Source organism: Bubalus kerabau, chromosome 13, assembly GCF_029407905.1.
Source record: "Bubalus kerabau isolate K-KA32 ecotype Philippines breed swamp buffalo chromosome 13, PCC_UOA_SB_1v2, whole genome shotgun sequence".
NCBI classification, from domain to species: domain Eukaryota; kingdom Metazoa; phylum Chordata; class Mammalia; order Artiodactyla; family Bovidae; genus Bubalus; species Bubalus kerabau.
In genome coordinates, this window is record NC_073636.1 from 68,143,348 (window position 1) to 68,430,736 (window position 287,389).

The following is a 287,389-nucleotide window of genomic DNA, read 5'->3' on the forward strand; positions in this document are numbered from 1 at the left end:
AGAATGAAGGGATGGAGCCAAAGCAAAAATAATACCCAGTTGTGGATGTGACTGGTGATAGAAGCAAGGTCCGATGCTGTAAAGAGCAATATTGCATAGGAACGTGGAATGTCAGGTCCATGAATCAAGGCAAATTGGAAGTGGTCAAACAGGAGACGGCAAGAGTGAATGTCAACATTCTAGGAATCAGAGAACTAAAATGGACTGGAATGGGTTAATTTAACTCAGATGACCATTATATCTACTACTGTGGACAGGAATCCCTTAGAAGAAATGGAGTAGCCATCATGGTCAACAAAAGAGTCTGAAATGCAGTACTTGAATGCAATCTCAAAAACGACAGAATGATCTCTGTTCATTTCCAAGGCAAACCATTCAATATCACAGTAATCCAAGTCTATGCCCCAACCAGTAACACTGAAGAAACTGAAGTTGAACAGTTCTATGAAGACCTACAAGACATTTTAGAACTAACACCCAAAAAAGATGTCCTCTTCATTATAGGGGACTGGAATGCAAAAGTAGGAAGTTAAGAAACACCTGGAGTAACAGGCAAATTTGGTCTTGGAATACGGAATGAAGCAGGGCAAAGACTAATAGAGTTTTGCCAAGAAAATGCACTGGTCATAGCAAACACCCTCTTCCAACAATACAGGAGATGACTCTATACATGGACATCACCGAAATCAGATTGATTATATTCTGAACCAGATGGTCAACACTGAAATCAGATTGATTATATTCTTTGCAGCCAAAGATGGAAAAGCTCTATACAGTCAACAAAAACAAGACCAGGAGCCGACTGTGGCTCAGATCATGAACTCCTTATTGCCAAAAAACATGTATAGCTGTAAGCTATTTGCAAAAGATGCTTTGAAAACATGATACAAAAATGTTAAAAGGACAGAAGGAAGCAAACAAACACTAAACCACTTATCTGCTAGGCAAAAAGTATTATTAGGGACAAAACTTAGTAATAAACAATTCAGAAAAAGTTACAATAAGCCTGAATCTAACCTGTATGCCCCTCATAAAATAGCCTCAAATGTATAAAGCGCAGATTGACAGAATCATAATGTGGCAGATAAATAGTGCCTGGTCCTTGAGAGTCAGTATTTGGGAGCTGTGATGATGAGATCCAGGAATAGGGTGGGTCTGCTACTTCTAGGTCCTGGGCTAAGTCCAGTCCCTTGGCAGAGCAAAGGAGAACTTTAGGCTGGGCAGTTACACCTGGACTCCCTAGAACTCCTCCCAAGGACTGGGCTCCCTAAAATGCTGGGAAGGAGACTGATGGTCCCCAGAATGGCTGTGCTCAGGAGGAAGGGAGAATCCTGAGCTGGAAGCCACATCCTTTCTTCATTTTCTTTCTCTAGCTTCTCTGTTGGCCTCTCTGGTCCTCAAAACCCTTGTGGGTCCATCCTGTAGTGGAAGCAGGCATATGCAGAGGCTACTGAATAAAACCAAGTAGGAAAACTGCATTCTGGTAACTTGGGGATTTCAGGGACTTCAGCCATCCCCTCCCCACTTCATTCTTTCCATTGCTTCCCCTCAGTCAGCCTCCTCCAGCCGGAGTAGCCCCAGGATTTCCTCTTGCCCAGAAAACCTCTGTCCTCTTGTTACTCTTTTGCTTGGTGTCTTCACCTTGGGAAACAGCCAAGGGCAGGATGGGCATCACATGTGGACTAAGGCAGCTGAGCCCTGGGAAGTGGCACAGAGAGACTCTGTGTTTTCCTTTCTTACATGAAGTCCTCTCCTCTCTTCTCCACCTTCTGTTTCAGAGCACCCACTGAGGCCCAGGCATGCTTCTTTCTGCCCCTTAGTCATCTGCTCCGGCTCAGGGAGCCCCGTGGGATCCACGTGTCCTGGTGCCTCCCTGACCAGAGCTGACAGTCTTAGAAAGGCACCCCTTCTGAGGGTGAGAGAGGCACCTTGGGAGCCAGAGGTGGTGTGAAGGGAAGCACAGAAGGGGCTACAATTTGATATTTACTAAAGCAAGGCTGGATCAGAGGAAGCCTGACCACCAAGAGGTTTTGTTCAGTCGCTGTGCTCAGTCACTCCAGTCGTGTCCGACTGTGCGACCTCATCGACTGCAGCCCCCCAGGCTCCTCTGTCCACGAGATTCTCCAGGCAAGAATACCGGAGGGGGTTGTCATGCCCTCCTTCAGGGGATCTTCCCGACCCAAGGATCGAACCCGTGTCTCTTAAGTCTCCTGCACTGGCAGGTGGGTTCTTTACCACTGAGCACCTCTGGGAAGCCCATTCAGTCGCCAAGAGGAGCTCAGTAGTAAAGAGTCTGTCTCTCCCTATAGCACCAGGAGGGGGAGCCCTTGGGAAATGGTGGTAATCCACCAAAGCCCTCTCCTTGCCCCACCCTTATCCATATCCTCCTGCTAATATGGTTTAGGTGAACTTAAAATCCTCAAATATGAATATTAATAAAACTACAGCATCCTTATGGGGATATGGTTAAAACAAAAAGACCAAAACCAAAAGATTCAAACTTTTGATCAGATAAAGTATATACTTGCCCCCCTCCCCCCAACCAAAGTCACTACAGGCAAAAGAAAACTGGAATGCAACATTCCAACATGAATTAAAAATAGACAAGCCAGGGACTTCCCTGGTGATCCAGTGGCTAAGACGGCACTCCCAGTGTAGGGGGCCCAGGTTCAATCCCTGGTCAGGGAACTAGATCCCGCATGCTACAACAAAGACCAGGTGCAGTCAAAAAAATAAATATGTTTAAAAAACAAAAACAAAACTTATATAGGTGTGAGAATACCACAAAACAACTGAAAAAAATTTGAGTAGGGGTAGATGTGAACTGGGAACTGACAGGACTCAGTGAAGAAATTGAATAAAAAGGAAAAATTACCTCAGAAACCTAAATTCAAGATGCACACGGCTGAAGATATCCAACTGAGAAGAAATAAAGGAAAAAACAAATGAGAGAAAATAGGAGAAATTATAGATAAGAGGCAACAGAAATTGAATCAAATTGAATATAGTTGAAGAAAATTAAACTTGAATTTTATATTGAAGAGGAATTGAAGGAAAACAAAGGAACAAAATTGATACTTAAAATGATAATTCAGTAAAACTTTCCTCCATCTGAAAGGAAAAGGCCCCGAATATAAATACTATAAAGACACACTGTATGCATAGTTGGGAAAACTGACTCAACTCTAAGAAAAAGGCCCAGTAAAACTATTATGTCAAACTCTAGGCACTAGTTAAAAAAAAAAAAAAAATCATCTGACCTCTAGGAAAAATAGATAAGATTACTTACATAATAAAGAAAAATGAGATGGAATCAAACTAACAGCAATGTATAGAACAAACAAGTTGATAAAAGAAACTGAATGATTAGAAAGCAGGGAACTCCCTGGTGGTCCAGTGGCTGGGACACTGCACTTTCACTGCCTAAGAGTCCTGGGTTCAATCCCTGAGATACCACAAGCTGCCTGGTGTGGCCAGGCCAAAAAAAAAAAAAAAGAAAAAGGGGAAAAAAACCCACTGTTATTAAAAACAAACACAGCTGAAGAACTAGAAAACCTATGAGGGAAAGACCAACAAAGTTTTAAAACTACCAGAAAGAATAGAGAAAACACAAATACACAAAATAATAAATAACCAAAATAAGAAAAAAGTATAACTACTTTGCACAACTGTCAGCAAATACATTTGAAAATCTTGGTGAAATAGTCATTTTTTTTTTTTTTTTTTTAGAAAACTGTAATTGGTCCTCATAGAGATATGTAGAGCCCATCCAACCTATTTCCATAGATGAACTAAAGAAAGTTACCCCCAGAGCTGCCCCTTCAAAGAAAACTCCAGGTCCAGGTACGTTCATAGAATTCTATTAACCTTTAAAGACTAGATAGTTCCAATGATCCTTAAACTTTTTCAGAATGCAGGAATGGAAGAAATCATCTAAATTATGTTTATGTACTGCTGCTGCTGCTGCTAAGTCGCTTCAGTCGTGTCCGACTCTGTGCGACCCCATAGATGGCAGCCCACCAGGCTCCCCCATCCCTGGGATTCTCCAGGCAAGAACACTGGAGTGGGTTACCATTTCCTTCTCCAGTGCATGAAAGTGAAAAGTGAAAGCGAAGTCGCTCAGTCGTGTCCGACCCTCAGCGACCCCATGGACTGCAGCCTACCAGGCTCCTCCATCCATGGGATTTTCCCGGCAAGAGTACTGGAGTGGGTTGCCATTGTTTATGTACTAAGTATAATATAAAAATCTGATAGATTACCCCCTCCACATGTCCACACGCACACAAAGAAAACCATAACCCAATCTCACTTAAAGATATCAGTGAAGAAAACATAAGTAAATTAGTTACAAACAGAATCTATCAGCACATTGAAAAAGTAATTCATAGTGACCAAAGGGATTTTATTCCAGGAATGCAAAGGTATCCATCAAATATCAAAAGTCTCAGAGGCTTAACACCAGGTTTCTTGCTTATGTGTGTGTCCAGTGGATGTCAGCATGCATGTGCAGGTTGGAGGGAAACGCTGTTGCACATAATCACAGCACTTCATCTTAGGATCGTGCCAACTCAACACGAAGAAGAAAAGAGAACGTTAAGAGTCAAGTCCTGGCTTCCAAATGCTTCCACCCAGAAGTAACACACGTCACACCTACTCAACTTCCATGGGTTAAGGCACATCATTTAGCAATGTGTAACTTTTCAGTATTCCATTTCATGTCTAACTGTGCCTCTCTCTATATATATATTTTTTCTGGTAGTTGCTCTAAGAACTACTGGCTTCCCTAGTGGCTCAGTCTGTAAAGAATCCACCTGCAATGCAGGAGACCCAGGTTCATTCCCTGGGTCAGGAAGATCGCCTAGAGTAGGAAATGGCAACCCACTCCAGTATTCTTGCCTAGAAAATTCCATGGACAGAGGAGCCTGGTGGACTACAGTCCATGGGATTGCAGAGTCTGATAGGACTGAGCACACACAGCACACTCAGGATTACATTGTATATCCTCAATTTGTTACAGCTGGTCATGAATTAATCTGTAACACTTCACATGCAATGTAGGAATGTCCCCGTGTATCAACAATGTAGGAATGTCACTGTGTATAACTCCTGTTGCCACTTTGGGATTTGCCATTGGTATCGTGTGTTTTACTAATACTTATGCTCTATACCGCACATGATATTGTCAACACTGTTTTATTTAGTCAGCAGTCTTGGAGAAATCTAAAAAGATGGTCTTTTATATTTACCTCCAAGTCGACTTTCTGGGACAGGGAAGTAGGGACAGGAGGAGAACATTCCCTTGGCCACTGAGCTCAGTCTGCACATTCTCCTCAGGAATGCAGAAAGGGATGGAGGTGGAGGGGTCCCCTCTGGCTGGTACCTAGCTGTCCCAGAAGTAATGCAGTTGGATTCTCCTCACAGCCAGTCCTCAACCTGGACAAGAATTGAGAGGTGAATTCAGCTGCTGGGCACTCTCCAGCCTGCTTAAGGTTTTGATCAACATCTGACTGAGGGTGGGCTCTATCTTGTCCTGCAAGACCTTTCCATCTGGACAACCATCTGGGGATTTCCTGGGAATTGGGTTGATGGGTATTTCCTGGCCTGGATGAACTTCTGAAAACTCTAGTTTTAGTGGTGGAAAGGGGTGAAGTTCCCCTTTGCCTGCCGGATCATACTTCAACTTGGGACAGTTCTGCAGTAATTTGGATTGGATTTCATCATAGTTGTTTTAAATCTGTAAGGCTTTATAATCCAGCTATATCCATGCCTTGGTCACTATTCAGAGTAAAGAGCATTCCACGAGTGTGAACTAAGCCCTTTGTTGATAATGATCCAGTCTGCCTTTGTTCTAGACATTCCTTTAGCCATTGTGAGAAGGTACACCCAGATGCTAAAGTATACAAATAAGAATCAGAATAAAATTGGCAGGGATATTTACAGAGCCCCCCCACCCCCCACCCCCGCCACCGCCAGGGCAAAGGATGATCTTCCGCTTTTCTTGGCAGCTTTTCCCCACATTCTGGATCTAACAATAGAAACCTCTCACAAGATTATTAAGATACACTGAGCTATTTGGGGACCTAGCAGTTACACCCAGGTTATCCTAGCATCACCTCTGTGTGAGTCAAGCCATTGGTTATGGGAAAAGATTCTTTGGCGCCACCTAGCGTCTTTCTGGGGAGCATCAAAGATCTGTGCTGTGCTATGCTGTTCTGTCGGAGAAGGCAAGGGCGACCCACTCCAGTACTCTTGCCTGGCAAATCCCATGGACGGAGGAGCCTGGTAGGCTGCAGTCCATGGGGTCGCTAAGAGTCGGACACGACTGAGAGACTTCACTTTCACTTTTCTCTTTCATGCATTGGAGAAGGAAATGGCAACCCACTCCAATATTCTTGCCTGGAGAATCCCAGGGATGGCGGAGCCTGGTGGGCTGCCGTCTATGGGGTTGCACAGAGTCGGACACGACTGAAGTGACTTAGCAGCAGCAGCAGCATGCTGTTCTGTGCTGTGCTATGCAGTACTGTGCTGTGCTAAGTCGCTTCAGTCCAGCCCCACTCTTTGTAACCCTATGGACTGTAGCCCTCCATGCTCCTCTGTCCATGGGATTCTCCAGGCAAGAATACTGTAGTGGGTTGCCATTTCCTTCTCCAGGGAATCTTCCGGACCCAGGGATTGAACCTACCTCCCCTTTGTCTCCTTCATTGGCAGGCGGATTTTTTTTTTTTTTTTTCCAACCACTAGTGCCACCTGGGAAGCCCTCAAAGATGACACAGATGCAACATTTCCCAAAAGTTATTTTCTGAATTTGGAGCTGACTTTGGAGAAGGACCAAATTTAAAAGAGCTTCCAGAGAAATCTGGTTGGATGAAGAAGGTAAGAGCAGAGGTGTATCCTGAGAACATGAAATAACTTGATTTTGGCTCTTTGTGAATTTTGGAGGCAAACACTTAAAACTTCTCATGGCCTTTTTCTTTCACATATTCTGAGTTGGAGTTTGCTCTTTCTGCTTCCTGCTATTTAATGGCATTCCGGAGCTTGGCCTTGAGATTGGAGATCCTCCTCATTGACAATTCCTAGTGATGAGTATCTCAGGTGAGAAAGATGGTCCCTCTTCTTCTGCCTGTTTGGAAAAACAGACAGTCCCCTGAGGGCAGTAGAAAACTGGTCCAAAGTTCCCATTCTGATAAAATGTGAACTCTCATCCTGTTCCGATTTTTGTTGTAAATGTTAAATGTAACAAGGGAGGGATTTCCCTGGCAGTCCAGTGGTTAATATTCTCCGCTTCCAACGCAGGGGGCAGAAGTTCCATCCCTGGTCAAGGAGTTAGATTCCACATGCGGAGGGAAATTTTTTTTTTTTAATTTTTCAAATGTAACAATGGTTAACAATGGATTATTTTAAGTCACTTGGGTTTTTTTTGTTTGTTTGTTTTGTTTTTTTTTAGAGAAATGTAATCATGTGCTGTTTTTTAAAAAATCTTTTACAAACTATGTCCATAAAATTCTTAAAACCTTAAAAAAAATTTGGCATCATTGCTTGGTTATATGTTGCTCTAGTAATAACATTTTATTTAACAGCTCTGTTTTTAAAAATGAAAGTACAACTGTTTTTAAGTTGTCCATACTGGCCAGAGGAGCCTTGCAATTTCCTTCTTCTTTCACCTACATTTTAAATTAACAGTACATGCTTTGTATGTGTGGCTCTGGAATTGTGTATATGTTATGAAACAAACCAATTTCAATAGAAATAAAAGCACAATCTTTAAAAATCAAAAGCAAGTGAAATAAATGAAGCTAATTATATCAAGCTGGTAGCTGACTCACAGAAAGAGGTCCTATTTTAAATCTTTAATTAGGTGACTTAAAGTGACTTTTTTTTCACAGTGGTGAGAAAAAATCCAATAGTTGAATATACATCTTTAGTGGGATATATTCTAAGGACAAAAATGAACAGCAAAGGAATCTTACTGTTTCCAGTAATTATGTTGTTGGTAATAGCATTGGTATAGTTATTATGAAGATATAAATGTTTATGTATCAATATATATGTAAATGATTATGTTAATGTCATTAGGAACTAAGATTTTCAGCATACAAGACAAAATATAAAATTAAAATGAAAGTCCTGTAATCTTAAATTTGAATCATAAATATCAGTAAGAGAACATGATGAATTTTCTCTCTAAAAGTATTAATTTCTTAGCTGAAGTACAGTCTAGAAATAACAAACAACAGAGTACCAAGGAACATCCCTTGTGTGGCTTCTCAAATACCAGTGAAGTTGTTCAGTCATGCCTGACTCTTTGCAATCCTGTGGACTGTAGCCTACCAGCCTCCTCCATCCATGGAATTTTCCAGGCAAGAGCACTGGTGTGGGTTGCCATTTCCTTCTCCAGGGGATCTTCCCGACCCAGGGATCAAACCCAGGTCTCCCACATTGCAGGCAGATGCTTTACCATCTGAGCCACTAGGGAAGCCCCAGTCTCAAATACCATTTCTCATTAAAAGGAACCAGGGTTCTTTAGAGGAATGGATGATTCCAGTTCAGGGGCAGAAAATAGATGAGCCTGGAATATCTTATTGTATCAGAAACCGAAGAAATGATCAAAAACTCCTGGGATCACATCAAAAGAACTCAGTGACTCCCACCCACTGGCCAAAAAAATGGGGAAAGAACAAAGATGAAGAGTTAAAACATTAAATATTGAAATCTATGAATTCATCATTGATTATGTTCGAAAGATCCAGTTCATCATCTGAAAATCAATAAAAACAAAGAAGGGAAATAAGCAGGCATGGTCCTGCCTTTCTTGTATAATTAGACCCCATGGTTACCAAGTAGATGGTAAGGGGATTTTCCTTTGTAGAGGATTTCCAGCTAGTGCATGAAGAAAGGATGATAGAATAGCATCATTTTCTTACTCCTGATAATGGCAAGAGACAGTGATGCAATGACAGCTGAAAACCATTTGGTGAAAAATTGATGGAGATCTTTGTAATTGGTGGACATTACCATGCCTTCTGAGGTGATACAATGTAATGTGTTTAACAACATCCATGAAGTATTCTTAGAAAAATGTTTAGCTTGAATCTGATCAAGCTTCAGATTTAACTGCCGGTTTGTTGGAAATACTGGGGGTGGAGGGGGGCGGGTACAGAGAAACCGGGTCCCAACAGGACGTGGATGAGGCACTCAGGTTAGAAAAATGAGAAGAGGGTTTTTTTTTTTTTTTTAAATAAAGGTGACGGTAGAATGTGAAGGATCCTAGGATGAGGATCCAAGAAGCCTTTGCCCAGTAAGAGGGAGAAATTACCAGAAACTGGAAGGGGGGCAGTTGTGTAGAGTAGCTGTCTTGCGAGGAACAGTCACCTTTAGTGAAGAAGCATAGCCAACTCAACATGGCCTTCTTGCAGAGGGAGTTGGGGAAATAAACACCCTGAACTCATTGTTCTCGCCCCCTCCCCATCCCACCAGGGCTCGCTATTAGCCAAGCCCAACTGAAGCCAGAGGGCAAGAGAGCCTGGCTGATACAGCCTCCTGGGGCAAAGAGCAGGGTGGAGAAGAGTGGAAGGAAGACCCGAGTGGGGCAAGTGGCTGAAATCCAACACAAACAGGATAACACCATCAGGTTGCCATCAGCAGAATCCGGAACCCCGACAACTCTCCAGGACAAACAACGCCCCCCGCCCCGCCCCCCCTTTTTTTGTTCTTCCATCAAATAACTTGCACAAAGGGACTGGTGGGAGAATCTATAAGTTAAATAACCTTTTCCCCCTTACATAAATTGCAAAGGGTATAAAAAGAAGGTGACCTGTAAATTAAAAGACATTTGAACCGTAACACAGATACGAAATGTAGACACGTGGACCCTGATGTGAATAAATCAACTGGTAAAGAAGATCAACTCCTGAAAAAATCTGGGAAGGTTGAACAGTGTCTGGATGTTTGACTATATTATTATTAATAGGTTTTAATTTTTGGATATGATTGTGGTATGGAGAGAGAGAGAGGCAAAGAGAAAGGGCTTATAGAGAGGTGCATCCCAAGGTATCAGCAAAGGAAATGGTATGTCTGGGATTTGCTCCAAAATAATCACGTGGTGTGGAGGGGAGTGGGAGGGAGGTAGAGAAGAAACAGAAGTTGCCATGTGTTTTTATCATGAATCTGGGAGAGAGGTACATCTGCTAAGTCGCTTTAGTCGTGTCCGACTTTGTGCGATCCCATAGACGGCATCCCACCAGGGTCCCCCGTCCCTGGGATGCTCCAGGCAAGAACACTGGAGTGGGTTGCCATTTCCTTCTCCAATGCATGAAAGTGAAAAGTGAAAGTGAAGTCGCTCAGTCGTGTCCGACTCTTAGTGACCCCATGAACTGCAGCCCACCAGGCTCCTTTGTCCATGGGATTTTCCAGGCAAGAGTACTGGAGTGGGTTGCCATCGCCTTCTCCTGAGAGGTACATAAGCGTGCACTATACTTCTCTCTCTACTTTTTGTACCTGTTTGAAGTTTTCCATTAAAAGAAAGAGAAGTAGCGCTACTCTTGTCTAGTCTTGTTTTGTTGTTCATGTAGTGGTATGTCTTAGACATCATTCAATATTACTACATGTGGAGTTGCTTCTTTTTCATCTTTTAAAAGTGTATTGCAAAAAAAAAAAAAGAGGTATATGTGTGCATATCTGCCACAAACATGGTAAAGAATACCAAGTGAATGCAATCAGGATATCCACATCATACACACACACTTTTTATACAAATAGTAGCGTATACTATGCACAATATAACAATATACCTTGGACATCAGCCCCCATCAATATAAAAACATCTGCCATACTCTTTATTTCCTTTCTTTAGTTTTATATTATGTTTAATGAATTATGCATTCATAAGATGCTGAAAAACCACCCTTCAATCCTTTGCTCTTTTATACTAAGAAATGTGATATAATTGCAAACATTTTCTAGTAACGGGTGTTTGTCATTTGACTGGGTGGAGGTGTTTTTCCATGCAGAATTTGTTATGGACTCAAATCAAGCAATCTTAAAATTGCTTTTGGGTTTCATGTCATCTTTAGAAAAGCCTTACTCATGCTGAGAAAATTAAAAACAACAACAACAACAAAACCAAGCCTGACATTTTCTTCCCGTGTATTTAACTATTGCAAAGCTTTTTATGTAAAAACAAAAACCCTACATAATAGCATAGAATATAAATGAACAACCTAACAACGTGTAAAATGAACACTTGTGCAGTCGTAATGATTGACAAACGAAACATTGCTACCCTTCTTCCCAATCAGAAGCCTCCAGTATGATCTTTCTTGGTCAAAACCTCCTTTCCCCTTGTAGGAAACCACTATACCAATTTCTATAGTATTTCTTCCCATGCTCCTGTATATTTTGACCACCTGATTATGCATCTCTAAACATTGCCTGTAATATGGATCCATGTTGCCTGTAGCCACAGTTCTTTTATTCTCATTGCTGTGTAATATTTTGTTGTGTGCATGTACCATGATTTATTTATCTATCCTTTTGGAATTCATCTTCGCGAAGGCTTGTGGTAGGGCTCCAGTGGAATTTCTTTTCAGATGGCTAGCCTGGTGTACTAATAATATTGAGCAATTCCCATTAAAAAGAATACATTTGAATCAGTTCTAATGAGGTGGATGAAACTGGAGCCTATTATACAGAGTGAAGTAAGCCAGAAAGAAAAACACCAATACAGTATACTAACGCATATACATGGAATTTAGAAAGATGGTAACAATAACCCTGTGTACGAGACAGCAAAAGAGACACTGATGTATCGAACAGTCTTATGGACTCTGTGAGAGAGGGAGAGGGTGGGAAGATTTGGGAGAATGGCATTGAAACATGTAAAATATCATGTATGAAACGAGTTGCCAGTCCAGGTTCGATGCATGATACTGGATGCTTGGGGCTGGTGCACTGGGACGACCCAGAGGGATGGAATAGGGAGGGAGGAGGGAGGAGGGTTCAGGATGGGGAACACATGTATACCTGTGGAAGATTCATTTTAATATTTGGCAAAACTAATACAATTATGTAAAGTTTAAAAATAAAATAAAATTAAAAAAAAATATTGAGCAATCCATCTTTTCTCCGCTGATTTAAATGCCACCTTTATTATTTGTTAAGTAGCCTTATGTTTTGTGTCTACTTCCAGACTCACTCATCTGCTCCATTCATCTTTCTGTCTATTCTTGAATTCATAACGAGCCACTACTGTCCCTTTATAATCTACTTTGAGATGTAACAGAGTTTATCTCTTCCAATTTCTCTCTCTGTCTTCAGGGCTCTTGATTTTCCTGCATAATCTTTGAGTCAGTTTGTTAAGTTCCAAAACAATCCTGTTGGAATATGTATTTGCATCCCATTAAAATTACAGATTGAAAGATGAAAGATGCTGTCTTTTCTTTATTGATTCTTCTAACCAAAAATGGGAATGTGCCTTTTCCCTTTATTCAGGTCTTTATGTCACCTAATAGACTTTGAAAGTTGTATTCATATATTTCCATGCTTTGTGAAGCAACTGATTCCTTTAAATATTTAAACATTTGCGCATTATGTTTCATACCATAATTTATTTAATGATTCCATTTTGAATGGCATTTGAGTAAGTATGTTTCCAAGGTTATTCTATTACAAAGAGTGCTGCAATAAACACCCTTGCGTATGTATATTCGGGAGGGATACACTACTGCAAGTGAGATTGCTGCACCAAAGGAGGTTTTACATGTTGACAGGTGTTGTCAAATCAGTCTGAAAACAAAGTCAGTTTATACTCTCCCTAAAGGTATCCACCCATTGTTTTCACACTTTGACCATCCTGCATATTTACAACTTTAAAATTTTTTTCTAATAATCAGTAAATTATATCACATTGTGGTTTTAGTGAATATTTCTTTGATTTCTGGTCATTTGTATTTCTTTTGAACATTCGCCATTCACATCTTTTGTCTAATTTGATCATGGGATGTATCTCTTCTGCACCTGGATTTTGTATATGTTCTTTATTTTGGGTGTGTGTTTTTCCTTTCATTAAATCATGGAACGTTTGTACCTTCTTTAGTATCTCATATTGCGGTTTTCTCATTTTCCCCGTAAAGATATCACGCAGGCTTATTCCTAGACACCTTGAAGCTTTTATTGCCATTGTAAGTGGCATCTTTTGAAGAAGGACATTTTCTAATTGGCTGTTGCTGGTGTATAGGAACATAGTTGATTTTTATCGTTGGTGCTTGTTTATTGGTATTGTATTGAATGAACAGCCTTGAAGATTCTCTGATTGGTTCTAAATGACCTGAACAGAGGATCTGTTGGACTTTTTAATGATAAAATCACAGACCTGCGTGGTGTCATATAGTCGATAAGTGATTAAGCAAGTCTTGTGATGCTGAATCCAGGAGATGGGGAGAGCGAGAGATCTGCAGAGGCTGGAAGTAAGTGGAAGACCGAGGAAGAAAAAGAGAAAGTGAGAGGGTCAGAGGAGACAGAGACAAGAGCTGGGCAGAGGACACAGGCTCTGGGCATGTGAAGTAAGTGGACTGGAAAGAAAAGAGTGTTTATAAGTAGTGTTTCTGGGAATGTTGTATTTCCCTTCATGGTATTTGAAAAAAACAGTCAAGTTGTAACAGTTGGGGGTGGGGTGGGCGGGACCATGTTTCCATGACAACAGCAGTGTTTTAAGGGTGGGCCTCAAGGATCCTGGCTTACACCTGCTACTGATATACACAGGCCAGCTGTAAGATTAGGTCTAGCACGAAAGAACTAGAGGAAAAAACCATACGAAATACTCTACGGATATAATAGAGCAGAAAACTGGACCGCAGAGAGGCAACATCGTGGCCATTCTAACATAAGAGGAAAACCAGGAAATTAAAGAATAGTTTGTGATAATGAAAAACGTAAAAAAGAATATGATGATAAAACTATAAAATGCATAAGAATAAAGTTAAAATCTATAATATCTTATATAGTAAGGATTAGGGCAAGAAAATAAAATAATTATTTGATGATAATTAATACATAACAGTATTTAATAATATTGTTATTATTTTTAAAATATTTTTTTTATGTAGACCATTTTTTAAAGTCTTGATTGAATTTGTTCCAATATTTCTGCTGTTTTATATTTTGGTTTTTTGGCCTCGTGGCATGTGGGATCTTCGCTCCCCAACCAGGGATTGAACCAGTACCCCTTACATTGGAAGGCAGAATCTTAACTATTGGACCAACCACCAGGGAAATCTCTATTGTTATTATTATTATTATAGCTTTCCAGAGAGACAGATCTGGGCTGGAATTCTGGATCCTCCACTCACAAGCTGTGTGAATTTGAGCAAAGTAAGGCAATCTGTGAGACTGAGAGGCCAGTGAAGAAGCCAAATCAAATATGAGATTAAAAATACAGGCTTGTAAAAGCAAGACAGGACATTCCTGGTGGTCCAGTGGTTAAGAATCCACTTGCCAATGCAGGGGATACAGGTTCGATCCCTGGTCCGGGAAGATCCCACATGCCTCAGGGCAACTAAGCCTGTGTGCCACGACTACTGAGCCCATGCTCTAGAGCCCATGCTCAGCAGCAAGAGAAGCCACCTCAATGAGAAGCCTGCACACTGCAAATAGTAGCTCCCACTCTGCAATTAGAGAAAGCCCACGTGCACAGCAATGAAGACCCAAGACAACCAAAAATAAAAAGTAAAATAAAAACAAGACAAAACAAAACATCCCCTCTGACTTAAGACCAAGGGACATATCCATCTCAGTTAGAATTCCTAGACCAGGAGGAGAGGTGGCCAGGCCACTGGCTGGGCTTGGTCTGCTGCTGCTGCTAAGTCGCTTCAGTCATGTCCGATTCTATGTGACCCCATAGACGGCAGCCCACCAGGCTCCCCCGTCCCTGGGATTCTCCAGGCAAGAACACTGGAGTGGGTTGCCATTTCCTTCTCCAATGCATGAAAGTGAAAAGTGAAAGTGAAGTCGCTCAGTCGTGTCCGACTCTTAGCGACCCCATGGACTGCAGTCCTCCAGGCTCCTCCGTCCATGGGATTTTCCAGGCAAGAGTACTGGAGTGGGGTGCCACTGCCTTCTCCAGGGCTTGGTCTGCTGCTTATCCTCAAATCTATCTGGATTTTGTCCACAAGGTGGCAGTGTTCCAAGAGAGCCAGGCTCAAGCGCCTGTTTGCATCACGTTTACCGAGGTCCTGCTGACCACAGCGAGTCACACAGACAACCCCGAGTCAATGTGGGAGGGCTGCACAAAGGCATGGATATCAGGAGGTGTGTGCTTCATCGGGGACCTTCAAGGTCATGGTGTTACCATGTAATGTACAATGTAACATGCCTTCAGTCTGCTCTTAAGCTCAGGTGAGAGCTTCCCTGGAGCAGCCCAGGCATATGAGCAGCCCATGCAGGTGAGACCAGCAGATGGGACCAGAGCTGGTGTGGTGTGAACTGTTGCAGGGGAATGATGCTTTTATAAGAGGAATGAACCAGGAATGGGAGCAGCACAGAGGAGGTGTCAAATGCCCAATAAGAGATGACAGACACAGACTCTGGAGCAGGCAAGACCTGGGTTCAGGTCTTGACTCTGCCACTTGCTCGTTCTGTGGCTCTGGGCTAATGAACTTCTCCATTCTGACTGTTAATTTCTTCATTTGTAAAACCAACCTCACGGATAGTTGTAAGAATTAAATAAAATCAGTAGGGACTTCCTGGCGAGTCAGTGGTTAAGACTTTGCCTTCACAGGGCATGCAGGGTGTGAGGGTTTGATCCCTAGCTGAGGAGCTAAGATCACACATGCCTCATGGCCAAAAAAACAAACAAACCATAAAACAGAAGAAATATTGTAACAAATTCAATAAAGACTTTAAAAATGTCCACATAAAAAACATTTCCTTCCCCCCCCCCCAAAAAAAAAAAAAATCAGTGGAGCTTAGGCTGGCACAGAGGAGCAGTCCATAAATGGCATTGGTTGTGGCTAATGTGGTAAGGCTAGTGGTAAAGATAATGGTGGTCAACTGCAGACAGGGTCAAGGATGCTCTGGACGGATGAATAAGAGCAGCCCATTAGAGAAGGGCAGGTGAGGGCGTCTGAGGCAGAGAACACGGCATATTGGAAGGCATAGGAGTAGGATGAGTAGGCTGTGCTAAATAAACTCGGGTGCCATTGAAGCATGTGGGGCAACCGGAGGAGGGGGTGCCAGGGAGGGCGGAAGAACACCTCCCACCCCATGTGCTCTTTCGACAATGTGGCTGTTAAGGGTTGAATCGTGTCTCCCAAATCCACATGTTCAAGTCCCAACCCCAGTACCTCAGCACATGACTGTATTGGAGACTGGGTCATTAAAGAGGTGATTAAGTTAAAATGAAGCCATTAAGGATTAGAGCCCCTAACCCACCTGATTGCTGTGTTTATAAGAAGAGGAAGAAAATTAAAAAAAAAATTTATTTGGCGGCGGGTCTTAGTTATGGCATGTGGGATCGTTGACCTTTGTTGCGACATGTGGAATCCAGTTTACTGATTGGGGATCGAACCTGGGCCCCCTGCATGGAGTCTCAGCCACTGGAACACCAGGGAAGGCCCAAGACGAGGAAATTTGGACACACAGAGATACAGGGTGTGTGGGCACACGGGACCACGTGAGGACCCAGCAAGAGGGCAGCACATCAAGGAGAGAAGCCTCAGGGGAAAACAAACCTGCAGCCACCTTTTCCTGGACTTCTAGCTTCCTGAACTGTGAGAAATCAATTTGTATCATTTAAGCAACTCAGTCTGCTGGTGTTTTGTTACAGCAGCCTTAGCAAACTAACACAGCGACCCTGACTTTCCTCCCATCCGCTGGAGGGCTCTGTCCTCTCCCCTTGAAGCTGGGTGCAGACATTCATGCTGGAACCCAGCTGCCATACTGTGAGGAAGCCCAAGCTGGCCCACACGGAGGGGCCACATCAAGAGATCCTGTGTGGTAACTCCTGCTGACCATCTAGCTGAGTGAGGTCCTAGCTGACAGCCAGCAACAATCAGCAGACACATTAGTGAAGACTCCTCCAGATGATTCTAGTTCCCAGCTGTTGAGTCTTTTCAGCTGATGCCCCAGACACATGGAAGGTGGGCTGTCCCTGCCATGCCCTATCCTAATTTGGAGTATGGCACAGAATTCATGAGCATGATAAAATTGTTGTTACTCCACTAAATTTGGAGTTAGTTTGTTACACAGCAACAGCAGTTCCCAAAGACTCTTCCAGAACAGCGACCACCAGACCCGCTTTCTCATATAAAAGCAAAGAGCACCACCATTCTCCATACCGTGCACCCCCGGCCCCCAACTTTGATAGACGCTATTGCTGCCACCTGGTGGACAATAGAAAAAACGCACTGTTTTCCCTTTTAAAGAGAGACGTTTTCATTCATTCATTCATACATCCCACAAACATTTCACAGTCCCTGATGGTCAAGTCCCTGATAGGTCAAGTGTAGTTTAAAAAAAAAAAAAAGTGTAATCTAACCTCACTGTTTTTTTTGTATGCTTTCACCTTTGATCGTGAGATTTCAAACTCCACAATCTCTTACATTTCTCTTCCAAAATCCAGAATTCTCTGAAAACTGAAAGGTTTCTCATCAGATTAATAAAGCTCACTGGGGAGCTTAACCTAATCTGAACTGACATAAGTCAGTTATGTCTTTCATTAACATTTCATAGCAGAAATATTAATTTATGGGGTGCTGCCCTAAGGATGCTATATAATAGACTGCATTAGTTCTCCAAGTGTAGTCCCCAGGCCAGCAGCAGCAGCATCACTTGGGAGCCTGTAAAACATGGGAATTCTCAGGCCCCACCCTGGACCTATTGAAGCAAAACCTCTGGGATGGGCCCCAGACTTCTGTGCTTTACCCAAATCCTCCTGTTGATTCTGACTCATGTTCAAGTATGTGAATCACTGATACAAAGTTTATGCATCGCATTACACTTTGTTGTTGCTTAGTTGTTAAGTTGTGTCCTCTTTTTCGATCACACGGACTATAGCCTACCAGGCTCCTCTGTCCCTGGGTTTTCCCAGGCAAGAATACTGGAGTGAGTTGCCATTTCCTTCTCCAGGGGATCTTCCCGACCGAGGGATTGAACCCACATCTCCTGCATTGGCAGGCGAGTTCTTTACAACTGAGCCACCAGGGAAGCCCACATGACATTTATAAAACCCCAAAGATCTGAATTCTAAAACACATTTGGCTCCCTTGGTTTCAGATGACAGATTTCTTGTAGTCCTGTATTTTGAAATTTCAAGTCATATTAAAGGAAGTCATGAGATTTCTATGTTTAAAAAAGGCGGGGGGAAAAACAAGAGGGAAGAGCTTCCTTGAAGGATTGGAGAGAGGGTGTGGTTAATAATAATCCAAGCTAGCTTTTGCTGAGTGTTTACAACCTACCAGGCATTGTGCCAGGAGCCTACCCTCGACCACGTCCACAAAATGACGCTAGGAAGTAGGTATTTTTATCATGTCTGCTTTAAAGAATTTTTTTTTTTGATGTGGACCATTTTTAACATCTTTATTGAATTTGTTAAAATATTGTTTCTGTTTTAGGTTTTGATTTTTTTGGCCACAAGGCCTATAGGATCTTAGCTCCCTGACTAGGGATCAAACCCACACCTGCATTGAAAGGGGAAGTCTTAACCACTGGACTATCAAGGAAGTCCCATCATGCCCGTTTTGTGAATGGGAAAACTGAGGCAAGGGGAGTGAGCAATTATCAAAACTTAGAGTGGGCCACCACCACGAGCCATGGCCCTCAGTGGAGGGACACAGACAACTCAGATGGCCTCATTTCTTCTGCCCACTGATCTGCTGGTGCCTCCCTTTGGCCAAAACCTAGAAGGAGCCAGAAGACACGGGAATCCCTACAGTTTAATCCCCGGTGAGGCAGAGCAGAGTGAAGGATGGAGAATGAATCTGTAGCGGCCATTCTACCGCCTGTGTATATTTCATATTGGTTGCTATTTCCTTTTGAATATATAAAAGTATCACACTGAAAGTATCCATTTGCAACTTGCTTTCTGCACCCCTCCCTCAATTGCATTTTGTTTTCCAGATTTCTCTATGTTGATACAGGTGGCTTTATTTTAGTTCATTTTTTCTGTTGTTTAGAATTTCATCATCTTAAAATACCCCTTAATTCATTATGTCCACTCCCCTATGAGCCGGCATTTAGAGTGCTGCCAATCTTTTTTGATTTCAAAGCCGCAAAGAAATGCCTGTTCCCACACAGGTGTGAGGCTTTCTCCAGGCCAAATACTCCTAAATGTGGAGTTGCTGGGCCATCTTTCCCAAACAATGCTAGATTCCTCTCCAAAGCGGTGGGCCTAGTGTTTGGTCCCCTAACCCTCAGTTCAGTTCAGTCGCTCAGTCGTGTCCGACTCTTTAACCCTAAGAAGTTCCTATTTCACAGTCCTTGTTGTTGTTGTTCAGTTGCTAAGTCATGTCTGATTCTTTTCAACTCCATGGGCTGCAAAATGCCAGGCTTCCCCGTCTTTCACTACCTTCCAAGGTTTGCTCAAGTTGATGTCCATTGAGTCGGTAGTTACTATCTAACCATTTCAGCCTCTGCCACTCCTTTAGCTTTCAATCTTTCCCAGTATCAGGGTCTTTTCCAATGAGTCGGCGCTTCGCATCAGGTGGCTAAAGTATTGTAGCTTCAGCTTCAGCAGCAGTCCTGCCAATGAATATTCAGAGTTGATTTTCCTTAGGATTCATGCTTCATCATCCTAGGCTGCCTCAGGATGGAAGGACCTTTTTTGTGGCTATTTCTGACGGCTATCGGCTTTTCTTTCATGGATGTTTTCTCTGTACTTCCCTAATCATTCTGAAGGTGAGCATCTCTTCAACCAATCTGTCATTTGGGGAGAAACATCTTACCTTCTTCCTCAGGCTTTGTCTCTTTATCTTCCAAGCCTAGATTTCTAGAATTCCAAAAGAGCTTTCCTCTCTTGTCTGAGGCAGCAATATGTGAAAAGTGCCTTGGCTCTCCAGTGACTCCCTGGGCTGTGACTGTTACAGACTCTATTTGCAGTTCAGGACGAAGGAGCCACTTTGTTCCCTCTGGGTGGTGTCTGTCCTTTCCCAGAGGCAAAGAGTTACAAAACAACAATTGAAGGAAGACAGTCTAAACTTCTTGCTGCATTGGCAAGCGCCGTTTACTGAAGCCTTAGTGTAGGCCAGGACCTGTATTGTGTTTTCCCTCAAAAGTCTCGTAAAAAGTGACATCATTCATGCAACAAGTCCCTTCTGTGTCCCTGCCTGTGTGCCCAGCTTTGTTAGGTCCTGGAAATTCGGCAGTAAACGAAACAGACACGGTTCCTGACCAGAGGTGTTTGTCGCTCAGTTCTGTCCACCTCTTTGCGACCCCATGGACTATAACCCGCCATGCTCCTCTGCCCATGGAATTCTCCAGGCAAGAATGTTAGAGTGGGTTGCCATTTCCTCCCCTAGGAGAATTCCACGGACAGAGGAGCCTGGTAGGCTACAGTCCACAGGGTCATAAAGAGCCGGACACGACTGAGCGACTCATACTTTCATCTGACCAGAGGTGCTCACCATCTGTATGTTAGCTTGTTAGGGCCACCCTAACAGAAGACCACACACTGGGGGCTTGCACAACTGAAACTTGTCTTCTCATAATTCTGCAGGTTAGAAGTCTGAGATCAAGGTATCAGCAGAGTTGGTTTCTTCTAAGGCCATTTTTCTTGGCTTGAAGATGACTGCCTTCTTCCACTGTCTCACGTGGTCTGTTTTCTGTGTCTAATCTCTCTCTCTCTTTTTTTTTTTTTCGGCTGTGCCACCTGGCTTGCGGGATCTCAGTTCCCTGACCAGGATCTGACCCTGGGCCCTGGCAATGAAAGCCTGGAACCCTAACCATTAGGCCACCAGGGAACTCCTGAATCACTCTTCCTCTTTTTTCTTTTTTTTTTTTTTTTACTTTATTTATTTACTTGGCTACAGTGGGTCTTAGTTGCAGCGTGAGTGACCTACTTCCCTGGCCAGGGGTCCAATCTGGGCCCCCCGAATTAGGAGGACATAGTCTTAGCTACTGGACCACCAGGCAAGTCCCTCCTCTTCTCATAAGGACAGCAAGCATACTGGATGAGAGCCCAGTTCGAGGACCTCCTTTCCCCATCATCACCTCTTTAAAGGCCCCATGTCCAGATATGGTCACATTCTGAAGCACCGCATCATGTGGAGTTAGGGGTGAGGTGGGGACACAGTTCAACCCATGACACTGTCAGATGGGAGACGCGGACATGAATCCAAGTCACGACCACATAACAACTATACTGTGGTTCCTGAGGCCATGAGAGCCAAAACCGGGGGGTTTGACTGAGGGGTGTCTAGGAAGCCTCCTCTGAGAAAATGGTATCTGGGCTGAGACCTAAAAAAACCGATGAAGGTTAAACGGAGAAAGAGACAGCAGGCCAGGCAGAGGGAGCGGGGTGTGCTGAGAGATGGTAGCTCCCGGAAAGGCTTTGGAGGAACCCAAGGGCAGTTAGAGGCAGAGGTTACTGCGGTGACCTCTGGGGATGGTGAAGCCTTGGGCCGGATAAAATCACTCCCCGCCCCTCCAAACCGCAACTCCACCCTGGGGCCCTCTTTAGAAATTACAGATCCCATGCACTTCCCTGGCGGTCCAGCAGTTAAGATTCCGTCCTTTCAATGCAGGGGGTGCTGGTGGTGGAACAAAGGTCCCATATACCCCACGGCCAAAAAAATTAAAACAAATTTTTTTAATTAAAAAAAAAGCAGATCCCAGGCTTCAATGATCTACTAAATCAGAATCTCCAGGGGGTAGGTTCTCAGGTCTCTGCATTCCTTCCCATTCTCTGAATTTTTTTTATTTTGAAAGATACCCAATTTGCAAAGAAATTGAAAGAGAAGTGCCCTTTGAATACCCTTCACCTAGATTCAACGATTGTTAACATCTTGACCCATTTAGGCTTTTCTTTCTCCGTCCTTCGTCCTCTCCTCAGCAAGCACCCCCTAAAAGTAAGAAAAGGACCCCTTTCTCTGTCACCACAATACCATTATGGCATCTCAGAATAATAACATTAATTCAATAATGCCATCAAACCTGCAAACAATCGTTCAGTTCTCAATGGTCTGCAGAATAATTCCTTTTATAGCTATTTAGTTGTTCAATCCAGGATCCAATCAAGGTCCACACGCTGTATATCTATTTTTGGTTATGTCCGTCTCATCTCTTTTAATCTAGAATTCCCCACCTTAAAAAATATTAGCTTTTTAAAAGAGAGTCCAGGCTTGTGGAATGCCCCACATTCTAGATTTGTCTAAAATTTCCTCATGATTAAAATCAGGTTAAGTATTTTTGGCAAGAATATGACATAGAAGATGTGAGTACATCTTATAGCATCACAAGGGGTCAAGGAATGTCAGGTCATCTCCTCTCTCTGAGATTCTGGGTCTGATCCGTGGTTAAGGGGGAGACTGCTAGGTCTCTCTATTGTGAAGGTGCGTTTCCCCCTTTTTAATCAATAAATGGTCTGACTTTTGGAATCATGTGAATATTCTGTTATCCAACTTTCCATCCAGTGGCTCTAGCACCTGGGATGACTTGCCTCCTCAATCAATGATTATACAGTAGTTGCAAAATGGTATCTGTATTTTTAATAAGTGCTCCATGTGACTCTTCCACTCAGGGAATTGGGGAAACCCTGGTTAAGTCTAGGTAAGGGATACACAAAATGGAGTGCTGCTATCAAGGCAGCTGGAGGCATTGACTCAAATCATTCATGACTATCAGTTCAATGCCTATTCCTAGGCCCCATCCTACACCCAAGAGTGAGAGAGGGGTGCAAAGGACAAGCCTAGGAAGCAGCATTTTAACCTTCTCTTTCTCTCTTTTCCAGAGTGATTCTGTGCTCCTTGCAATTTGAGAAACACAGGCTTAAGGGGTGATCCTTAGGCTGGCTTCACATTGCATTTTCAACAACCCTGGGGAGTTTCTGCCATCTGTGTGTCTGTCTATCTTTAAAAGTAAGAGCCCCACCTCCAGAATCTGATTCAAAAGTCCTGGGGGAGTGCCTGGCATCTCCATTTTTAAAAAGCTTCCATTGATACTATGTATAAAATAGATAACTACTGAGAACAGGGAACTCTACTGAAGGCTCTGTGGTGACCTAAATGGGAAGGAAATTCACAAAAGAGGAGAAATGTGTATACCTATAGCTAATTCACTTTGCTGTACAGTAGAAACTTCACAACATTATAAAACAACTATACCCCAATAAAAATTAATGTAAAAAATAAAATAAAAAGCTTCATTATATGTGTATAACTAAATTACTTTGCTGTACACCTGAAACTACCACAACTTTGTAAATCAACTATGCCTGCTAAGTTGCTTCAGTCGTGTCCAACTCTGTGTGACCCTATGGACTGCAGCCTGCCAGGCTCATCTGTCCATAGGATTCTTCAGGCAAGAATACTGGAGTGGGTTGCCATGCCCTCCTCCAGGGGATCTTCCCCACCCAGGAATCAAACCTGCATCTCTTCGACTCCCTGCATTGGCAGGCGGCTTCTTTACCAGTAACACCACTTGGGAAGCTTCAAAAACTCCAATATAAAATAAAAATTAAACCAAAAAAAAGAATAAACATAATTCTTGGCCATTAGAGAGAAAAATAATTTCTCACTATGGTATAAAAAGAAATTGATTCCATGTGGATTGCTAACTTAACTTTCAGTTCAATTCAGTTCAGTTTAGTCACTCAGTCGTGTCCGACTCTTTGCGACCCCATGGACTGCAGCACGCCAGGCCTCCCTGTCCATCACCAACTCCCGGAGTCCACCCAAACCCATGTCCATTGAGTCGGTGATGCCATCCAGCCATCTCATCCTCTGTCATCCCCTTCTCCTCCTACCCTCAATCTTTCCCAGCATCAGGGTGTTTTCAAATGAGTCAGCTCTTCACATCAGGTGGCCAAAGTATTGGAGTTTCAGCTTCAACATCAGTCCTTCCATTGAACACCCAGGACTGATCTCCTTTAGGATGGACTAGTTGAATCTCCTTGCAGTCCAAGGGACTCTCAAAAGTCTTCTCCAACACCACAGTTCAAAAGCATCAGTTCTTCAGCGCTCAGCTTTCTTTATAGTCCAACTCTCACATCCAAATTAAAAAAAAAAAACTTCCTTAGTGATGTCAACGTACTGCCAAGGTTGAGAGACGCTGGGCTAAGAGAGTTCTCTCTAAATGGAATGTAAAAATGAAAACCCGCTTCCCCCGCTCTTCCTTCCCCCTAAACATGCAGTGACATGGGACTGCACTCACCTGCAGGCCAAAAACATCTGGTGTTCTCTTCACACCACTTATGTGCGCTTTGGGGAGCTTGCAAAACAGGTCGGAGGAAGGTCACTTCCCTCAAAAGCACAGGGACGTGGGAAAAAAGACACACACAAAGCCAAGCAAGTATTGTACAATCAGAGTTTCGCAGACCAGGAAACCGATGCTCTGGAAGAGGAAATGACTGCCCAGAGAGTTCAGCAGAGCTAGGACTCCTAAGGGGAGAGGGCTTTCCCCTACTCGGTGGTCTTCTCTTGAGCCTACTGTCATCTTCACTTGCCCCTCTCTAGGGTGGGCCTGGCCTGGAGCCAGCATCTTCAACCAGCAGAATCAACCACTTATCCAGGATTATTCTGGGCCAGGCACTGGAGTAAATAAGTATCTGTTATTTTTATTTATTTATTTATTTTTGGCTGCACTGAGTCATTGCTGCTTCGTGGGCTTTCTTGAGTTGTAGCAGCAGAGGTCACTCTAATTGTGGTGCATGGGCTTCTCATTGTGGCAGCTTCTCTTCTTGCAGAACACAGGCTCAAAAGCTTCAGTAGTTGTGGCTCCCGGGCTCCAGAGCACAGGCTCAGTGGTTGTGGCACATGGGCTTAGTTGGCTCTTGGCATGTGTGATCTTCCCTGGCCAGGGATCAAACCCGTGTCTCCTGTATTGACAGGTGGATTCTTTACCACTGGGCTACCAGGGAAGCCCTAAGTATTTGTTTTTCTTGAAGTATAGTTGATTTATAGTATTGTGTTCAGTTCAGTTCAGTCGCTCAGTCGTGTCCGACTCTTTGTGACCCCATGAACTTCAGCACGACAGGCTTTCCTGTCCTTCACCATCTCCAGGAGTTCACCCAAACTCATGTCCATTGAGTCGGTGATGCCATCCAACCATCTTATCCTCTGTCATCCCCTTCTCCTCCTGCCCTCAATCTTTCCCAGCATCAGGGTCTTTTCAAATGAGTCAGTTCTTCGCGTCAGGTGGCCAAAGTATTGGAGTTTCAGCTTTAACATCAGTCCTTCCAATGAACACCCAGGACTGATCTCCTTTAGGATGGACTGGTTGGATCTCCTTGCAGTCCAAGGGACTCTCAAGAGTCCTCTCCAACACCACAGTTCAAAAGCATCAATTATTCAGCACTCAGCTTGCTTTATAGTCCAACTCTGTTAGTTTCAGGTATACAGCAAAGTGATTCAGTTATATTTACAAATACAAGCATACATATATGTATATACATTCATTTTAAGATTCTTTTCTATTATAGGTTATTATGAGACACTGAATATAGTTCCCTGTGCTATACAGTAGGTCCTTTTATCTTTTTTATATAGAGTGGTGTGTATCTTTTAATCCCAACCCCCTAATTGATTCCTCCTGCCCCTTTCCACTTTGGTGACCATATATTTATTTTCTATGTCTGTCAGTCAACTTTTGTTTTGTGAATAAGTTCATTGTACCATTTTTTAGATTCCAGATAAAAGTGGTATCATAGGATATTTGTCTTTGTCTGACTTACTTCACTTAGTATGATAATCTCTAGGCTCATCCATGTTACTGCAAATGGTGTGATTTCATGCATTTTTATGACTGAATAATATTCCATTTCATTCCATAATATTACTACATCTTCTTTATCCATCCATCTGTTGATGGGCATGTGGGTTTCTTCCATGTCTCAGCCATTATAAATGGTGCTGCTATGATCATTAGGGTGCATGTATCTTTTAGAATTAGAGTTTTTATCTTTTCCAGACATATGCCCAGAGATGGGATTGTTGGATCATATGGTAACTCTATTTTTAGTTTTTTAAGGAAACTCTATACTCTTTCCCCTGGACTAAGTGTCTGTTGAGTGAATGAGTACAGCTAGCCCAGCACCTGCTCACTGGCTGGTGTTAAGAACCAGTGGATCAAATAACTTCTGAAGTGAATCTCTTTGAGGCTGGATTAGCTCATTTTTTAGTAGACTCAGAAGTCTCTAGGCCTTCCTTCTTCTGAGGTGTTGCCCTACATCACAGCAATCGTATAATTCACCCCAGTTCTGCTTTCTGTATAATTTATACGTATGAGTTGGCTTGAGTTGCAGTTGACTGGTTCACCTGAAGTTGTGTAGATATTTAATTCTATATTTTTAAACACCAATATTTCAGATTTTATATGTTGGAGCCAACCCATTTATTTCCAGGCCCTCAAACATTTTCCATAGTCTATTAGAATGTTCACTGGCATTAGACTATACTCTAATGTCTCATAGATGGACCATAGATGGCCTCAAAATAAAAGGAGGACTTTTCCGGGAGTACCGTGGTCCAGTGGTTACTGGACTCTGCAGTTTCATTGCTGAGGGTGTGGGTTCGATCCCTGTTGGGGAACTAAGACCCCACAAGCTGTGTGGCATAGCCAAAAAAATTAAAAAGGAGGGACTTTCTTGCCTGGGGCAGAAGAGAGAGGTTTAGACATGGTCAGTGCTGCTTTTAAGGACCAGAGTACAGTTTGACTTTGGCAGGAGGAGGGGGGTGATACTTTATTGAGATGTAATTCACATACCATATAACTCTTCCATTTAAAGCTGTGGTCCCCAGCCTTTTTGGCACCAGGTATCGGTTTCATGAAAGACAATTTTTCCATGGACTGAGGTTGTAGAGGATGGTTTTGGGATGATTCAAGCACATTACACTTATTGTGCACTTTATTTCTATTATGATTATATCAGCTCCACTCAGGTCATCAGGTATTAGATGCCACAGGTTGGGGACCCCCTGATCTAAAGTGCACAATTTAATGGCTTTAGTATAGTCACAGTCATGTAACTATTGCCCCAATCAATTTTAGTTCATTTTTCAACACACCAAAAAGAAACTGGTTATTACATCAATCATATTTCATTTAAAAAAAAAGGAAGAAAACTAGTGCCCATTATTGGTTACTCTCCATCTGCCCCAGATACCCTTCCCAACTCTACACAACTAGGAATTAACTTTCTGTCTTTATAGATTTGCCTATTCTAGACATTTGATAGGAATGGAATCATATAATACATGGTCTTATAACTGGCTTCCTTCACCTGCATAACATTTTCAAGGTCCATGTTGTGGCATGTATTCATACTGCATACCTTTCGACTGTTAAATCACACTGCACTGCATGGATACACTATGTTTTCCAGATCCATTCATCTTTTGATAGAGATTTGGGTTGTCTCCCCTTCTTGGCTATCATGAATAATGCTGCCATGAACATTTATGTACAAGTCTGTGTGGACATTTGTTTTTACTTCTCTTGGGTATACACCTAGGAGTGGGATTGCTGGTTCATCTGGCAACTCTTATGTTAAACATTTTAGGGAACTGCCAGACTGGTTTTCAAAGGGGCTATACCATTTTACACTCCCACCAGCAATGCATAAAATTTCCAATTTCTCCACATCTTTGTCAACATTCGTTATTACCTGTCTTTTTGATCACAGGCATCCTAGTAAGTTTGAAAGTGTATCTCATTGTGGTGTTTTCGTTTGTTTTTGGCCTCGTAGCTCGTGGTGTCTTAGTTCCCTGAACAGCGATTAAACCTGGCCCCAGCAGTAGGATCACCACGTCCAGGGAATTCCCTCACTGTGGGGTGTTTTTTTTTTTTTTGGCTGTGCCTGTGTCTTTGGTTGCAACTTGTGGAAGCTTGAGTGGGATCTTGAATTGTGGCATGCAGGATCTAGTTTCCTGATCAGGAATCAAACCCATGGCCCCTGCATTGGGAGTGCATAGTCTTATCCACCGGACTACCAGGGAAGTCCCCTCATTGGGGTTTTGCATTGCACTTCCTTGAAGGCTAATGATATTGAGCATTTTCTCATGTGCTTATTGGCCACTTGTACATTTTCTTTGGAGAAATGTCTATTCTCACTCCTTGTTCATCTTTTGTTATTTGCCTTTCTATTACTGAGTTGTAAGAGTTCCTTATATATTCTAGATACAAGCCCCTTATCAGATATATGCTTTGCAAATATTTCCCCTCATTCTGTGGGTTCTGTGGGTTATTGCATTTGTTCGCTAAGACTGCCGTATCAAAATGTCACAATTGGGTGGCTTAAACAACAGAAATTTCTTTCTCACAGTTCTGGAGGCTAGAAGTCCAAGATCAAGGTGTCTGCAGATATGGTTTCTCCCGAAGCCTCTCTCTTGGACTTGTAGATGACTGTCTTCTCCCTGGGCCCTCACATGGCCTTTCCTCTGTGCAAGTATCCTTGGTGTCTCTTCCTCTTCTTCTGAGGACACTAGCTATATTGGATCAGGGCCCCACCCTAAGGGCCTTAGCTTGACAATCATCTCTTTAAAGACCTTATCTCCAAACACAGTTACAGTCTGAGATACTAGAGATCAGGACTTCAGCATGTGAATTTGGGGGGAATACAATTCAGCCCATTACTGTTATCTTTTCACTTTCTTGATGGTGTCCTCTAAAGCATTTTTAGTGAAGTCCAACTTGTCTGTTTTTTCCTTTGTTGCTTCTGCTTTAGGTGCCATAGCTAAGAAACACTACTTAATCCAAGGTCATGACTTATGTCTATGTTTTCCTCTGAGTTTCATAGTTTTAGCTCTTATGATTCAGCCTTATCTGTTTTGAGTTAATTTCTGTATATGGTGTGAGGTAGGGGTCCAACCTCATTTTTTTTTTTTTGCATATGGAAATCCAGTCATCCAGCATCATTAGTTGAAAAGATGATTCTTTAAATTGTCTTGTCACTCGTTGAAAAGCAATTGGTCCTAAAAGTAAGAGGTTTTAGCTGGAATCTGTTTTATTCCATCGATCCCCATCTATCCTTATACTGTACTGCAGTCTTGATTATTGTAGCCTTGTGGTTAAGTTTTGAAATCAGGAAGTATGAGTCTTCCACCTGATTCTGAGTATACTTATCTTCAATATCAAAATGTTGTGAATGGTGTAAATGAACAACACAGCACGGGGATCTGGGCCCATACTCAAGGCATCATTTTAGGAAGGCAGGCTCCAAGTTCTATGCAAGCCTGGGAGAGATGGACTCCGGCTCTCTCAGCCTACAGCTCTTCAGGATAAATCAATGGAAACATTCTGCAGAGAACAATGATCCCCTAGTGTTACTTTAAACATCTCTTTAAGTCTTCCCCACCTGTTCTGCTCTCTAATTGCTCTACTTTGAAACAGTGTCATTCAAAACTGGATTATTAATGAACTGAGAGGAAGCCAAGGGACAAATTGGGGAGCTGGCTTTCAGAGAAACTGAGGAGGTTGGGGGCATAGAATAAACCCAATCCAGGGTTTTTTGCCTCCCCAGCAAAGGTTATGGGGTTTTTCTTAGCAAACAGGAAATCACTAAACTCAGGTTATAGTGTCAGCCTCTGAAGAAGGTTGCTATATAGTACTGAGTAAAGGAGTTCTTTGAACAAGACTGCTAGGAACTGAACTATCATCCCCGAACTCCTCAAACCTAAGCCTTCTCTGCGCCCCTCTGGCTGGCCCTGGGGTGCCTCGGGCTCTAATCTGGAGACTGGGAAAGCTCAGGAAACAAGGCCCTTTGTGCAGAAGAGAACTCTATTGTTCTAAAGCCAGTGTTCAGCGAGTGTGGATTCCAGAGAATGTTTGGGGATGGATTTGTTTCCCCTTTGTTTGTTAACTTTCTCTCCTCTTCCTGGGGGTGGGGTGGAGAGAAGGGTCTTCTCAATCCATTGTCCTGTAGAGAAAAGATGGTGCTGAGTGCAGGGGCCTTCAGCCCAGGAAAAAGGATTGGGTTCGATGACAGGGGCCACGGGTTGTGTTTTGCTTTCTATTTTAAGCGTTAGATCTCAGGAAGGCAGCCCCTTTCTAGATCCTGCACCTCCCAAACAGGGGCAGACGTCAATGGAGGTACAACCACTTCCTTCCTCCTCCTCTACACCTCGGTCCCTCCCAGAAAGAGGAAATGATGCGATTCTACGTCGCAGGCCACGGTCCCCCCATGCTCCCACTAGTCTGGCTCTGGTCTCCCACCCCTCAGCTAGGGGACCGGCTCCCACAGACCTGTCCCCAGGGCAAACCCCGGCTGGGCTCCTTGACGTCCTAGGAAGCCTTCTGATTCAGGCTTCAAGGTAGGAGGAGACATGAACCGCTGGCACTGGTTTTAATGCTGTGTGACCTTGGGTGGTTTACTGCAGCTCTCTGGGCTTCGTGATGCCCTTCCATCAAATGGGAGCAAGAATACCGTCCTGGGCTTCCCCCTTTCCAAAGCGGTGATGTTGAAGGGTGGGAGGAAGACCGTAAGGAAAACTCTTTTCCGAACCCTGGTCGCGTCTCACCTGCCTTCAATTTCTAGCTGCTCAAAGGTGGTGGTGGAGGGGGATAGGGGACCGTCGCCGGGAGCTCCCGCGCCTTCCAGGTCTAGTTGAGAGCATGCCCACCCCCTTCCTGCGAGCTCAGGCCCCGCCTCGGGGGAGGAGCCGAGGGGCGGCGCGGAGGCCCGCGGCCGTGCAGAGCTGGCTTCTGTCGCCGCACCGGTAGCTGCGGCTCGGGGACGGAAGGACCGAGCCAGGGCCGGGAGCCGCCCGGGGCAGGGCTCGGGAGAGCGGGTGAGTTCCCCGGCGGCATTGCCGGCTGCCCTGCGCTCTGCGGCTTGACCAGGCAGGGGATGAGGATCGCGGCGGGGAGGTGGACCCAGCCTCTGAGGGTCTGGCTTGGGGTGTGTGTGGATCTTTGGCGAAGGGCCGGCGGCAGGAGATAACTGGGGGGGCTGGAGGGAGACTGGAAAGGCGGGTACCAGGCGAGCAGGGCTGGGGAGTTGGGCTGGGATGGGGGCGTTCTCCCGGGTCTTGCGCGCCAGAGACGAGGCCAGGGTACGGGGCGCACTGGCAGGTTACTGGCAGGTTGCTGGCTGGTGTCCCCGTAGCCGGATCTTGGGGCGGGCAGGGGGCATCTTGGCGGATTCTGGGCTCTTGGGCCGCCTTCTGCCTAAGGGGCGCAATGCTGGGCAGAAGGAGCCTCAACCGGCAGCAGACAGTCCGGGCTCCCAGCCTCGGGGCTGGCACGGGGGCGCCGCCCCCTCGCGTGGCGGCACTCGGTCCCCGCAGGCGGTGGCAGGGCGCCGGGAGCGCTCCCTGCCTGGGCGGGAAAGGTCCCCAGGGCAGGCGCCCCCGCGTGCAGACCCGCCCCCCGCGGGATCCGGCTGACAGCGCCCCGCGGCCCCGGGGGAGACCCCAGCGTGGTTGTTCCCTATCTCCCCGAAGGGCCGCCGTGCGCCCGCGGCTGGGTCCCCCGCGCCTGGAGCGCGCCTCTCCTTCTGAGTCCCGCGCATCGACTCCGGCCGGAGGAGCGCCCCCGAACGCCTAGGATGGACTGAGTCTGTGCAGCTTTCCTCCGAGAGGTCGCGCAGAGGGGTCTCCCCAAGGTCATCCGAGCTGCCCAGACCGTCCCGCGTGGACAGCCAGAGATGCGGGGTATTCGCCTTCCCTGAGGCCGGTCGACTCCACCCCCCCCGCCCCGCCCCAGCCACCCCCGCTCCCCACCCCCGCCACCTCCTCCAGTTCGGACCGGCTTAGCGGGAGATGCTGATGATGCAGTTCCCAGCCTCGCGCGGATAATTGGAGCTTTGAATCTGGCCCTCCCAGGAGGGCCGCGCGGAAAGCCCGAGACTCGGAGCTCCCGGGCATCTCAGAAACCCAGAGAGAGAGAGAGAGAGACGCGGCTCCTTAAGAGCTTCTCAGAACCGAAAGCCGAGCTGCTTGCGCGCGCATGTGATTGAATTCCACATAATGGGCCGCTGTTCTCGCTGTCAGAAGCGCCCACCCGCTCTCGGCGGCCCTGGGCACCAGGTGCCACCTCTGAATCGCCCTCTGTGGAGGACCCGGGGCCCCGGGGTACCAGGCGCCCTTGCCCACCGGGCTCTCCCGGGAAGGCGCCTGCCGTTAGCCTCCTGGGCCGGCGCGGGTACTTCCCTGAGGGCCCTGCCATTTCCTGTGGCTGGCGAAGCACCGGAGAAAAACCCTCTGTGTGGGAGGCCTCCTCCGACGCTGGTCATAAGCATCTTAGCTTAGCCAGTGACTCGCTTTCTTCCCGAGGGCAAGGCACTTGGCCTCCGGGAGCCTCAGTTGCCTCTAGGAGATGGGGCTAATCAGGCCGTGGGAGGATGGGGGCAGGACCGTGTGAGGTCCTGGCAGCCGGATGCTCCGAGGTTAATACCCAGGCCTTTCAGAAAGCTTTGGAATGGGGCGTGTCTCCTTTTAGGCAAGAGCAGAAGTGGAGCCCTGGTGGGTGGTTCTGCAGGCCCTGGGGGAGTTTCCACATCTTCCTCCCTCAGCTTTGTCATCAAGAGGCAGCTTGCAGGCAGCTGGTGGGCGCTGGTGAGTCCTTTGAGCTCCCAGCCTGCTCCCGGGCCTTCCCACACAACTCCCCTCCCCAGCCCCCCATCTCCCACCTGTCACCAGGATGTCGGAGGCAAGATGTCAACCAGGCCACTTTGGACCTTCAACTTCGTGCTTTCCTGTGAACTGGAGTCTGTCCAGCGGTGTCCCTCTCCCCGGAACCTTCCTGACCCCTCTCCTGGTCCCAGCTCATCCCAGCCTCTGAAATGTCTTCTTCAGGAAGACCACTTGATCCTTCCTCCCCCATCTTTTGGTCTCCTCCCACTGTGCCACTCATCTGCCAGGCTCTGGGTTGGGGCTCCCTGAATCCCTGTGCTCTCTGAATCTTCCCTGGCTTGGAGAGACATGGCAGGCAAGGTCCAGTGCACACGCAGACTTTGTTCTCTTTGGTAACTGACACAGGAGCGGAGGTTAAATTCTAATCCACCTGTTAAGTTCGGGAGCTGGAGCCATAGGGCTAAGAGGATGCTGACGCAGGAAAGTGGGTTTTCCCCCAGGGCAGTAACCTTCAGCAGAGCATCTTTGTTCTCTTTGGAAACTGGGGCCCCAGGTTCTTCTCAAACCCCGCTCCATACCCAAAGTCAGCGTTCTCTAATCAATGGAGTCTGAGGCCAGCCTGGATTTTTTGTGGGTCACAGAAGGCAGTACCTGGATTCCTGGGCGGTGTCTGGACTTTCAGGAACCTCAGCCAACTTTGACCCTTCTGCCAATCTAATCACTCCTAACCCCATGCCACCTGCACCTGGGACATGAAGCACTCAGTATAGAGTGTGTCCCAAGTGGTATTCTTCCAGCAGAGGCTGGGATGGTCTTTTTTTTCATCCTGAGTTCACCCTAGACATTGAGATTTTATTTTCTGGCTGTTCGTTGCTGCGTGCAGGCTTTCTCTAGTTGTGGCGAGTGGGAGCTACTCTTCATTATGGTGCATGGGCTTCTCATCATGGTGGCTTCTCTTGTTGCAGAGCATAGGCTCTGGGCGTGGGGGCTTCAGTAGTTGTGGCACACAGGCTTCATTGCCCCGCAGGATGTGGAATTGTCCCAGATGCCGGGATCGAACCCGTGTCCCCTGCATTGACAGGCAGATTCTTAACCACTAGACCACCAGGAAGGAGAAGGCAATGGCACCCCACTCCAGTACTCTTGCCTGGAAAACCCCATGGACGGACTGAGTGACTTCACTTTGACTTTTCACTTTCATGCATTGGAGAAGGAAATGGCAACCCACTCCAGTATTCTTGCCTGGAGAATCCCAGGGATGGGGGAGCCTGGTGGGCTGCCATCTGTGGGGTCGCACAGAGTCGGACACAACTGAAACGACTTAGCAGAAGCAGCAGACCACCAGGAAAGTCCCGAGACACTGGAATTTCAGGAGGGCTAGGACAAGCCTGTCTCCTACAGAAGGCCACAAAGTTGGAAGAGCAAGGGAGTCAGATAGGTCTAGTTCAAATTACAGCTCTCTACCTAGAAGCTCTGTGACCTGGGTAAATTATTTACTCTCTCTGACTCCTGGTTTTCTCATCTGTAAAGTGGGAGTGGTAGTAATGCCTCCTCTGTGGGTTTGTGAGGATTCTCTGAGCCCTTGATGCATAGAAAGTGCTTAGTGCAGCACCAGGTAGGGGCAGGAATGCAGGAAATGATTATCATCACCACCACCACCATTTCCTCCTTTGCACTGTCGTCTCATAGGTCCCCTCGCCAACTGCTCTCAGTCCAGGGGAAGTCAGAACTCTGCCTCTAGCTAACAGGACAGGGAAAGCCCCTCAAGCCTGGGGGTGGGAGGGGGTTGATTTCTGGGAATCCAAGCCCAGCATCAGCCTGTCTCTAGGAAGTCGGTCATTTCGCCTTTCTCCTCTGGCTGCCATTTTGCAGGGTCTGTTGATTCATTCAACAGATGTGTACTCCCTTTTAGCCATTGTGCTTAGCGAGGGATTTCAAGATGAATAAAGCAGCTCTCAGGCTTCTCGATCTACGGGCAAAAAAAGTGATAGTGAGAACACAGCTTCACTGGCAAGAAGAGAAGTGAAGAGTAGAGGGAGGGATGAACAGGTGGCCTCAGCTAACGAACCCAGGTTTCATTCCTGAATCTGCCACCTCACAGCCAGCTGGTGATGGACAGATGTGTTACCTCTGAGTGGTGATGTGAGGAGAAGAGGGAACCACGTGGGTAAAAAAACCTCAGTTCAGAGCCTTCTAGATATTAATCACTGCTTGCACATGTTGGCTGCTTTTTTTTTTTTTTTTACTTATTTGGCTGTGCTGGGTCCTCGTTGCTTTGTGGACTTTTTTCCTCTGGGGGCTACTCTAGTTGCAGTGCACGAACCTCTCATTTCAGTGGCCCCTCTTGTTGTAGAGCACGGGTTCTAGGTCACAGGGGCTTCAGTAGTTGCAGCACTTGGGCTCAGCATTTGCGGATCCCGGTCTTTAGAGCGCAGACTCAGTAGTTGTGGTACATGGGCTTTGTTGCCCTGTGGCATGTGGGATCTTTCTGGACTGGGGATTTAACCCGTGTCCCCTGCATTGGCAGGCAGACCCTTTACCACTGAGCCACCAGGGAAACCCTGGCTGCTGTTATTATTATTCTGCAGTGATCAATAGCAGGTGGGCAAATTTTGCTGTCGGGGCACATTTGAGCCCTTCAGACACAGTTTTCCAGGTGGCAGCTAATAAGGTGGGGTGGAGGGGAGTGAGCAGCCTGAGCTGAGAAAACAGCTTATGCAAAGACATAGAGGCTTAAAAAGTGTCTGGTGTCTTAGAGAGCAGTGCGCAGAGTTAGCAGCTGGAGAGCCATCACCGTAGGGCATGATGGAGGCGAGGTCAGGGAACAAGAGGCCGTTCTGCTAAGGGGTCCCGAATGATTAAATTCTTGTTCACCCAAAGCAGGCCTCCTGCAGCTTATGGAGCCATCTGAATCCAGTCTAGAATTTACTTCTGCAAGGGAGGAATGGCTGGCCTGTGCACGTTTGCGGATACAGTAACTGTCCTTTCCTCTTCCTTCTACCTGGAAAGCACAGACGTTCCCTCCTTCTTCCTGAGATGTTTTTGCTACTTGTGCACCTGTGTCTCCCACCCTGGGACATTTCTCATTTGGAGGAAGGGGGTGTGGGTGGAGGAAGTGCCACCATCTCGCTCCCTTATTGACCATAAGAGGGTATTGAGTGCTTTTCCGGATGTTGGTCACTGTCCAAGGTCTTTGCTTGTATTGCCATCGAATCCTCATACAGACTTACTGAAGTAGATGCATTTATCCCCACTGTACAGAAGGGAAAATTGAGGCATAGAGAGTGAGGTGATTTGCTAAAGGGCTTATAAATGGTGAGAACTCATGTCTAGAGGTCTCTGAAGTTGGTCTGTGCTTATGTGTACCACCTCATGCATGCTCTTGGTAATGCTGCCTGCAGAATGTCTGGCTTCTTTCACCATGCACCCCTGGATGCTAGACTGCAGGCACCTTAGTGATGGGTCACAGTGGGGTGTGCTCCAGGTATCTGGCGACTACCCTAGTCTCTCCTGGCCTTGACTTTTGGGAAGTTCCTGAGTGCATGCGCTTGGTGATGGGGAGCTATTCTTGGATGTCTCAGAATTCAAGGCGACCTTCCTGGGCCCGCTAGTGTCCCACAAATGTGCCTTGACGCAGGCAGTTTGCAGCTTGATTGATGCAGCAGGTGGTGACTGAGCTCCACGGTGACCCCAGGAAGGAATGAGTCTTTTAGGATGGCGGGTTAGAGCATCACGTGACCCTACACCCTACCTGTTTACAGAAGACATCAAAACAAAGGCTCGAATTTCCTTTTCCACAGGAGGCAAAGTTCAAGGCCAAGGTTCAAATCCTGCTTTTGCCTTTCACTGGTTTTTGGGCCTCGGCCAATTTTTTCACTTCTTTGCACTTCAGTTTCTTCATCCAGAAATACAGATCATACATGCATGTATGTGTGTGTGTATAATTCAGGGTTGTGATAAAGATTTGTAACCCAACATAAAATTGACTTCCACATCATAGATATATTGATGTAACGTCCATAAAATTCTCCTCCATGGTGCTTAACATAACTGTGATTGTATGGCTATTTGTGGTCATTATTCTTTTACTCTATCTCTCCCACGAGGTCAGTGGTTCTCGGCCTGGGGGCAGCTTGGCTCTCCAGGGGACATTTGGCAATGTCTGGAGGCATTTTTGGTTGTCACAAGTGGGAAAGTGCAGAAGGGGCAGGGATCTACTGGCATCTAGCAGGTTGAGGCCAGGGATGTAGCGAGATACCCTGCAGTGCCCAGGGCAGTCCCCCTCAACAAGGAGTTGTCCAACTCCAAATGTCAATAGTGCCAGATTTGAGAAGGCTTATACTGGCCATGAGGCCCCTAAGGTCAGTGACTGTGTCTGATTCAGTCAGCCCTGTGTCCCCGATTGCCCAGCATGACGGCGGGCACACACGAGACAGTAAGCATTAAAGGGATGAATGAGGACTTGGAAGGCCTCATGTCTCTTGGAGGCCAGGAGGTTTGGCTTGTGGGACATTTTGAATAAACAGGAGAGAGATGCAGATGAACTTGAGCGATGAACGTTGGTCATTCAGGCCAAAGAAATTCAGACCAAAGCTATTTTCCTTCCCGCCCGCCTGCCAAGGAGGCACTTGGGGGCCCGAATTATCTGAATTGTTCTATGATCATGGCTGCACTTTGCTCACATAGACACAGGTCCGCCCTTTATCTGGACAAGCAGGCTGGGGCAGGGGAAGGTAGGTACTCACAAGGAACACCCTCTCAGCGGGGCCCCTGGGATTTGCCAAGCTGGGGTGCAGCTGCTGTCGGCTTCCTGTTTTTTTCCCTTTCTGGTGGAATGAAGGAAACCACTGAATGGCTGTTTTTCCACTGACATTTACAGCAATGTGATAGGCCTTGGATTAATGAGGTCAAGCTCCAGTGTGAAATCTGCCTGATAACTTGAAGCTTGGCCAACAGGAAGACACGGCTTGTTTTCTTTGGGCATTTGATGTCTTTGGATGGCTTTGGCTAGGGAAGTAGGGGTCACAATCTGTACAAAAGACGGGAATGTTTTATGCCCCAGAATTACAGAGGCCAGAATTGTCTTTTTTTTTTTTTTCAATTTATTGGGAAGGTTTATTTTCACATGGACTTTGAAATAAATAATTCATCAAAAGGAAGGTTCACCATGAGCCCTAGGCTGGCTGCTACATCGGGGCCATTAAAAGGACCATGCTGTTTTTCTGGGCCTCCCTGGGAGTCTGAAGGAAGAGACTGGCCCCAAAGGGTTTTTGGACAGGTTAGAGCTGCACATGGAATAGAACTTATTCTGATGGGGGAAGGGGTCTCAAGCATATGCCTCAAATTTGCTCAAAAGCTTGCGGGTTTCTGTAAGAGGCAGAATCTGATTCCTTAGGTCTGGGGCCTGGACATCTGCATTTAGAATAACGTCTCAGAGGGAGTCATGTGCTGCTGGTCTGTGAACTGCACTTTGGGGAGCAAGGGTCTACAGCTGAGGGGTCCCCGGTGTCACCCACTCCAGCAAATTCGGCCTGTCATGCCTGCTCGCACAGCCATCTGCTCTGTGGGCTGGCTTGCAGGAGAACAGACTTACTGTGCCCCTTCTCTGTGTGCTCAGACCTGGGACCAAGCATGAAGGAAAGGCTGCTTGCTCCCAAGGAGCCATGGAAACACCCAGAACAGGTGCGAGGGGCTTCTGGTGCTTCCAGAAACATGTGTCGGGGGGACACAGTGTCTTGGGTCCCCTGGTCACCTGGGGCTTGTTAAACACACAGATCCCTGGGCCCTAGACCAGCCTACCTGCGTCAGAACCCGCCATGGTGGGGCCCTGGGAGTCTGTATTTTTCAAAATTGTGCCAGCCAGATTCACAGCCAGGTTGGCAGAGGGGAAGAAAGCCAAGAGGAAGAGCTGGCAGCATGTGGAAATTCATTGCTCAGGAAGCCGAGTGTAGGGTTGTAGAGTTGTGGACTGCCTGATGGCACCCGGCTGATAGAGGGGCCAAAAGCTAGCCTGCTCCACTTGCCAAGCTTTGTAACCCTGAGGGGTTGCATCTGCCTGGGAGGAAGGACACTTTTTTTCTTTTTTCCCTTATTTATTTCTCTTTTGGTCGCACTGAGTCTTCGTTGCTGCTCTTGGGCTTTCTCTAATTGTGGCGAGTGGAGGCTACTCTTCATTGCAGTGCACGGGCTTCTCATTGTGGTGGCTTTTCTTGCGGATCGTGGGCTCTAGAGCGTGGGCTTCAGTAGTCCTGGTGCACAGGCTTAGCTGCCGCACAGTATGTGGAATCTTCCTGGACCAGGGAATGAACCTGTGTCCCCTGAATTGTCAGGTGAATTCTTATCCACTATACCACCTGGAAAGTCCCTTTTTCTTAATATTAATAATAATGGTTAACATCTAGTTCTTATCTTATGAGCCAAGCACTGTTTAACTTTTAGTCCTCCTAGCAACTCTTAAGAGGTGGCCTTACTATGACCCTGATTTTACTGCTGAGGAAAGTGAGGCACAGAGAGGTTCCATGATTTGCCCTAGGTCACACAGCCAGTCAGTGGTGGAGTTAGGATTTGAATCCAGGCTGTCTTGCTTCTAAGTCCTTGCACTGAATCATGATGCTCTCTGACTCTGGGCAAAAATGTGGTTGCACTTCATAAGCTGTCCCTGCCCTGAGGGAGTGCCTTTCTTCAGTTCTTCCTCAGATGGAGGAAAGGCTGGCAGTGACTTTGGCTAGCTCTGGAGTCAGACCTGGGTTGGATCCTTCCCTCTCCCACTTAATGTATCCTTGAGAAGTTATTTGCTAACTTTGCTGAGCCTCCGTTTCCCTATGTGTAAAATAGGAATAATAATAGTATGAGATGATATGATTATTTAACCTGTGTTTGGCACAGGGGGTGTACTGGATACATACTAACAATAATTATTACCTTTAGTATCCATGCAGTCAGCCTCTGGGAGTCTATTCAGAAAGGATAGGTGAGCAGAGCCCTGTGTCACTTATGTCCCTGGTGCTCGGTCTGTCGTTTTGTTCACTCTGGTTACTTATGTCTATTACTTACCGAGGCATTCCTAGCCTTTGCTTCTTGGCGCTGGTTGCAGGCCCCCGTGTCCATGCCAACCTGGTAAGTTCTCAGAATTTCTTAGCTCCTAGAACATTTTAGAGTCTCAATCGGAGCAGGTTTTATTTCCTGTCATCCAAGAGCAAGTAAAAGGCACATATTCTCACACTTACTCTCTTCAGGGCGCTTGGCTCTTCTTTGGTGACTTCCTCTGTCCCCAGCTTCCTTTCTGGAACTCTGTAGCCATCACCTTCTCCCCCATGAACTGGGCAGAGAGCAAACTCTTTAGAGTCATTGCTTGCTATCTTATAAAGAAACAGAGAAGGGGACTTCCTTGGTGGTCCAGTGGTAAGACTCCGTGCTCCCAATGCAGGGTGGTGGTTTAGTTGCTCAGCCATGTCCGACTCTTGCAACCCCATAGACTATAGCCCGCCAGGCTCTTCTGTCCATGGCATTTCCCAGGCAAGAATGCTGGGTTGCCATTTCCTTCTCCACCCGATGCAGGGAGCCTGGGTTCAATCCCTGGTCAGGGAACTAGATCCCAAATGCTGAAAATAAAGATCTTGCATGCATAGCTAAGACCTGATGCAGCCAAATTAAAATAAAAAAACAGGGAAGAGTTTCTCCAGAATTTCATTTATTTTCTTCTTTTTTTTTAACATAGGAAATCAAGCTTTTGTTTTCTCGTTGCTTACTTTATGCTTTTTAATTATAAAAATAAAGAGAAACTCATTATTAAAATTCAAGCAGTACAGAAATGTGGAAAATGGAAAGGGAAATTTTACCGATGATCATCCACACATTTCTTTTTTCCCAGAAGAAATCGCTGAATGTTTTATGTCTTTCCATAAATTTCTTTGGCATGTACAAATCCACATGCATTTATGTATATCCTATCCTCTTTTCTTGTTAACACACCTATACAACCCTTTCCCGAAACTTCCCTTTTCAGCTAATTTATCTTAGCACATGTCGACATGTATAGGTATGCCTCAGTCCTAAAAGCTACACGATATTCCCATGATAAAAATTTACCATAATTTGTTTTCTAGTCCCTTGCTGGTGGTGAAGATTATTTCCGTTTTTTTTTCCCCCTTAAACACATTATGATGCTATGACATCCTTGCTTAAACAGTGTGTATCTTCGTACACTTGGGTGATTTTATCTGTAAGGAAAATTCCCTGCAGTTTGAACTATGACATTGTCAAATTGTCCTCCCAAGAGGCCAAACCAGTTTTGTCTTTTTTCTTTTGGACGAGCCACAGGGCATGCGGGACCTTTGTTCCCTGATCAGGGATTGAATCCCCCCGCCTGCCCCCACTCCCCACTCTGAAAGCTCAGAGTCTTAACCACTGGACCACAGGGAAGTCCTGCAAACCAGTTTCTATTCCCTAGACCGTGTGTGTGAATGCTTCTTTCCCCCAGGCGTTTCTCTAACATTATTGAGTACATTGAATTTTTTTCCAGTCAGATAGGAATAAAATAGAGTGTTTCTGAGTTAAGTTCCATAGTACTTTAGATTTTATGATCATTTAGACTGTGGCTACATATTGTTAAATATTCAAGAACTGCATTTTACCTGGCCTGATGCTTGAAATTAGAGATAAAAAATGAACTTAAACCAGTTCCTCCCCATCTCCTGAAGGAAGCAGACACATGGACAAATGAGAACAGAGGTGTGGTTCCAGCTGTGCTAGAGAAATGCATAAGTGAAGTTCTCTTTGACAGACTTCATGAATATTACAAATGAATGTGTAAAATACAGCATACACTGTGCCCCAGTGGGAGGGGCGATCCTTGACATCCTCAAAAGAAAATGACTTGGTAGAAGCAGAAAAACCATGTATCTTAGCCCTCCTGGTGGCAGCAGCAGAGGTAGGCAGCTAGGAAGGGATAAAGTAATTTTGAAATTGACTTTTTGGTGGTTTCCATGTTTACTAATGTTTGAGGGAGGCTGTGCAGAAACCCAGCTGAGTTTGCAGCTGGTGCTGATTATTGCTCACTGTTACCTGGGCAAGTGTGTATGTTAGTCCAGAAAGAGTGAGAACAAAGGTACAGAAGGCTGACTTTAAAAATCCACAGCCTTGGAGCCCAGTGGGGTTGGATGTGGGTGGCATGAGTTGGCGGTTACCCCAGGGGTTACAAGGAGGTGTACTTTGAATGCACCCGTTGTAGACTGCATGCACAGAATGAGTGTTGAATGAATGAGTGAGCATCAAAGATGTCTCTGTCCTATAAAAGGGCCTCCTACTCAAAAAGAATAGATCCATTTAGAAAGGGTTATGACCACCTGATCTTCCCACCTGTGGGGAGCCACACCTTAGCTATACATTTTCTTTGGGCCACCTGTCACGGATAGCTCTTTATCCACTAGGAGATCTTAAGAACAGCATAGGCCATGGCAAGGAGCAGTTGAGAATATCTGAAACAGTGCTGTGGAATGGAGCTCACCATCATTTTACAGCAAAACTTCTAAGCCAGGATCTATAAAGCGAACTGTACAGTGTGCAGAGTTGAAAAGAGACTGTGGAGCAGAGGCAGTCTGAGGTCACCCTTTTATGGATGGCAAGGCAGGGGCCAGGTAAGGCACATCTTGGGTCTGGCCCCTATCTTTCCCCAATGGCCAGGTCTATTTAGTCTGGTTTGATGCTAGACCTGTGGTTCCAAGCCAGAGGACCACTCGCGATGATACGACTGATGGAATAATGTCAGTGAATTTTAGTCTCTTCATCTCCCACCCTCCTGTCTACATGCTCCTATTTATTGAATGTCTATTGCATGCTGGGTGACTCTAGGGTGCAGTCCCTGACCTTTTTGGCACCAGAGGCGAGTTTTGTGGAAGACAGTTTTTCCATGGGCTGGAGGGTGGGGGGTGGGGGGATGGTTTTGGCACATTACATTATTGTGCACTTTATTTCTATTATTGTGATTATATAATGTGATATACAATGAAATAATTTTACAGCTCACCATAATGCAGAATCAGTGGGAGCCCTGAGCTTGTTTTCCTGAGATCCAGACTATAATGCAAACGATGGGGAGTGGCCATAAATACAGATGAAGAAGCTGCCCTCTTTCACCCACCGCTTACCTCCTGCTATGTGGCCTGGTTCCTAACAGGCCACAGACTGTTATTGGTCCATGGGCCTGGGGGTTGGGGACCCCTGCCCTAGGGTGGGATGGAAAGGTGAATAACATATTTCTTGTCTTTTGAGAGCATCTAGTCCAGTGGAAGAGGCAGATATGAAATTAACAATTACAGCCAGCGGTCCATGGGGTTGCAAAGAGTTGGACATGACTGAAGCGATTTAGCACGCACACAGTTGAGAGCCACAGTAGAGATGCGGTCAGACTCTTTGGAACTAGAGGAGAGAGAAACCCATTTGCCACAAGGCAGATAAAGAGCAATTCAGAGGGAATAAAAGGAGCATGGAGACAATATTGTGTAAATGAGACAAGGCAAGTCAAGTGCTGAGCACGGCGCCTGAAAAGCATTTAAGAGATGATAAATACTATCATTACAGCACTTGGGCTAGCTCTTAAAGAACAGGACGAGCTTGCCAGGTGGAGAGAAAGAAGGGTATCACCACCGCACAGAACAGTATGAATGAAGGACAGGTGGTGAATGTGGAGGAGTGAAAACTCCATAGCTTCATAGAAGAGAAATCTAAATCTGTGTTCAAATCTTAGTTCTGCTACTCACTAGGTATGACTTTGGGCGTGTCAAGATGAACCTCCCTTTTCCTCATCTATCTACTGGGGATAATGAGACCTGTTTTTATCTTTATTTTTTGACATAAAAAAAAATTTATTTGGCTGTGCCAGGTCTTAGTTGCAGCACGTGGGGTCTTCGAACTTCATTTCAGCACACAGGATCTTTAGTTGTGGCACTCAAACTCCTAGTTGCAGCATGTGGGACCTAGTTCTCTGACCAGGGATTGGACCCGGGGCCTCCGCATTGGGAGCGCAGAGAATCTTAGCCACTAGACCACCAGGGAGGTCTCCAGACCTGTTTTTAAAGGCTCCTTGTGGGAGTTAATTTATGAGGAGTATCTGACACATAGTGGAGTTTCAGCTAATGGTGGGTACCATTGCAGGGATGTGAATCCATCAGACCTATTAAGTATAGTCAGAAAATTGAGTGTTTAGTGGACTGAGGGTGGGGAGGGAGGTTAGGATGGCCAGAGATAAAACTAAGCATGTCAAGGGCAGATGCTGGATGGTCTGGACTGTGAGGCTAAGAAGTTTAGACTTGACTCTTTAGGCAGTGCGGAAGTGTTAAATGCTTCCCTACAGGAATTTCCTGGCAGTCCAGTGGTTAAGACTCCCTGCTTCCACTGCAAGGGGTGTGGGTTTGATCCCTGGTTAGGGAAGAACCTGCATGCCATGTGGTGTGGCCAAAAAAAAAAAAAAACCAAACCTTCCCTACAAGGGAAACACAGGATGAGGCTTCAGTGCCGAATGAAAACTCGACCAGTGGTGTAGCTTGTGGGTTGGAAGGTAAGAGATGGAGGCAAGGAGATCATTTGGGGAAATGCTGCCTCCAGCATTCCTGTCTTGGCAACCCACAGCTCACATTAGCCAAGTGAAAGCTCCATTAAGTCCTGCGGACAAGTGCTGCCTGGAGAGGCAAATCAGGGCAGTGATTCAGTGCATGGGCTTCAGTGTTAAGGCCAACGTGAATTTAAATCCTAATCCTGCCTTGTACAGGCTTCCCAGATGACTAGTGGTAAAGAACCCGCCTGTCAGTGCAGCAGACATAAGAGATTCGAGTTCAATCCCTGGGTCAGGATGATCCTCTGGAGGAAGAAATGGCAACCCACTCCATTATTCTTGTCTGGAGAATCCCATGGACAGAGATGCCTGGCGGGCTACAGTCTATGTGGTCACAAAGAGTTGGGCACAACTGAAGTGACTAGGCATGCACACAGGCACACAGCTGTCTCGTACTGGCTGTGTCCAGTTCAGTTCAGTCACTCAGTCATGTCCGACTCTTTGCAACCCCACGAACCGCAGCATGCCAGGCCTCCCCGTCCATCACCAACTCCCAGAGTCTACCCAAACTCATGTCCATTGAGTCGGTGATACCATCCAACCATCTCATCCTCTGTCATCCCCTTCTCCTCCTGCCCTCAATCTTTCCCAGCATTGGGGTCTTTTCAGATGAGTCAGCTCTTCACATCAGGTGGCCAAAGTATTGGAGTTTCAGCTTCAACATCAGTCCTTCCATTGAACACCCAGGACTGATCTCCTTTAGGATGGACTGGTTGGATCCCCTTGCAGTCCAAGGGACTCTCAAGAGTCCTCTCCAACACCACAGTTCAAAAGCATCAATTCTACTGGCTGTGTGACCTTGGGCAATTACTTAACCACACTGAACTTTAGTTTAACTCTTCTTTAAAATGAGGATTAATAGTACCTTTCTCACAGACTTGTTGTGGTCTTAAATGAGATAATGTAGAGAAAGCATTTAGCCTAGTTCTAGGAATGTAGTAAGTGTTCAATGAAAGTTAATCATTAAAATTTTAAAAATTGTTTATTTCACCACAGAACTCTTTTTCCATGTAATATCTATTAACCTCCTCTGGAGCTACTAGTCTTCTACAGAAACCACCCTGCTTTAAACTTTGTGGAGAACCAGCAGCACTTTCTGCTCCAAGAAATAAACAGTGAAGAGGGTTGCCAAGTTCTAACAAGTTCTTGGATGCACATTAGACACACCTGGGGAGCTTTTTAAACATTTCAAGGCCTGATGTGTGTGTATGGCTGAGTCTTTTAGCTGTTCACCTGAAGCTACCACAGCATTGTTCATCTGCTCTATCCCAATGCAAAATAAGAAGTTTAAAGTTTGGAGAAAAATTTTTTTCAAAGCCGGGCTGCAAGTAAATTAGCATCTCTTGAGATGGGACCCTGTATTTTTTAAATTGTAATATTTTGTTAAGGTAAAGCAAATACAGGAAAGTGCACATATCCTAGGGCTTTCCTTGTGGCTCAGCTGGTAAAGAATCTGCCTGCAATGTGGGAGACCTGGGTTCAATCCCTGGGTTGGGAAGAACTCCTGGAGAAGGGCACAGCTACCCACTCAGTATTCTGGGCTGGAGAATTCCACGGACTGTATAGTCCATGGGGTTGCAAAGAGTTGGACATGACTGAGTGACTTTCATTTCACTCACACACATATTCTAAGTGAATGAATTTTCACAGATTGAACACGCCCAGGTAACCCATTCAACGTAGGACTTCCCTATATTAGTACTTCCCTGCCGGTTCAGTGGTTAAAACCCTGAGGTTCCATTGCAGGGGGCACAGGTTCGATCCCTGGTTGGGGAACTAAGATCCCACATGCTGCATGGTGTGGCCAAAACAAACCAACCAGAATATTACTATTGCTCTAAAAGCCTTTCTTATGTGCCTTCCCAGTCACTCCCACCCCAAAACCGTGACTTTGATTGATAATAACATAGATTCTTTTTGCCTGTCATTGAACTTTACATAAATGGAATCATATAGTATGCATTTTTGTGTTTGGCTTATTTTGATTAACAGTGTGAGAGATCCAGATTGTGGTGTGTAATTGTGTATTACTCATCCGGGCTTCTGGACTATGTTCCACTGTGAGTACACCATAAGTTTTTTTTCCAGATTCAAGTTGGTGGACATTTTGAATAGTTTGTACTTTGAGATTATTATACAAATAGTGCTGTTAACATTCTTGTAAATGTGTTTTGGTGAATGTATACAGAAATTTCTGTTGAGTATATTCCTACAAATGAAATTGCTGGAGTATAGGCCATCATATGTTCAGCTGTAGAAGATACTGCTTGAGCAGTTTTTTAAGTGGCTGTACCAATTTATATTTCCGATCAGTTTATAAGAATTCTTGCCAACAACTGGTATTTTCTGTCTTTTTTTTAAAAAAAAGGCCATTCTGGTGGATATATAGTAGTCTTGCTCTGGATCTTAATATAATTTCCCAACATTTCCAGGTGATTCCAACATGTAGCCAAGTTTGAGACCCTCTTTCCTAACAGGTTTTGAAAAAGCAAAACACGAATTAGTGGAGCTGTATAAAGAGATGTTATAATGGCAAGTACCTCCCCATGGCCCCTCTTTGACGTCCACACCCAGAGTTTTTTATAGACCTGATCTGTCTAATCAGCAGGGGAGGATGCTTTTGTGATGGAAGGAGAATGTAGAGGTGTATTAAACCTGACAGCCTGTGCTTCATTCCTGTGTGCTTTATATGGGCAAATGGTTTCTGATGGAGTGATCTGGAGGCTGGAAAGAGCCCCTGGCAGGACTTCAATCTCTTCTTCCAATTTAAGGCCTGAAAGAGAAGGGAGGCCATGAGAAGTGACGAGTAGTCTATACAGATGTTGTCAGATGAAAATATCTGCTCTTCAGGATCAGGGTTTAAGGGTTGTTTTTTTTTTTTTTTTTTTTAAGGGTTTAAGATGTTATGTTATATTTTTGCTCTCCAAAGCTTGCCCAAGACCTGGCGCTTGGAAGGTGCTCCAGAAAAAAAAAAGTCGTTGAAGTTGATATTAGAACTATGTAACTGGCCCTGATGAAAAGCATGACTCACATGGATGCAGAGGAAGGTGTTGGTGTGGATTTAGCTGATCTGATTAATAGCTTTGCATCTCTTCTTTGTGCTTTTTGTTTTGCAGTTCCTATTTCATATTTGCTCATTTATTACTAGCATATTTTCCTTTATACCCTTAAAGGAAATAGAGGATCATCTTGAAGTAGATCTCTATTGATTGCCTTTCCTCTTGAGTTTGAGTCATATTTTCCTGTTTTCTTTTTTTTTAATCTGACTGCACAAAGGCATGTGGGATCTTAGTTCCTTGACCAGGGATCAAACCTGCACTCCCTACAGTGGAAGCACAAAGCCTTAACCCTGGACCACCAGGGAAGTCCATTTCCTGTTTGCTGAAAAAAATTTTTTTCTAGTAGTTTTAGGTTACATCTTGAATATTATGAGTCAGACTTAAGAGACTCAAGGTTCTATTATATTTCTCAGAACAGTAATGACTATTCATTTATTGTATTCTTTTGGCTGAACTGGGTCTTAGTTGCAGTTCTCAGGATCTTTGTTGTGACATGCATGCAGGGTCTAGTTCCCCAACCAGGAATGGAACCTGAGCCCCCTGCTATGGGAGCAAAGAGTCTTACCCATGGGACCACCAAGGAAGTCCTAGTGATGACTTTTTAAAAAATCAATCAGCTGACTTGACCAAACAAATCTTAAATTCAATTTCCCCTGGGTAGGCAGCAGCTGAAATCTTTCTTCAGTTCTTATAGCCCTAGTTGGGCGGCTTGGAACCTGCCCTGCCCATGCATCATTCAGAGAGATTTGGACAGAATTTATACTCAGCATTTGGGGCTACCATCTGTGAACTCTTTTCTGGGATGCTTTCTCCTCACTTTCCAACTGTAGTCACCTGAACTCTGTCCTTTAATTCCTCAAACCATAAGAGCAAAGGTTTTCATCCAAGTTGTAGCTGCCCTGTACAACGCTGAGTGGGGACTGCCCTTGGGTAAAAAGCTACAAAAAACACAGAATTTGCCTAGTGCAAATTTCTATCAAGTGTTGACTGCCTTTCAGTTTCTATCTGCTTGTGGCTGAATAAATCTTGCTATTGTTCAGTCACTAAGTCGTGTCTGACTCTTTGCAACCCCGTGGACTGACTAGTGCCTTCCAATAGGTAGTGTGTGTGTGGTGCATAGAGTTCACAATAGTTAAATGTGAGGGGATGTATCCTATAAGAGTTACTCTGATTTTACTAGAGCAGAACTTTTCTGATCAATAATTTTGATTACTAAGGGAACATTAGGACCCCTTGCTTTTCTGACTAGCACATAGTTGATGGCAATAAATGTTTGTTGACTGGCTAAATGAAAGCAGCTTTAAATTAAAAGTGGAATTGAATTAGAGGAGAAAATTACTAGAAGAAAATCTTGAGATTGGTTACTTGTTGATGACAGTTAAGCACAAAATATATAGAGAGAGTTTGGTAATTTGCTGGAGAACATGATGAGAGGGTTGAAATAATATTAGGGCTCTGAGTGTAGAGTAGACCCCAGTCGCTAACAAAGTGAACCTGAGATTTCAACACAAGGAGATACATTCAATTGTGGGAGTAATATCACTTTCATGGGATTGAATCTATGGCTTATGGAGAATTTTAAACAGAAATAAAGCTGGTCAGAGGGGGAAGCAGAGATATGCTTGGAGTTCTGCACACCCAAGAGGAGCCAAGAGGAGGGAATCAAAGTGAAGGGACTTTGGCTGGAGATCAAAGAGGGGAGGAATGAAAGTAATGTAAAGGCAGTCAACTCCAGCTTGCTTCTCTCTGCATGGTGACCTGGAAGGTCACAAATCCCATACGGAGAGACTTCAAAGCCTGTATGCTGGACAGAAACTTCATTTACCAAAATGCAGAGTGTCTGGAACCTTCCTGATTTATTCTACTGACAGTTTCATCTCACAGAGAGCAGAGGAGAGAGGACAGTTGCTGTTATGAATCTGGTTTGGGAGCTGTTGGGTGAAGTGAAAATGAGAAAGTACTCGACAAGAAAGGGAACACTAGTCATAGGGGGCTGAGCTCACAGGGTTTGGAAGGCAGATTTTATGAAATTCAGGATGAGATACGTGTATTTCCTGCCTAAGCCTCCAAAGGCGATGAGAGTTCCAGCAGTAAGGGAAGTGATGCCCGTAATCAATTGTCTCTGCTCTGCGTAGACTTCATTTATTTTCCTGCAAGGACTCCTTTTCTTGCTCTTAGTTGTGCTTTTGTGGGCCATCTTTCCTGTCTGACATTTTCTCTTTTATTTTCAAGCCGGAGAGATGATAAAAAAAAATACTTAACCATCATAGCATATGATTGATCAATCAGAAGAGATACCAGCCATAAACAACTGAAATAGCACTCCTTACAGGTTCCTTAACCTGAGTCTCAGTTTTTTCCCCTTTGAAATGGGAACAAGACCTACATTACAGAGTTGGTGCAGTGACTTCAAGAGATGTTACATAAAACGAATTGGACCCATGGAAAAATATGTTGTGCACAGAAGCTGCCATTATAACCCTGCATTCTTTATCTCTGGGTTCATTTCATCTACATATTTTATACATTCTGTGATGCTTATGTTTAGTTACATTAAGCACATTTTATAAATTCTATACTGATTTCAGCAAGTATTTGTTTTACTACCAATTGATCTATCTGGTTTATTAGTTGAAATGTCCTCTTATCTCCTTAATCATCAACACCCTGGATTTCCTGAAATCTTCTTACATTTCATGAGGAAGTTGTTTAAAAGCAGTTGTGATTCTTTTTGGCCACGCTGGGTCTTTGTTGTGGTACACAGACTTTCTCCAGTTGCGGCTCAAGGGCCCTAGAGCACATGGGCTCACTGGCTGTGGCCTGTAGGCTTAGCTGCCCTGTGGCATGTGGGATCTTAGTTCCCTGACCAGGGATCAAACTCATGTGCCCTGCACTGGAAGGCAGATTCTTAACCACTGGGCCACAGAGGAAGTCCTTCCTTGTTCTTTTATGAAGGTAGACAGTAGAATCAGACAGGCCTGGGTTTGGATCCCAGTTCCCCCACTTACTGTGCAGTTAATTGGTGTCCATTGTCTGCATGGCTCTCTTTTCCTTCTCATTGTTTCTTCCTCCAGGGTAGGACTTTCTCCTTGAGTCCAACTCTCTGTTTTTCATTGTCCTTGTTTCCTTGGAATTATTCTCCAAACCTCCATGAGCAAACAATATGAAAAACTTTTAAAATTCCTATCCCAGCTGTTTTCTAATTGACTAAAGGGAAGGCGACAGCTTGCGAGGGATATCTTTGAGGTTTCTGAAGAGGAGAAAGGGACCTTGTTAGGAAGCAGACCACAGCCTTCTTCCTCCTTTATGGTGGTAATGGTGTGAAACCCAAGCTTAGGATGGAGGAGTGATCCCTGGCTGATGGTGCTCCCTGCCCCTCCCTCTTCAAGAGTGGACCCCATCCAGTTACAGGATGGGATGTTCATCTTTGGGATAGGATTGGGAGAGGTAGCAGTTCCAAAGGGGCTGCCATCCTTAGCTTGAGTTGGCTCAGCATACTGCTTCCTAGAAGTAGGATCCATTCAACTTAAGGGATGGAGTCATCGAGGACAGGTCTTCATTTTACCCCCTAGCACAAGGTATTGGAGAAATTCTTATTAGAACCTAAGCTCTTCTTGACTCTTGTCTACCTTTGAGGCCATCGTGATTTTTTTGTTCTTGGTTGAATGATATACTGATATTGAGGAGCCCTTCTACTTAATCTGATAACTCTCTAGATGTTTGTATTTAAGACTAGAGGATTTTGAACAATGGGGTGAAGGCAAGTGTTGAAATCCAAGTAGGCAAGTGTAATGTAAAACAGAGCTGCCTGCTCAGTACCCACGCAGCCACTCCTTTATCTGTGGCAGACATTACTAATCTATGACCACATTCATTCCTCCTGTCATCACACGTGGCCTCATACCCTCTGCCCTCAAAGTGCTCCAAGAAGCCACCACCAACTTAAGAGCTGGCACAACAGAGGAAAGCTTGGCCAAGGATGTCATGCTGAGAGAGGGAGGCAGAGGTGGCAGAGGCTCCTCAAGGCTTAACCAGTGTGAATAGCCCTTCCCTGTTCAATAAACGTGTAACCCAGGAGGGCATTCTGTGGCCACAGGTGGCCTCCTTTGGAAAATGATCCTTCTAGCTGCAAAGGGAGTTTTTATCTCTCTGCAAGGGAGGGGGTGGACCACACTCCCCCAAGCCTGGAGGAGCAGTATGTGTAATTTGACTCCCATTTCCCCGTGCTTAGCTATTACATAAGCTTCTTTAGAAGACTGGCTGGTTTAGCACCGTGACTGTGACTGACTAATGTGTTCGTAGACATCATGTCAGCTTTGCATGTGCCCCATCTTTGGCACCTTTGTTCTGTCCCCTGCAGCCTCCCCCACACTGGCATTCTTACCCATACGTATGTGGGCCTCTCTGTGGGTTCAGATTCATGGGGAGAAGCTCTGCATGGAAGATGGGTGTGTTCACAGGTTTTCCTTTGCCCATTTGAGCTGTGGCTTCCTTTGAAGTTTTCTTGGAGCTGAGTCTGAGACAGCTGTCTCACCTTCACAGGTAGAAAGAATCTAAAATATCACCGATCAATATCTATTTGGAATGGTTCTTCCAGGCTAGGCTCGTGGGCAGCAAATATACATGATAGAGTCTTCCTCCTAATAGAGATGATCTCTCTGCCAGGCTGGGGGTGGGGCTCACTGGATCCCACAGTCCCCCCTCCAGCCCAATATGGACTTTCTCTCAGCAGCCTCATGAGTGGCCACTGGAGTTCTCGGTGGCAGGGACCCCAGCATCACACCATGGCTGGACTTTGTTGAATTGCTGGTGTTGAGACAGTTTTTCCTCATTCCAGGCTGATCCTACTTCTTCCTTCTTTTTTATTTTTTTGCTGTGTCACTCCCCATATGGGATCTCTAGTTCCCCAACCAGGGATTGAACCTGTACCTCCTGCAGTAGAAGCATGGAGTCTTAACCACTAGACTTTTAGGGAAGTTCCAGGGTGATCCTTCTTCACTTTGCCTATGATCACAACTCTGCCCTCTAGAGAACAACGCTAATCCTTTCATTCATGGCTTTTATTAAGGCCTGCTCCTATATTCCCAGCGTGGTCCAGCCAGTTCAGATAGAGGTCATCTGGGCTATTATCTCAATGCTGGACACGATTCTCTTCCTGAAAGCTCAAGGTGCTTTAGTTGATCCAGCACTCTGTTCTTGTTGAACTTGTGGTTTTCGAGTTCTGCCATCTTGCCCTCTCCTCCATCCTTCTCCTCCGGTTCAGTTCAGTCGCTCAGTCATGTCCGACTCTTTGCAACTCCATGGACTGCAGCACTCCAGGCCTCCCTGTCCATCACCAACTCCTAGAGTTTACTCAAACTCATGTCCATTGAGTTGGTAATGCCATCCAACCACTCTTCCTCCAAGGTCTTGCCAAATCGGGTTGTAGTAAATGGGCTTCAGAGTACAGTGACAAATGAAGGCCAAGCCCAGGATCACCACTCAGCTCTGAATGAAGGAGCACGGCTGGGAGAGGCAGAGTTAAGGAACAGACCCTTGAAGACCCAAGTCCTACAACAGGTTTTTAAATCGGAATGTCTGTCTAGGAGACTGTGCCCGCAATCTAGAAGGTTCATGACAGCAGGAGTGTAACAGTCTACAGAATCCCATGAGAATGGGGTTGGTGGGGAGGACAAGGCTAATAATTTCTAATTCAGATATTTGGAGCACCAAGGGCCCCAGAAGTCTCTTTGCTCACGCGTACAGCATCTTTATATTGGGGGTGGGGTGGGGTGGGGTGGGGGTGGGTAGGAAAGAGGAAATGACGCTATTATTCAAAGCAGTGTGTTGTGGGAGGGCGGGGGTGTGTATCCTTTAGGAGCGAAAGTGGGTCCCAAGTGAGCTCGGAGGAGGGAAAGCCGGTGCAGTGTTTTGTTTCCCCTTTTCCCTCGTGCTCGGTGCTCCAGGAAGCACGAGGCGCAAGCACTCACGGCCTTCCTCCAGGGTGCTGCCAATATTGTGCGGAGAAGAATAGCTGAAGAACAAGAAAGAAAAAAAAAAAAACCTTAACGTTTTCTTCTAACAGTGTGAACTTTGAGACACCGTCTGACTCATGTTTTAAAGTCTCTTCAATTTGAATTCACCTTCCTTCGTGTTGTTTTTCTCAAGGCTCTAGGCTCGAGTCCAAATTTGTGTCAGGCAGCCGCTACCCTCGGCTGGAGGCGTCGCAAGGCCTGGGTCCCACCTCAGGGGGTGGACTGCTGTGGGAACCTGGTGTTGACCTTCCCCAGCCCTTCTTCAAGGCCAGTCCTCAGCGTGGGTCAGAAGACCATAAACGGCCCTTTTAGGGGAAGTGGAGGTGTCTGGTGCTACAGCCCAGCAAGAGACCACTGTCCTGCTTCAGGCAACAAGACCTCCTAGGGCTCCCATTCGTGTATCCCTAAAAGTGGCATTAATATCTGTTAGGGTGCTTTTGGCCACAAATATCAAAATTCAATTCAATTGGCTTAAATAATAACAGGGATAAAGTCCAGAGGTCCCTAAATTAAAGGACTCGGTTTCTCTCCTCTGACTCCCAAGTATTGGCTTTATCCGAAGGCCAGCTTCCTGCATGGCTGGGAGCAAGATGACTTAACAGCGGCAATGGGGGTTCACACTTCCAGTTCTTGGGCGGTGAGAAGAGAGAGCTTCTGATTGGTCCAGCTTAGGTCATGTCCCTACCCCTGGCCAATCACTCTGGCTGAGCTTAAACCATCGCTCATGGGCTGTGGCCAATCAGGGCCCAGCATGGAGTGATACTGGGGGAACTACAGAAACCACTACCAAACCGAGCCTTTCGATGGGCCCATGTCTTTTTTCCTCTTCTTGTTTTTTCAGAGACGTATCATCCCCCAAACAGCATTCCTGTAATAGCCTTCTTTTCACTTTGGAGGAGGGAAGGGGTTCTGTCGTGCACCCCCACCTGGTCCCCAATCCCCCCACAGGCTTCCTCGCATTTGCCCTTAAGGCTCAGCTCTCCGGAGCACAGCACAGCCCTTGCTTCTCAACATTGCTGTTTACCAACAGGTATCAAGTTCAGTTTTGTCAGAGAGCAACCGGAGGCTGAATCGAGGCTCATTCTAGTTGTCTGTCTGGGCTCACTGAGAGTGAAGGGCCTTGCCCTGAAGACCTGGGTCTGCCCACACCAGGGCTGTTTTGGCTCATCCACCCAGACCTCACACAGCTATTGGTTGGAATAATTAAGTTCCCTACCTTATTTCCCCCTTGCTTCTGATTTCTCTTCTTAAAGTGCACACACTTCCTGGATGACCTAACCCAGCCTGGCCTCTGCGGACCCCTTCGCCTACCCGCCTCTTCAGCACAGACATTTGGTTGCCTTGCGTCCCCATGTGCCCAGTTCTCTGCAAGATGGTCCATCTGGGTGCTCCTGCAACACTCTGGGCTCAATATGTCTCCATGGAGCTGGTTTTCCTTCAAATGAGCTCCTTCTTGAGGATCCCCTTTAAGAGTTGAGGATTGCTGGAATTCCCTGGCGGTCCAGTGGTTAGAGCTCCATGCTTCCACTGTTGGGGACCCAGGTTCTATCCCTGGTGGGGGAACTAAAATCCTGCATGCTGGAAATTGCAGTCAAAAGTTGAATAAAAACTCCCCTACTCTTAGAGAAAGAGTTGAGGCCATTACTTCTCCCACGTCCTGGCAGTTTGGGCTGTGTCCCCATCACCAACCAGCGCTATCTCTGGAAATACGGGCAGATACACTGGATCTCACAAGAGGGCCATTCCACAGCTCATAGGAGCCAGTACTTCTGCGGGCTGCCCCAGCACCCAGGCCAGTGCCCTGCCTTGGGGGCTGCCTGGCTGCTGTGTTAGCAGCACTGATGGCAATTCTTTAATTAGACCAAGCAGGGTTTTCTTGGACGGGGGTGGGAGGAGGTGTGGGTCTATTGGGGGAAAGTAGGTCACCTGAAAACCAGCAGTCAAGAGGGAGCTGTCCTGGAGCCCCAGCTCCAGGGAACCCAGAGGGGCGAGCCAGTTGGGGGCCGACAGAGCAAAGTCAGATAAATGTGCCCTGGCCCCCTTTCTTGGCCCTTGGGAGGCACTGTCCTCAGCTTTCTCCAGGGGGCTGGGCAACTGCCCTTAATTCCTTTACTCAAGCAGACTGTCCAAGCCAGGGAAGGCCTAGCAGTGAGTGTCTCCTGTCTGCATGGGGCGCTCCACCCTGGGGCTCAAGGAGGGAGCACTATACTGGGAGTTGGGCTCAGGATTCAAGTTACTGCTCAGTCTTTGTTTCCTGTGAATGTGTCCTCCACTCCCTTGTACCTCTGTTTTGTCATCCATCCAATGGGCAGGGACCGTCCCTGTCTTTACCTTACTGTATCCCTAGCTGTCTGGCATGTGACAGATGTTCAGTGAATATTTGTCAGCTGAAATAATGAGCTCTTGGGCTTCTTTTGTCAGATTGTTGTTATTGAGGATCAGTGACCAGGTGAGGGATTCCCAAACGTCAATCACAATTTTTGCCAGCATTAAATGCCATCATTCTTTAATTTTTCTTTGCTACTCCCTTGCAGGATTTCCAAGGGAAATAAAGAAGATTTATTTAAAAAGGAAATTTTATATCACCACCATAAATAAACAGTAACTGTGAAACCAGATCCACAGGGGGAAAAAAATCACTGTCATTACATTCTGTCGTAAATACTCTCGCTTGCCCAAGGCTATGAGTCTGAGGCTGACTTTCTCTTTGTTTATAAGGGAAACTGACATGTTATAAAAATGTTAACAGATCTATTAGCACCCAACTGATAACTTTCTTCTAAAGAGAAAATTGGTAGATTATTAAAAAAACAAGTGAAAAGGAGGTAACTTGCTGTCTTTGAGTCCATGTTTTATTAAATCTTGTCCTGAACTTTTTGTAAATTCCCTTGGAATGGGTTCTCTTTCTACACTTAGGGAAACACTTGGCTGGGACAATGGCTGGGGAGGTTCTTAGAAAAGGATTAAAGGCTTTGATAGAGTGATTGATGTGACTATTCCTATCTTCAGTCTTAGCAAGTTTTTCAGTTCAGTTCAGTTGCTCAGTCGTGTCCGACTCTCCGCAACCCCATGAACCGCAGCACACCAGGCCTCCCTGTCCATCACCAACTCCCAGAGTCCACCCAAACCCATGTCCATTGAGTCGGTGATGCCATCCAACCATCTCATCCTCTGTTGTCCCCTTCTCCTCCTACCCTCAATCTTTCCCAGCATCAGGGTCTTTTCAAATGAGTCAGCTCTTTGCATCAGGTGGCCAAAGTATTGGAGTTTCAACTTCAACATCAGTCCTTCCAGTGCTCACCCAGGACTGATCTCCTTTAGGATGGACTGGTTGGATTTCCTTGCAGTCCAAGGGACTCTCAAAAGTCTTCTCCAACACCACAGTTCAAAAACATCAATTCTTTGGCGCTCAGCTTTCTTTTTTCTTTTTTTCAGCTTTCTTTATAGTCCAACTCTCACATCCATACATGACCACTGGAAAAGCCATAGCCTTGACTAGACGGACCTTTGTTGACAAAGTAATGTCTCTGCTTTTTAATATGCTGTTTATGTTGGTCATAACTTTCCTTCCAAGGAGTTAAGTGTCTTTTAATTTCATGGCTGCAATCACCATCTGCAGTGATTTTGGAGCCCAGAAAAATAAAGTCAGCCACTATTTCCACTGTTTCCCCATCTATTTGCCATGAAGTGATGGGACTGGATGCCATGCTCTTAGTTTTCTGAATGTTGAGCTTTAAGCCAACTTTTTCACTCTCCACTTTCACTTTCATCAGGAGGCTCTTTAGTTCCTCTTCACTTTCTGCCATAAGGGTGGTGTCATCTGCATATCTGAGGTTATTGATATTTCTCCCAGCAATCTTGATTCCAGCTTGTGCTTCCTCCAGCCCAGCGTTTCTCATGATGTACTCTGCATATATGTTAAATAAGCAAGGTGACAATATACAGCCTTGACGTACTCCTTTTCCTATTTAGAACCAGTCTGTTGTTCCGTGTCCAGTTCTAATTGTTGCTTCCTGACCTGCATACAGGTTTCTCAAGAGGCAGGTCAGGTGGTCTGGTATTCCCATCTCTTTCAGAATTTTCCACAGTTTATTGCATGTTTTGGCACTTTCCAATTAGTAGGTGATCAGTGAATATTCAATAATGCAGAAATGGGTAACCATCTGTGTACAGACTCTTACAGCTGAAAGAAGATGTACAGGATGCTTAGGCTGATCTGACATCAGTGGAAATTTTATTCTCCAGTGAGTGATGGGGAATTTGCCACCTCCAGAGACAGCCACTGGACCACAAGCCCTTGTTCAGTTGCTTGTTGGACAGGTCTGGAAGCCAGGTGCCTGTTTTGGGGTGCACACCACCACTCCCCTGTACGTTAATCCTGGTCTTTATTGAGGAGACTCACAGACTGCCTTCTCTTTCTTGTGCATATTGGACCTGTGGATATTTCGCCTAAGGCAGGACCTGTGAAATGATCACAGGAGCTAATGGTGGAGGTGGTGGTGGTGGTTTAGTCACTAAGTCGTGTCCAACTCTTGTGACTCCATCGACTGTAGTCTGCTGTCCATGGGGTTTCCCAGTCAAGAATATTGGAATGGGTTGCAATTTCCTATTCCAGGAGATCTTCCTGACCTAAGAATCGAACCTGTGTCTCCTGCATAAGTGGGCGGATTCTTTACCATCAGGCCACCAGGTAAATCCTATAGGAGCTAGCGAGTGATGCCAGTTAGTGACGGAGGTCAGATGGGAGTAATGGGAGGCAGTGGGCACTATGGAAAATGAGATGTGCCCCATCTAAATTGGGCAGTCCTACTCAGTACCAGCTGATCGTTGCCATGTGAGCTCAGCTTGGCCAGCTACTGAGATGTTTTAAGAAAGGCTGAAAATCTGATTTTGGGTATAAAATCTTCAAGTTTTAAATATTAGAAGTGAATGACAATACCATAAAATACAGTGTGGACCCCAAACCAACCAAGCAAACAAAACATGATGTGGACCATGGGGGACTTTCTGGCTGTCTTGTGTTGAACCATAAGTTACTCACTGCTTCCCCCAAGACTTCTATTCCCTTGGGCTGGGCAGCCCCATCCACTTCTGGCCATGTTTTTATTTTATTTTTTAATATTTATTTGTTTGGCTGCATCGGTTCCTAGTTGTGGCGCACAGGATCTTTATCGCATCATGCGGGATCTTTTGCTGCTGTGCATGCCTTCTCTAGTTGTGGCACGTGGGATCCGGAGTGCTCAGGATTCAGTAGTTGCAGTGAACAGGTTTAGTCGCTCCACAGAATGTAAGGTCTTAGTTCCTAGACCAGGGATTGAACCCACGTCCCCTGCATTGCAAGGTGGATTCTTAACCACCGGGCCACCAGGGAAGTCCCTCAAGCCAGGTTTGTGTGTGTTGGCTCCCAGAATTCCCTTCATGGTGTTCAGCTCGTCTACGTGCCTTTGAACATTGGGAAGCTCCTTCTCAGCTCATGTCTGCCCTCCTCAGCGAGTGAACTCCTGCTCATCCTTGGAGATTCAAATCAATTGCCTCCTACTTTGCAGAGCCTTTCCTGATAACCCCAGCCAGAATAGCTCATCCATTTTCTAGCTGTGTGGGATTCGGTAGGTTAATTAGTCTCTCTGTGCAACCCCAGCCAGAATAGCTCATCCATTTTCTAGCTGTGTGGGATTCGGTAGGTTAATTAGTCTCTCTGTGCCTCAATTTCCTTATCTGAAATAGGGATCAGAATAGTACCTGGTCTCATTAGGTCATCAGAAGGATCAGGTTAATTTATAGGTAGATGACACCATGACAGACCAGTAGACGTGGTGTTTCCTAGAAGGCAGAGCTGATTCTTGATCCATCTCTGAACCAGGACTCATTACAGGGCAGGTTTCACTGTTTGATTCCTTGAGGAAGTAGGGAAAAGTAAATAGGTGGTCCCTTAGCTCCTAGTGAGTTCCTGTCGTCATGATGATACAGCATGGTTGTGAATTCAACTCCTCTGAGCTCCTTACTTTTAAAAAGGAGTATCTATCTAAGTGGCTAAAACACTGAGCATGCCAAGTTCTGGCAGAGAAACTGGATCACTCATAGATGGCTGGAGGGGATGAAAAATGGTACAGCCACTCTGGAAAACAGTTTGACAGTTTCTTATAAAACTAAACATGTAATTACTGTACAACCCAGCAGTTGTACTCTTGGGCATTTACTCCAGAGAAATGAAAACTCATGTTCACACAAAAACCTGTGCGTGAATGTATTAGCCCCAGGCTGGAGACAACTTAGACGTTCTTCAGTGAGTGAATGAATAAGCAAACTGGGGCACATCCATAAAGTGGGGGTTGTTGTTGTTGTTCAGTCATGTCCAACTCTTTGTGTCCCCATGGACTGTAGCCCGTCAAGCTTCTCTGTCCACGGGATTCTCCAGGCAAGAATACTGGAGTGGGTTGCCAGGCCCTCCTCCAGGGGATCTTCCCGACCCAGGGATAGAACCTGCATCTCTTAGGTCTCCTGCTTTGGCAGGCAGGTTCCTTACCAATAGCACAGCTGGGGAGCATCATGTCTTAGTCACAGTGTAGGTGATCTTCTTCGCCACACTGGAGCTTCTCTTCAGTTGCCTCATGGGGGCTTAGTTGCCCTGTGGCATGCGGGATCTTAGTCCCCCAACCAGGGATCAAACCTGCGTCCCCTGCATTGGAAGGTGGATTCTTAACCACTGGACTCTTCAGAATGAGGTTCCCAAAGAGCTTGTGTTTCTGTAGGTTATATCTGTCCATATTTACCAAGTTATAAATTAATACAGAGACATTTAAAATACAGTACTCGCTCCTTTAAAAATAACAATAAACCCCTTCCATGTTATAACAATAAACTCCCGTATGTGAGTAACAATAGAACGACCTTATATGAAATTATAATATGACCACCAAAAGTAAGGATTATTGTATGACTGTGTTGGAGGTGTTAACTAACAGTTGTAATCATATTGCAATATATAAGTATGTCAAATCAACACGGTTGTACAGTTGAAACTTACAAAATGTTATAGGTCAGTCATATCTCAGTTAAAAAGAAATAAGGAAGGAAGACAATAAAATGGGGGGGGAGCATTTGGAAGGTGGGACTGGGTGACGTCATCAGATCGGAGTTTTGAGTGTGACGCCTGTCCATCTGTGTCTCTCCCGCTCCCTGCCACAGGCCCCAGCATGCCGCCCCAGCCCCGTAGGAGCCCGCATGCTGCCCCGGCCCCTGGCGCGCCGCGCTAGCCCCCAGCCAGGGCGCAGGGAGGCGCGGAGGCCATGGCCAGCCACGTGGACCTGCTGACCGAACTGCAGCTGCTGGAGAAGGTGCCCACGTTGGAGCGGCTGCGTGCAGCCCAGAAGCGCCGGGCTCAGCAGCTGAAGAAGTGGGCGCAGTATGAGCAGGACCTGCAGCATCGCAAGCGCAAGCATGAGCGGAAGCGCAGCACGGGCGGCAGGCGAAAGAAGGTGTCCTTCGAGGCCAGCGTGGCCCTCCTGGAGGCCTCGCTTAGGAACGACGCTGAAGAAGGTAGGCCACTCATGGGCCTGGTTGGTGGGTGGCCTCCTGGGCCTCTTGGATTCTGGGTTCTGTGCCGTGGAGGGGAGAGCAGGGTGGGTCTGGCCCTCCTCGCCCACCTTTGGGCAGCCCCAGGCATCTTAGGAGGTGGATGTTCCTAGGAAAGGTGCTGGAATATGAGACTTTTTTTTTAGACAATAATGCCAGCCTTTGGCTAATACATACTTATTTTCCTTCCCTCACACTAATATTGACTGCCAGCCTATGTCTTGTGTATTACAATTCCAGATACAGTGGTAAACCAATTGGATCTGGTTTCTCTCCTCCAGGAGCTCAGTACTCAGAGGACCCTGCATTTCCTAAGCCCCTTCTCTGTGCCCCAGAACTGGTCCCTTTTATTGGGTCTTCACTGCAGAGGTAGATGGGTTAGACAGGTGGAAAACAGCATAAGTATGCTCTGAGGTTAGATGACCTGGGTCTCAAACTGGTTTTGTCAGTTATTCCCTCAGTGACCCTGGCAAGTAGGCAAGTCTCTTCAGCTCCCTGTACCTTAGTGTCTGCTTCTGTAAAATGGGGCTAATAATAGCATCCACCTCCAGGGCTTGCTCTGAGCATTAAAATAGAGAATACCTGTAAGTTCTTGACATTGTCCCTCATACTGTGTGAGTGATTAGTATGTTTTATTTTATTATATTATTACTATGTTTTATTATATACATTTATATAAAATTATGATTATATAAAAGTATATTTATATAAAGAGTGTCCAGAAAGTCTAGAAATAGACAGATGTACACAACGTTGTCTGGGACATTTCCAGTCTGTAAAGCAGAAGAATAAATAAATATGAACACATACATACATTCGTATAATCTGTTTCCAGATTTTTTGGATACCCTGTACTTGTTATGTTTTATTTAATTATGTTATCATGATTATATGTCCTATTATCCAGATATCATAATACCCAAGAGGCAGGTATAATAATACCCATTTTACAGATGGGGAAACTGAGACCAGTGAGGTTCAGAAACTTGAGCAAGGGAGGAGAGCTGGGATCAGAACTCCCAGAATCCAGGCTCTTGTCCCTGTGGCTTCACAGCCTTGTGGCAGCTATAAGTTGTAAGAGTGAAAGGAGGATCTGTGGTTTGGCCGAAGCCCTCTTCCTTGAGCATGCTCTGAGGGCTCATGCCTGCTCTCTGTGCAGCTGAGATGTGTTGCCTTTGGTAGGTGCTGGTGCCTCCCTGAATATGAATCCCTTCTGCCTGTCCTTGGAGGGACCCAGCCGTGTTTCTTGGGTCCCTCTGGTCTCCTGCCTTCCCACATCCTCCAGACAGTTGGTGCTAAAGCAGCCAATGAAAGAACGGAGGGGTGGAGGCACTTACCACACTGGTGGGTATTAGGGCTTATGTTTGTTGCCCCTTAGATTCTAGAACTCTCTGAGAAGCACAGGTCCCTTTCTGGCCTGGTAACAGAGCGCCCTGGGATTGAGCAGAGAGGCGTCCCCAGAACCCCTCAGCTGCAAACAACGCAGCCAGAACCCGGGGTGAGCAGCCCCTGTGAGAGAGGCCTGAAGTCTCAGGCTTGGGGGACGCTGCCCTGTGGGGCTCCTTCCTACATGTCATTTACCGGGTGACTCGGCAGGTCCCTCCCACTCAGTGGGCGGTACATCATGATGTGTGATTTTGTCGTGGGCGACGGTGCATCAGCCCTCCTTTTCCACTCGTCTTCCATTCCCTTCTCCCCTGAGCCCCGTTTCCCTTTGCGGAAGAGGCTTTTCAGAGGTTCTGTGAGCTGACAATGGGCTGCTGCAGAGCATCCACGCACCGTCCACCACCCCGCCCTGGTGCACTCCCACCCCTCCAGGTCAGAAAGAGTGCTGGGCTTGGGTCCAAGGTTCAGAGGCCCCTCGGTCCTTCGGTCCTGTATGTGACCTTGAAGAGCTTGTTTCACCTCCCTGGGTTCAGTTTCTTCATCTATAAAAGGGGTTTTGAATACTTGCCCTCAAGGCGGTGTGGCAAGAATCAGACAAGATCCCAGATGTCACAGCTCTTTGAAAAGGGACCCTGAACCCTGCACCAGTAGGGTGATCATTTTAACACATTTTCCCACTGTGTGTGTGTGTGTGTGTGTTAAACAGACTTTAGTGTTTTTAAGAATGCAAATACATGCTTCTTATACAAATCAAACAACATAGAGTTATAAAAGTCCTTTCCTTCCTCCCTCCCTCCTTTCCTTACTTCCATGATTGATGTATTTCCTTCCACAATTGATATATTTCCTTCCAGGCATTTTTCTCATTTACCTGTGTGTTTGTAGACTTGACGAACTATAGAGCTAGTTTCCGACTTTTGTTTGCTTTGTTTTTTATGTAACTGGTACATACTAGATACATTATTCTGTAGGGTTTTTTTTTTCACTCAATAATATATCTTGGAGGTGTTTTCATGCCAGTACAATGGAATAATATATCTGCATTCTTTTTAACTGCTTCATAGTATTCCGCAGGGAGAAGGCAATGGCATCCCACTCCAGTACTGTTGCCCGGAAAATCCCATGGATGGAGGAGCCTGGAAGGCTGCAGTCCATGGGGTCGCTAAGAGTCAGACACGACTGAGTGACCTCACTTTCACTTTCCACTTTCATGCATTGGAGAAGGAAATGGCAACCCACTCCAGTGTTCTTGCCTGGAGAATCCCATGGACGGAGAAGCCTGGTAGGCTGCAGTCCATGGGATCGCACAGAGTCGGACAAGACTGGAGCGACTTGGCAGCAGGCAGCAGCAGTATTCCGCAGTATGGATTCACCAGTATTTTTAGCTAGTTTCTTTTTGTTGGCACATAAGTTTTTTTCAGTAGTTTTACTTTTGCCACAGTGAATGTTTTGTGCATACATGCAAATGTTTATCTGGATATTAAATTTGAATGAGAAGAGTGCTAGATCCTTCCCCCTCCGCCCCTGACTGGTTCCCTGGCTCTGGGCAGAGCCAAGTGAGAGTGGAGGGCCAGAGCACTGTGCCCTGTGGCCTCGCTTTTGGGGTGTGTTGAGAGGTGTCCCTGGGGACCACAGGTGTCTGGGTTTTAAGCGGGGTGTGGAAGCTGCTAGCAGGCGTTCTCACCAGACTATGCTCAGCTTTCTGGCAGCACAACTGAGCCTGATGCTCCCAGCTGACTGGGATAGCTTCTGTGTGCTGGTGGGGCTGCCGGTGGGGTGGCTGCTGGGGCATTAGCTCCCAGTGGGATGGGAGTGTGGGGTGGCAGCTCCCCCGCTCCCCTGAGCTCGCAGCAGGGGCTGAGTCAACCTCCTCTGCCTGCCAGGGTGATGTGAGTCATTCCTGGAGTAAGGCAACGCTGAGGAACTCACTTTCTTTCTCTAGCCCTGCATCGCCTGCAGGTTAATGTCCAGACACTAGGGACACTCAGTGGCCTCCTGAGCCCCATTCTCAGCTTCCCACTGCTGGGTATCAGTTCATGCTCCAGCCACCTCCAGCTCTTCTGGCTTCTGCCCCACGCCCTGCATTCTCTTACCTTTCCACCTTGGCATATGTGGTTCCTTCTGTCTAGAACATTCTTCCACTAACTAACTCCTACACCCTTCAGGTTTGGGTTCCCGTGTGACCTTCATGGGGAGCCGTCTCTGATCCCTTTTCTGGACCTTTTCCCCCACCACTTGGTAGAGCAGTAACTCCATACCCAGCTGACATTTACTGAGAGGTGAGAAGCATAGTCTTTGAAGTTAGCTATCCAGGATTCCTCCTCTCAGTTCTGCTGCCTACTAGCTAAGCAACCTGGGAAAGTTCATTAACTTCCTGGTGCCTCAGTTCCCCATCTGTAAAAATGAGGATGCTATAATATGCCTGCTAACCCTGTAAGATTACATTGGGTTGATATATGTGGGAGTGATAAGAAGTGTTTATCATGGATATATAATTTATATCACTTATATGTGGAATCTAAAATATGACACGAATGAACTAATTTACAAAACAGAAACAGATTCACAGACATAGAAAACAAACATGTGATTACCAAGGGGGAAACGGGAGGGGGAGAGATAAATTAGGAGTTTGGAATTAGTGGATTACAAGCTACTGTATATGAAACAGATAAACAACAAGGTCCTACTATATAGCATAGTAAACTGTAATGGAAAAGAAAATGAAAAAATGTATATGTATAACTGAATCACTTTGCTGTATAAAAGAAACTAACACAACAGTATGAATCAACTATTCTTCAGTTTTTGAAATTTAAATGAGAAGTACATATGATGTAAATTGCTACCTTGCATTATCCACTCTTCTACACTTACCCATTCTTCTATTTATGTATTTATTTGGGCTTCCCTGGTAGCTCAACTGGTAAAGGATCCACCTGCAATGCAGGAGACCTGGGTCTGATCCCTGGTTTGGGAAGATCCCCTGGAGGAGGGAACGGCTACTCCCTCCAGTATTCTTGTCTGGAGAATTCATGGACAGAGGAGCCTGGCAGGCTGCAGTCCATGGAGTCGCAGAGAGTTGGACACAGCTGAGAGACTTTCACTGTCACTTATTTATTTGTTTATTTTTGGCTTCACTGCTGCACTCGGGCTCTATCTAGTTGTGGTGAGTGGGGGCTACTCTTTGTTGTGGTGCTGCACCAGCTCTAGGTGCTTGGGCTCAGAAGTCATGGCACACGGGCTTAGTTGCTCCATGGCACGTGGGATCTTCCTGGACCAGGGATCGAACCCATGTTCCCTGCATTGGCAGGTGGGTTCTTAACCTCTGGACCACCAGGGAGATCCATTCTGCAGTATTGATATGCCACTGGTAATCCATTCACCAGATGCTGAACATTTAGATGGTTTCCATTTGGGGTTTTGATGAATAATGCTGCTAAAAACATTTGTATGCAAGTCCTTTTGGGGACATTTGTTTTTATTTCTCTTGGGTAGTTACCTAAGAATGGAATTGCTGGGTCAGATGGTAAATCTATCCCAAAGTTAAGTTTCTTAACTTTTAAGAAACTGCCAAACTGTTTGGCAAAACGGCTTCACCGTTTGACATTCTCAGACCTCATTTTACAGGTGAAATTATACATTGTGTGTTTCCACTGAAGCTCTGAGAGGCTGTGTCACTTGCCAGGATCTCATAGGTTTGAAGTGTCAAACCTGAGACGTGAACCCAGATCTGTGGTCCCTGAAGCCCATGGTTTTAACCACTGGGTGGTCCTGGAACCTCTTGCTTTTGTTTTTTCTAGAACATATGAGAACGATTCACTTGTGGTTCTGATCTGTGTCTCTGTGGGCCTTAAGGCCCCTCGTGTTTTTACTGTCCTCTTGGGCCCTTACTATTGGCGGGGGGGGGGGGTGGTGGCGGTCCCTGGATAACCTTTTCATCCCCACCTGTAACTTCTTTCCATGGCCACATGAGCCAGCCTCTCTTGAAACGACCAAATATTCATGAAGTTGTCAGGGCTTCTGTTCTTCCCTCAGAATGTGTAGGGCTTTCTTTAGGGAAACCCTGAAAAAAACATTGAAGAAAAAGTTGAGTGATTCTTATGCAGCCTGATTTTAACTCTTCAGCTATTATTCTCATGGTAAAGGTTTTCAAGCTTCTTTTTTTAAAGAGTGGAAACTTTTCTTTAAATGAACTGTTGTGCAGAACCCCAATATGTAAAACACATGAAAAACTATTCTGGCTGAGGAGGCGGGGGATGCTGGCTCCTCTTCCCCTTGCCTCCCTCTCTCTGCTCCCCCAAACCTCTCCCCAACCCCCAGGTGCGTTGGCGGACATCTGGGCCCCACACACCGAGCTTCAACCATTGACTCATCTGAAGAAAACGCAGTTTGAACCTTCACTTTTGAATGATTTTGCAAAGGGAAGTTTCTTTTCACTTAATTATAAAAATAATGCATCCTTGTTTGTAGAAAAGTTTAAAGGTACAGAAAAAAATTAAGAAGAAAATAAAATCACTCATCCTTCCACTGAAGAGCAACAGTCATTGCAATATCAAAAAAAATTTTTTTGTTATTGTTCTATCCATCAGAGTCCTGATTGGAAACACAAGATGCTCTCACATAGAGTATTTTGAGTAAAGTTTAATAAAGAAGCAATTTGCAAAGAGTTTAGGGCAATAGTCTTCAAACATTTTGGTCTCAAGGCATGTTTATGTTATTAATAACTGAGAACTCTTAAGAAATCTTATTTACATGAGTTTTATATCAATATTTACCATATAGGAAATTAAAACTGAGGAGTCAAAATAAATGTGTATTCACTGACTAAAACATAAACTTATTAACTGTTGTACTAGTTATTTATTGTTGCATTGCAGATAAGCTCAAAATTTAGAAACTTAAAACAATAAATATTGCGATTTCCCTGGTGGTCCAGTGGCTGACTTTGCTCTCCCAATGTAGGCAGCCTGGGTGTGATGCCTGGTTAGGGAACTAGATCCCTCATGCCACAACCAAGACCTGGCACAGCCAAATAAATTAATTAATTTTAAAAACTATAATAATTAAAAAAAGATACATATTTACTGTCTTACACAGTTTCTGTGAGTCAAGAATCCAGGAGCAGCTTAGCTTACGTGATTCCAGCTCAGGATCTCTCATAAGTTTGCGATCAACTCAGGGTTTAACTGGGAGAAGGCAATGGCAACCCACTCCAGTACTCTTGCCTGGAGAATCCCATGGTCGGAGGAGCCTGGTAGGCTGCAGTCCATGGGGTCGCTAAGGGTCAGACATGACTGAGTGACTTCACTTTCACTTTCATGCATTGAAGAAGGAAATGGCAACCCACTCCAGTGTTCTTGCCTGGAGAATCCCAGGGACGGGGGAGCATGGTGGGCTGCCGTCTATGGGGTCGCACAGAGTCGGACACGAGTGAAGCGACTTAGCAGCAGCAGCAGCAGGGTTTAACTGGGGCTGAAGAATCCACTTCCATGATGGCTTACCCACAAGGCTCTTGGCAGGAGGCCTCAGTTTCTTGCCATGTGAGCCTCTCCCTCGGACTGCTTGAGTTTCCTCTCAACATGGCAGCTGGCTTCCTGCAGAGCTTGGGATCCAAGAGCTAGAGCAAGGAGGGAATCACAGTGCCTCTTACGACCTGCCTTGTAAGCCACATACCATCCTTCTGTCACATTCTGTTCATTAGAAATGATTCACTAAGTCCAGCCTACACTCAAGGCGAAGGGGATTAGACTCCACCTCTTGAAGGGAGGAGCATCTGTGGACATGTTTTAAAACCACCACACACGTTAACATAAATCTTTTTATGAAAAATGATATTTTCAAAACAAAAAAAGTAGTGAGGAGAGTAGCCTAGTTTTATGCTTTTGCAAATCTTTTAAAGGTCTGGCTTAATAGAAGACAGCTAGATCCTTTCATCTGCTTCTGAATTCAATCTGTTGTGGTATGTTATTTTGGTGGAAGTAAATGAAGAAAGTCTTACCTCATACAGATATGGAGTTGGAAAAGGGTGGAAATATTTTAATTGCCTTTTCAGATAGATGTGGGTATTCTTTGAAACTTCAATCAAATACAACAGGTAGTAGTTTCTCGATGGCTAATTGCAATGTGGAATCTGAAACATATCAGTTTTTAGCTTTTCTTATGCTCTTATTGATACATTAAAATCTGTTGGTTTCTCTTATATTTTGAGTGACTATTTTATCCATGCATACTTTTTTTAAATAAACATAATACATTAATCTGTTAGAAAGTATTGGCTCACTTTTTTAGATATGACATCAAAAGCACAAGCAACAGAAGCAAAAGTAAACAAGTAGGACCATATCAAACTAAAAAGCTTCTGTATGGCAAGAGAAGACCACTAAAATGAAGAGACAACCTACAGAATGGGAGATATATTTGCAAACCATATATCAGATAAGGAGTTAATATCTAAAATATATAAAGAACTTTTACAACTCAATAGCCAAAAAGCCAAATAATCCAATTTGAAAAATGGGCAGAGGACCTGAATAGACATTTTTCCAAAGAAGATATAGAAGTAGCCAACAGGTACATGAAAATACACTCAACGTACAAATCATCAGGGAGATGCAAATCAGAGCCATGGTGGGATATCACCTCATAGCTTTTAGGTTGTCTATTCATCAGATAGATGAGAGATTTATCTGTTGGTAAGGATGAGTAGACAAGGGAACTCTGTGCACTGTTGGTGGGAATATAAATTGGCGAAGCCACTATGGAAAACAATATGGAGGTTCCTTTAAGAATTAAAAATAGAGCTTCCATATGATCCAGCAACCTCACTTTTGAGTGATCTGACAGAGATCACTACCTGGGAGAGATATCTGCACAGCAGTATTCGTTGCAGCATTATTCGCTATAGCCTAAATCTTCTTCATGAATGAATGGATTAAAAAATGAGATGTATATCATTTGATCATAAAGAAGAAGGAAATACTGCTATTTGCAATAACATGGATGAACTTTTAGGGCATTATGCTAAGTGAAATGTCAAAGAAAGATAGGTACTATTTGATACTGCCTATATGTGGAATCTAAAAAAACCAAACTCAGAAATGGAGTAGAATGGTTTTTGCTAGGGGCTGGTGAGGGTGGGAGTCAAAGGGTATAAACTTCCAGTTATAAGATGCATAAGCTCTGGGGATCTCACATACAGCAGGGTGACTATAGTTAACAATGCTATATATTTGGAATTTGCTAGGAGAGCAGGTCTTAAATGTTCTCACCACATACGTGTAAAAAGGACAATTTTGGGAGGTGATGGAGAAGTTGGCTAACCTTACTGTGGTAATCATTTTGTAATAAATATGTGAATCAAATCAACACATTGTGCACTTAAGCTTTCACAACATTATATGTCAATTATATCACAGTAAAGCTGGAGTTAAACAGAAAGTATTGGTTCACTGAGTTATGCATATCTTCTAAGTGTTGACACATTTCACTATACAGTATAAAAAATTTTTATTTTCTAACCTATAACAAAATACTGCAAACACCCCCCAAATCACCATACTGTACATTGGAAACTAATACAAAACTGTAAATCAGCTATCGCATATTGGTGCTAAGTGCTCATCACTCATTCATGTCCAACTCTTTGTGGCCCCATGGACCGTAGCCTGCCAGGCTACTCTGTCCATGGGATTTTCCAGGCAAGAATGCTAGAGCGGATTGTCGTTTCCTACTCCAGGGGACCTTCCCGACCTAAGGATTGAATCTGTGTCTCCTGCATTGGCAGATGGATTCTTTACCACCAGTGCCACCTGGGAAGCCCAAACTACTTCAGTAAAAAATTTTATATATTTAACATCTGTCTCACCAGAAGATTCTTCAATTACTGGGAAACTATGAGGTCGTGGCAGTGATACAAGTTTTACAAAATTCTAATTTTTACCTGAAAGCTAAAATTCTGTCATTGGCAATAAACAATATCAGTGAGAAAAATCTCTTTGTCCGTTTTAGAGGAAAAGACTGATAACCATTGTTTGCAAGTCATTCTTTAAGTAAAAATGGTGATCCAGGAAAGAAAGGACTAGCTTAGTACACAACTTAATCCTCAACTAATGTAGATGGAGACAGTGATCCTACTTCATGCATACTTCTCATTTTGACATGCAGAATATTTATAAAAAAACATGTACTCAAGGGTTGCGACATAGTAAGATTAGTACATTTATGGCATCAGCAGGGACATTTAAAAGTGAAACGTATTGATTTTTTTTTTATTGTGGTGTGTGTTTTGTTTTTGTGTTTTTATTAAGACTTTTTTCATAGCAATTTTAGGTTCATGGCAAAATTGAGGGTAAGTTACGGCAATTTCTCATGGACTCCCTGCTCTGCCCCTAACTACCCACAGCCTCCCCCATTATAAACCATCCCCCACTGGAATAGGACATTTACTACAATTGATGAGCATACACTGACACATAATCACCTAAAGTCGGTGGTTTCTAGTTCACTCCTGGTGGTGTACATTTACGGGTTTGGACAAATGTATCCATCATTATGGGCTTCCTTGGTGACTCAGTGGTAAAGAATCTGCCTGCCAATGCAGGAGACATAAGAGACTTGGGTTCAATCCTTGGGTCGGGAAGATCCTCTGGAGAAGGAAATGGCAACCCACTCCAGTATTCTTGCCTGAAAAATCCCATGGACAGAGGAACCTGGTGGGCTACAGTTCATGGGGTTGCAAAAGAGTTGGACATGGTTTAGTGGCTAAACAACAGCAACACGAAGCAATGAGGACCATTGTGATGACTAGAACAGTCTGACGCTACTGGACTCGCTCTGTTAAAGGCGCTTTACCCACTGTTGCTTCTGCACCATCGGTGCAGATGGCAGCACAGTGAAAAAGACGAATAACATCTTATTCGTTATGAAACGAATCGTTTTAACCTGAATTATGAAAATCCTTTTAACCTGAATACCCTGAAAGAGTCTTGGGGACCACTTTGAGGTGCATTCCTTATGCACCAAGGATTGCTGCATAACTCTGGGGCTAGTAAAAGTGGGGGCAATGAGCCCCCCAGGCTTGAAGAGGCCAAGAGACGAGACCCTCCTTACATCTAAGGAGGTATTTTGTGGGGAGGGCTGCCCAACAAGAGCAGTGGCTTCCTCCACCCACCGCAGCTGCACTCCAGTCTTCTGCCCATGCTTCCCATTACCAAACCTAACCAGGAAGCAGAATGCAAGGAAGTCTGTGATGTGGTCCAAGTGGGTTGGCTTCCCCAAGCATGAGAAAGAATGGACCTGGTGGGTGGGGGCGTCACATGGGGCATACTCAACCCAGTTGTCTTCCCTCTATGTATCCACATACAAACACAGAGTGAGGAAGCGTGTGTTTACAAAATAACTTTCACCCTAGCATTCTTCTGCTCAACAAAATTAGGTACCTCCTCTGCACACCTAAGAACCTAAGCAAGTAGTGAGATAAATAAGGGCTGGGATGGGAGGCCATGTATAAGCTAACTTTTGAGTGTGGAGAAAGAGGGGAATCACATGAGAATCTAGACGAAAGGGATAAAAGCGTGGGGTGGGAATGAGCTTGCGGATGGAAAGCAGAGGGGACGCAAAGAGGTAGCCTGGAGGACATTGACCCCAGCAGACTGTGGTAGGACATGTGCATTTAACTGGGTGGAGATGAAAAGCCACTGGTGGGTTTCGACAGGGGGAAGCACGTGATGAGATAAAGATTGTGAAGAGCTTTTGTTGGCTGCTGAGTGGAGAGTAGGCTGTAGGAGTCTACTCCTATGGGAGCATGAGCGGGAACAGGGAGGCCTCATCACAAGCTGTCTCAGGGGCCTAGGTGAGAGCCTGCATGCTGGCCATGGAGATGGAGAAACGATAGAGGTAGAGCTGGTAGGATTTGTGTGTCACGTGATAAAGGGAAGGACACACAGATGACCCTTGGTTTTTGTCTTGGGCTTCTAAGTAGATGATGGTGCCATGTTTTGAGACTGGAAACACTGGGGTAGGAGGGAGATGAGACTTTGGAAAGAATCTAGAGTTCTGCAGTCACCCCAGTTGGCACCATTTTAACATCCAAGTGGTGATCTTGGGATTTAAAAAATTTGGGCATCACCAGCTTAGAAGTGCAACCTTTTTAAAGTGAAGGGATTGTCTGAGGTCATTTAGGAAGCAAAACAGAGCAAAGAAGGGGCCCTAAGAGAAAGCCCCGGGTCACCTGACTAGCTACTTATTCATCTAAGAAGAGAACAAAGGGGACCAAGAACCATCTGGCAGTGAGGAAGAAAAAAAACTAAGATGATGTGACATCTCAGAAGACTAAGGAAGGAAGTATCTTTAGAAGAAAAGTCTATCAGCTGAGTCAAATGTTGCTTAGAGGTCAACTATTTTATTCTGTCTTTATATAGTCTTTGGAAAAGATATTTTAAATGACAACCTCATACATCCTTGTCTGAATGTACCATAATTTATGTAACCACTCTCCTATTATTGGATTTTGAGGTTGTTTCTAATTTTTGCGGACTGTAAATTATGCCATGGTGGTTATTATTGTATAAGAGTATTTGGACACAGCTTTTGATGACTTACATAGGGTAGATTCCCAGAGGGTCAATAGAATTCAAAGAGATAAACACTGCAAAACTTCAGTTTAAACTGCTTTTTTGGTCACCAGAATAATTATTATCAGTTTATACCTTATCTTCATGGCATCCCATCACTTCATGGCAAATAGATGGGGAAACAGTGGCTGACTTTTATTTTTATGGGCTCCAAAATCACTGCAGATGGTGATTGCAGCCATGAAATTAAAAGATGCTTACTCCTTGGAAGGGAAGTTATGACCAACCTAAACAGCATATTAAAAAGCAGAGACATTACTTTGTCAACAAAGGTCCATCTAGTCAAGGCTATGGTTTTTCCAGTTGTCATGTATAGATGTGAGAGTTGGACTGTGAAGAAAGCTAAGCGCCGAAGAACTGATGCTTTTGAACTGTGGTGTTGGAGAAGACTCTTGAGAGTCCCTTGGACTGCAAGGAGATCCAACCAGTCCATCCTAAAGGAGATCAGTCCTGGGTGTTCATTGGAAGGACTGATGTTGAAGCTGAAACCCCAATACTTTGGCCACCTGATGCAAAGAACTGTCTCATTGGAAAAGACCCTGATGCTGAGAAAGATTGAGGGCAGGAGGAGAAGGGGACGACAGAGGGTGAGATGGTTGGATGGCATCACCAACTCAATGAACATGGGTTTGGGTGGACTCCGGGAGTTGGTGATGGACAGGGAGGCCTGGCGTGCTGCGGTTCATGGGATCGCAAAGAGTCGGACATGACTGAGCGACTGAACCGAACCCTTATCAGCAGTGGGTACCAGGCCTGCCTCTGCATTCTCCATCAACACCAGTCTATAGCACTGAAAAGACACTTTGATGATGTATTTGATATATGAAAATTAGTTCTGTGGTCCTCATATGCATGTAATTGAGGTTTTTAAGGTTAAATACCTATATATAAGGGACTTCCCAGGTGGCAGTAGTGGTAAAGAACCTGCCTGCCCATCCGGTAGAAGTAAGAGATGTGTGTTTGATCCCTGGGTCGGGAAGATCTCCTGGAGGAGGGCACAGCTACCCATTGCAGTATTCTTGCCTGGAGAATCCCGTGGACAGAGGAGCCTGGTGGGCTACAGTCCATAGAGTCACAAAGAGTTGGACACAACTGCAGCAACTTAGCACACACAGCATACCTGTCTATAAGCTTACTGGTCATTTCTTCCTTTCTCTGTGCATATTTTTGTCCATTTTCCTACTCTTGTGTTTCTTTTTCTTCTTGATTTTGATGATGGTGTGTATGTTTGTGTGTGGGAAGGACAAGGAAAGGGAAAGAATGAAAACAGAGGAGATGTCGACTCTGGCATGTGTGGAGCAAATATTTCCTGCATTGTGTGTGTGTTTGCTTTAATATTTTGTTTATGGTATATATGCTTTATGCCCTGGAGTCCTTAATTTTAATGTAGTTAAACTATATGATATTTGCTTGTTTCCCAATTATTTTGTTCTCTGCTTTTACCCCTCTAAAACAGGGGTCGGAAAACTATGGCTGGAAAGCCAAATCTTCCCACCATCTGTTTTTGTAAATAAAGTTTTATTGGCACACAGCCATAGCCATTTGTTGACATACTGTCTCTGGATGCTCTCACAGCACAGTGGCAGAGCTGAGGAGTTACAACAGAGACCATAAAGCTTGCAAAGATGGAAGTACTTACCCTCTGGCCCTTTACAGAAAACGTTTGCTGACTCTGGCTCTAATGTGTTTCCTCATCCAGAGATGTATATTACCCTCTCTGTTTTTCTAGATGTTGTGGCCTCATTGAAATCAGTTAAATATGTAATCCTCCTGGAACTCATTTGAGCAGAAAGTAATAACTGAAAAGTCTGCCTATCTCTATTTTGTTTCCAAAGAATTATCAAATGTTCAGAATCTTTCCCTTCCCCATGAGTTTGCCATGCCTCCCTCATACTCGAAACCGTTGTCTGTGAAGAAGGGTGACTTTCCAAACTGTTTATTCTGTTCTAACCTGCTGCTTTTGTGCCAGTTACACACTGTTTTGATCCTTGTAGGTCTATACTATGGCTTAATGTGTGACAGAAAAGTCCTTCTTCATATGACTCTTCCTTTTCAAAATGTTCTTGGATATTTTTGCATGTTTGTGTAATACTGAAGGCCTTTTGGGTTAGTTTTCTGCCCAAAGCTTAAAAATAGATTCCTGCAAAAATTGATTAGTCTTATAAATGGACACAGGGTTTCAGTTTTTCAAAATAAGAGGCGTTCTGGAGATGGATGTTGGTGGACATATTCAATACCACTGAACTGTACACTTAAAAATGGTTGAGATGGTAAATTTTATGTTATACGTGTTTTACCACGATAACAAAAATTGAAAAAAAAAATTATCCAGGAACTAATGGGAGGAGAGAAAGAGACATTATTGTCTGTTGGGTACAGAGGTTCAGTTTGGGAAGATGAAAAAACTTCTGGAGATGGATGATGTGCTGATGGTTGCATAACGTGAATGTGTATAATATCACTGAACTGAACACTAAAAATTGTTGAAGTGGTAAATTTTATGTTATGTATATTTTGCCACAATTAAAAAAATTGTTTTGGGCTAAACTGGTATCTTTGTCATAATGAGTTTTTCCAAGCAGATGAATAGTGCATGTCTCTGTTGGGAAAGTATTCTTTTCTTTCCTTTAGAAAAGCTCTAGGGGTATTTTTTTTCCATGTTAAGTTCTGTTTATTTCTTGAAAGGAGGGCTTTAAGCTTTGTATCAAGCCGCTTTATTGAACGTCTTAGTCTCAGTTTTTCAGTAGGTTCTTTTGGGGTTTTCTATGTAGAAAACTTCATATGCAGATAGTAGGGTTGTCTGTTTATCCAGACACTGTTCATTCCAGGGTTTCAATGAACCTGCCCTGCCTGTATCCCCTCCTCCCATCTCTTCTCCCCCTGACCATTATGAGATATCACTTTGAGATTTGCAGACACATTCTACTTTGTGTCTTTCCTGAAGTCTGATTTGACTCACCCTAAGGTGAATGGCGCTATCAGGTTCCTCATTCAGGTTGAGTCTGTCTGTTAGTATGACCTAAGTTTCCACTGGCTTGTTGGGCAGATATTGAGTTTATGAGAAACTGAAACTCTCAAGTCGGTGTCTCGTTAGTGAACTTACATCTTCCCCATCTGGTCCTTATGTAATTGATTAAAAAAAAAAACCTATTTGTTGAAGTGTATTATTCATACAGCAAAGGGAAAAACTGGTTACATTTTCACATGTTGAGCATCCCTATGTAACCAGCACTCACTTAGATCAAGAGACGAAACAGCAGCAGCACCCCAGCAGCCTTCCTGGACCTACAGGTGATTTTCAACTTTGAAATCAAGGCTCTACATTTATCTTGTTATTTTATTTTATTTTATCAACTGTGCCACGGGACTTGTGGAATCTTAGTTCCCCGACCAGGGGTTGAACCTGGGCTCTCAGCAGTGTAAGCACAGAGTCCTAACTACTGGACTGCCAAGGAAGTCCCAAGCTTGCTGAGTTTTGAGCCCATAATCCACCCGCTCAAATAATTTGGATGTCTTCAATGATAAATTAAGATAAGAGACAAGAAAGCCAACTCAAACTAACACATGTGTACATAAAACTGTCAAAAAGTGTCTCTGAGATGACTGACAACAGTTTGAAGTGTATATCCTACCTTTTTTGGAACTCCAAGAGGAATTATTTCTTCTTCCAATCATGTCCTAGGTTCAACAAGTCTCAGAACTGAATCTCATTGGCTGAGACCGGCTATATACTTACCTTTATGGCTCAGATGGTAAAGAATCTGCCTGCAGTGCAGGAGATCTGGTTTCAGTCCCTGGGTGGGGAAGATCCCCTGGAGAAGGGAATGGCTACCCACTCGAGTATTCTTGCTGGAGAATTCCATGGACAGAGGAGCCTGGTGGGCTACAGTCCAAGAGGTCGCAAAGAGTTGGACATGACTGAGCGACTACTGCTACTGCTATAGCGTATCAAGCTATAAGTGGTCTGATCTGAGCGATATGTTCACCACTGGAGTCAGCTCTTCCCAAAATACATGAACTGGTACTTGTAGGTTTGTTGTACCCACCCCAGGGAAAACTGGAATGCTGTTACAATAAGGAGGGAAAACAGATGTTGGCAAGATCATAGTTAAAAAACGTGTCCACTTCAAATGAAATATTCATCAACAGTTTCTATTCTGTGTTGTTCATAAATGCAATGAGCATTTGCATTCTAGATCAGAAGGGTCCAATAGAACTTTTTTTTTTTAATTGCCGAAATGCCTTGTCCAATATGGCAACTGCTAGTCATATATGGCCAATGAATCCTTAAAAGGTGACTAGTGTGACTAAGGAACTGCTTTGATTTTAGTTAATTTAAAATAATTTAAAATAGTCTAAGTAATCAACTATGGTTAAGCTGTATAGGACAGGACAGCCCTTGACCATTTTGTCAAATCCTTGACAAAAATGTTGAACAGATCATGGCCAAAGACAAGAGCCTGGGAGCACAACCCCAGAGGCTACCTTCATATTAAGGTTTCACGGTCAGTCAGTACCCATTGGGGATATTAGTTTAATTGAAATGAACTTAACTGTACTGTTATTTGTAGTTGGTATCTGGGAACAATGTGGAAGAGGAGGTCTCTCTGGGAATTAAATGATAACAAAACATATAATGAATCAGAGTAAGAGATTCATGCACAAGCATTCATGGAACATGGTCTGGACATCTTCAGCCCAGCACTAGTGGTCTATAGTGAATAAGAGACCCAGCCAGGCCATGTTGGAACTGAGTCTAGTAAAGTCACTTTGAAGAAAGCATAGCACGGTAGATGATATTAGCCTTATATGCTTGGCTAACGTGAGTTTACCCTTGGAAGAAGAAACCACTTGTAGTAGGCTGATAAACCAAGGTGATGCCATTCTGAGAGATTCATCCAATTTGGTTCTGTCCTGGAACCTTCTTAAACCCAACACACCATGGCACTCAACCAGCATTTCTCCTGATCATTGATAAGAAGTTATATGAGATGCTTGTCAAATGCTCAGTGAAGTCTAGACACTTCCTAACGATGGCATTTTTCCGGCTAGCAACCCTGTGGAGGAGATAAATGAAGTAATTTCTAGCATGATTTATTCTTGCTTGGCTTCTGGGAACCAGTGTTTCTCTTCTAATGGAGTGAGAAAATGGTCAGTATTTCTGTCTACGAGACTCAGAGGCTCTTTAAATGCCAAACTCTAAGTCCTTCTCTCAATAGTCACGTACGCCGAAGTACCAAACATGGAGAGGCAGGTTGGGGTTTGGAAAACAGAACAGTGTTCCAGAATCTGCTCAGAGTATTTCATCATCCCATGTATTCATCCCATGATTGTGCCAACAAATAGAGCTGGTCCCACTGCCCCATCCTCTGTCTACCATATTTGATGGAGGAATTTGTGTCTAGAGAAGAGGGGAAGACTAAGACAGGATAAATATGAAACCCACTGAGTCTGGGAAAGGGAAACGATCCCATTGTCACTTACACAGAAAGAGTCAAGTGAAACCTACATCTTGATGGAGGAGTCAGAATTCCCAGTCCCTCAAAAGAAACCCTAGTATACAGGCTTTTTGGCTTAAGAACTCTTTGGGATCCTTGGGCACCACAAAGATAGTACTGATAGTCCTCTGGATGAGTCACCATCAAGAACTGTGCTGTATTGGTTGGCTGTTATTGTATAACAAACTACCCTGAAACAAACCACCTAGCAGCTTAAAATAGCTTATTATTTCTCAATTACTCTTGGGATCGATTGAGCAGTTCTTCCCAGTCTTGCTTGGGTTCATGAGACTGCAGTTAGCTGCCTGGTAAGCCAGTGCTTGGGCTCAGCTGTGATGGCTGGGCTTCTCTCATCCAGTGGGCTTCCTCTAGTGTGGTGGTCTTGGGGTTCCAAGAAGGCGAGCTCAAAGCATTTATCAGACCTTTTCTGGCATCGTGTTTGCTGATGGCTCATTGGCTAAAGGAAGTCACATGGCCAAGTTCAGGGTCACTGTGGGAGGAATCTATATAGCCTGTGGGTCCTAAAAGTTATGATTCATTGAGGGCCATTACTGTTAGAATCTATTCCACATTGTAGACTTCACTTTGCTCTAGACTGGAATTCTAGCAACCCAGTGTGATTACTCTAGGCAAGGATCAAGCACTGTAATTGGCTGTTTATTTCCCTGGAAATATCTGGGATGTATTGGGTAGACCAAACACTGGTACCAGAGTCCTCTATCTGGGAACCATGAGTCCTGGGTTGAGTATACCAAGTATGTGATTGACATGGACTCAAACTGTGTGGCAGTCAGAATTAGCACTGGGGAACAGTGGTTATGCCTATTTAATTGTATTGCTTATTAGCTGCATAGCCATGACAGTGATTTGTGTGATTTCATAATATTATGTTGAACCCCCAGTAATTGGGGTTACAGTCTGGATCGATGTTGAAACAGAAACAGGAACAGAAAAATAATCATCAGCCAGATGGAACAAATTATTAGTTCACAAATATAGTGTGCTCAATAGATAGAATCTTTCAAAATGTGGATGGCATAGGGGAAGCTGAATCAAAGGAGGCTTTTTGTGTGAAAGTTGGGAAGCTTTGCAGAGAGGGAGGCAGACTTCAGAGGTTAAGAACGTGGAGTCGGACAAAACTAACTTTAATCTCTCTTTTGTGACCTTGGGTGAGTTGCCTTAATCTCTTTGTGCTCAAATTCCCCATCTGTAAAGTGGAGAGAATAATGACTGTGGCAGTGGGATTGGAAAGATTCATTGACATGAAGGCTGGACAGTGAGCACAGTCAATGTCACTATTAGCATCATCTACCGTTAGCTTCTCCAACACCACGGTTCAAAAGCATCAATTCTTCGGGGCTCAGCTTTCTTCACAGTCCAACTCTCACATCCATACATGACCACTGGAAAAGCCATAGCCTTGACTAGACAGACCTTTGTTGGCAAAGTAATGTCTCTGCTTACTCTTGAGAGTCCCTTGGACTGCAAGGAGATCCAACCAGTCCATTCTAAAGGAGATCAGTCCTGGGTGTTCTTTGGAAGGAATGATGCTGAAGCTGAACTCCAGTACTTTGGCTACCTCATGCGAAGAGTTGACTCGTTGGAAAAGACTCTGATGCTGGGAGGGATTGGGGGCAGGAGGAGAAGGGGACGACAGAGGATGAGATGGCTGGATGGCATCACTGACTCGGTGGACTCGAGTCTGAGTGAACTCCGGGAGTTGGTGATGGACAGGGAGGCCTGGCGTGCTGCGATTCATGGGGTCGCAAAGAGTCAGACACGACTGAGCGACTGGACTGAACTGAACTGAACCATTAGCTTCAGCTTTTTCTTTCTTTCTTCTGCTCGCCCATACTGCATTAATTACTCTCATTTTCTCTATCTCTGTTTACTCATTGCTAATCTCTTATTAGTCATTTACAAGAGACTATTTTGATTGTAGTCATTTTACAGTTTAGTATAAAAGAGTTACAAAAAAATGTTTTACATTGATTTTCATTGTAAGCCAGTGTCAAGTGGAAGACTTTGACCACCCCACATAGTGTAACACTGAAAACCTGCTTGCATGAGAGAACCCTTTCAAAGTCCCTAAAATGAAAGGACTTGCCCCCTGAAGAACTTCTGTCAGGCCACTGATGGAAACCGTAGCATTCAAGGTGCCCGGGATTTCCTGATTTCTGTGTGTCGTCTCTTAATTTATTTTGCTTGGCTTGAGCCATTTGAATGTTTAAAACCCATCCATAATTACAAAACCCTTTGGAGGGGCCTTAAATTGGTTTCTATACATTTCTTTCTCTAACCTTTTGTAGTTAATATGATCTGTTCCCTTGTTATTAAAAAAAAAAAAAACCTTTAGATTATATCACAAAACTTCCCCCAAGTTCCTTGGCATCTACCATTTTGTCAAGGATAAATGGTGGCCAACCTTCATCTAAATGGGCTCGGTTTCTACATAGTCATTTCTTCCGGCTCATGACTTTCTTCTCCATTTGCTGCCCACGGATGCTGAAAATAACTTGTTTTCTGGCAAGCTTGGGATGAGGTTTCTTATGATTTAATCAGATCCATAATGAAGCTCTCCCAGCTTTTAGGAGAGAGCATCTTGAACTGCAGGATGCTTAGGGGCAGGGCCCTGGTGAGGAGGAGGAGCCTCTTGTTTCAGCATCCCACCTGGAACCAGGAGAGCTGCTCCAAGGCTATACCAGCCAACCCGCCAGTGTCTTCCTGTGTGGTGGAGACACCTGGCTCTGCCTGGCAATGTTCCAAGCCTTTGTACCATGTGGGCTTTGCCTTCCCACTCTCTGTAGTCCAGACCAAAGGGCTCAAAGATAATAGGCAGGAAACACTCCATCTCTAACATCAACTGCTTGGTCCAGGAAGAGACAGTTTCCTGCAGAGAAAAGTATATATAGACTAGGACAGATTTGTCCTGATGAAAGCCAAGATTCCCTTGATTGTTCTAAGCTTGTGTTAAGTCGGAAGAATATAACTCGAGATAATATGAGGGTGAAAGGGGAACTGGGGAGTGGCAGGGTAACTGGCTCCTGGGTGGCCATCTGAGTGGTTGACTGAGAATTGGATAATGAAGGAGCAACTGAGGGAATGGGAAGAAGCAGGAGAGAGGGGAAGTAGCTGAGCAGTGAGGGAGTAGCTGGAGGATGTAGCTAGATGGTGGAGGTGAAGCATGAAATGGGAATTACCATGATGGAACAGTAGAAGGGTCCCAGACGTGGAGTGGGAGCAACTACTATTGGTAGCCCCATTTTATGGATGGATAAACGGAGGCTTAGAAAGGTCTAATGACTTCCCCAGGTAAAAGGCAGAGCCAGGACTGTCTGACATCAGAACTTGCACTCTAAGCCTTGTGCCGCAGACATGGATCATACCTCTTGTGGAGTATTTATCCCTCTTCAGGAGGTTAGTCCTCCCCGTTCACCATTTAACTTAGCAAGGTCTGGGCCGAGAATGAGGGCTCAGGGAGAGCAACCTGCTTGAGGAAGGAAACTGAGAAACAAAACAAGCACCCACTGCCCCCACCTGCGGGTGGACTCAGCCACCTAGCAGCCAGGTTCTAAACTGATTCCCAACGAGGTCTGTGAGAGAAAGCCACAGTTAAGCACTAGTCTTTCACAGGGTGCATCCACCACTGGCAATCAGATCTCATTTGCACTGAGACATTTATAGTCCATGGTGAATTTCCATCATCTGTATAGAAGGAGACATAGGAAGAGAAAGCTCCTGGGTTTGGGAAGTTTGTCTCTCTCTCTTCTGTCCTTTCCGGCACATCTTGAGACAGACACCTTGTCAAGGGTCATACCTAGCTGATGTTTTCAACCAGGCACCTGGAAAACATTATGTGGCAATAATTCCAGGCTCCAGAAAAAAAAAAAATTAATTCAATTTACATTTGGGTCCTAAAGAGCCTATTCTTATTTCATGGAAACAATGCAATCATATCATATCATATATGACGTGGTACCCTATTGCTGTCTCTAAGATAAGCCACTCACTCTGGGAAGCTCTTCTTTGGTGAAATAGTTTTTCACTTAAAAAAGCTGAAGGTTAAGCTCTAATTAATGGAAGGGGTTGGGTTTTATACAGATTGATCGGTAGGTAGGTTTGGGGGCATGTCAAATACACCATCTTTGTCTCTGCCGCTGAAAATATATTCATAAAACCCACACAACTCTGTAGATTTCTTCAAACTCCATTTTTGGCAAGTATATTCTGGTCTTGGTGTGCTCTGGCTAATAAACAGCTTCTGACTCATGGAACTCAGTGACTGATGATGGCATTGACCTGGGTGCCTCCCAGGGCACAGCTGATGGGGGCCCCAAACCCCCCAAGTCATTTCAACCCAGTCTCTCCGGGTGGCCATGGCTTGGGGACTATGTCTTGTCAGCTCAGGCTGCCATAGCACTGTAACATTAACCAGATGGCTTAAACAGCAGAAACTTATTTTCTCACAGCTCTAGAGGCTTGCAAGTCCAAGACTGAGGGACCAGCCTGGTCTGCTCCTGGTGGGAATCCTCCTCCTGACTTGTCAGTGGCCACCATCTTCCTGTGTCCTCATGTGCCAGGGAGAGGGAGCCAGCAGACTCTCTTGTGTATCTTAGAAAGGCACTAATCTCATCATGACAAGACCTCATTTAAACCTCATTGTCTCCCAACAGCACCACCTCCAAACACGCTGGGATTTGGGGCTTCATCAGATGACTTTGAGGAAGGGCATGGTTCAGTCCATGGTAGGCGTTTCAATCCTCAGGCCAGACGCCTGGCTTTTTGGATGCTGCTCGGGTTTCCTGCAGTGCTGGAGAAGCTGGTGGGGATCCCCTGGGGCATGGGGGGAACACAGAAGATACTTGAGGCTGCAGGAAATTTCACTGCTGATTGGATGAGCTTTGGGGTCCCTAGATCCTTGCTGACTTAGGATGTATTATATCATTTTTTTAAAAAAGGTAAATGTGTATTTTTTTAAAATAGGCTATTGATTATTTTTATTTTGGCTGTGCTGGGTCTTCATTACTGCGAGAGGGCTTTCTCTAGTTGTGGCGAGCGGAGGTTGCTCTTTAGCTGCAGTACGTGGGCTTCTCACTGTGGCAACGTCTCTTGTTGCAGAGCATGGGCTCTAGGGCATGAGGGCTTCAGTAGTTGTGATGCATGGGCTTCATTGCTCAGCGGCATGTGGAATCTTCCTGGACCAGGGATCAAACCTGATTCCCTGTATTGTCAGGCAGATTCTCATCCAGTGGACCACCAGGGAAGTCCAGGATGTATCATTTTGAGGGGAGAACTTCGATCAAAGGGAAGGACTTAAACCTTACGTTATTTGGCAAATGAATGGGCCTGGTGGCTGTTTGGGTCATGAGATTTGAGGAGGGAGATATAATTCAGGTCCATAAAACCATGGAGATGGCAGTGGGCTTGTTCATCAGATCCCTGAAATTACTCAGAGCAACTGAAGACACACACATGCAACTGAGCAAGTTGCCTTTCCCGTCTGCACCTCAGTTTTTGCATGTAGATAGTGACTATAATAATAATAATTCTCTCAATGAAATTATGAAAATTAAATCCAGCTATGTGTGGAAGTGTACCTCGGACAGTAATTGGCATAAAGTGTTCAATAAAGAGTAATTCCTTTCTTTTCTGCTGGGTGGTACCAGAGGAAATAAGGATGTTTTATTCAACAAAAACTTCTGTAAAGAACCAGTTAATTCCTCTCTTCGGTATTTACCCAATAAAAGTGAAAACATATGTCTACATCAATCCTTGTGCATGAATGTTTGTAGCCACAGTGTTTATCATAGCTCCAATGTGGAAACAAGCCAAGTGTCCATCATCTGATGGGTGGACAAACAAAATGTGGCCTGTCCATACAATGGAATGTCCTGCCGTGAGAAGAAATGATACATGCTATCACATGGATGAACCTTGAAAACATGCTAAGTGAAAGAAGCCAGACACAAAAGGTCACATATGATTCTGCTTACAGGAAATGCCCAGAATAGCCAAATCTGTAGTGACAGACAGTAGAGCAGTGGTTATCTAGGGCTTGGGGTGGCAGTGGGGAATGGGGAGGGGTTATAATGGGTATGGGGTTTCCTTTGAGGGTGATAAAATGTTCTAAGATTGACTGTGGCAATGTTTGTACAATTCTGTGTGTGCATGCTCAGCCACTCAGTAGTATCTGACTCTTTGTGACCCCATGGACTGTAGCCCACCAGGCTTCTCTGTCCATGGGATTTTTGAGGCAAGAATACTGGAGTGGGTTGCTGTGCCCTCCTCCAGGGGATCTTCTTGACCCAGGGATCAAACTCGGCATCTCCTACGTCTCCAACATTGGCAGGCAGGTTCCTTACCACTAGTGCCACCTAGGAAACCCCAACTTGCCTAGAATCATAATATTGCAAAGAGACAGAACATGAATTTGTAAAGTATCTGGTTCTTTCCATCATCAACATCAAAGGGGACATGGGATGAGAACTGGGGCTGGTTTGGCAGGGGGGTGAGGGTCGAGGGGCTCAGGGAGACAGAAATGAAAGTGTGGGAAGCCTACTCCCTCACCCAGTGTAGTGGGGTCTGCTTTGCAGGAGTCCACAGTCATGCAAGGAGTTGAACTTGCCAACAGGGACCTTTGGGCTGAGGCAGAATGAAACTAGCCAAGGTTGCGCTCCACAGACCAGAGGGGAAGTAAGACGTACATCATTTCTCTGTGGTCAGACCAGGCTTGTCTCAGGACCAAAAACTCAAGGAACTTCTCTATTTCCACACCTTTTATAATCTGTTCTGTGGTTGATAAAGACAAGAGGCAACTTGCATCCAGAGAGACCCTTTAATGCTGTGCTGTCCAGGGAGTCTCTGTGGCTGGGAGGCTTCAGTCCTCAGCCAGGAGAGTCCAGAAACTCTCTACTTCATGACTCAGAGCCACGGCAGTCTCTAAGGCCCAGAGGAGCAATGAGAGGCAGATACCCCTATGGTTGCCATTTCCTACTCCAGAAGATCTTCTCAATCCAGGGATAGAACCTGAATCTCTTGCATCTCCTGCAATAGCAGGTGGATTATTTACCACTTTGCCACCTGGGAAGACCTGTACCACTCTTTAGATATAGGGGGAAAAAAATCATTGAATTGTATACTCTAAATAGGTGGATTGTGTGGTATATGGATTATATCTCAAGAAAGCTGTTTAAATATGAAAAGTTGGGGTGAAAAAACCTTGTTTCTATGGTTGTGGAAACAGAAGCACAGAGAGGTAAAGTAACTTGCTGGAAGTCACACAGCTAGCTAGTGGCACATCTGGAGACTGGACCCGGCATTCTGAGTTATGCTCTCATCGCCATACTAAGCTGCCTCCCACTTTATAGTAATCCAGACTGTGCCTGATAGAGGGGTTCACAACCCCTCCCCAGCTTGAGAAGACCTCCACGCTCCCCCATACCTCTCACAAGGGACCTTCTGGGTGGGCTGTGTCCAGGAGCAGAGCAGAGGGCTGTCAGGTCACCCTGTTGTTGCTGTTGTGCTTTCTTGGTGGGAAGATGTGCAGCTTGTACCCCTGGTTTTCAGGGGAGGCAGCACCTGTAATTCATCTCCATTTCCCCCTCCTGCTCTCGCAACCTCCTCTGTCAGCTCTCACTTTCCTTCTCACCCCTCGCACCTGCAGCCTCTTAGAATCTCCCCAACTGGCCAAGAAGAGCCAGCCTGAACCCTCTGCTTGCAACCTCCCCCGCCAGGACTAACAGCCACTGTGGCCCCAGGCTCAGATGATTGCTCTCCACTGAAAGTTCCAGCTTAGCTGGGTTCCTTTGACTTTTGTTATTGTTGTTGTTCAGTCACTCGGTCGTGTCCGACTCTTTGTGACCCCATGGACTGCAGCACGCCAGGCTTCCCTGTCCTTCACCATCTCCTAAAGTTTGTTCAAACTCATGTACATTGGGCTTCCCTGGTGGCTCAGATGGTAAAGCGTCTGCCTGCAATGCAGGAGACCTGGGTTCGACCCCTGGGTCGGGAAGATCCCCTGGAGAAGGAAATGGCTACTACCCACTGCAGTACTCTTGCCTGGAAAATCCCATGGACAGGGGAGCCTGGTAGGTTACAGTCCATGGGATCACGAAGAGTTGAACATGACTGAGCAACTTCACTTCTTTCTTCATGTCCATTGGACGGTGATGCCGTCCAACCATCTCATCCTCTGTTGCCCCCTTCTCCTCCTGCCTTCAGTCTTTCCTGGCTTTTGAAGTCCTCCAAGACCCCTTGGAGCCTGACTCCTTGTCAGGCTGTCTTTTTTGGACGAGCCCATGAGGTCCACCCTCATTGTATCCCCACTGGTCAGGGCCCTGAGCCTTAGGATACATCCACAGGCTCCTGCAGTATGACCATGTTGAGCGCTGACCCCAGAGGTTTGCCATTCTGACTCAGTTCACAGTTGTATCAGACTCTGTGGCTCCGTGCAGCCCTCTCAGCCTGGTGGGCCACCAAGGATGTGCTGTGAGATTTTCCCAGGAGCCAAGAGGCTGGACTGCACGTGGAGGGAGGGCTTGTGCGTCAGCCAGGCCTGGGGTCCAGCCCTGACTCTGCCGTGGCCCCTGGCAAGTCACTCTGTCTTGCTGAGCCTCAGTTCCACTGTCTGTAAAATGGGGTCACTGACAGGAAGCTGTGAGGTTTGAAGAGGAAATGTATGTCATGTGTGTGGGCACACTTCCTGGCGTGCGGCAAGCCCCTGATAAACAGCATCTTTCTTTATTATGAAAATATCCCCAGCCTGTATCTGGGCCGTGGCTGCTGGCTTCTTTTGAAGGCCTTGTATAGCTCTACCCCTTAGCCTTGGCCTTCTAGCTGGTAATTTTTAGCCACCAAGATGCCACTTTTGGACTTTGTATTGGGCTGGTTTGTTCTCTTCTCATTGGTGAGCTCAGCAGGTTCTGCTCACAGCCCTAGAAGCCTTGACCCTGAACTGTCCATGATACATGGACATGCCCCGCCCTCCCCCCCCCTGCACCAGGTACGCCTTTAAACTCACCCTGAACCTCTGAGCCCAGCTTTATTGGGTAGCTGGGGGCCTGGCCTCTCCAGAGAGGAGCTTAGTACCCACTGGGGTGGGCTGGGCGGTTGGAGGGTCAGAGCTCAGTCAGTGACCTGAAGCCAGGTCCCAGGGTAGGGAGAGTGTGGAGGCTAGATGTGTTTGCAGAGATCCAGGCTCTGAGACGCAGATGGAAGTGGGTGTTCCCGGGTGACTCTGAGGGACGAAGAGTCTCTGACCCAGTTTGGGAGCTCCTGGCGCACAAAAATCGATTTACAGACTGGCACATTCCACTTAATTAGCCTGGCCTCCTTCTGGCTGGGGAAAAAACACCGTTTAATGGGGTGGGTTGGCCTGAAATCATGCCTGTGGCCTCAGCCCTCCTCCCGCGGGCTGTCTGTCCCTTAGGCTCTGTCCTCTTAGCCAGGCTGGAATTCAGGATGGCCCGCCTTTCCGATTTGGAGCGTGAGACAAATCCTACCCTCGTCTGACCCCAGGGAAATACCTCCACGAACCGGCAAGTGTGAGACGGCACTGGGGCCTGGGGTGTGAGGGGACCTGAGGAAGAAGCAGGAACTTCACCTCAGCACACCCTGTCTCCCTGGGCATCCACCCCCCACCCCGGGATGCAAACCTCTGACCTCTGATGGACACCTCCCCATGCCCCGTGCATACCTCTGCGTCCTCTGCCACATCACCTGATACCAGAGCCCTTCGACTTCACGGGTGAGGAGAGAAGCTTGGAGAGGGTGTCCTTTGCCCAGAATTCACACAGCTGGGAGACAGTGCCTATGTACCTCCCTCCAGAGCTCCTGGCTTCTAGTGTGACCCCAACCTGCTCCCTGTAGAGCCCATTTCTATTTTGAGGGCAGCCCTGAACTTGAACTTGGGTAAACTCCAGGAGATGGTGAGCGACAGGGAAGCCTGGCGTGCTGCAGTCCATGTAGTTGGGGAAGAGTCGGACATGACTTGGCAACTGTACAAGAACAACAACCTCATTTTTCAGAAGCCCGTGGAGGCTTGATTCCTGCTCCTGGTTTTGGAGGGAGGGTGATCACGCAGGCTCTGGACCCCTGGCGGGAGAGAGGAAGCTCAAATCCTGGGTGTGCGGTCCTTTGTTGTTCGAGTGTGTGCCCAGCAGGAAGAGGCAGGTCCATGGGTTCTAGCACTTATTTGCTGGGTGAACTTGAGCGGTGAACTGGATCCCTCTGAGCCTCTTTCCCTGTCTATGAAGCAGAGGAATTGCAGTACATATCTTGGGGTTCTAGTGAGGATTAAGTGAGATGACATACGTACCCATTGGGGTTTCCTTCCTTGGTGGTCCAGGGGTTAAAAATCTGCCTGCCAATGCTGTGGACACGGGTTCAATCCCTGGTCTGGAAAAATCCCACGTGCCTGGGGGCAACTAAGCCTGTGTGCCACAGCTGTTGACCCTGTGCCCCACAGCCCGTGCTCTGCAACAAGAGAAGCCATCACCGTGAGAAGCCCACACACCACAACTAGGGAGTAGCCCCTGCTCGTTGAAACTAGAGAGGGAAAGCCCACGTGCAGCAAAAGACCCAGTGCAACCCAAAATGATAAATGCATTTTTAAAGATTTTTGTAAATGGCACTTCCAGTGCCTTGCACTTAGTAAGTATCCCACAGACAGGACAGTGGCTCACCAGGGCTCTCACAGAGAGCTTCTGGGGACCTGACACAAAGCGCAGTCTATTTGCTTTCCTCTTACTTCGTGGATGTCCAGGGTGTGGGGCTAGACTCCTGTTTCCCCCGCAGGGAGGGCACAGTGGGGCATGCAGGGGGCAACCTGGCATGGAGGTGGGCCTCCCCGACCCAGAGCCCACCTCTGCCTGGTTATGTCAGGAAGCCAGGCACCATTGGTAGCGTTATGGCACCCCATGATCTGGAAGCTGCTGTTTTTCTTTTTCTTCTTAAAGATTTATTTATTTATGACTGTACTGGGTCTTTGTTGCTGTGCAGGCTTTTCTCTAGTTGCAGCAAGCAGGGGCTACTCTCAAGCTGCCGTGCTCGGGCTTCTCATTGTGATGGCTTCTCTTGTTGTAGAACCTGGCCTCTAGAGCACTGGTTCAGTAGTTGTGATGCATGGGCTTAGTTGCTCTGCAGCATGTGGGATCTTCTTGGACCAGGGATCGAACCTATGTCTCCTGCACTGGCAGGTGGATTTGTCACCAGGGAAGCTCTCTCTCTCTTTTTCTTTAATTGAAGTAAAATTCATATAGCATCAAATTAACCATTTTAAAGTGGGCAAGTCAGTTGGATTTGGTGCAGTCACAATGTTGTACAACCATCACCTCTGCCTAGTTCTAGAATATTTTTATTGCCCCCAACCCAGCACCAGTTAGCGGTTGCTCCCCAGTTCCCCCTCCCCCCAGCCCTTGGCAAAAAACCAGTCTGTGTTCTGTCTTGGTGAGAAGTGAAAGTGTTCGTCACTCAATCGTGTCTGACTCTTCTAAGACTCCGTGGACTGTAGCCCTCCAGGCTCTTCTGTCCATGGGATTCTCCAGGCAAGAATACTGGGGTGGGTAGCCATTCCTTTCTCCAAGGGATCTTCCCGACCCAGGGATCAAACCTGGGTCTCCCACATTGCAAGCGAATTCTTTACTGCCACCAGGGAAGCAAACCCCTCAGTCCCTATAAATTTGCCGATCTGGACATTTCGTGTAAATGGGATCATACGATATGTGAGCTTTATGTCGGCTTTCTGCATTCAGTATACATGTTGTAGCATATGTCAGCATGTCATTGCTTTTTATGTTTGGATAATAGTCCGTTGAATGGATTTGCCATATTTTGTTTCTCTGTTGATCAGTTGATGGAGAAACTGCTGTTTTTGAAAGGGACTTGAGGAGAGGGCAGGGCTGGACCCAGAACACACGCAGGGACACACACGCACACAAGCTGCACCCACCCTAAGGCTGATGGTGGAAGGGCACTGTGTGGTCACGGCTCCTCAGGCCTTGTCAGCACATTAATGCTCAAACATTCAAGCTGGTGCTGATGGGAGAGACAGAGGAAGTGTTTCCAGGGCATGGGGATGGTTAAAGATCCACCAGGCACAAGAGGTTCAGCTTTCTGTGTGGTCCAGCCCGGGAGTCACCAAAGCTCATGGGTCAGACTCGGGGCTCTGGAGCAAGACGGTCTGGGCTCACATCATGGTTCCTCTGCTTTCTGGGTGACCTTGGTTTCTTGTGCTTCGGTTTTTCTTTTGGTTAAATGGAAATAATGACATCCACTTGAAAGGGTTGTACGGAGGAATAAATGAAGCCTGGCTTTAACACATGTCCAGCACAGAGGAAGTTTCAAATACATGTCAACTCTCAGCTGTCATCATTCTTGGATTATATCCGGTGATGTTTAGCCCTAAAGTTGCAGGCTTGTGGCTGTGCTGAGCCCCTGACTGGGTGGGTCCCTGCCGTCTACCCTCACGTCATGGTTCCCTCTGTTTGAGGGGTTGTCTGGTTACAGCGCACCCCTGTGACCCCCAGCAAGGCAAGGGCTGAGTCTGGTTTTACTCAGTCCAGTATGTACATCTGACAAGGGCCTATGAACAGCTGCATGCCTAGGGCAGTTCTGCCCCAACCTTAGTCCAAGGCCTCGCCCCCGGGGTGAAGCCCATGCCTCGTCATCCTGAGGTAATTTTAAATTCACCCGCAGACTGAAAATAATAAAGAGATCCCTTCTACCCTTCACCCAGTTTACCCCAATGGTGACGACATCTTAGGAAACTGTAGTGTAATATCACAAGCAGGAAATTGACATTGATAAAATCCATCAACCTGACCGAGATTTTACCAGTTTTCATACTCTCATTGATGTGTATGTGTGTACTTAGCTCTTGGCAATCTTTAAAATCGCAGATGCATACCTGTGTGACCACTACACACACGGTCATACACACAGAATTTTAAAATATTGAGGACATGTTGAAATGATGATACTTTGGAGCTAGTGGGTTAAAGAAAATATATTATCGAAATTTCACCTGTTTCTTTTCCATGTTGCTACCAGAGAATTGAGCATGGCATATACGACCTGTATTGTTGTGTATCTACTGAACAGTGGTGATCTAGAGCATTACCATCCCTCCAGGAAGTCCCCTGCCCCCTTTCCCAGCCATTTCTCTCCCTAATCCTAGGCAAGTACTGTTCTAGTTGTTTGATTTTAGTGTTTGTTGATTTGTGGTTGTGCTGGGTCTTGGTTGCTGTGTGGGCTTTTCTCTGGTTGCGTCGAGTGGGGGCTCTTCGGTGCGGTGCTTGTGCTTCTCAGTGCGGCGGCTGCTTTTCGTCGTGGAGCACAGGCTCCAGGGCGCGCATGCTGCAGCGGTCGCGCAGCATGGGCTGGTAGTCGCGGCTTCCAGGCTCCAGCGCGCTCAGTAGTTCTGGCCCGTGTGTTTAGTTGCTCCAGGGCATGTGGAGTCTTCCTGGATCAAGGATTGAACCCGTGTCTCCTGCTTTGGCAGGTGGATTCATTATCATTGAGCCACCAGGGAAGCCCCTGTCCTAATTTTTTAAAAAATATTCATTTAGTTGTTTGACTGTGTCAGGTCTTAGTTGTGGCACGTGGACGTACTTAGTTGCTCCGTAGCACGTGGGATCCCAGTTCTCCGACCAGGGATCGAACCCATGTCCCCTGAATTACAAGGTGGATTCTTAACCACTGGACCACTGGGGAAGTCCCTGATTTTTTAACGGGTTTGTTGTAGTTTTTATTTTGGTTTTGACTTTTTTGAAGTGAAATCCACATAACATAAAATGAAACATTTTAAGGTGAACAATTCAGTGGCATTTAGGACATTCACCGTGTTGTCCAACCACCCCTCTGTGTAGTTCCAAACCCTTTTCATCCCCCCTAAAGGAAACCCTTCCCCATTAATCAGTCACCACTCACTTCCCCCTCGTTCTAGCCCCTGGCAACCACAAATCTGCGTTCCGTCCTTATGGGCTTACCTGTTCTGGAAATTTCATATAAGTGGAGTCATGCCAAATGTAACCTTGCAAGTCTGACTTCTTTTCACTTAGCATTGTGTGTTCAACCTTCACCCTCAGTGTCCATACTTCATTTCTTTTAGTGACCCTAATGTGTGTACACACTGGGGTTGTTTCTACATTTTGGCTTTTTTTTTTCTTTTGTGAATAGTGCTGCTATGAACATGAGTGTGTATATATTTATCTGAGTTTTTGTTTCCAGTTATTTGGGAGTAGAATTCTTTCCTGGTAGCTCAGATGGTAAAGAATCCGCCTGCAATGTGGGAGACCTGGGTTCAATCGCTGGGTTGGGAAGATCCTCTGAAGGAGGGCATGGCAACCCACTCTGGTATTCTTGCCTGGAGAATTCCACAGACAGAGGAGCCTGGTGGGCTACAGTCCATGGGGTCGCAAAGAGTTAGATACAACTGAGTGACTAAGCAAAGCACATGGTAATTCTGTGCTTAATTTTGGGGGGGACCACCAGACCCCCTTATTTTCCACAGCAGCTTCACAGTTTTATGTTCTTACCAGCACTGTAGGAGGGTTCTCATTCCGCTACATCCTCACCAACACTTGTTACTGTCTGCTTTTTGATTATAGCTGCCCTGGTGGGTGTGAAGTGTATTAGTTTCGCTTGTTCTAGAACATCATGCAAAAGGATGTTGGAATCCATTGCATAGAATCCATGTAATCACAGACTAGACTCTTGGGCATGAGACTTCTTTCTCTCAGCTTGTACATGAGGAGACCAGACATGTGTCTGAGTGCCTGAAATTTCCTGTGGTGATCCATGGCATATCTTAAAGGGGAAGATAAGGTTCTTAAAGGCCAAGGTGGCAATTCACTCCCCTACAGTGAAATTCCTTGCTAGGAAGGAATAGGTGCTTTGCAAAAGAGAAAAGGGCTGTGACTTATTTAGCAAAGTCAGGGGCATTCTCTCCAAGGAGGTGATCTTTAGGAGACCTGAAGGATAAGAAGAAGCCAGCCATGTGGAAAGATAAAGGTTGAGCCAGAAGAGAGTATTTGAGACAGAAATAACAGCATAAAGGCTTCCCTGGTGGTACAGTGAGTAAGAATCCACCTGCCGATGCAGGGGACATGAATTTGAGCCCTGATCCAGGAAGATTCCACATGCCGCAGAGCAACTGAGCCCATGCACCCCAACGACGGAGCCCACACGCCTAGAGCCTGTGTTTCACATCAAAGAGTAGCAGCCCCTGCTCTCTGCAACTAGAGAAAGCCTGTGTGCAGCCACAAAAACCCAGTGCAACCAAAAATAAATAAATACTTTTAAAAAAGAAATAATAGCATAAGCCAGAGCCCTGGGGAAGTGAAACCTCTGGTGGTTCAGTGTGAGGCTGGGAAGGATGTGGAAGCAATGGGAAGGCCTGAGGAAACTTACGACTGGCTGCAGGGTCGTGGTGCAGCGGCCATAATCTCATGTACACTGTGAGTGGGTCCCAGGACACGAAAAGCCGTGCCCCAGCTGCCTGCTCAGCTCCAAGGGGCAGCTCCTCTGAGATACTGTGGCTCCTCCCAGTGTCTTGCAGCCTCTCAGGTTGGAGGGGTGGGAAGTGGGGAGGAGTACAGTCAGAGGCAGCAGAGTCTGAGATTCTGGAACCTGTTACTCCCACAGTGATTCTTGCCCGGGACCCCGAGCAGGCTCAGAAGCCCGGGTCTCACCTCCCGGACTCGTGGTGGCCGGTCAGGGTGAGCGAGGTGCAGTGCACGGCTCTGCCCACCTGGTGCCCTCCCCTCACTGGAGAACTTGGCATTAAAGCTCCAAGCCCAGATTCTCGTGGAGCGTCCAGAACAAAGTGTACTGCATGCAGAGTCCTGGCCCGGGGACATGAGGGCACCTGAGCCCCGAATGCAGGAGGAAAGCTGACCCTGGCCCTGAGTTTGAACATTCTCTGGCATTGCCCTTCTTTGGGATTGGAATGAAAACTGACCTTTTCCAGTCCTGTGGCCACTGCTGAGTTTCCCAAATTTGCTGACATTGAGTGCAGCACTTTAACAGCATCATCTTTTTTAGGATTTTAAATAACTCCACAGGGATTCTATCACCTCCACTAGCTTTATTCATCGTAATGCTTCCTAAGGGCCACTTGAATACACACCCTAGGATGTCTGTCTGGCTCGAGATGAGTGACCACACCGTGGTGGTTATCTGGGTCATTAAGACCTTTTTTTTGTATAGTTCAAGGATATCTTTGGAATTTGGCTTCTTTTGAGATGAAATGGGAAAACTACATCCAAGCAAGCAAATATGGGAATTAAAGAGGAGAGGAACTCCCCTAGGGTCACCTGTGGGTCAGTCTGCATTCTGAGCGTTGATTTATTCATTCAGCAAACAGTGTTGGCGCTTACTTTGTGTCCAGTCTTAGAGAGTCAAGAGCAGATGTCCAATAAATGTTTGTGGAAAGAAGGACAGAGGAGAGGGGGAGGGGAGGGAGAAATCAAGGAAGGAAGGAAGGATGAATGGATGGACAGATGGACAGAAATGCCCTCACAGAGTCTGTAGTCCTGAAACTAATATTTACAACCAGCACAGTGCTGGTCAAAAAAAAAAAAAAAGTGAGCCACAGACTTAATTTCAAATGTTCTAGTAGCACCTTCAAGTAGAAAAGAAACAGGTAAAATTAATTTGTATACTTTCTTTAACTCAGTCTATTCTTTCACCATATAATCAATACAAAAAATTATTGAAACATGTGTTTTCCCATCTTTTTTTGGGGTGGGGTACTAAATCTTTCCAATCCGGTGTGCATGTTACACTCACAGTGCAAATATTTCAATCCGGGTTGTGCACACCTCGAGTGCTCCATGGGCCCCTCGTGAAGGGTGACAGGTGGGTGGAGGTGCACACTGCCTCCTGAGGGCACTTACTTCAGGCTCAAGGAGGGTGTGCATTCAGTCACATATTCGTCGACTCATTTCACGTTCGCCTTGTGATTGTTAAGCGCCTCCCGCACTGGCGTGAGGGCTGGGTGAGGATCTGGCTGGTGGGAGGAAGGGAAGAATATTCCAGACTGAGGGCAGGGCAGGTTGCAGGCTTGAGGAGAGCATGGCTGATGTCTGCCTTGTTCCCTGCTCTGTGCTCACACCTGGCACGGAGTTGGTAGCCAGGGAATATTCATGGCGCTGGGGTGGAGCCGGGAGGAAGAGACACTGGGTGTTTCCGGAGCACGGGAGACACGGGAAGGAATGGGGAGACAGGAGATGGAGCGTCAGGATCACTGGAGGCAAGTGTGAGACCTGAGCGCCCGGGCTTCCCCCAGAACTGCGGATTCAGTTTTTCTGAGGCAGAGCCACAGGATTTGTGCTTCTCGCAAATTCCCAGGGGCTGCTGCCACTACTGGGACCACGCAGTGAGAATCGCTGGGCTGGCTCCTGACAGTGTGGAGGCCATGGGCAGCCGTGAGAGGTTTTTTCTTGAGCGGGAGAGAAGCACATGCAGGTCTGTGATTCAGGAAACTGTGTGTGGCCACTGTCTCCTCTCCTACCTCTCTCCAGCCAGGTCGTGGGTACCCTCAGCCCAGGAAGGTGCCTCAACACCTGCTCCCATCCTCACACAACAGGGAAGATGCGGTTGTGCCTCCAGAACGAGACAGAGACCCAGGTGACGTCTGACGTGTTTTCAGCCCTGTGGGCGGAAATAGAAACTCTTAGTCAGCTGTAGGGTTTACTGAAGAATTTCCCTGGTTAACAGAAATTTGACCGATGGGGAGGAGAGAGGGCACGGATTCTAGGGCACCTTGGAGGCCTGGGCTGGTGGCTCTGTGGTTCCTGCTCAGGGCCTCTCATGAGGATGTAGTCAGCATGTCACCCAGATGCCCATCATCTGAGGGCTTGACTGGGGCTCAAGACTGATTCCACGATGGCTCCAACGTGGCTGTTGGCAGGAGGCCTCAGCATCTCATGATGAGGTCTTTCCAAGGCTGACTAAGTTGTCCTCACAGCATGGCAGCTCCTTCTCCAGAGCGAGTGGCCCAGGGAGCAAGATGGAGCCTGCAGTGTCTGCTGTGACCCAGCCTCGCAGGGCACGTGCCCTCCTATAATGACACTTGGCAGTCGGTCCTCTTCAGTGTGTGAGGCACCTGCACAAGCGTGGGAAGGCTTCCTTAGGAGGAAGCCATGCGTCTTGGGGACTGGATGCCACAGCCACAGTGCCCTTTGGCTCCACCTCGTGTCAGCCCACAAGACCTCCACAGGTGCCCACCACCTGGAGCCACCATTTGGTGGCTTGAAGACTGGGCTCCACATTCCCGTGGGATGACTGTTCAGAAGGGGCAGAGCCAACTAGCTAAATACTCCTCCTCCTGTTATTATAATACCAGTAATAATCTACTCTGAAGCTTTCCTGGTAGCTTAGACCACCAGGGAAGAATCTGCCTGCAATGAAGGAGACCTGGGTTCGATCCCTGGGTCAGGAAGATTCCCCTGGAGAAGGGAATGGCAACCCACTCCAATATTCTTGCCTGAAGAATACCATGGATAGAGGAGCCTGGTGGGCTATAGCCCATGGAGTCGCAAAGTCAGGACACAACTGAGCAACCAACACACACACACACTAATCTACTCCATAATCTCTCAGATAGCCTCATGAGGTTATAACTCCTCTTTTACAGATGAGGAAAACAGGCTCAGACAGAGGCGATGACATCCCTGAGGTCAGATCAGTGGGAAATGGGGTCTGGATTCTTAGCTGCTCCACCTGTGTTTTCATGGCAGGGGCAATGCTTAGGTGGATTTCCTGTCCCTCAGTGGTACATTTTTGTGGCCTCTGTCCAGGGTGGGAGTGAAGGTAGCAAAGGACAGCCCTTTTATCCATCTGGCTCAGAGCCTGGGTCTGGGTGTGGTGGCAGAACAGGAAACAAGAATAATGCTCTGAGCTGCGGAACTCCCAGCTCTTGGGACCTGGGATCAGATCTAGCTCTGAGACATGAAACCAACATGGCGGAGCAAGCCCAGAGCTCAAGTGTGGGGCTACTGGAGTCTCTTATCAGATGAGCGGCTTGGGGCAAGTTAATGACACTCATTGTGCCTCAATTGTACAATATTAATAGCATCTATCAGAGAGGCTGTCTCCCTCCTGCCCAGGCCAGTGGTAGGGCTTCAGTGAGCTAACTCCTGCACAGTGCTGGGCATGCAATGAGTATGAACTCCTGTTAATCACTGACTTGTTAGAAACTGATGTAGCTTCTCTCTACATCTGGCTGAGTCCTGGGGTCCAGAGGGTTGAATCTAGTGCCTGTTTGTCTATTGCTGGGAACATCGGCAAATGATCCCCAAGTCCTGAGCACATTCCCAGCAAACGACTCCCAAGTCCTGTACTTAACTGCCTCCAGCAGCTGTGCTGGTCCTTCCCCAGCCAGGCCTTGCTAAAAGCAGTGGATTCTAGAAGCTCTGGAAAACCTGCAGGCTTGCTCCCCTCCTGGCCCAGGCAGCTCCTCTTGATAAGAGAGTGGATTTTTCCATTTCCTGCAGCAGAAATGCTCCTATTGCCCCCACCCTCCACCCCTGGCCCATCCAGCCACCCTGGTTTCTGCTCCTGAGAGGGCAGAAGGTGGGGATCTCGACATCACAGGAGGCAGTGCGGCGGGAGGGGAGAGTCCTAGGGACCGGGCAGCCCTGGGGCAAGTAGGCCTGATGGTGGGCAGCATCCTTATTAGGACTCAGGCATCTCTGTTCTGATGCGACAAGGGAGATAGTCTGTATCAGTAGCAGCAAAACCGAACACCAGCAAATCAAACCCCTCAACCAGCAAACAGGAAACAGGGTCTGGATAAAAATACCACCTTTTTTGCAGCTGCAGCCTCCACCATGCAGGTTTCAGAAGGTCACGCTCTTGACAGGAAATGCTTTTGGGGCTGGGGGTGGTGAGATGGTGGGAAACGAGGTGAGTGAACAGCTGGCTCTTGGGGGCTGGTGCCCCCTTCATTCTTTGGCAGGTGAAGACATTGAGCCTAATCCTCTCATGCCCCTCCTGGCCACGACCTTGGACCTCCTGGTCCACCTTGGACATTCACTGATTTCTTCCTCTTCTACCTGAGACTTTTATCATGAGAAACGACTGTGGTTTTCAACATGCTTTGTTAGCGGAAAAGCGCGGAGCCAGAGATCAGCAAACATTTTGTCTGCAGAGGGCCAGATAAGAAATATTGTAGGTTCTGTGGGTGGTGCAGTCTGTTACTACAGAGAAAGCAGCCGTAGACAATATACCAATATATAGAGTGTGTCTTTCAATTGCATTTCACTTATGGACACTGATATTTGACTATCATGTAACTTTCATGTCACAAAATGTTATTCCTGTTTGATTTTCCGCCCACTATTAAACAAGTACAGAAGGCATTCTTAACATACAAGCAATTCATAGTAGCAAGATTTAGCCATTGGACCATAGTTTGCCTACTTTCTGGTACCAACAAAGGGGTTATTATTATTGTTGGTTTCTATTTAACTTCCTCCCCAACATAAGAATCCTGGCTTCAGCATTTCCTTCATGGGGTCAACCAGCCTGAGACCTCATTTCTGCCCTAAAAACTCTTAGCAGGAATATATTTCTTACCATTTGGCTACCATTCTGTGTATGGATTTTGTTTTATAGTGAAAACAGAAAATCCTGATTATAAAGGTAATCCATACATAGTTTTAAATGTTTGGAAAATTCTGGCAACCATAAAATAAGAGTCACTGATAGCCACAGTTAACATCTTAATTTTTATTTCCAATGAGACGTGTGTTTCTGTGTGGACACAATGCGGTTTTTCCTTTCCAGTTGAGATTGCATTGAATGTATAGTTTTGGTTTTTTGTTTTTCCATTCTGTGTTATATATATCAAGCGTTTTCCTATGTCATTAAAAATTCCTCTAAGATACCAGCTGTGGAATATTCCATTATATGGATGTTCCATATTTTAACTAAGCTCTCTCAAATTGTTTAGACATTTGGGTTGCTTCCAATATTTCTCAATTTTAAGCAGTGTATATAAACAAGGCTGTTGTAAACATCTTTGTCAGTATGTCTTTGCCCCTCACCTCCTACCTGATCGTTTCTTCAGGGTGTGTATGTACTGAAGATTCCTAGCAAAAATTGTGGTTTTGACTTCTTTACTGACAATTTGTGTTGCACTGAATTTTGCTTTACTGATTATGATGTCAAAAGGTTTCCTAACTGATAACAACTTCCCTTTCCCCCCGTCACCGCTAGCCCCAGACAACCACTGATCTGTTTTCTGTTTATGATTTCCTTTTGAAGTATTTTTTAAAAAATCATCCTAAAGTTGATTGCCTCCTCTTCTTGCCCTGAATTCTATTCTGCATCCCAGTGGTGTCGCTACCCCTGCTTTCCTTGTGTTTGCGTTTGCTGGGTTTATATTTGAGCATCCCTTTATTTTCAGACTGTTATTTTGTTGAGTTGTATCTCGGGTTAGCAGCACATAATCAAACATTTTTCTTTTTGGCGATGACATCTTCACGGCTTTATAGGGAGAATAAATGATTTTGTTTATTGTTGTAAGATGTTTACATTTTGGTCATCTTATTTCAGGCTTTGTGGCATTTATGTTCCTATGTTATTTCTTTCATTTTGTGACTTTCATGAATACCATGTTTTTTTGTATTTATCTTTTCCACTGATCTGGAATATATAAATCCTGATGTTAATTTCTCTGGTGGTTACCTTTAAAATGTTCAAAACTCTTGTATAATTTCCTTGGCCAGACAGGCAGAAGGAAGCCCAGACTGGGATTTGTTCCTGTCCTGTGTAACTCTGTATTGAGGGAAGAAAGCAAGACCCAGCATCTTTAGGAGAAAATGTAGGAGCTGGGCAGACAAGCGTAGCGGCTGGTATGGACAGCAGAGGAAACCAGCTGGAAGGTTCAAAGTTGACAGATGGGAGCTGGAGGAATTTCCCCCTTCATAGGCAATTTGTTTTTTCTACCTAAATATTGATAGGAGTGGATTTTGGTTTTGGTTATATTTGGGTGAGGATCTTTTATCACTAGTTATGCCAGAACCACCCGTTGTACCTGGAACTGCCCAGACCAGAATTGAGTTCCCTGGTGGCTCAGTGGTAAAGGATCTGCCTGCAGTGCAGCAGCTACAGGAAATTCGGGTTCTATCCCTGGATCAGGAAGATGCCCTGGAGGAGGAAATGGCAACCCGCTCCAGTATTCTTGCCTGGAGAATCCCATGGACAGAGGAGCCTGGTGGACTACGGTCCCTACAGGTAGCAAAGAGTCGGACATGACTGAAGCGACTTAGCATACACACACACTTAATTAGCTAAGTAAGCTTGGGCAAATCAGTTTTCTTTTGAATCAGCTGATAATAGCACCTAAGTTATTGGGTTGTTGTGGAAATGAACTGGGATGAGACATTTAGTGACTCTGCATAGTGCCTCACACGCGAAAAATGGTCAATAAATGCTTGCATTATGATGGCTGTGAACCCACTTTAGTGTTTATGTGTGTGCAGCTCCCACCTGCAGGACTGCAAATATTTTTATCTGTTGCTTGCCTGGAGATATGAAATAATTGGGCCATTTAAAAAAACTGAGGAAAGAGAAGTGAGGTGAGAGAGATGGAGTTGGGGGATCAACAGGGATTCAAGAAGAGGCAGCGGCGCAGGGCGTCTGGGGAGAGAGGGGAATTGGGAGCAAAGCGAATACCTTGGAGAGTTCCCGGGCGGCCAGGCTCTGCGGGGCAGAAGGGAGCGAGATCAGGTTCTTGGGTCTGCAGAGGGAGGTGCTTCGAGAATTCTGGAAGCAAAATTAGTGAAGAACGGGGACCTGGTACAGCTGAAGCCTGATGTGTTCATGAATGCAATGGGGATGTTCAGAGTCGTGCTTCTGGACCAACAGTGTCCTTGCCTTGAGTCCCGGAGATCAAGTACGGCAGGTGTGTGGGTGGGGAGGGGCGTGGCAAGATGCCTGTAACAGAGGCAGCTGACCGAGGAGGGAGGGAGAGGAATGCGCACACAGGCAAGGTCTCTGCGGCTTTGGTGGAGAGACCTTGCAGACCCACGTCCTCTCCACATCGGATGAGTTAGTTCTCCCTGCCTTGGAGGAAATCTAGTACATAAATATCTGCTCCTGCATAATGAAGTGATTCCTCTCCCGCCCCCACACTTCAGAAAGACTATGCATTTTTCCAGAGGATTAGCTGTAGCTTATTTTGTACATCGGCTTCCCTGGTTTCTTTTTGTTTGTTTGCTTATTCACGTCGTCTTTATTCTTTTCCAATAGTTGTAGTTTCACAGCAAAACGGAGGGAAGGTACAGAGATTTTCCATACCCGCCCCTCCACCTCGGGCCCCACATGTTATTATCAACAACAGCTACCACAGTGGTACATGTGTTACCATTGAGGAACTTACACGAATAACGTCATACTCATCCAAAGACCATAGTTTCCATTAGAGTTCTCTGTTGTGTTGTACCTTCTATGGGTTTGGACAGATGTATATAATGACACGTATCCATCCTTAACGTATCATTTGGAGTATTTTCAGTGCCCCGCCCCAAAGCCTCTGTGCTCTGCCTCTTCAAGCCTTCCCCCTCCCCAACTCCTGGTAACTAACAACCGATCATTTTACTATCTCCAATTTTTTTTTCCAGAATGTCATATAGTTAGAATCGTATAGTATGTAGCCTTTCGCTTTCACTTAGTAATATGCATTTAAACTTGATAGCTTATTTCTTTTTAGCACTGCATAATATTCCATTGTCTGCATGTCTCACAGTTTACCACTTACCTACGGAGGGACATCTTGGTTACTTCCCAGTTTCGGTGATGATGAATAAAGCTTCTTTAAGTGTCTGTATTCAGGTTTCTGTGTGGATACAGTTTTCAACTCCTTTGGGTAGATACCAAGGACTGAGATTGTTGGATTGTACGTTAAGAGTATGTTTAGTTTTATAAGAAACCTCTGAAAGTAGCGATATTATTTTGCATTCCCACCAGCAATGGATAAGAGTTGTTTATATGTATGAGGGTCTATTTCTGAGCTTTATATACTGTCCCATTGAACTATTTGTTTATTATTTCACCAATACCATACTGCTTTGATTACTATAGCTTTATACTAAGTCTTGAAGTCCGTTAGTATCAGTCCTCCAACTTTATTTCACTCCTTAAGTATCTTTTTTTAAGTTTTTAAAAATTTATTTATTTTTAATTGGAGGATAATTGCTTTACAATATTATGTTGGTTTCTGTCATAAATTAACATGAATCAGCCATAGGTATACATATGTCCCTTTCCTCTTGATATTGTGTTTACTATTCTGGGTCTTTGGCCTCTCCATATAAACATTAGAATCATAAAGTGTTCATAAAGTGATTTGCTGTGTTTTTGATTGGGATTGTATTGATTCTATAGCTCAAACTGGGAAGAACTGACTTGTTGATAGTATGAAGTCTCCCTATCCATGAAAATAGAATATCTCTCCTTTTATTGAATTTTTCTTTGATTTCATCTGAGTTTTGTAGTTTTCCTCACATAGATCTTGTTCTTATTTTGTTAAATTTCCCCAGTCACTTTAGTTTTATTTTCTTTAGAAGAAGACCAGAACTTTTATTTGTTCATTCTCTCAATGAATATTTATTGACCTTTTACTCTAGGTGCTGGATATTCCAGATAAAAAGTCAGGCAAGATTTTCCCATAAGGATCTTATAGTCTGAAGGGTCTGAAATAATTTTCCTGGCACCCTCCTAATGCTAGATACAAGTTGCATATTTCCAAATGCATTTGGATAGTTGACATGAGTCTTGGTCAACAACTGCCCAGCTCAGCCATGTGCCCTGGGCTTAGGGTTTCTAGAAGGGAGAAAATTAGAGCTTCCTGTCAGTGCATTCTTGGCACTCTTGTCCTCATGATCATTCGGGTAACAGAGATGCTAAGAGAGAAACAGGCTTCTTTGTTTAGGCCAAGGGATGAAGATTTTGAGGCAGAAAGGTCTCTGGGCCAGCCTGGGAGCATTGATTGGAGGACAAAGCATGAAATAACCCAAGAGAGATGCTCTGGCCAGTTCTGAGGCTTGGTTAGATGCCAGGCAGGCTCCCCTGACTCCTGTAACCATCACATACTGACCAGGAACCTATGTCACGGTGGCTAGGAAGTTTGTGGTTCCTGCTTCTCCGTTCCTCCAGAGTTGATAGTCTAGAAAAGACACAGATTCATACACAACTACATTATGGTGTTAAGGGTTCTTGTGGAGGGACCTGAGAAAACACCTGAGAAGGGTATCTGGCCCAGCCTGGGGTGACTTCATGGAGGAAGCAACGTGTAAGCTGAGACATTTACACAGACGCCTGATTAAGGTTTAACTCTGGTGGTCCAGTGGCTACGACTCTGTGCTCCCAGTGCAGGGGACCCAGGTTCGATCCCTGGTCATGGATCCATGCCCACTCCCCAACCCACATGCCACAACTGAAAGTCTGCATGCAACTATAATGATCCCACACACTGCTATGAAGATCAAAGATCCCATTCGATGCAGCCAGATAAATAAATAATAATAAAGGAAGAATTAACCAGGTAAAGTGAAGGCAGAGAAAGAGGGAATAGCACATGAGAAGGCCCACAGATGCAAGAGAGGGACAGAGTGGTGCCTGGGTGGTCCTGAAGGGTCCATGGTGGCAGGGATGGATGATTCCAAGAAAGGTGGGCAGGAACCAGATCACTTAGGGTCCAAGTGGCCAGTGGCCTCCTCCTTCCTCCCCTTTGCATTAAGTAAGGATTGACTACCTACTGTGTGCTGTCCTCAGCACGTGGGTACAGCAGTGAACTGGACAGATGCTGTACTGACCTCTCAGAACTCCCAGGCTGGTAGGGAAATGAGTTTATAGCGCCATGCTCCAGGCCAGCATAGACCCCTTTGCTCTCCTTTTAAAATGGAGATATCGAGACTTCCCTGGTAGTCCAGTGTTTAAGAATCCACCTTGCAATGCAGGGCACAGAGATTTGATTCCTGGTGGGAGGACTAAGATCTCACATGTCACAAGGCAACTAAGCTCAAGAGCTGCAGTGAAGACCCAGCACAGCCAAAAAAAATAAAAAAGAAAAAAAAGAAAAAGAAAATCGAGGTAGCATTCACATGCTACAAAATTCCCTCTTTAAAGTGTGCAGTTTGTGGTCTTTATTGCACTCACATTCAAGGTTGTGTAACATTCAAGGTTGTATAACAATTACCACTATCTATTAATAGTTCCAGAGAAGTTTCATCAAAAGGACACCCTGTACTCATAAGCAGTCGTTCCTCATTCCCTGCTCCCTTTAGCTCCTAACAACCACTAATCTACTTTCTATCCTTATGGGTTTACCTATTCTGGACACTTCCTATAAATGGAATCACACAATATGTGATCTTTCTTTACTGGCCTCTTTCACTTAGCATGATGTTTTCAAGAAACATCCATGGTGTAGCCCGTGTCAGCACTTCATTCCTCTTTGTGGCTACATAATATTCCATGGTATGACTATACCACATTTTATCCATTTCTCCACTGATGAACATTTGGCTTGTTTCCACTTTGGGGCTATTGTAAATAATGTAAATAAACATCGAGATACTAGTTTTTGTGTGGACATATATGTTTGTTTCTCTTGGGTCTATAGCTAAGAGTGGAATCGCTGGATTATATGGTAAACCTATATTTATATTTGGAGAAATTGCCAGTTTTCCCACAGCAGCTGCCTCGTTTTACATTCCTGCCAGCAGTGTACGAGGGTTCCACGTCCTCACATCCTCACCAACACTCGTTGTTGTCCGGCCTCCTCCTCTCCTCACATGGGCCCTGGAGGGGGGCTTCCCGGGGAAGAACAAGGGCTGGCTCCTGGGCCCTGGGCCTGGGACTGTGACTTTGAAGGAAACCCAGGTCTTCCTTGCCCATCCTTCTCCTTGGCTGAGTCATGGCCCGGGATCCTGGGGTGAACTTCGTGCCGCTGGGATGGGAGGCACCAGCCCCTGCAGAAGCCACCATTAGGCTTGACTCCACCCCCGGCCCAAGGCGGCTGGGCTCCCCTGGAAGCAGCTATTTCTGGCTCTTTCTGCTCTGAGGAGGAGCAGTGGTGGGTGGAAAGGTTGAAGTTGCTCAGTGGAGCGACTGGGGAAGCGCAGTGCGCTGAGGACCCAGGACAACCTTGACTTGGGAGGAGAGGAAAGAGACTGCTTCCTGAGAGTGCTGGCCCTTCAAGCAGGGTCAGAGCAGCACGCTGGGCCCCCTGCAGCCCTGCCAGCACCCTGGGGGGTGGGACGCAGAGAGGGAAGCGGGGCCCAAGGATCTGGTTTGACCAGACTGCAGGTGCTGGATCCCATGAGACTGAGCAAAGCAGACCTGGGACGTGAGGAAGGAAAGGAACTGTGACCAGTGGGGGCATGATTTTCCATGGAGGAGGTGCAGCCTAGGGGGTGGGGTGCAGCAGCTGGAGGTAGGCCCTGAGGATGCTTGGGGTGGGGCGCATCAAGGGAGGGGTAGGGTCTGCCAGGAATGGAGATGCAGGAGGAAGACCAACAGAGGAAGTGGTGGTGCTCACGGTCCGCCCCGAAGTCCCCACTCCTCTGCCATGGGACCTCGGGCTAAGCGTTAACCTCCTGCCCCACAGTCCTCACCTGCAAACTGCTCTAAAGAGAAGGTTCGGGGATGACCGTTAGTGGTCATCCTCTTATTATCATGTACCGGATGCTGAACTGTTGGTAACATCTTGACCTTTCCTCTAGCTTTCTGTCAGCTCTGTGGCTCTCTTCACGCTCATATCTGCATCCATCTGAAACATTTCTTGGCTGCCCTCCTTCCCTTCCCCAGGTCCTTGTTTGGCATGATTTTAGCAAAATGGTTAAGCAGCCTTTGGAGACAGTCAGAATCTGGGAGTTAAAATCCCAGCTCTGCCATTCCTAGACACGTGCCCTTGGGCAAGTCATTTTCACGAGCTCAAGCCCGAGCCTCGGTTTTCCCACCTGTAAACTGGGGTGATAATGGCAGGCAATCAATTGATAATAGCAGGTCATTGGTCCTCATAAGTGGATTTATGGGGTTGATAGATGTAAATGGAGGACTAATGAATTTGATAGACATAAAGCTCCTAAGATAGTGCCTGTAACACAGTCAATGCTGAATTATAGAAAGAACACCAAACGTGTAGGGTAGACTGAGAGTGAGGACTGAGATCCGGGGCAGAAGGGTCATGATGGGTGTCTGGTACCCGGCCTGGGAGTGGGCTGCTGCTCAACTTCCAGGTCTGGCTGCACCGCCACCGGAGGCTCAAGGAGGGGTATCTGCTGTTGCATGTCTGTGCAAAATCCATGCTTGTTGCTCTTCAGTCCTTGAGTCACACTCTTTGTGTTGTGTTTGCGGGACTATGCATATGTCCCCAGCGGGAGACCATGTCCCACAGTCCCATGGCCCCTGGAATGAGGAGTTGGAACCAGGAGCTCCATGGACCCCCAGAGCCATCCTCTCTCCTCTCGTTCCTTCCTACCTTTGCTCCTTCACACGATAGATTGTTTAAAATTTTAATAAAAATTGTACATATTTACGGTGTACAACATGACGTCTATCTATCTACCTTTATATACAGAGAGAAAAACGGTCAGTACAGTTAAGCTAATTAACACATCCATCTCCTCAGTCTCTCGCTCTCTTTAGTCGCCAAGTCATGTCCAACTCTTGCGACCCCAAGGACTGTAGCCTGCCAGGCTCCTCCGTTCGTGGAATTCTCCCGGCAAGAATACTGAAGTGGATGGCCATTTCCTTCTCCAGTTGCCTCGTGTAGGTTACATTTTTTTTGAGATATTGGCCAGATGGTACACAGTTGCCATTATGTAGGATGACTGCATCTAGAGCTCCAGTGTACAGCATGGTGGTTATCGCTAATAACGATGCTGTACTCAGTACTAGAAATTTACTAAGACAGTAGATTTCAGGTGTTCTCACTACAATGGATATTTCTTGAGCCCCCGCTCTGAGCCAGGCTCCATTCTGGACACTGGGAACACCAGTCAGTGGGGTATCCCTGCCCTCATGGAGTCTAAAAAAACTAAACATATATAACTATATAATTAATCTATGCTCACTAATGACCCTGTAAGTATTGGTTGCAGTAGGCACTACTGCAAAGCAGAAATGCAAACGTCCAGGATACTGTGGGACAGAATCATTCAGGCATCTTGACTGAGATTGGGGTGATCTCGGAAGGCCTCATGGAGGAGGTGACATTTCAGCTAGAATTGGAAGGATGAAGAAGAGTTTGCTGGCTCAAGTCATGGAAGAAAGAGGGTTCCAGGTGCAGAAAGCTCTGTGTAAAGGCCTTGAGGAGCTCCCTTTTTGTCTTTCTTTAAGAAATGGAAGAAGCCCGTGTGACTGAATTGGTGAGGGATTCAGGGAGGAGGTGTGGGTGGGATAAAGTGGGGGTGGAAAGGGGCAGAAACTAGATCATGCAGCGCCTAGGAGGCAGTGGGAGGATGAGGCTTCGTTGCTGAGTGCTGGGCAGGAAAGAAAGCGAGATGGAAAGGGAGGAGGGCCTGGTGAGTGGGTGTCCCACAAACATGATTGTGGATGCAAGTCATGTGGCCAGGCGGCAGCAGCTCAGCCCCAGGGCACCCCCGGCAGATGTAGATTGTCCAAGGTCCATCCATCCAGTGGGCAGATGCCTCTTGCCTTGCTGTCCCCCACTGCCCAAGACAGGAGTCACACCTGTGGTTGCATGTCACTGACCAGCCCGAGGTCAGGCAGTCTGCTCGATGGGGCGGAGTGGGTCAGGTGGCAAAGAAAACACAAGCTTGTCAGCAGTGATTTCTCCCTACAAAGGCAGCCGCCACCAGCTTCCTGCCGAGATGGGCCGGTTCAGCTTGCTCGCTACAGCTGGAGACAGAGGGGAGCAGATGGCCCTGCTTGGCCCAGATTCCAGCCAGATTGCCAGGGAGGTGTGGGCGGAGCGACGGGGCTGGTGCCAGGCGCAGGAATACACGAGGGGAGGGCGGGAGCCACCTCTTTACCATCTCAGTGGGGTCTCGCCTGTATGGGGGGGTATGGTGGGGACATTGGCTGTGGCCTTACTTGTGGTCCTTAAACCGGCAGATGCTCAGAGCCCCCTGGAGAGAGATGGTCCTTGTCTTTTAAGACCAGGTCAGGGGCTCTTGAGAAATGCAAGATATTCACGTTTACATTTCTAGCACCCGGCACAGAGTAGGACCAAGCAGGAGCTCAGTGGTGGTTGTTGCTTTTAATATAAGTGATAGTCGTAGCTCTCAGAGGTTCTTGCTTGACCCTCATGGCATCCCCACAAAGGAGATGCTGTTGTGACCCCCAGTTTACAGATGAGAACACTGATGCCCAGAGAAGAGGAATAACTTGCCTAAAGGCACAGCTGAACAAATGCATGGGGACTCTTGGGTCATGAGGACAAACTGATGAGCAAGCCTGGTGTTTGTTGGGGCTGGGGAGGCAGGGAGCAGACCGGGGGGTGGGCGACCAGGAGAAGTGGTGGGCGCACCCACCTGGAGAAGAATGCGTGCCCTTCTTGCCTTTGTCTTTTCTGAGCCCCAACCAACCCCTCAGATCCCCCTAAGCCAGCTACCTCTATTGTGCAAGGTGTTCAGAAAGCAAGAGAAGAGCCTCGAGAGCTAGGGATATAGGATGGCTAGGTCCAGTTGAGCAGGCTGCACACTGCACAACTTCAGAGCAAGCCATTCCCATAGACTCTGATGAAAATAGCAAGATGGTAGCCCTGTAGGCAAGACCACACCATGCAGGACTGTGAAGACCAGGGTCAGCAAGTCTTTTCTGTAAAAAGCCAGATATTAAAAGTAAATATTTTAGGTTGTCTGGGCCATACGTCTCTGCTGTAACTAATCAATTCTGGTGTTGTAGGGTAAAAGCAGTCACAGGCAATATGTAAATGAGTGAGTGCAGATGTGTTCCAAGAAATTTTCATTTATCGGAACAGGCTGCCTGCCAGATACAGCCTATGGCCATAGTTTGCTGACCCAGTGAAGGCCAAGGAAGAATTCTGAACTCGATTCTTTTATGTATGATTTTATTCATTTAGGCTGTGCTGGACCTTTGTTGCCGCGTTGTGGTGAGCAGGGCCTACCGTCTGGTTTCGGTGTGTGGGCTTCTCTTGTTGTGGAACACAAGCTCTAGGGCACACCGGCTTCAGTGGTTGCGGCGCGTGGGCTCGGTAGTTGCAGTTCCTGGGCTCTGGAGCACAGGCTCAGCAGTTGTGGTGCATGGGCTCAGTTGCTCCATGGCATGTGGGATCTTCCTGGACCAGGAGTCGAAACTGCGTCTCCTGCATTGTCAGACAGATTCTTTACCACGGAGGCCCCAGGGAAGCCCTGAACTCTAGTCTAGGAGCAATGTGGAGCCAGGAGAGTTTTAAGTAGGGAGTGAGAGGAAGCAACTTTGTGTTTAACTTGTCCCTTGAGATGTCTCTCCATGACCCCTGGGGCCTGCGGTATTTCTGCTGTCCTGGCTGTAGATCTCTGAGCCCCTCTGTCTGCAAGAAGAGGCTTGGCCTGGGACTCAAGGGCCTCTGATGCTCACAGAGCAGAGGTCACTGTGTCCGCGCTCCCATCCTCCTCCTCCCCACACCAGCGTTTAGCCCAGCTCTGAATACTCCAGCGCTGCTGGTCGCCATGCCTGGCCCCGGGGGCAGAAAAGAGCGGACTTGTGGTCAAGAGTCTGGGCTTAGAAATCAGAGGGTCCGATTTCCTCGACTCGGTCTTGTGTGGGGGTGAGCTGTACTTTCCTTTTCTCTAGGAGGAGTGATTAGACATGAACCCATGAAACAAAGCAGTTCTGCATCGACCCAGGTGCATAGGAGGGGCTCAGTAAAAAGACAGTGTTCATAGAGGAGTAGAGGAATCATTTTTTAACATTAAAATTTTTTATTTATTTTTGGCCGCACTGGGTCTTCATTGCTGCGAGAGGGCTTTCTCTGGCTGCGATGAGCAGGGGCTTCTCTCTAGTTGCGGTGTGCGGGCTTCTCATTGCGGTGGCTCTCGTTGCAGAGCACGGGCTCTAGAGTTGTGGACTCAGTAGTGGTGGTGTATGAGCTTAGTTGCCCTGCGTCAGTGCAATGTTCCCGGACCAGGGAATCAAACCACGTCCCCTGCATTGGCAGGCAGATTCCTAACCATCGGACCACCAGGGAAGTCCAGAAGAATCATTTTGTTGTTGAACCCCAGAGGCAGGAAGGCCTGGCTAGGTCCTGGATGGTGGAGTCTTTGCTTCAGTGGGTTGTGTCCAGAACCATGCTCCCAACTAAAGTACAAGTAGAACCAACAGAGAGGGACCTTGGGTCATGACTGTCGACGGCTCCTTAGAGACGGAAATGACTTGTCCCACCGCTTGGGCTGAAAATAACTGCCCGACATTGGAGTAATTATATGTCTTAGGTTCCCACATCGCACAGAGAACACCCTAATAATTACTGCTCACAAAGACGGCTTTAGGCAGCTGACGCTTAATTTCTGCCTCAAAGAGTGTCTCCCAGACCGGAATCCTGTTCACCAGCCACCCCCAAAGGATCTGAACCCTGGCCTAATGGGAGCAGAACCTTCCAGAACCTTCCGTGATGCACAGGGACACTGTGGTCACATCTCTTCCAAAGGCCAGCTGTCAGGCTCAGGACACCCCTGTGGCCTGTGGACAGGCTGGGCCACAGTGATCAGTGCCTTTGCCATAGTGTTCTCAATATGGCCTTGAGGCTGAGACCGGTACTGTGCATCCTGGTAGGAAGTCCCTGTGGGCCGCGCGGAATACTGTAGACGTGAGCCATTCGGGTCAGCCCTACAGGGTGGTCTGCTGTGCTGAAAGATGGATAAGCTGTGTCCTTGGACTGAGCTAGGAGGCCACCAAGTAAGTCAGGGTCCTGGAAGGCTTGTTGAGGATTAACTGTGTGCCAGACCTCAACAGTGAGTGCCAGGTCATAGCAGACAGACCCAAAGCCCACCATGATTACCCAGATAGTTATGTAATTTTGGTTGTGCTAAGGCTATATACGACATGTGTAGATACTGTGGGTGTGCAAAACAGGGGAGTGGCTTCATCTGGGAAGTTTTAGCTGAGATGTAAAGGATGAGGAGTGAGACAGGTGTGTGTGTGTGTGTGTGTGTGTGTGTGTGTTGGAATGCATGGCTGTGGGTGGATGGATGATTGGTGGATGGGTGGATGACTGCATGGATGAATGGATGAGGGTGGGTGGATAGATGGTGGATGGGTGGATGAATAGATGGATGAATGGATGCCGGTGGGTGTATGGATGGATGGTGGATGGGTGGGTGGATGGCTGGATGGATGCATGGATGCAGGTGGGTGATGGATGGTGGATGGGTGGATGAGTGGGTGAGGCTAGATGGATGTATGCATGCATGCATGGGTGACTGAGTTGTCCAGGTAATGGAAACAGGCAGTGCAAAAGCTCAGAAATCATAGGAGATTTGGTGACTCTGTAGCTGACAAAAGACTATTGTGAAAGGTGTTTAAAATTTAAGAAAAAGACTGGAGAGGCGGGTAAGTTGGGAGTGCCGTATACAGCTGAACGAACTCCTCTGCCCTAAGGGGGTGCCGTTCTCACAGGCCACAGTGTGAATGAATGGTCCTGCTGGAACTGTGCGAGATGGAGGCCTGCAGACAGGGCACACATCATGCGGACCTTCTACACCATCGTCAGGGTTTCCAGAGCCGTAGGGAGCCACGGAAGGGTCTGAGCAGTTGGTGATGTAGTTAATTTCCATGTGTAATGCCCCAAAGCAGTGATGTCCAATAGAACTTTCTGTGAAGATGGGAAATGTTCTATTTGTGCACTTTCTAATATGGTTGCTGCTGCTAAGTTGCCTCAGTCATGTCCGACTCTGTGCGACCCCATAGAGGGCAGCCCACTAGGCTCCTCTGTCCCTGGGATTCTCCAGGCAAGAATACTGGAGTGGGTTGCCATTTCCTTCTAATATGGTAGCCACCTGTAGTTGTTAGGGGCTTCCCTGGTGGCTCAAACGGTAAAGAATCTGCCTGCAACGCGGGAGACCTGGGTTCGATCCTTAGGTTGGGAAGATCCCCTGGAGTAGGAAATGGCAACCCACTCCAGTACTCTTGCCTGGAGAATTCCACAGACAGAGGAGCCTGGCAGGCTACAGTCTACGGGATCACAAAAGAGTCGGACACGACTGAACAACTACCACTTTTGCTTTGTAGTTGTTGAGTCCTTAAAATGTGGCCAGAGTGACTGAGGGAAGTGAATTTTGAATTTTTACAAGTTAACGTTTGAAAAACCCCAAGAGCTCACTGTGGCCAGTGGTTCCCTAGTGTACAGGGCAGCTCCAGAGGACCTGAGTGTAAACCATATATAAGCCCCTTGTCCCCCTGACCCCCAGCAGTGATGAAAGCATCTTGGGCAAGTCTGTGGGAGATGTCACCTCTTGCCAGGAAGTTGGGTGGAGACCTCAGCCTCCCCCTCGCAGGGACCTCTGGTCACACTCAGGCCAAGGGCGCCGCTGGGCCTGTGGTTCCTGGATCTGCGTCTAATGAAGACAGCCCCCATTCCATTGAGGTTCCGGAGACCTCATCTCCCTCCCCCGCACCCTCTGGGGTTGCCCAGCGGATATTCAGCGTGCAGAATGGATGACCTGCCCTCTACCCTTCACAGTTCACTTGAGTTTGTCCCCCCACAGCAGAGGCAAATCGGCTAGGAAACCACAGTGGCCCTGCCCCAGCGTGTGGGTGGTGGCGCGGAGACACCACCCCCCATGGGCATTAGGGGACGCGCACTTCGGCTAGTGTTTTGAGGGAGCCAGACGAGGTGGTGTCTCACATGATAAAAGTATCTGCGTGCAATGAGGGAGACCAGATCCCTGGCTCGAGAAGACCCCCTTGGAGAAGGGAATGGCTACCCATTCCAGTATTCTTGCCTGGAGAATCCCATGGACAGAGAAACCTGGTGGGCTACGGTTCATAGGGTTCCTAGGGTCCACAGGGCCCATGGACCGTAGCCCACCAGGCTTCTCTGTCCATGGGGTCTCAGAGAGTCGGACACAGCTGACTCACACTTTCAGACTAGGTGGGCATGGGAGGGGCTCCGAGGGGCCAGGGCCGGCCTGCTTCTGCACTTGCAGGACCCTGGCCTCTGTCCCTGGCTTTCTCTGCATCGTGAGGGCCTCAGCCAGCTTGTGTAGCCAAGTTCCTCCATTGGCTCTGCAAACAGCCATCCTGTGGTCGCCCCTTCAGCCTAGAGGTGCACTTTCTTGCTGTGTGGTCCACCCTTGGGAAGCTGGATCTGGGGACAGGCTTGCGCAGGCTCTACATTCGGCCCTGGAGCCCTGTGAACAGGGAAGGGTAAGATGGACCAGAAGGGAAACCATGGGCTTCATCCCACTGGCCTCAGGGACACCTCACCCTGTGGGAGTGGCCTGCCTGGAGACTGACCAGAAACGGGTAACCTAAAGCACGGAGGTCTGTGAAAGGTCTTGCAGGGCTGCTGGATCTTCTCATTGGATGTCGGTCTTTCATTTCCCAAACTCTGAGCCGTACGAAGGCAGAATCCATGTCTCTTGCTCCTTGGTGTATCTCACCACTCTACCCCACGATGGCATACAGTAGGTGCTTAATATGTGCATACTGACTTAATGAATGAACTCACTGATGCCCCTCTGTGCCGTGGTCCAAGTCTCTGAGCGGGTAGGCTTGAATGTAAAGAAGTTGTACCTGTATGTGCGTGCTGACCCCCGCATCTTTCCCTTTGCACTTGGGTCCAGGATGCGAACTAAGGTTTGAACGGGTCGGGGAGGATAGAGGCAGGAGGTTTGTAAGGAGTAAATACGACTGATGGTGCCAGGACCTGGGGGACAGTGGGTCTTACCTGGGTCCCCCCTACCCCTGCACATGGAGTGCGTGACAAGACAGTCACCTCTTTCCCCTCTGTTGCAGTGCGCTACTTCCTGAAGAATAAGGTCAGCCCTGATTTGTGCAACGAAGATGGACTCACCGCCCTGCACCAGGTAAGGACCTGCTAGGACCCCTGACTCCCTGCTCCCCACCTAGACACATGCCCCATCTCCCTCCCTGCTTTTTCCTGCCCGGGACCCTCAGGGAGGAGGGGGAGGGGAGCTGCAGCTGCCACTTCTGAAAGGCTCTTGTCTGCTCTAGAGACGAATGTGTCTGTTACAGACACGCCCACAGAGCCCCGTGCCCACGTGCATGGCGCACACACTGCCTCCGGGTACAGGGAGCCTTTGTCCGCTGCATCGTCGCTGCCTGGCAAAGTGTTTGACACACAAAGCAAGTTTGTTCAGAGCTTGACAGTGTACGTAGCACATTTGTTCACACCCACCAAGGCGTCCGACCACCCTGGTGACAGCAGTGATTGACAGGGAGGTTATGGGACCTGCCTAAGGTCACGCCGCTTTGGACTCTGGCCAGGAACCATGTGCGGTCATAACACACAGCCTCTTTAGGGCAGTGAGATGGGCCCCGACCCCCGCTTGGCTGGGGAGGGGCTGCTCTGGCTGACATTTCTCATCATCTCATGCTGCAGCAACCCCTTCCCTGGGCCCCAGCATTCAGGCATCCTGCCCTGATCCACCCTCCGTGCTGTGGCCGCAGGGATGCTCAGACCCAACATCTTCCGATGTTACTCAGAGCAGTCCCATGTCTTCGCATAACACTAAGAGTAAGGAGCACCCCAGTGCCCTGCCGAGCTGGCCATGCTGACCGCCAGGCCTTCAGCTACTTGACTTTTCGGTCCTTTGCACACACTCTCTGCTCCCCATCGCATCTCACCCAGTGTTAGGTGCGTGCACAGCTAGAGTCTGAGAGCTGTGCTGTTACATCCTCTGAGCACCTCTGTCATTCCAGCCAGTGAAAGTGAAAGTGTGAGTCTTTCAGTTGCGTCCGACTCTTAATTCTCCAGGCCAGAATACTGGAGTAGATAGCCGTTCCCTTCTCCAGGGGATCTTCCCAACCCAGGGATCAAACTCAGGTCTCCTGCATTGCGGGCAGATTCTCTACCAGCTGAGCCACAAGTGAAGCCCAAGAATACTAGAGTGGGTAGCCTATCCCTTCTCCAGTGGATCTTCTTGACCCAGGAATCGAACCGGGGTCTCCTGCACTGCAGGCAGATTCTTTACCAACTGAGCTATCAGGGAAGCTTTCCAGCCATTAGTGGGACCATTTAGTGTTGGTCTCTGGTTACCCAAGACTCTGCACTGCATGAGGGCAGAGCTCATCATGTCTCTTTCTCATTGGTGTATCCACTTTGTGCCCCACCATGTTGGCATACAGTAGGTGCTCAGTATGTGCCTGCTGAGTTAATGAGGGAACACGCTGAACCTCCCTGTGCCCTGGCCCAAGTTGCAGAGCAGGTGGAGGTGGCCTGGCCAGGCTCTGGAAGCCTGGGCTGGCGAGACCTTCTCCATCTCCCTCTGAGGGCGGGAAAGGTAGCCACTGCCCTACCCATAAGCCCCGGGGGCAAGTCCCCACCCTCAGCCATCAGCTTGGGAGCTCCCTGTGTGTCCTCTTGGCTTCTCTTCTGTCTCGTGGGGCTTCATGCATCCACAGGGTCTAGCTGTGTGACCTTGGGCAAGTTGCTTAAGCTCTCTGTGCCTCATTTTCCTCATCTGTAAAAGAGGCATAACAAGTACCCATGTCACTGGATTGTTGTGAAGATTAAATAAATATACAAAACCCTATAGGCATCATCTGACACTGGGTAAATATTACATATTTTTATTATGGAGGGACTTTCCTGGTGGCTCAGATGGTAAAGAATCTGCCCGCGATGCGGGAGACCCAGGTTCAATCCCTGGGTTGGGAAGATCCCCTGGAGAGGGAAATGGCAGTCCACTCCATTGTTCTTGCCCAGAGAATTCCATGGACAGAGGAGCCTGGTGGGCTGCAGTCCATGGGGTCACAAAGAGTCAGATACGATTGAATGATTTTCATTCATTATTATGAAAATTTGTCATATGTTCACTTCTTAACAGAACCACTTCACATATGTGAAGCGTGGGTTGATCATCACAAGAACTCTTTGAAATACTATTATCCCCATTTTACAGCTCAGGAAACTGAGGTTCAGGGCAGCACCGTCCAATACAACCTTTATGATGATGACATGTTCTGTGTATGGACACTGTCCAGCTCCGTAGCTTCTAGCCCTACATGGCTACGGAGCCCTGAAAGTGTTTTCCTGAGGATTCACTGAGGCAATGCATGGCCAAAAGTTAGCAAAGTGCATGGCCCTAGTAACTCCTCAAAAAGCATTAACTCCTATTATTGGCCATGTGACCTTTACTATTACTGCTGTTCTGGGGCTGTTGTTATTGTTGTCATTGTCATCATCACTACTGCTCCAGGACAACGAAGGAGCACAGTGACAAGAGCTTCCTATGGATTTTCTGCTTTTGGCAACAGGGAGCCTTCAGAGGTTTTGTAAACGGAGAGCAGCATGGCTGGGTTAACAAGGAAGCTCTCTCTGGCTGAGGGTGTGTGAAAGGGGAGTGACAGGGAGAAAGAGAGAGATGATGAAGCCTCGGCCAGGGCAGTGGGGATGGGGACAGCAGTCAGGAGACGCGATCCACAGCCGGTGATGGATTGAACGTGGGAAGTGAGGGGGCGGGAGGAGTCATCGGTGCCAGGTGCCATGGCCCACCTTGGGGAATGCGGGCGAGGACGCTGTCCCCCTCCACCACGTACCAGCCCCCACTGCACTCCTGCACCCAGGTCCCAACCCAGCCCGTACTCAGGTCGAGTTTCCCAGCTGCAAACTGGCCCAGCCCCTGGGCATCTTTCTCACACGACTGCAATTCTATGTGCGTAATCGCTCCACCTGTCCACCGCCCTGCCTTATTTCTGCAGCCCCTCGTGGTGGGATCTCTGGCCCTCCTGTCCCCTCACCCCACAGTCTGGGCTGCTCCTGGCTCCTCCTATAGACCAAGCCATCCCAAACTCATCTGCCAGTGACCGCCCACCGGGGGACCCTCGCCTTTCCAGACTGCCTCACTCTGGTGCTTTTGGCGCCCTCTGCTGGCGATACCGTGCCACTGCATGTTTCTCTCGACCACCTGAGGCAGTGCTCTGCTCCACTGGGTCACCCTTGCCTCTCCTGTCTGGAGAGATGCCCCCAGACCCAGCCAGCCCCAGGTCAGATGGTGCATAAAGAGAACCTGGCACCATCTCTGCTCATTTCCTATATGTCTCATATGTCCAGGGCTGACCCCCGATTCTTTTTTTCTTTTTTAAATATATATGTATGTATTTGGTATGTATGTATGTATGCATGTATTTGTTATGTCTGTAAGCATGTATTTGGTATGTATGTGTGTGTTTGGTATGTATGTACGTATTTGTTATGTGTGTAAGCATGTATTTGGTATGTATGTGTGTGTTTGGTATGTATATGTGTGCTTGGTACGTATGCATGTATGTATTTGGTGTGTATGTGTGTGGTACGTATGGATGTATGTATTTGGTTGTATGTAAGTATGTATTTGGCTGCACCAGGTCTTACTTGTGGAATGCAGGATCTTTTAGTTGTGGCATGAGGGATCTAGTTCCCTGACCAGGGAATGAACCCAGGTCCCCTGCATTGGGTGCTTGGAGTCTTAACCATTGGACCACCGAGGACGTCCCTCTGACCCCTGGTTCTGCAGGGAATGGGGGTGGGGGCCGTGGTGCCACCCCGTCCCCACACCCCCCTGAGGCCCTGGGCTCCCACAGGTGCCCCAGCTCTTTCTGCTAGCATCCAGTCACTTCTCCCCATGCCTGCAGTCACTTCTGTAGGTCGGGCTGCCATCATCTCTTAAATGGGGGTGATTTTGACATAGTTCTTCACTCTCCCTCTTCTCCCTCCAGAAGCTTGTGATCGAAGTCTGTTCTCCGCATGCAGCTGGAGGAGGGATTAAAAAAAAAAAATACTCAGAGGTGCTGCTCCTCTGAGTATAACTCTGCAGCGTCTCCCATGCACTGAGGGCAGAGCCATCCCTGGATGGGTAGTTCTGAGCCACAGGTCCGCTGCCCTGTCCCCTGCTGGTTTCTCCGGCGGTCATCTGAGATCCTTCCTGCAGCCTGCAAAGTGGATCCCCGTCTTCTGCCTCCTCTATCCTCACCTCTCTCTGCTCATGGCCCCAGCTTGAGCTCCCTGTGTCCCCTTGGAATCTTTCACTCTCCCTCACTGGAGTTTGGGGGGCTCCAGTGGTTTTTGGAGCCCAGTATCTCTCTGCGAGCTGCCTTCTCATTGGGGCTGACCCACATGTGGTCAAGCGGGAGGACAGACATGGCTCTCTCCTCGCAGGGACTCTGTCAGCACCCAGTAGAGCCCTTGGGTGGAGCTGGGTTTTTAGGGGGAGGCTTAATTATTCGGGACTTCCCCAAGAACTGGCTTCTGGGTCAGAAATTCCTAAGTCAGAGGTTTTAAACTATAATCTAGGGAGGCCACTGATGGGGAGGGGGACCCCCCACACACACACCCCAGCTTCATTCAGCCTGAGCCTCCCTGCTTGAATTTATTGGCTATCTAACTTAAAGTTCTTCTTACAGTTTTGTTTGAAGAAAGCCTTCCGAAATTAAAAAGGAAAGGTTTTAAAGCCTCGTTCGAAATTTCTACCCATTCCCCCAACATTTGTGAAGCATCTTACAGCTGACTTTATTCTTTATATTGCTTTTATATTTTTATCTTGTACATTATTAACTTACTCACAAGGAAACAGGCCCAGAAAGGTTACGTGGCTTGCCCGTGATCACACAGCACGCACGTAACGGAGCTGGAGTCAAACCCAGGCAGCTTGGCTCCGTTGTCCTTGTCGGGAACTGGGTGTGCCCTCATCGTGACCTGCCCGGAGCTGACCCTGCCTGTGTCCACCTTGCAGTGCTGCATCGACAACTTTGAGGAAATTGTCAAGCTGCTCCTTTCGCACGGTGCCAACGTGAACGCCAAGGACAACGAGCTGTGGACGCCCCTGCACGCCGCGGCCACCTGCGGCCACATTAACCTGGTGAAAATCCTCGTTCAGTAGTACGTGCCCCTCTCTCCCCAGGAGCAGCCTTCCCTCCGCCTTCGGTTTATCTATTTATTTTAATTGGAGGCTAATTGCTTTACAACATTGTAGTGGGTTTTACCATACACTGACATGAATCAGCCATGAGTGCGCCTTTGGTGTTTTTCCGGGTCCTTGTTTTTGGTGTGTTTATAGGGGGACTTTCATCTCTCTCTTTTTTCCTGTCTCTTTGCTGCCTGTCCCTTTTCTTCCCACATTCCCTTTCCATCCCTGTGTCTTTCTCTCCTGTTTTCCCTCTCTGTCTCTTCTTTCCTCCTTGATCTCATTTTGTCTTTTCCCCTGTGTCTCTCTTAATTCACGTTCTCTCTCTTTTCGTTCTCTTCCTTTCTCCCGACATGATGGTCATAAAATACGCAGCACAGTTTACCATCTATGCATTCCAGGAATAAATCCCGTTTGGCCATGGCATATAATCCTTCTACTATGCTGCTGAATTTGGTTTGCTAGTATTTTCTTGAGGAGTTTTGCATCACTGTTCATAAGGGATATTGGTCTGTAGTTTTCTTATAGTGTCTCTGACTTTGTATCAGGGTATGATTCTCTTTCTTTTCATCTCTTTTTCTCTGTCTGTCCCCACGAGTCTGTATTCATCTCCATAATTATGTGTTGTTGCCGTTTTTCTTGCTATGAAAAAGCAGACATTTTTCCTTGGCTCTGCCCCCTCAAATCCCATCCACATGCTTTTCTTTGGGGCAGAACCTACTTTGGGGGACACCATGTAGCAATGTCTTCTCCAGGAATAAGGCCATTTCCCTCTGTAGAGTTCTGAACAGTCTTCCCCCATCCGGAACTTCTTTCCAGTCTGCTTAGGCTCTGCAAACACAGGGAAGAGGCAATCTTGAATTTCAAGTGTATTTCATTGAATTCATCTAATGATTGGTGGGCTTTTGAGCTGGGCCAAGCCCTGTGCTGGGCACTGAACACTCAGGGACACAAAAGTCCTGAGAAACTCAGCAGGAAATCAGGTGATTTCAGTCCCAGAACTGAGACAAAGTTAGATCAATGGTGGCTGGAGTCCCAGGAAAGCATCTGAGCACAGGGATTCAGGTATAGCGGCCAAGGGCAAGTGGCCTTTGGCGGAGGTCTCAGCAGAGCAGCCAGGGCCCATTGGGTGGCTACTCGGGTGATAAGAGATGCTTCCCTGGCTCAGAGAGGTGGATTAGCTTACCCAAGAGCACACAGGAGCTCAGAGAGGTCCCAGGGGAGGGCTGTTAGGCCAGAGGACTGGCAGGTGGCCGATGCCCACACCTCTGATGAACACCTGGGTGTGGCTAAGTCTGCAGGGGCATCAGATGGCCACCATTCAATCAGAGGTGATGCGAGAGGAAAAGGGAGAGGATACCAGCATGGTACCAATCCCCAGCGCCAATCTGTACCAGAATCATGGGTTTAAAATGTGTAATCCTCAACCCCGCCCCATCCTCTTGAGAGACTCTGTTTCAGGAGGTCTAGAGTGGAGCCCAGGAAGCTTCATTTTATTTCAGTGGCATCTGAGTGATTCTGCCACAGGGCAGCCCAGGACCATGCATTTGGGAGCCACTGGCCCCAAAAGGGAATTCTCCCACGGGGTCCCAAGGGTCTCTCCTGCCTCGTCCTGGTTTCCCTTTGGGGCAGGGACTTAGAGGAGGAATTGGGGGTATCCTGGGTGTTTCTGCACTTGGTCTAATATTGAAATAGGACAGGGAAAAGTAAAAAGAGCTGGCCCATGAAAGAGCCGGGTTTCCGTCTTGAACCTCTTACATCCTAGCTGTGTGACCTCAGACAAGTAACTGACCCTGTCTGAATCTTGTTTTCCCTTGATTGAGATGGGGCCAATAATACTGAACCAAGAAGACTATTATGAGGATTATATCAGATGATGTAAAGGGCTTAGATCAAGCCTGGCTCCTAGCAGATGCTTGGGAAGTAGTGCTACCACCATTAATTTTGTCTTTTCTTATTTGACATCTATCCTCAACTGCCCACCTGCTGGTTCAACAGAGGAGGAAGCTGGGGAAAGTGGCACAGCTCTCCTGGGACTGTGGCCCCTTCCCCCCCAGGACCCCTGAGATCCTGGAGATGCAGTCCTTGCTGGGCTGCACCGTAGTTGGGTTGTGGGTGTTGGGGTGCACAGCAGGGTGTGGGTGAGAGGCTGGACAGTGGAGGCAGTCAGACCAACCCTCTGCACGTTCCTGGCCCTCACCCTGGTCCTCTCTCTGCAGTGGAGCCGACTTGCTCGCTGTCAACTCCGATGGGAACATGCCCTATGACCTCTGTGAGGATGAGCCCACCCTGGATGTCATTGAGACGTGCATGGCGTACCAGGGTAAGGACAGGGCCGCCGGCTGTGAAGTGGGCTGGGTGTGGGGCTGTGGCGAACATCTCTCAGATCAGTGCAGGTGAACAAGTTACCTAGAGACGTGCCCATTGCCTAGTGCTCAGGAACTGGAACGGGACCCCACGATGGTTGTTACCCATGTGACGGACAAGATGTGAACACAGAACAAGCCTGGAAAACGAGCTGTGCACAAGGAGGGGCGTGGCTGTCATCTGTGTCGCCCACACGCATGGGCAGCCTCAGCTGGCCCCGTCTCTTCATCAGCTGTGACAGTTCAATTCAAAACATTCACAATAAAGATATATTCCCATTTGGGAAAATACAAAGTCAAGAACATTCACGGCTGCCTGCTCTGTGCCAGGCACCGCTTGGGCTGCCAGGGACCCCAGATAAACAAGATGTGGGCTGTTCTCGGCTCACAAATGAGCTTCAGAGAGGAAACAAATACAGCAGAGACCAGCCCGCCCCCGCCACCCCAGTACATGCTCCTGAAAGGCCTCCTCTTTAGAAATATATCTCAAATCCAGACCCTGGACTGCAGTCTGAGGTCCTCCCCTCATCTCTGCCCTTGTGTTTCTGCCCAGATAGCTGCAGGAACCTCCCTTTTAGCCTGTCCATTCCCTGGCTCTGGAGCTTTCCCTGTCCACTTTCTGTAGAACTTGCTAATAATTTTTGTGCCAGTCTGGTGAATCTATGAACCCACCCCTTCTGTACTTTTAAATGGAGTTGTCAAAGCCATAGGATTATAAAGGAAACCACTGCTATTAAAGTAAGGCTCACCAAATACTTTTAAATGTGTAATATAGAAACTTCATTGATTCATGAAACAATAAGATAATATGATGTGAAAATACCTATAGTTTCTGTTGGTGACAAAGTCATGGGCACTGCCAATTCTACTGTGAATTTGGACTAGCAGGAAATGCTATATCTCATTGAAAAGTTAGTGAAAATAGGACTTCTCTGGTGGTCCAGTGTATAAGAATCCAAGAATGCATTGGCAGGCAGGGGATGTGGATTTGATCCCTGGTCCAGGAGGATTCCACATGCCCCTGAACAACTAAGCCCCTGTGCCCCAGAGCCCCTGCTCTCCAACACAAGAAGCCATCACATTGAGAAGTTTAGACACTGAAACTAGAGAGTAGATCCCGCTCGCCACAACCAGAGAAAGCCCGCACCCAGCAACAAAGACACAGCACAGCCAAAAAGAGACAAATAAAAATTAAACAAATAAAAAGTTAGTGAAAATAGATCATTCTTTTTCTCCTTTCAAGTTTACAGACCTTCCCTGAGTTCTATCCAAGAATGCTTGCTCTCATGGACCTTTTTTTCAGAGCAAATCACTCTCTCCTTAGTAGCTGCCAGTAACACTTAAATTTTAGCCAGAGATTCAGGCTTGAAAATGTGTCTCTGAGTCCCTCCACCTCGATTTATTCAGCTCTCCATTCAGAAGTGATATATTCAGTAATTCAGTCGTGGCCGTGATAGAGATTCACTGAGCGTGTCTGGTGCCTGGTGCTGCAAACACAGCTGTGGATGAAGTGGAAGAAATGAACAGAGACCTGGTCAGATAGAGCAGGCAGGGGAGGCCAGCTGAGGAGGTGATCCAGGCTGGACCTAAAGGATGAGACGGAGCCAGGAATTTGAGCAGCTGGAGGTGGGTAGGTGGGTGGTCGGGACTGCCAGGTAGAAGAGCTGTGTATGTAACAGTCATTGATATTAATACAGTGCCAACTGGGTTCCAGGCTCTTGTTCGTGGCCCAACACGTGGTATTCATTTTCATTGGGCCTGGGAGAAATGATCTCTGAGCACGTCTGTCTACCCCCTTGACGGCAGACCCTAGGAAAGAGAAGTCATACCTGCCCCCTCTGCCCTCCCTCCCCTCCCCCAGGGGTTCTCTGCCTGGGAATGCTGACTCAGTCCCCCTCTCCCCCACTGCAGGCATCACCCAGGAGAAAATCAACGAGATGCGGGCAGCTCCCGAGCAGCAGATGATTTCGGACATTCACTGTATGATCGCAGCTGGCCAGGACCTTGACTGGGTGGATGCCCAGGGGGCCACACTGGTGAGGAGAGGGGCCAGGCTGGATTGGGCTGGGGGGTCGGGACCAGAACCCAGACTGGCTGGAGCTGAACGGGGCCAGCACTGGGTGGAGGTCAAGCCTACACAGTGGGGGCCTGTCCGTAGCCTTGGACTTCCTCCCCTTTTTGGGGACAGGGTTCCCCCTGGAATGTGGAGAGTTAGCAGAGCAGGGATCAGCTGCTTTGAGAAGCTGGGGCTGGGAGTTGGGAGCTATGGGTTGGGGAGGCTTGGCTCTGCCGTTCACCTCTTCTGTCTCCAAGCTTCTCCTTTACCTCATGCTACAGGTGTCCATTCTGAGTTCATTATTTCCACCTCCTCCCATGGTGTCTCCTGCTTCAAGACAGGTGCCACATTCATCCACTCATCCAGGCCATCTTGCTTTGCACTGTTCATTCTCCTGCCTGGGTGTACCCTCTCCCACCTCAGTGCCTTGTTTCATTGTCTGTCCCTGATGTTGATGCAACAGCCTCTCTTCTGGTTCCCTGACTTCAGAGCCCAGACACCCCAGCGACCCATCCATCTTTGGTTCACCCATCCTCTAGTTCACCCATCCATCTTTGGTTCACGCATCCATCCATTGGTCCTCCCATCCATCCATTGGTCCACCCATCCATCCATTAGTTCACCCATCCATCCATTGGTCCACCCATCCATTCATTGGTCCACCCATCAGTTCATTTGTCCACCCATCCATTCATTGGTTCACCCATCCATCCATTGGACCACCCATCCATCCATTGGTCTACGCATCCACCCATTGGTCCACCCATCCATCCATTGGTTCACCCATCTATCCATTGGTCCACCCATCCATCCACTGCTCCACCCATCCATTCATTGGTTCACCTATCCATCCATTGGTCTACACAGCCATCCATTGGTCCACCCATCCATCCATTTGTTCACCCATCCATCCGTTGGTCTACACATCCATCCATTGGTTCACCCATCCATCCATTGGTCCACCCATCCATCCATTGGTCAACCCATCAGTTCATTGGTTCACCCATCCATTCATTGGTTCACCCATCCATCCATTGGTCTGTATATCCATTCATTGGTCCACCCATCCATCCATTGGTTCACCCATCCATCCATTAGTTCACCCATCCATCCATTGGTCCACCCATCCATTCATTGGTCCACCCATCCGTTCATTGGTTCACCCATCCATCCATTGGTCCACCCATCCATTCATTGGTCTGCCCATCCATCCATTGGTTCACCCATCCATCATTCCGTCAACATACACATCCTCTGTGCCACATGCTTTACTAGACACTGGAGACAGAGAATGATGGAATCTTCTCTCTATCTGCTTCATTAGCTTCACTCACTGTTTCAATTCAAGTGTCAGTGAAACCTTCTTGATCTTTCTTCATAGGCTTTCATAGCATGATACAGCTCAGTATTGGGGAAGTCTGCTTCTGCAGCCTCTAAACTGAGAACTAGAACATGGCCTTGGAAGCCCCCCTCAACCTTGCCCATGGCTGGGCCCATCCTGTCCTAGGCTTGGGGTCCATGTGATTGTGAGCACTCAGGGTCTCAGAATCTTCAGCTTTTCAGGTAGGGCTCAGCAGTACCAAGTTCCCTCACTGCCCCTCAGGCCTGATCTGGTAGCCCAGATGTGATCATTGGATTTCTCCCACCCTGTTCCTGAGTCCCACCCTATCACTGCCCCTCAGGCCTGATCTGGTAGCCCAGATGTGATCATTGGATTTCTCCCACCCTGTTCATGAGTCCCACCCTCTGCCTCATCCCCCTTTCTTCTTTTTTTTAAATAAAACTTTTAAAATTGATTATTTGTTTATTTCAGTGAAGTATAGTTGCTTTATCATATACTAGTTTCAGGTGTATAATACAGTGATTCAATATTTTTTATAGATTATACTCCATTAAAAATTATTAAAAAATAATGGCTATATTTTCTTGTGCTGTACAATATATTTTGCTTATTTGTTTTATGCATAGTAGTTTGTGTCTCTCAGCCCTCTACCCCTATCTTTCCCCTCTCCCTTCCCTCTCTCTATTAGTGAGTCTGTTTCTGTTTTGTTACATACATTCATTTATTTTTTAAATTCACATGTAAGTGATAACATAGAGTATTTGTCTTTGTCTGACTTCTTTCATGAAACATAATGCCCTCTAGGTCCATGTATGTTGCTGCAAATGCCATTATTTCATTCTTTTATATGACTGAGTAGTATTCCATTGTCTATATATACCACACCTTCTTTATCCATTCATTTGTTGACAGACACTTAGGTTGCTGCCATGTCTTGACAATTGTAAATGATGCTGCTATGAACATTGGGGTGCCTGTATCTTTTTGAATTAGTGTTTTCATTTTCTTTGGATATATATCCAGCAGTGGAAGTAGTTCTCTTTTTTAGGTTTTTGTGCCTCATGCTGTTTTCTAAGAAAGGGGTCCCTGCTCAGCCCAGCACTCAAGAGTTGAGTCAGGTAGTTGGATTGGATGCTGCATGAAGACTGGATGAAGTTATGGCCAGGCTGTGCCAGGACACTGCCCGCCCTGGATGGGGCTCCTCTGGGTCTGTGGCTCAGTCCTGAAGACACAGGGGTCTGCTCCTCTTGGGCTGGCCTCAGAGTGGCTTCACTCACATGGCTGGGCACACACTAGGTCTCAGTTCTTCCCAGTGAAGCAGGGAGGCGTACCTTCCCCAGGGGGCTGTTGGGAGGACTAAATGAGATTCTGCATGTAGCTGCTCAGCACAGAGCCTGTAAACTCTCAATAGATTCTGGTGATGAACTCATTATTATTATTATTAACATGATCACTTCTATTTGTATAATAAATAACAAGGTCCTACTGTGTAGCACAGAGAACTATATTCAACATAATTATAGTTGTAATCCCCTGTAATGGGAAAGGAAATCTGGAAAAAAATATATGCAGATGAATAACTGAATTGCTTTTCTATATATCTGAAACATTGTAAATCAACCATACTTTAGTAAAACAAAAAATCAAAAAACCCATGAATATCACTCTCCCAGTCATAACTTTTTATTCTCAGCTGTGTACCTGGCCCTGCAGCTTTTAATATCTGGCTGGCTGTGTGTGTCATTCTTAATAGTTGGCAAGCATCAAACATTTATAAATCAGATAGTGATAGCAGTTTTCATGTGTGCCTGTTCCAGATCACACCCTGGTTTTTTTTTTTTTTTTTTTCTGAAAATTAAAAAAACAAAAAACCCCAAAACCTCTGTTTGCCAGAAACTTATAGCCACCTGACCCCCAGATGACGCGGCATCTGGCCATCAGGGCTGTGTTCTGTTGGACCTCTGAGACCCCGTCTACAGGGCTCAGTGCAGAGTAAGCACTCAATAAATGCTGATGCCTTAACTACAGGGGCTTGAAGACAGAAGAGAAGCCCCTTCTCCCTTACCTTCTAGTTCCATACTGCAGACTTACTAATGCTCTGTAACATGGCTGGAATCTTCACCTCCTTTGATTCCATTCTACTGGCCCCAAGTATGATCTGGGCCTTGGGCCGGGGCATGGGCTATCCTGCTTCCAGATGAGGGACTAGCCCCCAAGGGAAGTGCTGACCCCTTTCCTCTCCTTCAGCTGCACATAGCTGGAGCCAACGGATACCTGCGGGCAGCTGAGCTCCTCCTGGACCATGGTGTACGCGTGGATGTGAAGGACTGGGATGGCTGGGAGCCCCTGCACGCTGCTGCCTTCTGGGGACAGGTAGTTGTCACCCACAGTGCTGTGAGAGAGGCCAGCTTCTGGCCAACCTGATGACCTTTGGGCTGGGAGTTGGTTCAAAAGAACACCTGACCCACTTAGGGTGTTGACTACAGCTAGTGTGTAGGATGTGAAAAGACCTACGGAGTTTACAAAAAGGATCGTCAAGTTGTGTCCTAACAAGATGACAATCCCATTTGCCAAATTAGAAAATTTCCCACATTTCTGTCTTGAGTTTTTCTACTTGTTTCCCAGATAGAAATCTCTGTAGCTTTCGCCATTCCTCTTTAAACACTTGACAGCTCTGGAGTTATAGCTGACTCCTTCTGTCCCTCGGTATGGCTGAGTCACGCTGGAGGAGGTGTCAAGCCCATTGCATTTGCCGGAGTTCCCGGCTTTAGACGGCAGAGCCTTCCCTGGGAGTCAGCTTTGCCCTACCGTTCTTTGGATCACATCCTAAGAAGCTTTGAACTCTCACTGTCTCCAACTCCTAGGCTTTCTTAGCTATGGGCAGGGGGAACCCGGGCTTCTTCCTGTGTTTCAGATGCAGATGGCAGAGCTGTTGGTGTCCCATGGGGCCAGTCTCAGTGCTAGGACGTCCATGGACGAGATGCCAATTGGTAAGTTCAGAAGGACCACACCTGCACTCATTGATTTTTTTGATGAGTGGAGGATAAATGGTTGAATATACGGTTGGATAGATGGTAGATGGATAGTTTGATGAATAAATTAATGGGTGGTAGATTAATGGATGGATAAGTGGGTGAATGTATGGATGAATAAATAAGAGGATGGGTGGGCAGAGGATGAACCTACGATGACTGGTTCAGCAAATAGGTAGACAGATGAACTAAAGGATGAGAGGGATTGAGTGGGTGGGGATATATGATTTCAGGCTCTTTTCATAATGTCTTGCTTGGGCTCTATGGGGTACCTTCTGGTTTCTCTTGATACATTTTCTATCAGTGGAGAATTGATAACTCCTCTTGGAAGTGATCAAAGGTGTATGAATCCTTCAGTCATACCTATGAATGGGGACTGTGCATGGGACCTGGGGTTTCCTCTTCTTACTCTCCTCTAAGGATTGGGTTGTAGCCCAGGAAATAAGGCTGGCACTGCTTTCTCCCCTCCACCCACACCCCAGAAGATATGAATTTTCAGTGGGTCTGGGGGGCCCTCGGGGATCACCAGCCCCTTCTCTGTCCCCTACCATGGACTCCTCCACCCTTTCAGACCTGTGTGAAGAGGAGGAGTTCAAAGTCCTGCTGTTGGAGCTGAAACACAAGCACGACGTGATCATGAAGTCGCAACTGAGGCATAAGTCATCTTTGAGCAGGAGGACGTCCAGCGCGGGCAGCCGAGGGTGAGTTGGGGGCAGGACAGCCAGGGGCGCCCAAGGATGCTCCTGCCCATGGAGCCTGGAAGCAGCCTCCCAGCACCTCCCTCTCCCTTTAGGAAGGTGGTACGTCGAGCCAGCCTGTCCGACAGGACCAACCTGTACAGGAAGGAGTATGAGGGAGAGGCTATACTCTGGCAGCAGCGGAGTGCATCCGAGGATCAGCGGAACTCCACCTACAACGGGGACATCAGGGAGACCAGGACAGACCAAGAGAATAAGGACCCGGTGAGAGCTTGCCTCCCACCTGGCCCCAGTGACCACTGCCGTGGGAGGGGAACAGATGGAACCCCAGCCTGGTGTTGCTTCTTTATCTCAGAGCCTTCGGAGGGAGGTCAGCTGGCCATCGCCCTTAAACCAGCTGGATCCTGTCTGATGGGGGTGCCTACCGTGGTTATTGAGGCGAGTGTAGGATGTGTTCACGTCAGAGCTGGGTGATTGGCACACAGTAGGGGCTCATAACTTCCAGGGAGTGAGTGATCACCATGTGCCTGCTTGAGCTCCAGCAGAAGAGAGAGTTTGTTCTGGCTTCCCAGAGGAGAAGGTTCAGTAGGGCGGCAACTCTGGGAGAGAAGGGTGTTAAAACTCTTTTAGGGGAAACCTAACAAGATGTTGAGAATTGTGTTGAGATATCGGGTTGGAAGAAAATTTTTGAAAAGTATAGGGGCTGGCAGAACATCTAAGAAGCTGGCTCTAGGAGTAGATAATGGTCTGGGCATTAAACCGCTTTCCTAAGAAGATGCTGTACTGTTTTCTGAGAATTGTTGTAATGAATTACCGCAAACTAGGTGGCTTGAAGTGAGACAAATGTCTTTTCTCCCAGTTCTGGAAGCCAGAAGTCTAAAAATCAAGGTGTCTCCAGGCTTGGTTCCTTCTGGATATCAGAAGGGGACTCTGCTCCATTCCTGTCTCCTAGCTTCTGACATCTCGGGCATTCCTTGGCTTTTTGCTAGCGTGCCTCCAATCTCTGCCTCTGTCTCCATGTGGCCTTCTTTGTGTGTGGGTCTGTGTCTCTGTTTTCTCTTAGAAAGACACCAGTCATTGGATTAGGGCCCACCCTCGTCCAGTGTGACCTCATCTTAATGTAACTGATCACACGTGTGAAGACCCTACTTCCAAATAGGGTCACACTCAGAGATGTGGGGTGGATATGAGTTTCGGGGGGACACTATTTGACTCAGTACTGTTGCATTCAGGTCCATGCCTGGCTGTACTCTTGCTGAGTGGAGTATACAAGTTTGGGGCCAGAGCAGAACTGCTGGGCACAAGAAGGGAGGGGCTGACCATACCAGCAGTGGTGTGCCTTTGTGGTTCTACCATCACACAAAGAGCAGCTGAAAACATTTCTAGCCAGTGTTGCTTGGAGGGATACAAAATGTCTCAGTGGGACCCTGCTTCCCTGAGTGAACAAGGAGGTCACGTGAGAGCTTGTCTTGCGGGCAGGAGTGAAGGCATCTGCTCTAAAGAATCTCCATTGTGAGAGGAGTTTGGGGGAGAATAGATCCATGGATAGGTACAGCTGAGTTCCTTTGCCATCACCTGAAACTATCACGATATTGCCAATGAACCATACTCCAGTATAAAATAAAAAGAGTAAAAACAAAAAACAAAAAGAGGGACTTCCCTGGTGGTCCAAGGGCTAAGACTCCTCGCTCCCAATGCAAGGGACCTGAGTTTGATCCCTGATCAGGGGATAAACCACAACTACAGACCCAGCCCAGCCAAATAATGTTAAAAAGAAAAAAGATTTGATACAAAGTGTTTTTTTAAAAAGAGAGAATCCCCACTGAAACGCGATTGGGATGGAGCCCGCACACTCGGAGCTTGTGTTCTGCCTCTACCCACCTAAGCCTGGGGGTTAGGAAAGAAAAGAGTTGCAGATTGAAGTCAAATCACATTTCAGATTCTTCCCCAATATGCTTTAATTATCTTTTCTTTGTGATTGAGGTGTAACTTGTATAACTTACAGAAGTCTTAAACGAATTTTTCAATGACCTCTTTCCAATGTGTACCTTCAGGTGAAAGTACACGCATTTGTGTCAGCCCAGAAAGCTCCTACATTCCCTCTTCCAGGCAGCCCTTCTACCCCAAAGATATGAGTGTGTGCTTAGCCACTTCAGTCATGTTCAACTCTTTGGGACCCCATGGACTGTACAGCCCTCCAGGCTCCTCTGTCTGTGGGGATTCTTCAGGCAAGAATACTGGAGTGGGTTGCCATTACCCTCCTCCAGGGGATCTTCCCAACACAAGGTTTGAACCCAGGTCTCCCGCATTGCAGGCAGATTCTTTACTGTCTGAGTCACCAGGGAAGCCCAGCTCAACCTGGTGCTCTGTGATAGTCTAGAGGGGTGGGATGGGGGTGGGGTGGGAGGGAGGTTCAAGGGGGCGGGGCCAACACAACATAGTAAAGCAATTATCCTCCGATTAAAAGAGAAATGCAGGTTCTCAGGCCCCACAGGAGATGGACTGAATCATAAACGCTGGGGCTGGGACTCAGCACTCTGTGTTTTAACCAGCCCTCCAGAGGATTCGGATGCATGAAGAATTTGAGAACCACTGATCTAAGGATGTGTTTGCTCAGCCTGACTCCCAAGTCAGATTTCTGACAGGACTCTGCACTAATAGCCCCCAGGGCTGGCTGTGGTACCCACTTTTGGCAGAGCTGACTTCCTGAGAGCAGGCACAGCCGTGATAAGACAACTCTGTCTCTTCAACCAGTGGTTCATGATCTAAATTGTACAAGAAAATCACCTTGGGGAGGTGTTTTGTTTTTGTTTTTTAAAAAACCTGATGTCCGGACTGTAATATCAGTTAATTAAATCAGTCTCCAGGCTTCGGACTCAGGCATTGCATTTATTTATTTATTTATTAACAAATAGGCTTTATTTTTTTGAGTAGTTTTAGGTTTACAGAAAAATAAGTGGGGGGACTTCCCTGGTGGTCCAGTGTTTTAGACTCTGTGCTTCCACTGCAGGGGGCAAGGACTGGGGAACTAAGATCCCACATGCTGTCATGTGGCCAAAAAAAAAGTTTTTTGTGTGTCTTCTGACCTTGTTTATAGTGATTTTTGGTATGCTTTGTATTTTTGTCACTGTCAAATGTATCCACCTTTTCCTTAGAGTTTCTAGGTAGCAGCTCCTTTTAAAGCTCTTGTTACCCAGGGATTGCTGGGTGTAAAAGATCTCTGAGTAAGAACCTCTCCCATTTAGAGCAGAGATATCCCAGGAGTATAGGGAGAGGATTCTCAGTGACCAAAAAGCCCAACTAAGATTGACTTACAGACACAAAAAGAATGCACTGGCTTGGGTAACTGGAAAGTCTGGGCCAACTGGATCCAGGGACTCAGAACATATCATCAGGGGACTTCCCCGGCAGTCCAGTGGTTCAGACTTCACCTTCCAATGCAGGGGGTGCAGGTTCAATTCCTGGTCAGGGAGATAAGATCCCACATGCCTCGAGGCCAAAAATCTAAAACATAGAAACAGAAGCAATGTTGTAATAAATGTAGTAGAGACTTTTAAAATGGTCCACATCAAAGAATCTTTGGAAAAAAAAAAAAAAAAACGTATCACGAGGGTGCAATGTCTCTGTCGTCTCTCTCTTCCTTAATGTTGGTTTCACAGCCAAGCAGACCTTTTGACGCGCTGTCTCCACAGTTTATGATTCTCACCCCTGCAGTTCCTACAGAAACAGAGCTGCTCTTCCCCAGTTTTTCTAGCAGTAAGTCCCAGGGTTGAGTTTCATGGAACCAATTCCTGAACCAATACCAATAGTGAGTTTATTGATTGGCCAGGTCCTGGGGTCAAGGTTTATCTCCCAGAGCAAAGATGGGAGTCTGTCGGGTCTATCAAAACCCATGACTGGTGAGATTCCCCAAAGGAAAACGGAGGTCTTATTACCCAGGTAGGGAAAATGGAAGAGGACGGGTTCAAGCAATCATGCCCTCAGTAGAGGCGCAGGTAGGGGTGGAGTTCAGATCCCCCAGCCAACTGATGATGTTGTCCTTCTCACCCTCAGAACCCCAGGCTGGAGAAGCCCGTGCTGCTCTCCGAGTTTCCCACCAAGATCCCACACAGCGACATGGACGTGCCTGTTGAGAACGGCCTCCGGGCTCCGGTCAGCACCTACCAGTATGCGCTGTGTAACGGGGACGTCTGGAAAGTGCACGAGGTGCCCGACTACAGCATGGCCTATGGCAACCCTGGCGTGGCCGATGCCACCCCATCCTGGAGTGGCTACAAGGAACAGAGCCCCCAGACGCTTCTGGAGCTGAAGAGGCAGCGGGCTGCGGCCAAGCTGCTCAGCCACCCCTTCCTGAGCACCCACCTGGGCAGTGGTGTGTCCAGGACGGGCGAGGGCAGCAGCGAAGGCAAGGCCCCCTTGATCGGAGGCAGAACTTCTCCGTACAGTAGCAACGGGACCTCAGTGTATTACACGGTCTCCAGTGGAGACCCCCCACTCCTGAAGTTCAAGGCCCCCATAGAGGAGATGGAGGAGAAGGTCCATGGCTGCTGCCGCATCTCCTAGTCTCTGTGGGATGGAGGAGAGAGATGCTTGGGGAGAGGGACCCTGGAATCCAGGCCAGCCCAGCAGCCCTGCTGGGGGCGGGGGGCAGGGCAGCTGGGGCGGGAAGAGGGAGGTGGACTCTGCGTTCCAGAGGAACTCAGAACCCACCTTTCAGCCAGCTGCCTATAGCATCACCACTTCCCATGGTTCTGCTTCTTGCTGCATTGTCTGCCATCAAAAAACAAGGCCCATCGTGGCTTCCTGTCTCATCCTGCTGTCAGATTTTGGGAGGGCGAGCTGGGATTCCAGTTCTGTTGTTGGTCAAGGCTTCTCTGGACCAGTACTCACACATCGCATATCAACACACACACACACACTCTCACACTCAGTCAACTTGTGTAGGGATGACACAGTTGGGCTCATGGGAAGCAGGTGGGACTGAAAATTTGTGAGCTCTTCCTAAGAGGACTGAAGTTAAGATTCAGAGTTTTATCACCACTGCCAACATGGCTTTAGCAGGGGAGGGGGCCTGCTAACCTGAGACCCATCATCTTGCCTGGAGTCCTACGACGACTTGGTATTGTCGTCTCCGTGTGGTGGGAGCAGGACGTCTTCTCTGTGTTCAGAGGGAGCTATGGTAAAGAATCTGATTGCAATGCAGGAGATGGGGGTTCGATCCCTGGGTCCAAAAGATTCCCTGGAGAAGGGAATGGCAACCCACTCCAGTATTCTTGCCTGGAGAATTCCATGAACAGAGGAGCCTGGTGGGCTGCTGCAGTTCATGGGGTCGCAAAAAGTCAGACACAGCTGAGCGACCAACACTTTCACTTTGATGCACCCACAGCGAGTGGATGAGATGGATGTAGACCTGCTCCCCACAGCCTTGCCCATGCCTAGAGCCAGCTGTGTGAGCACCCAGGGGCCAAAGTAGAACACCTGGTAATTCTGCTCCTGGAATAATCCAAATCTGTTTTGCTCTTGGATGGAAGCTTCAAAATGTGGTGAGGAGAGGGAACAACGGTAGCATTTTCAAAAGTGTGTTGGATAAAATAATTCTTTTAGGCTGTAAAACTCCAGGTTGGGGAGGGGGATCGGTGAATTAGCTTTCTTTCACAGACGGTATCATGATCACTAGGTTTTACTGGCTGGTATTGAAAAAAAGTGAAGCTAAGGGAGAAGCTTCAGTTGGAAGGGCTTTTCCAGGGAGAGAGGTGAGTTCATGTTTTTAGTTTCTGCAGACAGCTCTGTTCAGCATGACAGAGCCCAGCGCCCTGACCAAGCTTTGTGACTGGTCAGATGGTTTCAGTCCAGCCTGTCTCACCCAGTCCTCCTCAGACTGAGCCATCGGAGTGAGCAGTGGAGGGCTGCTGTGGCCCCCACCTCTCCTAGAGTGAATGTTCAGGACTCCCGGCCCACCTTTGCTTTTTTAGGAATGCCCGGTGGCATGGGTTTGCCAGTTGGCTCTTGTGAGCTCCTGTCTGGCCCAGGGGCTGCTATCCTGCTCCGGCCCAAGCCTGCAAATCTGAGGTGCCCACCTGTGGCCAGCATCGTGCTCTGCATTCCAGTGGTGGTGCTGGAGTTGGGTCTTGCGCCAGCTTTACAGTTTCACAGCCCCCAATCTTTCTGATGCTGGGGAGGGAAGACTCCGAGGGGCAGGATGCCTGCCTCCTCTCCACTGCGTCCTCTCATGAGCCCTTTGAAATTGTTGCCCACGAGTTGGACGCTGTCCACGGGCTTGGCCAAAACCTACTGGTGTAACTAACTAGCTGCAGGTCTGTTTCCTGCTCCGTGCGCCTTTTACTTGTTCTAAAACTACCTCTTTAGAGCTCTGAAGGGGGCCCCTGAGGTCCAGATTCAGAAATTTGGGGGACAAATCTGGGTTCCCTTTAACCCTTTTCTTTCTGAACCTATGAGAAATTCTCCCTGCGAGACATCTGGGCCAGAGGTTGGGGCTGGTGGGGGCCCCTTGTGCCACAGCGCTAGTAAGGGGGTCCGCTGTTTGTCCTAGTCCTCCACTGTGGCCCCCAGGGCTCCTGTAGCCCAGAGGCAGAGCTGGATTCCAAGGGTTCTGGCTGATGCTTCACCAGCTGCAGGGCAGCTGGACCGGAGAGCAGGGGCCTCAGGAGTCACTTCGCCCCTGGTGGCTCCTGGATGCAGGGAGAGTCACAGCATCAGACCACTCCCACCCCAGTTTCAGGGCGGATCCAGTGTAGAGTGGAAAGTCAGGTCAGGTGACTGCAGACAGGTGTGCGTGACGCCTGCCACATCTCTGGGGTATGGCGCTGGCTCTCTTATCTCATCCTATGACTGGGTCAGGGCAGGGATGATCCAAAACACACATACCTTTAGGCTTTAAAAACAGTGTTCAGATGAGACTGACACTGGAATTCCTCTTGAGCTGTGAGCTGGGAGGTCCCAAGGGAAGCCACACGCTCCTAGGAGAGAGCTGTGCAGGTTTTCAGATCTGTTTGCTCAGAGACCAGAGACTGAAGGCATTTATTGCCCCCTCTGAGTCCTTCTGGCTGTTTCCTCCTTCCTCCCTTGCTTCCTGCTCCTGGGCCACTGTCTCCCACCCAGAAGGCTGGGAGTCCCAGCTGATTGCCTGACAGGAGCCAACTGCAGGCTTTTGGGCATTAACTCATGTTTTCAGTCAGGGATAAACCATTCCCATCAAGAAACTTTCCCTGTGGATCTCCTTGGTGTCGAGGGACAAACTGGGGCCAAGGTCATTGAGTTATTCACTCTGTAGTTTATTGAGTAGCTGAGGCTCACCAGGCACTGTGTTAGGCTCTGGGGATAAAGGAGGAATGAGGTGGAGTGAGGACACTGCTCTTTACAGTTCTCATCCTTGGAGGACCATGAGTACCAGCAACTCCCATTTGATTCAGAGACAGAAAAGCTGTGTCCTGGTCCATCAACCCTGTGCTTTTCTGCTCTTGAGAATCCCTGGACTGTGGATTCCTTTAGTTTGGAGGTTGCTGAAATGGCCACCCTTGGATAACATTTGCCACTAAATGGTGGAGATGCTGGGTCTTGGGTTCCAGGCAGATGCCATCTGAAGTCTATCTGGAACTTTCAAGGATAGCTGCCTTCCAGCCAGCATCTTTTGGGCACTGTCTAACAGCAGTTTGAAGTCAGTGTCTGGAAGAAAAAGGGGCATGGAATTGGCTGCCAAATGCAACTCAGGTTCTTCAGCTCATTGTCTCTTGCTCGTTTATTACCTAATCCTCCTGCCCCACCAGTGGATAGTGGGAGGAAAAGGAGCTTCTGCTTTAACATCGAGGCCTTTCCTCATAAGTCTGCCTCTGTTCCTGGCAGATATGGAGCAAGGAGCACGGAGAAACCTGGCAAGATCGACCAGATGCCTAGCTCCTGGTTAGACCCCAGTCTGGTGGCAGTTCCTGGCAGATTAAAGGAGACTATTTCTAAAGTATGTGCTGCATAGCTCCATGTGAGCTCCAGCCCTTGCTCCCACCCTGAAAATTGGTGACTCCCACCAGAGACTGAGCTGCTGGCTAGTAGCTCCAGGAAGTTGAATGAACCCTAAGCCTAGATCTTCTGAAGAGTTCAGGATGTAATGCTCCATCAGATTATGCAGCATTGATGAAACTGCTCTGTACTATTTTGATCAATCTCAGCAGGCTTAGAAAAGTTAACAAGGTTGTGTCCCCTGACCTACCCACCAGTTGGCTGGCCTTGTCATAACATGAGACCCATTTTGGTTATTGGTATCAGATACCTTTTGATCTGGAGTTCTCTCTCCCACTTGCTTTTCCAGAGCAGAATACTGGGATGCTTTCCAGAAGCGCGCTTCTTACAGAATGCCTAGAAGGACTCTATTTAACTCTTGCTATTGTGACCTGGGGACAGCCTCCCCTCCCCCAGGGCACCTAAGAGCCAAGGGTCATGTGGCCAGTGGGTGACTTTGCAGAAGTGACTGCCTTCGCTAGAAGCACCCCTCGACAAGAGTCTCTTGTTGGTCAGTTGGTCATAGGGCCTGCTTCCCATGGGCACTGTGAGTGCCAAGGTGCGGGGCCTGGCTCTGCGCACCCAGGAAAAGTCTGCAGATCCCCAGCCCCCCCGCAATAATTCACCAGACCAGAAGCCACTGATGTACAGAGAACACTTAAGAAAAATGTATTTTATGTGAAAAAAAAAGTTAAATCTCTGTATACTGTATCAGCAGCTTTGTGTAAAAATGGCAATCAAGAGAGTCTAATATATTTAAAACCTTTTTTTAAAACAAAAAAATCCTCGCAGATCTTTGATATTGTATTGAAGTAACTTCCAGGTAAGCTCCTTGCCACATGTGGCAGTGGTGGACCACTTGAGACTGTGGCTCAACCACATCCCAAAGGGGCGTGCCCCTGGAGTCGCTTCCAGTTGCCAAGGCCTGTGACAGAATTCGCTGTTAAAGAGTTTTTAATTAAGATGAATTAAATTCCTTTTAATAACACCTGCTCGGTGTGGCTGTGGTCATTGCTATGAACTTGCTTGAACTATAAGGATTTGAATTCACAAAGAGGTGATGCCTGGGATAGATGGCAGGGGAGGCTTCCCTGTCCCTGCCCCCACCACAGAGGCCTCGCCTGGTTGGCCCCTGAATCACAGGGAGGCCTGAGGGCTCAGCCATGGAGCAAGTATCTTTTTCTAGACTGCAAGAAGATGAAACAGGATGAAATCAAGAAAATAAGAGTGGTTGAAAATGACCTTCAGGGACTTCCTGGTGGTCCAGTGTTGAGAATCTGCTTTCCAGTCCAGGGGATGCGGGTTTGATCCCTGGCCAGGGAACTAAGATCCCACGTGCCTCAGGGCAGCTAAGCCCATGCTGCGTGTGCAACAAGAGAAGCCCCTGCACCACAATTTGAGAAAGCGTGCGTGCCACAACAAAGACCCAGCACAGCAAAAATAAAGAAAGGACCTCCATCCTATCAAATGTTGCTTTTGAAATCAGCATGGAGCCCTGGGATAGCTCCTCTAACATTCTCTTCCCACACTTTGTTTGTCTGATGACATATATAATAGGGCTGCCCCCTCTTCTGTTCTCTTGACCTGTCCTTCTCTTCTCCCCACTCCATCCCTGTCCTCCTCATATAGTTTACAGTGGGGAAGTCAAATACTGCTTCACATTTTTACAACAACTCAGCAGGTAAGACTGTGGTTATCCTCACTTCTGACCTCAGGCAATGGAGAGATTGATATGCTCTAGGGTTACACAGCCCTAGACAGTGGTCCTTGCTTTCATCACATACAGAAATTTGTGGGTATCTTGGAAGAGGATGAAAAGGGTGCTCTCTTGGACCCTTCTGGATGCTGGCTTGCCAGGACAGGGACACAGAAGTTCCCACACTTGGGCTTGAAAAACTTCACAAACAGGCTGGGTTTGAGGAGAGAGGATGAACAGAGATATCTGTGTAGCAGTGGACATTCATTGATTTGAAAAGTATATTGTTTTTTCAATGCTAGTGGTAACCTCTCACATTTATGAACACTCTACAGTTGTACATATGTCTTCTTACACAAAGGGAATGAGGCATGAAAATTAGCTATTAGATTTAGCACTGTGGAGCTCATGATGATCTTTTAATTAATTAATTAATTTGGCTGCATTGGGTCTTAGTTGTGTCTAGCAGGATCTTTCCTTAGTGGTACGCAGATTCTCTAGTTGTAGCGGCATGTGGCAACTTGGTTCCCTAACCAGGGACTGAAGGTGGATTCATTCACTGGCCCACCAGGGAAGTCCCTCATGATGAGCATGACAAGAGGTTTTGGTTGAGCAATGAGGAATGAGTCTGATTGGACAGGATTCAAGACAGAATGGGAGGAAGACTGGAGATGGCAGGTATAGAAAACTCGTTTGAGGCTTTATGCTATAAACGTGAGAGAGAGAGATGGGGAGGAAGCTCTAGAGGGATGTAGGGTTAAGAGAGGGTTGTTTGAAGGATGAAAAATATTTCTGCATATTTGTATGCTGATAGGAATGAAACAGTAAAGCAGGGAGACTGATCATCCAGGAATGAGGAGAGAATTGCTAGAGACATAAGCTTAGTAGTAGAGGGATTGGTGATAATGGAAGGTATCAGAGACAAGCTCAGGGGCAGTTCATCCATAGTAACACAAGGCCCAGTATGTGGCCAGAGATGCAGAGCAAGTTCCAGGAGTTGGTGATGGACAGGGAAGCCTGGTGTGCTGCAGTCCATGGGGTTGGACTTGGCTGAGCAACTGAACTGGACACAAGGCCCAGTATGTGGGCAGAGATGCAGACAGGTAGGAAGATGTGGTGGGAGCATGTGGAACTGTCTTCTCTGACTGCTACTATTTTCCTCAGTGAAATAGGAGGCAAACTCTTAAGAGTAAGAAAGAGGAAGAGGTAGAAGCAGGGAAATGTAGGCTAGCAGGCAACCTTAAGGGCCCACTTGAGACCATGAATTTCAGGCACATTAGGTAGACATCGTTGTGTTTTCTTTTCTCCAGAATTGTATGTCTGCCTGGGTGCAGGTGGAAAGTAGGTGGAGAGTGGGGTTTAGCCAGGGTTAGGGGTTCGACAGGCAAAAAACGGTGAGGTGAGAGAAGAGAAAGCTAGCTACCCTGAAGGGCAATCAGACGAGTAGCTATTATGATGGACCAGTATTTTTGAACGAACGAATGAATATTTTAAGTGCTGGGGATAAAGGCAACATGGCTGAGCCTCACCCAAACTCTGTGAGCCCTGGGGAGGCGCAGTCAGTGGGTCAGCGTGCCCCAGCAGGCTCCAGCCTCTCCTCTCTGCAGATTCCTGACTTCCTTGGGCCTTGCAAGGGCCGCGCTGTGGGGCGGGCGGCAGAGGGCGCGCGACGCTGGCGCGGGGGCCGGGCTCTCGGGTTTCAATCTAGGCTCTCTGTCCCACCGCCCCGGGTACCACGGCCACTTAGGCCTGGCACCGGCTATCTTGATGAACTCAGCTCCCCCCAGGGCCAGAGCAGAAACGCCACCTCGGAGCAGGCACGTAGTAGCCAAGATTTAAATTCCACCAAGCAACTCTGGAGCGAGAACGTGGACTCGATAGCCGTCTAACGATGGCCTGGGAGGGGCGGGGCTTCGGAGAGAGGCCGGGCCGAGGGGCACCAATAGCAAGTTAGGGGGCGGAGCCGTAGAGGCCAGCCCTGCTTCCGGACGGGCCGTTAGAAGAAGGCAGCCAATGGGAGAGCCCGGGCGGGGCGGGGCGGCCAATGGCGCGGGCTGGTTAGATTCAAAGGTAGCTATAAAGCGTCCCGCACGCTCGTACAGGCCCGAGCTGGGTAGCGTTCGAACGCCGCCATGGCCTTGAGATACGATGTCCTGGACGAACTGCCCGCCGCCTGCTTGTCGCCGTGTGGGCCGCCCAACCCGGCCGAACTGTACAGCGAGGAGCGGCGCTTGGCGCTCGAGGAGCTGCTGGCGGGCGGCCCAGACGCCTTCTCGGCGTTCCTGCGACGCGAGCGCCTCGGCCGCTTCTTGAACCCGGACGAGGTGCGCTCCATTCTGCGCGCGGCCGAGCGGCCCGGAGAGGAGGGCGCGGCGGCGGGGGCCGAGGACTCCTTCGGCTCGTCGCACGACTGCTCGTCCGGCACCTACTTCCCCGAGCAGTCGGACCTGGAGCCGCCGCTGCTGGAGCTCGGCTGGCCCGCCTTCTATCAGGGCGCCTACCGCGGGGCCACGCGCGTCGAGGCGCACTTCCAGCCTCGGGGCGCGGGCGCCGGCGGCCCCTATGGCTGCAAGGACGCGCTACGCCAGCAGCTCCGCTTGGCGCGAGAGGTGAGCGGCGCGGCCCGGCCCCTCGGGTCTCCTCGGTTCCCGGTCGCACGGGACACCGTCTTCAAAAAATGGTAAACTGAGGTCTGCTAGGAGCTCGGGCCGGTTGGTCGGGGGGTCCCCAACTCTCCCCACTCTGTGTGTATTCCCTCGGATCCCCGATCCCCTCCCCGTCCGCTTCTCGTGGCCAGGGAGAGTGGGAGGAATCTCCATCCCCAAGAATGCGAATTGTGTTCAAGTTCCAACTCCTGACATTTACATTCCCTGGGAGGGTGACCGGAAATCCTGTCCGTTCCAGCTTTCAGTTAAAAACCAGTTGTCAGATTGGCTGTCAGCCGACTCTAGATCCCACTTTCAGGAGTTCTTTAGAGATGCATGACTTAAGAAGCGCATAACCTAGGGGGAAATTCCTGAAAGATTGTCCCCAGAGACAGCTGCGGGGCGTTTCGAGTCTATCATTGCTAGTCACCCCCACGTGTCTTGTAGAAAGCAGATGCAAACCAGAGGGGCCAAGAGCCCTGCCAGCCTGGAGGGGAAGTTGCACCTTCAGTGAATGGGTGGCGCAGGGAGTTTGCATTTCCATAGGCTGGAAAAAAAATGCAGAAAGCCATGCATTAAGTCCTGTCTCCACGTTGGGTTTTGGTGCCGTTGTCTGGCCCTTAAGTGTGATAAGGTATTGGGGTGCGGTGGGAGATTTTGTCTCCCTGCCAGCCTGGATGAGACTGCACCCAGGGTGCTGGGTACAGAGGGGTCAGGGAGAAAGCATGCGGCACCCAAGGTGGCGGGGGCTGGTAGGGTGTAGCAGACACCTTCCTCCAGAGCCATGATCAACTCCCACCTTGCTTGCTAACTGGCAGTGCCCAGCTTCTTGGCTGTTTGCCTTTGACAGAGAAAATGCAGGTAAAGCTCCAGGTCGTGGTAAGACTTGGTAGGGCTTATAGATGAGTGTGTCTGACTATGGTTATGGTATCTGTACATCCGACTGGTTGAAGTAGACAAGCTGGGGACAAGTCCTGACTTACCAGTGTTCCTGATGCCCGGTGCCCTTTGCCTGTTGGTGGGGTTGCAGTGGGTAGGGGATCCAGTAGGCTAGTGCCTTGCCATTGTGGGAGGATGTATGGGCGCCACCTAGGCTGTTATCAGCCCTGCGGTGCATTGAGTATGCTGAGGGTCGTTTTGATGCTACAGACACTTGTGAGTTCAGTGGGAAGATTGAAAAGAGGGAAAAAAAGCACCTTTTTAGAATAGGTGTGCATTCCCAATGATCACCTCTAGGGGGAGAACTTGGGCACCTGGAACTTGGGAAAAGTAATGAATGGGTCTCTATGAGAGAGGAATTGCCCTAGCCACTTGCTTACATTTGGGCTTCCTTGGTAGCTCAGATGGTTAGGCGTCTGCCTGCAATGCTGGAGACCTGGGTTCAGTCCCTGGGTTGGGAAGATCTCCTGGAGAAGGAAATGGCAACCCACTCCAGTACTCCTGCCTGGAAAATCCCATGAACGGAAGAGCCTCATAGGCTACAGTCCATGGGGTCGCAAAGAGTTGGACACGACTGAGCGGCTTCATTTTCACTTTTTTCACTTGCTTACATCTTGTTTTCAGTAGTACTGAAGGGGCACTAGAGCTAAGACCAGTCCATCAACTCAGTGCTGGTCTTAGAAGGGGCTCAGGACCGAGGCTCAGACTCCTTTGTCTTGTAGGCATTCTGTAATGCCTTCCTGGGTAGAACCTCCTGCCTTGTTCTTTGCCCTGTATCTTCAAGATTCTGTATTTGGACTGGATGGTTTTAACTGAGAAAGGTGGTATGGTACCTTTAAATCTGATAAGTGTTTTCAATGTCTTTTCCGTATGCCAGATTGCTTGCTTATTCAGTGTATATCAGACACTATGCCCCCAGGGCCTGGGGCCACAGGTGAAGGACATGACCCTTGCCTGCACTTGAGAGTTGATAGTCGGCGGGTAGGAAGCAGTGAGGAGGTTGCTACAGGCTGAAGAAAGAAAGCTTTAAGAGGGGTGGCGACCTTGGAGCTGGGTCCAAGTGGAGGAGTGGGGCTTGTCAGAACAGAGCATAGGGACCGGCCCAGAATGGTGAAAAACGCCTGGCATTTTTTTGAGGCTGCCATGTTCCTCACAGCTGGAGCCCAGAGTATGTGTAGGTTAATGGTAGGAGAGAAGGCTAAATGGGGAGACTGGGACCAGACTGTTAAGGGCTTTGCACACTACTGGAAGGGAGCCATCAAAGGTTTAAGGGGAGGAGAGGGACATGATCAGATTGGTGTCTTTGAGATTCTGGTGGGAGCCTGCAGGAGGATGGGTTAGAGAGGGGTGAGACTGGTGTCAGATGGTTGTAAGGAGGGGTTGTAGGGATCTATATATGAGAAGAGGGTCTGTGCTAAGGCACTGCTGGGGGTTGGGCAGGGGAGTTTTTGGTAGAACTGACAGGACTTGGTCATTTGATGGACCAGAAGAGTGCTGAGGGAGGTGGGCAGGAGAGGGGGCAAAGCCAAGGAGAAGGTATGGGAAGAGTTGAGACTTTTTTAGCTTGGGTCGGCAGTGATGCTACCAAATTAGAATATGGAGGAGAATGAGGCTGAGGGTAGGGATGGGGAAATGAGTTGGATCTGAGACACCCTAAACTTGAGGTCTCAGAGACCATCTCTTTTGCTCAAAACAAAACAGAAAAGCATTGCTTTCTCCGCCAAGCATTGTTCAAGTAACTCCAAGGTAGGTGTGATTATGATCTGCATTTTGCAGGTGATGAAATTGAGGCATCAAGTTCCCTTGCCCTGAGGTCATGTAGCCAGGGAATGTCAGAGCCAGGACTCAAACCAAGGCATAGCATCTCTTAGGCACCATCAGCCACCATGCTCTGCCTTGTGCCATGTAGAGGTCTCTCAACTTGTCCCCAAGTGGAGAGACATCTATGGAGGGAACAGGTGTTAGAGAGCTAATCTGGTGGCTGGTCCATTGCTGCTGCTCCAGGTAGAAGTGTGTGTTACGTTCACAGGAGTGGCCGGGTCACTCTGACCACTTTGAAGTTCAGGATCTGTGATGGCGAGGACTGTGAAGATGCAGGTCTCAAGCTGTTTCTGGATAAGATGAGAGGCCATTCTGCATCTGTGTTCAGACAGTGAAAGCACTTGATGGTGTGATTGAATGCTTTGAGTGGGTCAGTGTCTGTGCTAAGCCCTTCCCCTGGATTCTCTCATTTAACCCTCCTCCCAGCTGTAGGAGGAGACCACAACTAAGACGAGACCAGGCACAGAGAGGTGAAGTGGCTTGCCCTCTAAGTTCGTGTGTGACAGAGCTGGGTGTGAACCCAAGTCAGCCTGGGCCCCAAGCTTGGGCTCTTGACCACTCACCACTGCTCAGGGCCCCCCTGCCACGAGGGAGTGTTGATTCTTTGGTAGCTTTCAACATTCTGGGGGTTTTTAAGGGTTTCTCAAGATGTGGACTTTTAATTTCCACATTGCATATCAAAGAAACAGGAGAATGACTACAACGGTTCTAGATCTGCCCTTAGCAGGAGGGAGACCAGGGTGGTCAGGGTACGGGCAGGAGAAGCCAGGCTCAGATGGTGAATGGCGGTGTCTGATCCGGGCTTTGCAGCCTCGCCGATGGTTCTGGAATGGGTTTCATCCTCACCCAGGACTCAAGCTGCAGTTTGAGCTGTTTAGGCTTGCAGATGTCTGGCACCAAATAGTGCACACCACGTATTGCGGAGACTGCTCACCTGCAGCCTTGATCATTCAGCAGGTGAGTCTGCCTGCCTTTCGACTCAGCAAGGACTTGTCCCAGGGTAGCTGGGTCCGAGGCTGTAAACCTGCCAGTCCCGCTTTTGGGAACAGTTTCTGTGCACCTTTCAAAACGTGGGTCTGTTGTGTTGAGTGAGGTCCAGCATCTTAAAAACACAACGATTTATGTACAGCGTGGCTTCTGAGTACAGATGACCTAGGGCTCAGCTGTAGGAAGTACTGTTTTGTACTTTTTTTCTTTTGCTTTGAACTGTTTGAGACCTGAGATATTTGCTTTTAGAAGAATTCTGCACAGAATTTCCCCTGAAATACATACTCTAGAATTTATCCCTGAACTACTATATTTGTTGATGAGTCATTCATTTCTTTGTCTCTGTTACCGTGTGAATCAGTGTTGGCCTGGGCTCTGGGCCCCATGGATCGGGTGGGAGTGGAGACCTTGCCTGGAGGTGCTGTTGCCGTGGCTCTTGGAATATTCCTAGTGTCCAGATGGGAGCTCCCAGGCAAAGCTCCCCCTTAGGTGGTCCTGCATTCCCCAGAGCCATCGTTCTTACCAGCAACCCATTCCCTATGTGCTTTTGTTCCAGAGGGACATTTCTGCTATGACCTCACCCTTGGGCATCCTTTTGGTAACCTGAGCATTAGAAGAAGCTGTCATGGTGTTGACAGAGTCCCGCCTCCTGGGAGGAGTAGCAGCTGAGGAATCTGTCGGAGGCCCCCCGTGTGCACGTGGCTGTATCTAAATTAAGGCCCTCCTGATCTTACACAACCTTCCTCAGAGTTGCAGTAGAACCCGTGCAGTGTAATCAGTTCCTGTGCGGATGCCCGTCTCAACCAGGGCAGGCTTTCTCAACCTCACCACTATTGACGTTTTGGACAGGATAGCTCTTTGTCCCGAAGGATTGTCCTGTGCACTGTAGGGTGCTGAGTAGCATCCCTGGCCTCTACCCAGTGGATGCCAGAAGCACTGGCCCCTACTGAAAAACTCCTCACATTCAGAAATGTGTCCCCCAGGGAGGGGGTCAGGGGAAGAACAAGTTGCTGCTTTGATGGTTAGTTTCTGTAGGAGGTGATACAAAATTTTGTAAATAGACAGTGGTGATGGTTGACAATATTGTGAATGTAATTAAGGCCCCTGAATTATACACTTAGAAATTATTAAGATGGTATATCTGTATGTTATATATTTTCCTATAGTTAAAAAAAAACCTCCAGACATTGCCAAATGTCTTCTGGTGGCAAAGTTGTCCCCGGTTGAGAACCACTGGCCTAGGAAGTCTCACTGATGTGTCGTTTTAAGACCTTACCCACCAGATTTAAGTGTGGCTGCTTTTTATTCCTTCCTTTTGACTTCATGCTTTAGCCTAAGGATTTCAGAAATTTTTCACCATTTCATCTTTCTTCTTTTTAAATTGTGGTAAAATATACGTAACAAAACTTACCACTTTTTTAAAGTGTCCCGATCAGTGGCATTACGGACATTCACCGTCATCACTGTGGCCATTACCACCGTCCAGGTTCGAAACTTCTTCGTCTCTGCAACTGGAACCTCTGCTCCCATTGAGCAGCAACTCCCCGCTCCCTCCGCCTCCCAGCCCCTGGCCACCACCATGCTGCTTTCTGTCTGCCGTTTCATTTCCTGGTTCTTTTTACCTGGCATCTGTCGGGCAGTTGAGAGAAGCTGCACAATTATTCTCTGGTTCCTTTATGCATAAAAAATAAGTTCTCTCAGGAAGAGAAGTAGTAGGTATATTGGGTTTTTAAAAGTCCTAATGCAAAGGATAGAACCTCTGGAGGGGAATTTGGCAATATTCAGCAAAATTTCAGTTGTATTGACCTGTGGACCTAGCTACTCCATGTCTGTATATCTGTCCCAAAGACACATCTGATACTTAAATTGCTAATTTTGCAATAACAGCCCATGAAACTTAGAGAAAACAATAGGCACATATTCAGGTTTCTCTGTGAACACAACAATCTTTTTTGTCTTTCAAGTTGATATCAAGATTGTTATTCAAAGATACACTGGCGAAAAATATGAATAGGCCTGTGCAGTTAGCTGTTTGTTCCAGCACTGAGTATAACAGCAAAAGGCTGGAAGGGCTCAAACATCCTTCAGTGGCGGATTGGTGAGTAAACGAACCCTTCTGCACAGTGGAGTGCCTGGCAACTGAAAAGGGATGGGGACTAGCTACTTCCTGTAATGAAGTGGCTAGAACTGTCCTGACCAATGCAGCAGCCTTTGGCCACCTGTGGCTATTTACATTTATGTGACTTAAAAGGAAATACAATTAAAAAAAACTCAGTTCCTCTATTATACTAATCATATTTCAAGTGTTTAATTGCCGCTGGTGGCCAGGGGCTCCCGTGCTGGACAGAGCAGATACAGAACATCTCCATCATCTCAGAAGGTTCTGTTGTATGCAGTGGCCTACAGCAGTGCGTATCATATGCTGCCTTTTATCTACAGGGGGATTAGAACATATATATGTATACATATACACACATATGCATACTTCAGTAACATAAGTGAGGATGTGTACACAGATATGTTTATGTATATTTTTTTTAAATGGGAGAATAAATAAAAAACTAGTTGAAGTTATTATGTTAGTGGGGAGGGCAGAAAGGAAGGGACAAGAATGGAAGCCAGATGTCTCTGAATGTAGTGTGTTTTGTCAGTTAGACTTGGAAGCCAGGCAGATGTTTTGCATAATTAAAAAATAAAACTAACTCACAATGATAAGTCCCTGCTCCCACAAAATACCTCTTGATGCTTTTCCCTCCCTTTGAAAAAGCCCAGGGACTTCCCTGGTGGTCCAGTGGTTAAGACTCTGTGCTTCCAATGCAGAGAGCATGTGTTCCATCCCTGGTTGGGGAACTAAGATCCCACATGTTGCACAGCATGGCCAAAAAATTAAAAATAATAGTAAATTTAAAGAGAAAAAAGAAAAAGTTCAGTCCACTGTGTACTTTATGCTGGAATAGTACAGAGGAAATGCCACCATATGTGCCTGGCCCCTCACTCCTGGGGCCAGTGAAAAACTGGTTCTGTTACCCTAGCCTTCCCAGAGAGGCCCCAGGCCACGCTCTGCAGACAGAGGCTCCACTAGTACTTGAATCTGGTGCTTATATTGCTAATTTTATAATAACAGCCCATGAAACTTGGAGAAAACAACAGGCACAAACAAATATAGGTTTTGCTGTGAACATCGACATTTTTTTTGGTCTTCAAACTCTGAAGTTGGTATCAAGATTGTAAAAGAAATCTCCAGGAGGTCATTTCTGTTCTATTAAAATCTGTAACACTTGGGGAGAAAATACAGGTCTTTTGCTTTTTTTTTTTTAATTTTATCAAGAAGCTCTCCAGAAGAGACAAGAACCCTGGGAACTTGAAGGAAGTTGACTTGGGTGTCGTGTGTTCAGCGTGAGGAATTCAGCAGACAGGCTCTTGTTGACCACCAGACAGGCTGATGCTTCTTTGCACGTGTGCAGACCTCTGGTAGAATTCCAAGCATTTCTAACACGTGTCTTTGCTTTATGATCGTGGGTGGGAAGGGAAAGAAACTGAGATGCAATGAGAAGCGGTGAGTGACATGGACCTCTTGCTCCAGGCAGAGGAAGAGCTGGAATGAGAACAGGAATGACCCACCCTGTGTGGCCCCATGAAGCTCTCAGAGCCCCACCCCGCCCATGGTGGGTGCATGAATCAGACAGCAGAGCTCAGAGGGGCTGTGTCTGAGGATGCTGAGCTCAGGTAGAATGACTTACCCACGAATGGTGGCAAAATGAGAACTAAGACTGAGCCAGCTGCCGTGTGAAGGCTTTCTGCGTCCCAGGAACTGTCAGGTGACCAAACCCACTGCAGACACTGCAGGTGGGTAGCGTTATTTGCATGTGGTAGAAGCCAGCACAGTGGAAGTAACTTGCCAGAGGTACATGGTGCTTAGAAGTGGAGGAGCCTGCATCTGTGTCCAGGTCTAACCCTGCAGCCTCATCAGATGTGCTTCCCAAGGTTTCCTGATTAGTTCATTCAGAGTTAGCAAACCTGCCCGCAGAAAGAAGTGCCTGCTGCTGTCCTAGGGCATTCCAAGTTTTGTGTCCTTGGTGATCGTCCTCCCTGTTGGACTCAATCTTATCTACTTTCTGGAATACTCTACTTGATCCTTTCAGGATCTGTTCCAAGCTCTCAATCATCGGAAGACTGAAATTAGATTTGTTTGGGATAATGTTTAACACCTTTTAATAGATAGCTCTGGAGGCGCCCAGACGGGGCTGAAATTCCAGCTCCTGCGTTTGACTAAGTGTGTCACCTTGAACAAGACACAGAACCTCTGCATGCTTTATTTTTCTTTTCAGTAAATTGGAGATAACAATTCATGGGATTTTCAGATCTCAAGATACTTTTTTAGAGCTTTTGGCAAACGGAAAAGATTCCAGATGTATGTGGAAAGTAACATAAATGAGGGGGTCTGTGCAGGATATTCCAGGAACTGCTACCTGTAACCATGTGGATCACCAGGTGCCATGGTATAAATCATTGGGGGACAGCTGGAGTGACTGAAGGAGGTAACTTGAGGTTGTGTCATCTGTGATGATGACATGGGACTTGATGTAGGAGTGGCTGCTCTAGATGTGGCTGCAGAAAAGCAGGAACAGCATGAGGACCAGGCAGCAGACCAGCCGTCCAGGCTCCGACAGCTGGGTGTTTCCTCTTTAGGTATCATGTTAGGACCGACAGGCACAGATGGGCTCTGACCCTGAAAGACATTCACGAACCACTACTTGCAGAGCTTTCCAGCCCTAAGAGAACAGACAGACTCTTTGCAGCATGAGCTGTTACAGGGCAATGCCCACATGCCCATGGGTCTCTCCTTGTCCATCCCGTGGTATGACTCAGGAAGTGGGAGTGATGACCACTTTCAAGTTCAAGTGTATATTCTAGGGCATAAACACCAGCACCTCTGAGACCTGGCCGGCCCTGGAGAGCAGGTACTCAGCTGGCTAGTGGATGAGCCCAGGTCATAGCTCAGTTCAGTGAAGAGGCTGACCTTTTGAGAAGCCCCAGGTTTAGTTCAACTATGCAGGGCTTGGATGCATGGGGGTGGCATGGAGCTAAGGGCAGAGACTCGGGGCGGGGAGGGGGGAGGGGAGGGTGGGGATCTGTCTTGAAGGAAGGCAGGCCTTACTGCGACTGCTTCCAGAAGTCTTTTAAGGGCCCCGATCTAGAAAGAGGAGGGGATATTGGCTATTGGGGGAATCAAAAGGAGAAACACCTCCATCCACCCTCTAACTACTCCGTGGGTGTGTGAGAGGCCAGTTCAAATCCAATTATTTTCAACACACAGGAAAGGTTGAGGCCTCAAAACCAAACAATGAAACTAATATCAAATTAGATACTTAGTCACTATGTAACAATGGTGGTGTTTGTGCAGTTGTTTTGTTAGGGTGATGAATCAAAATTCAGTTTGGCAGGCGCCTTATATACTATGGGCCCCGCTTCTGGGGCCCTGCCCAGCAACCCTCCAACCCTCTCTAGCCTGGCCAGCTGGGCGGCCTCCTTAGCTCTGTCCCGGTGGTGCCAGGGTATACATCCAGCAACTCCATCACGCTGGGATACCCCACCTCATCTGTCACTCTTGAGGACGGGGACTGACTCTGGATTTGTTTTTCTCTCACTTTTTATGAGCTGGACTTTCTTTTCACACGTGTGCATTCGGAACCCATTTATGAGATTTTATGCCACCTCTCAATCAATTTTGAAACCTCCCTCTCAGGATTGTTTCTTTTTCTGTTTTCTGTTGTGTGGACCTGAGTTCACATCTGACTCCTCTGTGACCCTCATGGTTTCCCACCTGGCCCCCCATTGCAACCTCTGTTTCTGATTTTTGTTCTTTTAGTCTTTTTTTTTTGGCTGTGCTGTGCTACCCACTCCAGTATTCTGGCCTGGGGAATTCCATGGTCTGCATAGTCCATGGGGTTGCAAAGAGCTGGATACGACTGAGTGACTTTCATATGCAGCATGCAGGATCTTAGTTCCCCAACCAGGGATCGAACTTCATGGAGCATGGAGTCTTAACCACTGGACTGTCAGGGAAGTCCCTCCTCCAGTCTTTGTGTGCTGTGTGCTCAGTCGCTCTGTCATGTCCGACTGTTTGTGAGTGCATGGACTGTGGCCCGCCAGGCTCCTCTGTCCTTGGGATTTCCCAGGCAAGAATACTGGAGTGAGTTGCCATTTCATTCTCCCTGGGTTCTTCCTGACCCAGGGATTGAACCCATGTTTCCTGCATTAGGGGGTGAAGCCCATTTCGGTCTTTAGTCCTCCTAAACATTTGTTGAACCTAAAAAGCAATACAGTAGGCACTTAGGTACGTGGACTTGAGTTGGAGGAGGGGGCCACATCTTCAACCTACGCCGCCATCAGTATCTTCTGTCCTGTTGGCTCCATCACCGCCCTTGTCACTCTTTAAACCTCCTCCTGTCCGTGACCTGTATGATCCTGACGCCTTGCTTGGCGTCCAAGACCTTCCATGCTCCTGCACACTCTCCTGTCTCTCAGTCATGTGCTGTCGCTCCCTCTCATGCATACTCTGCATTCCAGCCAGACTGGGACAATACCCTGTCATTTCCTGCCTCTTCCTCTGTCATAACGTGGCTTCCTGCTGGATGCCTCCCCATCCCCCACCCCTTCACGTCTCCTCTGGCTAAATTGTCCTTATTTGTGGTTCGGCTCAAATGCCGTCTCCTCCAGGAATCCTCGGCTCTCCTCTGGGGGCCTGTTGTTGGGTCTGCTTCTGCAAGGGAGATGCTTTACTGCCTCCCACTCCCCGCAAAGTGTTCCCCTGATTTCATTGCCTCTTACCGTGTGTGTACCACTTTCCTTGCCTGCATCCCAGGTCCTCGCTTTGTGGGTAAGTCAGGTGTGTGTCAAATTCTTTATACCATTTTCCTACCTAGCACAGTCTTCAGTTCACAGTAGACCCTGAAAGAAGTGCTGGCTGCATAATCGAACACTGATTTCACGCTTGAGCTAAGCCCTTTCTAGGTTTTGTCTCCTTTAATCCTTAATCCTCGCAACAGCCCTTGACCAAGATGCCAGATGCTGTTATCCATATCTGCTGGAGGAGGAGACTGACTGAGACTCAGAGAGATTAAGCAGTTTGCCCTGGGTCACACAGCTAGTAAATCACAGAGCTGGGGTCTGCTCCTAGACCTTTCTGCCTTTCAACCACTGAATTACATGGGATAGATACATCTCCAAATAGGATGTATAAAAACACATTTGAGAATATAAACTTCTGGAGATGCCACCAATTTAGAAAGAATGCTTATTTTCTAAGTCACTGTCTCCAGTGGGTTTTAGCTGTACCCTTTGCCAAGAATAGTTCACACCTGGGATTTTGGCAACATTGGAGAAAGAGAGCCAGAGAGAGAAATACCCCTTCCCAAATTCCCTCACAGCAGTGACTTCCCGGGAGCTGGCGTTTCAAGGTCCCTCCTCCTGGTAGACAAGACTGTGCGATGTTAGAGAAGGACGGCGAAATCATCCCTTTGTCTCTGCATTTCTTTGACATTCAAATATTGAGTTGGCTAAAAAGTTCATTCAAGCTCCCGGTAAGGTGTCATTGGATAGTGACCCTTGAGTATTGTCCTGAGCTCTCTAGGACCAGAGGGATGAATCAGTCTTGTTCAGGGCCTCTGCCCCCACAGAAGAGGTGAGACCTGTAAGTAAATCAGGAGTTAATGTGATGGGAAGAGTCTTGAGGTTTTACTGGTGAGGTTTTCCAGCCCGCAAAAGAGCTCCGAACTTTGGGCTTTGGGAGTGGTTTCATAAGCTGATAGCCCCTCCCCACACTGGCCCCCAACCCTGACTCTGACCCGAAGCAGGGGCTTGTACGAGACCTGCATGTTTTGATGCCCCCATGGCCCTGCCATTGGTTAGCTGACAACCACGCTTTGAACCTGCAGAGGATGTGATGAGAGGCTTTGCCACTGGAGCGGCCTCTCTTGAGCAGGAAAGCTGGGAGCTGATAGATATTTCTCTGCCCTGAACTGTCTGGACGGCTCAGACTCAGGACTGGTCACATAAATCAGTGAGCAGATACCAGAGGGATCTCTTTACAGAGCACTCCATGTAACGTAGTCACATAATGCTCACTAGGAACCAATTTTGCAGCTAAGGAGTAAAATTTTTCGAAGCAGCTATGATCTGCCTGAGGCCACATGGCAGCGCCTAACTAGTCTGTGCTGAGTGACATTGATCAGCACAAAGGGAAATTGATCAGGAGGCGAAATGGAGCCCAGTCCTTGGGAAGAGGGAAAGGACTGGTCCAAGCTCCAGGGCAGCGTCTTTAGGACATATTTCCGTGTTCTTGTTGTGGGCTTGCGCTGTGGACAGATATAAGAGAACTGCAGAGACCTCCTTTTACAAAGGAGAAGCTGAAGCTCTGGAAGCCATTTGGTTAGATCCTGACTGGTGGCGGGAGTAGACGTCATGAAGATGTGATGTGCCAAGGCAGAAGGTGGGAGGATCAGCCTGCCTGGTTTGATCAGTTTAAAGCCTTGAGTCAGTGGTAAATGGGGTGGTCCTTTCTAGATTATAATAGAAAATCATATTATGATCCAAAATCAGACAATACAGTCAGGCTTGGAGACTGGTATACCCAGAAGGGGGCCTCCAAGAGACTCTTAAGGTTTTTCATACATGTGTTACAGACGTAGACAAAAAGCCATATGTCTAAGATAACAGTGTGTTAGCTGCAGAACCTGGATAACTTGCTGGTCTGAGCTATAAGACAAGGGTTTTAGTAAAGGAAGAGAATTGAATGGAACAGGTTCATAGGACGTCAAGGTAGTGGTTGAATTTATAGTTTTGAGAAATCTGTGGTGTGGAGGAGAGTGCTGGGAGGCAGTTGGGAGGGTTAGCTGGGTTAGGTCCAGATTTGTAGGATACAGTGGCCTGAGCATCTTTGGAAATGGACAAGAGTCCATGGTGAGGGGAAAGCTGATACTGCAGAAGGAGAAGGAAGAAGGGATAGGGTAGGGTGGGATCCTTTGGCAGCTCCAAGAGGGGGTCCAGAGTCCTGAGAGCCAGCTGTAAGGTGGTGTCCTTGTTGGTTGACCGCTGGCTCTTCTCCCTTCCCCACGCCCTAGGTGATTGCAGTGGTGATGGATGTTTTCACGGACATCGACATCTTCCGAGACCTGCAGGAAATCTCTCGGAAACAGGGAGTTGCTGTGTATATCCTACTGGACCAGGCTCTGCTCTCTCAGTTTTTGGATATGTGCATGGATTTGAAAGTTCATCCTGAAGAAGAAAAGGTTTGTGTTACAGTGTCTCTAGTTTCACCACATTCAGCAATAAACTGTCTGTGAGCTACAGGGTAGGTGGTGGTGGTCTCCCCACTGGAAGCTGGGAGGGACTGGAGGTGTGAGCAAAGTCTTCTGCCTGAAGTCTCATTGGAAAGAATGGACAGAGTCAGGTTCAGACCTTGGCCTCTCCTGGCAAAAGGCTGCCTTGGAAGCTGCTGCCTTTTTTTTTTTTAGTGTAAAAATGTATTATACAATGATTGTAGAGAATGATTTTTAATCTATAAAGAAAAATGGCTAGTATTTTCAAAGGAAAACCCCAAAAGTAATATCCTTATTTTCCAAAATAAGGACATTCCCAGAAACCTAAAATGAGATGAAAATCCTGGAAAGAACTAGACTGGTTTCTTATACACAAAGTGCTATTCTGTCCATCACAGTAAATAGCATTTCTCTAATGGGGAGGAAGGAGAAGCTGCTGCTTTTGGCTGCATCACTGGTGGGCTCCAATTCTGATCATGATGATTGCCGTTTATGGAGTCCTGCTCTGTCCTTGGCGCTGTTCTAGGCTGTTGACAGTGTTATGCCACTCACTTCTCACAGCAGCCCCATCAGGTGAGTGGTGTTATACCTATTTTCAGATTGGGAATTGGTGATACCAAGAGCCCAGGGTCTACGGCTAAAAAGTAGTGGGATGGCGTTTCTCCATCTGTCTGCTTGCCTCCAGCCCTGGTGTTCTTTTTTTTTTTTTTTTAAATTTTTGACAGCAGTGGGTCTTTGTTTTTGTGTGTGGGCTTTCTCTAGTTCCACTTGCACAGGCTCAGTCATTCCGTCATGCAGGCTGAGCTGCCCTGCGGCATGTGGGAAACCAAGGATTGAACTTGTGTCCCCTGGATTGGCAGGCAGATTCCTAACCACTGGACCACCAAGGAAGTCTCAGCCCCGGTGTTCTTAATCCCTGTCACTTCTTGTTATTTTGAAAGTAGACTTTTTATATCCTTTGCCCTGAGCATGAACGAATTTGAGCCAAGTATTTAAGTGTAAGATTATATGACTTCACTAGTTTGTTTTCGACAGTCAGTTTAAAAATGCGTCAGGTGAACCCAAGGGACATGCAAGTCAGGCCTGGAAAGCGCATCATGATCTAACCAGACGTTCAGTCTGCTCTGCCGTAGAGCCCGGCAAAGAAATTGAAGGTGTGGATGTTTAATTTCAAAGTGCTGTTGCTGTAATTGAGGCTGTGTGTGAGCAGCAGGCAGATCACAGCCTGGCCATGACTTTGATTGAGTGATTGGCTCTGATTCATCCACTCAGCAGAAATCTAGGTGTGTTTGCCAACTCAGTTGCCTGCTATTGGTTGCTGCCTTTGTGGGGGGAGGGGGGGTGTCTGCATCCTCTAGGAAGGGTCATAAGGAGACCTGTCCCTTTGGCCTCACCTGTGTTCATGTTCATGTCCTAACTTATTCCTTGGGATGCATCGCCTTGCCCCTGTGCCTTCACTCACCAGGGCCTGCCTGTGCTGGTGAGTCTGCCCCTCACCTCTTGGGGGGACTACTTCTGCCCAGTCTGCAGGAACTTGGTCATACCTTAATGTGCAGGCACTCAGGAGTGCTTTGATTGTAAAGTAACTATACTCCAGTATAAAATAAAAAGTTTTTTAAAATAAAAAATAAATAAAAAGTGCTTTAGGCTTCCCTGGTGGTCCAGTGGTTAAGAGTCTGCCTGCCAGTGCAGGAGACACGGGTTTGATCCCTGGTCTGGGAAGATTCCACATGCCTTGGGGCAGCTAAGCACCATAACTACTGAGTCTGACTCTCAACCCCACACTCTGCAACAAGAGAAGCCACCGCAATGAGAGCCCCACGCACTGCAAGTAAAGGGTAGCCCCCACTCACTGCAACTAGAGAAAGCCTCACAGCATCAAAGACCCAGCACAGCCATAAATAATTTTTTTTAAAAAGTGTATTGACCACCATCACAGAGGCCTATATAGTATTCAGATAAATGCCAAAGGGAAAGTTGCACAGAATCACACAGAAATCTGCCCACAGTGATGTTCTTTGTGTTTGTGTTATATGCAGATCCTTTGAAGCTCTGCTCAGGAATATTATCCAGGAACCCCTCCCCCGCCAGGGCCATGTGCACCTCTATGGAAGTTTCTAGTTTGTTTTTTTAATTTTTATTTTGAAATAATTTGATTTACAAAGGTGTTAGAAAACAATATAAGGCATCCCTGAATACTCTGTGCCCAGATTCTCTAAATGTTAACATCTTGACAAACCTCAGAACAAATTTCAAAATCACGAAATAAACTTGATATAGTCCTTATTACCTATTTTACAGACATCGTGAATTTCACGAATCATTCCACGAATGCCTGTTTTCTTTCTTTTTTTTCTTTTTTTTTTGTTTTCTTACCTAGGTTGCAATCTGGGACCATATCTGGCATTTAGTTGCCATTTCTCCTAGCTTCCTCTCATCTGGAACTGTTCATATTAGAGTCTTAATGCTTTTGAAGAATATTAGCCAGTTTTCTATGGAATTTGTCTGATGTTTCCTCATGGTTAAATTCATATTACGCATTTTGATAAGAAAAGCACAGAAACAACGCTGTGTTATGCCATAGTTGGTCTTTTGTCTTCATTATGAAATAATGATGGAAGTTGTGAAGATAGGAAGATAGTATGAGAACATACAGGTTTCCATGTATCCTTCACCCAGTTTTCCCCAACAGTTATACCTTATATAACTTACAATACAACACCAGACCTGGAAAGTGACATGGGTACCATGTAGGTCTATTGATTTATGCCATTTTATCACATGTGTACATGTGTAAACACTGCTATCAGAATACAGAGCTGTTCAATCACCAGAAAGATCTCCCTCATGCAGCATCTTTATGGTCACATTTACTCCCCTCTGGTTCCCTCCCCTGTGTCTTTCATCCCTGGCAACCACTAATTTGTCCCCCATCTCTGTCATCTTGTCATTTAGAGAACATTTAGAGAATGCTATGTAGATGAATTCCACAGTATGTGACCTTTATAAAAAATATATGTTTATTTTTAATTGGAGGCTAATTGCTTTACAGTGTTGCGCTGGTTTCTGCCACACATCAACGTGAATCAGCCTTAGGTGTATATGTCCTCTCCTTCTTGCGTGTGACCTTTTGAGACTGGCTTTTTTCATGCCCTTGAGATATGTCCAAATTGTGTGTATCAACAGTTTCTTTCTTTTATTGCCGAACAGTATCATATAGTATGGTTAAACCACAGTTTGTTTAACTATTCACTCATTGATGGATATTAGGTAGTTTCCAGTTTTTTACAATTATGAATAAAGTTGCTATGAATATTTCTGTACAGGTTTTTGTGGAGATGTAGGTTTTCACTTCTTTGGATGGTGTTATGTCTTGCTAAGTAACTTAATCATTAATTTTCTGTCTCCTGGTCCTTGAAAGTAAGGAGCATGCCTTATATCTATTGTCGCAAGACTTGGTACATAGTAGGGGCTTTCTGTTGTTTATGGAGTGAATGAGAGAATCAAACAAAAATCTTAGACATTTTAGTGTGTAAGATTTCTAAAGATACAGACCTACTGCTCTGCTCCAAAGAATGCAGAATTGGCTTAGTATTTTGCATTCCATTGTATATACATTTATGCCTGTCATTCTGCAAGGATGATTATACAATATATGGCCCTGGTACGTCACCAGAGCACCTTTTTGGTACATGTGTACTTGTGGGAGAAGTAACGTTGCTGATTAAGCCACATAATATGAGTGTTTCCGCTTCAGAAACCCTGTATTTAGAGAAGGCTTGTCCTCTCTTCCTGTTCTCCATACCCATTATGGTGTGGGGATAAGTGTGGATGGGCTGTTATTTATTAGCAGTGCTATTATACAAGAGGAGAATTGTCAGCTTAGCTTCTTTGAGTGTTTGTTAAAATGTTATTTATTACTAGCATGTTTAAGTCATTGTTTGAATTCTGTTGTTTAGTGTCTCCAAAAAGTGAATCTTCTTTTAGAGCACATGTCCACATGAACTGAAGGTATCAAAAATAAATATGCATGCATAAAAAAGCACTCAAGAAGATGAACTTACGTGAAGTAGCATTACTTCAGCCCTGAGACACCTGGCTCCTGTACTGTGGGCGCTGTTACCCAGCAGTGTAATCTCTCATCTGCCAGTACGTTTATCTGTTCAGAATCGTAAACTAAGGCTTCTTCTATCACGTGCTCACTGGATCATTCATTTCTTTTTCTCCCCCTCCCCTACCAACAGCTGATGACTGTCCGGACGATTACAGGAAATATTTACTACGCCAGGTCAGGAACTAAAATTGTTGGGAAGGTCCATGAAAAGTTCACACTGATTGATGGCGTTCGTGTGGCTACAGGCTCCTACAGGTGAGTTTCTGACCCATCCATGGTTATTAATCTACACTTTTAAGAGGAAGTGCGCTCTATGAAGGTGAAAGCTGCTTTTGCCTCTCAATGTGACCCTTTATGGGCAAGCATACCTCTGTGTGTGCATCTGTGGGTGTGGATAGGTGTGAATAGGTTAGTCAAAGCCTCTTCTTCTTGGAGGGGGTCGGGCCGGGGTCCCCTCCACTGCCTTGTGGTTCACAAACCTAAAGAGCAGAGGTTGAAACTTACCTGGAGACCTGATAGTGAGGGAGTCCTTGATTCAGGGCTTAGCCAGGCTTGCAGTGGACAAATTGGGGATGAACAGTGACTGGAATAGGGGGGCTTCCCTGGTGGTTCAGCATGAAGTATCTGCCTGCAGTGCAGGAGACGTGGGTTTCATCCCTGGGTCGGGAAGACCCCCCTGGAGAAGGATATGGCAACCCAGTCCAGCATTCTTGCCTGGGAAATCCCACGGAGAGAGGAGCCTGGTGTGCTACAGTCCAAGGGGTCGCAAAGAGTCAGACACGACTAAGTGACTAAACAACAACAGCAGCAGCAACAACAGTGACTGCATCAGTCTCAGATCCTGCTTCTCCAGGCCTTCGACCCACCTTGTCCTGCCCACTTGAATTAAGGGCAGTGGTAGGCATTGGGCTCAGGATGGAGGGCACAGCTGAAGCTGCCTGCTTTGATCCTTCACCTTGATTCAAGCCTTATGATTTGTGCTTTAGTCTAGAAAGCAGATCCATGCTTTTGGCTCCACCTTTGAAGTCTCCTGTTGGCGTGGCATCTTAGGGTAGAGAGCAGGGAATTGGAATGGAGGGTGAAGATAAGGAGTGGTAAATGATAATCTTCAGAGGTTAAGATAAACCATTTTTATGGACGTGGCTCTGATGGTGGTGTGTTTTGCCATCTCTGTGTTAGACTGTCTGATGGTATATGTGAGCTGAGGTGTGTCTCTACAGTTTAAAGAAGAAAAACTATATTTGAAGAAGCAGGCAGCCCTGAGTGATAACTGGGTGTCAGCCCTGGGTAAAGGTGGGTGTGTAGAGGCTTGTGTGAGAGGAGGCAGGCAGACGAAGAAACTCTTGGTGTCTTTCTTTTCAAACAGTACCATTATTTCTCAGAACAATTCCAACTCCCCCTTAAGACTTCCTTTTATAAGAAGTTTGGCAATAATAGGAGGAAACTAAGGTTTTTACCCACAGTAGGATTAATCTATATTAACCAAACTTTCCAATTGATTTTTGACTATTCTGAATCTGAACTATAAAAACTGTTGCTGAAACTTGGCCTCTGTTCACCAGTGCCAAATAGAAACACAAAGACAGAGTTTTAGGTGAAGCAGAAAAGAGTAGCTTTCATTGCTTTGCTGGGCAGAGAGCGCCCCAGCGGGCTTTTGATCTCAAGACTCTGTGACCCACCCTGGAGGGGCTGGTGGGAAATTTTATTGTGTTCAAGGAGCAGGGTGTAATCAGCTTGTGGACAATTTTCGGATTGGTTGGCATCAAGGTGAAGTTTCAAGCTTCATCAGCCTTCTGGTTTCAACCAGTCTGGGATCTATGTTCTAGTAGTCAGCAGTTTTCATACGGAGGGTTTCTGCTTCCTGTAGAAACAATTTGGGATGTGCCTCAGGCCTTTATCTCTATCTTTCAGGGAACTAGGAGTTCCGTGATCCTGCTGTGTGGTAGATTTACAGTCTAAATTGTTACCGGTTCCCCAGCCCAACAGCTCTTTGTTTCCACATCTTCACATTTCCCAATCATTAACTCTTGAGTTGGCATTTTACTTCAAAAGACAAGGACACAGTGGCTCCTACAACTACCTCCTAAAAATGAAATATGCTTCCATTGAGGATAAGAATAAGGATAGGTTTCATTTGCTGAGGACTTTTTTTAATCCTGGTGTTGGATAAGGGTCTTGTTTACATGGTCTTACTGATGGTTTTCAAAAGGTTCTTTCTTCTCCAGCTCTGAAGGCAGTTGTCACATGGTGAATTTTCTTTAGCCTGGGTTCTTGGTTACAAGAGACAGAGTTGCTACTATGTTTTATGATTTCTTATGTAAACACCCTACTCCTGATACAAATTTTTCTGAGTCAGTGGGGTGACTGCCGGTGGTACAGAAAGCTGGTTCAAACTACTTTATGCAAAATGGAATTTACTGTCTCACCTAACTTGAAAGTATAGAAAGGTACCATTGGTTTTCAGCTCATCTTGACCTAGGGGCCATGCATTTATCAGAGCACTGTCTCCTATTTCTGCTTTTCTCTAGTTGATTTTTTTTTTTCCCCCGCTGTACTGGGACTTTGTTGCCACACGTGGGTTTTCCCTAGTTGTGATGAGTGGGGGCAACTCTTCATTGCAGTGCATGGGCTTCTCACTACGGTGGCTTCTCATGTTGGGGAGAAGGGATTCACCTGCCCCATGGCACATGGGATCTTCCCGGACCAGGGATTGAACCCATGTCCCCTGCATTGGCAGGCGTATTCTTAGTCACTGGACCACCAGGGAAGTCCTCTCATGGATCTTTATTCTCAGTCAGGTTTTCTATTTGCAGACAGAGGTCCAGGCTCCCTTCATGTGAACTTCAGTAGCTATTTATAAAAGTGAGAGACTTCCTCTCTCTCTGATGGTTATCAGGCCTTGAAAAATTCCTTGGCTCTTACTGGCTTACCACCCACCCTGCGTAGATCCCCTCATCTAAGGGGTAGGATACTCTGGCCAGCCTGGGTCACCTGCCCAGCCCTGCTGTACCTGGAGAGGGTGCCTGCAGGCAGCTAGCTGGGCTGGGGTGGGCAGGGTCCTGTCACCATAGGAAGGAGGCGGCACACTGAACCACCAGGGGCGTGCGGCCACTAAGCAGCCCTACATGTATGTTGAGCAACAGTGTCATCGTTAGAATGACAGGCCTGTCTCCCTCTGTGGAAACAGCAGTGTGGGCGAGGTAGTGAGGAGCACTGCCCCTGTGGTTCTCAAGGTCTGGGGCCCAGTCTAGGCTCTACCACGAGCTTCCCCCGGGACATCGCTAGGCACGTTCCTCACTCCTCAAAGGAGGGCGCTGCGCTCAGCACCTTAGGAGCCCTTTCTAGCTTTTAGCAACTCTGAGGCTGAGGATCATACATTTTAGCCTGTTGGTTGAATACTGGTCTTTTTATTTTTTAATCTTTTGGCTGAGCCCTCTAGCACGTGGGATCTCAGTTCCCTGACCAAGAATCCAACACATGCCCCCTGCAATGGGAGGTTGAGTCTCAACCGCTGGACTGCCAGGGAAGTCTCTTTTTGACTTCAGTGTTAACACATTCCTAGGTTACACCCCGTGTTAAGGCTGGTTGGAATTCACACTGCATGCTAGGCGTGCTGTCACCTGAATTGCGACTCTTATGTCACAGGATGTCTGGGCTTTATAATCAGGTTGACAGTAAGTAAATGAAGATCAATCATTCTTATCAGCTTCTGTTTGTTTCTAATCCTGCAGTTTTACATGGACGGATGGCAAACTAAACAGCAGCAACTTGGTGATTCTGTCTGGCCAAGTGGTTGAACACTTTGACTTGGAGTTCCGAATCCTCTACGCACAGTCAAAGCCCATCAGCTCCAAGCTCCTGTCCAGCTTCCGGATCAGTGGCAGGTTTGACCATCTCGTCGACCAGAAACCGCTGTCCAAGGAGCTCACGCTGGGCAACCTGCTGCGGCTGCGGCTGGCCAGGCTCTCGAGCACTCCCCGGAAGGCCGAGCTAGGTGGCGAGGAGGGCCGGGCAGAGGCTGGGTGCGGGGCCTCCAAGACCTCCACCATCAGCGAGGAGGACTACTTCAGCAGCCGCAAGGACAGGCTGGAGGGCAGGAGGGCGACTGATGCCGCTACTCAGACAGAGCCAGGAGAGGAGACGCCCGTGGTGAGCAGGAGTGACGTGGGGACACAAGCCAGTGTGGCCACGGCGTGCGCCGGCACCCAGACCACAGTGGCCACCAGGGTAGTGAGCTCCCAAACTGTGGTCCCCACCATGTCGGCCACCACCCAGACTGACGTGGACGAGGGTGTTCTCACCTCTCCGGGAAGCCAGTCTAAGGAAGGGTCACCAGTATCAAAGATGTCTGTGTCGCGCTCCTCCAGTTTGAGGTCCTCCTCCTCTCTGTCCTCCCAAGGCTCCGTGGCCAGCTCCATCGGCTCCCAGACTTCCTTCAGATCCACTGACTTTGCCACGCCTGGACACCCCAAGTATCGGAGCACCCCCCACTTCGATCTGTGCTTCAGAGACTCATTAAGAAACTTGAATAAAGAGAGACAGTTTCACTTTGCTGGGATCAGGTCCCGGCTCAACCACATGCTGGCCATGCTTTCAAGAAAAACATTCCTTACCGAAAACTACCTCAGTTTTAATTCCGGAAGTTTTGCCAGATCATCCGCTAACTTGCTGGCGGTTAGAGAAATCACGCTTTATCCATCCTATCAGTGATGGCTCCATGCATTCAGAGCTCCTGGCCTCACACAGGCTGCAGTAGATGTCACTGGAGCGCCCGCTTTTCCAGAATGTCTCCTGTCCTCATTGCTTTTCCTTCACTTTGATTTTCTTTGCATTCGATGAACTGCATAGTATTTTATGTGCTGTATCTTTATTTTTATCATGTATAAACCCAGTCTTGGTTTTATGGTTTAAACACTATGGGTACAGTTTCTTTGCACAATTTTAATATGGATAGCTCTTCAAGAGAATGTTTCAGGGTTCTCAGGTAATTCAGGTAAGAGATAATGTGTTACATTTTTAGATTTATGTGCTCTATTGTTTTAGAGGTTTGAATTGCTAGTTTTCATGATCAAAATCCTATTCAGGAAAAAAACTCAAAACTGTTTCTTAGGTGTGTCCCTTCTTGAGGATATCTGTGTTCTTAGCATTAAATAGATGTAGACAAATCTTGTTTGGTGGTTGCTCGTGTCTTTTTTTTTTCCCTCTCTGGCACTTTTCTGTTTAACTCTAGGAATATGTTACAAGTAAACACACCTCATAGCTATTTATGCATTTGTTTTTTTTTTTAATAGTCTTGAGTGGAAGAGTAGATGACCCAAATTATAAAAGAAAATATTTAAGTTAGATGACATCAAAAAAGTGTCAGGGTCACAACTTCCCTAGAGATATAAATATCTATGTCACTAGCTCTACAGTTTGAATGAGAAAACTTGCCAGCAATCTCAGGTCTCTTCATGTGCTCTGGCTTGTCTTTTTCAAAGAAAAAGCTGTTTAGACAAGGACTTTAGTTCTGTGCTTCTCTGCCAGAGAAGGCCTCCATGTACATCCTGGATTCACCCTGATATTAAGTGTAGTGGCCTCATGGGCCTAATTTCATCAGATGGGTGTATTGGCAATGATTTAGCAATCGGATATCCTGCAGTAGGGGCAAAAGAGGGCAGTGGCAATTATCCCAGATTCCTAGTCCAGTGGCAGGCAATGCGACTAGTTTCTACACCCTGCCTGTCAGCGCTGGTATGCCTGTGGAATCCTGTTTTCGCCTAGTCTCTCTTGTGCATGGGCAAAAGAAAGAGTTGATGGCTTCCTCCTCCTGATTTGATTGGAGCAAAAGAGATCTGTGGTAGTGGAGGGTGCTGTCTGCCACTAAGCCGTAGGCTGATGCAACCGGATCTGAGCAGGCCTGCGGGTTTTCACGTGTGCACTAGGACTCCTTTCTGGTCAGCAGGTTATTTGCTGGGTTAGTGCCATAATCTCAACTGGAAAGCAGACCAGAAACTGGTTCCTGTCTGTTTGTAAACAACTCTGGCCCAAGCCTCAGATAAACATATTGTTATATGAAATTATTTCCAGACTTAGATAATTTCCTATGTGCTGTCTGTGACCCTCTCATCAGAGGAGCGGTTGAACAGCTCTTACTCCCAATTTTCAGATGGAGGAACTGAAGCTCAGATTAAGTAGCATATTGAGAGTCACATGATTGGTAAATGGTGACAAGCATTTAAACACAGGTTTTCAGATTCTGAGTTCAGTGCTTTGAAATGTGACTATTTCTCTACATGGAGTAGAGAGTCATTGGGGTACCTTTTTTTCTTGTTAATTAAAACATGTATGGATGTGAGAGTTGGCCTATAAAGAAAGTTGAGCGCAGAAGAATTAATGCTTTTGAACTGTGGTGTTGGAGAAGACTCTTGAGAGTCCCTTGGACTGCAAGGAGATCCAACCAGTCCATCCTAAAGGAGATCAGTCCTGGGTGTTCATTGGAAGGACTGATGTTGAAACTCCAATACTTTGGCTCCCTGATGTGAAGAGCTGACTCATCTGAAAAGACCCTGATGCTGGGAAAGATTGAGGGCAGGAGGAGAAGGGGACGACAGAGGGTGAGATGGTTGGATGGCATCACTGACTCAATGGACATGGGTTTGGGTGGACTCCGGGAGTTGGTGATGGACAGGGAGGCCTGGTGTGCTGTGGTGCTCAGTCGCACGACTGAGCAACTGAACGGAACTGAATTGAAAAAATTTTTTTTTGGGCCACACTGCACAGCTTGTAGGATCTTAGTTCCCTGACTAGGGATTGAACCAGTGCCCTCAGCAGTAAAAGCATGGCATTCCTAACCACTGGACTGCCAGGAAATTCACAGATGTACCTTGAGAAATGGCAGTTAATGCCATGGTGAATTGAAAACATTAAAACTTAAGCTCATTCACAAATGCAGGTATGTTTGAAATTTCAACTCAGTGTGTTCTACAGAGCTATTAATAGGCATTCATAAAAAAGGCTCTGTGTTCACTTTGGCAAATGGATCAGATAAATTTAAACAATTCTTTGTTGCAGGACTACTGAGACTTTGGAATGAGGTATTTATCACCATGACTTTCTCAGAGGAGGGCAGGTATATGGCCCATCACATACTAATGACTTCAGAGCCACCTCTTTTGGTGTGGAATAGGATGCAAAAAACATTATTTTCTGAAAGCAATGCTAGCGATTAGAAATAAGAACAAGAGGGACTTCCCTGGTGGTCCAGTGGCTACGACTCCGCTCCCAATGCAGGGCACCTGGGTTAGATCCCTAGTCAGGGAACTAGATCCCACATGCCACAACCAAGAGTCTTCATGCCGGAACTAAAGATCCCGCATGTTGCAACAAAGATCAAAGATCCTGTGTGCTGCAACTAAGACCAGACACAGCCAAATAAATATTTGTTAAAGAAGAACAAGAGGTATATGGAATCCTAAGAAAATGGCCAGGACTGTCAGAGGAAGCAAAGCTATCATGGTGCTTGAGCTTTCTGAGGGGGAGATCTAAGGACCACCTACAGCAGTCATCTGGGGTCCTTGTTCCAAATGTTGATTTGCTGACCCCAATTCCAGGGAATGGGAGGGTATGGCAGACTGTTTGGTTCAAAAATACGTGTTGGCTCGCATGTGGAAATGTCTGCTTCTCATTCCTTTGGAAGCAGGAATACGTCCATAACATGCTACATTAAAAAAGGAGTTCTCAGGGCTGCCAACCTTCCAGTAGAGGTTGAGTAGTAGTATATTTCTCCTACATTAGAAAAAAAAATGTCCCTTCCTGGGAGAGTTATACTTCTTCATCTGTTTAATGTCAGACTTAGCCATTACAACTTGGCAGTAAATATTTTAGTGTATATCTGAAAGATTAAAAAAAAGCATAACCACAATACCTTGATCACACCTAAATGTTTCATAACAATTTCCCAATATCAAATAGTGTTCAAACTCTGCTGTCTCATTATTTTCTCCCTGATGAGCTGTTTGAATTAGCTGTACAGTTTCAAGGTCAACCCAATCAGATGGCAGGGTTGGCACTTTCTTGAAAAACTGAAGGAGTCAACTGAAGAGATGGCCATGCCACTTCTCTGGGCAGTTGGGTTGGGGAGTATCTATCTTCTTAGAGGATTCCAAGCAGCTGACAAGAAAACCTAACGTACAAGAATCACACAAGTGAGAAGTTACATGAGAGAAACCAGAGGGTGGGGAGTTAGGAAGGACGCTGTCAATACACACCACCCTGACTGACACACTGAGGGCAGAGCACACACTTTAAGCTTCTCAGTAGCCGAGGCAGAATGAGAAGCCTGGTCAGATCCAGCACCCAAGATTAACTCCAGGTACAGGAAGAACAACTTTTGGCACTAAGATCAGGTGAGAATTTCTTAGAAGAATCCTTTTATAAAAGTGATACTGTGAAGTATTCTGATAATAAACACAATGACAGATGTTCTGGGGTGTGCCCAAACACCAGACTCCACAAGGTGTTTGTCTACAGCTAGAAAGCAGTTGAACATTCATACATATTCTGTGAGTGTGGAATACATACCTTATGTGAGTATGTTCACAGAGGCACTGTTATTCTAGGTTCCTGATGCCTTGCACCTGGAAATATATCCCAGTTTGCCTGGCAGAGGTCCAGTTTATGCCCCTGAACCCGGCCTTTCACTCTCCGATGAAGCATACTGTCATCTTAGAAAGCACCTGGCAGACCCTGCCCTTCCCAACTCACCCTGTTCCATAGATGCACAAAATTCTTCAGGCCTACATGATAGAGACTCTCCTAGTATTTAGCTGAGTCTCTCCTGGTGGATTCTCCACACCTCTACCCAGATTCGTGGAGCTGAGTAAACACTTTTGTTTATGCTAACACCTGTATGAACCTGATCATTTGTATGCAAGTGAACAGATAGGTTTATATATACAAGTGTATGTATGTATGTGTGTGTATATATATATATATATATATATATATATATATATATATATATATATAAAATACAAGTCCCAGAGGGCTATACCTTAAAGTCAGTGGAAAACCCCCATTATAGTACAATTCAGGAAAGGCAATTCAGCGAAGAACTGTCTCTTTTCAAGCTAGAGGTTAACTCTGATCTGGCTTCCTGAAGGAGACCCAAGGGCAGCTAGGATTTTTCTTAGGAAGCCAGGAGTTCTAGTATAGTACATGAACACATGGGAGGCTACTTATTATTTTTGCTGCCTTCATTCCACCTCTGATAATCTCATTCTCAGAAGACCCTCTGAGGGACCATTCTGTTTCCAGTTCTCAGTCCATGTGGTTCTGGTAAAGCTGAACACACTTGGGGAGTGTATGACCAGGTTTAAGCCAGTCAGTATGCCATATTTCCTTGCCCTAGTGATTGATTCAGGGATGGATATGTGCCCAGCTAGATGCTTCTGCCAGTAATTTTTGGAAAAAGGCTTGATGCTAAGAGGATGTGACATGAGTTGACCATCTAGTTACCATGTGACACCTGGGTCAGCAGGAGGCACAATGTTATGATCAGAAGCAAGTCTTGATTATATCCTAAATGCCTCAATGCAGCTGTGTCTCAAGTCAGAATTACTTGGACTTTTTAGATTATACGAGCTATTTTTGCCTAATAAAAATGAATTGGATTTCCTATCACTTGTAACATTAAGACTTTACTGGTACAATGATGAAAACTCCAAATCCTATGCCTCCTAAACATGGCCAAGACAGATGGGCTTATTTCAAAGCAGGAAGTACCAGTTAACCATCAGAGGCAGAGAAAAACTTCGATAAAATACCTATGGAACATTTTGAGGACTATCTGTGGGAAATCTATCATTTGGAAGTTGCACAATGTAACAATGATCAAACTTTCATGCGATTGTTGGCAATGAGCTAAATACTAGATGCCATCTCAAGAAACAATGGATTTTAATTAGTTATTTTAGACCATTCTTTCTGAAATAGTTAATTAGGAAAGATAAGATAGTCCATGGAGACCATTCCTAGTTTGTGGCATTAAAACCACTCATCAACATCTAGGGTATTATTTAGATGCTTTCTGTAGTAGAAGTCTTCGAAAGCAAAATGACCCATTAGAAACAGTTGGGCTAAGAGAACTTTCTGAGGCAGGTGAACTAATTCTCATCAAGGAGAGCTAAACTCTAATGGTTTTAAATGGTCCATGTGGTTGAAAAACCACTGACCTGGGAATTAGAAAGCGTAAAGTCTAGTTTCAAATCTGATACTAAATTAGCCCATTTATTCTGACCAAGTCCTTTCAACTTCCATAGGCTGTTTTTGTTTCTTTCTATAAAATAAAAGAATTTAGATGATTAAAGTCTCCTCTAGCTTTAAGATTATGATCTGGTAATTTGCACATGGCCATTACACTCTCTCTGTAAACAGGAAGTCTTCATATAAATGGTAGTTTATAGAATATAGAAATCAGGGACTTCACTGGTAATGGTTAAGACTCCAAGCCTCCAAGGCACGGGGTATGGGTTTGTTCCATGATTGAAATTAAGATCCCAGATGGTGCACAGTGTGACCAAAATAAATGAATATATAGAAATAATAATAAGTGGCATTTATTTAATTTACCCTTGTATTTATGTATTAATATAAACCATGTTTTGTATACTTGGGCCCTTATTGAAAATTAGACAAAAATAAAGACGGGTCAATGTCATTAAGAATTAAAACTATAAAGCATGGTGTTCACATATACATCACTCAGTGGGCACTTTGCTTTGAGTTGTAATAATATGATGCATGTTCTCAGATGCTTTCAGTGTAACAGTGGAGACATTATAGTTTAACTAAATGAGTGTTAAATCACAGAAGCAGCACATAGGTTCTGAGTTTGCAGGAGAATACTGAAGTTGTGAATTTAAAGAAGTCTTACAGCTGACAAGGATATTTTAAAGGATCAGTGGAGAATTTTAGGCAGAGATGATCATGTAAAGAACCCTGTTTTCCTTACAGAAATAAAGAGAATAGTTGGAAAATGAGTGTGTGTATGTGTGAGTTCTGATTTTTCCCCTGGTGAATTTGCTCTATGAGGTATTGACAGCAAACATTGATTGGATATCCTATGTTGTAGGCTACCTTACATGTTCTCACATTTAATAAAAACTTTTAAAATTTCATCTTACAACTAAGATTAAATGACAGCTAGGAAAGGCAAAGTGAGGATTCCAAATTCGACTTGTCTCCAAAGCCTTTGATCTTTCCACGACTACCATTTCTCTCCAGGAATGAGAATTTGCTTCACAGCTCTAAAATACACAGATTCTGAACCCTCTCACTTCCTTCCAATTAGTTGCCTGCCCATTAATCATTTCCTCTAGTCCAGTGTATCAGCTAGTGGAATCTGTCTCAAGTAGGTTACTGGAATTTTCTGTAGCACGTTTCCAATGCAGTTTTTTAGGACACACCCCTAGATATCCTGATTCGGGATTGGATTGGGGGTCAGCATTTAAAACATGGGTCGTGAGACTGGAGGAAACACTGGGCCAATGTCCTAACAGATCTACCCATTTCTAATTTTCTTATTTCAATCTATTCTCCCTTCTCAGAATTCCTCTCAGGGTCTCTGGAGACTTCCATCGTTTTTATTTACTGCTAATTATCAACTTTTTTTGGTTTTGTTTTTAATTTGGCTGCCCCGTCTTAGTTGCGGAATGCAGGACCTAGTTCCCGGACCAGGGACGCAACCCAGGCGTCCTGCATTGAGAATGCCAAGTCCTAGCCACTGGACCACCAGGGAAGACCCCAAACACCACTGCTTATCGTGCATTTACTCATTTACTCCCAGGACACCCTCGCCTCTCCCCTCTGGGACAGAAACTCATGAAAGAGACCAAAACTGCACTGCCTGGCCGCACGATAGGCGCCCAATATTTACTGAACCACAAAATCCACTAGGTAGTTACTATTATCCTCCAATCGGAAAATGTGAAGGAGACTAAAAGAAATCACACACCCATGATAGCTTACAACGTAATGTTAATTTGGGATGCACTGCTTCCTTGCCCACCGCGTACCGCAGGCGGCAACAAACTCTCGGACCAGCGGTCTCTTGCCAAGCTCAACCTTCCAGTAGCGTGCTGCCGCCCCCCGGGTCACCCCAAACTCCTAAGGCCACTCAGAACCCAGGTCCGCTACTCTAAAGAGGAAGAGAGGCGCGCCCTCCCCTGCAATATGGCGGAGCCGATCACATGGGTCCGGGCAGGGCTGAAACGCAGATCACGTGGCTCGGAGTGGGTGGTTACGGGGGCGTAGCCGTAACACCGCGGAACCTCCTAGATCCAAGCTCCTCGCCGGCCACGCCCCCCTTTGGGGCTGGTGCGCGGCGGAGGGGTGGAGCCTTCCTTGTGACCTTTCACCCCAGCATGGCAGCGCCCGTGGGACCGGTGAAGTTCTGGCGACCCGGTAAGGCCCTTGGTGGAACGCTGGGCAGATGCGGCGGCCCGACTTCGGTCTTGGCCCCACGGCCAGCCTGCTGGGGCCTGAGGATCTGCTTGCAGTCCTGACCTCGGCGGGTTGGCCACTGCCGCGCTGGTGGCCTCGGAAGCTTAGGCGTGCACAGTGGTCCCGAGGGATTCAGGGATCCGCCCCCGGCCTGGGCAGAAATTCTCTGTGACCTCGTTACAGTCTCAGCCTCCCCGGGCCTCGTTTTCCTCGTTTCCTGGTGCCTGTCTTGCCCAACCCTTGAGATGGGGAAAAGCTGAAGCGCCCACGCGTGTCCTTTTACCGCCCTGGGGCTACGCTGGGACTGGACAGTTGCTGCTGCTCTGGGTTTAGGAGTTCAGGTTAGGAAATCAGACTGCCTGGATTAGAATTATAAGTTATGCCATAGAGTAGTAGAGTTCCTCTGAACAAGTTCCTTCTTAGCCTTAGACTTCTCATCTGTGAAATGGGAGGAATAATAACACCTATCATGTGGGCTAGAATAAGGAGAACCTGCGCGCGTTGTTTCATGTAGAGTAAGTGCTCCCTTTTAGGGAAAGTATCTTAGTATGTTTTAGGGTAATTTTTGTCCACCCCGCGTGTCTGCCAGAAGTGAACACTCTACGCGTTGGCTGTCACCCACTTCCCGTCTTGCAGGCTAACACAGTCTCAGCCGCCAAATGGTTTGCTTGTTTTGTTTGAATTTACTCATTAATCAAGATTTTGTTGAATGTTTATGTACCAGACCCTCCCTCCCCTTCCATCAGTTTCTTGTGAAAAACAAAAGTTTCTTAATCATTACCAACTTACTTTTGTCCACCACTTGAACCTCTGTAGGTCTAGATGTGTAAAGTATATTGCAGCAAAAATGAAATAAGACAGAGAAGGGTAATATAGGGGAAGGTTTTCAAGGGTATTTTAGAGCGAGTCCCTGAAATTCTGACCATGTGTATCAGTGATGCGGAAGAAAACCCAAGCAAGGGATGTGTTAATTCTTTTTTAAAATCTGTAGTTTGTCACTTAACGAGTTTTATGATTTTATGATTCAGCATTTCAAGTCCTCAGCCAGTTATCCATCCTGAGTTTTATTTGCAGCCAAAACTAAGGTCCAGTTAAGTAATGAGTATCCAGTTAGGATACTCTCTGTTTTATTTCTTTGAGCCTTTAATAACAGGTCAGAGTGTTAAGTACAATAAAGGTCTGAATAAATTGTTGAAAATCAGGCCAAGATACTCTTTTGGTTAAAGAACATGGGATTACTCCCAGAGTTCTCTTCCATTGTTTTGCTCTTTCACTGAAGTTTTACTTACTGAACACCTAGCCTTGTGGTCAGGAGACAAATATCTCTAGACCAAGGCTCTGCTCTCAAGATTTATGCTTTCTCTCTCTGAATTGTAATATGAAGTTGGATATCCTCTTTAAGAGATTTTAAAGTGAGACAGAAAAAGGGAGTGGTAAGGAAGAGGAGCTCTGCTAGGATCAGACTGTCGAGACTATCCTGACTGCCATTTTCTAACTTGGTGATTTGGGAAAATCAGTTACTCTATCTGTAAATTGGGCAAAGCACCTACCCAGAGGATTGTTTTGAGGATTAAATGAGAATACATTTCAAGCTTTTAGCCCTAGATACATATTTAACTATTATAATTCATGGAGGTATTGGAGAGAGGAGGGCTTCCCTGGTGGCTCAGACGGTAAAATGCAGGAGACTTGGGTTCAGTCCCTGGGTTGGGAAGATTCCTTGGAGAAGGGAATGGCTGCTCACTCGGGTATTCTTGCATGGAGATTTCAGTTGTCAGAGGGGCTTGGCAGGCTCCAGTCCATGGGTCACAGAGAGTTGGCTGAACGAGTAAGCGCACACACAGATAGATGAGAGGGAGAGGTTGAATGTGTGGATAAGATATCATTCATCAAGATAGTGATGTTTTTTGAGGTGAATGCTGAAGCACAAATAAGGCTTTGTGCCGTGGAGAGGTAGGAGAATGGAACTCTAAAGCGTGTAGCACGAACAAAGGCAGAGTGGGATGGTGCCTCAGCAGTGTTCAAAACACCAAAATAGTTGAGTAGCATGGGGATGCTTAGTGGTAGGGTGTGTTTTGGAGCGGGGCTTCCCAGGTAGCTCAGTGGTAAAGAATCTGCCTGCCAACATAGGAAACACAGATTCATTTGATCAAAGATCCCCTGGAGAAGGAGATGACTACCCATTCCAGTATTCTTGCCTGGAAAATCCCATGGGCAGATGAGCCTGGCAGACTGCAGTCCATGGGGTCACAGAAGAGTTAGATACAACTTAGGAACTAAACAACACCACCACCACAGCGTGGGATGTGGCAGGACATGAAGCCAGAAGGGTAAGTAGGGGTGTCATCGTGAGAAGTCTTCATGTAAGAATTCAGATTTCACTGTTTTTAAGCAGGAGATAACATGATCTAGTTTATTCTTGGAAGATAACTGGCATTAGTGTGCACAATACTTAGGGGAGGAAATTAGGGTCAGGGACACCCTTAAGAGAAGATGCTAGTAAAACCGAGGAGGGATATTGAAAACCGCAATTCTGGTGTGTGAGCAGTAGGGAGGGACCTAATTCGAGAGACATTTTAGGGGCAGATATAGAGGAAGGTGAAGTCAGTAATGACTCAGATTTCTGGGTTCGGTGACTGTCTAGGTAAGTGGTTCTCAAATTTTGCTGTGTAGTTGAATCACTTGGGAAGCTTTTAAAAACTCCTGCTATTCAGTTTTACTCCATGGTGATAAATGAGAAGTCTGCTACTGCTCCTGCTAAGTCGCTTCAGTCGTGTCCGACTCTGTGCGACCCCATAGACGGCAGCCCACGAGGCTCCCCCGTCCCTGGGATTCTCCAGGCAAGAACACTGGAGTGGGTTGCCATTGCCTTCTCCAATGCAGGAAAGTGAAAAGTGAAAGTGAAGTCGCTGAGTCTTGTCCGACTCTTAGCGACCCCATGAGCCCACCAGGCTCCTCCATCCATGGGATTTTCCAGGCAAGAGTACTGGAGTGGGGTGCCATTGCCTTCTCTGAAATGAGAAGTCTAGAGGGGCTCAGAACCAAGCATCAGTATTTTTTAAAAAGATCTCCAGGTGATTCCAGTATGCATTAAAGTTTAGGAACTACTGGTCCAGGTAAACTGTTTTGTCATTAACTGTAATGAATTTGTTGACACTTACTGGACACTTTGTGCTAGTCACTTTTACTTATGTCATCTTATTAAGTGGTCACGATGTCTTGTGATGGAGGTATTATTCCATTTTACAGATGAGGAAACTGAAGTTGAAGGTGTGAAAATAGGATACGAGAAATACACAGGGAAGGTCAGGGAAGTGACTGAGACTGGGTCTAAGGGTAGAGGAACATGTGTTCTACAGGCTGGGAGTCACAAGCTCAGGTAGCTACAGGGGCCTTTTGGACAGTCTAAATGAGTGAAGCAGCCGGGTGGAAGCAGTAAGGAGAGGTAGGAACTGTGGCAGACTAGAGTGTGTACTGTGTCGATTAGCCTGAAGCATACAATATCCTGTCTAAAGCAGGAAGCTGTGTGTGGTTCCACCCAAAGGTTGTCACATGGCCTCAACACCCAGATTAGAATAGTAAGTTTTTACATGTTTTAAACTAACGATTTCAAACATTTTAACGATGGCATGTTTGGGGACCTCATAGTTTGTGATCTTTACCATTTTGTGAACTCTGCCTTAAGATCTTTGTAGGAGCTGCCTGAGTTTTGTGTAGAAAAAAAAAAATTTGACTTGTTAGTCCAAGTGAATCAGAAGGGCCTGGCCATTTTCCTTCCTTCATTTAACAGATATTTAATGATAAATCAGTGTTTGACCACGTGTCTGGCAAACACTTTATAGCAACAGCTTTGAAGAGTTTTTGATCTGATACACAGCAAGAAATGTGCTGTGATCCAGCACGCACGCACATGTGTGTACACACACACACACAATTGAAGAGAGTTGCACAAAAACAACAGTGCTTTTTGGAATGCACTCTGATACTTTCTGTTTTATTTCTAGTTTAGCATGAACAAAGGCAGAGTGGGATGGCGCCTCAGCAGTATCCCAAACACCAAAATAATTGAGTCGCATAGCATATTAAAGAAGTTCATGAGTTTTATAACCCATTGATGGATCACCACTTAAACTGAAAAATTGGGTTAGAAGGAATGCTGAAGAGGAGGAGGGGGTGTGCTGTTATCAACCTTGTTTTATAGATGGAGAGGTGAAGGCCTTTATAATTTATAAGAATTACAAACTTATTACTCATTTAAGCACTGAGAATATTCCCAAGGGAAAAACAAACCCTAGGCAGCCAGAATGGACCATGGGATGTATAGACAGCCAGGAAGCAGTCCTAGTTTGGCTGAATGGAGTCTTTTGTATGGAGGAGACGTGCTCCTCATTGATTGACAGCACCTGTTCTTGTAAAAGACCTCATAACCGCATGTACCGAGGTGAACTTGGCTATAGGTTAGAGACAGGAGGGGTGGGGTAGTCAGGAAGACACCTGGGTGGATTAAATCTTGGAGTGGGAGGAGGTGAGACGTTGTAGGAGCAATGTTAAAAGATTCTAAGCACGCTATAAAGGTTTAAAATGTGTTGAAAAGAAGAGAATTCAAGATAAAAGCAGAGCTGATGAAGATAAGCTATTTCTTTGCTCTAGTTTTCTTGAGTGAAGATCACAAGGAATTAATCCGATGTAGCGATAATAAGGGGAGAAAGGAAAGGAAATGTGCCTCTTTGAGTGCAGGCTTTGTTCCAACTCCTGTTCTGTCTTTTATCTTGTTGAAAGGAAGGTCAACATTTTGGCAAAAACAATATAGTAGTGCCCCACTTACCTGATTTTTAACGGTCTTGGACCTCTGGAACACAACTATGTTCCTAGAAACAAATGGAAAAGGGATGGGAGAGCTACAGCGGTGATTCTGAACTTAGCTCTGGGGGTGGTCTCTGGACCTCCAGCGTTTTTGTGTTCTCATAAATTACTCTCTGGTGTATTTTTCAGGAGACGGAGTTCATAGGCGCTATTAGATTGTCAGGGGGGTTTGGGACTCTTCAAAAAATGTAAAAGTAAATCACTGGGCTAAGTATTCTGATCACAAAACCTTTGCACTTTTACATAGCATCATGGATTATGCATTCAGAAAACCTGGGTGATGATAGTATTGGGTAATTATTCTTGAAGTACCCCTCACAGAGGGCTGTGAACTTCTAGGGAGGGTTTTTATTAATTCCCAAAGGTGACAGTCTCTTGTGCTGAACAAGTCTTATTTTTAGAGATACCTTTCTTATGTTGAATTGAATTCTGAACCCTGTACCATTTACTTACAACTCTTGAGGTATGTCTTGGGATGCACGAACAATTTGGTGTGACAAATTACAGATGCTGATCATAAAAATGGAACCCATGTTACTCCTAAGGCATTTTCCTTTTCAGGCTAAAAATCCATAGGACCTCAAACAGTTTTTCAAACAGGCAGGATGTGGCTTCCCTATTCTTTTCCTCCCTGAGTCCCAGTTTGTTACTGTTCTTACCAAGAAGCCACTGTGGTAGGACTTGCTGGGTGGTGCAGTGGCCAAGATGCCCTGCTCCCAGCGCAGGGGAGCCCAGGTTCAATCTCTGGTCAAGGAACTAGATCCTACACGCTGCAGTTAAAGATCCTGCATGCTGCAACTAAGACCCAGCACAGCCAAATAAATAATTAAAAAAAGAAGAAGCCACTGTGGGTATCTGGTGTCTAATCTGCTCAGCACAGTAGTCCAGCACTTCCTTCCCAACCACTTCAGTTCTATGACTCAAATAGGAGCTGCCAATTATTGTAGCCCATTCCAGGGCCATGGTTGACTGGATCGGGCGGGGCAATGGCCTTAAACTGGGGGAAAGAAAGCCATCCCCACCTTCCAAATAGCACACACCTGGGACTCCCGGTCTCCCTCCCTGGGTCTTTCTCCATCACCACTTTATGCTCTAAGTCTTCTTCCTTTGGAAGGAAGAATAAGAGAAGCAAGTAAGCTGCTCAGAGGTGGGGCCTGCATCCGTAGTGTTCACTGCTGTATCGCTGGCACAGCCATCTTTGTTCGGTGGATGAGTGAGTGAATGATTGGTGGAGGAACTGTGAGCCTGAGCTCTGGCATTGGCTGCAGCCTTGATTCCAGCTCCTGTAGAGAACCCAGCCCAGAAAGGAGCTTGTTAAGAGGAGCAGAGAAAGGAGGAGAAAGGCCAGGCAGTGTTTGAGTCCCTGGTACCCCCTGGTCCTGAACCTTGCTGCCATCCTATGGTGTTAGGATTCTTCGTTTGCTTCAGCTAATTCCTGGTGGGTTCCCACCACTTTTATTAAGAGTTTGGTAATAATCCCAGCCTGGTGACCAGAACTCAACACCTTGTCCTCCGTCACCTACCGTTGTGTGTAAACAGTTTGGAGCCCAGTGGGACTGCCATCTCCTTTGTTCTTGACACCAGCGTGATGTTTTTCTGTAGTCTCACAGGTACTTTTTAAAATGTTTTCCTGAAATTACTCTTAGTGGTTTGAAATAAAAACGTATGGCTTCCACTGTATATCTTCGTTTTTGAATTTGTAATTTTCTCACGATTTTCCTGTTCCTTGTATCAGAGAATCTGAAAAACAAAAACAAAAACATTTCTGTTGCAGGTACAGAGGGGCCAGGTGTCAGCATCTCTGAAGAGAGACAAAGTCTAGCTGAAAACTCGGCAACAACTGTTGTTTACAACCCTTATGCTGCCCTTTCTATAGAGCAGCAGAGGCAGAAGCTGCCAGTGTTCAAGGTACATTGAATAAGCATGTTCAGCCGTTGGCCCGAAGCAGCCTGCAGTAGCTTGATACTTGGCACTGAAGTGAATAATGTTCCTCTTACTGTTAATGGTCCTTTAGAATGCAGTGAGCTCGGAGATGGCCTATCTGAAGGGTGTCTTCAGAATACTTGTGTGTTAATCTTAGAAATCTGGAAAGTCCTTAAGGTTTTTTGCAATTAGATCTCACATATTGGAAAAACTGGAAGAAATGAAGTGACATCCTTTTTTTCCCCTCTTTGCTTTTAATTATGGACAAGTTCAAACATACAGAAAAGTAGAGGAAACAGCACAGTGAACTTTCATGCATCCATTTTCAGTAGCTTACTGGCATATGGCCAATTTTAGATTTCTTTTTAAGGCATAGTTTTTGACACAAGATTAATTAGAAATACCAGGTTCTTTCTGGAGAAGGCAATGGCACCCCACTCCAGTACTCTTGCCATGGATGGAGGAGCCTGGTACGCTGCTGTCCAGGCGGTCTCAAAGAGTCAGACATGACTGAGCGATTTCACTTTCACTTTTCATTTTCATGCATTGGAGAAGGAAATAGCAACCCACTCCAGTGTTGTTGCCTGGAGAATCCCAGGGACGGTGGAGCCTGGTGGGCTGCCGTCTATGGGGTCGCACAGTCTGACACACTGAAGCGACTTAGCAGTGGCAGCAGCAGGTGGTTTCTGTTGAAGAGGTTAACTCCCATGGGGAGAGTGATGGCGTTTGGGTGTGGTTATTACATACCACGTGCACATCCAGATGCATGATTTTATTAGTCTCATGAAATGGACTTACACTCATCTTGTAAGAAACCAAAGTGTTAAACTAGAATTCAGAGTATATTCATTTACAGTTAGCCATGGTTCTCCAGTACAGAGAATACAGTCTATGAACACACTTTCTCCTTGTTGCCAAGTCCACATGGAAAGTCAAGCCGTAATCAGAAAGTGGGCTCAGAGCCAAAGGCGGTTTAGATATAGTTGAAAGATATTTATTTCCTGTAGCCCCTGATGTAGGGTGATGAAGTCCCGCTGCCTTGTATGAGGCCTCTCGAATGACTCAAGTAGGTGGGGCCACCAGCACCAATGTCTCTCTTTTCTCCTGTACAGTGTTGGGTGAAAGCCGTCAGGTTCTTGCTCTTAGAGAGTTTCTTTGTCTAGACTATGCTAAAAATTCCTCTTTTATTAATATGTTCTTTCTCCAAATGGATATGAAGCAGCCGCCTTCTGAATGTAGCCAAGTCACCTCCATCAGACTTTTCTGTGACCCCAGACATCTTAGTCACTCCTGTGCTGACAGTCTCTGGGTTTCTTCTATAGATGATTAACCTCAACCATCATATGTGAATGTAAACACTTTGACCCTCAGAAGATAAGATTATAGGTTCAGCATGGAGGGACACGGTTGGAGCTGTGATGAAGAGTCTAGACTTGAGCTAGACTTCAGAGTTCAAAGGCAGTTTTCATCATTTGTGTGCTGTGTGACCTTACTTCAGCACCTGAGCTTCTGTTTCCTGTCTGTAATATTGGACGTACCTCATAGGATTGTTATGAGGACCAGATGCCATAATCTACATGGAGCATTATTTAGTAAAATACCTGACATGTAATGCACATTTAAGTACAAGGTTAATTATTGTTTACTGAGTATTTACTTTTCTGGACTCTTCTTCATCCACCAGCTGTACTTGTAAAATATAATAAATGAAACAACAGATTGAAAAAAAATACAAGGATGGTAACTTATTGATCAAATTAAAAATGGTAAGATGAGAGGTGTAAGTTATTGATAAAAATCAAAGCAGAGTTTAAGCACAGTTGTAATCTCATAAGATGTTAAAGATAAATCTAGGGCTTCCCTGGTGGCTCAGCCGGTAAAGAATCGCAGCAATGCAGGAGGCTCGGCTTCGATCCCTGGTTCTGGAGGATCCCCTGGAGGAAGAAATGGCAACCTATTCCAGTGTCCTTGCCCGGAGAATCCCATGGACAGAGGAGCCTGGCAGGCTACAGTCCATGAGGTCGCACAGAGTTGGACATGACCAAAGTGACCTAGTACAGCACAGGAGACGAAAAGGATAAAAGGAACTCATTCACCACCACACCCCCATTAAAACTTAAAGTGAAAGTAGCTTTAAAGATAGAAGTTGAAACTAAAGCAGCAGTAAATCTAAGGCTCATCCCCCTTTTCCCCAGCGCCATTTCAAGGCGACATTCCAGTTGGCTGCCTCCCGTGGACTGTCATTTTCTCTGGGCCCTGGACACTGAAATGCAAGCTTGTATTCTTATTCCATTAAACTCAAACCTCGTTGAAGCTCAGTCTGGTCCTCTGCAGCAGCTCTCCTCGATTTCCCTGCCTGTACCTGTTCGTGGTACCATCATTTTCCCAGTCTCTAAACTGGAAATCTTGTTGTCATCTCTCTCTTGAATGTCACACATCATTTTGTGTGCAAATATGCATTTGCATTGCTTCATATTTAGCACATGAAGTAAATTAATGCCTTCAGTTTCTTCACGCTTAAATCACTCTGGTATACTACTGCCCAGTTTTCTTGCAACACAGCACATACTGCCTCCTAGGTAAAGCCCAGACTGACTCTGTGTTGAAGGCCTCACTACATCTCGTAGTAATAATTCATTTCCAAATCAAACCTGGAGCCTTTCATGGGCTTTTTCTAGCACCTCTTGAATAGAGTTCATATAGTTTGCTTATTTCCGTCTTCTTATGTTATTTCCCTTTCCTAGAATGCCATGTGTGTCTCTGTCTATATTCAAATTGTCTTTCAAGTTGTCTTTGACCACCCACCCATTCATCCATTCAGCAGATGGATTGACAAGATATCAGTTACCAAAATGGTTGCAAAGAACCCAAACCTTTCCCTGCCTAAAACTAACCCAAAAGAAAGTGCAGAGTCCAGGCAAGCGAAAGGAAAGCATCGAGATGAGTCATGAGACTGCCTGCAGCAGAATCTCCTTTGGGTGTTTGCAGAAATGGCAAATTCCTGGACTTAGCCTAGCCCTGCTGAATCAGAAACCCTGAAGGTAGAGCTAGGAATCTTCATTTTTAACAAATAGTTAAATATCTATTTAATATCTGTTAAATCGATAATAAAAATACCCTAAAAGATTTTTACACTAAAACTGGAGAATTACATATTTAGACCCTGCTGCTGCTGCTAAGTCGCTTCAGTCGTGTCCGACTCGGTGCAACCCCATAGACGGCAGCCCACCAGGCTCCCCCGTCCCTGGGATTCTCCAGGCAAGAATACTGGAGTGGGCCGCCATTTCCTTCTCCTATTTAAATAGACCCTAAATAATGCTATATTGGAACCCCCAAACACCCCAATACCTTATTTAAGCAATAAGGCAGCATCGTGTGTCTCAGTCTTCTGTGGAGTCAGATGAGTTGAACAGTGATGAGAGTAGGAGAATTTGGCAGATTTTTACCTCAAACCAGGAATTTATGGAATATCATCATGACTTTCCAGATCAGTGGGTGTGTCTGTTATCAAATGTGGGTACAAAAGTACATTCTGAAACTGAGTACATGGGATCTTGGAGTTGTCTGTGACTTTCCAGTGACCAAACTAGCATTTCTGTTCCCACTGAATGGGTAACAGAAGGCCCAGTTGAAACACAGAGGTAACGTGTAGGTGCTTTATTGTGCACTTGGCTGTAGAGGCAGAGATGAAAGCATATTCTTTGTGTTTTCACCAGCTAGTAAATGAAAAATAAGGTGATACATGCATATTGCACAAAGTTAAAGGGGTTCCTCATATGCCTGCTCCCTGCCCCCCACTTTCTTCCCCTCCATGGAGACAGTACAGTTACCAGTGCCTTATTTTGCTTTTCCCCAAAGTAGTTTATATGTAAAGAAGCATATGTGTATTTACCCTTTTTTAAAAAACATAAATAGTAGTGTATTATCACACTGTCCTGCATTTTGCTTTCTTACCATAGCAGACCTCATTGACCATTCCACATCAGTACAAGCAGGCATTTGTTCTTTTTAATGGCTACATATTATTCCATTATTGGAGTCTTTTCATAACTGTTTAATCATTCCCCTGTTGATAAACATATAGGCTGTTTGGATTTTTGGCACTTACGAACAACACTGCAGTGAGCATGCTTGTATATACATCTTTGTTCACATGTATTAGGATAACTTCTTAAAAGTAGAATTCTTGAATCAAGAAGTATGTGTGTTATATATTTTGGTAAGTTATTATATTCAGTTGCAATTGTGTTGCCTTATACTGTTACCAACAGTACCTGAGATACATTTTGATAGATATTAGGAATATGTTTTGGTAGTTCCTTTTGAAAATGTCCTTTCCTTTGGCAAATAGCTCATTTCATAATGTTTAATTATCTTTGTTTAGGTCTTTTGAGAAAATGTATGTCCATTTACAGTGTTTGGTTATATTTTTTTTCAGCTGAGGAATCACATATTATACTTGATAGAAAACTATCAGACAGTAGTAATTGTTGGAGAAACAGGATGTGGGAAAAGCACACAGATTCCACAAGTGAGTATGTATTTATTTATTTTTGCAACACTTTCTCTCTTTTTGTCTGTGCTGGGTCTTCATTACTGCGCACAGGCTTTCTCTAGTTGCAGCAAGTGGGGCTCCTCTCTAGCTGTGGTGCACAGGCTTCTCTCTTTTTGGAGCACAGGCTTTACAGCACATGGGCTCAGTAATTGTGGTGTATGGGCTTAGCTGCCCCACAGCATGTAGAATCTTCCCAGACTGCAGATTGAACCCATGTCTCCTGCATTAGAGGCAGAAGAGGAGGGGTAAGATGGATGCTGCTATACTTGTGAATAAAAATGGACAGTGTATTATAGAATTATACAATGCTATGGAAGAAATCTTGCTTAGAGGGCCAAATCATTTGTGCTGTGGATAGAAGTGGAAAGAAGGATCGGGAAAGGTTTTGTAAGAGAAATGGCATTTAATCTTGAAATGAAAGAAAGGGGGAAACAAGACAAAGAGATAGACTTTGAACCATCAGTGGGAGCCGGCTGGGAAGATGTCCTCATGCAGTGAATACTGTGGGTAGAGATACTGGAGTGCAGAGGTGTTTGGGGCTCAACAGAGTGGTCAGGTAGGATCAAGAATAGAAAGACAAGGTGAAGTCGAAGTGTGTTGTAAGAGCCACGACTTGGAGGGCGAGGCATGATATTTAAGTGGTCAGGGATAAGAGTCCTTGCAGGTTTTTCTTTCCCTTTTAAGTATAGATTTTTTTTTAAAGTGTAAAATACGTATACTTCCGATATCATAGATCATAACTGTAGCTTGGTAAACCTTCGCAGGTGAATACAGTGGTACTGCCAGCACCCAAATCAAGAAATAGAACATCACTGGCACCCTGGAGGCCCCCTGTGTCCTCCTCTGGACTCGTGCCGTTTCTTCCTGCTCCCGCAAGCATACACACACAGACATAACTTTTATTCTGTCTTCTAGCACTGTAGATTAGTTCTGCCTATTTTTGAACTCTTACAAAGAAAAAGTAAAGCTTCTTTTGCCCAACACAATACTGGGTGTAGGTTGGGGCCCTGACACAGGTATTTCTTAAAAGTTCCCCAGGTGATCTAGTGTGCAGCTGGGGAATAGTAGACAGAGGGAAAGGACAGCAGAGGAGCGGAGATGGGAGACCTGGAGGGAGAACATTCGAGTAGATGGTACCAAGACCCTAGCATAGAGAGAGCAGGACATTCAGCTTGTGAGCAGGGACCTCTCAGGTGTGCACGAAGAAAGAATGATTTAAAAATGGGTGATGTCAAGAAGGACTGGGAGGTTTTTGTTCAGAAGTGTGCCCATTGCTCTACTGTGGAAAAGAGAGGCAAGCACAAAACTGGGCCGAACTTCCACGGTCCGTTTGAGTGAAAGACAGGTCAGGCGGCTAGATTCTCTTACACCAGGGCCAGCAGGAACCGGGGCATCACCTGGGGAGAGGAGATGCTGATGTAATACTTGGAGAATCCCAAGAAATACATCCCTGGAACAAAAATGATCTTTGCTGACATTAAAGAGAAGAAAGGGAAGACTTGCTAACTTATCTCAAAAAAGCTACTAATGAGTAATCGTTGGCCACTGTCTTATTTATTATGAAACAGAAATGTCTCATGAATTTTTGTGTGTACCGTATTTAAACTGATCTCATACACCAAAATTCAGATCATGCATGACTGATGGAATATTTCTGTTGGACAATCCTGATTTCAATAAGATTGGTTTGTGGCTAAATGAATATGATCAGCTTTTTGAATTTTGATAGTAATTCTGGCTCAACATGTATTGTCACTCTCTTCCTCTTCTAAAGCGATGATTGAATGTGAATAAGGAATGTTAACCTTTTCAGGGAGGTGGTGAATGCCTTCTCCAGCCCTTTAGGGGATTGGTTATGTAGATTTCTAGAACTGATTATATTAATATATTAAAATACTGAGACTGCCTTCGCTGTCACATAGAACAGAACAAGAGTCAGGTGTGTTTCAATTAGTCTGTTAAGGCAAGGGTTGAAGAGACACTGCCAATGTCCACTTTATCTTTTTGGTCTTAACTATGCCAATTTAATTAAAATTCTCTTATCTAAAATATTGCCTTTTACTTAATGAAAGGCATTTTAGTGTGGTTTATGTGTAGCATCAAATAAAGAGTATTTAGCACCTAAAAAAAACAAAACCCTAGCATATTATTTGTTTATTAGAGACACAGGAGAAGGGCCATGTTACATTTCTGAGTGATTATTGGTTATTAATAATAATGATAATAAACCAAGTAACAATAAGTAGTAATTATAAGTGCTACATAAAGGGATCACTTTACACATACTGTTTCATCCTCAGTGGCCCTGTGGGATAGGCACTGTTATTATTATCTTCAGGTTACCACTGAGGACAGTGTAGAGAGTGGTGAGATGGGGAGTGTAGAACAGAGGTTAATGGCCACATGGTATTAGATGATCTTAGTTTGTTTTGCATTAGTTGGTGTGATTGTTTAGTCAGCTGAGGATAAACTCTGTTATGATGACAAAGAACCTGAAAATCTCTGTGGCTTAAGAGCACAAAGGTTTCTTTTTTCCTCATACTGTGTGGTCTTTTGGGGTTGATGACCCAAGGTGTGGGTTGCTCACACATGGTCACTTGGACCCAGGATGATGGTGCAGCTCCTGTCAGAGACTTGCGGACCTCGTAGTAGATGACAGGGTCATGAGCTGGTGCTTACAACTGCGGACCGGAAGTGACACTTGTCACATTCATTGGTCAAAGCAAATGATGTGGCCAGGTCTGATCGCAGTAAGGTGGCGGTGCGTGTAGTCCTCCCACAGCGATGGGTAGCAGACGCCTGGATCAATGATACAGTACAGCGCAACGGTCTGGTCATTGCCCCCAGCAAGGCTTAGCTGCCAGGGAGCAGAGCGCACCTGCTGGGGGGCTGAGTCCAGGGAAAGCATGTTCTGAAGGGGAGAAAGAACTGGGGTCTGAGGATCCAGCCTGGCAGTGTGGCAGCAAACACAGGGAGTTTCTTTTTTAAGTTTTATTTTAGTATTTTTAATTTTGGGGGAATATTTAATAGGTTCACGTGGTTTAAAATTCAGGGCACAAAAGGATATAAAAAGAGAAAGATTTCCCTATCTTCTTTTCTTTTCACAGTTAAAAATTATTTTTAATTGGAGGATAATTGCTTTACAATATTGTGTTGGTTTCTGCCATGTATCTACATGGATCAGCCATAGGCATACGTATGTCCCCTCCCTCCCACCTCGCTGTCCTGTCTTCTGATACTTCTTTTATGCAAATGTAATTGATGCTACAGTTTTCTTGGATAGAGATTTTTTTTTATTGGTTTTACACAGAAAGATAAGTTTTACAGGGAAATGTATATATATATTCTTCCCCTTTTGAAAATTCAGATGGTGGTATCTATACATGTTTTATGCACCTTGTTTATTTTCTTTTTCCACTTAGTGTGTCATCCTCTTTTTAGTTGCATAGATTCTACATCATTTATTTCTCCAGTTTCCAGTCGGTAGACATTTAGGTTGTTTCCAGTTTTGTGTTCTCACAATGATGCTGTGAGTCAGTTGGCACCTGTCTCAGTTTATACATATACAGGTATACTTATAGAATAAATATAGTAGTTATAAGTTGCTGGGTCAAGGGGCATATGCATTTGAATTTAATTGTTTTTAAGGACCTGTATTGTTTTAGGAGTTTTGTAATGTGGACCATTTTTAAAGTCTTTATGAGTTTGTTGCAGTATTGCTTCTGTTTTATGTTTTGTTTTTTTTGGCCATGAGTCGTGTGGGATCTTAGCTTCCTGACCAGGGATTGAACCTGCACCCACTCCATGGGAAGGCAAAGTCTCAACTACTGTACCGCCAGAGAAATTCTAGGAGTTGTATTTTTAAAATAAGCATTGTATTTTCTGAATAGGGGATCCATTCATGGTACAAAATGCAAAAAAACACAAAGGAATAAATGGTAAACAGTGAATTTTCTAAGCTTTGCTGGTGAAAATGACTAGAGGGTTGTGATTGATTATGTTATTGGCCCAAATACCTGCTCTCCTTGCTGTGGATTATCCTCTTTTTCCTTATTACTCAGTTCCACTTCTCTGAGACAGTCACAGTTTCCACCGTCTTGGGGAGCTAAATTTGAGTTACAGCATAGGAAAATTGGAAGGACTGAGGAACTGAAGGTCATGGCAAGAATATGAAGCAAGTTTTTGTCAACAAACTATTTTGCTAGATTTATGTAATATCTTTCCTTGGAACAGTACAGCATGCCCTAGCTAGCACCCTGCACCAGTTTTGAAATTTCACAAACTGTATGTGGAAGCTAGATGATATTTTTTTTCCTAGAGCTCTGTCAAAACAGTGGACTGTGAAAACAAGTTCTTTGCTGCAATTTTTATTGAAGTTTTCAGTGGAGTTCTTCCTAATCCCACTGTTCAACAAGAAGAACAGATTTGATGACCCTTAAAAAGAGCAGAGAGAACTGAGATGGAATTCCACAGTCTCCCTCTGTGACATCCACTGCCTTTTGGTGTCTGCACTACATCTACATTTGCAGCATCTTTGTATTTCCACTTGTCAGCAACCATAAGCAAGCAGAAGTCTGAATCTCAGATATATTGAGAGATTGGCTTCATGGTCAGGTTTATTATCATAGACTTAGTTTTTCTTTGCCTTAACACTACTACTAAGAGATTGACGCAAATGAGTGTGTTTTATTTTGGATGGTAGAACTGTGTCCTGGTTATGTGGTTTAAGTGCTGAAGAATTGATGCTTTTGAACTGTGATGCTGGAGAAGACTCTTGTGAGTCCCTTGGACTGCAAGGAGATCCAACCAGTCCATCCTAGAGGAGATCAATCCTGGGTGTTCATTGGAAAGACTGATGCTGAAGCTGAAACTCCAATACTTTGACCACCTCATGCGAACAGTTGACTGATTGGAAAAGACCCTGATGCTGGGAGGGATTGGGGGCAGGAGGAGAAGGGGACGACAGAGGATGAGATGGCTGGATGGCATCACCGACTGACTCAACGGACATGAGTTTGGGTAAACTTCAGGAGTTGGTGATGGACAGGAAGGCCTGGCTTGCTGTGATTCATGGGGTCGCAAAGAGTTGGACACGACTGAGCAACTGAACTGAACTATATGTGGGTTTGGTTTGTTGAGCTTGAATCCCAACTCTTAGATTTTTATCTGTGTCCTTGGACAAGTCCTATGACCTCTTTGTTTCCTCATCTCTTAATTGTTGATGATGCTGGTACCTTCCAAATTGGGTTTTTTGTGAGGATTAAACTGGGTTATGCATGCCAGACAGTTGCTGACACTTAGTGATGTGCTTGGTGAGTCTTAGCCATTATTCTTATAATTGTCTTTCTGCATTTGTGTTGATTGGGGTGATTGGTAGTATTTTGTATTCACAGTTTTTATGACAAAAACCCTACATTATCTAAAACAATTTGTTCCTTACAGTCATTTTTAAATGATTATTTTTAGCTAATTTTTGAGTATAGGAAAGTTGCAAAAGTAATACAAAATTCCCTTACACCCCTTACATCACTTCCCATACATGATACAGTAATCAAAAGTAGAACATTAATAATACCCGTAGCTAGGGAGAATCCCAGGGACGGGGGACCCTGGTAGGCTGCTGTCTATGGGGTCTCACAGAGTCGGACACGACTGAAGCGGCTTAGCAGCAGCAGCAGCAGACTGTAGGTCTTACTTAAATCTCATCAATTTTCCCACCAGTGTTCTTTCTCAGAAGATCCAGATTCTTGCATTGGATTTAGTTGTTACTTCTCCCTGGTCTCCTGCAGTCTGTGAGAGTTCCTCAGTCTGTCTTCATCTTTTATGATCGTGACGTTTTTGAAGAGTACTGGGCATTTATTTTATAGAGTTCCTTGGTCTGGGTTTATGTGATGTTTTCTCATGATTAGAATGAGCTTGCATTTTTGGCAAGAATCCCATAGAAATGATGTGTCCTTATTGGTGCCTTGTATCAAGAGGGCTGAAATGTTAAAAAGTCTCATCTCTGGTGAGGTTAATTTGATCACTTTGTTAAGGTCCCAGGTTTCACCTATGAAGTTTTTCTCTTTGTAGTTGTAAATATCTTGGAGGAGATATTTTTAAACTGCAGATATTCTGCTCCTTTCAAACGGTCACCTGCTCGTTGTAGCATCCCTTAGTGGATCTTGTCTGCAGCAGTTATTCAGGTGTTTGCCTAATGATGACTTTATTCCTTTTCCTTTCTGCCTTTATTAAGTGAAGTCTCCGGTAAGGAAGAACTGTCCTTTCTCCTTCGTTTGTTTATTTATCCAGTTATTTTTGTATATCAGTATGAACTCATGGTGATTTATTTTGTTGTATGGGTTAAAACCCAATGCTATAATTATTTATTGTGTTGGTCAAAATGGTCCAGCTTTGGTCATTAGGAGCTCCTTGAATTTGGCTCCTGTGTTCTTTCTAAAAGACTCCATTCATTTTTGAACACTTCCTTACTTTCTAGTAACAGAAACTGTTTCACGCTCATCTTTTATTTTTCCTGCGCTAACCTTGGGGTCAGCCACCTCTCCAAGGAGCCCTGGTTCCTCTTATTGGGAAATGCTGTTTAGAAATGAGTATGGTGCTAGCGTGCTCACTATTACAGAGGTGTCTTTGCTATAAGTCTCAGTGGGCAGACTCAGTGGGCAGACTTAGGACCTCCTTAATTATGTACATGTATTATGTATATATATAATATATATTAAATATATATAATATACTTATTAAAGTGAAGTGAAAGTGAAAGTCACTCAGTTGTGTCCTACTCTGTGACCCTATGGACTATACAGTCCACGGAATTCTCCAGGCCAGAATACTGGAGTGGGTAACCTTTCCCTTCTCCAGGGGATCTTCCCAACCCAGGAATTGAACTAAGGTCTCCTGCGTTGCAGGTGGATTCTTTACCATCTGGGTCAGGAAGATCCTGCATTGCAGGCGGAATCTTTGCCAACTGAGCTATCAGGGAAGTATTAGATTCCTACGTAAAAACACTTATTATATATCTGTGGCAATCTCTGTGTATGTTAAAAATCACAAATTTATGCTGATACTTCATAGATTCCAATCCAACGGCATAGGACTCATTCTAGCCTTTCCTTATCTGTAACTCTTCTTCCATAGAGAGAAACTCCATTCTCATTGTCTGCAGTGTATTTATTATTTGTTAAACTCTCAGTTCAGTTCAGTAGCTCAGTCATGTCCAACTCTTTGCAACCTCATGGGCTGCAACACGCCAGGCTTCCCCATCATCACCAATTCCCAGAGCTTGCTCAAACTCATGTCTGTCGAGTCAGTGATGCCATCCAACCATCTCATCCTCTGTCGTCCCCTTCTCCTGCCTTCAATCTTTCCAGCATCGGGGTCTTTTCCATTGACTCAGTTGTTTGCATCAGGTGGCCAAACTGTAGTGAACACATAAAATAGCTCCAGAATTGCTAGCCCATACCCCTAACATTTACTAACTAGATTATAGCATTGAGGTACTGTTCTTTTTGTCTTTGACTTTCAGTCAAGAATCTATTTTCCAATATCCTAGGTTGATTTTCTTCTCTGCCCTCTTCAGGGTGGTCAGTTATTTATTTGTAATACAGATAGGGTCATTTGTTGGTGTTTGCATTTCTTTTTGGTTTCCCTTGACATCCGGTTGCTTTTCTCGTGTATTTGTTTGGGTATTTGAGGAGTACGAGCAACATGACTAGTTCTGAGAGTCAGAGCTGCACACAAAGGTGAGCTCAGAGCATTGCCGCTCTTTGTCTCTGCTTCCCTGTTTCAGTTTCTCCCTTTCTCCACCCCTTCCTACCAACCCTCCTCGGAAAACCATTCTCTTTAATTTCTAGTATGCCCTTCCTTTATTAGTCTTTTGAACAAATAAGCAGATACATGTAACAGTATTTTTAATCTTTTTGTTTCTGTTATAGAAGTAATAAACATATTTATTGTAAAACAATTTAGACATTACAAAAACATGTAAAAATGCATATAATCAAATAATTAAGAAATAAGTGTATGTGGCAAATAAATACATAAATAAATTAGATAATCAAATTTAATGTATACTAATATCTAATGGAATACTTGCATGTATTTAAAATATAATTTTTTGCAATGACATATGTTTTATTGGTCTTCTTAAAAATCGTAATTATTTTTATTTACTCCAGTTAAAATGTTTTGTACAGTTGATATTCATTGAACTGTCTGTATATGTACTTTAAAATTCTTTGTTCTACAGATTTAGCAGTGTTTTGAGGGACCCATGGATAGTTCTTTTATTCCTTGAGGCAGCTGAAGAATGGGGACATTTCATAAGACGGGGGAGTTAGAATGTTGAATTTATTATGCATGTGCTATGAACTTAAAGCAAATGACCTCACATTTCCAAACCTCAGATCCCTCATTTGCAAAATAATTTTTAAAATATCTGCTGAAACAAGAACCATCTGCTGTTTCCTTTCTCAGTAATTTTAACCTAGGGTCATCCTGGGGTAGATTGTTTCTGGTGAAGTGGTATCAGGTGTGTGCTGAAACATGCTTTTATTTGCAGTACCTGGCGGAAGCTGGCTGGACGGCCGAAGGAAGAGTGGTGGGAGTCACCCAGCCCCGGAGAGTGGCTGCTGTTACAGTGAGTTTCCTTTTTGCTGGAAAGACTCTGCCTGTGTCTTCTATTTTAGTGACTTATTTTTTCTTCTTTGCTACAAGCTCCAGATGAATATGACACTGATCCTCAAGAATTTAATTCTTCAGCTTAAAAAGAACTATGGTCTGATTATTTTTGTAAAATTGATACCTGTACATCATGAATTTTTATGTAATAATAAAGTACTAAAGTCAAACAGAAAAAGTAATTAGGGAAAAAAACCCCCAAATCTCACCACGTAGCAAACACAGTGTGAATATTTGGGAACATCATTTTAAGCTTCATTTTCTGTTTAGATAAATAGTTGGCTAGATGGATAGAAATAATTTTGTAAAATTGGGCTTGTAGCCATATATTTGTTTTTGCTGAATTTAACAAAAGAAGAAACTGCATTGAAATAGGAACTTTGGAGTACTGAACTTTGGGTAAGTATTTGTTCAGCACAAGAGAATTTATTAAAGCTTGAAAGCGAAGAAAAAGGATTACAGAAAGCTTTAGAAGGTCATTTATTTTTGGAACTATGTTATAGGTAGTTGCCTATTATGAGTAAATTAGCACACTTATTCTTTCCACCTTTCTTTCCTCCATTTGTGATAAATTACGAACTATAATTTTAATTTCAAGATTATAAGTACATGTTCTTTTCTGTAATCATAACTCCCACAGGTATTTAACTTCAATTCTAGTTTAATAATTGCTAATTATTTTCCATGGTTTTGCCAACCTTGAATTGCTCATTTCACTTTTTTTTTTTTGCACTGTACTCCTTGATTGGCTGAATTGTATATGCCTAAGAATGTCTGAATGTGGTCTTTGTTAATATAAAATTCTTGATTTGCACTCTGTAAGAGCCCTGTAGACACTGCCTTTTGGCCTAAAGCATTGCTGTATAGAAATAATCTGAGGTCCAGCAGAGCCCCCCTCACCTTCCAGGCTTGCTTTTTCTGCTTGAATGCTTGTAGTACTGCTGTTTCATTGGGATATGTCTTGATTCTGATTGTTCTCATTTGTTCTTAAATGTGGAAGAACTTTTAATCTTCATGTTAAATCTCTATATCAGGGCAGGTTTTCTTCCGTTATATCTCGGCATACTTTTCTGTTCCATTTATTTTTTTTTCTGTTTTCTAGGAGCACCAGTTAAGTGTATATTAGATTGCCTTTGTAATATTTATCACCATCTCTGGGCTCATCGCCTTTCCAGTTTCTTTTGTGGTATTTCTTCAAGCCTGTCCACAATGTTCATGATTGTTTTTAGTCAGATTTATTTGCTTTTGCTTTCTTTGCATCTCTACCTGAGTCTCACAGTCACTTCTTTGAATGCATTTTGTTTTTCCTCTGCTAGACAAGTGAATATTTAAAATGGGAGGTGATATTACAATACATTACAAATTTTAAAAGCTGATAATATAAAAAGAAAAACCTTGATAATATCACCAACATTAAAAAAAAAAACCCAGAAAATAACATAGTATTTTTATTAATTAACAGTCTGACCCATTTCTGTAAATCTTTTTTCCTGCACTTTTTGGCTCTGTCCCCACTGAGCCCCTCTTTATTCCCTCAGTGAGAGTAGAGCAGTGTTTCAGTGTCTCTCTAGTGTGGGTGATTCACACTTGCTTTGTGTTGTTGTAGTGCGCTGACACTAGAGAAGCTCCTTTAGCTTTGTAACTGACATTTGTAGCATTGTGTAACTTAGGGGGATTGTCTTCAGGTTTGGGAGAAGCCTCTCGGTAGTTTCTTTCAGGTCCAGGCTGTGAGATCTGGAGGATGTCCACAGGTTGATTTATCTGACCTGTCCCTTTGAGACCTTGTTTCTCCTCGACTCTGCTATGACTTTGTCTCGTCTTTAAGCTGTTTTAGCTTAAGCTTGTGATTTCTTTGAAACTGGATTTCTTTGGCTGAATTCTGTCTCTCTGAGTAATACTTTTATAATTTATTTCTTCTTTTAAATTTGAATATTTATTTTTGGCTGCCCTGGGTCTTTGTTGCTGTGCGGGCTTTTCTCTGGTTGTGACAAGTGGGGGCCGCTCTCTGTTGCAGTGCGTGAGCTTCTCATTGAAGTTGCCTCTCCTGTTGCTGAGCATGGGGTCCAGGGTGTGTGGTTGCAGCACGCAGGCTAAGTAGTTGGGCTCCAGGGCTTACTTCCTTTGTGGCACGTGGCATTTTCCCAGACCAGGGATTGATGCCATGTGCCCTGCATTGGCAGTTGGATTCCTGTCCACCGTGTCACCAGGGAAGTCCCCAGAATGCCTTTATTTTGACATCTCTACCTGGACAAGAAATTAATTCTATCTCCTTGAGTTATTTTTCCTCTGTATTAAGTTTTAATTACTTCATTATTCTTTCCCCCCAAAGTTCACTTTCTACTTGTCTTCTAGTTCGGCATCATCGATGAACATTTTCCAAGTTCTTCTGTGTATGTAAAAATGGAAGTAGTGGTTTGGCAACTTGACTGCAGCATTAGATTTAACCTTTGATGTCATGAAAGATGATTCACTTACTTAAAACATTTGAGCAATTTTTTCTGTTTGTAGTTTGGAATCCTAGCTCTTAATCAGTTTGCATTTTACCTCCAAATTTGTAGCCATGGATAATTTCCATGAAACCACATGCTTTCTCTTAAAGGACAAAGAGTATATAAATTAGCCTAGTAGTATTAATAGAGCTGTCAAGTTTGAAATGCTCCATCTCCACAAGTACTTTGTGTGCAGACTAAAATCTGAAAACGATGTCAGAGCTGAAGAACAGATGGCACAAGCCACTGCCTGATCTCAGTGAGAGGCAGCTCCTTATTGAGCATTTCACTGCACTCCTGGTCTGGGTTTGACTTCACGACCAGGCCCCCCCCCCCGCCTGGGCCTGTGATTCAGGACAAGTGCTAAGCTTGTCTTTTTTCAGTTTCTTGCTTTGTAAAAAAAGAGGGTCTCTGGCCCACCCAACGGACTGTATGCATGTTTAATAAGATACATTTTGTGAAAGCTTGGAGCACAGCACCTTCACATAGGAGGTGCTCAGTCATTGGTGGTTGGCCTTTTCTTTTCTTTTTTACAAGTCTTCATTGAATTTGTTATAGTATTGCTTCTGTTCTGTGATTTGGTTTTTTGGCTGAGAGGCATGTGGGGTCTTAGCTCCCGGACGAGGGATTGAACCCACACTCTCTGTGTTGGAATGCAAAGTCTTAACCACTGGATCGCCAGGGAAGTGTCCCTGGTTTTCTTTTGACCTCCTTTTTCTTATATCTGTTTGTTTATATCAAAAAGACAGTATTTATCCTATCTAATTGATGAGCTTATTGGGAATAGAACTTATACAGTAGAGGTAAAAAAAAAATCACTAAAAAAGCCCATAGAATATGGCTTTCCAGATGTCTAGTGTGACCATACAGAAAATTTCTAAAAAGGAACTTGAAAATAAAATCCATTTTATAGCAAATGTATACAAATAGTGAATAAATGTTTGGCTTCATAAAATGATCACATTTTTATGGAGAGGTTGGTTCCCTTATGCTCACTCATACAAGCTGGTTTTCCCCATAAGCTCCAGTATCTGTATGCACACACTCTCTGTGCCAGTTTTTGAGATTTACAGTTTAATGATCTGTAGGGTTGGAATTGAAACAATAACAATAACAAAAGTGTCCTGGTGAAATACTGGTTATCGGGAGCTGTAACCTCCAGAGGTAGAGCAGTGTAGGATGAATTTCTGGTTTCATAAGATGTTTTGAAAGATTCTGTGGTGCACACCAGCTGCTTGATGACAGGTTCTGTCTTGGCCTCTGAGATCTGTAATTTCAAGTCACTGGGCAGAGCCACTTTCTGATCCTCATCTGCTCTTCAGTTTCTTAAACACTGATGGTCAGATAACGCCCAGTGTGCTTGGCTTGCAGCACTGGGTGCAGAGCCTCTGGACTCCTGGACCTGGGGCTGCTGCAGCGCAATGGCTGATGCTGAAAGCTCTGCCTCAGACACGCCCTGTGTCGGCTTATGATCCAAACTCAGGACCTGTGAAAGGAGGAGACAAGACGCCTGGCGGTTGGTTGGTAGGCCAGGTCCCCGGGAAAGCTCTATAATTTTGCTTCCCTTTGGGTCTTTTTTAGTTAGACAGTTTACATAATGAGCATTAACCCTTTATTTTCTTTCAAGGTAAACTAAGTTCTAAGTGTTATTGCTCTTCTGCTTTTATATTTATTCATTTTATCAGATAGTTTTTAAAATTTATTTTTTTTTAAGTATCCAGCAATTATTTTATTTATTCATTCTTTTTTTTATTTGGTTGCATCACATGCCATGTGGGATCCTAGTTCCCCAACCAGGGATCATACCCACACCTCTTGCATTGGAAGCTTGGAGTCCTAATCACTGGACTGCCAGGGAAGTCCCCAGATATTTTCTGTTGTTAAATTAATAGCCTATGAATGGCCTGGAGTAGTAGATCTTACAGCTGGATTCTTGTTTATCTTTCCTACCCTCACCTTTCATTTGTCATGTAAATGAAAATGTAAAAGTGAAATGTACAATGAAATGTAAATGTAAAATGAAAAGGTAAAAAATGTGTCTATACTTCATGGTCTTCATAGTATGTTGTTTAGTTTTTTCGTATGTTAACTTGGTGCCTTCATTAATTTTCTCATCTCATCTTCCATGTAACAGTTTTTTAACCTACATTCTTGGCTTTATTTCCCCTTTCAGTCGTTTTGGTAGCTGGGACATTGTTACAAATCATTTTAGATAATCTTGCTCTGAAAGTGTTATTCTTTTGTTTCCAAAGAGAAAATGAAGGTGACCAAGTGTTGAATTTGATCATTCTTGTTCTTTTGCCTTTGTGGTCCAGTGGAAGTTGTTTTATTTCAAGGCATGAAGACGTGGAAATTTGTCCCTAGTTGGTATGCAAAAGAAAGCTTTAGGAAAAGGATGAATCTTGAAATTTCTTCTTTTTCCCTTTTTGCTTCAGCCACCAGGAAATCTAGAGCTGAATTTGTGGCTCAAATAACTTTGGCATATCTGTGTTTTAAAAATTTTCTCATTGGCTTTGACCTTTTGAATATTATCTATAATTTCTTTGATCCTGATCTGTAACCTTTTTACATGATTCTATTTTTATTCCATACTTACTGTTCTTATAAGTTGCCTCAAGTCAACGTAAAGTTGATCATTGTAAAGATTATCACACTAGTTCTCTGCTAACCTGCCCCTTTCTCTTTTCATTTTCCACTGTGTTCAGCATACTGTTTAAAAAATAAGTGACCTTTAGATTTTCCATAGTATGTGCTCTGGGCAGTAATTTCTATGTCTCTATTTTCAGCATGATCTTTCTTCCTAAAGGTTGCAGGGAGAGTGGCTGAGGAAAGGGGTGCAGTGCTGGGCCATGAGGTGGGCTACTGCATCCGCTTTGATGACTGCACCAACCCGCTGGCCACGAGAATTAAGGTGAGGTTCACAACTGCTTTCCTTCTGTAACTAAGGAAGAAGATTATTTGGGGGGAGGTAAAAACACGCAGCCATTGCTGCTGACTAAGCCTCTAATGCCATGACAGAAAGTGTATGAGAGCATCCTGGCCCTCAGGGAAATCGGCGTGTTGGGAGGTACAGAGCTCTTTCTGTGTCCTCACATCTTAGCCCAGAAAGGACTTTGGAAGTAGAGTTATGCCCTTGGTTCTTCAGGTGAAGAGGTTGAGGACCTGGGAGGTTGAGTGACCTGCCTGATGTTGTGCCCATTGGTGGTAGAACCAGAGCTCAAAGCTGTCCTTTCTCGTGTGTGTTTCACTGTTTTTCCCCACCAATCCACGTAGCTGTCTAAATATAGAAACTTAGCTATAAAAGACTTAAAAACAGGGACAAATAATATAAATTGATAAAGTGTAGAATTCATAAATGTTATTTGTGCTAATTAGCGCTGGCCCGTTTTCACATGATGATGGATTTTATGTGTGTTTTGACCTCATTGCTACTATTAAAATAATTAGTGTCATAGAATCAGGGTACAGTCAGCTCAGCAGTGTCTACTGCATACCACTGTGCGAATCAGAGTCTCCTCAGATAGTGCTGGGATCAATGAATGAAAATGCTTTGATGGAGAAAAACAAATACTATATAATATCACCTATGTGTAGAATCTAAAAAATACAACAAACTAGTGAATATAGCAAAAAAGAAGCAGACTCACAGATACAGAGAACAAATTCATGGTTATCAGTGGAGAGAGAAAAGAGGGAGGGGTAAAACAGGGGTGGGAGATTAGGGGCTACAGACTACAATGTAGAAAATAAGCTACAGGGATGCATTGTACAAGATGGGGACTGTGGCCAATATTGTATAATACCTATAACTGGAGCATAACCTTTAAAACTTGTGATTCACTATGTTGTACACCTGTGACTTACATAATATTGTACATCAACTATACTTCAGTAATAAAAACTTTAAATTTAAAAAAAAGAAAATGGTTTGATGAAATAAACATTGGTTATTAGAATCTCAGTTACCTCTCAGGTTGCTGCAAAGGAACTGAAAATAGATGGTCTAAATGCAGTAATTTGTAAAAATGTGGACCTTGTTTTCTAAATGTCTGTATTTTCTTACTTATGACATTCATTTTGCTAGGTAAGGGATTTATTCTTCTGTACCACCAAATACATTTACACTAGCTAATTTTTAGATAGCTTTTAGTGAATTGCATGATCACATGACTCTTGAGAGAGTCTTTTATGAAAAGTCCCATGTTCCATTGGTAGGTTTCCAGGCGCTCAGTCCCCGGCTGGTGGGCTCTCACTAGTGGCGCCTTCTCACTTGCACTCCTGTGTGTATGTGTGGCGGCTCGCATCAGGTCCAAGAAAAATATGCTTTAAAAAGCGAAACAAAAAGGAAAAGTACTAAGATATAGCCTGTGAGGGAAATGTTCAGCTTTGTTAAAGACTGACTTGTTTTGGGATGAGAATAACAGCATCTAGTTGTTAACTGCGTTTTTCTGAAGCATATTCATAAACACTCCTTAATCCTTAATGGTAATATTAATAACTGACATTCTTGAGCTCTCTCTGTGTGCTGGGGCCCTTGCTAAGCCCTGTACATGTGCACTGCACTCTCTCACTTAATTCTCACAGTAACCCTGCTAGACAGATACTTTTATTTTCTCCATTTTACAAATGAGGAGTTGGGCTCAGAGAAGGTAAGTAACTCGCCCAGGGTTTACACAGCTAGTAAGAAGAAGAACAGAGATCTGACCCAACTGCTGGATGTGACAGCTTGTGTTCCTAACCACAACCCCAGTCAGCCTTCCTAAAATACTATCAATTGAAGTTGAGGTTAATAACCTCAAGAGCTGCAAGTCCATGGTCCTTGGGACATTGTAGGAAGCATGATCTCTGGCTCAGTGATCCCCCTGGGCAGACCCAGGTTTGTCTGCCCTGTCTATTCATAGCAGTACCTGTGGTCCAGGCTCAGAGGAAATGGGGCTTAGTCAAAACTCACAGAGCAGATGCAGGTGAAATTTGCTAATAGAGTTGCCAGCTCTTACCGAGGGTCCTGTGTTCAATATCTTGTTTGGAAACCATTCCATTGCTTGATAACCAAAATTTGGGGGTATTTTCTCGTAGTCCTTGGTGGGAATTGTCTTATACACACAGTGGTGATGAGGTTGTATGTGTTTAGTTGGACTTGAACTCTTTGAAGGAAAGTTATGAATATACAGTGTAAATAAATCATTTCTAAACCTTTGTGTTTCTGTGTTTTAGTTTCTGACCGATGGAATGCTGGTCAGGGAAATGATGGTTGATCCATTATTAACAAAATACAGGTAAGTGTATTTTTGCTTTGATAAATTTCCTACAGTTTCAAAAATACATGAGTAGATTGAGGAGAAGTTGTTTTAATAGCTGGGATTCGTGACCACACTCAGCTTTCCCAGAGCTTCTCTCCTTCCTTTGACTGTTGTGACCTTTGATGTTCTTTTCAGAATATATGGAGTCAAAACTGGGCTCATTAAAATCCCTGTCATTATTTGAACGATCTGTTGACTTGTTTTTATCTTGCTGGAGGGTGATGACAGAGGCACAGCACAGAACTGGGCAGCGATTTGTTGCATGTAACGTGCAGAGCCCAAACAGTTACTCGCATTTTCCGTCTCCTTGTAGGTCCCGGTCCATCGCTCATTGTACAAAATGATCCACTCAGGCTCTGTGTATCCTGGGGAAGGATGTCATATTTGACTCCCTGGTACACATGTGGCATAGCCATGACCAAGTGTCTCTTCGTGCTGTTTTATGCAGATTTTTAGTCTTTGGGTGGTTGGGCCTTATCTGAACTTTTATGTGGTCAATGGGGCTATATGTTATATTGGAATGTAAAATCATGTATTAGATTCTGTTGGGATCCAGCATTGGTGGTAAAACTTTAAAAGTAGCAATAAATAACAGCATTTTCTCTACCAAGAAAAGTTGATGTGGCCATTTTTATTAGCTTTAGAGTTACTGGCTTGTCAAAGAGGAGGTACTTGGTGTTACTTTTTGCTGCAAGGTGATCGGATGGGGGCTAAATCCCCCGCAGTCCCTTTAATGTCCGGATGGGCTTGTGTGGTGGTTGCTTTGATGCCCACTGAGATTGTCCCTCCGATTCTAGTGCCATCATGCTGGATGAAGCCCACGAGAGGACCTTGTACACCGACATTGCCATTGGTCTGCTGAAAAAGGTATATAGCTTTACTGCCAGACTTCTGGTTTTGTGTTTTTGTTTTGTTTGTTGTTTGATCAGGAAAGTCATTGTAGCAGTTTAGAAAATTCAATAAAATACAGAGGAAAGAAATGAAAATTGTCGATCACCCTACTCATGCAGAGACAGTTATGTTAGAATTTTGGAATGTTTCCTTCTCTTCTTTCTCCTTTGGGTGTCTATTTATGCACCTGTTTTGGCCCAGTAGGGATTGGGTTGTTGTGCTCACTTGTATCTTGCATACTTTTCTTAGCGTTGCATAAGGATCATTTTCCTCTGTCATTAAATATTCTCTGAAGACATTTTTAATGGCTATATAGTCACATGTCTGTACCATAAAGTATTTGACACCTTGATTACAGCTAGGCATTTATGGCTTCCAGATTTGAAATATTTTAAATAATGTTGCAGGAAGCACCCTTGTAGTTAAATCTGTTGGATTTCTGTTTCTTTTCTGTCTTTGGCTTTTTATTATAGATTTCAAGCATATCCCAGAGTAGAGAGAAGGGTTTAATGACCCCCATGTGCCCATAACCTGGCTTCAGCAGTTATAACCCATGGCCAGTTTTGTTTCAACCTTACTTCCATCCTCTTCTCCCTTCCTATATTTTCTGGTTGTTTTCTTTGGGGAAATTTCTGATCCCCAGAGTCTAGAGCAGGGTGATTAAAAGCCTGAATTCTGGGTCAGACTGCTGCTGCTGCTAAGTCGCTTCAGTCATGTCCGACTCTGTGCGACCCCAGAGATGACAGCCCACCAGGCTCCCCCGTCCCTGGGATTCTCCAGGCAAGAACACTGGAGTGGGTTGCCATTTCCTTCTCCAATGCATGAAAGTGAAAAGTGAAAGTGAAGTCACTCAGTCATGTCTGACTCTTAGCAACCCCATGGACTGCAGCCTACCAGGCTCCTCTGTCCATGGGATTTTCCAGGCAAGAGTACTGGAGTAGGGTGCTGTTGTCAGACTACCTGGGTTCAATTCTGACTCTGCTGAATTTGCTCATCGCTCAGATGGGGCTGATACCAAGTTTTTCTTTCTCTGTGTTGCTTTACTTTCCTATCTGATAGCCACTAGCCACTTTAGATTTAAATTAGTTGAAACAGAATAAAATAAAAAATTCATTTCTTTAGTCCCACTGGCTGTATTTCGAGGACTCTCTGGCCACATGCAGCTAGTGGCTACCGCAGTGGGCAGAACCTTTACGCATTCTCTTAGAGCTGCCCTATAACATCATTGTTGTGAAACTTAGGTAACATAAAATGTTTAGGATGGTGCCTAACACAGGGCCGTGAATAGAGAGTGAGGTGCCTTTCCCATTGGGAGGATGTCTGCAGCTGAGTGAGGGGAGGGTGGGCTGGATTTTAGGGGCCCCTAGCCTCCTTGTGCAGTGCGCGTGCTGCGCAGCTGTGTGCAGAGGCTGGAAGGCACAGCGCTTACTATATGCTAGCTGCTGCTGCTGTTCTCATTATCAGTTTATTTCTTGGGCAAAAATTTAAACTTTTTGATACTTGTGAGGGATTATCCCACTCTGTTATTACCTTCTCAGGAATGGTATAACAGTGGGGCCTGTTTCACTGAATCTTTGCCAACACTGAAAATAAATCCTTGCCAATGTGAAGGATGAAACAATAATCTCATTGTTACTTTTTTTTTTTACTATAATTTATTTGATCATTTCTCCTATGACCATTGCTCATCTCTTTCTTGGAATAACTGTTAATATCTTTTATCTATATTTCTGTCTTGGTGTTATTTATTGTTTGGTTTTTCACACTTTAAGTGTATATACCCAGATTCTGACTATTCAGAGACCCAGGTGTCAGGGGAAAAATGGTTTTACTTTTGGTAAATTCAAATTTGTGTCTTAAAGCTCCTTTATACTTTCTTTTTTCTTTTCTAATTTTTTTGTTCTGGAAAATTTTTATCACTCACACAATTAGAAAGAATAGTATAATGAACTGCCTTTTCATCTGTTACTTAACAGTTACCAATTTGTGGTCAGTCTTGTTTCATCTTTAAGCTCCTCCCCACCCCCCATCCCCCTCCACACACTGGATTATTTTGTAATAAATTTCGGATATCAGATTATCTCATCTCTATCACAGTGTTATCATTGTTTTTCCACACGCCTTCTTTTTTAGATTCAGAAGAAGCGAGGGGACCTTCGGCTGATTGTGGCTTCAGCCACTTTGGATGCAGAGGTAGGAGCGTGTCCACTGTCGCCCTCTGTCCCCGGTCAGCGTGGGGATTGTTGGTCATGTCCTTGGGAAGCTGCCTCCGGCTGGAGCTTATCTTCGGCAGGATGGCCTGCCTTCCTTATGGGGCCATCTGATGTCCTAGATTCTGTCATCGGAGGAAATTCCTTTTCAGCTCGTGGGTGGAAATAGCCTGTAATTAATTGAGTTCATAATTACCTATTGTCTTGTTTCTCTACATGCTATATTTTCCCCCACACAAGCAGCTTCTTTTTATTACTCTTTTCAGTAGGAGGCTATACTTCTTGAATTTATGACTTTAGCATTTATATTTAGATTTGAGGGATACAACTAAAGTTTTCCCTGTACATATAGTAATTTTCACATTACAATTTTTTATGTCTAATTGTACATTAGTTTTCACTATTAAAAATTTTTTTTATTGAAATAAGTTGATTTACAGTGTTGTGTTAATTTCTGCTATATAGCAAAGTGATTCAATTATACGTGTGTGTATACATACACACACACACTTTTTTTAATATTCCTTTCCGTATGGTTTATTACAGAATTCTGAATATAGTTCTCTGTGTTAAATAGTAGGACCTTGTTGTTTATCTATTCTATATATAAAAGCTAACATCTGCTAACCCCAACCTCCCACTGTGTCCCTCCCCCAACCCCCTCCCCCTTATTTTTCTCTCTTAATGACTAATATTTTAGTTCAAACAGCAGTTCAGCTCAACACATAATTTTGACCACTTGCTGTATATGCACATGCAGACCACACGCACACACACACACACAGCACAGAAGCACAGTGCTGGCTACAGGTGATTCATACACTCCCCGACTGGTCAGGGAAGCAGACACATAAATAGGTGTTTGCTGTTCAGTTTGTTCAAGGTGCTGAGACAGCCAGGGAGGGGGTGCTTTCTCTCCAGCCAGCTGGAGGGTGTCCAGAAGCTTTCATGGAGGAGAGACATCCCACCTAGGTTGGAAAGATGCGCACAAGTCTGCTAGATTTGTGGGGTGGGGAAGGAGTCCTAGGCATGCAGAGAATCACGGAGCCCTGAAACATGTTCAAAGGGCTGTGGGTCAAGTGTAAGGTGGGAGCCATATCTCACTTGCAGCATCTGCTGGGGGTGATCTGTCCCCCTGCCTGCAGTCACCCCTCTGTCTCCTTTCAGTTTCTCCAGTGCTCCTTACACTCCAGCCTCACCTTGCTTTTCCTCAGATAAGTCGACGCATGCTTCTGCTTTTGGTGGGGAAGCCCTCTTTTCAGACCATTTTTGCTTCAGATGTTCTCATGGCCTGGTACTCATTTCCTTCCAGTCTTGGTCAGGTATTAGCTCCCAGAGAAACTTCCCAGACCACTGTCTACAACTGAGCCCCTGTCACTCTTCATTCTCTTGCTCTCCTCCTCGTTTCTGTTTAGCCCTTCTCCTTTGCTAACATCATATGCATATCTGGGTGTTTGTTGATTGTATGTCTCCCATCACTAAAATGTAAACACTGTGAAGACTGGGACTTTGACTTTTTTACTCTATTTTATCCCTTTCATCTGAGACAGTGTCCGGCACAGAGTAGGGACTGTGGGTTGAATGAATTTTGATTGCGTGGAAAGCGATGGGAAATTGAAATGGGAGAGGCTGGTAGGGGTCAGATGATGGGGGGACCCCACGGGCCACGTGAACTCCAGCCTTCCACCTGGTCAGTAGCCCTAGCATGTGTGAGGCTTGGCAGTGACTTGACCACATTTGTGGGGTTTTGTTTTGGCCGAGCTGGGTCTTGGCTGCTGCGTGCAGGCTCTCGCTAGTTACTCCAGTAGCGGTGGCTGCTGTTTAGCTGTGGTATGCGGGCTTCCCGCTGCAGCGGCTTCTCTTGTGAAGCACTGGCTCGAGGCGTGCAGACGCAATAGTTGCGGTGCGTGGGCTTAGTTGCTCTGTGGCAAGTGGGATCTTAGACGAGGGATTGAACCCCCGTGCCCTGCATTGAAAGGTGGATTCTTAACCACTGGACCACCAGGGAAGTCCCATATTTGAGTTTTAGAAAGATCACGCTGGTGCTGTATAAGAGACATAAACAGATGTGGCGATCACAGTCAGGAGGCCAATTCCATAATCCAGCTGAGATAAAAGGGCCTCGATCCTGGTCTCCGAGTGGCTTCCAGGATACAGAACAACTTGGAGGGAGAAAAAAGTCAGTCTGGCTGAGAGAGGTCTGCATGCTGCCTGACAGGTTTCTTGGACCATCTCACAGTGTAGGAGTCTGTTGTCTTAGGTCTGCCCACCATAACTTTGGGGTTAAAGCTCTCTGTTGCCCTCTTTAATGAATTCTTATGCCCTTCACCTGTGATCCCTGATGGACTGCTATTTTAACCTCATCTCCTGTCAACCTCTTCCATGACTGAGTTGTCCAGAACATCATCTCCATTTTACCTCTAATCTTTACCACGACCCCCTTTTTGAAATTGTTTCCAATAGTTTTTATTGTGGGTAAAATCTTTAATGTCCAAGTCTTTGAATCATCAGTAATATTTATTGCTTACAGTTGCCTTTCATTGTCTTTAGTGTGGCATGGAGATGGAAAAACATAGCTTCTTTCCATTCTGCCTGCCATAGTCGATAGTGATGCACTTCCTGGGAGTGATATTTTTAGGTGGGAGGGTGGAATGTAGGAGTTGTGTCAGCCTTGGGTGTGCTAGGATGCAAGGGTTGCCAGATGTCAGCAACTTTCAGCAGAATCTTGAGTGGACCCGGACTCATTGATTTCTTCATCCCTTTCTGGCCTGGCGAGTGAGGAGGAGTGAGGGGTGTGTGTGTGTGTGCATGAGGGGAGACCTGGGTGGGTGTGGATGCACATGGGATATGGAATGTGAGATCCCAGGTGAGAGTAAGAGAGCGAAGAAGAGGAAGGAATGGGCTGAAGTGGACAAGAGAGGAGGAGTGTGAGAGAGTGGTGAATGGGGGGCGTGGCTCAGGTAGTAGTTTCACCTGGAGGCCCAGGGATGCTGGAACGCCTCCCTTGTCTCCCGGCTGTTGAGTCTGTGGGCAGCAGACTCATTCCTAACTCCAGTGCCTGGAGGGGTCGATGCCACCTGCCCTGGTTTCGCTCGGGGCCTGGGGTGGCCCAAGCTGCAGTCCAAGACACCCAGTGACTGCTACTGGGAGGCAGAGGCCAGTGGAGTTGGTTGGGGCTGATCAAATAGTCGCCTTCATTGGTTTAGGTGTTTCCTAATATCAGCCTAATTAAGTCAGCACTTAATTAGAATGTGACTGAGTATAATTATGAAGTATTTATTGACTATTGTATCACATGGTATTTTTTTTTTTTTTTTTATTGGCTTCCATTCACCTGGCAGAAAACATGATCACTGACTCATCCCATGGTTTTTTGGTCACAGTCCAGATGCTTGAAGAGAGAATAATTTTTATCTTTCCAGATTCTTAGAGAAGGAATTTGGGGTCCATTGTAGTCAGGTACCCACTTGGAACCATTCTGTATGGGCCAAAGCTGGGCAGGCCGTGTTGACGAGGCTGCTAGGGGTCCACTCCTGTGGGCCAGATCAGAGCCACTAGCAGAGAAGGAAACGGGGGAGCAGGGGAGCGATCCCGCAGACATGCACACCATTTGTGTTCCATGTCACAGACGAGCCTCTTCCTCGCAGTCACTGTGTGTGTGTGTCTGTGTCAGCATGATCCCTGGCTTTCAGAGTTGACTCTCAACTCTTCTTTTCCTGGTGGGTTGAACTCATTTCACTCCTGCTGGTCCTTCATTCTGCCTCAAGATGCAGATACTGTTGACACTATGTTTATTTGCTTTCTAGCCTTTAATTTTTTGTGTATATATGTTTAATACTTCCGAATACAGATCAAAGATAAAGATCTTAAGGACAAAAATCGTGTGCCTCCTCAGTTAATGCTGAGTTTTATTTCTTAAAAGAGTAACTCTCTGTCTTTACATCTCTGCTGTCATCCTTGGAAGGGGTGCGCCTCTTCTCCTTCCCAACCAGTAATAGCCCTCCTCATCCTTTCAGGCTTAGCCAGGAGATCCGGCCACCTCCAGGACCCTCTCCCTATACCACATCATTGTGGGCCCTTTCCTCCTCCCCTGACTGTAACTCGCAGCTCTTCTCTGGTCATCCAGTCCTTGAGGCTCGGTTTATGTTATGATTGGTTTTTTGCACACATTCCTCCTTGGCTTATTCATTGTTTGGGGGAGAGCGGAGCAGTGCCTTCTCCCTTGTTTGTGCATCACTTGTAGCATGCCCATGCTTTGCATGCCATAGGACACAGGAAGGCTGAAGTCACTTGCAGGGAATTTACCTGAAAGAAGGGTGGAGCTGCGTGGGTCTTCATGGCGCAGCACAGTACTTCTCTTGGCCCGAGGCTTGTTCTTTTATGTCTGTGTTTACTCTTCTCAGACATGACTTGGAGGTTGACATGTAGCATGCAGGTATTTTGGAGTTCTATCTAGTCGACTCTTCTAGAAGTGCTCCTCCAAGCCTTTTCATGTTGCACTCGATTCAGGTTCTCAGGGCAACCCTGGATCCTGGTTTCTAGGAGCAGACGTGGACGTGTTTAGGGGAGATACCTGGGAAGAAAAGAAGACAGGCCTGGTGATCCCATGGGTGGGCCTCCTAGGAGAGGAGAATGCAGCGTGTGGCCAGGCCTCAGGGGACCGGGAAGGTCAAGAGCTCTCCCACCAGGCCTCCGTAGAGACTGCAGGCCTGGGGATCAAGTGCCGTTGAAGAAACGTGGCCACCTCTTTGGGTGGAATTGCCAAGAGCCACTTCTCTCAGCGAGGTCCTGTGGGAGCGTGGGAGAAGTGAGGAATTGCCGACCTGCCCATACAGAGTGTAGTGCTGCCTCCTGAGGGGCATATGAAGAGGGAGAGGACTCTGTCCTGCAAACACAGGACCTGTAGATTGCACTTCCAGGAACATCCCTGCCATTCACAGACGTACAGGTTTCCTTTATACAGTGTGTGGTCAGAGCTGTGCTTTCCAGATCAGAAGTACACATCAGCCTGATGTAATCCACCTTTAACTTGAGTTACACCTTCTGACCTAGTCTGTGGTTAAATGCAGTATGGGGGACGGGGGGCGGGTGGGGTAAGATCAATAATCCCTCTGCTGCATGTTGACTTAGGTTCACAGCTGAATGCACTTTAGAAATCTAACCTCGATCATTTCTGTCAAATCTTCAATAGAGTCTGCCAGTGAAATGTGACTCCCCAAAATTATAAGAATAAAAATATGATTTTTTGAATAATTATTTTGTTATCCTTAGTCTGTATTACATATAGCCAATCCCTATCCCCCCACCCCCTGCTCTGCCAGTTTTATATCATTTTCATTCTTTCCGTGAGTTACTATGAACCTTTTTTTTAATTTGAGCAATGGAAAATTTTTTTAAATTTCTTTTAGAAATTTCGGGATTTCTTTAATCACAACGACACCAGTGACCCAAGCAGGGATACGTGCGTGATCCTTACTGTGGAAGGGCGGACATTTCCAGTGGACATCTTCTATCTACAGAGGTTTGACAGTCCTTGCATTTTTAGTCAGGGCGATTGGAAAACCAGGTCTGTTCAGTGGGCTGAGAAGCAGCTGCGTCTGCTTGCAGCTTCTAGGGCAGTGCGCCAGGCTGCTGAGGAAGGGCATGTTTGTCACTGATGGGATGTTCTGGAACCCTCCCTCAGTATTGCTACAGGATTTCAAGTCTCCCTCCAGATGTGCAGGTTTCTATGACTCTGTGGTCCCTGGCTCAGCTGCAAAGAGCAAAATGGGAACAAGGTTGCAGGGAGGAGGGCTCTAGAATGGTCCCAACTGGGCTTTACAAGACTGTCAACTCGGGTGGTATTGGTGATTTGAATCAATTGGTTCTCAGCCCTCTACATCTTAGCAGGAAGGCCTTGGCTGACATTTTTGGGAGGAGCCTCTTTGAACAGGAAAGGGTCATTCTAATTCCTACTCCTTTTCAGTGTACAGAGGAAGACTGGGAGCCTGAGTCAGAGGCAGATAAATCCAGAGAGTTACGGGCCTGACTTCTGAGTCATTTTAGAGGGGCAGGCACCCGTGCGCTCCATCTACTCCCCTCAGACATGCTGCTGGTGGTCAGGAGCGGAAATGGAAAGAATGTGGAATTCAGCAGTGGGACAAGAGACCCACTTTTCCTGGCCAGGGAATCTGCATGCTAAAGATAGGACATTGGTTTGCACGGGCTTTATTGCTTTTCTGTCTCTGCAAATAAAGCCAAAAATAGTAGTTTACATGTAATTACGGATTGTATTTGAATTCTGCGTTAAAAAAAGAATGTTTATTTTAATTATTCATATGCCAATTATCTGCTGGGCAGGCACAAACTAATTTCACAAGGCTTTGCTGGCAGATTACTAAGGTAATTGATCTGTAATTAATGAACATATTCTGGTGATGAATTTATCTCATACATCTTTTCAGTCCTGTTCCAGATTACATCAAATCAACCGTAGAAACTGTGATGAAAATTCACCAGACTGAGGGAGATGGAGACATATTAGCATTTCTCACTGGTCAGGTAATTTCATTGAGCCTTTTTTCCTCTGGCGAACAGACACGTTAAGGCAGTGCCAAATACAGCTTCACTATGCTGTGCTAAGTCGCTTCAGTCGTGTCCGACTCTGTGCGACCCCACAGACGGCAGCCCACCAGGCTCCCCCATCCCTGGGATTCTCCAGGCAAGAACACTGGAGTGGGTTGCCATTTCCTTCTCCAATGCATGAAAGTGAAAAGTGAAAGTGAAGTTGCTCAGTCGTGTCCGACCCCTAGTGACCCCATGGACTGCAGCCCACCAGGCTCCTCCGTCCATGAAAAAATCTTTAAAAAAAGCAGTCTTATGGACTCTGGGGGAGAGGGAGAGGGCGGGAAGATTTGGGAGAATGGCATTGAAACATGTAAAATATCATGTATGAAATGAGTTGCCAGTCCAGGTTCGATGCACGATACTGGATGCTAGGGGCTGGTGCACTGGGACGACCCAGAGGGATGGAATGGGGAGGGAGGAGGGAGGAGGGTTCAGGATGGGGAACACATGTATACCTGTGGCGGATTCATTTTGATATTTGGCAAAACTAATACAGTTATGTAAAGTTTAAAAATAAAATTAAAAAAAAAAAATTAAGTATTATGAATAATAATGAGATAATTTAATCAGAAAAAAAAAAAAAAAAGCAGCACCAAAATGTATACAGAGGCCTATTACTTTACTTAGCCATCGATCTCAAGTTTTATTGTCTTTGTGGTTACTTGATTGCATTAAAAAATTGTTCAGTTTGATGTCATTCATCTGTTGACTCAATTGCCAGAGAATCATTAGCTCCTGCCTGTTCTGTCTGCCAGATGTTTTAAATTTATCAGCTGATTCCAGAGTAAATCCAAGAGCTAAGCCAGTGGGCCGTTTTGATGCCAGGATTGAATCCTGCACGAGGCACATGCTGCGCCTCTGTGTTGCTGCTGCACCTTTTTCCCAGTGACCTTTGCAGCTCACCCTGGAGGGAACAGGTTGGCACACCACTGGAAAAACAACCAGACAGGCCTAAAGGCTCACTCAAGGTTGTAGCTCTGTTCAGAACTACCCTCTAGTTGTAATCATTTCCACTGGCAAGCATTTTCCATTGTTCAGTAATCTTTTCTAGGACAGGCTTACAGCGATTCTGTGTGCCACAGCTTGTCCATATGTATGCCATACTGTTTGCTGCAGTGTATTAAAAAAAAAAACTCAGTAAAATAGTCGTTTTGGTGCATCAGAAATTCTTCTATTGACTGCAGGTAGTGTGGACTTGAGTAATTAATTGGACAGTCACGACTTTTCACCCATTGGCCCCATTGTTTGGTTGCATTTGATCAAATACCACCCCGCTGTGGAGTGTGATGACTCTGAGTCACAGATCTGACCGGATTTATAGTCCCGACCCGATCCTACATTTTCTTGCAGTCGGATAAAATGACATGCTTCGATCTGACCTCGGTTTCTTTGGTCCCCATCTCGATGATTTTAGGAAGAGGTGGAAACTGTCGTGTCAATGCTGATCGAGCAGGCTCGAGCGCTGGGTCAGACTGGGATGAAGAGACACCTCCGGATTCTTCCCATGTATGCAGGACTGCCCTCCTTTGAGCAAATGAAAGTGTTTGAAAGGGTGTCACGCAGTGTCAGAAAGGTGAGACTAACCCAGGGACCAAGGGCGTTTGCAGCCGTCTGTAATCATGTTGGTGCCCCCTTGCCCTCTACTGGAAAGGTTTATTTTACATTGAAGTAGAACCTGCTAAATAGGAGGGTATTTTAAAGAACTTAAGGTCTGTATTTCTGTGCAGCAGAGCTAAAAACACGCAGAAAGAAATTCCCAGGTAGTCCAGTGGTTAGTACTCTCCTCTTCCACTGCTGAGGGCCTGGGTTCAGTCCCTGGTTGGGAAACTAATTTCCCTCAAGTTTCATAGCCAACCCCCCCCCCCAAAAAAAAAAAAAAAACATAAACAAGGATAAAAGCACACAATAAATAATGAGTTGCAAAGATTTCTCAGCCTGCCTCACAGAAAGTTTAGTAATTATCAGAGTAGGTGACTTCTCTTTGCTTCTTTTCTTTCCCTATCACATAACAGTATCTTGATTTAAAGGATTGTCTTGGTGAATTGTGATCAGTCAGAAACAGTAGATTAGCTACTGTAAAATGGTTTCTCAGCCATCTGTTTGAAAAATCAGTTTGCCTGTAGAGCCAAATTTAAGTCAGTTAATTTAAGGTGTGGCTTAAAAATACCTAGCCTTGAAATTGGGGTGGGGAAGGGCGTGGTGAGAAGCACTAGTTTAAAGGAGCCAGTAGGCAACCAGTCTGTTTGCTCTCTGCCCCTGCCTGGGTCCTGCTGCTTACCCTTCATCCGGTGAGGAAGGGGCAGCAGTGGCCCAGGGTCGCCTTAGAGTGGCTGTTTATCAGCCGGTGGCAGAGAGCACAGTAGTGAGGGACAGCTGGCCTGAGGCTCCACTCCCAGCTTCAGGTCACTTTTAAGAGGGCACCCTGGCCATTGGGATGGAGCTTGCTCAAGTCTGTCCAGTCAAACGTGAACTGTAGCCATCCAGTCAGGAGACCTGGGTTACCCTGTGCACTGGGATGAGTTACTCAACCCCGAGGCCTGGTTTTCTCAGCTGTAAAACATGAATAATAGTAACTTTTAGATAGATGGTTTTATAGCATAAAATCGTGACTGTGCTACATAAAAATAGTAGGGAGATTTTGTAAAATGATATAAGTAAAAGTGCCCGACCAAAGTTCCAAGTGCTATTTATATGTCTCCTGCTGCTTCACACCCTCCAGGGGGCAGCACTCAGCACCCTTGAAATAAAATGCAAACCCCTCCTGTGGCCCATAGACCGTGCATGATCGGGTCCCTGCATCCCTTCTAACCTCATCTTTTATTTAATTATCCTGGTCTGTGGCTGCATCGGCTGTTTCTCCTTCCTCTGCCTGGATCTCTGTAGAGCCGGCTGCTGTTTTTATTCAGGTCTTAGCCTAAAATCATCTTTTAGAGAGGCTTTCTCTGGCCATCTAACCTGAAGTAAGCGTGCTCCATTATTAACATATTATAACATGATGTATATATTGAACACTACATAATACTAGAGTATTACCCTATTGCGTTTTCCTCCAAGTGTTCGTCACTGTCTTATGTTCACTGTTTCTCCACCCAGACATTCACACTGGAATGTGGACTCTTGTCCATTGTCCATTCCTAGCACCTTGAAGTGTGCCTGGCAAAGTGCAGACCCTCAGAAAGCAGTTAGAACACAAGTAAAGGGCAGGTACAGGTGGCGATGTGCATCACTTGAGTTGTACAAAAGGTAAAAACTAATGTTTGTTGAATATTTGCTCTGAGCCAAGTACTAGGCTCTAATAATCATTTCATGTATGTTTCACAATTAATCCGCTGAAGAACCCTGGGAGAGGTAAATTTTATTACGGAAACAAACAAACATGTTCAGGAGGTTAAGGAACTTGTCCAAGGTCCCAAGCTTAGGGAGAATTGAAACCCAAGGCACCCTGAGCATGAAATTCATTCTAGTGCATCCAGGATACCTAACTGCCTCTCACAGGTTCTACACTATTGAGGATATCTTGACATCTTTTAGGACTTTGACTCGTTTATTCAGAGTGAAGACAACCAAAACACTTTTATCCTGACTCTCGTTCCTGTGGGGGAACCTAGGTGATCGTGGCCACCAATGTAGCAGAAACCTCCATCACAATCAGCGGGATCGTGTATGTGATTGACTGTGGCTTCGTGAAGCTCCGGGCCTACAACCCCAGGACAGCTATCGAGTGCTTGGTGGTGGTCCCAGTGTCCCAGGCATCAGCCAACCAGCGAGCAGGACGTGGTGGCCGCAGCCGCTCAGGGAAATGTTACCGCCTTTATACAGGTAAGTGTGGCTTTTTTCTCTTTTAGGGGTTTTGCCTTTCTCCTAGTCAGCCTGGGCATCAGAGAATATTACAGGTATCTACCCCTAATAAGCAGAACTTAAGACCCAGATCTTCCTCACAAGGCCTTCTGTAATCTGACCCCCACCACCTTCCTCACTCCAGACATGGCCCTTCTTTGCTACTGTTCCTCACTGGCCAAAGCTAGACCAGTTAAAAAAATATATATTTATTTATTTGGCAGTGCAGAGTGTTAGTTGTGGCATGCAGGATCTTTAGTTGCAGCATGGGAACTCTTAGCTGGGACATGTAGAATCTAGTTCCCCGACCAGGGATGGCACCCCAGGGTCCCCTGCATTGGGAGTGAGGAGTCTTAGCCATTGGACCACCGTTGAAGTCCCATGAATTACCAATTATTTGCCACCCCTTTTCTGACCTAGTCTGGGCCTTGGCCTGTCAGCAGCTGTGTGACACGTAGCTTGAACCCTTGTTCTGTCTTTCTTAACGTTCTCTTAGCATCCTGTGGCATTTTTTTTTTATTCTGGGATCCTTGAAACCCTGTGGGGCCCCACAGTGGGTTCCATCTTTCCTCTGGTTCAGAGCACCTTTGCAGAGCCGAACCAGTAGGGTCTCTCCTGAGACTCATTGATAGCAGTTGGTCAGCTCCTGCTCCATGCTTGACTTTGAAGGAGCAACATGAAATTACAATGAAGACGGTCTTAGCCCTTAAGGAGTTTTCTCTCCAACTAAACAGTTTTGTCTACAGAAAATGAGGTCTCCAGAGCTGCTCTTTACTTCATTGTGCTCTCTTCTGTGGGTGACAGTGTCAAGGTTTCTCTCAATTATCTAGATTAAATTTTCAAATCATTTTTAATTCCTTTCTCTGTCCAGTATCCCTCTGCAGTCACTTAACCAGATCCGGGGATTTTACCTCATATCTCTCCTTTCCTTTCAGATTACCATCATCCTTGTTCAGTCCTTGACATCATTTATTCTTTTTCACAGATGTTTACAGAGCACTTGCTCTGTGCCAGGCATGGAAATCTAAAGCCAGTTGAGATACGGTCTGAGGCCACATGGCTGAGAGCCTGGTGGTGGAGGCAGGCTTATGAACAGATTAGCATGTTATGGTGTGATAGAGTTGCCATAACTGAATGAGCCTTGGAAGCAGACAGCAGGGAGTTATTCCTACTGGGGAGGGCTTCACAGTCCATAATTGAGCCTGATCTTACCGGCTACTCAGTAGTTAATCCAGGTGAGGGGATAGCAGCGGGGGTTAGATTTCATCACAGCAAGCAGAGGACGTGGAATGTACTAGTACTTGAAGGGGAGGAACAGGGTAAGAAGGATTCGTGGAAGGGAGGGAGAATGCAGAACCTGAAGCCAGAGAGGTAAGGTTCTTCCTCTGAAGGTATTAAGAGGGAATAACGGAAATAGAAAGAGGAAAGCCAGTTTCAAAGGCGAACTGAAATATGGGGAAGAGGAATTTTCAGGAAACTTAAATTTTTTTTAATGAGGTGAAATTTACATAACATGAAATTAACCCTTTTAACTTGAACAGTTCAGTGGCATTATTATCTTCACAGCGTGCAGCCACCACCTTTATCTAGTTAGGAAACATCTTTATCACTCTAAAGTAAAAGTCCTTACCTGTTAAGCAGTATTTCCTTCTTCATTTCTCCCTGCTGCCAGCCTCTGACAACCAGCAATCTTTGTTGTCGTTTTGGATGGTCAGGTGGCCCTCTGTATCCATAGATTCAACCAACTGCAGATTGAAAATATTTGGGAAAAAAAATTCCAGAAAGTTTCAGAAAGCAACACTTGAAGTTGCCTACACACCAGCAACAGTTCGTATAGCGTTTACATTCTATTAAGTACTGTAAGTATAGAGATGATTTTAAGTATTCAGAGGATGTGTGTAGGTTATATGCAAATATTGTGCCATTTTCTGTGAGGGGCTTGAGCATCCTCAGATTATGGTATCTTCAGTGGGGGAGAGGGGTGTCCTGGAATCAGTCTCCTGTGGATACCAAGGGATGAGTATTTTGGATATTTCACATAAATTAAATCATATAATGTGACATTTTGTGTCTGGTTTCTTTCATTCAACATAATGTTTTCCAGGTTCATTTACAGTATATCAGTACTTTATTTCTTCTTATGGCCGAATAATATTCTATTGTATGAAGGTACCACAGTTTGTTTATCAGTTGATGGTGGTTTCTGCCTTTTGGCTGTTGTGAATAGCGCTGCTGTGAATAAGCATGTACGTGTGCCTCAGTCTGTGTTTTTAATTCCTTTGGATATACAGCTCGGAGTAGAATTGCAGGGTCACATGGTAATTCTTTATTTAACCTGAGGAACAAGCCAGCATCATCTCATGCCCCAGTGAAATCAAACAGCAGGCTGTAGACTAAAGATAGGCAAGTGGACTTGGGTAAAGGGTGTGGGCAGCTTTAGTGGAGGTGAGGTTGCGGGGAGACCAGCTGACAGTAATGGGGTGCAGCAGATCCAGCCTCTAGGTTTCCTCCGCCAACCTGCTTCCAGAGATCACAGCTCTGAGCAGGGCGCTGCCTGCTCTGACCATTAACAGTTCCCCAGGTCCTTCCGGGACTTCCTGGCTTGTCTCTGCCTGCTGTCCGCCAGCACTGACCCCGCACTGCACCCCTGCTGCACTACTCTCTCTTCTGAATCTCCCTTCTGTCTTCCCACACCCGCTTCTCACACCGTTGGTCCCTTTCCCTGGGCTGTTTCCTCTGCCCGGCGGGTCCGCCTCGTCCCTGGCTTCCTCTCCCGGGTGTCAGTGCCCTAAATCCCTTCTCCCCTCAGCCGTCCTCCGTCCACCCTTCAGCCTCCATTTCTCCTTGGGAGGACCCTCCACTGGGACCTAGCCTGATCCTCATCTCGGTCCCAGACCCCTCTGAATCACGGAAATGTCTCAAAAGCTGTTGGCCCACAGCTCCTGCAGCCTTTGGCCCAGTGCCTTTGTGTACTCGGGTCCTCAGTAGACTCAAGTGTCCTTGAACTTAACTGAAGTGTCCTTGAACTCTTAAGAAGCACCTGCTTCCTATGAGCATCTTCATCAGGATCGTCCTCTTACCTGATCGCAGTGTGCTTGGAAAATGTGGTTATCCTACCAAAAGGCTACCCCACAAACGCTCTTGAAACTTGAAGGGAATATCCCATTTGGAACTTCCTGCCGTTGCCTGTTTGGAGAAGGAAATGGCAACCCACTCCAGTGTTCTTGCCTGGAGAATCCCGGGGACGGGGGAGCCTGGTGGGCTGTCTCTGGGGTCGCACAGAGTCGGACACAACTGAAGCGACTTAGCAGCGGCAGCCATTGCCTATTACCCGGAACCTTCCAGGTGGGCCCATGCATTTAATGATTTGTATCAATCAGCTTACAGAATATTTATTGTCTCTTTTGTCAAACTAAAGTTTTTTTTTTTGAGTCCTTCAGTGATAGTGCTGTTTCTTCATGACACCTTTTGTTCTGCTCTGACTTTTCTCTGGTTAATTAAAGATTTATGTTGGAAGCTAGGCCACCTTTGTGTGAAGGAGGGTGTGCACAGGTAAAATGTTGACTGATGTGGGAGGATTTTGTCTATAATCCTTCTCTAAATGATCCATAGACTTTCTGAATATACACAAAAAGGGTTTAATCTCTTCCTCCCTGTTTTTTTCCCTCACCCTTTTTATCTAGCTTCTTTATAAAGGCTTCCCAGAGTCTCTTACCCTTCCTCCCCCCTCTCCTGCCCCTCCCGTCTTGGCCTCCTGAACCCTGTGGATGGTGTGTGTAAGCATTCATTAATCCGTTCGTGGCAGCATTGGATTCTGGGAGTGACGTATGTGCCTGGCTTGATTTAAAAAGTTGAACAATTTTTGGTCTTTAGGAGATTTGGTCATTTTTTAATATTTTAGAGATATTTTGGTTATATTCTGGTTTTATTTGGTAATTTATCCTGAAATTGTTCTTTGCTTTTCTGTATAGTCCTTGGCTCCTTGGCTCCGTCCCTAGCAGAGGGAATGGAAACAGGGCACCCCCAGTATCACTTGTTGCTTCGTTTTAATGTTTTGCTAACAAGAATCACATTGTAAAAAGCATTCTAAAGTAAAAGGGCATACTTTTATAAAGACATATTGTTAAAATATATGTATCTAAAGTTGAAAAAAAAAAGGGGGGTCTTTCCTAAATAGGAAGCAATGTTCTATCACAGTATCGTATGAGTCTGAGCCTAGACTCCTAGAGCCCCTCGTTAAAGTGAGAGAAGGACAACGTTTCTTTGGCAGAATGGTCACATTTGATTGTGACATTTGATCCCCAACAGTTCTGATTTCCTATCCCCAGAGGAAGCCTTTGACCAGCTGCCTCAGTCCACTGTCCCTGAGATGCAGCGGAGCAACCTGGCCCCCGTCATCCTGCAGCTGAAGGCGCTGGGGATCGACAACGTCCTCAGGTTCCACTTCATGTCGGTAAGTCCTGCCTTCCATCTGCAGCCGTCGGGACACTGGAATGCTCCCAGAGGGGTGCTGACATCGGTACAGAGCATGCTACCTTTCTGGTGTTTTTCACTTAGCCACGGGTATCATGTGCAGGGTCTAGGGGAGAATAGCCAGACAAGGGTGACAACTTCTGTTCTTGTCTGTTGGGGGAGAGAGAGTAAGTGGAGTAATGATAGGGTCTGTGCCCTGTGCTCTGAGAGACACAGGAAAGGCCCGCAGCCCAGTTAAGTCATGTCTGAGGCGAGACCTGAAACCCAAGTGGGATTTTAGCGAGTCGGGAGGGGTGGAGTGTGTCGGCATGATAAAGAAGTATCCCGACTGGGGAAGCCAGGAGGTCTATGGTGGAACTACAGGGAAAGTCCCTACAGCGGATTGCATTTCTGATTATTTCCGGGAGTGGGTTTATTGGGTCAAAGGCCATAATCATTTTGTAGGTCCTCGATACATGGCCGAATTCCTTTACAGGTATAAGCTTGTGTAGTGCATGCATGCCTGACTCACTGGCCACCCATCCTGCCGTGTTATCTTCTTTTAGAGTTTTTCTAATTTGGTGGGTGGGAGGAAGAAGGAAAAATATTATCTCTTATCTTTTTTGATTTCTCATAAGGTTAAAAAAATTATCAGTTCAGTTCAGTCGCTCAGTCATGTCCGACTCTGTGACTCCATGAACTGCAGCACGCCAGGCCTCCCTGTCCATCACCAACTCCCAGAGTCCACCCAAACCCATGTCCATTGAGTCGGTGATTCCATCCAACCATCCCATCCTCTGTCGTCCCCTTCTCCTCCTGCCCTCAATCTTTCCCAGCATCAGGGTCTTTTCCAATGAGTCAGCTCTTCGCATCAGGTGGCCAAAGTATTGGAGTTTCAGCTTCAGCATCAGTCCCTCCAGTGAACACCCAGGACTGATCTCCTTTAGGATGGACTGGTTGGATCTCCTTGCAGTCCAAGGGACTCTCAAGAGTCTTCTCCAACACCACAGTTCAAAAGCATTAAGTCTTCAGTGCTCAGCTTTCTTTATAGTCCAACTCTCACATCCATACATGACCACTGGAAAATTATCAGCCACTTTATATTTCTTCTGAATTAAACTATTTTAGTGCTTATTAGTGATTTTTAAGAGTCCTTTAACTATTAAAGCCTTAACTAGTTAAAACTATTGACCTTTGTCTGTAGTATTTCTTGTAAATAGTTCTTCTAGTTGTTTGTATTTCTTGTTTGTTTAGTTACGTGCAGCCACTGTAAACGTTTCCGCAGCAAGATCTTTCTACCTTTGCTCTGTGATTTTCTTTCTTTTCTTGTGCTTGTGAAGCACTTCCCCATATCTCAGTCAGTTAATAAATACTCACTCATGTTTTCTTCTTGAATTTTTATGACTTGAAAACTTGTATTGTTTTGACTCTCTATTCTAGCCCAACCTTGTTGATGTGTGTAACTAGGCTAGATTCCTGGATGATAAAGTCCCTGATGTTGCATGAACAGCGCAAATAGTAACCAACATTAGAATATGTTTGACTTCTCTAGGAGAAAGAAATGCAAATTGAAATAGCGGTTCCACTCTACATTAATTGGATGATCAAACATAAAGAAAAATGATAAAGTCCCGCTGACACAACTTGGGGGAAATGGTTTTGTATTCTGTTTCAGTCCTCATGGAGGACTTTCTGACATTATGAGCTGTAGCAATGGCTGGTATTTCTTCTTGGGAAATTTTCTCCTGAAAATAATTCAAAAGAAGCAAATAACTTATATGTAGGATAATGATTATAGTATCATTTTATATTAAATTTAAAAATATAATAATGAAAATCATAAACTTTTGGACAGCTGAGAAATGAAGGAAATACATATAAATACATCTTCATATATTCCCTTCTGGTTATTTTCCCCTGAAATTGTGGGGGTTTTTTTAACAGTTGAAATCACAGGATGCATATAATTTTATATATTTAGCAGTGATAATTACAGTAGCAAAGAACTGAAAACCGCTCAATTGCCCAGTAGCAAGAAAGGTGCTTATTTCATAGTGTATGACCTTGTTGGAATAGCATGCAGCTGTCCCAGGGTCATCACTGTGAAGCGGCCATGAGTACAAGGAACAGTGGGAGCAGAACACCAGGCAGTGAGAAAAGCAAACACAGTCCTTCGAGCTGCATTAAAACTGTTTTTATGTGATCTCCAATCAGATGAGGCCTTGGAGAAATACTAGTAAGTGTGTGTTGAGGTGAAAATCTTCTGGATGTGATTGGGGGAGGAGGGGGTAAAGGTGTGGGCTTTTTGATTGATGATGAATCCCAAGAGCAGAATTCATCAGGCCTGGGGATTGCCTGCACACAGGGCCAAGGATTAAAAGGAGTCCAAGAGGGCCTGTCTGTTTTGTTCTGTAATTATTCAGAACCTCATTCAGTGCTCGGTCATTCCCTGTTACTCATGTAGTCTCGGTGTAAAGACAGTGGTCAAGCCCCCTTTTAGGTGCTGTGGGTATGTTTCCTCTTTGTAAAGTAGGATGTCGTGGGCACTGGGGAAGGACTAGTGAATCAGTTATGTGATTTAGTCCACAGCGATTTGTTGAAGCCCTGGTGTGTCGTGAGTCAGGTCTAGTTCTGCCCTCATCAGTATGTTCCTGCAGTCAGCACAGCTTCCAGAAGTACACCTTTGTTCCTTGGCAGTCCAGTGGGTGTGAAGTGAAGTTGCTCAGTTGTGTGTGACTCTGCGATTCCGTGGACTCTAGCTTACCAGGCTCCTCTATCCATGGAATTTTCCAGGCGAGAGTACTGGAATGGGTTGCCATTTCCTTCTCCAAGTGGGTATGGCAGAGTAGAAAAAACAAGACCTGAGTTCTGTCTCTGGCTTTGCCACCAGTGGCCTCTAGGATCTTGTTCAAATGTCTTTTACATTTTGTTATTCACTTTGCTCACCTGCAAAAGTATGTATTTAAAATACATTTGTTGTGAACGCATTTAGAAAAAAGTTATGCAATTTGCAAAAGGACTATAATTTTATTATGTGGCTAATGAATGAAATAGTTTAGGAGATAGTAGTGATGCTTTGCATACAGTAGTAGGTGTTCAGTAAAGGTTCGTGGAAAGAAAGAAGACAGTGAGGATCCAGAGACTCAGACTGAAAGTCACAGTATCAGCTTTGTTAAACTTCAGATTGTCTGGCATTCTCTTTTTATTTCCAGAAGTTCAAATTCAACTGATGTCAGTTAGTCCCTGTAGGGAGGGCCTGGGGCAGAGCTCTGGGTGATACAAAGATGAATCATCCATCAATACTGCAGTATCATGAGGCTTCTTAGAAGGCTGAGACATGAGGTAAAAAGTAGAGATCTTTGATGAGAGTTTAGGGAAAGCAAGAAGGTAGGTCACGGTAAGGACCCATCTCTTCTGATGGGAGTGGAGCATGAGGGAAAGCGTCAAAGGAAATGTTTACTCAAGCTGAGATTGAAGACCAAGGAGTAGGAAGGGTGCCGAGAGGGAGAGGAAGGACATCTCCAGAGTGGAGGCTGGGAAGTCTGGGGCGTGTTAAAGCGAAGAGTGGGTTTGAGCAGGAAACAGTCGCCTTGTTATGGCTGGTGCCTGATGAAATTAACTTGGGGGGATTTATGCTTCTTACAGCCACCTCCAGCGCAGTCGATGGTTCAAGCACTGGAGTTACTCTATGCTCTGGGAGGTACGTCTGTCTCTTACTCTGTGTTTCTTACATATTTATTAGTATGTGATATTAGGTTGTATTCACTCTAGGGCTCTTGGTATCTTCAAGGATGGACTTGGTTCTTCCCATATATATGATCCTCTCAGTGACATGTAAGCTTATCGAAATAAGATGGGACCATGATTGATCCCTGGGTTGAGAAGATCCCCTGGAGGAGGGCATGGCAACTCGCTCCAGTATTCTTGCCTGGAGGATCCCATGGACAGAGGAGGCTGGCAGGCTACAGTCCATGGGGTTGCAAAGAGTCAGACACAACTGAGCAACTAACACTTCACTTTCACTTTATGATCGGATCATGAAATCCAATCGTGACAATAAATTTATGAAGCATGTCAATACATCAAAAGCTTTTAATAACCATCACTATAGCTATACTTCCCAAGAGACACCTGGAAGATTCTTTTACCAATATTTCAGCTGTCACCCCGCTGGGCCTTATTCTCTGTCCCTGACACCGTTCTGAAACTGCTCAGTGTTCTCTCCCTAAACCCCCTTCCTTCCACTCCTGGAGTTCCCGTGGAGTTCCCGTGGAGGATTGGGTAGAATACTGGCCTATGATATTGTTGGGACAAGGAGACACCATGTTATGGAGGAACTCCTATTCTCTTATTTGAAAATGTGGTATTTATCTTAAAATAGAGAAAATTGTGGCCTAAATTCACCTCTTTTGGAAGTGTCTTTTCTGTGAAGGTTGCCTCCAATGAAGATAATATCCAGTTTGATATTAAATTTCAGTGGCAGTTTTGTTCTTTAAGATTTTTTTTAGTTCTTAAGATCTTTATTGAGGTATAATTCATAAACTGTGTAATTCACCCATTTAAAATGTGCAATTCAAGTTAGCCCCAAATGTTGTTGCTGTTCAGTCACTAAGTCAGGTCAGACTCTTTGCGGCCCCATGGACTATGGCACACCAAACTCTTCTGTCCTTCCCTGTCTCCTGGAGTTTTCTCAGATTCATGTTCATTGAGTCAGTGATGCTATCTAACCATCTTATCCTTTGTCAGCCCCTTCTGTTCCTGCCCTCAATCTTTCCCAGCATCAGGGTCTTTCCCAAGAGTTGACTCTTCGCATGAGGTGTTCAAAATTTTGGAGCTTCAGTTTCAGCATCAGTCCTTCTGATGAATATTCAGGTTTGATTTCCTTTAGGATTGACTGGTTTGATCTCCTTACTGTCCAAGGGACTCTCAAGAGTCTTCACCAGCACCACAGTTTGAAAGCATCAATTCTTCGGCGCTCAGCCTTCTTTATGGTCCAACTCTCACATCCATACATGACTACTGGAAAAACCACAGCCTTGACTATACAGACCTTTGTCATCAAAGTGATTCTACTTTTTAATACGCTATCTAGGTTTGTCATAGCTTTTGTTCCAGGGGTCAAGTGCCTTTTAATTTCATGGTTGCAATCACGGTCCACAGTGATTTTGGAGCCCAGGAAAATCTGTTACTGTTTCTGTTTTTTCCCCATCTATTTGCCATAAGTGATGGGGAGAAAAATGGAATTTTCCATAGTTTTTTGTGATCCACACAGTCACAGGCTTTTGCGTGGTAAGTGAAGCAGAAATGAATGTTATTTCTGGAATTCCCTTGCTTTCTCTGCGACCCAGTGAATGTTAGCAATTTGATCTCCGCTCCCTCTGCCTTTTCTAAACCCAGCTTGTACATCTGAAAGTTCATGATTCACACACTGCTGGAACCTAGCTTGGAGGATTTTGAGCATTACCTTGCTAGTGTGGGAAGTGAGTGCAGTAGTCCAGAGGTGATGCAGAGAAAACAGCAGGAGAGGTGGCAGAGAAGCCAGACAGTGTGGGTCATGGAAGCTGGGGAAGAGTATTTCCAAGGAGCTGTAGTTAGCAGGCGCGAAGACTGCTGGGGGCCCTAAGGAAAGTGCCCTCTGTGTTTGGCACTATCTGGTTGTGGGTTGGGCCCTTGGAGAGGGCAGGTTCTGGGGAGAAGTAGAACCAGGAGAGGGTGGGGGCCGGAGGCGGCTCTGGGGCCATTTCCTTATACTTAGGTCTTTACATAGAGGCCATTGTTGTTTAGTCCCTAAGATATGTCCCAACTCTTTGTGACCCCATTGACTGTAGCCCACCAGGCTCCTCTGTCCATGGGCTTTCCCAGGCAAGAATACTGGAGTGGGTTGCCATTTCTTCTTCCCTCCAAGGGATCTTCCCGACCCAGGGATTGAACCCGCATCTCCTGCATTGGCGGGTGGATTCTTTACCACTGAGCCACCAGGGAGGCCCATAGAGGCCATTAGAATTAATTTTTCAAAATTGAGTATTCAGGAGCTCCGAGGAAATCTTTTCTTTTTCTACTGTAACAGCGATCAGGTTGAAGCTAATAGTGTATGATTCATGTCCTGGATACACCTTAGCTAGCATGTATTGCCTTTTATTCTCCCAACAACTGTACATCTTCCTACACTGGTACGTGCCTTCTGCCTTCTGTTGTTCTTACGGCAGGTCTGGACAAAGACTGTCGCCTAACTGAACCGCTTGGCATGAGAATAGCAGAGTTTCCTTTGAATCCCATGTTTGCAAAAATGCTGCTTGAATCAGGTAGGTGGAGACCAGCGGCTCTCATTGATTTTATTTTGTCCGGAAAGTTGTTTCTCAGATTCTGTGTGCCTTGGGGGAGAGGGCACAGTGTAGCGTGTGTCAGCACTTTTTTTAAGCACTGAAGGAGTTTTCATCTAAAGATGTCTGCTTTGGGGCACGTTGTTAACTTGTGATTCAAGGTCCGTCGTCATTAATTCAGGAAACGCTTTTGTTTGCTTCCTGTGGGTCTGACACCTGAGTTTTTGTAAGAATTTGTGGTGAAAAATACACAACATAAAACTTACCATTTTACTCATTTTTAAATACAATTAAAAATGTTAAAACGGACAGTTGTGCAGCGTTGAGCACTTTCACATTGTTGTCCAACCACCACCACCATCCGTCTCCAGAACGTTTTCATTTTTGTCAAACCGGAACTGTACCCGTTCAACACTTAACTCCCATTCTCCCCTCCCCCAACCCCTGACAACCACTGTTCTACTTCCTGTCTCTATGAATTTGACGATTCTAGGAACCTCATGATAGTGGAGTCATACAATATCTGTCTTTTTGTGACTGATTTTTTCAGTTGGTACAGGGTCTTCAGGGTTCCTCTTGTATCATGTGTCAGGATTTTTTTAAGGCTGAGTAATATTCCATTGTACAAATAGACCATTCACCTGTTGGCGGGTTCCTAGGGAGCTGCCACCCTTTGGCTTTTGTGAACAGTGCTGCTCTGCGCACAGGTGTACAGGTATGTGCTTGTGTCCCTGCTTTCACTTCTTTGAGGTCTAATACTTAGGGTGGAATCACTTGCTCGGTGATTCTGCATTTATTTTTTTGAGGAATCACCACAGCGTCCTCCACTTTGTATTTGCACTACCCATAGGCAAGAGTCCCAGCTTCTCTGATGCTTTCAGATTTTTATGAGAATATTAGTTAAGGGATCAAAGTGTAGAGCCTCAAGATCCTCTCATATTTAGAAGTCAAAATCCTCTGGAGACTAGAGACTGCACTCGACACCCCCAACAGCCCAGAGAAGGGAAATACTAGTTCTGTCTTGCTTTGGTCTAACTTTATATTCACTGGCAGTCAACAAAGCTGTGTTTCAGATTAAGTGTGGTGAAAGTTAGCTATAGTTGTGTCTTGGAGCTACCGGGCTTGCATTGAGAGGCAGGAAAGATCATTTGTGAGGCTGGAAGCTGTGGGGGAGCGTGCAGGGCAGTTCACTCCATCTGATGCCCTGGAGGGCTGGTTGCTACAGACTCTGCCCAGGTGCCAGCAGCTGTGGCCCGCTGCATGCCTCCCTGGTCTAGGTATGCCTCAGCCTTGCCCAGTGAAGTGAGCCCTGTTGAGAGGAAGGCCACCTCATAGAAAGATCCCAGAGCAGAGGGACACAGCCCACGTATTCCCTGCCCCCTCTCCCTCTTAGGCTTTCTTCTAGGATTCCAGGTGTCCACCTAGAGAGGAGGGAGCACGTATGGAGCTGACCTACCCTAGTTGAGTCTCATGGCAGAGTCCTTTGGTGTGACCGCTGCAGAATGGAGTCCTTCCAGGCCTCCATTCATCTGGACCATGCATACAGAGCATCCCATTTGGCAGGGTGAAGTGTTTATATAAGATTTTAAAATGAAGCTATGTAGAAATAGATGATCTTGGTTTATAGTACGCTGCAAGGCAAACATCAGAGAACATCTTTTTCTTCTCGTGACACATGATATGTTTGAAATCAAACATGCGTTTTGTTTTATAGGGAATTTTGGCTGTTCTCAGGAAATTCTGAGCATTGCCGCCATGATGCAGATCCAGAATGTCTTTGTGGTCCCCTCAAACCAGAAGTCTCAGGCTGTAAGTCTGACTTTTTCCCCAAGCTGTTCATACAAGTCTTGCTCACTTTGGGCTTTCGTTCGTTAAAATTGCCCACGGGCTGCTGGTGACAGAGCAGCTTCAGTTGGGAGTGTTTATCTTACTTTGTGCCTGACAGTGTGCCAGAATTTTTCCTGCATCATGTCATTTTATCTTCAGTGTGAACTTGGGAGGGAGGTATTACTGTCACCATTTCTAGAGATTGAGGCGCAGAAAAGTTCAGTAACTTACGGCTGCTCAGCCAGAATTGGTGGAGTTGCCTTTCACGGTCCAAATCTTAACCATTGTCTTACTGACTTCATAAGTAAGGGAGGTTGTTTTCAAGGCTGCTCTGGGGGCAACCTTGGTGGGCTCATTAGGGATGCCAGGAGCTCTTGCCTGGGCACAGCAGGCCTGGCACAGCCAAGCTGCTGACAGGGCCCGCCCAGCCCAGGCATCCGTGATGAGTAGATGGGTGAATGCTGGAACGACTGTGAAGGAAAAGTTGTGATATTGATGTACACTTGAAATTAAGACAGTGTTGTAAATGAATTATACCGAGCTATTCATCCTGTAATGTTACCTCTAGGACAAGAGGCTCACAGGAGTCAGCTTCTAAACATTGCCTTATTCTTTCCAGATTCGAGTGCACCGAAAATTTGCTGTGGAGGAGGGTGACCATCTTACCATGCTCAATGTATATGAAGCATTTATCAAAGTAAGCACAGTTGCCACTGCAAAGGCCCCCTCCATGCTCCCGTCCATTGGAGGTAGTCTCTTGTTCAGTCGCTTATTCGTGTCCAGCGTTTTGAGACCGTGTGGACTGCAGCACGCCAGGCTTCCCTGTCCTTCACTATCTCCTGCAGTGCTGCTGCTGCTGCTGCTAAGTCGCTTCAGTCATGTCCGACTCTGTGCGACCCCATAGACGGTAGCCCACCAGGTTCCCCCATCCCTGGGATTCTCCAGGCAAGAACACTGCAGTGGGTTGCCATTTCCTTCTCCAATGCATGAAAGTGAGAAGTGAAAGTGAAAAGCTCAGTCGTGTGAAAGTGAAAGCTCAGTCGTGTCCGACTCTTAGCGACCCTATGGACTACAGCCCACCAGGCTCTTCCATCCATGGGATTTTCCAGGCAAGAGTACTGGAGTGGGGTGCCATTGCCTTCTCTGCTCCTGCAGTGCAGTTTGCTCAAATTCATGTCCAATGAGTTGGGGATGCTATGTAACCATCTCTGCCACCCCTTTCTTCTTTTGCCCTTGGTCTTTCCCAGCATCAGGGTCTTTTCCAGTGAATCGGCTCTTTGTATCAGGTGGCCAAAGTATTGGACTTACGCATCAGTACCAGACCTTCTTGTACTTGCCTGTTGTCAAGTAAAGTGATAACCTTGAGCTGCCAGAGAGGGAAGGTTGATTTACAAAGAGCCACAGGGAAGGGTTCTGTCTGATAGTTGGCCACTCTCATGGAGATACTTAAGACTGCTTATTGTTAAGTTCTCACTTGCCCTTTAGCACAAGAGAGTGAGATCGGACAGCAGTCAGATGGTGAGCAGGGTGATCAGCGTCTGTGTAGAGAGATGGGGCCCCAAAGGGCTCGTAATGACTTGAAGACCTTGTCCCATTAAGGGAGCTAAAGAGGGCAGAGTTGAGTGGCGCCCGCCACACAGCCTCCGTTGAGAGTTGTCTGTGCTCTCTCACCCTCGCTGTGTGTGCGTTGTCCTGCAGCACAACAAGAACTCCCAGTGGTGTCAGGAACATTTCCTGAATTACAAGGGCCTCGTCAGAGCTGCGACAGTGAGGGAGCAGTTGAAAAAGCTTCTCGTCAAGTTTCAGGTGCCCAAGAAATCTAGTGAAGGTAAGAATAAACTGCCACTGCTCATGACGCTCCTCTCTCTGCCCTGTGGAGTTGCATTCTTAGCGTTCTCAGGCCGGGCGGTGTGAGGCAACACAGTATACTCTGGACCCACACTGGGCTCATGTTTTGAATTACCTGCGTTGGTGAAAAGCTGCATGTGAAGGGAGCATGTTCCCCCCGCCAAGGAGGTCTGTTTTCATTTCCGAGGGCTGTTTTTATTTAAAATTTTTAACAAGCCCTGACAACACTTAGGAATCATTACCATTCTTTACCTCATTGTATGCCATGTGGTTAATTTTCCCTATTGTAGGCTTTGCAAGAAAAATGACTTTTACGTGGATAACATTTATGGCCATTCCGTATAAACTGCCTTTTATTTTCAGCTACAGGTGTTACTAAAGCATGTACTGTGTGTTTAGCCTAGACAGTCGCCAGGTGAGACGGAAGTGCTATGTAAGACAGTCTCTGGCCTCTGGCAGTGCCAGTGACTCCTGTTAGTTGAGGACATGCTCGGTTACACCACGGGGGTTTTACTTAATATTCTCTCACTTACTCTGCTACTCCAGGGTGTAGGTGATGTTATCCTTATTTTACAGAGGAGTTGTAAGGTCCCAGGGAGAAGTTAATTTAAGTTCGGGACAACACAGCTGGTAACTAGCAAAGATGGGCCTGTGTGGCGCCAAGGCACGCTTTCAGGGGGGTGGTGTGTCTGCTCAGCCAGTCAGCAGTTGTCTTTTGAACACCTGCTGTGTGCCAGGCCCTTGGAAGCACTCTTGGCACTACTAGCTCTTACTAACTAACTGCAGCGCCCGTTATAGGCCCAGCAGGGCTGTGTCTTCATACGTGAGTTCATTTAGTGCTCACAGAGCTCCAGTGAAACATGCGCTGCTGTGATCCCCATTCTTCAGATGAGAAAAGTGGGCTGAGAGGCAGTGAGTGATGTACCACATGGGGGTCGCACAGTGAGTGTACAGTGGCCTCAGAGCTCAGGCAGTTTCATTCCAGAGCTTTATGTTGCTTTCGTACTAAGGGAGACTAATTACATGATGACAAAGACGCGGTTCTTACTGTTGAAACAGTGCAGTGACGAGAGAGATTCCTACAGACACACAAAGTCCTGCACATGAGATTGTCAGTTGTCTTAGAGACTACAGGAATAGATGTTTGAGTGCTCATGGTGTACAGTGATGGGGATTGTAGTAGGAATGCAGGGAAGATGGAATCCTGGGGTCGGGGGGGACTGAGAGGGCTCACAGAGGGCCTTGAGTGGTGGTGGAAGTCCAGTTGAGCAGACTGGGTGGATTAGAAACCAGTGGCAAAGGGCTCACTAGGCAAGGAGGACTGTGGAGACAAGTGCTGGCAGAGGGGAGCATATCAGATGCTCAGAGGGTGTTGATGGATGACCACGTTCCTAAGAGAGGGAAGCATTGAGCCCGGGTGATTGGGTAAAATATCATCAGTACAAACAGGAAGCTCACAGAGGCAGCTAACTGGGGAGAAGCTGATCAAGCGCCTGTCTCCCAGGAGATAGAGAGCAGCCATACATCTGCATCTTTGTTTCTTAACCTGTTTTTCATTATCAGCTTGAAACAGCAGAAATGTGTCTTGGAGGCTCCAAAGGAAGAGCTCCAATTCTTTGGGCCTCAGTGAAGAAAGAATTTAGGAAAACACAAAGTGACAGATAAGAAGCGATTGATTAGAATAAGATGCTTGTGAGGCTTACAAGCGGGCGGGCAAGAAGGTGCCACACGGAGAACTTAGTGGGCTGCAGCTTTATAATTGAAGGGAAATCGGGGGAGGGGAAAAAGACCACCTTGTTCCTCATTCTTGAGTGGACATCAAGCTTCCATCTTCAGGTCCTCCTCCCCATCAGGCCAGGGAGCTTTCTTGTCCCTACATGGTCAAACAGGGACTGTCATGGTGCAGTGAAAATGAGCCAGAAGGTGGTAATGTAGACTAAAATGTGGTAAATCAGTGCAGGTTTCAGGATAACGCCACCTTTCCTCATGTTTTTGTTTTTAGCGTGGGCAGAGAAGCGTGACCTAAGAATCGTTAGCTTCCTGAGCTCACTGATGTGGGGTCTCATGCCACCATTCTTTCAGTGCTTTTGAGCATGTCTCCTGCTTCTGTTGCATGGTTTTGTTTTGAAGCAAGCCTGCTGGATTTTGTGGTTAATCATACCTGCTTTCTTGAATGATCATTAACTTAAATCTCCTATACTTTTTCACTACTTAGAATTCCCTAGTGGGATTAACTGTTTATCACCTGCTTTGTCCCTTCACTCTGTCCCTGTCAAACCCCTCGCTCAGGAGAAGAGTTACGTTGAATTTAAATTCTTTTTACCAAGAGAAATTCAGTACTAAGGGATAAGATTTTGTAAGATAGGGTTGAGCTCTGGAGGGCCACAATCCTTGTAATATTTAAGATTTCCCACTATCCTACCCCTTAAGGAGAGCAGTTTTTACCCCTTGGAAATGATCTCATTTTGGTAACAATGCACATTCTGCATAGATACTTCTTTTGGGCAAGTGGAGAGAAGGAACTGAGTCTAGGATCAGATTGTGTTTGGAAATGTAGATTTGCGATTTGTTTCAGTTCTGTGCTGAAGAACAATAGAGAAAATTATGGAAATGCAATAAATTAACATGCAAATTAAAAAGTTCTCTTCAAAAGGGAGGGAATACATGTATACTTGTGGCTGATTGACATTGACAGCAGAAACCAACACAGCATTGTAATTATCCTCCAGTTAAAAAAAAACTAGATGTTAAAGAAAACAGTGAAAAAATATTTTTAACAGATATAAAATAAGGGATAAAAAATTAAAAGCTTTATTATAGAATGAATTTATTTTAACATATTAAGAAAAAAAAAAACCTAATTTCCAAGTTGATAAATGGGCAAAGGAATGGAATGGAAAATTTTAAAAGAAGAAATACAGTAATAGTAATAAATAAGTGTATAGTTAAAGAAGGGGTACCTTTATGCCGGAACATTGCTGGTAAGAATGCAGTAAAACTGACATTCTCATACACCGTTGATGGCTTTGTAAATCATACCACTTTTTGGTAACCTATTTACCAACATACTATGTTTTGTTGGATCTAAGACAGCATTAAGACATACCATTATTTTATGTGTCGTTAAGAAAGAAAAAAATGTTTCCAATTATAATTATAAAATGCTGTCCTGATTTCAATGAGTTTAAGTGTAAAAAAGAATAAATCTTAGAATTGATGAAATATCGTATGTCATAAGCCATATGGATGGCATTATCGTTTTTGCAGAATAATTTGCATATATCATGTAGAAATCATCTAATTGAGCAGGCTTTATCCTTGGAAGATGTTGACTGTAGCAGCACAGACGCCACTTAAACTGAGATGTTTGAAAATTCTGAAGGATTACAAACTAACTGTAATCACAGAAATAATGTTGTAGTGTTAATGTCCCAGGTTGGGTCTTAGGGAAGGAACATCATTCCTGCAAAATGCTCTCCTAAAGAGGAGTTCCAAGGTCACTGGCCAGCCTGTGGAGTGCTCTGTAGGTTCTGGTGCCCAGCCTTGGTCTGGTCCTCTGTAGCTGGGGGTGCAGGGGAATGGAGGGGGGCGGTGGTCCCAGGTTAAGGAACAGTCTGACATGTTTCTATCAGCAGCCATTGTGGAGGGTGGGGACCCCTATAGATGGTGCCAGGGCAGGCACCTGGCACTGGGAATCCCGTTCAGGAGATGGTTTCAAGGCGGCTCAAGGCAGCCTGGGCTGGGCCTCACAGGACAGAGCATAGGGCAGGTGAGGTCTCATCTCATCCATCCCTGTTTGTGTAGGTGATCCAGATCCAGTTCTGAGGTGCATCGTTTCCGGATTCTTTGCAAATGCTGCGAGGTTTCATTCTACTGGAGCTTATAGGTAACATGATACTTTGTGAAGTCATTTGTGAAGTCACTTAAGTCATTAAAATCTTAAAAATAAACCAAACCCAACAGCAAGCTGACATGCAGAGAAAGCAGAGAAGTTAAATCATTTTTGTTTATTTGCACCTTGCCTCCTTCTAAAGATGCATTGAGGTTAGCTGTACAGATTTAAGCAAAATGTCCTAACTTTGTGGAAGTGATTCTCAAATGTTCAGCCCATCCACGTGTTGTAGGAGGATGATAGTTACAAGTCTGAAAGTGAAAATCGCTCAGTCATGTCCGACTCTTTGCGACCCCATGGACTATACAGTCCGTGGAATTCTCCAGGCCAGAATACTGGAGTGGGTAGCCTTTCCCTTCTCCAGGGAATCTTGGCAACCCAGGGATAGAACCTAGGTCTCCCGCATTATGCGTGGATTCTTTACCAGCTGAGCCACCAGGGAAGCCCAAGAATACTGGAGTGGGTAGCCTATCCCTTCTCCAGCAGATCTTCCCGACCCAGGAATCGAACTGGTTGGTGTCTCCTGCATTGCAGGTGGATTCTTTACCAACTGAGCTATCAGGGAATCCTATTACAAGTCTGCAGGCTGGTAACATATCTGTTGTAATCAGAGAGTAATAGAACTCGAGGGAACCATTACAGGTGCTTTCTCCTAGAGAAGTTAGTTTTGCTGTTGGGTGCTTCGTGACTTTTTAGTCTGCACAACTGAAGCTCCCCAGGTGCATTGTAGCCATGCTGGAATGTTGGTGAGCGTTCTTCATGTGCTGGCCAGCCCCTCCCTCTGCTGAAAACTATAGCCTGTCTCTTCCAGTTCCACTTTCCAGGTGTAGAAGATTCACTGATCACTGATGACCTCCGATAACCTCTAGTATATTTAAATTTGGTGAAAGCTAACACCTAGTTAGCCCTCTTTGCTCCAAACCAAATCATTCCAGTTTGTTGAAGTGTTACTTTAGTCTGTCTTTCTGTTTCTGAGCTGGTTTTAGTCTTGTAACTTCACTTTAGCCAGTTTTTTAGAGCAGTGATTAGAAGGTGCTCCTCTTTAATAAAGTGAAAGTGAAAGTTGCTCAGTCGTGTCCAGCTGTTTGCGAGCCCATGGACTACAAAGTCCATGGAATTCTCCAGGCCATAGTACTAGAGTGGGTAGCCTTTCCCTTCTCCAGAGGACCTTCCCAACCCAGGAATTAAACCTAGGTCTCCCGCATTGCAGGCAGATTCTTTATCAGCTGAGCCACAAGGAAAGTCCCTTCTTTAATAAGGGAGTGCTCAAAAGGCCCTCTCCCTAACTTGTCTTTGGGTTTTCCCCTGAGACTATTGTTAGCTTTTTCCCCTCAGAACATATTATAGTCCTGTGATCCTGAAGTCACCGTGGTGTCCCATTCTAGATACTGGGCTCTGTTTTTTGTTTTTTTAGGTTTTTATTTTCTATTGGGGTATAACCAATTACCAGTGTTTTGTTAGTTTCAGATGAACACCTTAGGGGACTCCGGCATACATATACGGGTTCCCATTCTCCCCCAAACTCCTCCCACTGGGCTTTGTTAATGAGCCCAGAATTGCATTGACTTTCTTTGTTTTTTTGGCAGCCAGGTCTCCTTCATCTAGTATTTGGTTGCTGACTGGGCCTCAGGATAGCACTTTACATTCGTTTCTAGTATGTTCTATTTGTCACCCCAGGCCAGGTGTTCCAGCATATCAGTGTCACGGTTCTGTTGCCCATCGTACGTGCTCTCCTCCCAGCTCCCAGCACTGAGCTGTTCTGTCCGAGGCAGCTCCGGACAGGCTGTGATCTTCTCCAGTGAGAACCATCGTTTTGTTGTCATTTTGATTACCCCGCTCTCCTCAAGAGTATTAATTAGCAATTCCCACTAGCATTCACAAAAGTCTTTCACCAGTATCCTCAATAGAAATACAGGCTACACAACAGGCCTCATGGTGGTCAGTCCCTTTGGGACAAAGTTCAGTGTTGGTCGCCTGATAAGACAGCCAGCACCCAGGGCAGTGGCTTTATTCCAGCGCTGGAAATGCGCTGGGTCATGGCCCTGAAGCACTTTCCTGACACACATTCCTGGCACCTGCAGAAGTGCTCTGTAATTATGGTTCGAGCAGCAGTGTTCTGATCTGTTAATCTTCTCTCATGAGCTGATCTCACCAATAGTTGTGTGTGCCGTAAATATTTTTTTGAATTAAATTGAATCAAATCTGAGTTGGCATTTGAAATTATTATCTCAGAGAAGTGGATAGTCCAGTATTGAGCTTTCTTTCCCCCCCATTTATAATTATCTCTTCCATGCTCTTTATGTTTAACCTTGTTAATAGAAAAGTTTATAGAAGTAATTGTATATATTACTTCTGTCCTCAAGGAAATTTTTGAAAGAGAACCTCTAGAAGATAAACATAAACATAAGCAGAAAAATGTCTCTCTCAGGTTGTTTGTTTTTTGGATGTCCATGTGTTGCTTTCCTTCTCCCTTTTTTAGCATGATTTATTCTTGATTTCTGGGGTGACAGTAGGGGAGGGGTCATAAAGGGCTTGAGAGAAGATGGAGAGGATAGTTTTGTTTGTGTGAAGTACAGCCTGCGTTTTTAATGAGTTTAAATGCATCTGTGGGAAGGTCTTGCTGAAAGTGTTTAAAATGTACTTGAGACAAAATTGCTCTGCTTCCCAAGGACCATCCGTGATGATCATGAATTGCACATCCACCCAGCATCGGTCCTCTATGCAGAGAAGCCGCCCCGCTGGTAAGCCCCCTCCTGCCCCTCTGCTTTGTCAATGCTTTGAAGGCAAGGCCTCGTTCTGGTTCGTCTCTGGGTCCCCAGCTCCTAGAGTCCAGGTGCCCAGTACACATTTGCTGACTCTGTTCTACAAAGAATTTCTACTCTGTCAAGGATCCCTGTAAGCCAATGGTCTTATTTCTCTGCCTGCTGATCCCCTCAGCAGACATTCGTGTTCACCCACAGACTGGGTGCTCTGTCCTCACTCTCGGTATAGCTGTGCAGAGAGAGGAATCCAGGTCCCATTCCACAGCCCGACAGAGAACAGATGGACTCCAGTACCTGGAGAGAAAGGCTTCCGTAGAGGGATGTATTTGATAGGTGGCTGAGGTTCACACTTCCACGGGCCAGGGTGTAAGGGCTGGCTTCAGGGAGCAGATACTGATACTCGCTGTGGAAGCTGATACGGCGGCAGGGTGTGGCATGCGCGATCTTAGTTCCCCGACCAGGAAGTGAACCCGTGCCCCCGCAGTGAAAGTGCAGAGCCTTGAACCACTGGACTGTCAGGGAAGTCCCTGGAAACTGATATCTATATTAATATATGCAGTCTTAAAATCTGGGGATTTAAATTACCTTCTTGGCTTGACTTTTTGGTGTCTGTTACCTCAGCCTCAGGCAAGCTCCCCCATCTTGTGTGTGTGCGTGTGTGTGTGTGTGTTTTGACAGCTTTATGGAGATATTATGTAATTCACATACACACAATTTACCCACTTAACGTGTATAGTCCTGTGACTTTAAATACATTCACGGGATTATATATCCATCACCACAATCAATCTTCTCATTAGCTTCTAAAGAAAACTGTTAGCAGTCATGACAACTGTGTGCATGTAACCCATATTCCTAGTAAGATATAGAATACTTTCATCTCTCTAGACAGTTCCCTTGTGTCGCTTTACAGTTAATTCCCAGCTCCTTTCAGAATCAGTGAGCCTTTGCTTCTATTTCTACATTTTCTAATGAAGTCATTAGACTCTGTTCAGAGTTGTGTAAACAAAAGCATAGGGAACCAGAAGGTTCAACTGAGATGTCCTGGAAGTCACGTGGGACTTAGAGTCTGCTCTGTGCAGTGAGCACACTGGTACCTACTACTCAGGTCATGAGGCTTAAGTGAGCAACATGAATACATTTGTCTAGTGTATGCCTGGCGCACAGAACAGGTGGATGCATTTTAAAAGTAAAGGGGAACCATCTCTAATTGTTGTGGTTCTGATTCTAATTATAATATATAGGAAAATAGCTCGTGATTTCTTTTTATTTCAGGGTTATCTACAATGAAGTTATCCAAACCTCCAAGTATTACATGAGAGATGTGACCGCCATTGAGTCTGCTTGGCTGTTGGAGCTGGCTCCACACTTTTATCAACAAGGAACGGTAGGAATGAACCCCCAAACCACCTGTTACCTGCCTCTTCATATTTTTAAATATACGTTTATTTTTCAATGTAATGTCCTAAACTTGCCTGACCCCCAACCCCAACCCGTGGTACATAGATGAAAGGCTATTACCATAGTCTCAGATCGTTCTGGGTAAAAACACCATACTGTTTGCTCACATGATACTTAAAATGCTCACATGATATTTAAAACGTGCATTTAAAAATAAATCCCTCCAGCTTACATGATAAAAAAAGGAGAATATATCTTTAACTCTTCCCCTCTCCCTCTGCCCTTTTAAACCATTTCCAAAGAAATTCTGTCACACTTTGGGCCATGTTCACAAGAAGCAGCACACATACTCTGATGAGGATTGCCTCGCCAAACATGTGTGCAAGCTTAAACCTGTTTCATTTTAAACACTTGGTGGGCGCATTGCTGTGTATGTAGTATATGCTTTTTTCTAAGGAAGACATGCATTAATTCAGCATCTTTGTCGTCTCTCATCTATTTTGTTTTTAGACTGTTTTTCTACCTCATTGTGGGCCACATTTCCTGCTTCTCTTGTCTAGTAATTTTTTGTTGTGTGCTGGACATTATGGGTGGTTTGTTGTGAAGAGTTGAATTTGTTGTCTTTTCTGTAAAGAATATTAAGTTTTTTCTAGTAGACAGTTCATACTGGCAGTCAGTTTAATTCTACCAAGACCTGACTTGAGTCTTTTTTGGGCAGGTGTCTAGTAGCCCTGCTCCCAAGACATGGACTTCTGATGTCTCAACTGGATGCCTAGGATGTTCAGTGAGGCCTTTGTACTCTGGCTGCTCAGAACTCCAGTGTCTCCAGCACTGTGCAGGCCTCCAGAATCTCCTCCATACCAGGTCACAACGCCCCAGTACCTGTTCTTTGCCAGCCTTATGGACCCTTGGCCTGCACCTCTGCAGCTTAGTATTCAGCCAGAGGTTTAAGGGTGGTAGCTCTGTGTTGATTTCTGGAGCTCCTCTTTTCTGATGCCCTGTTCTATAAATTCCAGCAGGCACAGCAGCTCTGAACTCTGATCCGTGTTTCCTCTCCCCAGCTATACTGTTCTCTATTTAGGATTCACTTCCCTCTGACAGGGGCTCCCCTGGTGGCTCAGATGGTGAAAGACTCTGCCTGAAATGCAGGAGACCCGGGTTCAATCTCTGGGTCGGAAAGTTCCCCTGGAGAAGGGAATGACAACCCATTTCAGTAGTTTTGCCTGGAGAATTCCATGGACAGAGGAACCTGGTGGGCTACAGTCCATGGGGTCTCAAAGAGTTGGACACTACAAAATGTGGAGAGCCATGCGGAGACCTGGAATGACTATAACTTTCACTCACCTCGAGTGTTTCCTTTTTCTCAAGGGTTACAGCCCTGTGTTCTCTGTTTCCCAGTACCTGAAAATTATCGCTTCAGATGTTTTGTCTAGTTTGACCATTGTTTACCACAAAAGGGAAACCAAAACCTGTTACTTCATCAAAGCTGTAGCCAGACTGCAGTGTTTTCAGACCAAAATGTGGCTTTATTGGTGCCTTTCAAAATTGGGAGAGTCCACATTAAATATGGATTTCAAGATTCTCTTGAAAGACATGTTGAATTTGCTGAGTTTCTGAGCCTGAGTCTGCAGCAGGGGCTGAGGAATGGGGCCTATTGTGAGTGACTCTCTCCAGGTCCTGCCTCCCTCATTTATCTCACTGGCTCAACTCCTGGAAATGTTTGAGTTGTGATCCTATAAAGGGAAGGATCTTTTCATCCCTCCCCCTCCAGCAATGTCGAGGGAAGTTGTCATTTTAAATCTTTCAATATTAAATCTTAAACCATCAAACAAAAAACATTTCAAACCTGTATAGTTCAACTTCCTGTATCCCCATCCAGGTATTTCAGCTAAAAATGAGATCAACTTCAGGGACTGATAAGAATGTAGTGTGTTTTCTCTGCTGCATTGGGCTGATAAGAATAAACCTGAAATGAAAGAAAATCTTCTTCCACCAAACCTCTCAGGTGGAAAGCAGCAGACTTCAGAAGTCCAAAAGAACAGTTAGAAATGCAAACTCGAGCTTAAGGAGAATGGTGCAGTTTTAAGCCCGCTTAGCATAACGAGAGGCAGGCAGTTAGAGAAGAGAGACTCTGAAGTTGTCTCAGGTTCATTTAGACTCTGGGAGAACAGGATTAACCCAGAAGCAGAGTCATTTTCCCTTCTCACCTCAAAATGACAGTTTTTCTAGGTCAAACCCACAAAGTTAAGGAGCAGACTGACTGCCCCAGAATTTTGAAGAAAACGGCAATGCCAAATTTGTCTTTTTTTTCCCTCCCCAAATGCCTGTTTTTCAGCTCATCTGCTCCACTCTGATGACTGCTTGTGATCAGAGTAATTTTAGAGAGGCTGGGCTCAGAAATCACCTAGTTCAACAACCTCATTGTACAGGCGAGGGCCCTAACCCTCTCCTACCCCAAGAAACTTGGTCCCTCCTTAACTAAGCAGTCCAAAGGCACTTCTGCTATTAACTTGTCCTAAATGGATTGATTTCTCCAAGAGCCCAGCCGCTCTCCAGTGGCTGCCCGTGCATGGTGGAGGGTCCTTGGCTGAGCGCAGCGTAGCGCCCCACAGCCATGCAGAGCCCACAGGTCATCCCCGGCTCTGTTCCTGGCATTGTTGGTGACTTTCCATTACCAGTGTTTTTTAGAGTGTTGCTCTTGCCCTGTTAAGAGGCCTGAAATGGTCCAGAGTCCGCGTTGTTTATACACAACATTCTCTTCAGAAATGAGCACCAAAAATGGCCCCACAGGCACGATGACCTCATCCCCATTCCTAAGCTAAGGCTTTGGGTGTTTTCCATTGGTGGGCGGGGTCATGTCAGGTGAACTACTCGGAGGAGAGAATTAGGAGACATCCAGCAAGACCCACGGCGGGAGAGGGGGACGGGGGACCTGTCCAGAGATTTGCCTTTCAAGTCCTCAGGCTTTTTCTCCTGATTCTGAGCTATCTTTGGGATTAAGGGAGAACCCTCTTCACCAGGGCCTTTGCTGGAATCTGTATTGGTTCTTTCTCGGGCATGGGCTTCCCTGGTGGCGCAGACGGTAAAGAATCCGCCTGCAATGCGGGAGACTTGGATTTGATCCCTGGGTTGGGAAGATCCCCTGGAGATGGGATAGGTACCCACTCCAGTATTCTTGGGCTTTCCTGGTGGCTCAGACGGTAAAGAATCTGCCTGCAATGTGGGAGACCTGGGTTCGATCCCTGGGTCAGGCAGATCCCCTGGAGAAGGGAGTGGCTACCCACTCCAGTATCCTTGCCTGGAGAATTCCATGGATGGAGGAGCCTGGTGGGCTACAGTCCATGGGGTTGCAAAGAGTCAGATATGACCGAGTGACCAGCACTTTGTTCTTTCTCTTCTCGGCCATAAGTGGTTAGAAAGTGTGACTTTCTGCGGCTCATTTACACCTGTGTCCTGCTCCCTCAGCACCCCATCCTGTTGTGCTTGGTGGGGTGCTGCGCCGCCTTCTGCACCTGCACTCTTTGAGGTCCTGAGGTTTTCTCTCGGTGATGGGAATGGCTGTCTCGAGGGCATCATAGGTGTGCCAAGAGGTGGGGTTTGGGCACTGAGCGTGCTGGGGCTGGCAGCCCTGCTCTGCTCGCAGCTGGGGGATTGATGTCCCTCCGGTGAAGAGCCTGCTGTGTGAGGCAGCATGCTCAGGATGTCGCCTGGCTGTTGGATTAGAACTATCGAGAGGGCAACAAGTCTGCCTCCGTTGGGGAACAGAGGACCTTTATTAAAAGCTTCTGTTTACACTCCCTGCTTCAGTTGCGTATTTTTTGAGTAAAGCACTTTTGGCTTTACTTTTGAGTGCTAAGGATGTTTGTATCCCCCAATCCTATTATCTGATGCCCGTGATTATAGTGTTAGTCTTCCTGGGTTGCTTACACTGCTACAGAGTGACATTTCTGAAAGAGAAACCAGGAAGAAAGGGTTACCAGGAAGTGTCCTGTTCTGTGTGTCTTCCCTGCTCTTGCACAGGCTTCATGAGAGCAGGACCTTGAGCCTCTGGGGATGGCTGGCTAGGTTGGCTGACCTTTTTGTTCCCAAGGGAAGGATACCTTCCCTTGACTGTTCTCAAGAAATTCTAGGAAACTCGAGGTGATCTTTGGTCTGGGCCTCTGAGCAGCCCGGCTGTTGGGCTGCAGGGCTGGCAGAAGGGCTGGGGCCGAGGGTGAGCCATGTCTCACTGACAGCTGCCCTCAGAGCCCCAGGCAGCCCGACCTCGGCCTGTGTGGCTTACTGAAGCCCTGGTGCCTTTGTTGGTCCCTTGGGCTTTTCCCCTCTAAACTTGCCTGTGGGGCAGGGCGTTTACTGAGAAAGTGTGAACCAGGTGGAAGCTTTGATTTGGTCACTTCCGGGGAATCATGCTCAAGTCTGCTTCCTTTGACCCACCCCAGCAATGGTGTTTTCTCTTCTCTTGCAGCACCTGTCCCTAAAAGCCAAGAGGGCCAAGGTCCAGGACCAGTGAGCAGAGCTGGCGGCTGCTGCAGGGGCTGCTCAGTGTCCCCTCCTCCGTGCTCTCACCCCCAGCCCAGGGTGGACAAGCTGTTGTCGGCTCCTGTGGACCCTTCAGCGGCTCTGCAGTGGGCTGCAGCCCGTTCACAGCCCCCTCCCGCCCGCTCCCCTCAGCATCTGCATTCCTTACTGGGATCCGGAGGAGTCTGTGCCTGGGTGGGAGTCCTGCTGCGCAGGAGTTGGAAAGCCCGTGCTCTTGGCTCACCCAGCACCCTCCCTGGCCCAGCGTGCCCCTGTCACCAGGCATGAACTCCAGCCCAGCTTCATGGGGAGTAGGGAGGAAGGTGGGCTGCTGCACGCTGAAGCACCACGTGGGGTGGGCAGGGCTTTGTTGGGCTGGCCTTGCTCTCCCTGCTGGGACCCCTCCTCTATTGACCAGTGAGGTCCTTGGCCAAGTGTGGACGTGGCGCATATCTATGATGAGACCCTGGAAATGCGGCGGATTTCTGCCAGTAACCCAGGGGCATGTTTGGCGGGCACAGGGGCTCCCACGCCAAGTAGCTTCTGTTTCCCTCTGCCCATGTTCCTGTTTGTCTGCAGCCGGGAGATTTGCTAGGACTGGCAGTCAACAGAGAGGACCCCTGGGCACAGGGCTCCTTGTCTTCACAAGCAGCTTAGCTTCCCCTCCACGCACGGTACCATGTCCCGATGCCACTAGTGAAAGCTCATCAGCTCGAAACCCATCCCAGATCCTCAGTAGCAGAAATTCACAACCGTGTAGAGGCTCTAAGCTTCTGTAGCTCAGGAACAGAACTTGTCCGTTTGTCTTCTGTGTGTTTGCTTGGGTTCTTGTGAGAAGGCGGGGGCCCTTCCAGCAGGCACTGGTGTCATCGCCCCGGGGCTGCTTGGCTGTGATGATGTCTGCAAACACATAGCTTGAAAGTTTATTTTTGTACTGATCCTAGTTTGGATGTGCCACTTTGGCACCAAACGTGTATGTCATTTTTATTTCTGTTTTATAAACATGTAAATAATAGTGGTAACTTGTTAATAATAGTAAACCTTTATACGTAAAGTAAATGTAGTCCCTCCCATCCATGGTTCTCCTGGTCTATGTTTTAAGACAGTCCAATGAATTTTTACAAGCGAGTGCTTGACATCAGCTGAGAAACCAGAGGCTTGGCACATAGCAACTCTGGGGTCATGTGGGCACAGGGAGCCCCATAGAGCAAGATCATGTGATCAAATGCCCTCCAGACATCCTTAGAGCGGACATGGGATGTTGTTTATATAAAGTCCCAAAGAAGTGCCAGTTCTCACCAGTTTCTGATTGGGATCCTTGTGGGGAAAGGTCAGAAATGCTTTCATAAAGTCTGAATTTAGGACGACCAGGGCTGATCCTGTTGAACTTCTCTTGAGGTGGGAGGAGGCAAAGGGTCAGAATCCACATCCCCTGGGGGCGAGACCACACATCAAATCAGGAGATCAAACAACAGTCCGGGGTGCAAGCTGAAGACAGCAAGGTGTCCCCGGCCACCTCTGCCCGTGGGTCCCATCTATCGCTGTCTCTCCACCTCTTGGGCAGCCCCCAGCAGGGCAGGCAGGCCTCCCAGCGTTGTGGCCTGTGTCACATTGCAGCCCCTCGTGTGTGGAGATGGATCATCATGAAAGGCCTGTAACCGTGAAATGCCAGCCTTGGCCCCGAGGCCCCTTTACACGTCTCTGCAGGACCACGTGACCTTGTCAGAGGGTGCTGACAGCCTGGCTGAGAGACCAGCAGGGCCTGATGGCCTGGCAGTTCCCAAGACTTTGTCCCCCAGTATTCCACAAGAATGAGCTCTCTGAAGGCCCACACAGGCGCTCAGATACCATTAGTGACATTTCCACGACTTTGCAGTGTCTTCCTTCTGAAGCCAGCTGCTCGTGTTGGATGGCGCAGGGGAGTCCGTGCTGGGAGGTGGCATGGGGTGGTGTCATCCTGAAGCCCAGGGACGGGCCCCTCTGTGCTCGATCACACTCTGCGGGTTCTGTGCCGAAGCCGGTCTCCCCGAGGGCTGGAGGGTGCCATCACAAGGAGGGCCCTGGGCCAGGCAGCGCTCCGGCTCGTCTCCGGCCCGTCTGCAGACACTGGCTGAGCACCTGGGCCGTGTGTGTGTGACACAGGAGTGGGGTGGAGCTGTTCGCCAGCAAGTGACTGGGTGAGGGGAACTGCAGGGAGGCAGGGGACAAGGATGATAGTGGTGAGGGATGGCAGAGGCCACGGCGGTGGTTAGAAGCCAGTCATCATCCAGAAAAAGCTTGCTCATAACAAGACCCTTCCTTGTGAACCTACAGAGCGTGCTCAAGTTCTTCTGTCCTGTCTGTCCCTCCCACCTCACCCTTTCACTTTGGCCATGAACGTGGAGAGTCGTCCAGTCCTGTGGCTCCTCTGTCTGGCACCAGCTTCAGCACCAGCACAGCCTGTGACCACTGCTGCTTGCTCTTTGTGGCCTCGGTGCCAGTCTGGGCTCCCCTGCCTTCCATCCCTGTTCTCAGCTCCACTTTTCAGGACCCAGTGCTGATGGCTTCTGGTCAGTCCATTTCATAGGGTTGAGTGGTGGGGTCACAGGTCTGAGGTACCTAAATTTGGATGAGCACAAGACCCCATGCTGGAACCACAGCACCAAATCTCCTGTGGTGGGACCTGGGAGCCTGCAACTTGAAAAGCTTCCGCCCAGATGATTCTAATGATGTGGTGGCTTGGGGACCACTGGTAAAGGAGACAAGATGTCATGAGGACCTCAACTCAGGAAAGGAGGTGAGCCACCAGCTGGGCAGTCAGGAGGAACATTAGACTTGAGTGACAGTTTTGACACAGGTTGTATTCTAACCTGTACCAAGACCCACTCTGAGCCCACTGGCCTGCTTCTCCAAAGCACTGGGGTTGGAATTTAACTCCCGACACAGGTCATGATGATGGGCGCCAGTGTTGGCCCATGATGACTTTTCCTGACTTCTCTGTCCAAATAAATGGTGAGCATTTCATAATTATGCTGTATATAAGATTATCCCATCCTTTTGTCTTATTTTTTGTGTGCTAAAATGTTCTTTCTTTTAGAAAATAATGGTGATATTAGATGGTAGCTTTAAAAAAATGTTTTCCTTGGAAAAATAAAATATTAACAGTCAAACTGCCCTGGTGGTCCAGTGGTTAAGACTCTATGCTCCCAATGCAGTGGGCTTGAGTTCAGTCCCTGGTTGGGCAACTAAGAAATGATATGCCGCATGGCATGGCCAAAAAAAACTAAAAAGAAAAAAATTGTATACGAGTTTCCTGATTAAAAAAATTCAAGGGGCTTCCCTGATGGTCCAGTGGCTAAGACTCTACACTCCCAATGCAGGGGGCCTGGGTTTGATGCTGGTCAGGAATCTAGATCCCATGTGCCGCAACTAAAAAGATCCTGCGAGCCATAACAGATTTGATGTAGCCAAAATAACAGCAACAACAACAACAAAACTGGTTGATGAAATCCCCAAACCCAGGAGCCACTAGTCTGTGGGCTAGAGAGGACTGTGTGGGCCAAACGGCAGCTCAGCAACAAGCATCACATCTCTGGGAACACAGAGCTGCCTTGTCAAACAACTGAATTGCAACTGGGCTTCTGGAGCTGCAGAGGAACTACCTGTCTTCACATAATTGGAAGGATTCAAGGTGACAGGACTCAGCCCCCGGGTCACTGACTTCACCTTTTGATAAGATCAGATATTTTCCACCCTCTAGTGACTCACCTGGATGTTTCCTCACCCTTCCAACCTGTTTGTGTGAAATACAACCGGCATGTGTTTTTGATGCCTGATGGAACCCTGGATTTCCGGCGTTTCCTCTGTTTGTCCTGCCATTGGACCTAGAAATGGGCTATCCGCCCATTTCATACTTGGCCACTTTGGGGCGGCTAGCTAGTCGGTGTCTTCTGGAGGGAGCTTGTCCCTGGGTCCTCAGGGTCACTGGCGAACCAAGAGGAAGTTCTGGCACTTCTGGTGAATCCCAGAGATGGTGCCTTCTGCATTCTTGGGTGGTACTGAACTTGTTCAAACAGGCTGTCTCCTTGCCTGACAAAGGGATGCCAGGGCATCATTTTCCCTGGCCCTGTGGCCTGCGTGGCTTCAGCCTCACTTGTGGGCTCTGCTGAAGGCAGAGATTGAGCCAGAGCGGCTGGGAGATGCACAAGGGAGTTGGTGTGGTGGTGAAGGACCCGGGGGGAGCATGCCCCAAATCTGTAGCCAGGCGAAGGCCGGGCATGAGCTGCTGCTCATGGCGGGTCCATTGACTGAGGTCTGGGCAGTGGCTCTGAATACGAGCACCCTGGCCAGGGTTTTCCGTGGCCCTAGACTGATGGGTGAACTGTTAACATGACCCAGAGTAGCCCCGGGCCCTGCCTCCAGCCCAGTACGCCCGGACCCCAGGCCCCAGGGCAGGACTTGGCTGGCAAGGAGTTTCCCGCCTGCCTTCAGTTGGTTCCTCTGAGCGTTTTCCTCTCCATTTCCACCTCCTGTGTTTTCAGTTTTGAGGTGACATCAGGTTTGCTTAGTACCCACTCTATGTTTAAGTTCTTTGTTTTTCGTCTTCACATGTGTGTATGCTTTGTCCCTTTGATCTTTACCTCCCTGGCTTCTGCTTTATTTCCCTTTTTACCATGAAGTTTAAAAAAATATAGGTGTATGTGATTTGCTTCATGTTGATACTGTTTTAAAAAGCATTTTTACCTTCATATTTAACTTCTTGGTCTTCTTTATACTTGTTACTTTTAGGTTATGCTTTTATACTTTGGGGTTAAAAAAACATATTAATTTTTCGTTTTTGTTCTGTAAATATTTTCTTCCATTATTTTCATTGTCTCATTTTAACATATTCGTTTTAAACTTACCTTAACAATTCACGTCCCATTTCATTTTACTTCTGTTACTCCTTTCTCTTATATCTTAGTTTGCTTAATTGGTGTCCGTGGTTGGCAAAAGGCCTAACTGTAGGTGTGAGAGCAGGAGAAAAGATGTTTGCAAGATGTTGGTTAAAACCAACAAAGGATTCACTGTCAAGAATATACAGGAATATGCAATAGTAAATAGATAACCCAAGAGAAAAAAATAGGCAAAAGGTAAGGAACAATCGATAGAAACAGACCCAGTTCACCAAACCAGTGAAAAGCTGTTCGAGTGAAGCGTCAGAGAAACACAAAACTAAAGCGCCAATCCAGTATCAGTTGGCGGCCATCAGATTAGCAAAGGTGGGTAATGACAAGTGTTGGCAGAGACATAGGGACCAGTGGAGAGCCTCCTGGCACAGCTCACGGAATGAAGGAAGCACGTGCTCCCCAATCCAGACATCCCACGTCTGGGTCAGTGTTCCCAACAAAATTCTCACCTGGGTCCATGAAGAGACGCATGGAAGGATGCTCACCCACTTTGGTTGTGGTGAGAGGGTAGTGGTGGTGGAGGTGGCAGGGGTTGGGGGTGGGTGGAGGAATGTCCATCACTGAGAGAATGTGCAGGGAAGAGTCAGTGGTTGGCATCATGGAGCATATGAAGCCCTTTCAAGCCACAGACAACATGTAACATGGACCTTCAAAACAGATGAGTGAGAAAAATAAACAGATGGGACAGTACCGTGTACAGACGCCACAAATACATTCACACAAGAAACAACACAGCGTTTGCAAAAACAGGTATAAACAAAAAGATGCACGTTAGGAGGGTTGCCTGTAGAGGGTGGGGGGCTGTGGGAGTGAGGAATGGGGATAAGAGAAAAGAACAAAATGAAACAAGGTGGGTTGGAAGAGGCACTCGAGTGTTCATCTGCAGGAGGCCTTGGTTTTAGGCCAGGTGGCTTTCTTCTTAAAGGGCCCAGGCGGGTAGAAGGTGTGCAGGGTTGGCCTCACTTGTGAGTGCTGACCTCAGTGGGCTTGCTGCTGCTGCCTCCCAGGTCAGATCCCTGAGGCACCTCTTTGATCCTGGACGTGATGCTCCGAGGACCACCGTGACCTGCCTTAATGCTCACATTCTCCATCACAGTACTTTCCTACATGGCTGCTATTCTCATTGTGATACCCTTAAAAAAAAGTATTTATTTAGCAGCATCAGGTCTTCGTGGCAGCACACAGGATCTTCCCTGTGGCGTTTGGGGTCATTCATTGCCGCATGCGAGCTTCTCTCTCGTTGCCGCGTGCGGGCTTCTCTCTCGTTGCCGCATGCGGGCTTCTCTCTCGTTGCGGTGTGCGGGCTTAGTTGCCTTGCAGAAACGTGTGATCTTAGTTCCCCAAGTGAAAGTGAAAGTGTTGGTCGCTCAGTCGTGTCCGACTCTGCAACCCAATAGACTGGAGCCCGCTAGGCTCCTCTGTCCATGGACTCCTCCAGGAAAGAATACTGGAGACTGGAGTGGGTTGCCATTCCCTTCTGCAGGGGATCTTCCCGACCCAGGGATTGAACCCAAGTCTCCGGTATCTCAGGCTACCATCTCACCTACAACCAGGGATCAAACCTGCATACCCTGCATTGGAAGGCAGATTCTCAACCACTGGACTGCCAGGGGAGTCCCCCCTGTTGTGATGCCTTTTTAATAAATACTCTACATACCCCAACGTGGAGTTGTTAGTTTTCATTGGCCATCAGAAAGTCAATGGCCTTGGATGACCACCAAGGAAAGAAAAGCGTGCAGCCCCCCTTGGTCACTGTCAGGAGAGGCAAATGAATTCACTAGAAAAACCCTTCCAAAATTTATGAATAGATACATCTGGGCAAAGCTTAGCTGGATTTCTAAGACAGATTACTTCCTCATGAGTCCTTCCTGATGATCTTGTCCTTAAGATGGAATTGATGCTCTCAGCCCATGGGGACTGTTGTCCTCCATTTCAGCTCCTGGCACTGTGTTTCTGGAACCTTCTTGCCCTTAGAGTAAGCCTGGAGGCTACAAGGAACAGGATACGTCAAGGCTTTGAAAATCCTTTGATGATCTTTGATCACCCCGAGGAGCTCAGGAACTTCAGCTGTGTTTGCTGCCCCCGGGGTGGGGCTCCCTCTCCCCTTGTTATTGGCTCGATGGATATTTAGAACCAGTTTAATGAGCACTGATGCCTGATTTTCCAAGAATTGCCTTGTAGGGGGAGAAATCTGGGCCAGGTTAGTGTGGCAACATGCAAATTCGAAGAGGCCACCAGGGAACTTATTAAATTTAAGTCTGACTCTAAACTTTTCATTGCCTGGAGAAAAAGATATTATCACTTATCCTGAGTGTTCCTGACTTGGGCTGCAGACTCAGAAGGAGGAAGCATTACTTGTCCCAGTTACTGAGATTCTGGAGCCGTTTACCTGTCCAGGAGTGGGGGGTGAGGTCATGGAATCCCAGCTTCCAGAGAAACAGGGCAGGTTTCCTGTTGCCAGCTTTATAAACCAAAGTCAGCCCTCCTGAACGATGACGATGCCTGGCCCAGTTCTGAGGAAGTGCCGACGGTGTCAATTTTTGACATTTGATCTTGGCCAATCGATTAAGTCCGTTCCAGCTGGAATTAGGATGAAAGGCTCCTGCTTTCACCCAGGCTCCCTCCTGGATGCTCTCCTGGTTTGTGCCCAGTTGGCATTCTGACACCCGTTGGGTGTGAGAACAACTTTTGCAGGCACAAGCCATGTCTCCTAAGCGATGGGGGCAAGTGTATTGAAATCTGAGTCAGAAGACCTGGATTAAAAACAAAAATAGTTCAGCCATAAAAAGGAATGAAAGAATGCCATTTACAGCAACATGGATGGACTTAGAGATTGTCCTACTAAATGAAGTAAGTCAGAAAGAGAAAGACAAATATCATACGATATCACTTATACAGGAAATCTGAAATATGACACAAATGAACTTATCTATGAAACAGAAACAGACGCACAGACACAGAGAACAGGCTTGTGGTCACCAAGGGGGAGGAGAGTGAGGAGGGATGGATTGAGAGTTGGGGATTAGCAGATGCTAACTATTATATGTAGGATGGATAAACAAGGTCCTACTGTGTAGCACAGGGAACTATATCCAATATCCTGGGATAAATCATAATGGAAAAGAATACAAAGAATGTATGTGTTTGTATAACTGAGTCACTTTGCTGTACAGCAGAAATTAGCACAGCATTATAAATCAACTAGCTTCAATAAAAAAGTAAATTTAAAAGTTAAAAAAAAAACCCCTTTATTTATATATAACAAAGGCTCTCATTTTATTTGGATAGTTCAATGGGTTTTGACAAATAACACAAATCCCAAATGGCCATCAAAGTCCAGTATAAACGTTTCTATCCAAAGACTTCCCTCAAGATCTTTTGTAGTCAACCCCCACTCCCACCCCTTGCCAGCAAGCATCGCAGTGTGCTTTCTGCCACTGTGAATTAGTTTTGCCTTTTGTAGAATGTCATCTAAATGGAATAATTCCTAATACACTCTTTTGTGTTTGGAGAAGACCCCCGGTCTCACAATCAGACAACTCCATGACCCTTGGTAGGATACAATTTCCGTCTTCATCCCAGTTTCCTTCTCTGTACAATAAGGATAATAACTTAGAACGTCAGTCGATCAAGTGTGCTGGTGCTGGGGCTCTAGAAAGGTTCCAGGTCAGGAGCTCCTCAGAGATCAGGGCTCTCTGCTCGTTTCAGCAAGACTGTGTCCCAGAAGGCTTCCTTGCGCCCCGTCCCTGCACACCTATCCTAGCCTCCCTGGTTCTGTGATCAGCAGGTCCCCACACCCTCATCAAGGAGGACTCCTTTTATTTAAATAAGAGAGGTTCAAAGACACCCCAGGAAAGAAAGGGATGTAGCGATGAGGATCCCCCAGATGGGCAGAGGTGGCCAGAGACTGGGCGGAGGGGAGAGATGAGTGTGGGAGGCATCAACGGAGGCCTGGAGTAGGGCCTTACTGACTCTGGGGCTCAGGACCTTGGGGCTTCTCGAGGGGAGCAAGTGTGAGCAGGAGACGTGTGGGGCTGCCGGACACTCAGGTGAGTGGTGCATCGGGGACACACCCACCCTGCAGGGCACACATAGTCACCCCTCTCACACCTACACCCTCATGTGTATTAATGTCTCCTTTGGATGAGGCCGTGGGAGATAATGGTATCGAGCACATCCAAATCCTTGCTCCCTGGAGCTCATGTGCTGGAAGATAATTGCACATTCAGGCTGCTCCCCCTCCTTAGCCAGAGATGCAGAGGCTCCTCAATGTGGCCCTGCTGCTAAGTTGCTTCAGTCGTGTCCGACTCTGTACAACCCCATAGACGGCAGCCCACCAGGCTCCCCCATCCCTGGGATTCTCCAGGCAAGAACACTGGAGTGGGTTGCCATTTCCTTCTCCAATGCATGAAAGTGAAAAGCCAAAGTGAAATTGCTCAGTCGTGTCTGACTCCTAGCGACACCATGGACTGCAGCCTACTGGGCTCCTCCGTCCATGGGATTTTCCAGGCAAGAGTACTGGAGTGGGGTGCCATTGTGGCCCTGAGTTCCATCCAACAGAGTCGGTCCTGTTAATCCACTCAGCATCTGTTGCCACAGGATGAGGCTGTGCTGCCCCCTGCTGGCCACATGCCCGCAGTGCCAGCTCAGGCTGGAAGGTTCCAGCTTTGCCGCCGGCTGAGGTGGAAGAGGAACCCTGCTTTTGGTACCTGGCTTCCGTCACCTGGGCAGAGCAAACATGGAGGGGCAGGACAGTGTGAAGAACCCTGCCCCAGTGCCCCGATCTCCTTGTCGCTTCCTGCATGCCCTTTTCTTCCCTATAAGTTCCTGGATTTGAAAAGTGAGAGTTGAACCAACTCACGATGTTTTTCTGAGCCGTCTCCAGCACGGCTTCCCACGGCACCACCCTAATGCCCCCTAGCTGTGTAGCTGCTCCAGGGGATTCCTTCTCAGCCTTCCTCCCTCCAGCAGGAATGGAGGGACCCATTTCCCAAATATGAGGATGGAATCTATCTGACACCTAAGAAGGCCAACTACTTGAGGCCAGAATGCGGGAGACGACGACCAGTAGGCACAGGGGGAACCCAGCCTCAGCCCTCGCAGCCAGGGCCAGGATGACCGTGAAGACACCGTCTTGGAAGCGGATCTTCCAGCCTCAAGCCCCTTTTGAATCACCCTCACCTGAGGCCCAGATAGCAGAGACAACACATTGCTTCTGTGCCCTGTCCAAATTCCTGACCCACAGAGTCTGTGGACATGATAAAGAGGTAGTTTCATGCCACCAAGTTTTGGGGTGATGGTTATGCAGCTCCCAGAGCACCATGATAATCATTCAATTAGACCCAGGCTGCGGTGGCCTAAATGAGCTTCTGGAGCTGGGACCCACCTTGGTAAGGCTGTTTCTTTGGGAGACCGGGTCCGCTTCTGGCCAAGCGGCCTGGAGCTCCGGGCGCCTCCATCCCCTGAGATCCCTAAGGGGCTGGTGACCCTGAGCTGGTCAGCTCCTTGTCCCCCCAGATTGGGTCTGTTTGATCCGTGTTTCATTCGAACAGGAAAGCAAGGTTTTGTGTGACCACCATTTCATCTGAAGGGTCTTACATGGGAGTGACACACAGAGACCTGGGATTACAGAAAGAGTCACGCACGTGGGGTGGGAGTGGACCCGAGGGAAGGCAGGGACACCGCCGAGTTCGAGGTTGCAGGGACATTGCCCCTTTCTTCCTTGCAAGGAGGAACTGAGGCTCAAGGGCCAGGGGCCATGGCCAAGGTGGATGCATGTTGTGCTGGATCCCTGTCCCCCCTGGGCTTGCTTGTGTCCTCGGCGGGCAGCGGGCCAGCCTGCGGACCCGCGGGATCTGCGCGGGGGGAGGCCAGTTCCAGCCTCGAGTCTTGGCCCGTGTTGCACAGCTGAGTGTTCCTAGCACGCCCGCAGCGCCGGAGGAGGCGGTGGGACGCTAGGGCCGGTGCTGCGCGCGGCGGCCGGTAGGGGGCGCAGGCGCCCCGCGTTTGCGCGGCCCGAACTCTGCAGTCTCGGTCCAGGGTCCTGAGATCGCGAGGGGCCACGGTTCCTGCCGGGGCCCCGTCGCCCCCTCTCGTCACCTGCCCAGTGGATACGCTCCCCGCTGCGTGTCCGTGACCCGCCAGGTCCTTGAATCTTGAGCACCTCCCAGAGGAAGACATGACTGTCCCCAGTTGACAGCTGGTGATACTACAAACAGCTGAAATCGAATAATAACCCCTTAACCTTTATGGAGTTCTAATCATTGACCTGGTCTGCCAGGATCCTTCAGAGGGGAGCTGGGGCAGACAGAGGAAGGTGAAAAGCCAGCTCTGGGGAGGTGGCTGCCCTTGGAGCCCCCTGCCCCACCGTCGGGCTCCTTGCAAATCTGAGGACCTGTAAGGGGAGCAGGTGGGCCAGGTGGGCGGTAGTAAAATCTTAGGAGCCAATGGGATGTGTAGCCCCCTCACTGGGCACCCCGTATCTGCATTTTTGCTTCTGTGGCCATACTTCCTCTGCAGCCTAAAGTGGCTGGAGTGCGTGGTTAGTGGCCAGGAGCATTGTGGCACTCACCAGGGTCATGATGCTCAGAGCCGCAGCCTGACCACAGAGTGGTGCCTATCTGTGCCAGGGGCATGAGGTCGAGGCCATGGCCACAGCCAAGGGCTCGAGGGGCCTGACTCCAACCCAGTCTGGACTGAAGATGAGCCAGTGAGCAGTACTGGCCGGGGAGGCAGCTGTGGCAGGAGTCAGTATGGCAGGTGGTTAAAAACTTGGACTTGGAGCTGCAGTGCTGAGGTGCATGACCGGCTATCACCACCTCCCAGCTGTGGGTCTTGGGCAGGAGGCTGAGCCCCTTGCTTTCAAAAGAAGGTAATAATAGACTACCTCTGTATAATTCATGCCTTTTTGTGTGTATATTTTATGATGCTTTGGCATCTTGGTATCTTGCAGCCCAGGAAGGCTCTGCCTCTCCCAGGGCAAGGAAATTCCCAGCAAACAACTAACCAGAGTGTGCCTTTCACCTGCAAACACATCCATCCAGAACTGATACCCCAGCCATCTCCTTTTTTCTAACTTGCAAACCAAGCTGATATTTGCCCTGCCCTCCATCACCTGCGGGCCAGGCACAGGTGCAGCTAGTGACAAGCCCGGTAGCCCACGTTCTTAGTCACTTAGTTGGGTCCAACTCTTTGTGACCCCATGGATTATAGCCCGCCAGGCTCCCTCTTTCCATGGGATTTTCCAGGCAAGAATACTGGAGTGGGTTGCCATTCCCTCCTCCAGGGGATCTTCCCGACCCAAGGATTGAGCCTGGGTTGATCTGCATTGGAGGTGGATACTTTACCATCCGAGACAGTAGGGAAGCCCCCAGTAGCCTGGAGCCCACTTAATTATTCAAACCAGCCAATCCCAAACAGCTTACCTTGTCTCACCCATCACTTCCTGTGCAAAGCACAGTGAAGGCTCTGGTCCTCGCTCTCCCCTCCCTGCTCCTGCCTCCCGACTGACTCTGGTGCTTCCCACCATGGTCCTATGTGGTGGGTCATGCCACCTCCTCTCGGAAACTGTGATTAGTAAACTCTTCTTTCAAGACATTGTCTCCGTGTCTGTCAAGCTACCATACCAGATTACAACAAAATCCCGGGTACATGTTAAAACAACCACATAAGATTGGCCGGGATGAAACGACTTAACTTTTCTAAAATGCTTACGACAGTTCCCGACACACCTGGATGCTAAGCCAGGAGGCGCTATTATTATTACACTACTCTGCCCTGTTTGCACCAGCTGCCACCCTCTGGGCGCTGGTGCAGCACGAGGTACAGGCAGCGCCAGGCACCTGGTCACAGGTCACCCAGGTGTTCCCTTCCCTTGGCAGGGGTGCCGAGCACCCGAAGCTAACAGTGAGAGCCAGGTGAGGATGGAGGCTTCTTGGGGCCAGAAGAGGGGTCCCACCTCTGCCATTTGGCTGCAGGGGCTAAATCCCTAATCAAGCTCTCCAGCAACCCCCTCCCCATAACCTTGAGACCCCCAGTTCAGGTGGAAAAATCCCCCTTGATAATTACCCCCAATGATAATATCTCAATCATAGTGCAGTGAGCCGGCGGGCACTTTGCTGGCATCTTGTATCAGCCATTCTCAAACATTTCGGCCTCAACAGCTCTTCACACTCTTAAAAACTACTGAGGATCTCAGTGCTCTTGTTAATGTGGGCCATATCTATCACGATTTAGCACTCGAGGAGTTAAAACTGAGAAACTGTGATCATATTTGTTCTTCATTTATTTTAAATCACCATAACATAAACACATTACATGTTCATATAAATATTTTATGAAGAGTAGTGGTATTTCCCAACACAAATATTTTAGGGAGAAGGGAGCATGGCATTGCTGTACATTTGTGCAAATCTCTATCATGTCAGGCTTAATAGAAAACAGCTGGGTTCTCGTAGCTGCTTCTGCCTTCGAGGTTTTGAGATATCACATGTCATGTCATCTCTGGAACACTACACTGAGAGTCAAAAAACTCTTTACTTGAGAGTGGAAAAAAAAGTACTGTCTGAGTATTGTTATGACAATAGTTTTAACTATCATGGACATTCTGGAAGGATCTCGGGGTCCCCCAGAGGTCCGCAGGTCATACTTTAGAAACTACTGGCTTATATATGCCCCAGCTTGACAGATCAGGAAACCGAGGCACAGGAGGATTAAAGCAACTTGCATCAGGTCATGCAGCTGGAATTCAAGGCCAGGTCGCTTGGGTGGGAGTCGGGGGGCAGGTCACTGGGAAAAGACCTTGACTTTGGTATCCATGGCCCTAGCATTCAGCCCTGAGAGACAGGGCCGAGCCTGGACACAGACAAAGCAAGCTGGGCAGGATGGACCCGCGGGGAGGGGAGCTGGGTCTGGAGTGAGGGGGTGGTTGGGGAGGGGCCCAGGGGATCCGTTAGTCACCAAATGGTCCTGGTGACAGGGCTGGAGAAGGCAGCTGGTGGCGGATGCAACCTCCAGCTGGAAAATCAATAGGTGATCAGCGGTCCAGGGGCAGCGCTGTTCATCAGGTGCGTGGGGACGCAGGGGCAGGGGCGGGGGGCCCGGAGGAAATATCACTGACCCCCGGCAGGATTGATCAAACAGCCAGACACCCAAGGCCAAACTCACTAATAAAGTGAGACGTTCAGCTCAGCCAGGCGGCTGCTGGCTGAAGGTCTTAAAAAAACCGCTTAGCTGAGGAGTTCTTGCTAAACTGTCTTTGTTTCTTGAGGCCAGTGAGGGGGAGGACTAGCTGAGGGAGGCCTGGCTTGGCTGCGGTTTGACTTGCATCTCTTGGCTGGATGTGGGCCTGGACCATAGAATCCCAGAGCCCGTGTGTGGGTGCGTGTGTGTGTGCTGGCTACGGCACACACCACTTACACATGACATGTGTGTGCACAGACATGCACACACTATAGCACATATGTGTACAAATTTGCCCGGGCACGTTTGTGCATGCATGTGCAATGCTATAACATGTATAATAGCCACATGACACAGATGCACAGACATGTTACAACCATATACACACATGAATACCTTGCATGTTTGTGCATGCATGTATAAGTCCCAAGCATGTATCATGGTCACGTCACAATGCACATGTATGCATGCCACCACACTCATGTGTGCACACGTGTGGCCATGTATGTGTGCATGTGAGTACACTTGCTACATGAATGTGCGCCCACAGTAGCACACATGGGTGCATTTGAGGGCGGGGCATGTGTGCCTGTGGGTTAAACTGTTTCTTCCACATTTTTTCACTGATATCACCTTCCTCTGCCTCTAGCCCCAAAGATGCAACATTTGTTATGAAAGTTATGATTATTATGGGAGGGAGTGGAGAGAGAGAGTGGAAACTGGAAAACTGTATCTAACAGGCCAAGGTGTACAACAGAGAGAAAAAGTATAGATGTGGAAAGGAAGAGGAGAGAGAAAAAACAAAGAGAAAATTCTACTGGTATTTGGGGCAGTTAGGTGGGCTTCCCTGGTGGCTCAAAGAATCTGCCTGCAGTGCAGGAGACCTGGGTTCAATCCCTGGGTCAGGAAGATCCCTTGGAGGAGGAAATGGCAACCCACTCCAGTATTCTCACCTGGAGAATCCCATGGACAAAGGAGCCTGGTAGGCTATGGTCCATGGGGTTGAAAAGAGTCAGACACAACTGAAGTGACTTAGCATGCAGGTGGACCAAACCAATACCAGTGGGATTAGAATGGACTTGACATTTTGCAACTTGAGGAATAGCAGGAAGACAGAGGCTGTTCTGTTAGCAGAATAAAGAGCTTGGGGGAGTGTATTGATTTAAATAATGGAACCCCAAATGATATGTCTACCTGGAACTCGTGATCTGCTATGGTCTGTCCCCCCCACCTCCACCAAATTCATGTGAAATCCTAACCCCCAAAGGTGATGGTATTGGGAGGTAGGGACTTTGGGAAGTGATTACGTCATGAGACTGGAGTCCTCATGAATGGGACTAGTGCGCTTATAAAAGAGCCCCCACAGAGCTCCTAGTCCCCTCTACCATGTGAGAACATGGGGAAAGATGATGCTATGAACCAGAAGAGGACCTTCACACGACCATGTCAGCACCCTGATCTCAGACATCCAGCCTCCAGAACTGTGAAGAAGACATTTCTGTGGTTTATAAACTCCCCTATCTGTAGCATCTCCTTGTATAGCCCAGACAGACTAATATATAACCTTATTTGGGAAAAGCATCTTTGCAGATGTAATTAAGGTAAGGGTCGCAGGATGAGATCATTCTGGATTTTTGGATTACCTGGTGGTGGTGGTGGTGGTTTAGTCGCTAAGTCATGTCCGACTCTTTGTGACTCCATGGACTGTAGCCCGCCAGGCTCCTCTGTCCTTGGGGATTCTCCAGACAAGAATACTGGAGTGGGTTGTCATGCCCCCCTCCAGGGTTTTCCCGACCCAGGGATCAAACCTGTGTCTCTTACATCTACCTGCACTGGCAGGGGTTCTTTACCACTAGTGCCACCTGGGAAGCCCTCATATCCTCCAGAAGGAACCAATCCTCCTGACACCGTGATTTTGGACTGGCCTCCAGAACTGCAAGACAATACTTTGCTGTTGCTTTAAACCATCACATGTGTGATACTTTGCTATGCCAGCGCTAGGAAATTTATATATGTGGGGGGACTGTTCTGGAAGAAGTGAGAATTGACATGTGAAGGGGGCTTCCACTCGATCTGTGACCCTGGAGGAATGTGGGACCTGCAGACACGGAGCCTTCCAGCTCTTAGTGAAGAGGACTTTCTACAGCCCAGATTCCAGGGGTGGGATGGGCTGTGTTTTGAAGGAGACACATTTCAGCACTCCATTGCTGATATGGCCCTAAGGGAGTTTAAGCATCTGTTACATAGTTGGACTTGTTAGCCTTTCTCTAGCCTCAGGAGTCTGTGCACTGGTGCAAAGAAAGAAATACAGTTCTAGACGGATGGCAGAGGACCTAGAGTGGGCAGCCAGGTAGGTGTCCTGATTGATGGCGGTGGTTTTGGTAGAGAAATGCGTCTATGGGAGAGGAGGATGCTGAGAGACTGACTGCTGGGTGGGTGGAGCATCTCCTGGGCTTTCTCCTTGGTGAGACCCCTAGAGCACCCCTCAAGGTCCCCTTCTCTGCCAGTAAAGCTGTCTCCATGTGGACATTGCCTTGGACACGATAGGTGTTCATAACCCCGAAGGAACAACACTTCTCTATGAGCTATGGTGTTTCTCAACCAGAAACGTGCTCTTCCATATCCATTAATGTTGGTTTGATAGTCTCTTCCCCTTTCTGCACCAGGAACTGGTGTGGACAGGATTCATCATGCCGAGGACTGGTACATGTAACTGATTGTTCAGGCAGAAAAAAATCAACTTTTTTTTTGATGTTTACCTTCCCTGGTATCTCAGCCAGTAAAGAATCTGCCTGCAAAGCAGGAGATCCAGGTTCGATCCCTGGGTTGGGAAGATCCCCTGGAGAAGGAAATGGCTGCTCACTCCAATATTCTTGCTTGGAAAATCACCTGGACGGAGGAGACTGGCGGGCTACAGTCCATGGGATCACTAAAGAGTCAGACATGACTTACCAACTAAACCACCACCACCATCTTTCATATTGGCAGTGGATGCTGGTGTGGGTGTGGGGAAATGTCATAACCGTGTGTTCATTTGTTTGTTTTTGTTGCTGACTAGTCGCTCAGTAGCATCTGACTCTTTTGTGACCCCCATGGACTGTAGCCCGCCAGACTCCTTTGTCCATGGGATTCTCCAGGCGAGAATACTGGAGTGGGTTGCCATGCCCTGCTCCAGGGGATCTGGGAGTATAAGCCTCATAATGCTTATGGAGAAAGATTCAGAAATGTCATTGAGATATAAAACCTGAGTAGTGGCTTTGGGTTTCTTAGTCTTCAAAACTCAGCCAGGCAAGAAACTGAAGTTTTTGTGGTTTTGTATTTGAATCTGGTTTCTGTCTCAAAACTGCGCCCCCCTTCCCTATTAGGCAGAAAATTAACCAATTAAGCAGATGATTATTTCCAGTTAATTCAAGATAAACTCACTACTCGAGAGGGTCTTCAGCCAGTTGAGATTTCTTCTCTAACCCCCTCCTTCCTTGGGAGACAGTGTATTTGGAGGTGGTGGGTGTGTCGTATGGAGTCGGTTTCTGCTGGGTCATCACCCCTTTCCCCCACTGGTGTCTGTGGTGGGGCCTGCTGGCCGGCGCTGCATTTGTCTGCTGTTTGGGGGTCCCAGTCCTGTGTCTCAGCTCACTTCCCTGTTCTCAGAAGCACAGAGACCTTGGATTGTCTGTCCACGCTACTCCAGAGCCCCGGAACGTGTGGGCTTAGGCTGATGTACAGACTTGAGATAGATAGATAGATAGATAGATAGATTTCTCTTCTGCCAACTCTGCTAGCGCGACTGAGGATTGCAGACAGGAAATGGGGCCCAGGTTGCCTTTGCTTTCAAATCCCCAATCTCATTGGAGGTCCCATACTGAGCACTAACCCTGAGCAGCCTGCAGCACGAATGTCTTTTTCTGGAGTCTATCATCCACTTCTAACTTTCCCCTCCGTTCTCTGACCCCTCTCTTCCTCCTAGCTCAGACCATTTTCCGTGTTCTTTTTTTCTTTAGTAATTAAATAATTTTTGGCTGTGCGGGGTCTTCATTGCTTTTCGGGGCTTTCTCTAGCTGCGATTCGCAGGCTTCTCATTGCCGTAGCTTCTCTTGTTGCAGAGCATGAGCTCTGGGGTGTTTTGGCTCAGTAGCTGGTGGTTCATGGGCTTAGTTGCTCCGTGGTATGTGGGGTCTTCCTGGACCAGGGATCGAACTTGTGTCCCCTGCATTGGCAATGAAGTGAAGTGAAAGTCACTCAGTCGTGTCCGACTCTTTGCGACCCCATGGGCTATACAGTCCATCAAATTCTCCAGGCAAGAATACTGGAGTGGGTAGCCTTTCGCTTCTCCAGGAGATCATCCCAACCCAGGGGTCGAACCCAGGTCTCCCACATTGCAGGCAGATTCTTTACCAGCTGAGCCACAAGGGAAGCCCAAGAATATGGATTCTTAACCACTGGACTACCAGGGAAGTCCCATTTTCCTTGTTTTAATTCCCCAGGTGCAGGAAGAAATGCTCCTTCAATAGGCACTCTTCTGCATCTTCCCTTTTGAACCTAAAAGTCAGAACTCCCCCCTCGGTTTTTCTCTTCTGCCTCACTCAACCCCCTCTGGGAAGCTGGTGCCTGGGTGGGAGAGTTCGAGGGTTGGGGTGGGGGTGTAAAAAGCAACAAGTTTCACATAATATTCACCCTTTGTGTTCCACTCAGGAAATATTTACAGCAGGCAAACTCCTAGAGACAGAGGTGGGCTAGAGGTGACCAGGGCTGGGAAGAGAGGGGAATTGAGCTATTGCTAATGGGTACAGTTTAGTTTTGGGGGATAAAGTTTTAGAGATGGGAGGTGGTGATGGTTGTACAACATTGTGAATGCCATTGAATTATACACTTAAAAACGGTCAAGACGGCAAATATTATATATATTTCACCCCAATAAAAAAATAGTTAAAAAAAAAAAAGGCAACAGGGCAGAAAAGTCCCATAATAATGAATACTTGAAAATGGCTTTCTGACCCTGAACAGATCCTCCACCCGGGGAAACCAAGTCTCTGAAAAGCCTCCCCACGTGTTCAAGGTCGTGTGTGAGGAGGAGGTGGGTAGCAGCCTTGTGTGGGGCAGGGAGACCCAGGGACAACCTGAGTATCCATCTGGGGATGGGAGTGGGGTGAGATGAAGAACAAGCCCTGCTCTGAGCATGTGCAGATGAGGAAGATATTGACAAGGTATCATCACGGGAGCAGAATTATGCATGGTGGCACCATTTGTGCAGAAGCACCTGTATATATGGAGCGGGTGCGAATTTTCTGGATGCTTCAGTAAAGCCAGTGAGGCCTCCTTCCTGCTCGCCCTCCCTCCCTCTCTCGTTACCAAAGGTTTCTATTCACCTTCATCACCATTCTCTCCTCTTTCACTAGCTGTGGGTTTCCAATCTACATTTCTGCTAGTAGTGATCATCTCTTTAGTCTTTTTTTTTTTAATTGGTAATTTTTAAAAACTTTATTTTCTTTTTTTAAAAATGGATCCCATTGGAGTATAGTTGATTTACCACCTTGTGTTAGTTTCTGCTATTCGGCAGACGGATCAGGTTACACGTGTATCTATATATGCATTCTTTGCCACGCTCTTTCTATTACCGTCTATCACGGGATTCTTAGTATAGTTCCCTGCGCCACACAGCAGCACCTTCTTGTTTATTCATTCTCTGTATACTAGTTTGCATCTGCTAATTTCAACCCCCCAACTTTTCCCTCTCCCACCCTTTCCCCCTTGTCAACCAAAAGTCTGTTACCTATGTCTGTTTCTGTTTTATAGATAAGTTGAGTCGTGTCATATTTTAGATTTCCCATAAAACAGATATCATACTTTCTTTTTTAACATTAAAAAATGGTGAGAAATAGCTAACATACAGAAAAATGCATAAGACATATATGTCCAGTTTAAATCAGACACCCAAGCACCGACCATGCAGGTCAAGGAATTGGAGAGTGCCTTCTCCCCAATGCCACCCTCCCCATGTTTTCCTCCCCAGTCAAATCCTCTAAGAAGTAACTATTATCCTTAATCTTATAAGAATCATCGTTGCTTAAAAAAAATCTTTTTATGCTTAAATAGTCTAAGATGGATAAAATAACTACAAAAAGAGTACTGAGAGTTACTGTGTACATTTCACTCAGCTTCCTCTAATAAAAAGATCTTCTATAACTGTGGCGTGGTTATCAAACAAAGAAATTCATATTAGTACAATACTGTGAACTGACCTGCAGACTTCACTTGGAGTTCACTGGTTTTTCTACTTAAGTTGTTTTTTTGCTGTTGTTATTGTTCCAGGATTCAGTCTGGAATGCCACGTTGCGTTTAGCTGTTGTGTTCTCTTGGTTTCTTTGACTCTGTGACATTTTCCCACTCTTTCTTTGGTTTTCATTACCATGAAAGTTTTGAAGAGTCCTGATGAGAAATTTTGCATTATCCTTGGTCTTTCCTGGTGGCTCAGGTGGTAAAGAATCTGCCTGCAATGCAGGAGACCTGGGTTCGATCTCTGGGTTGGGAAGATCCCTACAGAAGGAATGGCAACCCACTCCAGTATTCTGACCTACAGAATCCCATGGACAGAGGAGCCTGGCAGACTACAGTCCATGGAGTCGCAAAGAGTCGGACATGACTGAGTGACTTTCACTTTGCTTTTTAAAATAATTTTCCTCTCCTAACTATGTATCCCTTATACATAGTTCCCCAGTATAGTTTAGTTTACCTATTTTGAATTTTATATATGTGAAACAATAGCATATATTCTTTTGCATTTTTTTAAATTTAACATTACATTTTTGAGGGATTCATCTGTGTTTTTGTGAGTCGTTGCAGTTCATTTCCTGGCTGAATATTATTCCATTGTATGGCTCGATTATAGTAATAACAGGACAATGGCTATAATTGAACCATTTTCCATTTGATAGACTTTTGGATTATTTCCTGTTTGGGACTATTGCAAACAATGCAGCCAGGAGCATTTTTATTACATGTCCCTGAAGTCCTGGGACCCCATTTCTCTAGGGCAAATTTCCAGGAGGGATGATCTGGGTCACAGAGCATGTATATCTTCAGCAGGACCAAATACTGCCAGACCAGTTTCCCAAATGGTTGCGCCAATGAACAGCCCCACTTGTCATGTCTGAGAGTTCCCCAGTGCCGCCACATCACCAGTTTTGGAAATCAAATTGAATCAGTGAGGGTCTCTTTGTGAGGCTCTGAGTTTGCGGCCGTCAGTTCCAGCACCCCTGAGCCCCCTCCAGCCCTCCCTCCCGGGGTGTAGCCCTGTCCCTCTGCCCTTACTTCACTTTTTTTGCTACAAGCCTTGAACGCCTTGCCCTCCAGACCCTCCAGCTTTATCATCTCCAGGAGTCTGTACAGAAAGGAGTCAACAACAGCAAATGAAATAAAACCAAATGAAAACAACAACAAACCCAGGTGGAAATGAACATCTTCGGGATTACAAGAGGCAGCAGGGTGCGGTAGATAAGAGCTTGGCTTTCAGGCCCGACTGCTGGTTCAGCTACCCACTGGACTCTGTGCTTCAGTTTTCTAATCTGAAAATGGGGTATAATAGTATCTACCTTATGGGATTATTAGAAGTATTAAACGAGTGAATGGACATAAAGTGCTTAAACAGTGCCTGGCACGTAGTCAGTGCTATGAGAGGGGTAGATGTATTATTACCCTGCTGGTGTATCTATATCTGCCCACAGAAAGTTCTAGAATAATGGTGCTACCTCAGAAGTCGAGTGGACTTATAAGAGACAGACTTCCTCTTTTTATTTTGTGTACTTTCATATTACTTAAAATTAAAAAAAAAACAAGCATCTAGCCACGTGTAGTATTATCTTCATTTTTTTTAAAGAAATTTTAACTCTATAGAAGCAAAAGATAAGCTTTTGGGAAAAAATGATAAGATTTGCACCATTTAATGTAGAATACAGGAAGTGACAGAGGGCCATCAATCTCCGTTTCACTGTGTGTGTGCTTTGAAAGCTGAATTTATGACTGTGCCTGGGTTTGGGGTTGGACTTGCCTGCTCCCCTAGATCCAGGGTTCCCTAAATCTCTGCTGGACATGGTGCAGGGACTGAGCCCTGGCCTACGGCTCCCCACACCCACCCACTGCAGGCCCCCCAGAGCCCCCTGCCTCCCTGCACCTGCCCTGGTTGCCAAGGAAACGGCCCTTTATTGAGTGCAGCCATCCCCACCCTAGCCCAGTGATTTGTCCTTGTCTAATTATTATTACTCTTTGCATTTCCTCTTTGGATGAGTAATGGGGGAGGGTCGGGGGGTGGGAGGGCACCGGAGCCCAGGAGCAGTGATTTGTGGGGTCGGCAACTCATCTTTGAGAGGAGGACATTTATCTTTCTGGAAGCAGAGAACCGCCCAGTGGAGACGATTCCACGGTTCCCGTGTGGATTTGTTGGTGTGTTTATATGTTGGTTCCACCCACCTGGAACGAACGTGCGTGTGGACTCGTGGTGTGGGAATGTGTGTACAATGTGTGCCAAGCAAGCAGACTTCTTCTAGCGAGGAGTCGTTACTGTGTGCTTCCTGTGTACAGATCCCAAAGCTGTGTGTACACATTTGTGTACGTTTGCATGTTAGACACAGCTAACTTGGTGTGTCTGCTTGTGTGCACCTGGGGTCTCCACGTTGTAGACAAAGCGAGGAAAACCTGTGTGGGTCTGCCCATCTTCATGTGTGCACACCAGCTACATAACTAGCAAATGTGCTCGTTTTAAAAAAATATTTATTTGTTGTATTTATTTATTTGGATTGTATTGGGTCTTAGTCGCAGCATGCAGGATCTTCATTGCATCGTGTGGGATCTTTCACTGGATAGTGCATGGACTCTCTAGTTGTGGCGTGTGGGCTCTGGAGCACGTGGCTCTGCAGCCCATGGGCTTAGCGGTTGTGGTGCACGTGGGCCCAGCTTCTCCGCAGCATGTGGGATCCCAGTTCCTGGACCAGGGATCTAACTGGCGTCCCCTGCATTGCAAGGCGAATTCTTAACCCCTGGACCACCAGGGAAATCCCAAATGTGTTTGTGTCTTTATGTGTTTTTGTGTACATAGACTACATTCTGTTTTTCAAATGGGGGTTGTGGGGGGCGCTTCTCTTTGAGAGGGTTGTCCTCACGTCTGCATCTCGGCACGTTGTGTGCCTTGCTATGAAAACCACAATATAGGTCAGAGATGCCTCAGACGAAGACAAGACTTGGATAAATGCACCACCCATTTTGGTAGCTGGGAGAGATGCAAGTAAAGGTACCCACTGCTTTGTTACTGCCTAAGTCCATGCCCTCTGCATGGGACACTGCAGTTTCTTCTACTGGAAGGTGAAGTCTCTGTCTCCACCCTTTTGAACTGGACTGGACTTGAGACTGGCGTTGGGCCCTAGAATGAGGTAGAAGGGACAAGGAGCCTATTCTGAGCCTAGATCTCAGGATGTCTCATAGTTTCTACTAGCTATCTTAGAACTCTGCCCAGTTGCCATAGGAACAAACCTGAGCTACCTCAACGGAGGATGAGAGACTTTGGCCACCAGATGAAGAGGAGCCCCGTGACCCCAGCTGAGCTTTCCTAGACCATCTTACAGCCATCTGCCTGGCAAACACTTGAGAGAGTCCAGCCGAGGTCAACGGAGCTGCCCTACCTTACTGGCAGCTGACCAGACACAAAAGCAGGCATGCTGACCCACGTACTTGTGAGCAATAATAATTATTTTAAATCTCTCAGTATTGGGATGATTTATTATGCAGCTGTATTGTGGTAACACCTAACTGATGGTAACTAACAACCCTGCATGGACACGTAGATAGCTGCACCCACAGTGAAAGCATATCCTTCAGATATACACATTGAGTGGGTAGCTCTGTGTACGGGGATTATTAGTTATTTATCTATTGTGTGTGTGTGCTTAGTCGTTCAGTCGTGTCTGACTCTGTGAGACCATGGACTATGGCCCACCAGACTCCTTTGTCCTTGGGGATTCTCCAGCAAGAATACTGGAGTGGGTTGCCATTCCCATCTCCAGAGGATCTTCCCAACTCAGGGATCGAACCCAAGTCTCCCGCATTGTTGGCGGATTCTTTACTGTCTGAGCCACCAGGGCTTTGTCACAAATTTCCCCCTAATTTGGAAGTTTAACACAACAAATATTTATCTCACAGTCTCTGTGGATCAGAAATCAGGACATGTCTTGGCTGGATGCCTTGGGTTCAAGGTATCTCATAGTGTCGCCATCAAAGTAGTGAGCCCTAGGGTCACACAGAAAAAGGCCCCTCCTTTCTGGGAACGTAAGGGTTCCTGCCCCTCCTCAAGCTTCAGGATGTACTTTCTGGAACCCTTGCTAGGGAGCTCATGGGGAGAGCTTCTTTTCTAGGCCAAATGGCCTCAGCTCCATTGCTAGGGCCAGGATGCAGGAGGAAGGCATGCTTATGTCAATCAAAAAGCATATCCACACACATGGATATTCATAGCACTTTTATTCATAATAAACCAAACAGGACAAGATCCAAATGTCTTTCAGCCATAGAATGGGTTTGTTGTTGTTGTTTAGCTGCTAAATCGTGCCCAACTCATTGTGACCCTGTGGACTGTAGCCCACCAGGCTCCTCTGTCCATGGGATTTTCCAGGCAAGAATACTGGAGTGGATTTCCATTTCCTTCTCCAGGGGATCTTCCTGACCTAAGGATCGAACCTGTGTCTCCTGCATTGCAGGCAGATTCTTTACTGCTGAGCCACAGTGGGAAGCCCATGGAATGGATACACTGAAGTATATATACTCAGTGGAATACTACACAGCTATACAAATGAAGTCTCATTATATACAATAGGAGGAATCTCCTGGACACCATGTTGAGCCAAACCAGCTAGAAACAAAAGATGCTATGTGTCAGTCTCTTTCTGTCAATTTCTAAAAACAGATGATGTAATTTACACTCCAAAAGCGAGAAAGTATTTGTGCTTGTGGGGTAGTGACTGGAAGGGGATGTGAATGGCTGGGGTAATGTTCTGCTTCCACCTTAAAATCTGGTTGCTGCTTTCACAATTGTGTTCATTTTGTGAAACTCTACAGCATTAGTCCATTTCTGTATGTATGCTGTACTTGAGTTAAAAAAAAATGAGCTTAACAAAAAGATACAGTAGAGAAAATAAAACAGAATTCCCAGGGTTTGGGGAAGGGGAGAAAGGTGACAGATAGAGCTGGGGCATAAGCAGGGACCAGACCACATTGGGACTGATAAGCTGTATTGACGATGCTGAACTTTTTCCCGTGGGCAGTGGAGGGTCTCGGGAGTTGTATGCAGGCGGATTCTGTATTTAGATGTTCATTGAGCAAAGCTCCTCCTGGAGCTGGAGCTGAGAAAGGATGCTAGGCAGAAGAATGGCAGTTGGAAGACAGGTTAGGACATTCTTGACATGGTCCAGGGAGAGATGATGGAGGCTTGGGTTCGTGGGAGGCAGTGGAGATGGACAGGAGTGCCGGTGGAGGGTTCCTTAGGAACGGGAGCTAACAAAGGTTGGAGGAATTAGATCTGGGGGCTGGGCTGTGTGGAAGCCTGGGCAGGAGGAAGTAAGAGAAGGTCAGTGAGGGAAAATTGTTTATAGACCAGGGTTCTTGACCTTCTCCAATCAATAGAAACTGACTGTAGAGCAGACATGAAATTTAGGCAAGGCTTTAGTGGGGCCCTGCTGCAGCAGCTGGGAGTGGGAACGAACTACAGGTCCCCTCGCTTGCTCGCTCCCCAAGGAGGCAGCATGCTTGTTCCTCATGTTGATGAGGGTGGGGGTGTGTCCAGGGGTTGGCCAGAAGGTGACTTAGACGGTTTGCCTACCCCTTTGGTGGTGCTGTGTGCAGGGGGCACGTGCAGTACCCTGCTTTGGCTCCAAGGCTCCTCAAAAGTAGCAGTTGGGTTTTTACACTTTGTATCTTTTGGGTCCAGAATTTATCCCAATTGCACTGTGCAGGCAGTTATATTTAGTCCCAACAGTTTCTCTGTATTTTGTTGATCTAGGAGAGGTATGTCCAGGTGCAAGCACTGAAGCACTGCAGCAAAAAGTCCCGGATTCCAGGCCTGTCTCAAAATGAGACACATATCTTTTTTTTGCAAAATTTACTGAGGATAACAAGCACCCCTGGCACTTGACTAATAAATATAGTGGCTTTAATCCTCGGTCTGGGGTTGGGAGGCTGGCCCTGAGGCACTAATGATTCCTGCACGTAGGTGGTCTTCCAGAAGGTCAGGTAAGAACCTTAGCTAGAGAGAGGCAGCTTTTAGGAAGGCGCGCCTAGAGTGTCCCCTGTGTGCTCTTTTTCTCTAGGAAGTTGGGTGTTGACCTCCTGAGACTTCGGGGCAGCCCCTGCTCCACCCCTTTCCTCTAAGTCCCTACCCATTCAGAATCATCTTTCAGGACCAACCCCATCCTCCTCTCAGCTACGTACTCTACCCTTTGTTTTAGTCCTGTTTCTGCTTGTGCTTTTTGAGCTCTGAATTCTGTATTTGTCAGGAATGATTGACTTGTGTAATTGACACATCTAGAAATATGTCTGCCTTCAGGAAGAACTGGATCCAGTGGCATCAGGAATCTGCTCTGCTTTCCCTTTCAGCACTTTTTCCTTTCTGAGTTCTTGATTCTCAGCCAACATGCCTACTCCAGCCTGAGACTTACCCCTTCACTGTTTAACAATCCAGATCTAATAAGACGTAAAAATTTTTATAGTAGTTCCAGAAACTAGCCTGAGTCTGCCTCTCACTGGGGTGAACCAGGCATGTATCCATGCTCATGCTGAATGCTGAGTCATTCAAACCCCATGACCTGAGAGTGAGAGAGGACAGAGTAAAATCGTGGGTCTGGACCCAGAGTAAAGAGCAATGGAAGCGGGGCAGAAAGGACCCGTAGGTATAGGCCACAGATCCCTTCTCATCCCTGCAACCTTGCTGTATCCTTCCCCCCTCCCCTGTTATTCATTCCTTTGGCTGGGTCAGGTCTTCATTGCTGCATGTAGACTTTCTTTAGTTGCAGCAAGCAGGGGCTACTCTCTAGTCACGATGTGTGGGCTTCTCATCATGGTGGCTTCTCTTGTTGGGGAGCACAGGCTCTAGAGTGCTGGCTCAGTAGTTGTGGTGCACGAGCTTAGTTGCTCTGCCGCATGTGGGCTCTTCCCAGATCAGGAATCGAGCCCATGTCCCCTGAATTAGCCAGTGGATTCTTATCCACTGGACCACCAGGGATGTCCTTATTGTATCCTTGATTTCTAGTCTTGGGAGTTCGCTCACTAATCCAGTCTCAGGTTTGGTCCCGACACCTTCCTTTGGTTGCCTGGAGTAGAAAATTTTGCCCTAACCTTGTTTAGGCTTGTTTCAGTCCTCATTCTTGAGAAGCACTGTATTAGGGTTTTCCAGAAAAACAGAAAATGTGTGTGTGTGTATAAAATTTACATTTAAGTATATAATAAATAAGGAGATTTATGAAAAAGAATTGGCTCTTATGGAGGGTGTCAACTCCCAAGAACCACAGTGATGGTGCTAAGTTGATTCAGCCATGTCTGACTTTTGACAACCCCATGGACTGTATCCTGCCAGGCTCCTCTGTTCATGGGATTTTCCAGGCAAGCATACTGGAGTGGGTTGCCATTTCCTTCTCCAGGGGATTGTCCCTATCCAGGGATTGAACCTGCATCTCTTTCATCTCCTGCCTCGGCAGGTGGGTTCTTTACCACTAGTGCCACCTGGGAAGCCCAAGAGCCACAGGGTGAGTCTAATTGGAGCCCTGGCAATGCCAATGCTGTAGCTCCAGTCTGAAGATCAGCAGCCTCAAGACCCAGCAAGAGCTAGTATTTCAGTTTGAGTTTGAAAGCAGGAAACAAGCTCATGTTCCACCCAAAGGCCACTGGGCGGGAGGAACTCCCCCTTACTTGGGGGAAGGTTGACCTTGTGATTCCATCCATCACCTGATTAGACAAGGCTCACTGCATTAGGGAGGGCAATCTACCCTACTTAATCAGATGGTTCAAATGTTCATCTCATTCAGAAACAACCCTCGCAGAAATGCTCAAAAGAATGACCAAAAGTCTGGGCACTCTGAGGCTCAGTCAAGTTGATACATAAGATTAACCACTGCAGGTAAATACCAAGCAGGTTGGATCTGATGCTCTATCAGGCAGGTCAGAGGGCTGGGCTGAGTCAGAACCCTGGCTGGACATCCTTCTCTATGCCTTGAATGACCTTTTTGTCTGCCTCTGAGTAGGTTATGTGACTTGCCAACCCGTATCTCACTCCAAAATGTTGTCTTCCTTTATCTTTTTCATCAGGGCCTAACTGGAGAGCAGGTGGACCCAAGGAAGGTCTGTTCCCAGATTCCTGGCCCAGACCCCAGCTCAGTCAGGGCTGTGCCCCCATGCATGGGTCTCCAACCTCTCCTGGGCCCTGAAAGCCTGTACCCATGAATTATGTCTCCAGGACTGCTTGTGCTCTTGTTTCCAAATGGGGAAGGTGTTAAAGGAGCCCCAACAGGGTTGGAGGGGAGGAAGACATAGAATAACAAGAATAGCAAGGAGAGATAAGAAAGCCTTCCTCAGTGATCAATGTAAAGAAATAGAGGAAAATAATGGAGTGGGAAAGACTAGAGATCTCTTCAAGAAAATCAGAGATACTAAGGGACCATTTCATGCAAAGATGGGCTCGATAAAGGACAGAAATGGTATGAACCTAACAGAAGCAGAAGATATTAAGAAGAGGTGGCAAAAATACACAGAAGAACTATACAAAAAAGATCTTCATGACCCAGATAACCACGATGGTGTGATCACTCACCTAGAGCCAGACATCCTGGAATGCAAAGTCAAGTGGGCCTTAGAAAACATCACTACAAACAAAGCTAGTGGAGGTGATAGAATTCCAGTTGAGCTATTTCAAATCCTAAAAGATGATGCTGTCAAAGTGCTACACTCAGTAGCAAATTTGGAAAACTCAGCAGTGGCCACAGGACTGGAAAATGTCAGTTTTCATTCCAATCCCAAAGAGGGGTAATAACCAAAGAATGTTTAAACTACTGCACAATTGCACTCATCTCACACGCTAGTAAAGTAATGCTCAAAACTCTCCAAGCCAGGCTTCAACAGTACATGAACCGTGAACTTCCAGGTGTTCAAGCTGGGTTTAGAAAAAGCAGAGGAACCAGAGATCAAATTGCCAACATCTGTTGGATCATCGAAAAAGCAAGAGAGTTCCAGAAAAACATCTACTTCTGCTTTATTGACTATGCCAAAGCCTTTGACTGTGTGGATCACAACAAACTGTGGAAAATTCTGAAAGAGATGGGAATACCAGACCACTTGACCTGCCTCTTGAGAAATCTATATGCAGGTCAAGAAACAACAGTTAGAACTGGACATGGAGCAACACCCTGGTTTCAAATAGGGAAAGGAGTATGTCAAGGCTGCATATTGTCACCCTGCTTCTTGCAGACTTCTATGCAGAGTACATAATGAGAAATACTGGGCTGGATGAAGCACAAGCTGGAATCAAGATTCCTGGGAGAAATATCAATAACCTCAGATATGCAGATGACACCACCATTATGGCAGAAAGTGAAGAAGAACTAAAGAGCCTCTTGATGAAAGTGAAAGAGGAGAGTGAAAAAGTTGGCTTAAAGCTCAACATTCAGAAAACTAAGATCATGGCATCTGGTCCCATCACTTCCTGGGAAATAGATGGGGAAACAGTGGAAACAGTGACTGACTTTATTTTTTTGGGCTCCAGAATCACTGCAGATGGTGACTGCAGCCTTGAAATTAAAAGATGCTTATTCCTTGGAAGAAAAGCTATGACCAACCTAGACAGCATATTAAAAATCAGAGACATTACTTTGCCAACAAAGATCTGTCTAGTCAAAGTTGTGGTTTTTCCAGTAGTCATGCATGGATGTGAGAGTTGGACTATAAAGAAAGCTGAGTGCTGAAAAATTGATGCTTTTGAATTGTGGTGTTGGAGAAGACTCTTGAGAGTCCCTTGGACTGCAAGGAGCTCCAACCAGTCCATCCTAAAGGAAATCAGTCCTGAATGTTCATTGGAAGGACTGATGTTAAAGCTAAGACTCCAATACTTTGGCTACCTGATGTGAAGAGCTGACTCATTAGAAAAGACCCTGATGCTGGGAAAGATTGAAGGTGGGAGGAGAAGGAGATGACAGAGGATGAGATGGTTGGATGGCATCACCGACTCAATAGACATGAGTTTCAGCAAGCTCTGGGAGTTGGTGATGGACAGGGAAGCCTGGTGTGCTGCTGTCCATGGGGTCGTGAAGAGTCGGACACGACTGAGTGACTGAACTGAACTGAAGACAGAGACCTGGGCTCCATCTCTGTGCCCCCTCTCCTCCCTGCAACTGTGTCCCACCTGGGGAGCTGCGCTGTAGTGCACTGTTCCCACTCTCTCTCACCCTCAGGTGCAGGGTCTGGTGTTAGCTCAGGCGCTGGTTTTAATTGCAGGTCCCCACCCACCCCCACCTGGTGCCCTCATCTTTGTCTTGCCTGCAGTCACTGTTTATGGCTCCTCAGAATCCCAGGGGAGTACACTGAGCCGGCTTCCTGCAGGAAGCCAACTGGGGGAGGGTGGGCAAGGAGGTAGGCCAGTCCTGAGAGTCCATGGTGAACAGTCCCCCATTCCGCTGGCATCAGCAATGTGCGCAGGGCCTTGTGATCTGGGAAGGCTCCAATCAGCCTGGCAGGGGCCATCCTAACCCTACCCTCCCCCACTGAGACGACGACTTTTGGCCAAAGGGAGCCGAATCACTTTCTCTGCTGCCTCTCATTCATTGTGAGATCTGCCAAGTCAGGTGAACTTTCTAAGCCTCAAGTTCCTCATCTGTAAAGTGGGTGTAATAAGACCTTCCCAGAAGTCACAGTCCATAGCTTACTTCATCCTGAACAATGGGCTCCGTCTTTGGGGTAAGTTAAGTCTAGCCCTTCATTCATTGGTGTTCCCAGGTGGCACTAGTGGAAAAGAACCTGCCTGCCAATGAAGGAGATATAAGAGGCTCAGGTTCAGTCCCTGGGTCAGGAAGATCCCATGGGGAAGGAAACAGCAACCCACTCCAATATTCTTGCCTGGAGAATCCCATGGACAGGGGAGCTTGGTGGGCTATAGTTCACAGGGTCACAAAGAGTCAGACACGACTGAAGCCACTTAGCACGCACACACATGCTTCATTCATTCTTTTATTCATTCATCCATTCACTCAGGGCTCCACAATGTGCCAGACTATGTGTGATCACTACCCATCAGGTTAGAAGCGACTTCCTTCCCCTTTGTTCCTATCTTCTAGTCTAAGGACTGTTTTTTTTTTTTTTTTAATTCAACTTTATTGAGGTATAATTTACATAAAATCCATACATTTTAGGTTTATAGATCAATGACTTTGGACAAATGCATATGCCTATGGAACCCCACCCCATTCAAAACATAGAACATTTCCCTTGACTCCGGAAGGTCCCTTTGAGTTTTCTTGCCATTAATCATTGGTCTGATTTCTATTCTTTTCCCTCAGTCTAAGTCTTCATTTACTTTATTTTTGCTGGTACGTTTCTGTTTTCCTTTTTTCTTTAGAGCACGTATCTTTTTGGTAACTCAATATTCATTTTTCTACCTTTGCAAACATTGCAGATAATGGCCCAATATGACATGTATACACAAACACGTGCACCCACACGTATCGACATATTTACACATATACAATCCACTTACACGCACATGCAGTACACAAGCTTACACACACATATATAGTTTAGGTGAAATAAACTTTTTGGAGGCTCAGAAAGACATAGGCCAAAGTAAGGTAAGAAATATAGTTTTATTTTTCTCGAAACTCTTCATGTGGGTACACACACACACACACACACACACACGCAAACACACACAAACGCAAGCACACACACAAACACACAAACACAAGCACACAGCTCCTGAAGCCGAGAACAATTTGCTACCATCTTCCGCTCCCCTGCCAGCGTCAGGGCAGGAAGAGAAAAGTCGGAATTCTTGCCGTGTCTCAGGAGTGAAAGGGACAAATTAGTGTCCTGTCAGGGCAGTGCAATAAATACATTGTCATTTTTATCCCCGGTGAATCACAGTCTCCATTTCTCCCGTAACTATTATACAGTCTGCTGGCACTATATCATTTTTTGGTAATTTTATTTTCACCAATTGTTTTATGAAATTTTTGAGTTTTATGGACACTAAAACAAATCTAGCCTGCGAGTGTTATAGCCCTTTAAATCATCGGCAGGAAATCTCAAGGTTCCTCCAGACTGTGGTGGAAGGAGGCTTTAGGGAAGAAAGATTGCCCCTCGCTTATAAACTGAGCAAAAACCCAGAGATAAGTTTGTAAAAGGGACATAGATCATGGTGGGCTAGAACCGGGGCGTAAAACATCTCCCGGCTCAGCTCCTACAAGAATAAAAATGGGCTTTTATTTGGGACAAACACTGAACTAGTGGGGGAAAGAACACACAGGTCTGCCCCAGCTTTCTCAACCACACTAGCCTGTGTTTCCCGGTGAGGCTGTGAGCCACACGCCATCTACTCTCAACTGGGGAGGGCAGACCTTAAATGAGGGACCTTGGGCAGGTGGAGCTGGTTGGAGGTGTCCTCACAAACACCATCCCCCATGGATTTCAAAGCCACATCCCTGTGATGACAAGCCAAAAAAGGGATAAAAACAGATTCTAAAGTGCATGTGAGAGAGGAAAAAAAAAACAAGATGAGAACACCTAAATCAATTTGCAGAAAGGCATGTCTTACCAAGTATTAAAATGCATTATAAAGCTACAATAATAAAACCAGTATGTTACTGGCATAAGGCTAGACGGACAAATCGATGGGGTGAAATAGATATAGTCTCAAATAAGAGCTTGTGGGAAATGAAGGATCACACATCAATAGAGGAGGGATGGATTATTCAGTAAAGCTGTCTGTAAAACCTGGTTATTTGGAAAACAGTCAATTTAGGTCTTCATCTCATTCTCGAGTCCAACAAATAAAATATGGATGGGTGAAGCAGTGGAAAGTTAAAAAATAAAACAATAAAAGGCTAGGAGGAAGTATTAGAGAGAATTACTTGATCTCTGGAACAGAAAGGTTTTATCCATGACCTTGGATATAACTGCCAAGGAATATGATGGACAGATGTATCTTGCAAAACGTTTACATGTCTGTATTTCAAGATGTATCCTCCAAGCAAAAGTCAAACTGAAAAAAACCTATTGACATATGTCCTGACAAAATGTTAATGTCTGTAAATTGATAAAGAAAATCACTGGTGGTTAATATAATGGCCAAAGGCTAAAAACCCTATAACTCATCAGAGGATAAATGTATATATCTCTGAAACATAGAAAAACATTTACAACCATAATTATCATGATGGTTAATTTTATGTGTCAACTTGACTGGACCATGAGGTTTCCAGACATGGTCAAACATTATCCTTGGTGTGTCTGTGAGGATGTTTCTGGATGAGATTAATATTTGAATTGATAGACTGAGTAAAGCAGATTGCTATTCTCAATGTGGGCTGGCCTCATCTAATCAGCTGAAGGTCTGAGTAGCATGTAAACGTTGACCTTCTAGCGAGTAGGGAAGAACTCCTCCTGTCTGGCTGCCTTTGAACTGGGATATAATTTTTCCCTCTGCCTTTGGATCTGAGCTGAAATACTGACTCTTCTTGAGTCTTGAGCCTGGCTTTCAGACTAGAACTATACCATTGGCTTTCTTGGGTTCTCCATCTGACTGGCAGATCTTAGAACTTGTCAGCCTCCATAATCATAATCGTGTGAGTCAATTTCTTATAATAAATCTTGCTTTATACACACACACACACACACACACACACACACACCTCCTTATTGGTTCTGCTTCTCTGGAGATCCCTGACTCATAAACTAGTCATCAGTGAAATATAAACTGAAGTCCCAATGATAGTTTCTCTCATCCCTCCTTGATTTACTGATGATCCTCTTGAATCCTCCCCATCAAGACTCTCCCAACTTAACAAAAGTCTCCCTAGTCCCACAGCCCTCTCTCAAACCACTAGCCTAGCTGGTCCCTCTGACAGTCCAGTTTCTTTAGTCTGCCCTCGAAATGTGCCTCATCTCTTCTTTGCCATCCAATTGGCAAACACTTTAAGCTGGCTTCCCTGCCTCCCTTCTTCCACTAGACCCCCTGGCCTAGCCCACGTCTCTGTGTAGATTAACACAACTCCAGGGGGCGCCATCCTTACGGGCTTCAATGTGAGTGCTGCCCTGCTGTTTAACACAGCTGCCCTGCTAGAAAACCACTGGACCTTGCAGCCCTCTCCGTATTAGAGTTTTCAGGCACCTATGCCTGGAGGTAGGGGAGGAGTGAGGTTCTATAGAGAATAGACCCTTCAGCTGGTTTTTAACTGGCATTTCTGTCCTGCTGTTTGCAAGCAAATGGGTCTGTGTCTTCCAAAAGGCAAGTTCTGGCTGGTTGACTCAGGTTGGAAACAGAGACACCAGAGAATCAGCCTTTTCATTTCGATTTGTTTAACCTTGCATTTAAAAAAACAGTAGGTGTTCAGTTAACCCTCTGAAGGTGTGAAGGCATCTTCCTAGTCCTTCCCTACCCTGCAACTCACCTTGGGTGGTGCACACACCCCAGCATCAGTGGCACGGGAAGGTCACGCCCTGCCACTTGAACCCCGGTTGCCTGGCTTCAAAGTTTGTCTTTTCTGCCTTGAACACTGGTCGCTTCCAGCCCATTCTCTACCCTCATTCAAAAGGCGCTTTCTAAACCACTACTAATCCCATCATGCCCCCTACTTAGAAACCTTCAAAGGGTCTCAAGTGCATATGTGATAAAATTCTGACTCCCTGCCAGGTCTTACTCCTTGTTCATCTCTCCAGTCTTTCTGCACCACTGGGTCCCACTGATCACTCTGGTGCAGCCACATCGACTTCATTTATGTTTCTAGAACACCTGACACTCAGCACTTGCCATGTCGGGACTTTTTGCCTCCACTGCTTAAGTCTTCGTGCTTCAGATGGCTGGTTCCCTCCCATGGCCTGGATTTTAGATTGCCTTCATCTTATCAGAGCGGCCACCCAGCCCTTAGGCCACTGCCTAAGGGGCTCTGAGCACCTCTATTTCCTCTTTATCCTGGTCTTTTGTTGGCTTACTCTCTTTTTTTCCTGATGTGAACTTCTTTTTTTTTTTTTTTTTAAAGTCTTTATTGAGTTTGTTACACTATTGCTTCTGTTTTATGGTTTTTGTTTTTTTTTGGCAGTGAGGAATGTGGAACCTTCCTTCCCTGCCCAGGGATTGAGCCCACACCCCCTGCAGTGGAAGGCGTAGTCTTAACCACTGGACCACCAGAGAGGTCCCATGGTTTCCTTTTCCCATTCATCACAAATTGCAACTTTTAGAGTCCATTTGGTGGTTTGCTGTGTCCATCAGAAGGTAACAGGAGCATCTGTTCTGTGCACTGTGGCATGTCCACAGTGGTGGGTACTTAGAAAACTCTGCACATAAATCTCTTGACAAACTGACTGACCGAGAATAAATGAATGAGATAAAATGGATGGAAAACTTGGTGATTTAGGAACACACATCCCCTACCTTGGGCTCTGTGAAAAGCAGAGCCGTTTCCAGGAGGGGTTTGGGATGCGAGGACAACAGGTGGTGAACCTGACCTGGCAGGGATGGTCAGCGGCTGAAGGTTGTGGGGGAGGGGGCAGGTCATACTAGATGCTTCTGGAACTGTAATGTGCACAGAAATCACCTTGTTAAAATGCAGATTCTGATGCAGTGGGTCTAGAGGTAGGGCCTAAGATTCAGCTTTTCTCACCAGCTCTCAGGCAATGCTGATGTTGTTGGGGCCCGGGATCACACTCAGAGAAGCAGAATCTTGACTGCTGGTTCCCAAGCCTGGCTGCACACAGAACCACCTGGAGCGGCTTTAACGATACCTAGAGATACTGATTTGATTGGTCTGGGGCATAGCCCAGACACTGAGGTTTTCTTAAAACTACGTGATGCTCAAGTACAGACAGGTTTGAGGACCCCTGTTCTGGGTGGTGTTTTACTTTATAAAGAATTGCAAGAAAGTAATTTGTTCCATCACAATTCTTTTCAGGAAAAGTACTGCATTTTTATGGAAACAGAAACTTCCTTGACAAGCGTGACTGTGACAAACGTGTAGAGGCAGAGTTGGGGCTGCTGCTTGCCCAAGAGAGAGGGGGTGGGTCAGAAACAGATGTGAGAGCGCAGGCCCCAGAGACGGAGGAAGACCTTGGGCTCCTTCCCCTCAGTCTCCAGAACAGTTACTCAGTAGAGGGATGCTGGAAAAGAATGGTGTTTATTTTAGAGGATGCCAGTGAAGGCAGTGGCTCCCGGGCTTACCTGCACAAGTGGGATCATTTTTGGAATCGTTAAAACATTCCAGATGAATTCACCATCGGGGAAGGACACAGGCACTAGAAACTTCTGAAGTTCACCATGGGGTTTCAACACACAGACATGTTTGGGAACCACTGTGTTCAGGTATTAAGCCTCTGGCAGCCCAGGTGGACGAATGCAGAATGCACAGACGTGGAGGAGCCAGTGTGAGTCAGCTCTGGGGGATTCCCCAAATGCAGGGGGTGTCCTGGATTTTTTGGAGAGTTTGTGAAATCAGGGCTTTACATCAAATCATCCAGAACCCCAAGGCCAGGAATCCCCAGCCAACAATCAAGTGATACCACCGGGAGGGTGGCCCATTATTTGAGAGCAGAACTGCTTCTGTGAGCCTCAGTTTCCTTTTCTGTAAAATGGGAAGAATACCAGGAACAAAGGAGAAAGTTATGGAAGGTGTGCTCTATGATATGCTGGATAAAGAGGAATATCCATATGGCTCTTTGAACATGGTTTGCTATTTTACAGTGCATGACTTTTGATAGAAAAGCCTAATGGAAGAATAATTTGTTAATCTGGGCTCGGCATCATCGTCTGGTAAGTCTGAGCGCCACCTTGTGGTAGAAATGTGAGTTACAGGAGTAGGAACTGGGAGCTTTATTTGGCAAGTGGATAGGCTTAGACAGTATCCAAACCAATAGTTCCTTGATACCCATACTATTGACATTTTGGGCAAATGTCTCTTTAGGGGCAGCATCAGTCCTGGTTGAAAAAAACAAACAGCAACAATAATAGTATCTCCTCACAATTTTTGAGTCCTTAGTCTTTCCAGCCTGTTCCCTAACTGTGCTAACCACATTGTGTCTATTAACTTATTTGATCTTCAGGAAAGCTCCGCAGGCGGGAATGGAAGTTTGAAAAGGTCACCGCTTTCCAGGGATCACACTCCCTGGTTTATAACAGTTGAGTGAGTTTAGTCTGGAGAAGAGGGTGTCTGAAACGTTTATGTTAGTTTCCTATTTGCTGCTGTAAAAAACTGCCGTAAACTTAGGGGTTTACAGCAATAAAATGTATCTTTTTACAGTTCTGAAGGTCAGAAGTTTAAGATGGGTCTTATGGGCTAGAATCAAGGTGTCAGTAGGACTTTGTTTCAGCTGGAGGCTCGAGGGGAGAATGTTCCCTTGTCTTTTCTGACATCTAGAACATTCCTTTGCCTGTTGTCCTTCCTCCAGCTTCAAAGAGCATCCACCATTCCAGCTCTGCTTCTGTACTCACATCTGTGTAGGGCCAGGTGTCTGAAGGAGCTGACCTGTTCCTTGGAGCTGGTGAGCTTTGCTGAGAAAATCCAAGGAACTTACAGGAGGCAGCTATTAGCTGATCATCAAGGAGAGATTTCTGCAAAGCTCCAGGCTGAGCTGTGCAGGGATTTGAACATGGGAGTGAGTGGGACAATGGTGGTGGTCATTGGGAATGAGGTGGTCAGGACACTTGGCAGCCAGGGTGATGGATGAGTTGTCCAGGTGGGAGGTGACTCTGGGGAGGATGGCAGAGCTTGAGGGAACAGGAGTCTGAACCAGCACCAAAGTCTTCAATGTGTGAGGGGGCATGGCCAGGAGGGCAGCGTCTGGGGGGACAGAAGAGAAGGGTGATGGGCAGGGGTGGCTGTGCATGATCTCATACAGGGCTCAGTGCTTAGAGAGGCCCCATGCTCTGTGATTGCCATCTTGAAATTCTTCATGAGTTTGTTTTTGGATTTGTGCTTTAGAAGTGACGTGTGATGAGACAATGGAGTGTGTCCTGGGGGCTTGTGGCCTCAATTCACACCCAGACCTGTCTCCCACTGCCTCTTCACCTTCCACTGGTATCTGGGTCCCTGTCCTGGGGAGGATTAGGGTGGGGTATAGTGAAAGTGAAAGTCGCTCCGTCGTGTTCGACTCTTTGCAACCCCATGGACTATATAGTCCATGGAATTCTCCAGGCCAGAATACTGGAGTGGGTAGCCTTTCCCTTCTCCAGGAGATCTTTCCAACCCAGGAATCAAACCGGGGTCTCCCACATTGCAGGCAGATTCTTTACCAGCTGAGCCACAAGGGAAGCCCGTGGTGGATATAGTGGGTATACCCCAGGGACTTGGCATCTCCTCTTTCTCCCTGTCTAGGGGTTGAGTATGTAGCTGTAGCCTGAGGGTCACCCATCCACGGTGGGTTCAGGCAGCAGGCCTGTGGGGAGGGGGATTGACACCTTCCCCCCCACCCAACTTCCAGCTGGAGCTCATTGCGTGGATCCAGCGGCTGGAGGACGGAAATGATGGTAGCCATGCTAGTGGGTCAGGCATGCATGCAGGAGTCACATCGAAGTGTGAGGTCCCAGGTGCCTCTGAGGGTCTGTACTTGCCCAGCGAGGGTCCCCATCCCTGAAGGAGTGTGATGTTACCTAGCAGACAAAAGTACCATGACAGGTTGAGTTGGGTAGGGGAAGGAGAGAGACCCTGGAAAAAAGGAAAATGTTTTCTATTTTAGTGGTACATTTTTCTTGCTTTTGGAAGATGGGGGTCCCACACCTTCATTCTGCTCTGGGCCCTATAAGTTACATAGCCAGCCAGATGGGTGAGGTGAGCCTCAAGTGTATATGGGAATTTGTTTTTTTTTTACAAGGGCTGAGGACTGATTGAGTTGGGAGCAGCCGTGGGGAGCAAGGAGGATGCTGACCCCAATCTGTGACCCTGGACAGGCTCGCCCTGAACATTTACAGAACCTGGGGCAAGAGACCAAAGAGAACTGCAGGCTCTTGGCTGGTCCCCTCTCCCCTGGGCGCTGCTCAGTGAAGGGAGGTGTGTGCCGCGTGTGGATTCCCCAGTCCTGCATCTATGCTATCCTTGGGCCACCCCCCAGGCCAGTGTTGTGGTCAATCTTGGGAGGATGGACCCGGGTAAGAGGCCTGCGTGGACCCTGGAAGTGAGCTTGAGGTCATCCTGGCAGGGAATTCTGGGGGTGTAGGTACTTGGACTGTGGTCTTGGGGTAGGGTGTGGGCCCCTAGAGGGCGTGTCCCCTTGGCCCCATGGACTCCCCAGGTGGAAGGTGAGACTGAACGAGAGCCAGGCAGGGACCCTGTTGAGGAATGGAAGGGATGCTGGAGCCACGGGGTGTGGAGGAGGGGCATCAGTCGATTCAGTGTGCTCAAGGAACCGGTCTGGGAGGAAGGGTTGGGAAGCATGGGAATTGTGTGGGCTTCCCAGCCTCACACACACCCGTCCCTGTGAGATGCCTCACAAGCAGGGGGCTACTGATGAGAAACCTGGAAGAGAGTCAGGGTGAGGGAATTGCCAGGTCCCCCTCCAGCCTTGTGCATCCAGTTTGGAGCAGACCTGGAGGTGGAGGGGGGCATGGGGGCCTTTGCCAGCCTGTCCTGTGAAGCTTACTTTCTGCTTAGCCCTGGAGGACAGGGGGTAGTAGGCTCTGGCTGGGGGGAGCTTACCCTGACCCCTCCAGCCCGCCCCTCCCAGTCGGGGCCCTGGCCTTGGCCCCCAGTCCTGGGCGGGGCAGCTTCATCTCTCCCTTGGCCTCAGGCTGGCCTGGCCGACAACAGTTCTGTCTCCTGCTGTCGGGGCTGCCAGGATGTGACAAGCGGCAGATGGGCCTCTGATCAATGGACCCCGTCCCTGAGCAAGGACGGTGGGGTTGGGGGCAGGACGGGGGAGCAGCTGCTAATGGATGGGCCCGGGAGCTGTGATGGATGGGCAGGAAGAAGCTGCCATTTGTCTTGGGGAAGTGAGTGACTCCGGGGGGAGGGGGGCAAGGGAGGGTGGCCGAGGGGCTGGGGGAGCAGGGAGAGGGAGCTGGGAGCTGGGCAGGCTGGGGAGGGGGAGGGCAGGGTGTCCTCGCTAGTGCGGGGTGGGGCAGGGAGGAAGGTTTCCCAGCTTTAAACCAGATCTCCTAGCCCTGACTAAGAGGATCCTGCTGTGTAGCCTGGACCGTCTGGAAGAATCGGGTGAAAATGGTCATCGGACTGCACCTTTGCCTCACTCTTGTTCAGGGTAAGTCAAGTCCCTGTGCTTGCCTGATTTTTCTCTAAGGTCCCATGGGTGCTTCCTCACCTCCCAGTACCATCCCCTGTTCATGCCCCATCTCCTCATCAGTTTCTGAGGCTTGTTCTTCCTCAAAGGCCTCCGGGCCTTCATCTTAGCTGGACCCGCACCCAGAGTCCCCTTTCCCCAGACTTCTGCTGGGCTCTCTCACTTCCAGTGGTCAGCTGGCAGAGAGGCCTCCCCGGGCACCCCTCATGAAACAGCAATTGTTCTGCACCCCAGGCCCCTGCCTCCTCCTGGCACACACTGTCACCTTTCCCCAGGGTTATTATCAGTATAACTTTTAGGGCCAGTCACCATCTGACATACCATTTATTTGTTTACATTTATTTGTTACTCTGGACTCTGGTTGCTGCGTGATCCCCGGTGGTTAGAATAACAGGGGACTTCCCTAATGGTCCAGTGGTTAATAAACCACGTTGCAATGCAGGAGACTTGGGTTTGCTCCCTGGTTGGGGAACTAAGATTCCACATGCCGTGGAGTAACTAAGCCCGTGTGCTGCACCTGCTGAGCCCGTGTGCTCTAGAGCCTGTGCGCCACAAGTAGAGAGTGAATGCCCTGCAATGAAAGATCCCACAAGATGCAATGAAGATCCCACATGCCGCAACTAAGACCCGGCAGAGCCCAATAAATTAAAAATTAAAAGATAGCACTCTGGAGGGACTCCACGAATATTCCTCACCAGTATGAATGGTAGGGTTCAAATGGCAACTCTGATGCTTGCTTTGTGAGTTTGGACCATCTTCTGAGTCTTGGGGTCCTCAGCTGCAAGGTGATGGGAAAGTCCTCAGTCTAGAGCCCCTGTGAAGATTCCCCAGGCCATTGCATCCACACAGGGCCTGGTAATGGCCAACACCCACAATCTGGAGCTGTTTTTTTTACCAGCTTCTTCCATGAACTCTGATCACGAGGTCATCCCCTCTGCGTGTCCATCCTGCGTCTCTGCCCTCACTTCGGATCCTCCCAGAAAGCTGGCCTCCTCTGCTCCCCTAGCCAGCCTGGAAGGAGATGCTCTGATCTCAGGCTTCTATTCACAGCCTTCAGTGAGGGTGGGCCCTGGTCTTGGTGGCTCTCATTGCCTACCCCCCGCATCTGGAAACCTCCACATCCTGACAGTAGAATCAAGATGCACTTTGGAGTCTGGCAGAGCTCTATTCTAATCCTTCTCAGTTGCATCCTAGGGGAGTGATATGTACAAGTCACTTCCCTGAGTGCAATGGATGCTATTGGTTCCTTGCTCATAATCTCTTAATAAGGTTTACCTCAGGCAATGGCACCCTGCTCCGGTACTCTTGCTTGGAGAATCCAATGGACAGAGGAGCCTGGTGGGCTGCAGTCTATGGGGTTGCGAAAAGTTGGACACGACTGAGTGACTTCACTTTCACGCTTTGGAGAAGGAAATGGCAACCCACTCCAGTGTTCTTGCCTGGAGAATCCCAGGGACGGGGGAGCTTGGTGGGCTGCCGTCTATGGGGTTGCACAGAGTTGGATACGACTGAAGCGACTTAGCAGCAGCAGCAGCAAGAGCCAAAGGCTACTTTCTGCAAACACTTGACACTGCCTGTGGGCACTTCTTCTGGCCTATGTGCTCAGTTGCTTCTGTCATGTCCAGCTCTCTGTGATCCCGTGGACTGTAGCCCGCCAGGCTCCTCTGTCCTTGGGATTCTCCAGGCAAGAAAAACTGGAGTGGGTTGCCATATCCTTCTCCAGGATTCCAGCGTATAGAGAGTCAAAAGTACTGGGGACTTAGCATTCCCGGAAGCAGCCCTCAACTGATGACAGTTGATAGGTAAAAATCCCAACTCCCTCATCCTTAAAAAGAGGATAATGAAGTTTCAGCTTCCTTGGCTTATGTGACGGTTACTTTTATGTGTGAACTTGAACTTGGCTGTGGAGTGCCCAGATTAAACCTGCCTTCTGGGTGTGTCTGTGCGGTTGTTTCTGGATGAAGGATGAGATTAGCTCTTGAACTGGTGGAAGCAGTAAAGTAGCTGCCCTCCCCAGTGTAAATGAGCATCATTCAACCCGTTGAGAGCGCAAATGGAACAAAAAGTGGAGGAAGGAGGAACTTCCTCTTTCTTCCCGCCTCACTGTCTCACCTGGGACATCTTCGACATCTTCCCTCCTTTTCTCCTGACCTTGGATTAGGATTTACACCACTGACTCCCCTATTTCTCAGACTTTCAGGCTCAGATTCAATCACACCACTGGCTCCAGCTTATGGGACTTCTCAGCTTCCATAATCAAGTGAGCCAATGCCTTGTAATAAATCTCCGGGGAATTCCCTGGTGGTCCTATGGTTAGGAATCCATGTTTTCACTGCCGAGGGTCCTGATTTATCTCTGGTTGGGGGGTTTCTGCAAGCCACGTGGTGCTGCCAAAAAATAAAAAAAAATGAAAACCCCTCCATATATAGATGTATCCTGTTGGTTCTGTCTCTCTGGAGAACCCCGACTAATGCAGTTTGTTATGAGGATCGAATGGAAAGATGCAGGCACCTAGCACAGAGCGTGGCCTGCCTACACCAGAACTCAGAGCAAAATAGCTGTCTAATAACTCACCAATTCTCAAGACAAAGGCAGCTAAGATCCAGTGCACTGAGACCTCGTCCCTTCCGTCTTCCCCGCAGCTTGTTTCCAACCAACCTCTGCCATTTAGTCCTCTCATGATATTTTCTCTTCTCTCACCATGATCACGGAATCTTTAGCATCTTTAGGTCTGGCCAAGCCCCTCTCGAATTGTGGAATCCACGTTCCACGTGGGGCATGGGCAGTATAGTGTTAGACTGTCCCCTCCTTGCTTTACACCTCTATTGATGAGTCCCTCCGTTAATGAATCTCTCAACATCAGATCCCATTAACTTCAGTGATTCCTACTGCATTAAAGAGGAAGCTTACAGGACTTACCATTTTTTTTTCTTGCTGTGCTGTATTTGGTCCCAAAGGCAGAACTGTGTGACTTTAGGCAAGTTACACAACCTCTCTGAGCCATACCTGTCAAATGGTGCTAATGATACCTACCCCTAGAGGGTTCATTCATTCATTCAGCAAATATTTATCAAAGACCTACTCTGGGTCAGCCACTGTGCTAAGCATTAGGGATACAGTGATGAGCAGGACAGACAAAGCCCATGATCTTAGGTTGATGACCGTATAGTGGGAAAGATGGACGTTAAACATGTGACTGTACGGATAACCATCATAAGCTTGGAGATGAAGCAATAAAACGCCTAGTGCTTTAGGGAGGCGACCATCCATCACCCACTGCCTTGACCATGTCTGGGCTTCCTGAAACTGCTACCGGATCCCCTGTAGAGAGCTGATGTCCACTACCCTGCTCCTAGCCCATCAGTGCCCAGGAAATCCTTTGGATTGTCCCGACTGACCTCTCAGAAGTTGTGGCTTCTCCCCCTGGGCATGAGCACTGCTGCTCTGAGCTGGCAAGATCCCAAATCTTCACTTGAGACTTTATTGCCCTTTGCCCTGGGCAGTCTGGTTTTCTTGGTGAGACGTGATCCAACCTTCTTCACTAAGCCAGAGTGCAGAGAGGTCCCCAGGGCTTCCTCATCCTTGCCTACAGAATAACATCCGGCTAGCAGATGCTGTGCCAGGGCACTTTATACACGTTATCTCCTTTAATCTCACGGCCATCCTGAGTGACAGCGTAATCCCCCAGGAATTATGGAGAATTTTTACAGAGGAGATGGAGGCACAGGAAGTTTAGTTAAAGGGCTGTGTTCACAGCTGGTTAGTGGCTGTGTTCCATTTCAAACTCAGGTACTCTCTGTTCTTTTGAAGATGATCTGCAAGAATGTGACCAAATCAGAGTTGGGGAGAGTGGGGATGAAGTGAGGACAAGGGAGAGAAGTCCAGAGGTGGGGTAGGGAGGGTATAAGTTTGGAGGTGGGACCCTGGCATCTGCTCTTTGGGAAGTTACCTTCGTGCCTACGGGAAGACAGGAGGGGATGGAGAGGAGGACTGATGAAAAACTTTGAATATTTTGGTCCTTACTCAGTATCCGACAAGTCCACTGTGAGCAGTTGCACAAGTTGTACACTGCACAATTCTAGATGGCATCATTCACACTGGGGTTCGTGAAAATGGCACCGTGTACAGACCCATGGGTCACATCCTATGTTACAAGAGCACTTCTTAGCACTTCTGGCTCTGATGCCATGGGAACAGGCAGATTCTTGCTCATGCTGGGATAGGACCTCTGTAGAGGAAAGAGATCTGAGAGGGACAGCCCACAGCAGGCCACTGAGTCTCCTAGGAAGAATGATGTAGAGGTGTGAGCCCCATGTCCCCTAGCAAACTTGGGTCCTGGGTCTCTCCTTCACCACGGTGCCACTCAGAAGTGCCTGGTGGTCTCACCCTCTTCTGCCCAGCACACGAGGTTGAGGTTTGTGGAAGCCCAATCCTGGAACTATGGGAGTGGAAGCTTGGCTTCCTTGCAGGACTGCTGGCTTCCAGGGCCTTGCCTCCAACGCAGGGGGTACCTCTCCTTCTCTCCCTGCAAGCTCTCTTGGTTGGTTCTGGGTCTCCTTCCCCAAAACCTCAGGACAGCTTGGAGGAGGGGGACCCCCTTTCCCAGGAACCCTTCCTGCAGTCAACTTGGTGGTTAGGGAAGCCTGAGGTAAATTGAGGTGGGGGGTGGGGGATAGATGTATCAGCCAGCCACTTAAATGGCCCGATGGCCTCACCCACCCACTCCCAGATGTGTAAACCCCAGATCCCCTCCCCCTTCCCTGTCGGGGACTGATTACAGCCCGCAATGGTGATGGTTTATTACAGCTCACTTCCTGCTGTGAGTAAATAAGTTTGTCTCCTTTAAATTCCCTGGGCAATTAGGAGAATGAAAGAGTGAGCTGTGGATTAGCATTTATTTCCTCCAAACGTTTATATGAGGCCATTTTCCCACTGACAAATCGTGGGGCAAATTGTTCTCCAGAAAGTCTGTCTGCGGCAAAGGTGCTATGATTAAACGGCTGGTGTAAATTTGGGGCCATAAATCCTTTCCCTGGGTTAACGGGATTTATTCGCAGCAACTGCCATTACAGGCTCAAAGAAATCATAATAAACGAGGTTGGTTTTGCACCTGTTTTGGGGTAATTAATATGCACACAAAAGGGAAAAGAGGTGGTGTTTACAGACTGCCTGGCGGGTGGCTCAGAATTCGGCCACGGTGTGGGGTCCTCAGGTCAGCCTGTTTCAGGTCTGTGGGCCGGGAGCTACTGGGGAGGGGCTGGAGCACTGGGGTCTGATCTGACGCTCTGTGTTGCAGAGCCCCTCCAGGCAGCCTGAGTAGTGTGCGTGCTATTATAACGGTGAGGTGGTGAGCTGGACACATAGGAAAGTTGAGTGTAGGTGAAATAGATAGAACTCATTGGCTGCAAGTGACAGAAACTCAAGACAACAGAGCTCCCAGGACTGAGGGAAACGCTGCAGGAACCCAGCTCTATCTGGGATGGAGGCTGAGGCCCATCACATCTTTCTGTGTCTGCTTCTGAGCCCCGCTTCTCTCTGCTTCCTCGGAGCTGGCCCTGCTAAGAAGACTCTCCAGGAGAAACCAAAGTCCTCGTAAATGGAAGATCAATGTGCAAAGTCCACCTGCTCGCCTCTCAGTAGCTCCCATGCAGTGATGGAAGGGGTGATGGTTATTCCTGAGGTCTCTTGAGGGACTCAGTCTATCTAGCCCGCTCTTCTAGCCCATCCTGGGTAGAAGAGGTCTGCAGACGTCCAGGGAGGTTTTCCATCTTGTGTTGACCTTGCCCTCCCACCCTGCCTGACACCACTGCCTGCCATTTTCCCCCTATGACTAGATGACCTGCCTTCTGCTGACAGATTTTGTCCAGCTGGAGAGCCCCTCTCTGGGACCCCAGCCCTGATCAGATCCTGGGAACTCTGAGCCTGTGACGCCAGCCACTGCCTGTGTTATTGCTCTCCACAAGGCTCCCCGCCTCTCTCCCCCCTGAATCTTGTGATCTGAGCCACAGTCCCAGCTGGGAGCCTGTCAGGAGGAGGGTTTGGACCCTGGGATTTTGGTTGGGAATTAGTTCTGTTCTGGTTGCCTCTGTCCATTCAGGTCCTGTCTGGTCTCCATTTCTCCTCCCTCCCCTCTCCTCCCAGGTCTGGGCAAGATGAGGTCCCAGGGGGACCCTCACAGCAGTGGAGCCGTGTGTCCAAACAGAGATTCGATCAGGGCATGTTCCTGAGAGCCAGTGAAAGTGTGTCAGCTGTGAGCTTGGATTCGGGAGCCAGATTGCCTGGGTTTGAATCCTAGCTCACCACTTCCTGGCTGTGCGACCCTGGCCAAATCCTTCCACTGCTCTCAGCCTTGATTTTTTCCCCCTCTGTCATATAAGGATGATAGCAGACTTTAGCTTGCCTGTCTTTTTCTTTTCTCTCCTAATGTAAATGAGATGGATTTAGTGACAGTAGCCAGGAAGAGGAGAAGAGAACAGTGAGGGAGCAGAAGCAGAAACATTGCTGATCCTCAAAGCCGGAATACTGGAAAGGCAGATTAACTGAGCAACCTGAACTCAGCCCTTCCTTCTAGAAACTCCTTGATAAGTCTGGAGAGTGGTTGACTCAGCCTGAGGCAGCTAGAGAAGCATTTACGGAAAAGAGGACAATGGAGATGGGACTTCATGGCTGAATAGGAGTCCTTCAAGTGGAGCCAAGGAAAAGGGATATTATTCCAGGCAGAACAGTCTGTGCAGAGTAGGAGGGAAAGAACTGTGTGTTCAGAGGACAAGGAATCAATGGGTGGCCCTTGATTGGTGGATTGTTTTGAAGCTTGCAGTAGAAATTCAGAGGTGGAGAAAATAGCCAATTAGGTATTTTCTTTTCCTTCTTTCTTTTTAAAATGTGTAAGTGTAGCACACTATTTATTTATTTATTTGGCAGTGCCGGGTCTTCGTTGCAGCATGTGGTGCCTGGGCTTCTCTCTAGTAGCGGCATGGGCTTAGTTGCCCCATGGCATGTGGGATCTTAATTCCCTGACCAGGGATAAAACCAGCCCCCGCTGCATTGGAAGGTGGTTTCTCTCTCTCTCTCTCTTTTTAAAATTATTAATTTACTTATTTGGCCATGCTAGGTCTTAGTTGGGACACTCAGGATCTTAAGCTGCAGCATGTGAGATCTGGTTCCCTGACCAGGGATCAAACCTGGGCTCCCTGCATTGGGAGCTCAGAGTTTTAGCCACAGGACGACCAAGGAAATCCCTGGAAGATGGATTCTTAAGCACTGGACCACCAGGGAAGTCCCAGATCTTTCCTTTAAATCGATTAAATCTGACTCTAACCCCTACCCCTTGGCCCCCTGAACTGGCAGGGAATTCACTTGCAGTCTGTACTTAGGCCCTC

The 287,389-nt window shown here is 46.4% G+C and overlaps 3 protein-coding genes, 1 long non-coding RNA gene, 1 other non-coding gene and 1 pseudogene across 13 annotated transcripts; all 6 read left to right on the plus strand.

The window, feature by feature from the left end:
* The first annotated feature begins 30,414 nt into the window (after positions 1–30,414).
* Positions 30,415–133,827, plus strand: PPP1R16B (protein phosphatase 1 regulatory subunit 16B). 3 transcript variants are annotated; one of them, XM_055545037.1, is made up of 11 exons: positions 30,415–30,926; positions 60,578–60,928; positions 114,417–114,487; positions 119,354–119,499; positions 121,744–121,847; positions 123,802–123,926; positions 127,536–127,661; positions 128,203–128,278; positions 128,892–129,021; positions 129,114–129,282; positions 133,072–133,827. In XM_055545037.1, the coding sequence occupies exons 2-11, from the start codon at positions 60,679–60,681 to the stop codon at positions 133,579–133,581; spliced, it is 1,707 nt and encodes a 568-aa protein (XP_055401012.1). In that variant the 5' UTR covers positions 30,415–30,926; positions 60,578–60,678; the 3' UTR covers positions 133,582–133,827. The 3 variants fall into 3 exon arrangements, with proteins under 3 accessions (XP_055401012.1, XP_055401013.1, XP_055401016.1); XM_055545038.1 differs by lacking the exon at positions 30,415–30,926 and adding an exon at positions 31,737–31,790; XM_055545041.1 differs by lacking the exon at positions 30,415–30,926 and adding an exon at positions 57,662–58,082.
* A 6,976-nt stretch (positions 133,828–140,803) lies between these two features.
* Positions 140,804–163,715, plus strand: FAM83D (family with sequence similarity 83 member D). Its single transcript, XM_055545036.1, has 4 exons — positions 140,804–141,333; positions 154,239–154,406; positions 158,681–158,805; positions 162,282–163,715. Exons 1-4 carry the CDS (start codon positions 140,857–140,859, stop codon positions 163,258–163,260), a joined length of 1,749 nt encoding a protein of 582 aa, XP_055401011.1. The 5' UTR covers positions 140,804–140,856; the 3' UTR covers positions 163,261–163,715.
* Positions 144,173–146,539, plus strand: LOC129625942 (uncharacterized). Its single transcript, XR_008701661.1, has 2 exons — positions 144,173–145,086; positions 145,673–146,539. It is a non-coding gene; the product is annotated as an uncharacterized LOC129625942 (long non-coding RNA).
* A 2,475-nt stretch (positions 163,716–166,190) lies between the features above and the next one.
* LOC129626299 (small nucleolar RNA U109) lies at positions 166,191–166,325 on the plus strand. The gene has a single exon (XR_008701909.1). It is a non-coding gene; the product is annotated as a small nucleolar RNA U109 (small nucleolar RNA).
* A 4,528-nt stretch (positions 166,326–170,853) lies between these two features.
* DHX35 (DEAH-box helicase 35) lies at positions 170,854–240,476 on the plus strand. 7 transcript variants are annotated; one of them, XM_055545027.1, is made up of 22 exons: positions 170,854–170,994; positions 177,671–177,804; positions 182,258–182,350; positions 190,932–191,009; positions 196,346–196,450; positions 198,754–198,815; positions 199,637–199,706; positions 201,864–201,923; positions 207,349–207,461; positions 208,384–208,480; positions 209,961–210,119; positions 212,155–212,365; positions 216,712–216,836; positions 220,481–220,535; positions 223,042–223,137; positions 224,870–224,964; positions 225,602–225,679; positions 226,681–226,810; positions 230,635–230,716; positions 233,392–233,463; positions 234,760–234,871; positions 235,604–235,912. In XM_055545027.1, exons 1-22 carry the CDS (start codon positions 170,955–170,957, stop codon positions 235,877–235,879), a joined length of 2,343 nt encoding a protein of 780 aa, XP_055401002.1. In that variant the 5' UTR covers positions 170,854–170,954; the 3' UTR covers positions 235,880–235,912. The 7 variants fall into 7 exon arrangements, with proteins under 7 accessions (XP_055401002.1, XP_055401003.1, XP_055401004.1 ...); XM_055545029.1 differs by lacking the exon at positions 235,604–235,912 and adding an exon at positions 239,351–240,476 and having other exon boundaries at positions 170,856–170,994; XM_055545028.1 differs by lacking the exon at positions 182,258–182,350 and having other exon boundaries at positions 170,855–170,994.
* On the plus strand, positions 182,560–184,492 carry LOC129625941 (cytochrome c-like; annotated as a pseudogene).
* Positions 240,477–287,389: the final 46,913 nt, after the last annotated feature.

Coding starts and splice junctions, on each gene's coding strand:
- PPP1R16B (XM_055545037.1), top strand. CDS start 60,679: ATGGCCAGCCACGTGGACCTGCTGACCGAACTGCAGCTGCTGGAGAAG. Junction 121,848..123,801: donor GACGTGCATGGCGTACCAGG/GTAAGGACAGGG, acceptor CCCCCACTGCAG/GCATCACCCAGGAGAAAATC. Junction 128,279..128,891: donor CATGGACGAGATGCCAATTG/GTAAGTTCAGAA, acceptor CCACCCTTTCAG/ACCTGTGTGAAGAGGAGGAG.
- FAM83D (XM_055545036.1), top strand. CDS start 140,857: ATGGCCTTGAGATACGATGTCCTGGACGAACTGCCCGCCGCCTGCTTG. Junction 141,334..154,238: donor AGCTCCGCTTGGCGCGAGAG/GTGAGCGGCGCG, acceptor CCCACGCCCTAG/GTGATTGCAGTGGTGATGGA. Junction 154,407..158,680: donor TTCATCCTGAAGAAGAAAAG/GTTTGTGTTACA, acceptor CCCTACCAACAG/CTGATGACTGTCCGGACGAT.
- DHX35 (XM_055545027.1), top strand. CDS start 170,955: ATGGCAGCGCCCGTGGGACCGGTGAAGTTCTGGCGACCCG. Junction 225,680..226,680: donor TATATGAAGCATTTATCAAA/GTAAGCACAGTT, acceptor GTTGTCCTGCAG/CACAACAAGAACTCCCAGTG. Junction 234,872..235,603: donor ACTTTTATCAACAAGGAACG/GTAGGAATGAAC, acceptor TTTTTTGGGCAG/GTGTCTAGTAGCCCTGCTCC.